This window comes from Sminthopsis crassicaudata, chromosome 6 (genome assembly GCF_048593235.1).
Source record: "Sminthopsis crassicaudata isolate SCR6 chromosome 6, ASM4859323v1, whole genome shotgun sequence".
NCBI lineage: Eukaryota > Metazoa > Chordata > Mammalia > Dasyuromorphia > Dasyuridae > Sminthopsis > Sminthopsis crassicaudata.
In genome coordinates, this window is record NC_133622.1 from 193,409,459 (window position 1) to 193,640,506 (window position 231,048).

The 231,048-nt window shown below is 41.4% G+C and overlaps 6 protein-coding genes and 2 long non-coding RNA genes across 18 annotated transcripts; 4 read left to right on the forward strand and 4 right to left on the reverse strand.

The window, feature by feature from the left end:
• Positions 1–27,064: 27,064 nt before the first annotated feature.
• EBF4 (EBF family member 4) lies at positions 27,065–125,095 on the forward strand. 3 transcript variants are annotated; one of them, XM_074274273.1, is made up of 18 exons: positions 27,065–27,406; positions 28,362–28,480; positions 49,552–49,708; positions 49,962–50,025; positions 50,575–50,630; positions 54,655–54,728; positions 58,251–58,319; positions 106,641–106,722; positions 108,257–108,374; positions 108,614–108,747; positions 108,905–109,031; positions 110,970–111,058; positions 111,266–111,331; positions 111,726–111,903; positions 112,031–112,216; positions 121,077–121,274; positions 123,474–123,549; positions 123,829–125,095. In XM_074274273.1, the coding sequence occupies exons 1-17, from the start codon at positions 27,065–27,067 to the stop codon at positions 123,542–123,544; spliced, it is 2,130 nt and encodes a 709-aa protein (XP_074130374.1). In that variant the 3' UTR covers positions 123,545–123,549; positions 123,829–125,095. The 3 variants fall into 3 exon arrangements, with proteins under 3 accessions (XP_074130374.1, XP_074130375.1, XP_074130376.1); XM_074274274.1 differs by lacking the exons at positions 27,065–27,406; positions 123,474–123,549 and having other exon boundaries at positions 28,347–28,480; XM_074274275.1 differs by lacking the exons at positions 27,065–27,406; positions 111,266–111,331 and having other exon boundaries at positions 28,347–28,480.
• Positions 125,096–126,789: 1,694 nt separating this feature from the next.
• On the reverse strand, positions 126,790–135,252 carry LOC141546449 (putative N-acetyltransferase camello). Of its 6 annotated transcripts, none has more exons than XM_074274284.1 (4): positions 134,133–134,276; positions 129,945–130,067; positions 128,960–129,700; positions 126,790–128,329 (listed from the first exon to the last, which is right to left on the reverse strand). In XM_074274284.1, the coding sequence occupies exons 3-4, from the start codon at positions 129,684–129,686 to the stop codon at positions 128,319–128,321; spliced, it is 738 nt and encodes a 245-aa protein (XP_074130385.1). In that variant the 5' UTR covers positions 129,687–129,700; positions 129,945–130,067; positions 134,133–134,276; the 3' UTR covers positions 126,790–128,318. The 6 variants fall into 6 exon arrangements, with proteins under 6 accessions (XP_074130385.1, XP_074130384.1, XP_074130381.1 ...); XM_074274283.1 differs by having other exon boundaries at positions 134,016–134,143; XM_074274280.1 differs by adding an exon at positions 130,992–131,071 and having other exon boundaries at positions 126,790–129,700; positions 134,016–134,135.
• Positions 135,253–143,330: 8,078 nt separating this feature from the next.
• Positions 143,331–154,218, reverse strand: CPXM1 (carboxypeptidase X, M14 family member 1). 2 transcript variants are annotated; one of them, XM_074274286.1, is made up of 16 exons: positions 154,024–154,218; positions 153,429–153,553; positions 152,503–152,616; positions 151,213–151,341; positions 150,884–150,993; positions 150,468–150,607; positions 149,961–150,051; positions 149,371–149,521; positions 149,096–149,184; positions 148,879–149,002; positions 146,432–146,628; positions 145,670–145,849; positions 145,207–145,504; positions 144,651–144,790; positions 144,353–144,455; positions 143,331–143,642 (listed from the first exon to the last, which is right to left on the reverse strand). In XM_074274286.1, exons 2-16 carry the CDS (start codon positions 153,520–153,522, stop codon positions 143,380–143,382), a joined length of 2,223 nt encoding a protein of 740 aa, XP_074130387.1. In that variant the 5' UTR covers positions 153,523–153,553; positions 154,024–154,218; the 3' UTR covers positions 143,331–143,379. The 2 variants fall into 2 exon arrangements, with proteins under 2 accessions (XP_074130387.1, XP_074130386.1); XM_074274285.1 differs by lacking the exons at positions 153,429–153,553; positions 154,024–154,218 and having other exon boundaries at positions 152,503–153,084.
• Positions 154,219–154,260: 42 nt separating this feature from the next.
• Positions 154,261–156,308, forward strand: LOC141546453 (uncharacterized). Of its 3 annotated transcripts, none has more exons than XM_074274287.1 (3): positions 154,261–154,361; positions 154,625–154,780; positions 155,164–156,308. In XM_074274287.1, the coding sequence occupies exons 2-3, from the start codon at positions 154,698–154,700 to the stop codon at positions 155,753–155,755; spliced, it is 675 nt and encodes a 224-aa protein (XP_074130388.1). In that variant the 5' UTR covers positions 154,261–154,361; positions 154,625–154,697; the 3' UTR covers positions 155,756–156,308. The 3 variants fall into 3 exon arrangements, with proteins under 3 accessions (XP_074130388.1, XP_074130390.1, XP_074130389.1); XM_074274289.1 differs by having other exon boundaries at positions 154,625–154,735; XM_074274288.1 differs by lacking the exon at positions 154,261–154,361 and having other exon boundaries at positions 154,572–154,780.
• An 8,783-nt stretch (positions 156,309–165,091) lies between these two features.
• Positions 165,092–165,576, reverse strand: LOC141547902 (uncharacterized). Its single transcript, XR_012483661.1, has 2 exons — positions 165,527–165,576; positions 165,092–165,434 (listed from the first exon to the last, which is right to left on the reverse strand). It is a non-coding gene; the product is annotated as an uncharacterized LOC141547902 (long non-coding RNA).
• A 57-nt stretch (positions 165,577–165,633) lies between these two features.
• On the forward strand, positions 165,634–170,765 carry C6H20orf141 (chromosome 6 C20orf141 homolog). Its single transcript, XM_074276567.1, has 3 exons — positions 165,634–165,700; positions 170,139–170,384; positions 170,474–170,765. The coding sequence occupies exons 1-3, from the start codon at positions 165,678–165,680 to the stop codon at positions 170,688–170,690; spliced, it is 486 nt and encodes a 161-aa protein (XP_074132668.1). The 5' UTR covers positions 165,634–165,677; the 3' UTR covers positions 170,691–170,765.
• Positions 170,766–172,279: 1,514 nt separating this feature from the next.
• TMEM239 (transmembrane protein 239) lies at positions 172,280–179,079 on the forward strand. Its single transcript, XM_074276566.1, has 3 exons — positions 172,280–172,349; positions 173,516–173,614; positions 178,456–179,079. The coding sequence occupies exons 2-3, from the start codon at positions 173,544–173,546 to the stop codon at positions 178,955–178,957; spliced, it is 573 nt and encodes a 190-aa protein (XP_074132667.1). The 5' UTR covers positions 172,280–172,349; positions 173,516–173,543; the 3' UTR covers positions 178,958–179,079.
• A 4,356-nt stretch (positions 179,080–183,435) lies between these two features.
• On the reverse strand, positions 183,436–187,064 carry LOC141545803 (uncharacterized). The gene is made up of 2 exons (XR_012483144.1): positions 186,858–187,064; positions 183,436–184,787 (listed from the first exon to the last, which is right to left on the reverse strand). It is a non-coding gene; the product is annotated as an uncharacterized LOC141545803 (long non-coding RNA).
• Between the last annotated feature and the right edge of the window lie 43,984 nt (positions 187,065–231,048).

Genomic DNA, 231,048 nt, shown 5'->3' on the forward strand with positions numbered 1-231,048 from the left:
AACCACAGAGACAGAAGTCTCATCTGAAGGGGAAGTAGGAGGAAATTGCTTCTTTTGCTTGTTCTAAAACTAATTCCATTTCTCTAACTCCAAGCCGGAATTTGACACTAATGGAAAATCTCAAGAACATAAGGGAGTGTGTTCCTCATAGAACACACTTTGTACACAGAACAGAGGATTGAGCTTGATAGTGTGGCCCTTTGTGATCTTTACAACAGTCTTCAGTGTAGGCTTTTTAAATTGGGTCTTGACGGCTTCCTCCAGCCTATGGAGAGAAAGGAAAACCCTCATATTTAATAACCTGAAGGGGCGTGCAATAACCGAACTGACCACGCGATGGCACTACCAGTCACCCGCTTATTGATCCCAGTATATCCGAAGGTGGGAGAGCCTTTCTAAAGAGCTGCAATTTCTCAATGGCCACCAGATGGCGAGCAGCCCACAGACATCTATGCTGCTCTCTGGCCTTTGCAGCTAAGCTTTTGGCTCCTTCTGTAGGCTAGTTCAGAGTAAATCTAAGGATTGAAATAAAACGTTATTCAAAGCATTAAAACGTGGAATCTATAATGTACCGATCTCTGAGTCTCCTATCGGGAATTCAGTTATTAATCTCCCACGCTGATTTTTATTAAGCTTCTATTATGTGTCAGATTCTGCTCAAGACTCTAGAGATGCAAAAACAAAAATAAAGAAGCCTCTGCCATTAAAGAAATTATATCCTATAGGGGGAAACAACATGTAGGATCTAGATTCAAATTTTGCCTGTTTTAATTGCTTTTCAACCTTGGGAGATCACTTAATTTTTCTGATCCTTATTTGTAATATTTACAAAATATTTGCTATTGATCCTGGGAAATAAAAGAAGATAAGATCTTTGCAGCTGATCCTGGCAAATGAGGGAGAAGAAAGGAAATCAGATTTTTTTTTCTCCTGAGGCTGGGGTTAAGTGACTTGCCCAGGGTCATACAGCTAGGAAGTGTGAAGTTTCTGAGACCAGATTTGAACTCGGATCCTCCTGAATTCAGGACTGGTGCTCTATCCACTGCTCCACTTAGCTGCCCCAGGAATCAGATTTTTAAAAAAAATATATTTTATTTGAAAAAAAGCAAGTAAGTAAAAAAAGAAAAACAGAAAAGAAATCCCAAACAAAATAAAGCAAAACAAAAGCAGGGCCAGATTTTGTATTCCTGGGCTCAAAAATTACTGCAGTGACCACAGCCTTGAAATTAAAAGATATTTGCTCCTTGAAGGAAAGCTGTGGCATTTGGATGGCATACTAAAAAGCAGAGATATCACCTTGTCCACAAAGGTCTGTATATGGTCAAAGCTATGGTTTTCCAGTAGTGATGTATGGTTGTGAGAGTTAGACTATAAGGAAAGCTAAGCAAAGAATTTATGATTTTCATTATGATGCTAGAAAAGACTTTTGAGAGTCTTTAGATAGCAAGAGAGCAAATCAATGAGTAAATAATTAAAGAAATTAATTCAGATTATTCATTGGAAGGTCAAATACCAAAGCTAAAGCTTAAATGTTTGGCCATATAACAAGAAGACAGAAATCATGTTGGAAAAGATTGAAGATAAAAGGAAAGAGGACAGCAGAGGCTGAGATGAATAAATAGTATCATGGAAAAAATGAACATGAACTTGGACAGATTTTGGGAGATAGTAGAAGATAGAAGAGCCTAAAAGGGGTCACAAAGAGTTAGATACAGCTGAATTACTGAACAGTAATATTTATTTTTAATTTCCCCTCCAATTAACAAACTTTGATTTTTCTTTGTTCCTCTCCATTTACTTCCATTGGAGAAAAAAAATCCCAAACCTTCATAACAAATATGCGCAGTCAAGAAAAACAAATTCCCATATTGGTCACATAAAATATATATTTCATTCTGCATCTTGAATCTATTGCTTCTTTTTAAGGAATCAGGTCTTTTTATCACCTCATCTGTAAAAAATTAGGGGGGCTAGACTAGATGGCCTCTGACATTGATTACATTATCCGATATTACTGATATTATTATCCTATAAAAACATAAAAATATATTTACAAATAGATACAAGATTATTTTGGTGGGGAGACAGCTAACAGCTAACTGCTGGGGGATCAGAAAGGGCCTCATATTGGATGAGATATTTGATCTAAAACTTTGAAGGGAAATAGAGAATCTAGGTGAGAGAGTTGAGGAAAGAGCATATTCCAGACATGAGGGACAGTATATACAAAGGTGCTGAGTTTGGAGATGCAATGTATTCGTTTGCTTGTTTGTATTGCTTCTAAGCAATTGGGGTTCAGAGTCATACAGGTAGGAGGTATCTGAGATTGGTTTTGAACTCAGGCCCTCCTTACTCTAGGAGTGGTGCTCCACCCACTGCATAGTCTAGCTGCCCTGAGATATGATGTTGTGGATGGAAAACAGCAAGACTAATTTGGTTAGACCATAGATAGTGTGAAGGGGAGTGATAGTGGTAAATCTGGAAAGGGGGATTGGAACCAGCTTGTAAAAGGATTCAAATACCAATCAGAAGTGTTTGTAAAATTGTCCCTAGAGGTAATAGAAAGTCACAGAGTTTACTCAACAGGCACTGATGTAGTCAGATGCGGGTTTTAAGACATCACTTTGGCAGATGTGTAAAGGATGGATTGAAGAGGATAGAGACTTGAGACTGGGAGACCAATTAGGAGGCTATCACAATAGGTACTGAGGCAACTAGATGATTCAATGTAGTCAGGAAGACTCATCTTCATGAGTTCAAATCTCCCTCCAGATACTTACTAGCTGCATGATCCTGGGCAAACCACTTAATCTCTGCTTTCATTAATTGTAAAATGGGGATAATAATAGTACCTATCTCAAAGGGTGGTTGTAAAGATCAAACAAGATTTGTAAAGTGTACAGCACTGTGTTTGATACATTGTATTATAAATTATTATTATTATGCCTAGATGGGAAAGTCATTTACACAGAGGTGATAATAAACTCTGTGGGAACTAATGAAAAGAGAAGAGGGAAAGAGAAGAGAGAGGGATGAAGAGGAGGAGAAGAAAAAGAAGAAGAGGAGGAAGAGGAAGAGGAGGAGGAGGAAGAAGAGGAAAGAGAGAATTGAAGGGTATAGATCTAACACCCACACAGTTTATCTCTCTAACAAGATAGATCTAACACCCACAGTCAGAAGCAGTAATACTGATGATGAGCCAGCAAATGTCACAAAAACTCAGGAAGAAGAAGATCAGTCATGTTAAGTACTGCAAAGAGATGGAGAAGAATGATAATGAGAAGATGCTATCAGACTTGGCAATTAACAGAATAATGATAACATTGGAATGAACAGATTCATTTGAATGATGAGCCTGGGAGTCAGATTAAAGGGGTTAAGAATAGAGTTCGAGGAGAGAAAATTGAGCAATGAATGAAGACAGGCTGTGAAAGGGAAGACAGATATATAGCATCATGATTTGAGGGGGTAGTAAAGCCAAGTGATTTTTTTTTTAAGTATGGAGGGACCTGAGTATATTTAGAGGCAGTAGGTAATGCCAATAGATGTTGTTCATCTTTTATTCTCAAAGAGTATCAATAACCAATAACAACAGGGTGATGTCTTGACTTGCAAGTGAATTGGGTTTAAGTGAGGCAGGGCTGTGCAAAATCACAGTTTCACTCTTTCCTTCAGCATCATCGAATTCCAGTAGCAAGACATAGGTCAGGATTTCTGGTGATGGCCCCTGATGTAGTAGGAAACCTTGGCCATTTGAAGCTAACGTCTTTCCCAGGTTTCAATTTGTCTGAGGCAATACCATTAAAGGCTAGGTCAGAACTGAGGCAAAAATAGCCTGGTTTGCCTTTACAAAAATGTCAGACAGGGTGGGGAGATTCTCTGAGTTTCATGACGAAACAATTGCTATTTGTACTCAGTCTGACCCTTCAAAATCCACACAATGAGCAGGTGAGACTTGGGTTGGGACAATGCCAGTAGATAGTGTCGATCTTCTGGGAAAGATTGAAGGGGATGAGATTAACACTGAAAATACAGGTTCTCTAAATTGGCCATCTTGTTCTTTATCCCTAAATCAATCAACCAGAATTTATTAAATGCCTATTATACTCCAGGAACTGTGCTAAACACAAATATCTGAAATTCATTCGTGAATAACACCTATCAGATATGTGTTCCCTTCTCTCCTCTGACACTGTCAGCAATCTGGAGAAGGTCTTCATCGTCATCTCACATCTGGATTAAAAAAAAGATAAAAGAAGCAAAAGAAAAGCTCTCTCCTCAAGGAGTTTACATCCAATGGGAGGACAAGAAGCAAGCTAAATAAAGGATAAATAGGGAATAATTAAAAGAGAGAAGGTTCTGGAATTAAGGATTAAGAAAGGCTTCTTATAAAAGGTGGGATTTTAGTTGGGACTTAAAGGGAGCCTCAGAGGTCAGTAGTTGGGATAAAGGAGGGAAAGCATTTCAGATATGGGGGACAACTAGGGAGAATACCCAGAGCAGGGAGATGAGTGTCTTTTTCATGGAACATTCTGCATGGAAGGAAACTAGGACTGAAGAGTATGTGGTGGGGCCTGCAATGTAGAAAGACAGGAATATGAAGTTTTGAATACCAAGCTGATAATTTTGCATTGGTTTTTGGAAGCAATAAGCCAGTGGAGTTTACTGAGGATGACCTAGTCAGACCTGGTTTTAGGAACTTTGGTGACTGGAGAATGGATTGGAATAGGGAGACACTTGAGGCAGGCTGTCCCCCCAGCAGCTATTGCAATAATCCAGGTATGAAGTGATGAAGGTGCTGATAGTGTCAGAAGAGATTTTGAGAGATGTTATTCCTGCATTAATAATATACGGAGGTATGTCTCAAGGTGGCACCTCCAAGTGCTTGATTTGGGTGAGTTGGGATACCATTATAGGTTAGTACTGCCCCAATCTGAGACGTGCCTGAGAGATAATCTTATTGGGCCACTTGGTGGCAGTAAAAGCTTAAGCAGGCTGGACTACTTTACTTGCTCTCTGAAACTTGCCAGCCTATTTTCCCATATTGCCCCAGGCACTCATAAACCTTAGAGTTAAGCCCTCATCCCATTGAGATGCTGTATAGATATATTTTCTCTGAATTTTTTTTTTTTTTATCAATTTGGATAAAATTTTTTTGATTGAAACTTTTTCTTTTCAAAACATATGCAAGGATAATTTTTCACCATTGATCTTTGCAAAACCTTATGTTCCGGGGCAGCTAGGTGGAGCAGTGGATAGAGCACCAGCCTTGAATTCAGGAGGACCCAAGTTCAAATCTGGTCTCAGACACTTAACACTTCCTAGCTGTGTGACCCTGGGCAAGTCACTTAACCCCAGCCTCAGGAAAAAAAAACAAAGAAAAAAAAACCCTTATGTTCCACTTTCCTTCCCCCTTCTTCCCACCCCTTCCTCTAGATGGCAAATAATCCAATATATATTAAACATGGTAAAATATATGTATATCCAACATAGGCATACATATTTATACAATTGTTTTGCTACACAAGAAAAATAAGATCAAAAAGAAAAAAATAAGAAAGAAAACAAAATGCTAGCAAACAACAACAAAAGAAGTGAAAATGCTTTTGTTGTGATTCACACTCAGTTCCCACAGTTCTTTCTTTGGGTGTAGATGGCTCTTTCCATCACAAGATAATTGGAATTGGCCTGAATTGTCTCATTGTTGAGTAGAGCCATATCTATCAGAACTGATCATTGTATAATCTTGCTGTTGTGGTTTTTTTTTTTTTTTTTTTTTTGTTTTTTGTTTTGTTTTGTTTTGTTTTGCTAAAGGGGGGAGAGAGAGAAAAAGACACAGAGACAGAGACAGGGAGAGATATAGAGACAGACAGAGACAGACAGACATAAGAGAAAGATTCTACTTTTTTCATGAATCTTATTCCCATATACATTTGCTACAGCAGAACTGAGATTAGTAAAGAACAGGGTTAGGGTTCCAGAGTAATGGGTCCATTGCTGGTTTGAATATGAAATCTCCACTTTCCTCTCCCATATTCCTAGTCTCCTATACCAAATTCTCCTTCAACTGGAGACCATATTTTATTTGTAAGAGATTCCCTTCCTCTAATCACTTTTATATTAAAGCTAAAGATTGCAGGATCAGCTCTGGCTGTTAATTTAGTGATCACTGCTCTGCAACTGTAATCCTTGTTGTCCTTTTAGCTGATGACTACACAAGCAAGTGTAACTCATGGGTTACTCTTGCTAAAGTCCATGGTCAGGTACCATCTTGACATTTTTTCCCCTCACAGGCTTCCAAAATTACTGTCTGACTTTTTTCTCTCTTTCTTTAAATGCCTTCTTTGTAGAGCAATATTAGAATGATGTCAGTATATGCATTTATTTACATTACGTGCTCCATACTTCCTATTCTTTCTGGCTTCTCAAATATATAAACAACTGGAGAGAGAAACATGATCTGCTACTTTTACAGGCAGGGTTTGAGATGGCTATTCAGAAATGTAAATAAAAGGTTATGAAAAAAAAACATGACTAAATGCTTGTTAATTGATATTGGGAAAATTTTGGCTCACAAATACAAGTATGCAAATAGGAGAATGAGGAGAATTAGTTCAATTTAGGCTAACTACTTTAGTAACTTTTTTTTTATGTTTTTATGTTTTAATGTAGCATAGATGAACAGGCCAATGGGAACCCACTGTGGGAATCTGTACAAATATTTCTGGCCTAGTTCTAGTCCAAGCAATCAAGTGGAAACTTGGGGGAAGCCTAAGTCATGGCCATTCATGACTCAGGGATTTGTATTGCATGTTGCTTCAGCAGTCTGATGCCCAGATTTTGGGCTAAGGGGATATCTCTGGAATCTTTTTCCAAGGAATACCACTGGTGAGTGTTCCCAATGAGATAAAAGAAAAACAGTTCTTCTGAGGTTTGTCATCTCTTCTTTCCTGTACAACAGTGCCTTTCTTTTCATATTGCCCTCAAATTGTGGCATTAGAATGAGTATTAAATATAATGGACAATTTTCTTTTACCTTCTTGCTCTTCATTAGTACTAATAGATAAGGGGGAAAATGCAAAGGAAAAGAAAAATGTAGACAAATTTCTGATGAATTTGAATCAATAGGCCAAAATGAATGAATAAATGAACATGCAAATGAACATAAGTATTTTCTATGTTCAAAGAACTATCCTAAATATTAGAGATACAAAAAGAAAATTAAGGCAGTCTGGCTTTCAAGGAGCTTACATTATAATTAGGGAGTCAATATATATGGAAGGATTCAACCGAGATTCAGATAGAAAGGTGCCATAATCCTTAGGGTACAGTGGCAAAGCAGGTGATAATGAATCTACTTTAATGCCATTTCTACTAATCAGCTCAAAACAATTTCTGCTATGAATCACTTGATAATGCTGAGGTCTGATAGCAAGAACTTTCTTTACTAGGTATTTAGTAGCTGTGGTCGAAACACCTGCTGGATCAGTTGCCATGTTATTTGTGGGGAGGGTGTTGTTTCCTTGAATGATGATTTTAAGTGTTGGTCAGGAAATAGGACTGGTGATCTGGAGCATTCCTAACATTTTTGGATCTTCTTGCCAGTTGGGGCACTTGGTAAGCAGTTGGAGATGAAGGTGTCAAGAAAGATGGGCCCTTTCTTTTCTTTTCTTTTCTTTTTTCTTTTTCTTTTTTCTGAGGCTGGGGTTAAGTGACTTACCCAGGGTCACACAGCTAGGAAGTATTAAGTGTCTGAGACCAGATTTGAACTCAGGTCCTCCTAAATTCAAGGCTGGTGCCCTATCCACTGCGCCACTTAGCTGCCCCAGATGGGCCCTTTCTTGATAGTGATTACTTTCCCTAGTGATCGCTATGGGACCATTGGCTAGAAGCAGGATCAGTGGGATGAAGGGTACTATTATTTTCAAGATTATTGTATTTAGGATCTTGGGATATTTCTATCAAGGACTGAAATAAAGTAGTGTTCAAGGTAGAAGTGCTTTGATTTGCCTGGTATATATAACCTCCTATCTTTCCCTCAGGGTGCCTTGTTACTTCAGCTAGGCTGGCTTACTTCTTGGTAGCAGTTGAACTACATGCCAGAGTACTGAAATAATTGGCTAATGTGATGTCTGATTGATGTTAATGGTCTTTGAAAGATTGTGAAAAGTAGGAGAAGTATTCCAGGCCTTCAGAAGAATAAATAAACTTTACCCCCCCAAATGAAGAGACCTGCAAATTGTTTAGTGAACCTCACTTGAATTCTTAGCCAAATCTACAACGGGAGAGGGAAATTAGAACCCATTCCAGGACTCTCAAAGGGATTCCATTGTTTATGTAATCCATTAAAGAGATGATATGTGGACATCTGGAAAAGAAAATGGTCATCCTAAACAACCAATATGGATTAAAAGGATCAGGTCATACTAGGCTAAGTAACTACTTCTACTTTTTGAACAGAGCTACTAGACTGGTAGATCAGGGGAGTTTTGCAGATATAGTTTACCTATAGGTCTCTTATGCTATTTTCACAGGCAATAGAGGAATTGGGGCTAAAAAAAACAAACAGCACAGAATGCAATGGGTTGAATAACTGTGCCTAAGAAATTTTTTATGATGGATCTGTCTCTAATATGGCAACACTGGAATCTTCACTGCTTTTGTATTGTTTAACATTGTATCAAAGACTTGGAAAATTCAGGCATAAATTAATTCTTATTTAATTTGTGCAGAGCACAAAGCTGGAAGAGATAGCCAGCAGGTTGGTTGGGAGAATCAGGCTCACAAAAATGATTTATAAGATAGATCATTGGTCCAGATCTAATAAAATGAAATATGGTGGATATAAATCTAAAGTTAAATTGGTATCAAAGAGGTGTTGCATGGCAAGTGGAGATAGGCTGCAGCATGTGATCAATGACATGTTTATTTGAGAGATAAAAGATTTTGATCAAAGAGGTACAGCAGGACGGTAGAGTACAAAAACTATAGACTCTTAAAAATTTTTTTTTATTATAGCTTTTTTTATTTACAAGATATTTGCATGGGTAATTTTTCAGCATTGACAACTGCAAAATGTTCCAATTTTTTCCCTCCTTCCCATCACTTCCTCCCCAAGATGGCAGGTAGACCAATACACGAAAAACCATAGACTCATAAGTCAGAGGATCTGGATTCAAATTCTGATTATTATTTTTTACTTACTAACTGTGTGGTGATCAGTTTCCTCATCTGGAAAATCGGGGAGGGGAATGTGGACTAAATAATCTCTTAGCTTCCAGTTCCAAACCTGTGAAATAGATGACCAGAAAAGGAGATGGGTAGGCCTTGAAGGAAGAGCAAAAGACAATCAATGTGTTCTACTGGTATCCCTGCAATGTCAAGAGATTTAAGCTCCAAACTATAGACAAGGGCCCTTTAAGATTTGAGTTCACCACACAAATAAAGTCAGATGTAATTAATTGGAATAATGTCAAGTGAATATTGGTAGGCCAAACTGATAATAAAAATGATAATTCTACCTAAATTAATCTACTTATTCAGTACCATACCAATCAAACTCCCAAGAAATTATTTTACAGAGCTAGAAAAATAACAACAAAGTTCATATAGAAGAACAAAAGGGCAAGAATTTCAAGGTAATTAATGAAAAAAATGCAAATAAAAGTGGATTAGCTGTACCATACCTAAAACTATATTATAAAGCAGCAGCCATCAGAACCATTTGGTACTGCCTAAGATATAGAGTCGATCTGAGGAATAGGTTAGATTCAGAAGACACAATAGCCAATGACTACAGTAATCTAATGTCTGATAAACCCAAAGACCCCAGCTTCTGGGATAAGAACTCACTATTTGACAAAAATTGCTGGGAAAATTGGAAATTAGTATGGTAATCCACAGCTAACACAGTATACCAAGATAAGGTCAAAATGGGTTTATGATTTAGACATAAAAGGGTGATACTATAAGCAAATTGGAAGAACAAAGAGTAGTCTATCTCTCAGTCTGTGAAGAAGAAAGGAATTGGTGGCCAAAGAAGAACTAGAGTACATTAGAATGCAAAATGGATAATTTTGATTATATTAAGCTAAAAAGTTTTTCTATAAACAAAACCAATGCATACAAGATTAGAATGAAGCACTAAACTAGGGAAAAATGTTTACACTCAAGGATTCTGACAAAGGCCTCATTTCTAAAATATGTAGAGAATTGACTCAAATTCATAAGAATGCAAATCATTTTTCAATTGATAAATGGTCAAAGGATATGAACAGAAAATTTTCAGATGAAGAAATTAAAACCATTTCTAGTTATATGAAAAAATGCTCTAAATCACTATTGGTCAGAGAAATGCAAATTAAGATAATTCTGAGGTACCACACTATAATACCTCTCAGATTGATTAAGATGACAGGAAAAGATAATAATGAATGTTGGAGGAGTTGTGAGAAAACTGGGACATTAATATGACATTAACAATGTTGGTGGAGTTGTGGTCTAATGCAACCATTATGGAGAGCAATTTGGAACTGTGCTCAAAAAGTTATCAAACTGTGTATACCCTTTGATCCAGCAGTGTCTCTACTGGGCTTGTATCCAAAAGAGATTTAAAGAAGGGAAAAGGATCCACATGTGCAAAAATGTTTGTGGCAGCCCTCTTTGTAGGGGCAAGGAACTGGAAACCGAATGGATGCCCGTCAATTGGAAAATGGATGAATAAGTTATGGTGTATGACTATTGTGGAATCTTATTGTTCTATAAGAAATGATCAGCAGGATGATTCAGAGAGACCTGGAGAGCCTTACATGAACTGATGCTGAGCGAAATAAGCAGAACCAGGAGATCATTGTACACAGCAGCAACAAGATTATATGGTGATGAACTGTGATGGACATGGCTCTTTTCAACAATGAGATGATTCAAGCCAGTTCCAATGGTCTTGTGATGGAGAGAACCATCTGCATCCAGAGAGAGGGCTGTGGGAACTGAGTATGGATCACAACACAGTATTTTCACTTTTTTTGTTGTTGTTTGCTTGCATTTTATTTTATTTCTCATTTTTTCCTTTTTGATCTGATTTTTTTTGTACAGCATGATAACTGTGGAAATATGTATAGAAGAATTGCACATGTTTAACATATATTGGATTACTTGTCATCTGGGGAGAGAATGGGAGAAAGAGGGAGAAAAAATTAGAATACAAGGTTTTGCAAGGGTGAATGTTGAAAATTATCCATACATCTGTTTTGAAAATAAAAAGCTTTTAAAAAATCTGAGTTTACTTGGACAAAGTTCCATCTTAGAATATTTTCTAAAAGATCAAAATCTCTTTGACTTATTTCCCTCACTCAGAGTTTACTCTGTAAAATCTCTGCATATGACATGATTAACAAGTTCCCTAATGAAATGATTAATAGGGTCCCTAACTTCTGTCTAAGCATTTAATGTGACAAATCCATATCAGGTATAGGACTACCTTTAATTCATATTATAGAAAATACAAAAGGCATTCATATAGGAACACATAAACAGGTCCCAAAACAGACAAAGGACTAACAACATTCCATAAGCAATTGATATAATTCTCTTCCTGTCTGCTGGCTCTTATTTTTAAATCAAGTTCCTAAAACCTTTTTGAGTCAGTGCCTCCCTGTGGTTTGGTTTCTTAGGAAAGGAAACTGAACTTAGAGTTGCCCACATTACAATATCCTGATACTTCATTTAATCCACTTTCCCCTTATGTTCCTGTATGGTCTTTCTAATACTTGTAATGTTACCCTGTGATTTGGATTCCCTCTGAGAGACCAACACACTTTAGGGCTGCTGGATAGGCAATCTTCTTCCCACTGGACCAGTGTTATCTGAATAACTTGAGGTAATTGTGGGAAGAAAAACACTGGTCTTCTGTTTCTTCATATTATGGCTTTAGTCCTTTACTCATAAAGCAATCTCCAAGGCTAGCACTGCATATGTAGTGCCCATTATCTAGCTAGAAGGCTGGATTCTGTCATCATGACAGAAAAAAATCTGCCCTCCAACAAAAAGGCAGAGATTTCAAAATGACAATGGTCTATGAACTTCCAGTGGTCACGTGGGTGAACATCCATAATTACAGGACACTCCATCAGCCTGTTATCTCTTTGACTGATAAAATCCCTTATTGGGAATTCTTCTCTTTGGCAGCATGTGGGAGTTTATGCAAGTTTCATGGTTTTAACTCTGACAGACATTAATAGCTCCTGAGTGGGGAAGGATCCCCTTGCTGCTACACTCTGGAAAAAAGGTAAAAGGTAGAAAGAAGTGCTGAGTAGTAGTTCAGTACCAGACCAGCAGAGGGGATGATCCCCTTTTCATAAAAATTCTTTTCCCCAAAGATTTGAACCAACCAAATCATCTTGGAGGCAGTCTTAGTTACTAAAATCCAACTCCTTAAATTAACTCAGAATCCCTCCTAGATGGAATGGCTCTAAACCAACATATTCATCTTGGAATAGTACTACTCCTTGAAATGTAATCAAAAGTGGTCAAGTTTTCTCTTAACTGAAGCCTATCAATGTCCAACTTCTATAGGGCAAGAAGTAAAGAGAAAAGTTCCAGATAAAGTCTCATCATTTGCTAAGTTCATGACATTGATGAAAGCATGCCCCTGGTCAATCTTGTGAAAAAAGAAAACCTGAACATATTTCTACTCTTGGTAGAGAAGTTATGGGAGGACATTAACAAGAGGTACCCAAAATGAGAAGATATGGAGGGGGAGCTAATTTTGTCATCAAAGGGAGGTCACAGATCCAAGGAAATGGTGACAATTAATAGACAATTATTAAATACCTACTGTGTGCTAGGCATTGTGCTAAGCACTGGGATACAAAAGGAGGCAAAAATAGTTCCTCAAGGAACTGGAAATTGAGTTAATGCCCATCAATTGGGGAATGGCTGGATAAATTATGATGTATGAGTATAATGTAATATTATTGTTCTGTAAGAAATGATGAGCATCCTGATCTCAGAAAAACTTGGAAAGATTTACACGAACAGATGCTGAGTGAACTGAGTGGAACCAAGACAACATTGTACACAGTAACACCACGATTATGTGATGATCAGCTATGATTTAGCTTAGCAATGTGGTGATCCAGGACAATTCCAGTAGTCTTGGGATGGAAATGCCATCTGCATCCAGAGAGAGAACTATGGAGATTAATTGTGGAACAGGGCATAGTATTTTCACCATTTTTTGTTTGCTTTTTCTTCCTAGTGTTTTTTCCCCTTTTAGTCTTATTTTTCTTGTATGATATGACAAATATGGAAATATGTTTAGAAAGATTGTTCATGTGTAACTTATATTGGAATCCTTGCTGTCTTGAAGGTGGGGGAAGGAGAGAGAAAAAATTAAAACAAAATCTTACAGAAATCAATGTGGAAAAATATCTTTACATGCATTTTTTTTGGTTTGTTTATTTATTTTTGCTGAGGCAATTGGGGTTAAGTGACTTGCCTAGGAGCACATAGCTAGGAAGCATTAAGTTTCTGAGTCCAGATTTGAACTCAGGTCTGCCTTACTACAGGGCTGGTGCTCTATCCACTGTGGCTGGCTGTCCCCTTTTCATGTATTTGGAAAAATAAAAGACAATTGAGGGAAAAAATGTAGTTCTTGCCCTCAAGGAGCTCACAATGCAAAAATCTTACATTATAAATTGGGAGAAGTAGGACTAGATAGTAATTCACTTGTAGGTTTTTGCACACTGCCAGCTCCCAATGAATCAGTGTTTTGATATAGCAGCCCAGAAAGCTGCTATTAAGAAAGGCAAAGTGTCCAACATGAGGAAGATAACTGTCACACTGCTGTGCTCTGGTCTAATCAGATCATGTCTGGAATATTTTGTTCAAACTCCATTTTAGGGAGGACACTGCTAAGTTGGGGAGGATCGAGAAGTAAGGACCCAGGACGGTGAAAATCTTTGAACTCATGGTTAGGAAGACTAGTTGAAAATACTTTGAGAGGTATTATGATGAAGTGTAAAGTATGCAGGATTTAGAGTCAGAGAAACCTGAATTCAAATCCCTGTCCTGTCGTTTACTACCTATGTGGTTTAATCAAGTCAGTCTCTTTATTTATAAAATTGTAAATTTTATGTAAAATCTGAGATCCCTTCAAGTTTCAAGTCTATGATTCTGTGAATTGGGAATTTTAGCTGGGAAAAGGTTCACTCTGGAAGAGAGTTAAGAACTTCAGAAGGCCAAGCTAGGAGCGATGGGTAGAAGCTATTGAGTCCAACATACCTTCTATGTAAGAAGCAACTTCCTAAGCATGAGAGGAAGTAATGAGTTCTCCCACAAATGCTTGAATACTTACTTGTTGGGTCTGTAAGAGAAGGGCTACTTGCTCAGTCAGGGCTGGTCTGGAGGACTGGGGCAGAGTTTCTAGGTCTGACGCCCTCTGATTTAAGGAAGAAGGATAAATGGGACTCCATAACTGATTATCAGTAAGTAGACAGGATTTGATGGAGAAGGGAAGAAGAAATGATGCTGGGAAATAGATGCTGTTATCCCCCATTTTACAGATAAAAAATTGAGGTTGATAGAATTCAAGTGATTTATCCAAAGTTACATACCTAAAAGGTATCTGAGGTTAAATCCCAAACTGGATGGTGGTGGTTGCTGGCCCTCTCTCTGCTGTGCCAGATCGTTTATCTTGATAACCCATTTTGGCTAGAATAGAAGGGTGGGAAGGGCACTGACATGGAATAAGTCTGGAAGGGGAGAGCTGGCACAGCTGAGACAGATAGAATTGAAACTCAGGAGTCCCAGAATTGGGCTAGCTGGGGACATGATCCATTTCCATCTAGCACCTTCTCATGTTCACATCATCCCCACATCCTTACTAATCCTCCCCATAGTTCCCTTCCATCTGCTTTCCCCATTCACAATCTGTCTCCTATGCCTAGAATTTCTTCCTTATAAAAAATTTATCCAGTTTTTTCCCCAAAAAATTAGATTCATAAAAGGATCTAGACCTTGGACAGAGCAATTTGCTGCCATCTCTCAAGTATCCAGAAAGAGGTTTCTTTTCTCCTGCCTTAGTCAACATCATCACCCACTTATTAATTTCCAGTTCCCTGGCCAGATCTCTGAAGCAGAATAGGATGGAACATCGGGAAATACTGTCCCCCAGAGGAGCCTGGGAACAAGGAATGCTATCATTGAGCCATCAAGGGCCACTGTGAGGTAGAACCATATTACATAGAGTTCCTCTCCACAAATAATGTATGGTTCAAATTACCAAAAACATCCATAACTTTCTTTAGGAATCCATTATGAATCTATTATTAGTGAATTTCAATACATTTCTGTAACATCGGCTTAATAGCCCATGGCACAGAGATGTTACAATACTAAATCTTTAAGAGGAAATGGGATCTTAGATTCTTGGAATTGTGCACTTGTCCCTTTTAGTTCATCTGTTCAGAGCCTGATAGTCCCAAACTTACTTATCTTCTCCATCCCCTTTTCATCTGCACAGTTTTTATGGGTGATATATATTGGAATATCAGTCCATTAATAGGGCCAAAATGATGCCATTAACTGGTGTCTCTTTTAGATGGTTTCAGGGCTATTCTACCACAGACAAAGGAATCTTCCTGATTGTTTTCAAAACAGTTGGGAGCCAGTAAGTTATTTTCTATGAGTGGCTCCTTAAGTATAATCCCACATCCCACTCATGTAATGAGAACGCATTTGTTCTCTTTCTGAACTTCTATTTCTACTGGTCCTTCCATTTTTCTGGCATTGGAGAGTCACTAAAGCTCAACTTTTCAAGACCCACTTCTGAGTTTGAAGTGCTAATACTCTCAGGACATTGAGTACTAGCACTTCTATACCATTTTCCCCTGAGAGCCTCTGCACAGACTGCATGGATGGTCCGAGCATGCAGATATTAAGTCTCAGCTTTTTGGCTTATGACATCCAGCCTTTGCTTTAAATAAAGTGGAATTACAACCAATTTATGCTGACTCTCTATAAAATTGATCAGAATACCCCAGAGCCATAAGGTCCTCTTCCCTGTTGACACTAACAAGTCTCTAAAAAAATTAAAAAAAGAAGCAACAGACAAAAAAAAAAAAAAAAAAAAAAGAGAAACTTCAAAATTACTTTGATGTAGCCCAGCTAGGGATAGATTTTGTCACTCACTCCACTAAATCCTAGTCCCTTTCTCTCTGTGCCACATGAAGTCTCTTTCATACTGATAGCTAACTCTTTTCAGAAGACAGTTAAACTGTCTTTCCCCAAGATTTTATTCCCTCTTAAAGAATTTGTAACAATATCCATAGTTTCTGTGGATGGGGTTATTGAAAGTGATGTTACTCTTATCTATTCAGAGTAAGTCAATGTTATCTAGTTCAATCTGGGAATGATTTAGCCTAGTGGAACCAGCTACTGCAGGGAGTACAGGGGCTGAAAGTCTTTCTCCTTTCTGGCTGTATCCAAAGATGCAGTCCTCATTGAATTCATTGTTGAGGAATTCAGAGATAATGAGGGGAATCATATTCTTATTCTCATATTTACTGGATCAATAAATGATCACCTCCTTGTCTTGAGAAAAGTTGCTAATTATAACAACAGTCACAGCCTCAAAATGCAAAGAGTTGTTTAAAAAGTCAGTAAAAAAAAATAAAAGAGAGATGGCCAATATACAATATGAATTTTGTGTGGATCTGGTTATTTTATTCCTACATGGAAAGCAATGTTAGACTTAGAATAATAACAGTACACATAAACAGAATGATTTAAACAGGAACTTACCTTATGATTTTAATTAATTTAACTATGGTTATAATCTCTTGGGAGAATGCTATTTAAGCCTTATCAAGACATGATGTAATCTGCAAGGCTGTTAATTGACCATTTCATCTCACCTTGCTTGGCAATGTCTCATCAGCTTCCAATAAATATTGATCTGTCACTGAAATGGCCAAACTGGCCGGTCCTTTTTCTGGTGACCTCTCTCCAAAGCACATATGTCTGCTACCATTTTGGTGAATCGTATTGCCATTACCATTCTAGGAGATGATACCATTGCTGCAATGACATACTTCTAAACTTTTTGACACTCACAAAGTCACCTACTCAATAAAAGGAAACACAAAAGAGAGGCAAAAGCAGCCAGTCCTGGTGGAAGCTCCACTAGTGCCATGTGAGTAAGGTCATCATGCAGGTGGGACCCTCTTTGTCCATCTCTCAATGGATCACACTTTGTTGCTAGTATAGCTGTTGATGAGACAGTGCTATATGGAAACTGTCTCTTGTTTTAATAGTATCCTGAGATTTCAACTCTGGCCCAGGAACCAGTTGGGAATTCTCATAGATGATTCATACCCGACTGGAAATTATGGCATTCCCCCCCCCCCCCCAGCTTCTGTATGGTCTCCAAGAATGGCAACTGAGTGTGCTCCTGGGGAAAGCCATCAATTACACTCAGTTGGTTATAAAATACATTTAACACTAAAACACTATACAGATGTAACCTGGGGGACTTTTGCTTCTCTCTTTCTCTGCCTTTTAAAATCTCTGCCTAGATGATTCAGGGTGGAACAAGGTAGAACAGATTCTAGGACTTTTCTGTGGCAAAGGCATTAGGCACTGGATCATTTGTGACAGAGGATATTATAAAAGGTCCATAAATAATTTATGATCCTCTTTTTCCAGGTGGAGGTGAAATAGCATTAATGTAGCAGGAAGGAGAGCCACCTGCAGGATCACAAAGGATTGAACCTGGTTTCATGGGGGAGATCAATTGTGACTTAGATCCTGCTGTAGGCTCTAAGTAATAATGCTTAGTAATTTGACTGGGTGAGCCTGGGAGGGTCTGCTTTCCTTTATCCCCAAAGGTACTCCATGAAAGTTTTCCAACTTTGTCCTTGCCCCCACTCTAATATTCTATGAATCAAGGGAGTGAATGGAGAATATCCACAGAGGGAAAGGGACAGCATTTATTAAGTGCCTACTTTGTGCTAGGCACAGTGTTAAGCACTTTGAAAATATGATCTCATGTGATCTTCACAACAACCCTGTGAGGTAGATATTATTTTTTTTATACTGAAATGAATAAATGGAAGCCCATCTCGGTGCATCTCTATATTTACTTTAATGTTATGTGTATTAAAATAGCAGTAATCCATGTGCTAACATGGGAGAGATGGCGAGAGTGAAATATTTTAAGAGGTGAAAGCAGAACTAAAATAACGTTAGCAATTATTCATTTTAATAGTTTATTGATCATCTCTGGATGTGGACTTGTGCAGTGATATAGACACTTCTTACAGAAGTGGTGAGAGGCAGCTGGGTGAAGCACTGGGTCTATCATTAAGTAGAGCTGAGTTCAAATTTGGCCTTAGATAATTACTAGCTGTATGATTTGTCTCTGTTTCCTCAACTGCAAAATAAGGATAACAGCATCTACTTTAAAGGGTTGTTGGGAGGTTCAAATGAAATAATATTTGTAAAATGCTTAGCACAGTGCTTGGCACATAGTTGTTGTTCAATCCTTTCAGACTCTTTGTGACCCCATTTGGAGGTTTCTTGGCAAAAATGATGGAGTGGTTTATCATTTCTTTCTCTGTATAATTTTACAGATGAAGAAACTGAGGCAAATGGAATTGAGTAACTTGCTCAAGGTCACACAGCTGGTAGGTGTCTGAGGCCAGATAAGATCTTCCTGACTTTAGGCCTGATACTCTATGTACTAGTTATCTTGTTGCCCTTTGGGACATTGTAGTCATTTTATAAATGATGCTGATGATGATTACAGTGAAAAGCCAAATCTCCTATCCCCTACATCTGCAGGACTTGAGGTTCTTCCTTTTTCTCAGGAGCAGTCTGCACAAATTTTCATTGATAGTCATGGTGTCAGTGTTGGAAGGGTAGCTTTATTGTTAAGCTGGGCTCCTTTGAGGCTGGACTGCTCCACTGATAAGCCAGACAGACTCCTCTTCATTGCTGAGGTTGTGCTACACTCTTTCAGAAAGAGAAGAGACTTTTAGCCTGAAATTTGCAGTTTTCCAGTTCTACTTCCTTGGTAGAGTTCTGAGGCAGTTTGGGTTTGTGCTGCCGGCTCTCAGGAAATGGAGGGGGGGAGGTAGTGGAGAAGGGGAGAGGGAGGGAAAGGTGCAGAGGAAAGGGAGGCAAAGTCCTTTCTTCTATCAGATCTTTTCCCAACCCACCCTCCCTGTTTCAAAACTTAGTCCTTTCAATAAGAGGCTTCACTTGTAGCTCAAGCAGATTAACCAAGTCATCATTTATTCTAGCTAAGCCATAGCTAGGCAATGTACATTTGTCTAATAATCACAAAAGAATTCTGAGGTTTGGATTTCCCACCTATTCACTCCAAAGTTCTTAAGTCAGTCATATGCAAATTAGCTTCTGAAAAACATGTCCTCTTTATTACTCAAGTGCTTTTTTTCTGTAGGCTGTTTTCTTAGTATTTTTCAAATATATGACTTTCATATAAGTTTTAGGTTGTTACCCTTTTCAACAAGAAAAAATTTTCAAAATCTGCTAAGTGCTAAGAATTATAGAACCTACCGTTCTTGTCCTCAGTGAGTTTCCAATATAATTAGAGAAACAAGACCAAAACACAGCCAAAATAATCTTCCTCAAATACTTTTTAAACTCTCACAGCTGTTCAAAAGCCTTTACTGGCACTCCTGCAAGAGAAAGTTCAACCTCATTAGCCTGGCATTCAAGACCCTTCATAGTCTCTTCCCATACAACCTTTCCAGCTTTATTTCCTACACAAAATCTTCAATTAAACTGGTTTATTTATTGCTCATAGAACATATGGTGTATTTCCCACCTGTCTATTTTGTTTATGTACTTCCCATTGTATGAAATTCCCTCCTCTCTCTTGTCCATCCATCTAAATTCTTCCCATCATTTAAAATTCAATGGATGCAGCAGCTTCCTGGCACAGCTTTCCATGATCACCCTAGTTGGAATTGACCCCTAAGCTCTAGTTGTTTTCAGCCCTCATGTGGTATCTAGGATCACAGGGGAGGAAAAAAAGGGCTTAAAGATAAAATAGTCCAACACCTTCATCATTGTTTATTATTTTGTACCGTCAGTTATCTTTACACTTGTAATACTTGCTGCAGCAGCTTCTAAGAGCCTCAAGTACTGCTTTTCTCCCCCGAACTTTTTTTTAGGGGCTAAAGGAACAGGGAAGGATGAAGAGCTCAAAGGCCAGGAAAGAGCAGTCATAAAGGACAATGATTATATTGTCTTGAAGAATTTTTTTTTAAAGATCTGATGCCGTCTTTTGCCTCCTGAAGGAGACACTTGAACTGACACATGAAGGAAATGAAGAGGAAGTGAAGAGGGAATGTATTCTAAACATGAGGGACAATCTATGAAAAAGTGTGGAGAGGGCAAATGAATGATTCGAATTCATGAAATAACAAATAGGTCAGTGTGGTTGAAAAGTAGAGCATAATAATTCGGGAAAAGTAGGCTGGAACTAGATGGTGAAGACCTAGAAATACCAAAAGGAGTTTCTATTTTATCTTAGAGGCAATAGAGAGACTGCTGAAGAGCAGAGGAATGACATGCTCCAAGTTATTTGACAACTTCATGGAGGTTTCTTTTTTTTTTTTAGCTTAAATATGTGCAATTCTTCTAAAGATATTTCCATATTCATCATGCTGTGAAAGAAAAATCAGATAAAAAGGGAAAAAAACACGAGAAAGAAAACAAACAACAAAAAGGTGAAAATACTATGTTACTAGCCACATTCAATCACCATAGTTCTCTCTCTGGATGTGGATGGCACTTTTCATCCCAAGTCTATTGAAACTGCTTTGGATCACCTCAGTGTTGAAAAGAGCCAAGTCCATTACAGTGGATCATCACATAATCTTGTTGTTACTGTGTACAATGTTCTCCTGGTTCTATTGATTTCACGCAGTATCAGTTCATATAAGCCTTTGCAGGCTTTTGTGAAGTCATCCTGCTGATCATTTCTTATAGAACAAGAATATTCCATTATATTCATGTAATATAACTTGTTTAGTCATTCCCCAAATGATGGGCATCCACTCAATTTTCCATGGAGGATTGAAAGTACTCAATAAAGACTTTATTGGGATTGTCCAGGTAAGAAATAATGATGCCCTGAACCAGGGTGTGGTGGCTGTGCAAGGGGAAAGAAGGGAACAGATTCAAGAAATGATGTAAAGATAGAATTGGCAAGACTTGGCAACTGATTAGCTTCAGGACAGAGGGAGACCAGGGGAAGGAGAAGAGTCAATGATGACACTGGAGTTTCAGGAATAGGTGATTAGGAGAATGGTGGTGTCCTCAATGGAAAGGGAAATGTCAGTGGAGAGCTGGATTTAGAAAAAGAGTTGAAGGGCAGCTAGGTGGTGTAGTGGATAGAGTACCAGCCCTGAAGTCAGGAGGACCTGGGTTCAAATTTGACCTCAGACATTTAACATTTCCCAGCTGTGTGACCCTGGGCAAGTCACTTAACCCCAATTGCCTTAGCAAATGAAAAAAAGAAAAAGAAAAAGAGTTGAGGGGCAGCTAGTTGATGTAGTGGATAGAGCACCAGCCCTGAAGTCAGGCAAGTCACTCAACCCCAATTCCTTCAGGGGAAAAAAAAAGAGTTGGGTTCAGTCAGTCAATAAATATGACTACTAGGCACAGAACTAAACACCAGGGAATATAAAAAGAGACAAAAATCCTGCCCTCAAGGAACTCACTAATGATGAGACAATGAGCAAATATGCACAAACAAGCTATATACAAAATAAATAGGAAATAATTAACCTAAGGAAGACACTGAAATCAAGAGGTATTGGAAAAGGCTTACTATATTAGAAAACAGGATTTTAACTGTGATCTAAAAGAAGGAATCCAGGAAGTAGCAATGAGGAGAGAAAGCATTATAGGCAGGGGGGGGGGAAATCCCGAGTCAGAAGAGATTAGGGATTAAGTGATAGAATTTTAAGGTAAAGGGAAAAGAGGACGCTCATAAATAGATGGCCTCTGTTTTTTGTTTTTTTCTGCAAGGCAAGCGTCACCGTACTCTGTTGAGATGGATATAGGGAGCTAGTGGTGTGGGAAGTTTGAGGAGAGAAGGGAAGTTTTGGAACATATGCCATGAGAATTGTAATAGAGTTAATTAGTGGATAATAAAAAAAAAAAAAGATTTTCATGCAATAGTGAGGACTTAGTTGAAATATATAGCTACTGAAAGTTTTCAAATAGGAAAGCAAGAGGAAAGCTTGAAGATTAATGTGACAATAATATTCAGGCAGGTAGGAAAATAAAATAGGAAATTCATTTAAGGGTCTGGTATAGTGATAGAGCTATGTCATGAAGGACTAGGTTAATAGTAAAATATCAAGGAAAGATCAGGTACAAGCATGTGCTGGTAAATGTTAAAAATTGGCTTTCTGAACAAAAAAGGACACATGACAATTTTAACTTTAATTTGCACTATTAGTATTTTCTCAATCACTTTTTAAAGTTTAGACAATGAAAAAAAAACCCTATAAATCAAATCCTGATTTATATCCTTTGTTGATTTTCTATGTGTAAATGCTCTGAAAATCAAACAATTGACTGATACTAACTAACTGGCTCCAGTACTCTGGATAGGAGAGCTGTGATGAATGAAGAGTCAATGGGAATTGATAATTGACTGGAGATGGGGTATGAGGGAGAGGGAAAAGTCAGAGGTTGTACTCAGGTTACTGGGAAAATGGTGGGGCTGCCGATAGAGACAGACAATGGAAAGGGACCGAGCCTCCCTCTTTTTGTAAGCCTGGTGTGAAAGAAAAAAGAATGAGTAATCACATAAAAGCTATTAGAGGAGTTTTGAGATACGTAGTAGGGAAGGATAAGGAGCTCTTGGCTGTTGGCCTCAATTTTCTTAGTAAATTAGAAGGCAAAACTCCTCTACTTGGAGGGATGGGATGGAAAATAGTGCAGGAGGCTTGAGGGGAGAAGAATAACATTGGAACCTCTATTTCAGATCATAATAGTCAATCAGGGAAAAATAAAAGAATGACCACACAGTATTTATGGCACAATTGAGATTGGACAACATCAATTTATAATGGACTTAGTCAACATGGATTTGTGACTTTGTCAACATGGGTTTTTGACTTTCTTTAACAGAATTCAGTGGCACTTGTTTAAGAAAAGGGAAGGCAGATAATGAGGGTGTTTCAGGGTTTTGCAAGGCATGACTTTTGAAAGGACAAGGGGGCAGTAGACTCAAGAGTAGAGGACAGTGGATCAATCAAAAAAATCAATGAAAACCATTTATTAAGTGCCTATAATGTGCTAGGCACTGGAGATACAAAGACAACAATGAAATAGTCCCTGCATTTAAGTAGTTCTGGGCATTTGCAACTGTATCATTTGAAAACATCCCTAGACAAGCTTCCACTTGTAGTAGTATTCATGGAAATGTTTCACTCTAATACCTCATTCTGCTACTGACTTGTTTGTCCAATATGTTTTCCTGTTATAAATATCCCTTCTCCACTCTGGAAGTAGTATAAACAGATATGTAATTTTTCTTTAGGTTGGTTTTTTTTTTGGCTAGTTTGAACCCCTAGCTAGAGATAGCAGTCCTGGCAAAACACCTCAATTTTAGAAATGTTTTGGTTCTACAAATCTGGCTTCTTTCAGCTCCTTTTTCTCCAGCTCCCTCCTTCTTCTCCTCTATTCAATAGAAGCTGAACTCCTCTTTAAATCTGTCTCCTTTCTACAATGGACTGACTGAGGCATGGTCTATCTATCTTTCTTTATCCTATTTCTTTTTATTTGTTCCCTTTTAAAATTCATACAACTAACTTGTACCTTATAAAAATATCACTGGGCCATTTTTTATAGTTAGTCTTCTGGCTCCTTTTCTACAAAAGACCTATGCTCTTATAGTATGTATACTTATCTTTGTAGAGAGGTGGTACCGTGGATAAGGAGCTGGGCCAGGAAGATGCAGGAAGATTTCTTGAGTTTAAATCTGGCCTCAGCCATTTATGAACTGTGTGATTCTAAGTAAGTCACTTAATCCTGTTTGCCTCAGTTTCCTCATCTGTAAAATAAGTTGGAAAAGGAAAAGGCAAACTATTTCAGTATCTTTGCCAAGAAAACCCCAAATATGGTCATGAAGAATCAGAGATGACTGAATAACCATATGCTACCTTTGGCTAGAATGTATAAATTCTAGAAGTTGCTGCTCTGAGAGGTAGTATTTAGATTGAAAATAATATAAACAAATATAAGAAAACCTTAGACAAATTCATGAATGATAATGAATTATTAAAACAAACTGGAATGTTTTGGGGCACCAGTCCATTTCAAACAAATATATTTTGAGTATACCATTTTAGAGGCAGTATGGAAGGAACATTGGCCTTGTAGTTTTAAGACCTGGTTTTGAGATCAGGTTCTGCCACTTAGTAACTAATGAACAAATCACTGAGCCTCAGCTCTCTCATTTGTAAAATACTTGAACTGTAATACTTATGGGGAAAAAAACATTTTCTCAGATTTGGAAAGCTATATAAATGGGAGTTATTAAAACTATTTGACAGGATGGTATTTCTGTTGTTCTCATATTTTTAATCACTCTGAGTTATGCAATTTGAAGAAATGAGCAGACATTACTGAAAAGAGATACTTGGCTTTGGAACTGTGAACTGATCCAACCATTTTGGAAAGCAATCTGGAATTATGGCCCAAAAGTTATAAAACTGTGCATATTGTCTGACCCAGACATACCATTATTAGGTCTGTTTCCCAAGGTGATTAGGAAAAAAGGCAAAGAACTTTTGTGTCTTAAAATATTTGTAGCAGCTCTCTTTCCGGTGGCAAATTTGGAGAATGGCTAAACAACTTGTGGTATATGCTTGTGATGGAATACTACTGTGTTGTAATAAATGATGAACAGGTTGATTTTGGGGGGAAAAAAGACAGAAAACAACTTACATTAAGTAAGAGCGAAAAGAACAGAGCTAAGAGAACATTGTATATTGTAAATGCATCCCTTTGTTCTAACAACAATTTTGAATAACTTATTCTGAGTATTATAAATACTCAATTCAACTAAAAAGAACCTATGAAGGAAGATGTAATCCACTTCAAGAATTGATAAATAGAAGTATGTATTGCATGGTTTTACATCTATATTTGTGTCTAATGCTGACCTTCTAGTGTGAAGTGAGAAGAGAAGGAGGGTGATGGGTTCAGTACTTAAAATGTAAAAAAAAAAAAATTAAAACGTAATGAAAAGATAAAAATTTTAAAAAGACACTTGGCTCCCTCGTTGAATTTGCATGTATTAGATAGGGTTTTGCCTAAATTTCATAGAACTGAGATTCAATAAATTGGGTGAGAGAAATGTGACTGAACTCTTTTCCATTGGGTTAAAGAACTGTGTAAAGACCTCCATCTCATCAGGTCGAGAACGTTGTGTACTGACCTCCATTCCAATGGGTAGAGATATGTATGTGTGTAAATGAGCTCATCCTACTGAAGAGAGTATGACTAAGTCCTCTTTCATTGAGAGGTATGTGTCACTGAGTTTCTGTCCCACTGAGTACAAAGGGGGTTGGTTTGATTGAATTCTTTTCTATTGGGCTCCATTCCACTGGGAGAGGGATGTGTGTGACTAAGTTCCATTCCTTTGTCCCAGTTGTATGTATGTATGTATGTATGACTAACCTTGATTCCACTAGCCTCAATTGAAATCCATCCCTTTGGGTTGAGAGGATTTCATCCCAAAGAGAGTCAGTGTCGTGTGCCTGAACTGACCTCCATACCGTTGAGAATGAGATGGGTATGACTAATCCATTCCCTTGGGTGGGAGGGTTGTGTGTAACTGAGCTATCTTATTGGGAGGTGGGTGAGAGGTGAGAGAGATTAAGCTCCTTTTCATTGGGTGAGAAGTGGGTTGACTAAGCTCCATACCATTGGATGAATTGGGTGATGGAATAACTGAACTCCATTCTTACTGGGTGGGAAGGGGGTGGCAAATGAACTCTTTTCTTACTGGTTGAAATAGGGGTGTGTGTGACTGACCACTATGCTATTGGACAAGAATGGGATGTGTATGTGTATGTATGTATGTATGTATGTATGTAGAAGTATAGGTGTGAGAATGAGGTCCATTCCATTGGGTAATAAGAGGGTCACGATTTAGCTCCATCTTCCTGGGTGGGGATAGGGGAAAATTACTAAGGTTGCTTTTCCTGGAGTTGTTGGGGGCTAAGTTTCGCCCATTCCCCAAACCATGGGTTCAGGATGAACCTCTTCCCAAGCTAATTTCTCCTTACTTTAGGCCACAATGAATTTATCTGCAGATCGCTCCTCTCCTTCATTCTTGACTTTATGGTCCCCAAGCAGCTGTTTTCTTGTTTTCGGTGGGACCCTTGTCTGATTCTTGTCCTTTGTTCTTAACCCCCCTCCTCCATTCATCCTCTAGTCTAGTGTTTGCTTCTGATTCCAGTTGTTTTTTTTTTTTTTTTTTTTTTGCTTTGCTACCAGCTATGAGCCTCCTTTACCCCTCTCCCATCCTCCAATCCCTTAGCTTTTTTTCCTGCTGCAAAACTGATTCCTTTCTACCCTCTTCCCCATCCAGCACGGTCCCTCTATTCGCCTTCCCCATCCCTCTATCTCCTCTACCCTTTCCATTACTGGCTCATTCTCCCACCTCCCAGACTGTTCCCCAAGGGCCTGGTCTCCTAGACCCTGGCCAAAGGCAGAGGGCGGGCTGGCTCCTTCCCCAGGGCTCCCCCCACCACCCCCCCCCCCGGCCTGGCCCGGGCTCTGGCCCAAGCCCCAGGCCCCAAGCCCCATCTCCCGCCCCTGGCCCTCCCGCTCCTCCCCCAGTGATGTCACGTCCCCGGCCGCCCCTCTGCCCAGCCGCCCCGCCCCCGCCCCCCTCCCACCCCCCAGTCCCCTGGGCCCGGCGCTCCCTCTCCCTCCCTCCTCCCTCCTCCCTCCCTGCTCCCCAGGGAGCGGCGGCGGCGGCGGCGGCGGCGGCGGCGGCGGGATGGCCCGGGCCCGCGGCCAGGCCCCCGGGAGCGGCGGGCGGCGGCCGCGGAGGGGGGTCGGCCCGGGGCCCGCGGGAGGCGCCGGGGCCGGGGCCGGGGCCGGGGCCGGGGCCGGGGCCCGGGGCGAGCCGGCCGGACTGCTGCTGCTGCTGCTCCAGGTGTTCCCGAGCGGGGTTGAGGGGCCCGGACGACGGGGCGGGCGGGGCCCGGGCAGCGGCGGCGGCATCGGCGGGCTTGACTCCCCCCCCTCGCTCCCCCGGGACGCGCGGCTGCTGCTGCTCCTGCCGCCGCCGCCGCCGCCGCCGCCGAGCTCCGCTCCCGCTGCCTCCGCCTTCCGGATGGTAATCAGCGCTCCGCACTCGGCGCGCCAGGCAGCCCACCGAGGCCGGCCGCTCTGTCCTCCCCTGCCCTGCCCTGCCCTGCCCTGCCCTGCACTGCCCTGTCAGCCCTGCCCTGCCTTGCCCTGCTCTGCCCGCCTCTCTCTCCTGCCTTCTCCCCTCTCTCTGCCTCCCAGCGCGCTGCTTCCTTCTCTCGCATCCCTCTCCTTTCAAACCTCTGGAAACCTCCCTGCTGGGCTCCTTTTCTGCACCTCTACTCCGCCAGCCCGACTTCGCATCACTCCCGAGAGCCCCACTTTGCGTCACCCGCAGATTTCCCACTTTGCTTCGAGTTTTCGGGGTCCCCCACTTTGTAAAGCTCTCGGGGTCCCCCACTTTGTGTCAGTTCGAGTGTCCCCGCTTTGCCAGAGCCCTCTTTGGGCATTGCATTGGGGGTCCCCTCTACTCAGCACTGGGGTTGCCACTTTGCCCCTCACCGGAGTCTCTTCCCCGTCCCTGCCTCCTGTGCTTCGCATCCTGGCCCTGTGAGGTCCTCTCTGCTGCTTCTCCCCTCCCCTTCAGTTCCCCACTGCTTCCCCTGCTCCGGGCCCCCCTCGCGGCGAGTGGCCGCGGGGGAATCCCTCTGTCTCCCCGCCCCCCAGTGCAGGGGGAGGAGGCTGCGCTGCTGTTAGCGGGTCGGCTTTCTCCGAGGGAGCGGCCCGGGGAGCCAAGCTCTCACTGAGCTGGGGCCAGCAGAGAAGCCGTCGCGAGTCGGGCGCATCCCGCTGCCGCTCTCTTGCCCGGCTCGGCCCTGCCCTGCCCTGCCCTGTCTGCCCCGTCCTGGCCTGGGCCAGCCTCTCCTCGGCTCTACTGGGTGGGGGTGGGGACTATCCCCCAACTTCGTCGGAGCTCGGTGTGCGGGCCGTCGGGGCGCCGGGCAGAGCGGCGCCTGCAGCGCGGTCCCATGTTCTCCATGCAGGACTCCCTGCCCCGAGGAGGGCTCAGCCTGAAGGAGGAGCCGCTCCCTGCCGGCCTCGGCTCGGTGCGCTCCTGGATGCAGGGCACTGGAATCTTGGACGCCACCACCGCGGCGCAGAGGTGAGTCGTACTGAATGACGGGAGTCTATCCCGGAGGGGCAGCAGAGGACTGGAGCTGGACGTTACCGGGATGGGGAGGAACGGCCGAACCCACAAAAACATCCCAGATCTTTGCTTCCTTCACCCTCCCCTCCCCTCCGTCCCACTGCTCTCTCCAGCTCGCCTCCAACTCCTGTTTCTCCTTCTTTCCTTCTTTGCTTGTTTCCTCCCCCCTCCAGCTCTGTCCCCCCCGACTCTTTCAGCTCTTGAAGTTGTGCGGGGATCTGGCTGGGTCCGAGCCCCAAGCTGGGTTAACCCTCCCGCCTGATACTGGCGCTGGGGGTAGTAGCATGTGGGGTGGATGTGGAAGGAGGGGGAAAGAAGTCGGTTTTCCCTAACCCTTGCCTTCTAGTCCATGACCCCTTAGTTCCGGGGAGTGATAATGGATCGAAGTCCCAGAGGATTCCGGAATTAAGCTTCTGACAGCTCCGTTCTGCTCCTACTCCCATCCCCTCCTCCAGCCTTACAGGGATGGGGGTTTGGGGAGCCTGTTAGGACATACTGCCTATTCTTCCTTTCCCAGTTCTTCCTTCTCTTTAGAGCTCTTCTTCCCACTGGCCTTCCCAATGTTTCCTGAGTTGGGGGGGGGAAGGTGATGGTGCTGGGGCAGGGAGGATGGGAGGGTGTCAGAGAGCTGGAGCTGTTGGGCTCATAGCCAATGAGAACCCCTCCAGGACTCTTGACACCCATTTACCACCTGCTTCGGAGACTCAAGGAGAGAGAGAATGAGAGAGAAGGAAGGCAGACTTGGGGGAGATGGAGACAGTACAGGAGTACAGGAGGGAAAGGATGAGATGGGACGATAGCATTTTTTCACATGGATGCTTTTTGTAGCTGGAAAAGGGTTTAGGGATTTGCAGCAAGCAGCGTAGATTTTCAGGGCCTTTTCTGTTTTGTTTGTGGCAGTTCTGCCTGAGCTTAGGAGAGCTGCATCCTTATAAGTCTTAGCCCTGTGGCTCCTTGGCTCATCAGGGATGCACCTCCTCTTCACCACTTCCCATCTGAGCCCCATCCTAGCTTCTTGCTTGGGTCAATTGGTCTCCTCATTGGTTGGGATTTCACCTGAACTTGGGCTAGAGGGAGAAGGGAAACACATCCTCTCCTGCAGTCAGTGAGCATGGGAGCTAGACATTGTGTAGTGAGGTGCATACAGAGCATGACTGGTAGAAAGAAGACAGAGGGATGCTGAGAGGGACTGTTGGCAGCTTTGGATTTGGGGGTAACTGGGAGAAGCGCGGTGACTTGGGGCTAGATCCTCAATGTTTCAAAACTGGTCGGAGCTACCCTACCTCTCCCTCATAGCTTGCCTGGCTGAATGTGCCTGCTGTCACTCAGACCCATGGGTATACTTGCATACAGGTGCATAAACTGCCCCCCACATGTGAACCTTATTCCGTAGGCCCTATGTAAGCACAAGTGCACTCTCATGAAGTATGGCAGTCAGTGTGGACTATCCTGCTTATCCTGCCATGATTACTCGTTTATGTATCCACTCATATATGTTTATGACCACTCTGCTCCACAGAAATCACTCTACCACAGACAAACATACTTGTTGTCACATATGCAAACAAGTTCATACCCTCTAGATTTCCCATTGAAGCTAACCTTCTGCTCTCTCCTTTCTGCTCTCCTATCCATCCCAGGATTAGGTAACCTGGACAGCTGTTGGGTAAGAGGGCAGAACTGTCTATATCTATGGTATAGGTGGCAGTAGGAAGAACGTTTGAATAAACCTGGACCTTCTCATCATTACAAGAGAAGCTTTTCCTCCCCTTCTTTTTGTGAGAATGAATCTCTGGTCATGTTTGTGTTTTTCTCTTAGAACTTAGAGTTTCAATATGCTGGTCTTGAAAGGATTAAAGGAGATTTTTTATTTTTCCTTGATGTTGTCTAGGGCTGACGGAATGAATTAAGTGGGGGAAGGGAGCACTTGTAGGGTGGGGAATCAGAGGAGGAAGGATGCTAAAATTGGGATTCTTGATCATTACCCTATTCCCACCTCCAAGATACCCCAAACTCAATATTTATTTGGAGTCCTTAGTACTAGGTACAGTTGCTCCAGTTCTCTGATCCTAGCTAGCCAGCTGCCTCCCCCAACTCATGAGAAACCTACTTCCCCTTATGGAGTATTCTTTCCCTTCAACACCCACCCAACCACCCCTCTTTTCCCACATTCAACTTTTCTGCGTATCCCAGAAGATGGGAGAAGAGGATGGGTGGCAAATTCAGCTTCGCTGTGATGGGTTCAAGGATAGTTCATTTACCTCTCTGTTTTTGGTACCCACAGTTATGGGTATCTGCCACCATGTCCATTCATGTGGAACATCTCACTCATGTTGTATATATCTGCTGTTGAAAGAACTATAGAGATGAATGTGACCTAGGCCAGTAGAGAATAAAAAGGTGGGGATGAGGAGGAGAAGGAGGAGTAGAAATCCATCTTTTCGTGGGGACATGCCATTGGTAAAAGAAACCCTCGAAAGGGTTGGTGAGCTGATTTGGGGACATTGCCTACAGTCTACCGAGGCCTGCCCTGCAGGAGGTACATTGGGCTTGGAGGAATTCACTGTATCATGGAAGAATGAGGTCGTGTGCTAGAGTAGAAAAAAACTCAGAAACTGGACTCTCAGGCTGTGACTTTTCTAGCTGATTGACTTTTGTGAAGAGCAATTGAGAAAATGTGTTGTGGGAAGGTACTTAGAAAATTCTGACATGATATACAAATATGAGACTTTATAAGAGAAACCACTTCTTAAGGATTGTCTCTGATTCTGGGCTGGCTGCTATGTACAGATGGAACAGGGTCAAGTCTTCCCCTCCCCCTATGTTCTCATTGCCCCTGGGATGCCCCAAAGTATCTATCCTCCTTCCCTAAGGGCATCAGAATGCCATCTTCTCCAGGTGCTTGCCTCCTTCAAATATCTTTTCTCCCTCAATTATCTTACCCTTTCCACTGGTTCTTTCTTATTTGCTTACCAATTTTCCTCAGATCTCTCTAAATTGAAAAAGAAATCCTGCCTTCAGCCCCAGCTATTCCCTCAAGCCAAATTGTCCTTCCTCAACCATCTTATTATAGCATTTTTAGAGAGAGCAGTCTCTTCTTCCTGCCTCCATGTCTTTGCCACTCAATAATTGACTTTAACTTCTTGGCCATTGGCAGTCTGATTTTCTTTCCTATCACTCAAGGGACAATTAAAGGGAAAAATAGAAATTCAGGCTAAAATCCCCATAAGCTCTGATCACCACGGCCCCTCATCTTACTTGAGGAAAAAGGTCTTGTCAACTCATAGAAATTTTTGTAAAGTTTTTGGTTCTGGTTTGCCCTCCTCTCATCAATCCTTTTGATAGTATTTCAGCTTTGTTACAGCTTTTAAAAAAGCTGTCTCTAGATCTTGGCCAACAGCTGAGGAGTTCAGAGGGACCCAGAAATGGCTTGGAAGCAGCACTACCAGGTAGATAACTAATATTTATGTACTGCTTTAAGATATACAAAGAGGTGATATATGTTATCTCATTTGATCCTTACAACAACCCTGGGAGATAGGTACTACTTTGTTTTTCCAGTGAGGAAACTGAGGCTGAGAAAGGTTAAGGGACTTTTCAAACTCAGTCTGCCTTATTCTAAGTTTGGACTGTGCCACTGAGCTGCTTCATTAACAAGAGAGGGTGGGAGAGTGGCAGGTAGAAATAAATACTTCTCATGCTCCTAAATCTACATTCCTCATCCATTAAACTATAGGCTCATCTTTCTGACTGCCTCCTGTAAATTTCTACCAGAATGGTCCTTTGGCTCTTCAAATATCACTCTCTTAGGTCCTGAATCTGATTTTCCCCTGGCCCACTTCTGTCTGTGACACCAATATCCAGCCCAATCACACAGGATATAAGACTTTGATATGACTTCTGACTCCCCACCCAATCGCTTAGTAGGTCCTGTGGACTCTCCTTCTGTAATGACTCTCATATCTGGCCTTTCTACACCCCCTGCTCCCTGCCTCAAATAGGCCTTCATGATCTTTCCTAGAGATCATTTGAGCAGTCTCCTAGATGTTCTCATTGCTGCAGTTTTTCCCTACCCCAAGTCATATGACACATGGAGCTAGAGGAATATTTCTAGAGACTTGAGATCTAGTCATTTCACTTATAACCTTCAGTAGCTCCTCACTGCTTAAAAAACAAGATCCAAAGGCTTGACATCTAAAAACCTTTATGATGTAGCCCCAGCCTGTCTTTCTAGCTCCATGTTTTGCTGCTTGTGGTATAGCAGAAAAGATGCTGGCTCTGGAGTCAAGGGATCTGAGTTCAAATTCCATGGTTGTTACCTATGACCTGTGTAACCTTGATAGACATCAGTTCCCTTGTCTGTAAAACAAGAGGTCCTGAATTAGATGACTTCTGTAGTCCCTTCCAGCCTAATCTATGTAAATCCGGATGTCAAGATTTTGTATTTTTATTCTACATTCCAACCAAACTGAACTACTTGCCATTTCCCAAATCAACTGTGCCCCCCTCTCTCCCCTCTGCCTAAAAGATTGCTCCCATACTCAAAATCCCTTTCTTTTTTTCAAGACCAATTAAGATCTTTTCCAGGAAGTTTTCCTGGATCCACCACCCCTGTTGGAAGTGATCTCTTCTTCCTCTAAGAACTTTTGTAATACTTTGCTCCTGTCTTTAGATACCACCCACATTCTGCTTGAAATCGAGTTGCTTTTTGTTGTTGTTTTTCCTGTCAGGAAGTGACTTTAGGAGTTCAACCCTTAGTTAAAGCTCCTCACCATGTCATGACATAACTGACAACTGCTAGTAAGTGGGACCTCACTACCTGCCCCATACAGCCCCTTCTATTCTCAAATACCTCCTTTTGTTAGGCATTCTTCTTATGTAAAGCCAAATTTACCTATCTGGAACTTCTACCTATTGGTGATTGTTCTGTCTCTGGGGCTGAGGAGAACAAAACGCAACATTAAAGACAGTATCACATTCCCAAGTGCCTCTTCTTCAGGCTAAACTTTCCCATTTCCTTCAATGAATCTCCATATCATGGGGTTTCAAATCTCCACCTTTGTTTTCCTTATAAGTCTGGACCACAAGACTTTGAGATCAAAGCATTGAAGAGAAGACCTGATGGATTTTACTGGAGAATTCAAAAAGGGAAGGGAATTCCTGCCAGAGGAATACTCTCAATTTGAAGGTTTCCTTCCTATTCTGATCGTGATCTTGTGAGGGGCAGGGATATGGTAATCTTGTTCGGAGTCTGGAACACTCTCCTACCACCTTTCTTTAACTTGGTCAGAGGAAAGAGAGCCATTCTGGACTTCTATCATTATGTGAGGGGCAGGGTGTGGTGCCCTAGGCTGTTCACTAGCCCTGGGAGCTGGTTAAACAATAGGGTTGCTCTCCAGCCCAGCACAGTCCAATTGTTTGGGGATGGGGGTGGAATTGTAGGAAAGGCACATATTTGAGCCAGAGTGAAGATTCTCAAAGGAGAAGAGATGAGGTGGTTGGCAGGGGAGGAGGAGTGTGAGGGAGTCTCTTTGTAAGTCTGGGGATAACAATGGAACTGTGGGAACCCCAGAGAGTGTGTGCCTCTGCTGGATGTGAGGCTAGAATAGGGTTCTCAGACTTGATATGCATTGAGTGAGGTGTGATTCTAAGCCCCTAACTGGTGACTCTGCTTTGGAAGCTATTTGAGCTTATTTGGGGGGGAGTTCCTTTCCTTCTTTCTTCTTCCTCCTCCTCACTTTCCCTATCCTGACTCCGAGACTCAGCCCTCTCTTTAACTCAGGGACGATCTCTGCCTCAGTGGGTTTTTGCAACTTTGATGACCGGGACTGGAACCCCCTTGACTCCCCTTGTAATCTGCCCTCCATCACCTATTACCCATCGCAACTTCCAAAACACAAACACGGCCTGGCTGCTGGAAGACCTGAGATCCTAGGACAGAGTTTGTAAGACCATTTTGGAGTCCTAAATCTAGAACCCTCTCCTTTGCAAAATCCTGGGTTTCTTTGGTGAGAGAACAGTCGCCTCTCGTGGACTTCCAAAATCATGTTCCGGGCCCGGCTGTGTGTATTAGGGGCTGGGAGGGGCAGAGAGAGGCTACTTAGAGCTGAAAGTAGCTCAGGGAGCTGACTTTCCTGTAAGCAGCTTTGGTCCAGCCCCTCTGCTAGGAAACGCTCCCATTTACTTTAATAATTAATCGCAGTGCCTCAGTGAATCTCCCTTCCCTTCCCTACCCCCTCCCCAGCCAAATGGGTGTTTCCACTGGCTTTTCCTCCCCCCCCCCCCCCACCAAGAGGCAACCTACCTTTCCCCATCTCCCTCATCCATCCTCTCTTTTCTTCTCCCAGCCCCTTCCCATCAAACCACGACTCAGGATTTCTTCGGAATCACTGGCCCTGACCCTGAGTACCAGAGAATCCAGGAATCCTGTTTAGGGGAAACTCACACCCCAATTCTAGTAATTTCCATTGCTTCCTAACGAGGAATGAGGGCTCCCAACTTTTCCTGTCCCTGCCCTCCCCCCAACACCTCCTGGTTTTATTTTCTTCAGGTCTCACTTTCTGCCTCCTTGTCTCTTCCTCCCCCATCCTTCTCTGTAATATCTTTCCCCTGAGTCTTGTTCTTCCCTACATCTCTCATCTTTCCCTCTGAGTGTTAATGGCCCCTTATTCTAATGAACTATGGATTTCCATAGTGAAACACCTCAGCCTCCTGATTTCCTATCACTGGCTTTGGTTCAGGGAATATGTCGGGAGTGGGGGGTGGGGAGCACAATCATTTTTTCCTATGTTGGGGATGGGGGCAGAGCTGTTGCACTGGGACTTGCTGGACCAAACCTGGAGGTCCTTAGAAGTGAGTTAGGACCAAAGCTGGAGTTTGGGCTGAAAGAGCCGGGCTCTCAGCTCAGGAAGGAGTGTTGCATAGAGGCAGAGGAGAGAGATGAATACTTGTTGAACGGGAAGGCATGGGATGGGGAAGGAGAATTTGGGAGTGTGAAGGAGAAAGGAATGAATGGGGAGTGGTCTCATGATGAGGATGCAGGGAACAGAGTGGGGAGCTATTTGGAAGAAAGGAGGGGGAAATAGAAAATGATTTGGGAAGAAGATATGGAGGAGGGAATGAATGGGAAGATTATAGGAGGAAACTCAGAGGAAAACAAGAGAGGTCGAGCTGGAGACATGAAAGGGATTGAAGAGAATTTATTTTGTGGCTTTTTAATCGACTCTGATAATCCCCAAGCCTGGGGCTAGTGACAGGAGATCTTCATTCCTCTCCCAGTTCATACTCAGGTTCCTCCACATCAATGACTATGCCTTAGTTGTGATATGGAGGCAGGGGAATTACTTTAAGGCAGAACTAATGCCTCTCATATTTCCCACTGTGGACACTGAGAAGCCCGGAGCTCTGGCTAAGGAGGGGAATAGGTGAGAAAGGAGAATAACAAAGTGAGAACCAATGAGGGAGTTGGATAGAGGAGATAGAAATGTCAAGGCAGGGGGGAGAGAGAGACAGACAGATAGAGTCAGAGAGACAGAGAGATAGAGGGAGGCAGAGAGATAGAAGGAGACAGAGACAGAGAGAAAGAGTTACAGGGAGAGGGAGGGAGGAAGGAAGGAGAGTGAGATAGAGACAGAGTAAGAGAGGAAGAAAGGAAGGGAGGGAAGGAGAGAGAGAGACAGACAGACAGAGAGATAGAGGGAGGCAGAGAGATAGAAGGAGACAGAGACAGAGAGAAAGAGTTACAGGGAGAGGGAGGGAGGAAGGAAGGAGAGAGAGACAGAGACAGAGTAAGAGAGGAAGGAAGGAAGGGAGGGAAGGAGAGAGAGACAGACAGACAGAGTCAGACAGACAGAGAGATAGAGGGAGGCAGAGAGATAGAAGGAGACAGAGACAGAGAGAAAGAGTTACAGGGAGAGGGAGGGAGGAAGGAAGGAGAGAGAGACAGAGACAGAGTAAGACAGACAGAGAGATAGAGGGAGGCAGAGAAATAGAAGGAGACAGAGACAGAGAGAAAAAGAGATACAGAGAGAGGGAGGGAGGAAGGAAGGAGAGAGAGACAAAGACAGAGACAGAGTAAGACAGAGAGAAAGGAAGGGAGGGAAGGAGAGAGGGACAGAGAAAAAGATACAGAGAGATACAGTGAGAAAAGAGAGAGATATAGAGAGAAACAAGAAGGCAGGGAACAGCAGCTTTGAAGAGAACCTGAAGCCAAGTGTCTTGGTGCGTCTCTCTGGGGAAGGGGGGGGTGGGGAGTGGGACTAGGAGTAGGGAGCCAGAGTCTCGCCTGTTGGGAGAGGTGCTCTCCGGTGTGATTGCTCTAGAGAGGCTGTTAGAAGCGGGCTTATTTTTTTTCTTTTTGTTAAATTGCTGTTATTTATAATAACCGTTTAGTCAAGAATGTAAAGAGCCGTGGAGCCTCCTCCTAGGGAATGCTCGAAGAGAAATACTGGCTCTATTTCGAGACAATTGTAGCAGGCGGATGCTGTGCAGCTTTCCTCCTCCCCTCCCTTTCTGCCCACCTCCTGGGCCTCAAGTGGGGGGGGACCACTAGTCCACAGCTGGAGGGGGGTAGGAGACATGGATTGATTGCATGGTCTTTTTATCCCTGCCCGTGCTTGTGCAACACTTGAACACATTGAGGTGTCTCGGAGACAAGAAGGGAGGTGTATTTCCCTGTCCCCCACTGTTTGCCACCCCCCATCCCCCCGCTGCCCCATTCCCCAAAGGTGCTAGGAGTTAGTTATTTGTGGCTTTGGCTCAGGGCATTCTTCCTGGTGATGGGTTCAATGGCCTCCTGGTTTTCTTGGTTTCGTGATTGCCCTGGAGAAAGTGGGGTATTGAGGGCGGAGGGCACAGACATACACAAAGCTTTAGCCTTTTCCCTTTCTCCTCCCCATCTCTCCCAGGTCTAGCAGGAGGTGATATAGGGTCTCTAGCCATGCCCTTGCTCTAGGGAAGGATCCAGGGGGGGTGAGCCTCCAGAACAAAGGATCAGCCTCTGAATTCTGGGCAGAGTATATGGGATGGAGCATGCCAGAGTGAGCTAAGTCTTAGGATCAGGCCTCTGGTTTATAGGAAAGACAATGGGATAAGACTAAAGTGGGCCTTTTATCCCCACTGTATTTCCAAATGCATCTACAGGACCTGAACTTGTGACTGTGTTATTATGGAGGACTCCCAGATGAGCAAATTCCCATCAATGTGGAAACTTTCAATGATCTGCCTCAGGCAAAGGTGTCAAATAAGTAACCAGAATCAAATTAAAATGTCACTGGGGGAAATTTAATAAAACAAACAAATAAATACAAAATAAATAAAAATGCAGCAAAACAGAGAGAGTATTATATATGATTTTCCAAGTTAATACATACCCAGAGGGAGATTTATATACACTTTAGCGACCTGTTTCTATTTGACAGCCCTGACTCAAACTGCTGATATGCTCAAGATCTCACTTGCCCAGGCAAGAACTTGAACTCATGTCCTTCTGGCTTCAAATTTCACTGGAAGGAGCACCATGCTGCCTTCCCCTGACTCTCAGGTTCGGGGTCCTCCATTGAACCCCCTGGCCTTGCTTAGCTTATCAACCAAAATTTTATCTAAACTTATTTTGAATCTATAGGAACATCTGGATCTTTGGAACATAAGGCCAATGAAGGTTGGGATGTAGAGCTATTTTTTCAAATTAGTCAGTTTAATTTGCACCCAAGATCATTCTCCCTAGTATGGTAAATTAGAATTTTAGAAGGGAACAGGGTAGGGATGCTTTTTTAGGGGTCACTGAGAAATGTATTGGAGAAGCCATGTAGTGGAGGAAGGAAATACTCTCTATTCTGACCCTAAGACATCAAGACAACTGAATAAAGTATTGGATTTGGAGACAGGAAGAGGAGTTCAAATCCCATTCAAATACTTGCTAGGTGTGTGACCCAGTGAGTAAGACACTTGAGCTCTCCGAGACTCTATTTCCTCATCGATGAGTATCTATCTCATAAGATTGTTGTAAATATCAAATGAAATATTTGTAGCAAGGGAACAATCACAAGAGGCAGCTAGGTGGCACAGTGGATAAGACACTGAATCTGGAATCAGGGGGATCTGAGTTCAAAACCTGACTCAGACACGAGCTGTGTGACCCTGGCAAGTCATGTAAGTTCTCTTTCTCAGTTTCCTCATCTATAAAATGGGATTGATGCCAATAGTATCTATCTTCTAGGATTGTTGTGAAGATCAGATGGGATGTTTGACAAATCTTAAAGTGTTATGTGAATGCTAGCTTTATTATAATTATAATTATGAAAGAAAGCTGAAATTATTCTCAGTAAGTTGTCTAAGTGAAGGGGCCAAGGAGGGTGTTTATCTTTTAGATTTTAATCAAAGTAGTTAAATTTTTAAGTCATGTTATTTAAAGGAGGTAGATTCAGTTTTCTAGAAAATTGATATATATGGACGACTTCAAGCCAGAGATGTGATGTAGAATTTCTTTGATCCTTTCCTTCTCTTGAGGTCATCAGTTCCATGAGTTTCCTAGGGGCTTCATTAAGTAGGACTTCCTTTGATCTGTCCTCTGCTTCCATCTCTTCAGCATGAAGGGGATCTCCTCTATTCTAGCACCAGGAGTGTGAGAGCATCCATTCTGGTACATCTCCTTCATTATCCTCCGGTCTTTGGTCCTCCTTAGCATTCATCTTTCTACACTGAAGGACCTATCTTTTCAGTCCTCCCACAGACACTGGCTCCTTCTACCCTGACTTCTCTCTGAGTCTTTTCAATCAAATTTACTTCAGTCTACATTTCTTTAACAGCAACACTGCTACTGGGCAGATGCATGACCTTCTCTGAAGAAACTTCCAGTCAAATGGAATGTGTGTGTGTGTGTGTGTGTGTGTGTGTGTGTGTGTGTGTGTGTGAAACATGGTATTTATGTCTATGTCCATATCTGTGAATGTTTGTGTTTTTCTGTGTTTGTGTGGGCATGTTTCCACACACACGTGTTTCCTCGTAGGCTTGGGTAATGGTGAGGATAACAAGATATACAAATGATTAGGTCACAAGGGAGGGTGTGATCATTATAGAGGAGAGATCTGGGCAAATGCTCTGAGAAATTTGAGGAGGGAAGCTTTACTTTCTCCTGTTGCTTCAGGAAAAGTCTATATCTGGGTTGGATCTAGAAGAAAAAGAAGGTCTTCAGTGGGAGAGCATAAGGAGAAAAGACAGAAACTTAGATAAAAACAGAACTTCTTATCTTTTCCCCTTCATCTAAACCTCTATTACTGACCGTGATAGCACCTTTCTCTCAGGCTCCCACTCTGAACATCCTCAATTTCTCATTCTCAAAGCCAATCTTGCCAAGTTTTGTTTCAACTTTCACGATATCTCTTGTATAGTTACTTTTTCCTTTCCTCCACTCTCACAGTCACCATCTTGGTGCAAGCTCTTATCATCTCATGTCTAGACTATTGAAATAGCTCACTGGTGAGTCTTGATTTGTCTCTTTCCATTCCAATCCACCCGACACTCAACTGCCAAAGTGATTTTCCTAAAGCAGAAAAGATCTATGTCACTTTGCCTGCCATCTAGGGGAGGGGTGGAAGGAAGGAGGGGAAAAATTGGAACAGAAGTGTTTGCAAGGGTCAATGTTGAAAAATTACCCATGCATGTTTTGGCAATAAAAAGTATAATAAAAAATAATTTTTAAAAATCTAAAAATCTATGTCACTTTTCTTATTTAATAATCTTCAATGACTCCCTATTACCTCCTCGATCAAAAATAAAATCCTCTGATTGGTATTTAACTTCATAGCCAGTCTCTCCCTACTTCTTTCAGTCTTCTTATAGTTTACTCCCATCCACTTGCTCTGAGACAGTACAAACAGGCTCTTATATCTCTGTGTTCTGTGTCTTTCATCCTCTTTGTCTGTGCTCTCACTTCTTACCTCCATATCTCAGTTTTCCTGACTCCAAAACTCAGCTTAACTCTCATTTTCTACAGAGGGCTTTCCCCCTTATTCCCAGATAGTGACTTCCCTCTTAACTTGCCTCCCATATATACCATCTATTTTTATCTATCTGTATCTCTACCTCTACATTTATGTATGTTTCTATCTTGTATATACATAATTCTTAGCATCTTTGTCTCCTCCATTAGATCGTGATCTCCCTGAGGGCAGGAATCATGATTTTCCTTTCTTTGTACTTCTAGCATAGTACTTGGCAACATGGTAACCAGCTTGTAAATGCTTGCTGATAGGGACTGGCTCCGAAAGGTTACATGGCTTATTTAAGGATAGTCAGTAGCAGAGGTAGGATTTGTAGCCCAGGTCTTCCAGTCCTAAGGCCAGTGTTCTTAAAAATCAACTGCATTGTCTTTTGTATGTATCCTCAAATGCCAGGATTATCTACATTCTTACTTAAGCAATGGGGAGATCTTCAGAGTTTTTTTTTTTTTTTTTTTTTTAATAAAACGCTCACATTGTCTGAAAAGAGCATGAAGAGAAAGACTATGGGATAGTAGGTTAAGAATGGATTGGTGTGTGTGTGTGTGTGTGTGTGTGTGTGTGTGTGTGTGTGTGTGTGCCTCCCCCTCCCAAGATCTGAGAATGCACCTCTTTCCTTTCATTTCAGAGGAAGAGGATTGAAATGAAAGTGATTTAGAAACAAAAGCTTTCAATAAAATTTTTTGAAAGAATGGATTGACAAATTGCAGAATTAGGAAAGAAAGACTAATGTCTACATGAGAAGAGACGAGGGCCTAAGCCAAGTGAGGACAGGAGAATTGGTATGGGGATGGATTTAAGAAATATTGTAGAGATGAAAGGGCTTGATGATTGAGGGAGTAAGAGAGGCAGGAGTCAAAGGGCTGTGTTTGAGATAGTGATAATGTCAGTGGAATAGAGAAGAGACTGGAAGTTAGAGGGAGAAAAAGATGAAGAATTTTGCTTTGGAGTTGTTTACTCTGTGGGTGGGACATCCTTGCAGAGAAGTTTGGTGGATAGCTGGACATGAACCCTCTCTCCAAGGTCTGGAGCTTGGGAGATAACTATTTGGGAGTCATCGGTGTAGCAATGGCACATGGTGCTGTGGGAATGAATGAAAATGGCAAGAGGGAATTTGGAGAGAAGGAAGAGTTGAGGAGAGAACCATGGAAAACATGCCAACCTTGGGGTACCATGAAAAGGAAGCATTGCAAGAAACAAAGAGTCACCCAAAGAGAATAAATAACATGAGGGAGTGTCACAGAAAAGGTCATGGAGATGAGAACTGAGAAAGTGTCATTAGATTTAATGAGAGGGAGATCTGTAGGAACCCTTAAGAGAGGAGGTTCAGTAGGTAGTAGGATACAAAAGCCATTGAAAACTCCAAAAGGGGAAATTTGGTGTAATGGAGTGAATGCTGGATCTGGAATTAGGAAAACCTTTATTCAAATTTCACATTGGACATTTATTAGCTGTATGAAACTGGACAAGTTAATTAATCTTGCAGCCTCAGTTTTTTCATCTATTTAATAGGAATGACAATGAAACCTCCCAGAGTTGTATCAAATGAGGAAATGCATGTAAACTGCTTTGCAAAACTTAGCTATATACATGTCAGCTATTGTTTTACTTTTTGTTCAAAATCTATAAAATAAAATTAGCACCTATCTCACAGAAATGTGAAACTCAAAGGAAATAAAGTTTAAAAACTCACATTACATAAATGATATTTTTTGTTTTTATATCACCTTCATTTCTGAGTATATCTTTACCCATCATGCCTACTCAAAAGAGTCATCCCTTGCAACAAAAAAATAAAAAAAAGAATTCAGCAAAAATTAAACTATACATCAGTATATGCTATATCCCATATTCACAATATCTCACTTCTGTAAAGAAGGGAAAGAAATGAATTTTCTTAACTCTTCTCTAGGGGCAAGTTGGTCATTGTTATGATCCAGGATTCATTTTCATTTTTTTTTCTATTTTCATCTCATTTGTTTTCCCATTTCCATTTCCTTTATTATCCTATCATATTTTCTAGAGATCTGAAGTACACACAAGATTCTAGATAGGAACTTTTTCTAAGTTGTTTGCACAAGGAGAGAATGGTTTCTGTTTTTGTGTCCATACTTTTTCCTGATAAGGCTTCATCCTTGACCTTGTATTAACCAAAGTAGCACTTTGGATCAGTATTTTTAGGGAATAGTCTATGACACTTCCCACATCTCTTTTGAAGTCTTTGAAGACTCACTGGAGAAAGACAGACAGATACACACACACAGAGACAGAGACAGAAATGGAGAGAGAGAAACATACGCAGAGAGACACAAACAGAGAGACAGAGAGAAATCGAGGGCCAGAAAAAAAACAAAAGAAAGAGAAAACATCAGTTCAATAAAAACTAAACTATACATCAGTATATGCTATATTCCATACTCATAATACCTTACTTTTATAACTAAGGAGAAAAATGAATTTTCTTAACTTTTCTCTAGGGGCAAATTTGGTCATTGTTATGATCCAGTGTTCAGTTTCATTTTTTTTCTATTTTCATTTCATTTGTTTTTCCATTTCCATTTCCTTTATTATCCTATCATATTTTCTGGCACTAGGAACAGAGAGAAAGACAGAGATGAGGAGAGACACACACAGATATAGAGAGTGAGCACCGAACATGAGGTCAGGAAGACCTCAGCCACAGTCACAGTGACCCTGAATAAATCACTTAATTTTTTCACTATTCAGGAAACTCTTTAAGAACCTACATTTGCAGAGCAAGATTAATGTAGGAATTTTCTAACCCAGTGAAATTCCTCCTCCAGTTTCGTTCTTTCCCCTCCTTTCATCTCTTCATGCCCCACCTTTCACCCTCATCTCTCCCTTTTTTTTTGCCCACTTACTGGGACACCCCTAGAACAGTATGGAGTCCTCAGAAAATTGGGAGAATGCTTGGCCCCTTTGTCCTCTGGTCTAGACCTTTATAAAGGTGTTAACACAGTCCACACTCTGGTCTCTGGGGATAACAACAATAATAACAACATCCCTCTTTTTAGATTTTTTTTTTAACCAGAGAAGCACCAGGCTTTCTACGATAAAATATTCACCCACTTCTCAAACATACACACACACACACACATCATATACACTAACACCTACACAAATTTCAAAGAGCTATATGTACATATCTGTGATGTTTCCTTGTCTCCCTGTCTTCCACTCTGCATCTTTTTCTTTCTCTCTCATCATTTTTCTATGTCTTTTTCCATCTCTTTCACATAAATGGCAAGATATCTTGAAAGAAAAACTGTTCTGTTTACTGCAGCTTTCTCGGTCACATCTTTGCCCTTTTATTCTGTTTTGTAGCCAAAGATACCGGGTACAATAGCTGGAGTGCTAGAGACCCATTTCTGCTTCGTGTACTAGTCTGGGCTCATTTAGGCATCCCTTTCCCAGCTCATAACATTCTACCCATCAGACCAGAGAGAGCAAGCTAAGCTGGGCTGCCCTGAGGATGGGGGGGCATTTTTATCATCCCATTGATTCTGCAGCTCTCCTCCTCTCCCTTTCCTGTATTTTGTGTTCAGACACATATGGACATATGGAATCCCTTCTCCTTTCTTTCCTAAATTGTCTTCCTCTGACTTGAGTCCCTCATTCTTTTTCCTCTTCTGTCTTCTTCCTCCTTCTCCAACTTCCCTCTCTCCCCGGGGCCAGAGCTGGCTCTCTAGGGGGTCTTAGCAAGTTGTGTGGTCTGCCTGGGAGATGCTGCTGAATTCTCTTGGACTGGCTTAAAGCAGGAGGGGGTGGTATGTGTGGATTGGGGCCAAAGCCAGTTTGACCAGGATAATGAAAATGAAATCAGAGTTGGGAATCTTGGGGAATTGGGAGGAGAGCAAATATGCCCAGGGTATCTCTGGGTACAAAGGGGAGGGAAGCCAGGCTGCTTAACCTGCCTTCAAATTCTTCTTGTTCACTGTTCTCTTTGCTTCATTCCTGGCTGGATGCTTGGGGAGGGGAGAATTGGAGCAATAAATCCTTTTATATTTCTGCTGAATTTCCCCACCTCTATTCTCCTTCCCTGTGCACACAGATCTCTCAATTCTTTGAGAATAGGCAGAGGAGAGAATGTATCTCGTATCTCTTTTCCTTAACACTTGGTTGTTTTCATACCTGTGGAAGCTTTCCCTAATATCCCGATTCCCTCTTCCTTCCTGGTCTGTGGTGAAAGGGAAGCTCTCTAAGGTAAAGTAGGGGCAGGATTTTGCTTGGGGGGGGGGTGTCAGGCCTTGTCCCTGGTCCCCAGAGAAGGGACAGAATGGAACTCTCAAAACTCCAGTGCCTTCCCCGCTCCTTGGGAGTGGACCCCAGACTCTAAAATAGCTTTGGAACTCTTGGAGAAGGCACTCTCCCTTTTGTGCCTCAATTTCTCTATATTCTTCTAATGGGTTCTTTTTCTTACTCCAGCATTCTGAGGTTTATCTCTTGCTTGCTGGAAGGTGGTGGTATCGGGTAAAAGAGTGATCTCATAATTTCAGGGGAGGTTGAGGTCTCCCCAGAGACCAAGGCTGGGGAATTATAGCTAGCAGAGGGATTGAATGTTGTTCTCCAAGACGAACAGAAGCTGGGCTGGGCTGGCCTCAGGGGATGGTAGCAGAGCATACGATAGTTTAGTCAAACATCATTAATTTGTCCTCCACTAATTCAGCATTAGATAAAGCTTGCCCTATGCTGAGCTGGGATGTCTAGGAGGCAAGAGTTTACTTAACAGTGAGGAACACTCAGATGAAAGTTCTGAAGGCCTAAGCGAGTTATGTTTTGAGAAGGCAAGAATACTGATGATCAGCCCAGAGGTTCTTTTGTTATCCCCCTGGAAAGTTGAGGAGGGCCCCCAGTGCATTAGGGGAATCCTCTGGGAGGATGTATAGGAGCATAGGGACAGAAGTCACAGAAAGAGAGACTGCTGGATGAGCTGCTCCTGGAGGGAAGGAGGGAGTGCTCATAAGCATCTAGGAGAGAACTAAGCTGTCCCAAAAAAGGAAAGAACCCATCTTAAGATCTTTCCTGATGTATACAAATAGACACTACTTTGGTGCCTTTCCTGATTCCCCTGGCTCTCTTATGGAAACTTCTTCCTTCTTTATGTTCTTGACGTTCTCTTCCGCTCTGCCCTTATCCCCATTACCTTGACTATCCTCATAAATACCATCTGAGACAAGGAGTAGAAGAGTTGAAAGAGCTTTGAGAGAAAAGTGAAAGTGTAAAATAGCATATTGAGCTTAGAATCAGGGAAACCTGAATTTGTATTTGGCCTCAGATACTTAATGTATGATAATCTTAGGCAAGTTCCTTAACTCTCCCAGCCTCAGTTTCCTCATCTGTTAGATGGGGATAATAATAGCACCTACCACATAGTCTTATCATGAAGATCAAATGAGATAATACAAATGAGATAAATATGGTTTAAGTGCTATGTACCTGCTAACTATTGTTATTGATATTACTAACAATATATAATATTAATGATAATAAAAACTCTTCTTGGGTGGTTGTGAGATGAAAACTAAGCTGGGAGGAGGTGATCTGTTTGCTCTCATTTGCCCCTCCTAAAAGTTTCCTAGCTTTAGGGTCTCTTTGGGAATCTTCCTTGTACTGAGCTTCAGAGGCGGGAGTAAAATGTGTGTGTGTGTGTGTGTGTGTGTGTGTGTGTGTGTGTGTGTGTGTGTGTGTGTATATATATATATTTACATACACACACATACATGGAGTATGGAGTTGGAAGCTTTTAGCCTAGACCTTCTTAGCATATTCATAAATAATAAGCAGAATTAATAAAGAAAAAATATGCCTTTAATCAGCATCTCCCTCACCTACCCCTCTTTATTTCAGGTCCCAAGAATGGGGCTGACTCAGCTATAGAGGGAGGCAGGAAAAAGGGGGAAGGTAGCAGGGAAGACAAGAGACAGATAAGCCCAGGCCTTTGGGGGCAGAGAAATGGAAGGCAAGAAGGAAAAGGGAAGAAATGGAGCCAACAATTCATAATTCTATAGGAAGGGGTGGAGTATTAAACCCAGGGCAATGATTGGAGAGAGCAGGAGAGAAGGGAAAGTTCAGGGGCCATCTCAGCCAAACTTTACTTTTGCAAAATCCTTTACAAGGGATCATCTACCTTTCACCTGAAGATCTTAAATGAGATGGAGCTCACCACCTTCCAAGGCCAGGATAGTTATATCAGGAAGCTTTTCTTTTTACCAAGCCCTTTCCCAAAACTGCCTCCCCCACTCCTATCCATTATTCCTAGTTCTGCCTTCTGGGACCAGGCACAGTAAATTTAATCCCACCGCCATGTGACGATCCTTCAACTACTTGCACACAACTATCATGTGCCTATTAAGTCTTCTCATTTCTAGGTTAAACATTCTCCAGCTGGGAGCTGGAGACCTATTTCCACCCTCACTGGTCCCTCCACTCCTGCCCCCCAACAATAGTCTGGTTAATTTTGGTTACTGTGCAGGAATGAGCTCCAACTTATACATCCCAGCTCCAATTCTGGACCCAGGCTTCTTAAAGAGTAAGTCAGGTGCAGTGGAAAGAACTGGAGACTCAGGTTGCAGAACTCAGGAGTGTACTATACCCTAGATCTTGTGGAAAGAATGTGGAACTTAGAAAGGCAGAAGAGACCTTGGTTTGAGTTTCACTTTTACTCCTTACCCATAGTGCAAGACTTTATCTTGACTGATAAGAAGACTTATCTAGGTCTTCTTCCGAGTTATTAATTAAAAAAAAATTTAACAGCTTAAGACCAAGGAGAAATCTCACTAGAGATGGGTTTCCTAGTTGATATCCACTCTTTCTTGGCTACTCTTTGGCTGGGTCATTCAGTCACTTCTGAATCCCATTTCTTTATCTTTTCCACAAGAACAGCAGAAACACTTGGATGGAGCCAGAAGGCCCTAAAGAACAAGCAGTGATGGGGCTGAGTTTCCACTTAGCACTCTTTCCTTCCCTGTTAATGCTTCCCACCAGACATACAGAGGTGGGGCTTCTGGCTGCTGTCTGGTTTTCCCCACTATTCAGGGACTGTTTTTTAATGAGAACAGAAGGAAACCTCAGGGTGTCTTTGCCAGAACTGGGATATTCCCCTTAGCTCAGGAGTGGGCCTCCTCCCTAGCTCTCTACTTCAAGGGCCTTAAAAATTGCTTCCTCCCACTTCATGTAGCACTGTCTACACTGAGTTCCTCTTTCTTCCAGGGGCCACGGGAATCTGGAGGAAGTGGTGAGGGTCCTCGTTAGGGGAACACTTTTATATCTAGGGTTGGGGTGAGGATTCCTCATGATTTATATATATATAAATGTTTTATATATGTATACGTATATTTATGTAATGTTTTAAAATTTGCAAAGTATTTAATATGAGTTCTCATTTTGTGAAGGTGCTATTATTGTCCTCATTTTACAGATGGGGAAACTAAGGCTGAGAAAGGGAGAAGTGCTCAGGATCACACAGGAAATATCTGAGGCAGTTTGCTGAGCCACCTGACTGTCTCAGCTCCTAGCTATGAGAAAGGTGGGGAAGGGGAGGCTGGGGGACTTGGATCTCCAGAATTGGTCCTTTCATTTCTTTCTTTCCTTTCTAGTCCCTGTGTTCCCCGTCCCACAGCTCCAGAGTCCCATCCCCTCCAAATCCTCTCCCTTTCTCAGGGGGGCAAAATGCTAAAAACATTTATTCCCTACATGTAGGCTAAGCTAGTATTTCCCTTCATCTCAGCCTCCTTCTCTCCCTCTGACAAAATTGGGCTGAAAGTCTGGCAAGCTGGTTACTAAGGTATTCCTATACCTTGGCTTCTAGAGAGTGGGAGGGACTTGCACCCCTCTTCCCTCCTCCAATCTATACTGGGATGTGGGGGCTGTTTTCTCTCTGACCCCACTGCTGTCTTCACTGTGCACTCTGCAATAATTCCCTGCCCTCTGTCTCAACATCTCTCTCTGACCTTCTGGAATTTGCTTACTAAATTGATGAGACTTTTTTTGCCTCATTAACGAATCATTGGTCCACACCATGTCCATGGAAGTGATAGGCGGTAGCATCAGCCTATTCTGAGACTTATCCATTCACCTCCTGGCTTCCAGAGATCTTGCCCTAACAGCCTCCTAAAACCAAATCTTCCCTCTCTCTGTCCTGTTTGAACTGGCCCAGAAAATATACATGTACTCTAGTCACATAGGCCCTAATGTCTCCTTTGGGCAAGAGCTGTGTTCCTGAAAAGTTATCTGTAAAGCAGTTTGTGGTAAATCCAGCTGCCCAGGGAGCTGTTGGGGGAAAGCCTGCTGGGAGTGGGAACTGCTTAGTAATATGAATGAATGATCACACAGACAGAGGCTGTGTGGGCTGGAGCTTAGCTCCTCGGAGAACTGAGCCATCATGTCTCACTGAGGGGAGCTTCATGGGACAAAGGATCCAGCTCTGTGATCATGAGCTCCTCTAAATGACCCTCACCTCCTAGAATAGAGATCTTTGCATTTAGCTTGCATCTAATAAAATGTCTGTTGAATGAATAAATCAGTACATGAATGGGGGAGGCTAGGGGAGGAGGAAGAAGAGAGGGGAGATGATAGAGCTGAGCCAGAATGATTACCCCTTCCCAATTCTGAGTCCTTATAGCCTTCCCCAAGGCAGTGTATGGAGGTGGTCATTGAGAGCTCCGGGTGTTGGGAAGACTTGGATTCAGGTAAAAATTCCCACACATACTGGCTGTGTGACTCTGGGCCAGTCACACCTTTCAGTGTCCCAAGCAACCAAGACTGGATATCGCAAATTGTGTCAGTTGATGTGTCAGTCAATTTCCTTACTGGGAGCTCTGTGAAACCATGAGTCAGGTAAAAAAACAAAACGACCCTCTATTCATTCAGATTCAGTTTTTCTTAAAGTATCCCAACCTCACTTCGAGCATGGGCTGCTGGGGCCTGACCTGTCGACCCCATCTCTCTCCCCAAAGAAAGCAATGGGAGCCCAGGATGACATCACTCTTCCCCTTCCCCCTGTTCCCACAGTGGTGTGGGCCTGGCTCGGGCTCACTTTGAGAAACAGCCACCTTCCAATCTTCGCAAATCCAACTTCTTCCACTTTGTGTTGGCCATGTATGACCGACAGGGACAGCCGGTGGAGATCGAGCGCACGGCCTTCATCGACTTTGTGGAAAAAGAGCGGGTAAGGGGAGCTGGCAGTTAGCTTGGTCTTGTCTATGAACTTTTCATTCTTTGGAAAATTTTTAGAGCCAGCCGGGGGTGGGGAGAATATTATGCATGACCAGATATGGCAGCCAAGAGGGAAAGGGTGATTGTTCTTGGGTTGTGTCAGCAAGTTTCTTCCCTCTCTTTTCCCCAGATTACAGCTGAACTGGCTGAATGATGGGGGGAATTCTCCTCTTATCCTTAGCACTTTCTCTCTCCTGTCTCTCCAGGAACACAGTGGAGAGAAAACCAACAATGGCATCCATTACCGTCTACAGCTGCTGTACAGCAATGGTGAGTCCTGGCCCTACTTTTCCTCTTCCTGGTGCTAGCCTTCCCTGTCCTAGCCTTAATCCTCATAGCCTTGCTCAGCTCAGCCTGCCCTGCTTCCCTCCCTCCTGCCCTGGTTCTACCTTTCATGTCCTACTCAATTACAGTCTGCCCTGCTCCAGACCAACCTTCCTTGCTTTCCTATCCCATAAAAGATTGGCTTGCCCTTGACCATCCTGCCCTGTCCTAGCCTGTCTTGTCTTGCCATATATCTATATCTATCTATCTATCCATCCAGTCATCCATCTCTCTCTCCTTCTCTCTCTCTCTCTCTCTCTCTCTCTCTCTCTCTCTCTCTCTCTCTCTCTCTCTCTCTCTCTCTCTCTCTCTCTCTCTCTCTCTCCCTATCTATCTAATTTATCCATCCATCCATCTATCTATCTATCTAAAATCTCAGAACTTTTTAAACCCCAGGGCTTGGGAGAGAGATGAAGAACCCCAAGACTTCAAAGAATCTCTTTTCTTTGGCTTTCCCAGTCAAACCCGACTCTTCCCCCTCCCTTTTGTTCCCAGGAATCCGCACGGAACAAGACCTATATGTTCGACTTATTGATTCCATGTCTAAGCAGGTGAGTTGGATTCTGTTTTCCAAGTCTCCTCCTTTTTTGGGAGATCTCTTTGGAGCTGGATTATGAAGTCATAAGCCTCCTAAGGTCATTTTGACCCCAGGTCAGCTCTAGAAGGCTGGATCCATCTACCCCTCCTTTTGCCTCTCTGCAGTTTGCCCTGTCCCCCATCTCTGATCCAGAGCCCCACTTGATTACCTGGTACTGTCCAAGGTGCTGAGAAGCTACAAACTGCAGAGGAGTGTAGATCTCTGCCCTCCAGCAGGATTTAATCTACTTGGGGAGACCAGATGTGCACAGCACTAATTAGAGAACAATACATCACACAATTAAGCCCTAAACATTGTAGTGCTGACAATAAGTGCTAATGATTGTTTAGAGGAACCAGGCAGGACTGGGGAAAGTCTGGTTAGTAGAAATAGGAGGAAGGCTGTGGGCTCAGAATGATCGGGACTCGGCACTTAAAGTTGGAAGCAGCCTTAGAGATCAGTTTGTCCAATCCCTCTTATTTTGCAAAGAAAGAAATCAAGGCCCATAGAAATTGTGACCTGCTTGAGGTAGCTGGGATTTGAATTCAGTCCTCTGAATCCAAGATTGGTGCTTTCCCAGAAAATTTTGCTTTGATTCACTATGAACATAATAGAAACCAAAGAATACAAAAGTCCAAATTCACAGATGAGAATGAAAATGATTGTATTGAGATTGTAAAAATTTATATTTACAGTTTTTTAAAGATGTGAATCTTAACAAGCTAGTAACTAAATAGTCCTGTTTGTGTCCATGTTCCCTTCTGATTTTTTGTCCTTTCGTGTGTTTTTCTGGGTTTCATTAATGTTGATATGATTATTTGCCCAGTTGTAGTCAGTGTGTGTATTTTTGTCTAAGTGCTCTTTTGTGTTATATTGTTGTGCTCAGGAGACTAGGGGTCTGGTTTGAGCTCTGCCACTGACCAGCTGGGTGACCTTGGACTGGGACTTACTGGGAGAACCCTCCTTCTGGGCCTGCCCATTGCCTCATTTACTTCCATTACAAATAAGAAACTGGCTGGGTTAGTATTTGGCTGTTTGCTAAACCCAGGATGGTTCTAGGTGGGATAGGAGCAGTCACAAAGAAAGGCCTGGTGGGAATTTCTCTTTCAAGGTGTTTTCTAAAGAGATAGAGAGGAGACATAAGTGAGCAGGGGGTAGGAGATACTTTTATCAACTGACAATCTCTGATTGCCTACTATGGTAGACCACTGGTCTAGGTCCTGTTGCAGGTGGGAGAATTCAAAGATGAAGAAGACATTGCTTTAGGATATTAAAACTCAGTTGAAGAGACAGAAATATAAATTATAATAAAATAAGACAGCATCTGCCAAGTGCCACATGATAAACAGTTTTTGAAGACCTTAAGGGATCTCTGGTACTCTGGAACAGTTAGATAAAGTTTAGAGATGGGGGTTGATGAGGCTGTGTTAAATTTCCATCTTAAATGAATGGCAGGATTTAGCTATATAAAATGGTGTTTTGGGGGGGAAAGGAAAAAGGCCACTTTGACTGGAGTTTAGAGGTCTTGTAAGGGAGTAGTGGGTGACAAGAAGGAAAAGTTGAGTAGTAGCCCATTGTGGAGAGCCTTAAATACCAGGATCCATAATTTGGTCTTGATCCTAGAAGCCAATGAACTAATCATTTTTTTGTGAAGAGTAACTTTCATTTCCTGGAAACCTCTCAATACCATGAGGTGGTTGGTACAAGTAGCAAAGGCCCTGAGTGAGTGGGGTGGTTAGGGGTAGAAGAGGAGTGAACCAGTTGCACCCCGTTTCTGCTGGGAAATCCAGGAAGTTACAACTTGTAGATTTACTGTGGAAAATTTCCCAACCTACTAGATAGGGATTTTCCTTGTGAAACAATGAAGAGCCACTGAAAACTTGTGATCAGAATTGTGCTTAAGAAAGTTGAATCTGGAAAGAGAAAGACTAGAAGCAGGGAGAAAATAGCCAAATGCTGTCAAGCTGAGGTGACATCAGTAGAAATGGAAGGGGAGCCAGATGAGAAAGGTAGGAGGCTCAACCAACCATTGAATGACTTTGATTGATGGAGAAGAGTCTGGGAACCAATGATATCTTGGGGCTACTGAGTCCAAGTGTGTGGGGGAATGATGGCAGCATCCTCTGAAAGAGGGAAGCTAGGAGTGGACTAACTTGGGTCAAGGATGATGACTTGGATTTTAGATATGTTAACAGTAAGCACACAACAGATGTGTTCACATGGTCTTCCTGCCAATGACAGTGCTGGAAATGGGACCACTTGGACAATGGGAGCAGAATGGCTGGGCTGGCAGAGGGAGAAGACAAGGGGTGGGATAGTTGGTCAAAGCTAAGAATCAGAATTCATATCTTGGTTGGGGGGTATATAGTCTGTTCTCTCTTTAGTTCAGGAAAAAGCTCTTTGCTCCTCTACTTTTTGGCTTTATAGAGAAATCCATGGCAGGCTAAATGGTATAGTGGTTGGAGAATTGACCTTGAAACCTTCAGAAAGAACTGGATTTCAGTTTTAGCCTCCGACACATACTGTCTGTGGGAATCCCTGTAAGTCACTTACATTCTCTCCTCTCTGGACAAGTCTCCAAGACTAAGTTTCAGAGAAGGTGCTGACTTGCACTGGTAGGTGATTTCTCACACAGGAGTTACTTAAGCCCCCCAAATCCATGATTCTAGATCATATTCCACACATTTTTCATCTTTCTTCTGTGTCATGGACCCTTTTGGCAGTACGATGAAGCCTCTGGATTCTTCCACAATGTATTTTTTCCTATAAAATAAGATATAGAATTACAAAATAAGCCAATTCTATTGAAGTACAGTTATCAGAACATTAAAAATAACTAACCAAGTTCATAAACCCCAAGGTATCCCTGTCCCTGTGGTGAAAGCCAGGGGGACTTTTAATGAACTTTGACTTTTCAGTCCTTACTAGAGCTTTTCAAAAGAAGTCTATGGATGATCAAAGAAGACAAAAAGATCCTCGGGGAAGCAGAGAAAGGAGGTGACCCACAGTGGCTTGTTTTCCCCACCTCTATCCCCAAAGAATTTCCCTCTTTCATCCTGGCTCCTTACTAGCTTTAGGTTGAGATTTGCTGCTCTCTGCCTCTCTTCCAAGGCCTGGCTCTTGTCCTTCAGAGCCTCCATCAGAGTACCTGCCTAGACATCCTTTCTCCTGGGTTAGTCACCACAGATCAGAGAGTTAGAAATGAATTCTAATAAAAAATAAATAATTATATATATATATGTATATATATACATATATACATATACAGATAGGAAAAGTGAATTCTAATAAAAATAAATAATATATATATAAATGAATATGTATACATATGCACATATACAGATAGAGAGAAAGATAGACAGGATACATAGATAAATAGATAGATGGGTGATATATGGACCGGGTAGATGGATGGATGGACAAACAGGTAGACTGACAAAGAGATAGATAGGGAGATAGATAGATAGTTTAGACTTGTAATTTTTGGTATAGGGAACTCCCAATGAAGAAACCCATTTAACAATTCAGATCTGTTACTGTTCTGTAGTTTATAGTCTTAGAATATTTCTAAGGCAATGCTGAGTTTAAGAGATGGTTTTCCTAGCCAGTATGTGTCTGAGGTGAGACTTACACAAAGTTCTTCCTGACTCCAAAGCAAACTTTTTAGGGAAGATTCCATGCCAATAACTCCCCTTTCTATTGTATTTTAAACATTTACCAAGCCTTTTCCTCAGCACAAACCTTCCAAGTGGTAGTACTAATGACATCTTTATTGAACATATTGGGAAACCGAGGTTTAGAAAGTTTAAGTGCCTTGCCCAACTGTTACCCAGCTAGTCAGAAGTGGGATTTGAACTCAGGTCTTCTGATTCCAAATCCAGGGCTCTTTCCACTACCTGGTTAGAGGCGGAAGTGTGGGTCCTTCGTGGCTTGCTCTTCCCTTTTCCCTCTTCTCCCCTCCCCTTCTGTCCAACGGTCTGTTGCCCCTGTCCCTTCAGGCCATCATCTACGAGGGGCAGGACAAGAACCCGGAGATGTGCCGTGTCCTCCTCACCCACGAGATCATGTGCAGGTGAGTGTGCTGAGGGTGCAAGCCAGCTGGGTGGGGAGGGCACAGAGAACTGGGGGGACCTTCCCTTATTCGGCTGGCCCCTGGGGCAATGTGGGCTGGGCCGCAGAACTGGAATGGGATGGTTAGGGGCAGTGTCCAGACCGGCTCTCCAGGCCTAAAACCCTTCTCCTCTGCCTCTGGGCCAGTCACCTAAGCTGTCCCTAGCCCTAAGGCAGGGCGAAGGGAGGAGGAGGAGGAAGGGGGAGGAGGGGAGGGCCTCCCGGGCACTAGCTGAGCTAGCTGGGTCCCTGAGGCCCCATTAGCCAGGGCTGTTTGTGCCGCTCGAGCCGTGTTTGCGCACAGGAGAGTCATCCTGTCACCGCTAATTGAGCTGCAGGAACTTTTACTAATGAGCTGGGGCCCAAGGGAAGGGGACTCCTGAGAGGGTGGGGGTGGGGGGAGAGGGGAGGCGAGGAACAAGGCTGTGGGGAGTGGCGCCTAAGGAGTGGAGAGGCAGGTGGGCAGGTGTGGTCTGGCCTGGACGGGGCCTAGACCTAGGCGGGGGTGGAGGTGACAGTGTGCCCCTCTCCTTCATCCCTCTGCTTCTCAAAGACCTAGTCACCCCAACTCTGCTCCCGGCTGTACAGAGAGGGCGCAGGATTTGAGAGCTGGAGGCCAGGTTTAAGCTGAGACCTCTTCCAGGTCAGACATCACCTCAGCAGCATAGCTGACAGGTGGTCTTCCAGCCTTTGGTGTGAGCACTTCCATTGGCAGAAAGCTCATTACTTCATAAGGCAGCTGGCCCAATTGTTGGACAGCTCCAATTGTTAGAGGGTTCTTTGTTATCCCGAGCCAAAAATCTGTTTTCCTGGAACTCCCCCACCCGCATTGTTCCAAGTTCTGTGCTCTAGTTTCAGCCACACAGAATAGGTCTATTCCCAGAGGTCTTTGCTTAAAGCAAACCCAACATATTGAAATCTGTTTTTACATACAAGTTCAATTATGGGGTATTCTTCATGTTAAATAAGAATTCACAATAATATTCCTAAAAAAAAAAAAAAAAGGCATGCTCCCCCAGGACATGGGAAAAGAGGTTTGCATTTAGAAATATTTGATTTACACCAAATGAATGAATAGATATTTCAAAAATACATTTATTGTGCAAATTGAGGCAACCCATATATGGCCTTGGACAGGATCCTTTCAGGCAAGGATGGATACAGAATGTCTCCCTTTCCTTGCAATGTTTTCTCTCCCCTCCCCTCTCAGTGCTAGGAAGGGAAAAGGCAGAGGGAGACAGACATTTGACTCTTCCCCAAGACCATCTCTGTGTATACAGAAGTGTATGTCTGGGCAGTGGTAGAAAGACAGAGAGCCCTCTTACATCTCCGGGAAATAAAGAACTGGGTATGGTGGCAGTGGGAGGTCAGAAGGCCCTTGGGAAACAAAGTTAAGGGTTTTGGTTTTTTTTTAATCTCAAGACCAAAGCACCAAGGATCCACCTTTTCCTATGAGCTGTCTGTTGGCTAGGAGGGAGCTCTGTCTATGTGTGTCCCTAGCCCAATAGACAATATAGCTTTTGACAGAGCTCCAGAATGTACTTTTTGATCTTTAAACTGGAGTCAGTGGGAAACTAGACACATATTTATTTTACCCACAGTTTCCTAGAATTCTTTTTAAATTCAGTTTGATTTTCAACATTTGCTTCTTCCCACCCTTCACTAAGAAAGCAAGAAAAATAAAGCCCCGGTTATAGTTTTGTAATTCTAAAATCCCAGAGTTGGAAAGCATGTCCAACTCACAAGAGGGCAGGAATTTAGATTGACAACATTTTCATAAATAGGGAGGTACCCAGACTTTTGCTCCCTATTTCTTCCCTGTTCCCCAATCTTAGCTCTGGCTTTTCTTAGCATTTATGGGGATTGACTATTTCTGTATCCCTACCTATTCCTCCAGCTTTGAGGAGGAACGAAGAAATGATCCTAATGTGAGAGAAATTCATTCCTCCTTCTTTCCCTCAATTCTTTCAGAAATGTGACGAGGGTGGAGTGATCAAGGCTGTGTCCAGGGCACCAAGTTTAGAGGGCAATAAAGCTAGAGGTCCCCAATGGCATTTGCAGTCCCTTAGGAGTGTGGAAACAACAACAGATCTTAGCACATATTTAGCAATAATGATTAGTTAAAGTCAGAAGCTACCAAATGGCAGACTGGGGTGAATTTGTCCTTCCCCTTGTCTGTGGTGGTTTTATTCTGATGTTATGGGGTCAGTGCATCCCCCTACACAAGGTGGTCTCCTCCATTCATCTCCCTACTTCCTTGGCCCCCATGAAGGCCTGTTTCATATTGCTTGCTTCAAGTATAGATTATGATACTTTCCCTGGGTAAAAACAATTCCCATAATTATAGTTTTCTTTCCCTACCCTCCCAATACCCATTCTTTCCCTTTTTTCCCTTGTACACTTTCCTTCTCTGCCCCAGCCCACTGTCTTTCCTGATTTTTGTGCCCTTTATTTCTTCTACTTCATTTTTCTCTCCTTACTTCTCAGGAAGGAAATAACAAGAGACAATTGGTAGCCCAAGTGGAGAGAACATTAGACTTGAAGTTAGGAAGGCATAAATTCAAGCCACAAACATTACCTAGCTGTGTAATCCTGGGCACGTCATTTAATCTCAGCCTACCTCAATTTTCCCATTGGCAAAATAGGGATAATAATATCTACTCCTGGGGTTTTTGTGAGGATCAATTGGGATAATATTTGTAAAGCATTTTGCAAACCTTAAAGTGTTACATAAATGTTAACAGTTATTATTATTATTAACTTCCTAACATGAAGTCCTGATTAGACTTACATAACAATAGAATGGAGCTTCATCTTCCCGTATTTAAATCTGATTTCACACTTTTATTGGCTGTGTGATCCTGGACAAGTCATTTGAACCCATTTGCCTCATCTATAAAATGAAAGCAGGAGGGAAATGGCAAACCACTCCAGGTTCTTTGTGGAAAAAACCCCAAAGGGGGTCACAAAGAGACATGACTAAAGAGACACAATAATGACTAAAATGGTGGAATGGGCTCGCTTGATTGGTAACTAGCTCATTGGAGATCTTAAATGGAAGGCAAATGACCATTGGGGAGGGTGTTAGAGTGAAAATTCCTTTTTTAGGATTGTGGATTAAGAGTGAAAAGGGTCTTTAAAGTTTCCTGGTACAAACTCCGTTACTTCACGTGAGATTTAAGTGACTTATCCAAAATTACATAGGTAAGTAAGTGGCAGGTGAGCAGACATTGAACTAGAGACCAAAGGACCACAGATTTAGAGATTAAAGAGATTTAGGGACATTTGATTTCCCACCCTTTCATTTTACAGAGAAGGTAACTGAGGCACAGAGAGGTTACGTGTCTTGTTTAGGTCACATATGACTAAGGTAGTATCTGAATCCACAACCTCCTGATTCCAAGTCAAGTACCTTCTATCTTACACCATGATGCTTCACAAAGGTCAATTCTGGTTCTACAGCTTTGTTCTTCTCTCCTTACAGCCGCTGCTGTGACAAGAAGAGTTGTGGCAACCGAAACGAGACACCATCCGATCCCGTCATTATAGACAGGTAGAGAGAAAGTCCTGGGAAGAGTATGTGTGTTTGTGAGTATAAGAAAGTGTGCTTATAAGTTTGTGAGTGTATGTGTATGGAAACAAGTGTCTTGGTTATGGACACCAGTGAGAGGAAGGGGTTTGTTTTATTGTGTGTGTGGGGGTTTTTGGGAAGGAATTATATTTGGGGAACAAAGAAAGACACCGTTATGGAGGAGGAAGCTATGGAATGGGGCAAAGAACTGTATGATGGAATTGAGGGAAGGGGACTTTGTGTATTATGGAGGAGGTATTATTCCTATTATTCCTATCCAGAGGAAGGAGCTGCTCCTAGAGTTTATAGGCTCTTGGCCAACATAGAACCCAGAGGCAAAATGATAATGGGACATCAAAAATTAGTCACTGCAAGAGACTGAGTAATGTCTACCACATGTGCCCCCTACTTTGAGGAATTGCAGAATAGCACATTTTTCTAGGCTGAATTTGCTTTAGGGGATCACTTTCATGGAATTATATTCTTAGCCTGAGAACTACAGGGAGGGCAGTTGGTAGAGCCTAGTGGTTAGTGAAGGAGGGCTTTGTAGATAATGGGAAGGTTTTACCCAGTGAATAGGGGAGCTCATCCCAGGTGAGGAAAACTGCCCTATTCAGGACTCCAAAACTGGGCTTAATGGGAAGAGGATTGCTTTGATGGAGCAGAAAATTTGAATTTAGGATTGAGGCATTTACCTAGACAGCTGTGAGGTAATGAAGAAAAACTAGACCATGTATGAGAAGACCTGGGTGCTGGTTTACAATCCCATTTATTCTCTGTATGATTTTGGACAAGTCATGATGTGGATCCTCAGTTTCCTCTTGTGTAAAATGGAAGTAACATCTGCCTGCCTAACCTACCTCACAGGGTGTTTGTGAGAGTCAACAATTTCATGCCATAATTGGATAAGTGAAAAAATGATTCAATGGCTTCAATGTCTGTTCACAATTTAAGTAACGAATTAAATGTATGGGCAGCCAATGTAACTTGGTTCATTTTGTCATTCTAACATTTTTATTATTATTATCTTATTAAGTGCCTGGTGCTATTGGAAATAAAAGTGAGGATATATTAAAGTCCCTGCCCTTCTGGGACTTATAGTGTAAGATGACATAAACATAGATAACTGTACAAAATGATATATGATAATTCCATCAGAGATGTGTCAAAGAAAAAAAAAGCAAACAAACTCAGTGCTAGCTGAATTCTGAGAGTGTAGTTGTTACAGACCCCTGGGATCATGAAAGGCTTTATGAATGAATGGATGAGTGAGTGAAGAAAGAATGAATGAAAAAATTCATTAAGTGCTTACTGTGTGCTGGGTACTGTGTGAGTGTTGGAGATACAAAAAGAAAAAAGAAAAAGCAAAAGCAAACTCTGTCCCTGTCCTCAAGGAGTTTACATTATAATAGGAGAAGACGAGGGGAGCTAGATTTGGGAAATAAAGGGTTGAGTACATGTTCCAGTGAGAGGAAGAGTAAGCCAGAGTTCAGAGATGGACAGGAAGTAGCACAGTGGGCTTGAGACACAATAGAATAAGGCAGAACTCACCAGTCAGAATCAAGGATCATAGGGGAAAGGATATAAGTACCAATGAAGATCTTAAATATAGGCAGCAGACTTGGAGACGCCTAGGAAATAGCATGTCAGGCTTTGGACTAAGTAAGATAAGACTCACTAATCGGAGCTTTGAGGAAGAAGTGGCTTTGAGGTAACCTTTAAAGATGGATAAAAATTAATTGAGCAAATAGATGGAAAGATGTGGCAGCTGAACTTCTGTAGGGAATTGTGAAAGAAGCACCATGGAACTAGGGAAAGACAGATGGCATCCTAATTTTCCAAAAAGAGAGAGGGTGAAGGTTGCAAACTATGGGCTGATGGGATTGACTTTAACTTTTAGCAAAATGCTAGGACATTATTAAAGGGATGGTGTGTAAGCATTTAGAAAGAGAAGCAGTGATCACAAGGGGCCAGTGTCTTCATAGTTTCAACAAGAACAGTTCCTACCACAGAGGACAGAGAACAAATTTTTCCTCCTCTCAAAAAATCAGAGAGAAGAGTGTGGGAGTAGAATGTCGCATATCCTGGGATATATAGAAGCTATGATTTTGCTTTTGTTACCTGGAAGGTTTGGGGTCAGGATGGGGGGAAACCTTATCAGGAAATGACTAGAATGAAAAACTGGGAACATTAAAACCTTTTAAACTGCCAGATTGACCCAATTTCCTTTTTTGGGGTGGGGCAAGATTACTAGATTGGGGAATAAAAAAAACAGTTTTAAAATTAACAAATCCCTTTATATACATAATCTCCTTTGAGCCTCACAACACTACAAGTTGTTATTATGACAATTTTATCAGTCTCAGTTTCTTCATCTGTAGAATGTACATAATAATAGTACTTAAATCCCCAGGATTGTTGTAAGGATCAATTGAAATAACATGTGTCAAATATTTTGCCAACTTTAAAGCACCACATAAATGCTAGCTATCACTGATATTGTTATTTTCACCTTCGTTAAGAGAGGTTTAGTGTCCAGAGTGAGGTAGGGTTGTATTCTGCTCCGGTATTTTGTTCATTTAAAGGAATTGTATTCTTTTTTAAAAATAGTTTTTATTTAAATAAAAAAAATAGTTTTTATTTACCAGATATATGCATGGGTAATTTATGCCAAACCTTTTGTTCTAATTTAGGTCTTTCTTACAGAACAATAATATTCCATAACCTTCATATGCCACAATTTACCCAACCATTCTCCAGCTGATGGGCATCCACTCAGTTTCCAGTTTCTGGCCGCCACAAAGAGGGCTGCCACAAATATTCTTGCACATACAGGTCCCTTTTACAGGAATTAAATTCTAAGAAAAACATTGACAAGCTGAGGGATTTCAACCAAGAGGGGATTAGGATATGAGGGGACTTGACTCAGCATTAGCTGAAGGAATTGACTTGGGGTAAGATAGGAGAGTAGACACATGGAAGAAAGGCCATTCTGCTTGCCCCAAAGTCAAAGAGAGGAATAATGGGTGAAAGATGAGAGAGGCAGATTTCAGTTTAATACAGGGAGAAACTTCCTAACAGTTATGGTGGAAAAGGCTGTCACGGTTGGGGGTCTCCTTATGGACTTACCAGTGCTCAGCAGACCAGCATTCTTATTTCACTATGAATTAGATCAGGTGACTTCTGAGGACTGAAGGAAGGAAGGAAATTTTATTAAGCACCTACTATGTATAAAGCATTATGCTAAGTGTTTTAAAATATTATCTCATGGGGTCGTCCCAACAACTTTTGGAGGTAGGTGCTATTATTGTCCCCATTTTATAGTTGAATAATTTTACATGACTTGTTCTAGGTTAAACAACTAATAAGTGTCTGAGATTGGATTTTGTTTCAGGTCTTCCTGAGGCTTCTCAGTCCTAACTCTATCTGCCCTAGCATTACCCTAACAGCCTCTGAGAGTAGGAAAGCAATTGAAAATTAATAAGCATTATGGATAAAAAATCATTATATATGATATTCATAATAATAAGGGATTTACAAAATCACAGAACCTGAATTGGTAGAGACTTTGGAAGTCATTCAGTTTAACTCATTTCTGGATAGGAATCTCTTTCCAACCTTTTTATCCAGTCTCTGTTTAAAGACCTGTTGATATCAGAGTCAGTCATTCTGCTCTTGGGCTGTTTCAGTTGTTAAGGTGTTCCTTAAAGTTAAAATGTGCTTCTCGACAACTCATCACTTCTGGCGTTATCTAGTTCTGTCCTCTGAGGACAAGTAAGCAAACCTAATTCCTCTTTCACTCTTGGGCACTTGGAGACGACTATTATATCCATTTCACCTCTTTTCCCCAGGTCTTGTCTTCTCTTGGCTAATTCATAACTCAGAAGGCCATAGACCTAAATCTGGAAGGAACCTTGGGCTTCATCTTCTCCCCCAAAGGAAATAACTCAAAAAAGGAAGTCAGATTTATTTGGCATGAACTGTTCTTGCTGAAGCTATCCTGCCTCTTCATGGATCATTTCCCTTTCTAAATGTTCTAAAATTAGGCTTTTAACAATAGATTCTATATTTTTTGGAGGCAATTGGGATTAAATGATTTGCCCATGGTTACATAGTTAGTAAGTGTCTGAGGCTGGATTTGAACTCAGGTCCTTACTTTATCCACTGTACCACCTAGCTGCCTTGTAGGTTCTAGAATTTTGTTGGAATCAAAACTGTTGCACAATATTATAGTTTGGAAATGAAACCCCTTTCTTTTTCATTGGAAAGCATGCCAACATTTGCCTTTCTTCAATCAGTAGGTGTCCTTTTCTATTGTCCAGTATTTTTCAAAGACTTTTGATAGTGGTTCCACAGTTATATCTGTTTCTCTTCTTAGTGTTCACTTGGGCCTGGTGGTTTGAACTCTCAAAGGGCAACTTGATCCTCTTTTAATCTTCTTGCTCATCTCAATATCCTGTTAATTATTTGTTTCTATTTTTTCCCTGGCAAAAGATTATTCTTTATGATAGCAACTTAGAAGAATTGAGTAGTTCGGCCTTCTCTCCATGGTCTGCTGGCATTAACCTAACTTTTTAAAAAATAATAGTTTTTTATTTTCAAAATGTATACAAAGATAATTTTCAACATTTACCCTTGCAAAACTTTGTGTTCCAAATTTTTCTCCCTCCCCTCCCCTAGACAGCAAGTAATCCAATATAGGTTAAACATATACAATTCTTCTATATATATTTCCACATTTATCATGCTGCATGAGAAAAATCAAAAGAAAGGGGAAAATGAGAAAAAAGCCAAAATGCAAGCAAACAACAACAAAAAAGTGAAAAAACTACATCGTGATCTACAGTTCCCACAGTCCTTTCTCTGGGTGCAGATGCTCTCTCCATCACAAATCTGTTGGAACTGGCCCGAATCACCTCATTGTTAAAAAGAGCCACGTCCATTAGAATTGATCATCGCATAATCTTGTTGTTGCTGTGTACAATGTTCTCTTAGTTCTATTCTTTTTACTCAGTATCAGTTCATGTAAGTCTCTCCAGGCCTCTCTGAAACCATCCTGTTGGTCATTTCTTTTAGAACAATAATATTCCATAACATTCATATACCATAACTCATTCTGCCATTCCCCAGCTAGTGGGCATCCATTCAGTTTCCAGTTCCTTGCTGCTACAAACATTTTTGCACATTTTCCCCTTTTTTATGATCTTTGGGATACAAGCCCAGTAGAGATACTGCTGGATCAAAGGGGATGCACAGTTTGATAGCCCTTTGGGTATAGTTCCATCTTGCTTCCAGAATTAACCTATCTTGAAGAGCAGACCTGACCCTTCTTTTCTCTTCCACTCTCAAATCTCTCCAATTCATCTTCCACATGGCTGCAAAGTGATTTTCCTAAAGCACACATCTGACTATGTTACTCCCTTCATTGTGCCCTCTAGGATCAAATCTAAACTCCTCTGTCTATCATGTAAAATCCTTTACAACCTAGCTCCAACCCATTTTTTATTCTTATTATATATTACTCCCCATCACACATTCTACAACAGCTAAACTGGCCTTTCAGTTTCTTACATGGTCCATTTCCCATTTGCTTGCCTTTGCACAGGCTGCCTGCTCTCTCCCTATTTTCCTACTCCCAGTTCACCCTCCCCACTTAGATTGTCCTCCCCCGTCTCCTTTTGGCTCTTAGGGTCTCTAGTTTTCTTCAAATGTCAGTTGGTGGTACTTTCTACATGAAATCTTTCTTGTATCTCCCTCTCCTCCTCCTCTCATTTACTTTATACATATTTTGCATAAATTAGAGGCCACTAGATGGCACTGCACTGGATAATGTGTTGGGTCAGTAGTCAGGAAGATCTGAGTTCAAGTGCAGCCTCTGACATTTACTAGCTGTGTAATCTTGGGCCAATCCCTTAACCTCCTTTTACATCAGTTTACTCACCTGTAAAATGGGCATAATGATAGAACTTGTCTTATGAGGTTGTTGTGAGGATCAAATGAGATAAAATTTATAAAGTGCTTTGTGCAGCAACTGGCACATAGTAGGCGTTTAATAAATGCTTGCTCCTTCCTTCCTGTACATACTTATATGTGTATGCGTTGTCTTTCTAATATCATAAACTCCTTGAGGGCATGATCTGTTTCTCACCTTTTCTTTATAACCCAGATGCTTGGCATATAGTAGGTGCTCAGTAAATCAATCGATTGATTGCACTTACCCATGAAACCACTAAGACTTTAAGTGGGTTTTTGTCTTTCTTAGCATTCATTGCCAGCTAGCTCATTTTGAGTTTTAGCATTCCTGATTTTATTCTTACATGACTTTGCCTCTGTTTTGTATTCATCTTTAGTTACCTGTCCTTGATTCCATTTTCTACATCAAAAAATATAATTTGGCCAATGAATTCCCTCTGTACAAATCCCCTTTGGTCTATTTAGGCAAATCATCCTTTTCTTCCTCACTGAAATTTCATGCTTCTATTGGCAGACTTCCATTTCAGATGGCTGCCTGTCTCTTCTAGACTGACTCCTTTTGAATATTAGCCCATGAAATCCTGTCCTTTCTCTGAACCTTTTGAAATGCTCTTACCTAAAATAGAGGTTATCACCTTCTCCTCCAAGATACTTTCTCCTCCCTGACTATTCATGACTCTCTTCTCTCCTGATTCTCTTCCTGTCTGCCTGACTGTTCCTTTTCAGACTTCTTTGCAGGATTATCATCCATGTTTCTTGAACCCTATGTATGGACATGCCTCAGGATTTTGGCATGGGATCTCTTTTCTATCTCCACTTCCTCCCTTGATGACTTCATCATCTTTCAGGGATTAAATTGATAGCACCACAATGCAGGTGATTCCCAGATATACATATATATATATATATATATATATATATATATATATATATATATATATATATATATATATATATATATATATATATATATATATACATACATATATATATATATATGTATAGCCTTCATCTGTCTTCTGAACTCTGGTCCCATATCATCAATTACCTTTTAGAATCCACTTCAAACTCAGCATATCCAAGATGGAATTCATCCACTGTTTCCCCTAAACTCACCCTTCTCTTAATTATCCTTCTGGGCAGGCAAGTTAAAAAATTCAGATTTCTCCTGGATTCTTTCTTCTTGTCACCCCTCATGTCTACTTCCAGGTAGTTAACAAGCATTTATTAAGCAACTACAATGTACTGGGACTGTGATAAGCAGTGGAGGTACAAAAGAAGGTAAAAATAATCCCTGATCTTAAGGATCCCTGTCTAATGTCAGAAACTACCATGTGCAAAAATGATTTAAACAGGAAGAACTGGAGATAATCTCAGAGGAAGGAAAGAAAAAAGGAAGGAAGGGTGGATGGTGAGAGAGAGAAGGGGGAAAAGAAGGAAAGAAGAGAGAAAGGAAAGAAGAAAGAGAAAGAAGAAAGAAAACAAGGATAGGGAAGAAGGAAGGAAGGAAGGATGAGACAGAGAAAGGGGATAAAAAAGAAGGAAGGAAGGGAAAGAGAAGAAAGGAAGAGAAAGAAAGAAAGAGAGGAAGAAAGAAAAAATAAAGAAAATAAGGAAGGAAGGAAGAGCAATAGAGAGTGGAGGAAGCTCCAGCAAGTGTCTAGAGAGATTTCCCTCACATGTTCTATTATTCCTCTGTATGGTTTTGTTCACTTCCTGACCTCATCCATTTCATGAGTGAGATATTTGTCCTACATATTGCTTTTAATTCCTCTCTATTCATCCTCACCCAAATCTTCTCTATCTTGCTTCCTCCCTCTGGTTTTTAGAGTTCTTCATATGAAAATATGTTCTTCATCTCCAGGGCTGTGCCATCTTTCTTTCCAACTAATCTGCTCCTTTTGAGTAAGAAATAAGCTTCCCAGTCATCAGTATCCTCCCATCAATTTTCATACCTATGAAATTGAATTTATAGAAGACTTGCATTCAGATCTTGCCTCTGACCCTTACTCTTTGTATGATCTTGAATTAGTCACTTAATTCCAGACTTCAGTGGGTTGGATTTGATAGCCTCTGGCGTCTCTTTCAGTTCTTTTGGTGGCAATATGGCACAGTGAGGTTAAAGGCCCTGGGTTCAAATCTTACCTCTAGCTATACATAGCTTATTAGTTTCATAGGCAAGTCCCTTAATTACTCAGTGACCTCAGGCAACTCTTTAAGATTGTGAGTTACTGTTAAGTTGCTTTTTTGGCATTGGTGGAAGGAGTTTCCATGCTGGAAATTCCATTTACTAATGAATATTTTTATTTGGATCCATCACCCATAGCCATTCCCCTTTCTCTGTAAAGCCTTGAATTTCATTGTTGGCCTTCTTCCTAGATATTTCCAAATGGAAATTACTGTTTACTTTGACTGATAACTCTTCTTCCTATGTGGGGTTAGCTGCTTACTCTCTGTTATTGGAATTGGGACACAACATTCTCCTTCCCTATCAATTTTCCTTTAGAGCCACATAGATCAACTATCCAATGCAAATATATGTATATTTATATATATATATATGTACATACACATGTATACATACATATATACACACACCTATCTTTCTATCTCTCTCTATATGTACACACACATTTTATACACTTTTTTATTTTTAGTGGCTCTTGATAGATACAATTGATCCTTGATGGAAAACCTATGTTTTAGGACAGATAGGTAGAGCAGTGGATAGAGCACCAGCTCTGAAGTCAGAAAGACCTGAGTTTAAATCTGGCCTCAGAGCAGACTTAATAGCTGTGTGACCCTGGGCAAGTCATTTAATCTATTTGCCTCAGTTTCCTCACCTGTAAAATGAGATGGAGAAGGAAATGGCAAGCCATTCCAGTATCTCTAACAAAGAAACTCCAAAGAGGGTCATTAAGAGTCAGATGTGACTGAAAAATGACTGAACAAGAACAAAAGGGGCCTTAAAGGACATAGATTCCAACCTCTCCTCATTTTACAGATGAAGCCACTAAAGCACAGAGAGATCAGGTGAAGTGCTCTTTGAATTCAGCTCTTCTTGACTCCAGAACCAGAATTCTATTTATTGCATCATCGACATGATTCCACAAGGAAAGAAGCCATCCAGGACTGGTCAGAATAAAACGATGAGTAGTAATAGTTGTTGGATCCATTGAGGGATCATATGTCCATATGGAAACTTGATAAGGACAACAGGGAGGTACACCCTCCTCCCAGGCTCAGGTCCAAAATATAAAGAATCTCCTGCCAAGCCTAACAACCATCACCTACTTCTGGTGATTCATGTGCAAATAAATGATGGAGCCTTGTTGTCCTAAGGAAGAGACTCAGGACATCAGAGACACAGGTGTTCGCATTGCTGCTGCCAATAGAAAGTATGAGCTGCAGAGAAGAAAAATGGGTTTGGGACAGGTTCAGCTAGTTAAGAAAATGGTACCTGAGGAAATTATCTAGGCCTATCAACTTTTTATTAAAGCTTTTTATTTTTCAAAACACATGCATGGACAATTCTTTGACATTACTCCCTGTAAGACCCTGTGTTCCAATTTTCCCTCCTTCCTGCACCCTCTCCTCCAAGTAATCCAATACCTGTTAAACATGGTAGAAGTATATATTAAATCCAATATATGCATATATATTTATACAATTATCTTGCTGCACAAGAAAAATGAAATCAAACCGGAAAAAAATAGCAACAAAAAGAATGAAAATTCTACGTTGTGGTCCACACTCAGTTCCCATAGTTCTCTCTCTGGGTGTAGATGGCTCTCTGTGTCACAAGACCATTGGAATTGGTCTGAATCATCTCATTGTTGAAGACAGCCACGTCCATCAGAATTGATCATCTGTATAATCTTGTGGTCTATCACTTTCTTATTGGAGAAACCTTTATTTATGTTATCCCAAAGGATAGGCATTCAGCTTCTTGAAAACCTAGCTGCCTCAAAAAGCACCTTTCAGCTCTAAATAAATCTCTGGTTTTAGTTATTCCTGGTAACACAGTTCATTTTCTCCTCAGAAGGTTCAACTCTACCTTCAATGGGAGTAGCTTCAGTCATACCTGTTATTATGATACATTTCCAAAGATTCAGGTTCAATGATCTTATTCCTTTTCTTAATTTTTTATCATTCTTTCCACACCTTCCCGCTCTCCCTCCACATCTTCCCCGACTCCCCCCCCCCCCAGCCCCTGGCCCATCTTAGCTTTCCTCCCTTTGTTTTCCTTTGAAGCACTTTCTTCCTTCTTCGAGGGGCACATTCTCCCAGTTAATCCTGCGGTTGCTCCCCAGCCTTTCAGCCTCCTCCAGTGGGCCCAGCAGCCTTCATTGTCATGCACAGGTGGTGTCTACTTAGCACTGGCAGGCACCAAGCAGCGCATGCTCCCTGGATCCCTGGACAGTTCCTCCTGCTTTAGAACTGAAGCATCTAAGATTTCAGTTCCCTGACACTTTCATTTACTCACTCTTGTGGCTCTCTGTTGCAGCAAACTGCCTGCTTATTGTGTTGAGAGCTCCTGACAGAGGTTTTATCTATTGTGTATTTTCCCATCTTTTTCTGGGGACTAGTCCTTCCTTTTCATTTATTATCTAAAACGGTGTTGTCAAAATGCAAATAGAAACAGAGGCTGTAAATCTATTCCTAAAGATCCCTGAAGCCTACATAGTGACTTATTTTCAAATTTTAATATTATCAATGTTTTGTTATATATATATATATATATATTTATTTTGTGAAGTATTTCCCAATTATACTTCAATCTGGTCCAGGCCGCATTTGTGTTTGATATCTCTGAGGTTAACCATTGAATGTTACATAACATTCAGATTTGTTGATCAAGAAATAGGGAACCCCCATAGATGTAGGGCTAAGAGATAAAATTATGGAAATATTGTTGAAAGAGATTGTTCTAACAATTGGCTTAAGGTAACCTAGAGCTAAAGAGACTGGCTAGGAAGATGCTGAAGGGTGATGGACAAATTAGCTCCAGAAATATGTAACAAGATACTTGAACTATAGACTCAGATAATTACTCTTAGAATCATAGATTTGTGAATTTGAAGGGTTCTTATCTATGTATTATGTAGGTCTATCACTTTCTTATTGGAGAAAGCTTTACTTATGGCATCCTAAAGGATGGACATTCAGCTTCTTCTTGAAAACCTGCTAAGTTCAAATAGCTGTGTGACCCTGAGCACTTCACCTGATCTCTCTGTAGCCTGATCTGCTACACAGTAATGGGAAGTTAACCCTGCCCAAAACATCCCATTTCATTTTGGGACAGCTCCAATCTCTAGGAAGTTCTCTCTTCCATTAAGCCAAAGTCCACCCCTATTTAGTCAACCAGCTTGGTTTTGCCTTTGAGTAGCAGAGAATGTCTGCTCTCTTCCCTTTCTGACAGTCTTTCAAATATTAGAAGATAGCTATCCAGTATTCTCTTTTCTCCTCCAGGCTAAATACACTCATTTCCTTCAGCTCTTCCTTATATAACACAGTTTCCATCCTAATCACCCCAGGATGCCCTCCAGCTTATCAATACTCTTTTGAAAATGTGATGCTCAGAACCAAAGGCATATTTGAACTGCTGTTTGCCCAGCTCAGTGGACAGGGGGATTTTTACTTCCTGTGATCTGGAAATACCACTTTCATTAATGTAACTTGATAGTGAATACTAACATCTACTTATGTAGCACTTGACCACAATTAGGAGCCAAATCTGGTTTCTGCCTCCACAACAAGTCTCACATCTGGCCCCTTCTCGACGCCCACAGAATCACTCCACCTCCACTCTGGTACAGACTCTCATCATCTCCCCCTGGACTTTCTCATTGGTTTCCCTCCCCAACCCATCCTTTATAAAACTGCCAAAGTGATTTTCCTAAAGCATAAAGCATTCATCTACTCAATAAACCCAGTGGCTCCCTATTGTTTGTTGGACCAAATATAAGTTTTGTTTATCACTTAAAACCCTTCACAACTTGCCTCCAACCTTTCTTTTCAGCTTTACTGTACATTTTTCTCCTTTATCACTTATGGTTCGGCCAAACTAAACTCCTTGAAAGTTCCTCATTTATGGTATTGCATTTCCAGTTTCTGTTCCTTTGCCCTGGGTATTCTCTACCTGGAACACAATGTTTTCTGACCCTGAATGCCTAGAACCTCTAATTTCCTTCAAAATGCAGTTTAAGTGTTCCATTGAAATGAAGACTTTCCTGATCCCATTAGCTCCTCCCCTTCCAATCACCTTCTGTTAATTTTGTTTATTCCTAAATCCCCACAGTTTGTCTTCCCTGGCTCCCCAGTAAGCTTCATGAAGACAGAGGTTTTCTTTACAAATTTACCTAAAACTAAGCATCATGCCTGGCACATAATAGATACTTATAAATATTTGTTGTTTGATTCAAAGAATTTTCACATATATTGATTCTACTTTTTTAACAAACACTTTTGGTCAATAAAAAACTCTTGGATTTATTTTTTCTCTTTGTAGTTTTTTTTTTTATTTTCAAAATATATGTATAGAGAGTTCTCAACATTCACCTCATGTTCCAAAATTTTTCCCTCACTTCCACCCACCCCCTCCCTCAGATAGCAAACAATATAATATATTTAAAAATGCACAATTTTTCTATACATGTTTCCACAATTACTAGATTGGTTTTTAACAAAAAAGTTTTTAAAGGTACATCTCCCCATCCTATATTTTTGCAGTTAATTTTTGGGTCTTAAATGCAGGGACTTCATATTTATTTCTGTTGAAATGAGCCTTCATTGTTTATCAGTCAATGTAATTTTAGGTTTTTGCTTAATCATCTATCAATCAATATATATATATATATATATATATATATATATATATATATATATATATATACACATATATTTATTAACACCTATAAAAGGAACAGTATTAGGTGATGTTGTGGATTATAAATCATATAAGACAACAGTCTTTGATTTCAAGATGCATACAGCTGGGGGGGGAGAAAAACAAAACCTAGCATTTATATAGCAACATAAAGTTTGCAAAGCACTTTACATGCGCTATATCAAATAATCTCCACAATAATCCTTTGGGGTAGGTACTATTTTGATCTTGATTTTAGGGATAAGTAAATGAGGCAGGCAGAAGTTAAGTGATTTTCTCAGGTTCATTCAAAACCAAATTTGAACTCAAGTCTACCCAATTTCAGGTCCAATGTTCTGTTACCTATATTACTTATTTACAAAAAATTGCTAGATTTATAAGAATTATAAGATTTGACATAAAGTACCAAAGATACAAGACCAAAAAAGGCAATACAAGAATGAAATCACTCTTCAAAATAATAATGTAAGTCATCTCCCAAGGTAATCCATCATTGATGGCCAGAGGAGTTGTTTAGACTTAAGAGGAATTAAAAGATAGAAAGCATTACTCTGGGATGGGAATGCTTTTCAGAGCTGTGGGGGGGATTAAAATTTGCCCTTGAAAAGTGCATAGGATATCTATTAAGAGGGTAAAGGGAATAGGATGAGAAAATAATAAGAAAGGGCATACATGTTTGGGAGAAGTGAAAAGCCAGTCCAAGATCCAGGAGGAAGATATATGTTGAAAACCTAGATCCAATGGGAGTTCAGATTGAATAGTTAGAATAGGACCAGGAAGAACATGAAGGCAAGTGTAGTAAAAAGAATGCTAGGATAATTTTGCCAAAATTCTGCAAATCAAGACAGCATTTCAATTTGTAATGGCTTCAGTGAAAAGATGGACACAGGGACAGAATGGTAAAAAGGATATTGGAAAATATTGGTCAGGTTTAAGGGAAAAAAAGAGGTCTAAGACATGCAGTCTGTTTAGAAACTTCGCTTTATTCAAAAAAACAGATAGAAACCTGTCAATGCATTCCTCTCTTCTCTGCTCCCACATAAGCATCTCTTAACATAGAATACAAAAAAGGAGGAGGGAAGGGGCAGGTCAGCATAATCGATCACCACATAAAACATGTTTGAAAGCATGTGCTTTGTTCCCCTTCCCTAGTCACGCTATCTCTGCAAAGAAAGGAGGGAAGGGCGTCCTTACATCTTTTCTTCATTGACATGCTTGATATTCTTTCCATTTCCATCTTATAGTCAGTATGTATATTGTTTTCCTGGTTCTGCTCACTTTACTTTATATATCAGTTTCTATAAGTCTTCCAACACTTCCCTGTAGTCTTCATGTTCATAAATTCTTAAAAAAATAATATTTCTATGTCTTACAATCTGTTTAGCCATTTCCCAATCTACAATCATCTACTTTGTTTCCAGTTCTTTGCTACTACAAAAAGTTTTGCTATAAATATTTGGGCAGATATTGGCCCTTTTTTTTTCTTCTATTTTTTGACTTCTTGGGTGAATATAGCTAATTTGCATGCAATTATAAAAGCTTCAGTCTAACCCATCCAAATGTCAAAACATGAGAAATGGAAACAGAAAAATCCTGACCTTGATTATCACCATTTCCTATAAAAGTTTAATTGATGTGAACAGTTGCTACAGCAAGGAGGCCAAGGGTCCTAAAGAATACCTTAACCAGAAATTACTTTATCTCCTTGCTAAATTGAGAGATGTGGCAGTCAAGGGAGCATTGGTCCAGAACACAAGCTTACTTGTGAAATACTGTAGAAGAGGATAGTGGAAAATTATGGGGATTATTGTTTCACAAAAGAGTGAAAAGTAGTAGAGGTAAAAATAGTCCAACTAAGTTATATTATTCCAAGAGTATACATATATTAAACTGGAAGGTGAAAACAAATAAATCGAAAATGCAACCAGTTGGTCAGTTTCTATAACAATCTATTTTTATCATCAAGAAATGTGGAACCACCATATTTTGATTCTTCATACTTTGGTCTCTGGTGTACACAGTAGCAGTAGAAATAATGTTTAAGAAGACAAAATTGGGAAAAGTGGCTAAACCAGGCCAAGTCACAGAGGAAATATATGCTGAGGCAACACAATCTTGAAAGCATTAAGATGATGTATAAGATATTTTAAGGAGAAGAAGATACCAAAAGAATGGCAAATCATGACAATATTAATATCCATGAAACATAATTTAAAAGACATTAATGTGTTTACCCCATATACTTACTTCTTATCTTTTTTATCAAATTTTTGTAAGAATGATCTATACACATGTTAAAAGTAGTTTTGCATAAAATATAAGGAGTAAAGAGACAGGATTTTGCAAATGAGTTTTATATAATAAATCACAGTTTTTGTATTTACCAAATAGATTGAAAGATGTGAAAAATTTAATTTCAAAAAAGCATTGATTCTGTTGAACAAAACAAGCTTTAAAATCTCCTCTACGACAAGAAATCTAGCAGCATTTTGTGCTTTTTCAGAGCTTTTTCAATGAAATTCATGATTATTCAGGAGAGCAATCTAACAATCTAAATAGGAAAAACCAAATGGATGAAAAAATGCCTATTGTTCAGAAAATTATTTCCAGTTCATTAATTTAATATATATATATATATATATATAATATAAATAATCTTTTGACAGATCCTGCAGTTCGACATTGCTCTCAGTTAGAAATTCAAGAGGAGGGAAAATAGATGAATTGCATTTGGGAAATGACTAAGTATCTTCAGTAGTATCAGGCTGCCTGATTTCTAAAAGAAGAACCAATTTTTTAAAACATTATTCTCCCAGTGAATACAGCATAGTTATGGCTCTTCAGATACTACAGTCTCCAAAGAATCAAAGTTGTGGGTGACCTATAGGACAATAGTTGAAAGAATGGTGGATTTAAGTGATCAAAAGCATATTTTCAAAAATAATCTTTGTCATTTTTGAGCTTACGGGATCCATGCAGGAAATATGTGATTAGAAAGGGTTGTGGGCCAAGTATGTATCCAATGAGGAGTAACAGAGCTGCGCTGGTACCTTCCAAAAGCAAAAAACAGAAACCTGAAGGAAGGCCCTCAAGTCATTAGCTAGATTTTCTGTAGAGGCCCTGTGGAAAAGTGAGAATTAAACTGAGAAGTGCAGATGGGTTACTTTCTGCACCAATGGAAGAAATACTTTTATTGAGGAGAACAAAACAGATCTATTGAGATATGAAATGTGTGATAATGGACAGACATTTAGATGTAGATGGAATTCAGGTCAGAGGTTGTGTTTAAAGAAGTAGAATTGTGAGTTTTCTATGGAAAGGGAATCATTAGGAATATAGAGAGACAAGATTGGAGATCTGAAAACTGATCCCTAAAGAATAGTTACTGTTAGAGGGCAGGAGAAAGAATAAATATCAAAGGAAACAGTGCTCAGAAAGGGAAGAGAAAAATCAATATGATGCAATGCCTTAGGAGGACAGAAAAAAAAGATGTGGTCAACAATGCCAAAGGCTGAAGAGTAGGCAAAGAGAATAAGGCATAGGAAAAGGCCAGCAAATTTGACCCTAGAGAGAGCAGTTTCAGTTTAGTTACAGAGACAGAAGATAAATTTTAAATGATTAGGGGAAAACAGGTGGTAAAAAATAGAGGTAGCAGGTATTGACTATTTTGTTCAAAAAATCTGGCAATGAAAGAGATGAGAAAAAAATAGAATAATTGTTAGAATTGTAGATGCTTAAAACTAAATTTCCACATCAGCAATTGTCTGTTGGACATCTTCAATTGGATATCTCATAGGTAATTCAAACTTAACCTGTCTAAAATGGCACCCATCACCCACAATCTAAAAAATATTCTTCCTCCAAATTTTATTGTTAAAAGCCACTGCTCTCCTTACCACTACCCAGATTTCCACCATTTCCACCATTCCACCACCACCACCATTTCCAATCATCTTTCAAAACTTGTCTCTTGTGTATGCACACCATATCTTTTGTCAATCCCATTCTCCATTCAAATGGCCACCATCTTGTTTTATATCATTTTCAAAATTCTGTTCTCTATTCTCTGACTTAGACTGTTATAATAGTTTTAAAATTGGAATTTCAGATTCTAGTTTTCCCTTTATTTAATTCATCCTCTATGAAGTTGACAAAATAATGGGCCAAATTAGTTGATTTGGGGGCAGCTAGATGGTGCAGTAGATAAGAGCACCAACCAGGTAGTCAGGAGTCAGGAGAGCCTGAATTCAAATCTGGTCTCAGACACTTAACATGTCCTAGCCGTATGACCCTTGGCAAGTCACTTAATCTAATTGTCTAAGGAAAAAGAGTTAGCTAAGTTGGCTCTTAGACAAGAGACTCTATAGCATCATTGGGTTCACTCTCAAAGTCTTTCCAGTTTGACAGGATCTGCCAAGGAAGAAACAAGAAAGAATAAATCCTTCTTTTCCCAAGATTCCCCTTGAAGAATCTCCCTTTACTGCCTCATATTTGACCAAGAGTATGCAATGAGGGGCAAAGTCCAGATGACAAGAGAAGCTATATTGTCCCATCTTATATAGACAAGATTACCCAAAAGCCCAGAGAAAGTAGTATCCTCCACAGATCACCAGTCCTGCTTCTAGCCTGACCCCTATCACAATTGTCTGGAGTGGGAGGGCGGAACAACCCCTATGTGTGCATATCTCCCTCATCCTTGCCACCATCAAGAACAATAGACCAACTGTCACCAATAGGCAGGCAAGCTAGCCTAGTTGCCATGAGGAACAGAGAGGTAATAGAATGTGCCAAGTGTGCCATGCTGCCATCACTGCCATCATCTCCTTCCACTCCTTTGTGGAGGTACCTAAGAATCCCAGAAATACCAAAACTTCTGAGGCCATTAGTCCTGCCTTTATCCTGGGTCCCACTAGGAACCCATCTTCTAAGTGAATAACACTTATGGAGACCTGACCCAGTTTCTATCTCTGCAAATTCTTTAAGTCTGACTTTTCAGCAGCCATAGCTACTGAAAACCAAGAAAAGAAAGTTCTTGCCACCAGAATCCTTGGCACTGCCGAAAAGTTTGACATCAGAAATAGATCTGGTTTTATCAATGTAAATGACATCAAGGAAGATATATTACCATCTGCCTTGTAATTGAACTTTAAACACCAGTGGTCCTTTTTATCTGACATAGCTAAAATCTATCTATTGACTCCCTGTATTAGAAGAAGAGTTCATTTGGAGTAAGGTCTGATTTGATTTTCTAATTGTATCTACAATGCCTACAGTGCTTGCTCATAGTACAGAATAGGCACTTAAATGTTATGCCATTCATTTATACATTCATGTAAAGTAACATGTACTGAATACATTTTTTAAAAGTTGTGTAGTTCATGTCTACGTTATCAGAAAAGCAGCCCACTTAATTTATCCTACAAGACTTTCTTTTTTATGTTTTTTTTAAAAATTATTTATTTTTAATACACATTATGAATCATTAGGAGAGAAAAATCAGAGCAAGAGGTAAAAAACATGGGAGAAGGAAAAAAAACAGAAAAAAAAGAAGTGAACATAACATGTGTTGATTTATATTCAATCTCTATAGTTCTTTTTCTGGATGCAGATGGCATTTTCTATCCAAAGTCTATTGGGATTGCTTTGAATCACTGAACCATTGAGAAAAACCAAGTCTTTCATAGTTGATCATCGCGCATTCTTGCTGTTATTGTGTACAATGTATTCCTAGTTCTGCTTGTTTCGCTCAGCATCAGTTCATGTAAATCTTTCCAGGCCTTTCTAAAATTAGCTTGTTCATCATTTTTTATAGAACAATAATATCCCATTATCTAGATATAGCACAGCTTGTTCAGTCATTCCCCAATTGATGAGCATTTACTCATTTTCCAATTCTTTGCTACCACAAAAAGAGCTGCTATAAACATTTTTGCATGTGTGTGTCCTTTTCCCTTCTTTATACCATAGACTTTCTACTTCATTTATGCTCACTCACCCTGAACTTACCTATCCCAGGCTCAGAATGATGAATTTATTTAGAGGACTACTTGTCTAGCTATATATCATAGTCTGGTCCATACTATCCACTTAGGTATCTAGATGGCTTATGGATGGAACTGCCTTTCATTAGTCATGGAACTCTCATTAATTTGCTTTGTAACAGTTAGGGATTCTTTGATGTTAGTAAGTATGGTATCATCTGGGAATAATAATATTTGAAGAAACTGTTAGGTAATCAGAAAGTCTTATTTTAATATCCCATTGTAGTATAAAGATAACTCCAAGTTTTTCAGAACACCAGCACCAGAAGATCTGGCCAAATTAGCCCCAGAGTCCCTGACCCTAGACATTTTAGATTATCTCATGTGAAAACCACCTAGCTAAATGTGAAGATCATCAAGAGAAAGTGGGAACCTCCCAACAAATCAAACTCTCCAAAAATTGAATGGACATCTTTCCACTGGCACTCTTCAAGAAGAGGCATGATTCTTTGTAGGATGAGTTGTGGGTGGGAGCTGGACTAAGTGACCTCTTAATTCCCTTTCAATTCTAAGATTCTATAATTTTGATCCAAAAACCAGGCTGGAGGCAGAAGAGGATGGGATGGTAATAGTAGAGTAGAGGTTAGAGTGTCTTCCTGGGGAAGAGTTCTGCAACTTAATATGGTGAGACCCTCTCCTTAGCATTGTCCAGCTTCTGGTCCTATAACAAAAAGGAAGAATAGAAGGAGATGATCAAGATGACACAACAAAAAGGGGCTGGGGAAGAAGAAAGGGTCTAGGTTTGGATTTTGTTGTTGGAATTAGACCTTTCTTCCCTCCCAGATCAGGGCTATATTTTTCATTAAGAATCATATCCTGGTGAAATGAAAAACATTTTGACCATAAAATTCATATATAATCAGAAACTATTACAAAGACCTCTACCTAAGTTGGGTTAACAAGCATTTATTAAGCTACTACTATATGCTAGGAACTGTGCTAAATACTAAGTATATAAAGCAAGGCAAAGCAAAATTTAAAAAAAATCTCCACTCTCACATCTCATGATGCAATAGGGAAGATGACATACAAACAATTGTGTACAGACAAGATACAGATAGGATAAAATGTAAATAATTAAGAGGGAAGGCAAGAAGAACTAAGGAGGACTAGGTAAAGGTTTCTTATAAAAGATGCATTTTAGCATGCATATTTAGTATATATATATATGTGTGTGTGTGTGTGTGTGTGTGTGTGTGTGTGTGTGTGTGTGTGTGTATAGTATGTGTATGTTTATATTGCAAGAACAGGCACAATACATAGACAAAGTGGCTAAAAATACAGCCACCAATGGTCCTGTCAATGAATTTAAGGGCCCACAAGCACCTTAATCTCATTTGTTCCCTTTGACCCCTGAATGAAAAAATATATAAGCAGGGCAGATTCAGGTGAGCCCAAGCTCCAACGCTGGAACAGATGGGAAAGGCAGCATTTCCCATCTGTACTATGTTCTATCTTTCTTCCAAGCAGCAAACAAAGCAAATGATGGAACCTGGCTTCCTCCCTCTCTCACTGCTCTTTCTGTGTATCCCTCTCCCCAATTCCCTAAAGCAGGCAACCTTTTCTATTTCACAGATGCTATAGTTCCTAGAGATTTCAAATTCTCACCTCTGGGCTCCTTCCAATCCCCTTCCTAGTATAGCCTCTCAGGGACTGTTAACTGAACCCAGATACAAGGCTCCTCAAGCCTCCTATCCATAAACTGTCCAGAGCTTTAGATCACATTCTTCCTGGCCTAAAATCCATAGTCTAATATCTCCTCCCTTTTCCCATGTTCCCTAACTCTGAAGGGTCTTTTCATCCCACCTATGAGGAGAGGAGGCATAAGTTCATGTACATAGATAATTATTTCATACCTTAGCAAAAATTAAATATAGAGTTGAACTACTTGCCCATATTATTGTCCTAATACTCATAATTCCATGTGAGAGTGGGAGACCTCCAAGGCCTGCTTTGTACTTATATACATCTAAGTATAGACCAGAACCTGGTAGTCTTTCAAGGAGCTTTTGAATTTGATTATGGGTCTGTTTTACTTCTTTTCTTTTTTCTGGAAGATGAGATTTTATTTTATTTTATTTCTTTTTTTTAATACACATTGTTTTATGAATTGTATTGAGAGAGAAAAATCAGAACAAAGGGGAAAAGTCATGGGAGAGATAAAAAAATAGAAAAAAAAGAAGTAAATATAGCATGTGTTGATGTACATTCAGTCCCCTTAGTTCTTTTTTTTGAATGCACATGGCATTTTCTGTCCAAAGTCTATTGGGATTGCTTTGGATCACTGAACTACTGAGAAGAACCAAGCCTTTCATAGTTGGTCATTTCACATTATTGCTGTTATTGTGTACATTGTATTCCCAGTTCTGCTTGTTTCCCTCAGCACCAGTTCATGTAAATCTTTCTAGGATTTTTTAGAATCAGCGTCTTTGTCATTTTTAAAAGAACAATAATATTCCATTACTTTCATGTACCAAAACTTGTTTAAGCATTCCCCAACTGATGAGCATCCACTCCTTTTCCATTCTTTTTTTTTTTTCCCCTGAGGCTGGGGTCAAGTGACTTGCCCAGGGTCATATAGCTAAGGAAGTGTTAAGTGTCTGAGACCAGATTTGAACTCAGGTCTTCCTGAATTCAAGGCTGGTGCTCTGTCTGCTGCGCCACCTAGCTGCTCTCCTTTTTCAATTTCCAACAAAAAGAGCTGCTACAAACAGTTCTGCACATGTGGATCCTTTTCCCTCCTTTATGATTTCCTTGGGATACATACCCAATAATGGCACTACTGGGTGAAAGGGTATGCACAGTTTTATAACCCTTTGGGCATAGTTCCAAATTGCTCTCCAGAATGGCTGGATAAGTTCACAACTCCACCAACAATGCATTAGTGTCCCAGTTTTCCCACATCCCCTCCAACATTTATCATTATCTTTTCCTCTCATCTTTTCAATAGGTAAAAACTACCTTTCAATGAAATTAAACATTATGTGCCTACAGTGTACAAAGTACTTTCCTAGGCATCAGAAATACAAAAATAAAATTTGATACTAATTTTAAGTAGATTACATAATAGTAGATACTATCAAAAGTAGATGATTACTATTTTAAGCCACTTTCATTTGATTAAGGGAATACCACCTTTGCCAGGATAAACATGATTAAAATTGGGCATGATGGGGATTAAGGAGGATCAGAGCAGTTTTTAGAGGAGAAGCAGCCTCTGAGGTGGGCCTTGAAGGGAAAAAAGGATTCCAAAAAGTAAGAATGTGTTGTCTCTCCCAATTAAAGTGAGCTCCTTGAGAACAGAGACTGTATCCCATTTTCTGTTATCCTCAGCACTTAGCACATTGCTTGGCACATAGACAGCACTTTAAAATGCTTTTCATTCATTCATTTATTCATTTCAGGGACTGAGAAAGGCCTATACAAATGGACAGAGATGAGAAGAGAGCAGATGAAGTTCAGGAAATCCTGAATTTGGCTGGAATATAGAATATAAGAAGGGGAATAAGGAAAAATAAGAATGGAGCCAGACTGTAAAGGATCCCTACAGGGGAACCAATGGAGGTTCCTGAACAGTAGAATACCATGGTCAGAACTGTGCAATTGAAAAGATTATTTTGGCAGCTATGTGAAGGATTGTTTGGAGAAGGAACAGAATGAAGGCAGGGAGATGTATGGTGAAGACTTATAATAGTTTGGTGGATGAGATGATAGGACTTGAACTATCATTCAGGGCGATGGTTTTGTGAATATATAGTTAGAGAATGGACCTAGGATCCATTTAGTATAGGGAACTCCCAGGTGAGAAATTCCCTTCACAAATTCAGGCTAGCAGTTCTTCTTCAACTCATTGTCTTAGAGAGCTGTCTATGGTGCTGAAAAGTTAAGCCTTGCTAGTATATGTCAGAGGCAGTACTGGAACTCAGGTCTTTTTGGCTTTGAAGCTGGATTTCTCCTCATAACATCATGTTGCCCCTTATGAGTAGATAGGCAGTGATGAATTTGAGAGAGAGATTTTTTATTGAATTTTATCTTATTTTTACATCTGCATTTTCTCCCTCCCATCTTCACCCCCCAATATGGAGAAAGTAAGGAAAACAAAACCTATTATAAATATGTCTAGTCCAGCAAAATAAAGTCTCACATTGGTCATGTCCAAAAATATATGTCTCAATCTACAGAGAAATATCTTGTCGAAGTAGAAATGGTAGGATTTGATATTTTATTGGATATGAGACATAAAGGAGCTAGAAGGGCCTAGGATGACCCTGGTTCCAAGCCAGAGTAATTGGAAGAATGGTTGTTTCTGCAATAGAAATAGGGAAATTTGGAGGGCACGCAAGTTGAAATCCATGTTGGATCTGCTGAGTTTAAAGTGCTAGCTGGACATGCAAGTCTGTCAAGGGGAAAGCCTGGAATTTAGGGAAGAAATTAGAGCTGAATGGCAATTGGGAATCATCTACATGAAAGTAATAATTGAGGGTAGATGAGATCACTAAAAAGATAAGCTTAGTATAGTGGAAAGATGAGTGGTCTTGGGAGCAGGAAGATTTAAGTTCAAGTGCTGCCTCTAAATAAGGGGTTTGAAATTAAAGGTTTTAGATTCATATCTGAGCCCAGGTGTATTATTAGCTGAATGACCTTACAATTGGAAGATAGCTTGAGGGGATAGAAGGATCAAGTTTAAGTTTTATTTTGCCTTTTTTTGAGGCAGTGATTTGCTCAAGGTCACACAGCTAGTAAATGTCTGAGGCCAAGTTTGAACTCAAGTCCTCCTGATTCCAGAGATAGATGCTCTGTCCATTGCACAACCTACCTGCTCCAGTTTTTGCTTTGTTTTTTAAGAGAAGGGAGAATAAGGAAGAGACCTGAGCATATTTTTCAGTGGTAGAAAACAGCAAGAAAGCCTAAAGTTGAAAGGAGAGAGGGAGAGAGAGACAGAGACATTGAGAAAGTAAGAAAAACAAAACCCATTATAAATATGTCTAGCCCAGTAAAATAAAGTCTCACATTGGAAGGGTCAGAATTGCAGAGAGAGACAGAAAGAGATAGACAGAGAGAGACAGAGACAAAGTAAAAGAGAGACACACAGAGAGAATGAGAATGTGTGTGAGAGACACAGAGAGAGAAAGAGACAGAGACATAAAGAGAGGAAGGGAGAGATAGAGAAGCAGAGACAGAGAGAAATAGAGTAAAAGAGACAGACAGAAAGAAAGATAGGCAGAGAAAGAGAAAGAAAGAGAAGGAAGGAGAGAAGGGGGAGGGAGGGAAGGAAGGAGAGGGTGAAAGGATGGTGCAAACTCCCAAAGAAATGGGAAGGGATAGGATTAAAAGAACAAGTAGATCTTTGCTGGGTGCAGGGCCCCTTTATACTCTAAGATTGGAGCAAAGGAAGAAAAGCTGGCTGAAGATAGAAAGATTTTGAAGTGGAAATAAGGGATGAGGCAGGCAGGTGGGCAATAGATAGAATGCTATACTTGAAACCGGGAAGAACTGAGTTTGAATCCTGTCTCTGACATCTACTAGCTTGTGGGATGTCAAGGTCCCACAAAAATGGCAAGTCATTTTTAACCTTTCTCAGCCTCAGTTTCCTCATCTGTAAAATGGAGATAATACTACTACCTGTAGCACAGGATTTAGAGGATCATATTTTATACCTATGTGTGTGAAAACCTTAAAGGTTACTTTAACTACAAGGACAGTCACTATAAATTACTCCAACTTTCATAGCAAAATAGGAGGCAAGATCAACTGTTTAAATGTGTTGGGGCACTTGAGGAAAGAGAATCACTACTGTGGAGAATGTGATAGGGAATGCTGCCCATCCCTCACACTGTCACATTGTAGGAATATAGCTATATACACATACCTACATACACTCATGTATATTTTACACACATACACATACATATGCACATACACACATATACATTTGCATATATATGAAATGTTTTACTGATGATCCCATGGGTGGTAAGTGTCCAAGAGACAAGATTTGAACCAAGATCCTCAGACTCAGAAACTTTTTCCACTTTGACACAAAAATGAATTCAAGACTTGCTGTGCAGCAATGAGGACCCAGTTGAGTTTAGTGATGACGCAGTTGGCAGTTTCATGACTTCCTTCAGCAGTTGAGCAGAATAGAAAAGGCAGGTACAGAAGTAACCTGGGTCTGAGGATTAACAGAACATAAGCCAGTGGTCCTGGAGAGAGGTGATTAAAGGAGGAAAATCAATGTCTTATAGAATTGATGGGCTATAGGAGAAATGCTTTGAAGGGAGGAGAGGAAAGTCAGAAAAGTGTGATGGACTTGGAGATTAGAGAGGAAAGAAGGGACCAGAGGTCTCAGAAAGGATGAAGAATATTAGGAAGAATGAGACTATGGCATGGGCTGAAGAATAACTCCTTCTGGTTTAGGATTCTGTCTTGGGTTTGGGGGATTGGGAAAGAATGGCCAGAAGGAACATCCAGCACTAACGTAAGGAGGGATGGGACTCTTCCAAAAGAAGCCAGACTTGAATTCCAGCTCCCATCTCTTCCCTTGACCCATCATTCTATTACCCAGCAGCTCTTACAGAATCTCAGCCAAAACTTCCTGAGGCTTGTGTTGTAGGGGGAAGGAAGATATTTTTAACAGAGGCTTTCCTCCTCTTACCATCAACTAATAAGTATTTCTTGATTTACTAGCAAAGCCATGACATAGGCTTTGACTCAGGGTGCTGACATTTGGAGGACCGGGAAAGGATAGGGGCAAGAATTCATTGCTTCATTCTAGAGAAGACTCACAGCCCTCCCCCCCCCCCCACTCTCCTGTGCTTCTTGGTCTTGCCCTATTTCCTTGCCCACCACTCCCAGGATTCTGTCCCAGTGACATCCCTTGCCAAGACCTGTCTCTTTCTTGCCCATCCCAATCCTCTGAGAGGTGCAGGCCGGACAGTCTGAGGGGTGGGCAGCTGCTTTCTTCTGCCCGCTTGCTATGTCTCCCCTTCTGCCCCCCAGTAAATACCCCACTTTTTGCTCCAGGTGAGAGAATTCCTGGAGATAGCTTTTCTGCCTAGTAGATGCTTGAGCTAGCCCATCTTCCTTAAGCCTGCAGAAGGATATTTGGCTAGCTCGCTGCCTTTCCTCTCAGTCTCTTTACCCTTCAACTGTTTCTCGTTCCATCGGCTCTTCTGTACTTTCTTGAACCTTCCTTCCATCTGTGCCCTCTCTGGGTCAGCTCTTTCCCTGTCCTTGTCCCTGTGAGCTCTCCCCCTCTCCGGCTCCGTCTCTTGGCTTCCCCAGGAGTCCGGAGAAGTCCAGGTATTCCGGGAGGATGGCCAAGAGTGGCCCGTGATCACGGGGGGAGAAGGACTGCGCCCTCTAAGCCTTCCTACATGCCAGCAGGGCTGGGAGCCCCGAATCCCGGGGTCCCTTGGCTCCAGCCCCCAGCCCCCCAGCCAGCAGTCTTCCCCTCCCTCCCTCCCCCCTGTCGGCCCTGTGCCTGGCCCCGAAGTTTGGAGGGCCTGGTAAGTGCCCTATCAACATGTTAATCAAATTACTTAGGAGCTAAAATTGACGCTGTTCATTAATTATACAAGATTATGCTAATTGCACATGCAAATGTATGCGCTTGGAACAGAAGGTGTTCAGCGCGTGGCGGGCCATTAGCATAGTGGATGGGGCGCGGGCACATTGGCATGCTAATGTATGCGCCCGCGCTATTTATAACCCCGCACCCATCTGCGCTGCCGCCACTGCTGCTGTGAGGGGAAGGAGGCCGAGGGCCCCCTCCCACCTTTCCCCGGCCCGGCTTGGCGCACGGCTGCCACTCAGGACAGGGCAGGGGTCCCCATCCTGCCATGATGCCTCCTCCGGCGGGGGGGGGGGAGTAACCCCCCGATAACAATTCTCTCTCCTCAAACACCCCGTATCTCCAGCAAACGAGACCTAGCTTGGGGGGGGGGCGGGGTAGGACCTTGGTCTGGGTCCTAGATTTCCCCTTGGTATCAGGGTACGGGGAAACGTCCGGGTGAAACGAGTCTTTATGGCTCGGGGACAAGAACCCCAGCTTTCCCCTTCTCAGCCGGCAGCCACAGCCAGGGTACTTTCCTTACAATTCCCCCTTCCTACTCAGCCCTCTTATTTCCCTCCTTGACCTATTCATCAAGAGAACGGGGAGAACGAGCCAACTGCGGGGCGAAGTGGGCAAGGTTCTACAGTGCAGACGATAGGAGATTGTTCTGCGGCTTCAGTTGTGCTATGGGTCGGGAGGAACTTAGAACTCTTAGCTCTAACACGTGAAATGCTCATCGGCCGGGGAACCAATCTCTTTAACTTCTCTCTGCCCAAAAGCTTTCCGACTGTCTGTTCCTCATAGGTCAGTTACAGAAACCCAGGGGTGAAAAATAGCTGCTTTAATGGAGAGAAATGTAGGCTTCAGGCCGAGAAATCCCCCTTCTTCCCACTGCTCATTCCCTGAATGGCTAGCACTTCAACTTGTGCAAATATTTAAGTACCTATGGTTTAATATACTGTTTGTCCTATGCTGAGCCCTGCTGGGAATAAGGAAAGGGAATGGAGTCAGAAAGAAACCAGACTTTCCAAGTGCATGAGGGATAGGAGAGGAAAAGCAAGATTTCTTTCTTTTATTTTTTTTTTTTTTAGTTTATTTATTTTTAATACATGTTGTTTTGTGAACTATGTTGGAAGAGAAAACCAGAGCACATGGGGAAAACTAGGGGAGAGATTAAAAAAAAAAAAAAAAAAAAAAAAAAAAACAGAAAAAGGAAGTGAGCATAGCAGTGTCAAGGCAAGATTTCAACAGGTAGATCCAGAAAAGGCAATCAAGGTGTAAGGAGCAGCATGAGCAAAGACATGGGCAGGAGAACAGGGTACTAATACACTAGAGGAGTTCATCATTTAGTTGCACCCCCATGGAGAATCCTTTTATTAAAAAAATTCTTTTTTCTTTGCAAATAGCTACCTCATAACTCCCACCACTGCTGCCTGGTTTATACTTTGGATTCTTTTTAACAGGTTTTCTGAAGGGGGACACACATATTTATTTACTTATGTAAGGGGGTATATTGGGGTCTTCCTATTGACTTCATAGGAGAACAGGATCACAAAGGGAATTGACCCCTACTATTTATCTACATTCTTGGAGCCAGATCCCCTACTCATAAGTCATCATTCTTCTGGTTTATTTCTCTACATGGTATATACACAAGTTATCTGTAAAATGAGCTAGAGAAGGAGATGGCAAACTACTTCATTTTCTTTGTTAAGAAAATCCCAAATGGGGTCACAGAGAGTCTATTATATCACAGTTGACTCACATTATGCCTCGTAATCAATTAAAACCCCCATTTCAGAATTGCTGCCTAGCTATGCCTCCTCCATCTTGAATTTGTGAAGATGATTTTTCTGAATCCAAATGTGAGACTTAACATTTATGCCTATTAAATTTCATCTTACTGGATTTGGCCCAATGTTTCTAGTCTGTCAGTATCACTTTGGACCTTGATTACTTTATTCAATGTATTTTCCTTCCTGGCTTTGGGTCATCTGAAAAGTTGATAGTCATGTTTTCTCTGTCCTTATTCAATCATTGGTAAAAATATTAATTAAGGCATGACATTAGGACATTGAATCATTAATGATGACCTTTTGGGTAGGTCACTCAACCAGTTCTGAATCAGTTATACTACCATCTAGCTCACATTACTTCATCCTTTCCTCAAGAACAGCATGGGATGCCTTGTAAAATGATTTTTTGAAATCTGTTCATCAATTGGTTAGAATTCATTAAGTACCAATTATTTGCCAAGAATTATGCTAGGGATACATATATTCAAAAATGAAATAACACCTGCTTCAAGGAGCTTATACAAACTATGTCTACAGGATTCCCTTAATCACTTGTCCAAAAAGCCCATAAAGTTGGTCTGGAAGGATCCATCATGTATAAGCCATGCTGGCTTAGTAATCACTCCTTTGATAATATGTTCAAGAAGCTTAATAGGAACGTAATAAAATCATAATTATAATACGCATTTATATATAATGCTTCACAGTTTACAAAGTATTTAGTCTATGTTATCTCATTTTGATATTTGTAATGGTCTATCTCTGAATTCTTGGCTTATACTTCTGGCCATATCCTTTTCCCTGGTTATCTCTTTGTCCCTTCCATATCTTTTTTAAGGTTCCTCACTGCCTTATTTCCTCTCCTTGTCTCTAGGTGTCTATATTCCAGAGACTTTGAAGAATATAGCTCAGTTTTTTCCAGAAATGCTGTAGAGATTGTTTTCCCAGCATGCCCTTCTTCTCTCTCCATCTCTTCTCTTTATTTTCTCTTATTCATTCTCTGGTCCTCTGACAACCTCTGGGAGATGATAATCTCTGTATTCCAGGCAAACTGGCCCATTTTCTACTCCCCATACATGATATCCCATCTCTTTCTTCTATGCCTTTGATATTGTTTTTTTTTTAAATAAACATTTTTATATTTATTACTGAAAAAATTTCCCTTCCATTCTCCATATCTGAAATGCTTTTCTTTCTCACTTCATCACCTTGTAAGAGTTTGCTCCTTCAAGTGGCATTTCCTGATATGTCCTATTGTCAGTGCTCCCCCCTACTCAAATTGCTGTGTATTTTTAAATATATAAAAATATACTCTGCATTCTATCATTATGCAATATCTTCAAAATAGAAATATAAACTCCTTGAGGGCAGGACTGTCTTGTTTTTCTCTTTGTATCTTCTCTGACCTCTTAGCAGGCAGTTTAATAATTGCCTATTGATTTTCCCTGTAATTGGCTACCGAAGGTAGGAATGTTTCTGAGAGAGCAGTGAGAGCAGCTTCTCTTCCCTGAAAAATGTTAGGGACAGCTAAAACTGAGACACCAGCTTAGAGAATAGGGTAAAGAGGGGTTGATCCCCTTCTTAATTCAGGCAATCTTTAAAGACTATACTGTGAATTTTACTGTGTTTTAAGAATATATTTGGAGGCTGTTGATCTCATAAAATCTAGAATTAGAAGACCTTTGTTCTGAGCCAGAATCCCCTTAGTATTGGTTAGTCATTTTTCAATTGTTCTGATGCTTCATGATATTTTTTGGTGTTTTCTTAGCAAAGATATTGGAATAGTTTGCCATTTCCTTCTCCAAATCCCCTCGGTATCCCATTATCCAGCCCTGTCTTAGAGTTTACCTACCCAACAAAGCAGCTCATTCTGCTTTAGAACCAATCTAATTGTGAGTAAATCTATCTGTTTATTGAGCCTGAATCCATTTATATTATATGCAATGTCCCTCTAGAGCCAGGGCTTTAGAGTCAAGGAAGAGACTTTTATTCCTTTTCTTTTTAAAAAAATTAAACAGTTTTACTTTTTCAGTTAATAAGAATTTATTTATTTTTTTCTCTCTCTCTCACATCTTCCTACCCCCACTGGAAAAAATAAAGACAAAACTCTTGTAATAAATAAGCACAGATGAGTAGAACAAATTCCCACATTGGCAGTGCCCAACAAAGAAATGGCTTATTACATTTTGAGTGCCTCACCACTCTCTCAGGAGTTAATCATCTTTAGCTCCTTTATATTATTCTTGTTCACTATATTGATCAGAGTTTCTAGGTCTTTCAAAATTCTTTACAAATTTATTATTATACAAATTCTTCTGGTTCTGCTCATTTCAAATCTCTTTTACATGTGATGGTCCTTCAGAGTCAAAATGTCTTTGCCCAATTTTAAGCTATTAAGTTGTATTTGAAGGCAGCTGTCATGGTCCCCTGAAATCTCCTCTTTTCCAGTCAAGATATTCCCAATCCAGTTAGGCCCTGATTTAGGATGGTGGTAGTGTGACTAAAGAGAAGGGAACAAGTAGGAAGAGGTATTGCAATGAGAGACTTGCTAATTGGGTAGATTCCAGTCTAGACATTGTGTTCCTAACATAGTGACTTTTGTGGGTTTTTGTTGTTTCACACTGTTGTCACATATTGAATTTCCAGTCCACTGAAATCCCCAGATCATTTTCAAAAAAGATTGTTGTCTAGCCATGGTTACACAACAAATCTGTATTTTGGGCAGCTAATTTTTGAATCTCAAACATAAGACTTTACATTTACATCTATTATATTCATTTGATTAGTTTTAGTCTATTGTTCTAACCTATCAGGATCTTTAGGGATTTTGTCATTTGACATATTAATTTTCCCTTCCAATTTCCTGTCACTATAAATTTGATAAACATGCTGTCTTTCCCTTCTTCTGAGTCACGGATAGAAGTGTCTAGCATCATGACACCAAAGACAGAGCCCTAAGGCAGGCCATTAGAGATACTTCCTTCTGGGAAGACATGAACCCATTAATCACTATTGTTTAGCTCTCTGATTCATTCAATTGATTCATTCAGCTGGTTCTCTAACCACTTTTCTGTGATTATTCAACCTGAATTTATATCTTAGCCACAAGAATATTGTGAGAGGCTTTGTCCAAAATCTTGCTAGCACTGAGATATAATTTATGTATGTATGTATATATATCTTGTTTCAGTCAATAAGCATTTATTTATTTTCTGGGTTATTTATTGACTAGGTTACTTGAATGGGTTGGTAGATCAGAGGATTACATATATACATATTTAATACATATTTACACACACACACACACATATATATATATAAATACATATAGGACACATACACATACAGGAAACACATATATTACACACACACACACACACACACACACACACAAACATATACATTTTTTGTTGTTTAGTCATTTCAGTCCTGTCTGATTCTTTATGACTCCATTTGGGATTTTCTTGGCAAAGATACTGGAGTGGTTTGCCATTTCTTTCTCCAGCTATTTTATAGAAGAAAAACTGAGGCAAATAGGATTAAATGATTTTCCCAAAGTCACACAAAAGCCAGCTTTGAGCTCAGGTCTTTCTGACTCCAGACCTGGCACTTTACCTACTGTGCACCTAGCTACATGTACTACTACTATAGTAGTGTTTATATGTATTTATTATGTATTTTATTACTGCTATTATATACACTATATACTACTATAGCAGTGTATGTATGCGTATGTATGGCCTACCTTCAGGAAGTTTTTAAACTCGGGAAGGACAAGACTCAATTTTGACTCCATTATAAATAACCACACAAATCAGCCAAAATTATGACCAAATGTCGGATTGTGGAGTTCCATAAGGGGCAAAAAACACAAACTAGGATGTAGGAGAAGGTTTCATAGAGAAGGCTGGAGTTAAGCTTGGTGTTTTCCATAGTGCTGACCACATAGTATCAATACTAATTATGTTAATATATGTTCTGTGTGTTGACATGGTAGTTGGTGTGATGGTGGATATATTATGTGGGAAATAATATGAAGGAAATAAACAGCATGTGTAATCATGGGTACATACTCTGTGGGGAGCTTGTTCATTGTACCTCAAAGCAGATCCATCCCCAGGTAATTCTCAATTTTTTTTTCACTGTACTCTATCCCCACAAGCAACAATCCCAAGATCTTCTCAGGATTCACCTCCTCTTATCACTCATAGGAAACTTTTACAGTTGTCCAGATAAGAAAAAAAAAAAAAAAAAAGGTCTTAACTAGGGTGGTGGCAATTAGAAAAAAAGAACTACATGCAAGAAATATAGAGGGACTTGCCAGCTGATTAGATGGGGTGACAGAGGAGAGGGAGGAAAGAAAAATGATTCCAAGGTTATAAGTCTGGATGGATCAAGGGTGATGGTTCCATCAATAGAAATAATGAAGTTGGAGCTAGAAGAAGGTTTGGTGGAGATATGATGAGTTCAATGTTACTTTTATTGGATTTGAAATGCCAGTGAAGAGGCATTGATCATTAGGCAGTGTCAACTCCTATTTACTTTTTTGTCCCCATATATCAGTGTCTAGCACTTTGTCTGGTATATAATTGGAGCATAATAAATATTTCTTGACGGATTGGAAATATAGGACTAGTTTGGGGAGATATCAGTAGGGATGGAATTATAGATTTGGTCTGCAGAGAAGGGATTATTGAAGCTATGGGAATAGATGAAATCACTCCGTGAGAAGGGGATAGGGAAAAGAAAATAAGGCTATAGAAGGAATCAAATTTAATGAAGATAAGAACCCCAGAAAAAAAGGATGAAAAAGAGAAAAAAAATCCCATTTGGTGCAAAGGGCCATTAGTGACAATGATCGTTAGTGACATTCTATCCCACAACCATCAGCATAATTCAGTCCATCATTATGACCCCTCTGAATTATTTCAGTGGGCTCTTAATAGGTATTCTTATGTCTACCCTCTCCCCTTTTCAATTAATTCTTTGCTGTCGTTCATTCTTTTTTTTTCAGTCATATCTTATTCTTCATGACCTAATTTGGGGTTTTCTTGGCAAAGACAGCCAAATGCTTTGCCATTTCCTTCTCCAGCTTACTTTAGAGATGAGGAAACTAAAGTAAACAGGGTTAAGTGATTTGCCCAGGGTCACATAGCTAGATTTGAACTCAAGAAGATGAGTTTCTGATTCCAGGCCTGGAATTCTACCAACTGGACCACCTTGCTGTGCAATTTACCCTTTCCAAGATTGCTAAAGTGTTCTCTCACATAGATCAGATCATACCACTTCTCTACACAAAATTCTTCAATATCTCTCTTTTGCCTACTGAATCAAGTCTTAAATTTTTGCTCAACATTCCAAGGCCCTCTACAATCTAGCACCACTCTGCCTTTTCACCTTCATGTATGTTCTCTTTCATGTGTTCTTGACTCCCACTAAACTCATCTACTCATTGTTCTTTATATATACCCAATGCTTTCCTACTTATATTCCTTTTCTTTTTCTTTTTAAAAAATATTTATGTTTTAACATTCTAAAAATTTTGAGTTTCAAATTCTCTTTCTCCCATCAGCCCCTCTTTCACCCATTGATATAGAAGCAATATGATATGTATTATATACATGTGAAGTCATGCAAATCATATTTCCATATTAGACATGTTGAAAAAAGCAAGAAAAATAAGGAAAGTGAAAAATTATATTTTAGTCTGCACTCAGAATTCATCAGTTCTCTCTCTGGAGGTGGACAGCATTTTTTTATTATGAGTCTTTAATTGGATTGTCTTTGTCAGAATAGCTAAATCTTTCACAGTCAATCTTTTCTTCCTCCTTCCCCTACCTCCCCCCTCCCCAAGACAATAAGCAATCTGATATAGGTTATGCATATTTCTGTATTTGTCATGTTGTGCCAGAAAAATCAAACCAAAAGGAAAAGAAATCATGAGAAAAAAAAGCAAACAAACAAAAAGATGAATATACTATGCTTTGATCTGCATTCAGTCTCCATAATTCTCTCTGTGAATGTGGATGACATTTTTCATCCCAAGTTTATTGAAATGGTCTTGAATCACTGCATTGCTGAGAAGAGTTAAGCCTATCACAGTTGATCATCACATAATCTTGCTATTACTGAGTACAACATTCTTCTGGTTCTGCTCACTTCACTCAGCATCAATTCATTGTAAGTCTTTTCAGACTTTTCTGAAATCAGCCTGCACATCATTTCTTGTAAAATAATATTTCATTACATTCATATATCATAACTTATTCAGTCATTCTCCACTTGATGGGCAACCATTCAACTTCCCACTCCTTGCCACTACAAAAAGAGCTTTTACAAACATTTGAGTGGCAGATGATTGTGATGGATTATTATAAGAATACTATAAGAAATAACAAGCAAGATGGTTTCAGAAAAACCTGGGAAAATTTATCAAAACTGATATAAAGTGCAATGAGGAGAATTAGGACATAATTATACACAGTAATGATGATTGATTGTGAAATCAACCAAGGAAAGGCTCTTATTCTTATAAATTTGACTCAGTTCCCTATATATTTGTGGAATGAAGTCTTTATTAGAAAAATTTATCGTAAAAATATTATCCAATTTCCTGCTTTCCTTTTAATTTTGGCTGCATTGGTTTTGTTTGTGCAAACTCTTTTTAATTTCATGTAATCAAAACAATCTGTTTTACTTGCTGCAGTCCACTTTAACTCTTATTTGGTCATAATTCTGTGTCTTTTCTCATATTATTTTCTCTCACTTGAAATGCCCTTTTTCCTTTGTCTTAGCCATTTGACATATCAACTATTCTTGAAACCCGGTTTGGATGCCTCCTTCCTAGAACTTTCAACTCATCCCTTTCCCCAGTCAAAAGTGATCTAGCCAAGTCATTTAACCTCTATTTGCCCCAGTTTTGTCAGCCTTAAAATGGGGATGATTATAGAGTTATTGTGAGTAAATGAGGTAATAATTATAAATAATTAACATAATATCTAGAAGCACTATATAAATGGTAACTATTTATTATTAATAATTATCATTATTAGTCATCCTCCAATTTGATGTAGCATCTTGTACTTTCACCACGTTCTCATTATAGTCTGTGCTTAGAGTTATTGTGTAGTAATTTCTAATAGCATTTACATAGAGCTTTAAGGTTTGCAGAGCACTTTACATATACTATCTCATTTGATTTTCACAACAACTCTGGAAAATAGGTGTTATTATGATTTCATTTTACAGATGAAGAACCTGAGATAGACAATGTTTATGTAATTTGCCAAAAAAGGAAATAAAGTTAATCTGTTATGAGTTGTCCTTGATGAAGCCATTTGGGTTTTTGGGGACCATCACTTTCTTTCCTAGAACATCATTATCTCTTTAATGATACATCCTGGACATTTTCTAGGTTTCAATTTCAATTTCACTACTGCACTGTTGGTGTAATTGTGAACTGGTTCAATCATTCTGGAGAACAATTTGGAACCATGCCCAAAAGACTATAAACAATTTGATGCAGTAATATCATTACAAGGAAAAAGAAATTGTATACCCAAGAAATTTTAGAAAAAGGAAAAGGACTTATATGTACAAAAATATTTTATAACAATTTTTTGGGGTGGCAAAAAATTAGAAAGATTAGATCCTCAGTTTAGGGAATGGATGAATAAACTATGGCATATTCTTGTGATCGGATACAATTGTACTATAAAAAATACCAAGCAGGATAGTTTCAGAAAGACCTGAGAAAATTTACAGAAGCTAATGCAAAGTAAAGTGAATATTCAATTTCAACTGGTCTCTAGTATTCTTTTATCTTTTTGCTTAAAATTGGGACATTTGCTTTCTCCAGGCCCATAGCAACTCTCACATTTTCCATGATCTTTCAAAGACCACACATAGAAATCACATTTTCTGGTTCTTTCAGCACAATTCATCATTTTTAAAAATTGAAGTTAGTCCATGAGTTTCTTTTGCATCCTCGTCAGTGTCTTTAAAAATTCCCCCATTTTCCACCCCATTGGTAAAAAAATTTACATCTTCAAAATTTAATTCCAGAGACTTTTCCATCTCTTCTGGTTTGACTTTCCTGTAGAATTTTAGTCCATGTATCTTTTCTCTGAGTCCTTTGAAATTTGCTTTCCTCATTTCTAGGAAAACAGATGTCAAATCTATGCAGCTTTGTCTTCTCTTTTACAAATTCCCCTGATTTCCCAAAGTGTCTATGGTTTCTATCCTAGTTCTTTTTTTTCTTATTGATGAGAATTAGACCCAGAAGAGAAATTTTTTCTACCCTTTGAAAAATGAAATACATTTACTTGTGAATAAAACCAAATGAAAAGGCAAAGAAAGGCAAGTTGAGCAGTTATTTGCTGCTCTGCCTTTGATAAACCGAGCTTCTACAATATCTGGATAATTGAAGTCCCACATCACTACTGTATTGTGTCTCATGTATCCTATTGTGATGTTTCCCCAAACTCTCTTTCCTCCTTCTGTCTAGGTGGTTTGATGATAGTAATACCTCTATTGATGACTCCATTGACCTCCTTTCCATCATGCTTTCATCCCTCTGCTTCCTGGGTTTCCTCACTTGAATAAATCTTAGTATTCAGTACCACTCCAACTCCTCATCCCCACCACATTTTCCTATCTTGTTCATGGCTCATCAAGTTTTTGTGATATTAATAAAATCAAATTTGTTTCCTTGAATTAGGATTTCTAGTTCTCTTTATTTGTTATATCCATGCTTTGTGAATTTGCATAGTTATTTATGAGACTATAAATTTCAATGTTGATATTTTCTTTGATTTGTCTCCTGTGAATTTGTGGGCATTTCTACTTCTTCCCGAATTGTAGCTACTCTCCATGACATCTAGCTTATTGGATATAGAGAAACAATTTTCTTTTTCTTCCTTCCTTTGTAATTTAAAGTCCTTTTGATTAGAATTGCAAGATTCCAGGCAAATACATTCTTATTATCCCTAGTTAAGTGCCCTCCATCCCTAATCAGTAACTTGTCTTTCTTATAGTTTAAGCCTCTGTCCAGAAATGTAACTCCCATTCTCAGACACCATTTTCAACTAGCTGTTCACATACTGAGTCTGCTTTTTCTTCCAAAAAACTTGCTATTGCTCACAGCATTGCAAACACCACCTGTGCCCCTAAGGTTCAGTTTCTTGTCTGAGACTTCATAGTCTTAGGAATATTTATTCTAGCAATGCAGCTGTTGTTCAAAACACATCTGGAAATCTTTTTTGAATTGTCTTTAGAATCTATGGCTCTTTCTATTGAATATCCTTCTAAATCTTCTCTTTTTTCCAAGCTAAATATCTCAATTTCTTCTGTTTTTCTTCAATATGAAATGGTTTCCAGAATTTTCACCATTTTGATTATGCTCTTCTGGATGTGTGCTAAAGGTTGTCAGCATCGTTTTTTAAATGTAACATAGGATGGATACTTGGCAAGAGGGGCTAAAAAGGTGTTATGCTTTCAGCACTAAAATTGGTCAACTCAAATGAAAATAGTTTCTAAGCAAATTCAATGTTAGGTTTTTAATAAAATATTCAATTTTCAAAAAACTAAGAGACAGGCATAACCTTTTTTTAATGCCATACACAATGGAAAGGCACTATGGACCTTCAAATCAAGAAGATCTGAATTCAGGTTTCACCCCTGACACATAGTGGGTGATCTGAACAACTTAACTTCTTAATAATTGATATATCTGTATCTATAGGGGTGTGTGTGTATCTGTGTGCTTGTGTGTATAAATAAAGAGAAGTAGATAGATATAATCTCTAAGACTATAAATGGAAAAGAAGATGTCAACCTAATTTGATAGAAGGAATTTCTATGCCAGTAAAATCACAGGTCCAAGTCCCTCTCTATGCCTCAAACTCCAGATGTGGTCTGACAAGGGCAGAGGACAGTGAGTCTATGTACCTTCCTTATTCTGGATATTTGATTTATATCAAGGCAGACTCGGAGAAGAAGCATGCTAGATCCTATAGCAGCAGTTTTGTACTATATTGTCTCATTCCAGGTGGGCAGTCTTAAAATCCCAAATCAGTTTCACATAAACTAATCACATCCTCTCCTCTCCCAGTCTGCATTGTATAGTTGGGTTTCTTTTTCTTAAATTCAAATGCCAGACTTCATTTTTATTCTTATTAAATGTAATCATCTTCATTTCATTCCACCATTCCAGCCAGTCTAGCTATCTTTTATCCTGATTTTGCCATTCATTGTCTCCTCCTCTAGAGGATGGAGCCCTGGGGGTGATCCACCAATGGCCTCTCTCTGGGTCTGGAAACTGGTTGACATTGATCCATTAGCGAGTACTCTACAGTAAGTTGCCATCCAGTTCTCATCTTTCCATCTTATCCTCATGGCTATCAAAAGTAATACTATGAGATGCTCTGATGAAAGTGGGTATTTGGCAAATAATGGCTAAGCAACCACTATGGGTAAAGCTCCATATTAAGAATTCAGATTTATTATCTTTGTAGTATGCTCCCTCATCCTTAAAGGGGTTTGAGTTTTCTCAATAGCCCAAAGTCATTTGGAGGTAAGACATATAAGTTGGGCAATCAATCGGGGTAATAGGTATTCTTGTTAATAAAATAGAGCCATTTAGGAATGACTCTAAAACCAGCCATCTTTTACTCTAACATGGAAAAATTGGTATTCTCATGTGGCTTTTAGATTGTCTCTGTAAAGACTTTCCAGAGAGGAATTCCAAGATTGATTTGAGTCGTGGTAGTATTAGAGAGCAGCTAGGTGGTGAGATGGATAGAACCCTGGACCTGAAGTTAGGAAGACCTGACCTCAGACACTTACTAGTGACTCTAGGCGAATCATTTAATGCTGTTTACCTCAATTTCCTGATCTATAAAATGAGCTGGACAATGAAATGGCAAACCACTCCAGTATTTTTGCCAAGAAAATCTCAAATGGGGTCATGAAGAGTCAGACATGAACGAAACAGTTGAACAACAACAAAGCATTATTGGAATATGCATAGAGTTTTCAAGAGACTACTTTGAAAAATATATCTCATTTTAGATGTACTGTTATTTTTGCTCAATCTCATTACTTTAAAGTCATACCTCATCCACTGTATGCAGAAAGATTGCACTGTGTATGGATATTTCATATGTAGAAGAGTATGGAGTTATGAGTAATCGTAAATACAGTGCAAGAAGTATATACACTGTGTGGAGAGTACTTGGAAGTTGTACAAGTGGAGTATATAGACTTTGTATATGTGTATGTGTGAAAACTAATAAATCATAGGGAAAATCAACACACAGTGGTAGGCTAAGGTATGTGTACTTTGTGAATTATATACATATGTTTATTATATATACATGCACATAATATGCATATATATATATACATATATATATATATATATATCTGATATGACCTTAATTATTTGGATGTTACTTCCCCTGTTAGAATGTGAGTCTTTTGAGAGTAGGGAGCATTTTTTTTTGGCCTTTCTTTGGCTTCCTGGAGCTCATCATAATAAATGCTTGATATTACTAATGGTGTAGAGATATTTACTGTCTGGGTGGAGAGTGTACTCTGTGCTGGAGTGATATACTGTGTGTTTGGAACATAATACACTGGGAAAAAATGTCACAGGTCATTTTGTCCTCATTTTAATAAGGAAAGGAAGTGTGCAAAATCACATAGAGAAAGCAGCAGACCAAGTCCATTACTCATTCATGCATTTGTTTAGTAAATATTTGTTAAGGGGCAGATAGGTGGTACAGTGGATAGAGCATCAACCCTGGAATCAGGAGGACCTGAATTCAAATTCAGACACTTGACACTTACTGGCTGTGTGCAAGTCACTTAATTGTGATTTCCTTGAATAAATAAATAAATGTTTGTTAAGTGTGTACTTTGTTCAAGGCTCTTCAAAATATCCAGTTACGTTTTTCTCATCTTCCTACCCTTCTGGGAGTATTAGTCTGATGATTGGACTTCTCCTTGTACCAGTCACAGGAGAAGGAATTTAGTTAGCCATACAGTGCAGTGCAAAGAGTGCTTAGATTGGAGACATGAAGACCTGAGTTCAAATACAACCTCAAATGCTAGCTAGCTAATCCTGAATAAATAGTTTAGCCTCTCAGTTTCATGGGGATAATAAAAACACCTACCTCCCAGTAAGATTAAGTTAGGTAATATTTGTAAAGTGCTTAGCATAGCACATTACCTGGTTCATAGTAGGTGAATAAATGCTTGTTTCCTTCCTTCCTGTTCCAAATGACATTCCTTCAGATACTTCAATACAGCTTGATCCCCACTTAAATTTCTTTAACCAGACTTAAAACGATATAATATCTTGTCCTTTCATCATCATTCCCCCTTCCTCTTGACAAACTTGCAGAAGTACTCCAATGCTAGCCTGGGCAGATTACATCAGTACTATCACTGTATAATTCTTGCACCTCCCCTTTGTTGGTTTCATTGTCACACCATTGATTGTTTGCCCTTGCAGTTTACTAAATTCTCCTGATCTTTGATCTAGTCATCTCCCCTCCATCTTGAACTTAGGTAGTTGATTTTTGAACTCATGTAAGACTTTACATTGATTTATATTGAATTTCATTCTATTGGATTTAATATTCTAGCCTGCCAGGTCAGGCCAGGCCAGACATCGTCCAATGAGTCCACTTATTCCTCCTTGTTCCATGAGATCTGTAAATTTGATCAATGTGTCGTCTGTAGCTTCATCTGAGGTAGTGGCAAAATTTTGATTAGTATAGGACCCGAGGTAATAGATCTTTGGAGTCAGCTCTTCGTCAAGCTGATCCTTGTTCAAGGACTGACTCTGACACAAACTGCCTCTGTGACCCTGAGCAAATCTTCAATTTCCCAGGTCCTTAAGCAATTCTCTGAAGACTCCAAGTTGCAGAATACATGCATTGATAGATAGAATTTTCTATTTCACTAAAAACTTCCTTCCAAATTGATATCAACACATTCAGGATTCTACTTGGGATATTCACCTAGTTTCAGATTATCTAGCCTATCTCTCTTTATCTGACCTACAAGGAATACATGAGGCATTTTGTGAAATCCTTTGCTGAAAAGTAGGCTTATTATGTGTATAATATTCTTTTGATCTTCCAGTCTTGTTGCTCAGTCAAAAAAAGGGAATGAAATTCATCTGGAATGACTTGATTTTGATAAAGGCCATTATAAAATCTCAGGCAGAAAGAACTTTAGTGATCATTTAGTGCAATCCACCAGAAAAAGAATCTCTTCTAGAATATCCAAGACAAACAGTATCCAGCTTCTATCCAGAGACTTCAAGTAATGGCAAGCTCATTACCAGACAAAATAGTTTATTTCACTTTGGGATAGCTCTAATTATTTTTCTTCTATCTAACTGATATCTACCTCTTTTCAGTTTCTATTTATTGCCTCCACCCTCATAGATCTATGTCACAAATAAAAAGAATGTAAGTCTCTTGAGGTCAGAGCAATTTTTTTTAATATTGCCCTTATATTCCTAGCATTTAGCATATTGTTTAACCATAGCAGATGCTTAATAAATGTTGATTGAATCTAGTTGAATGAAGGAATGGAACTAGCTCTTTTCACCCAATAATTTCCCAGTTTTGCCTAAGAATACATCATCGGGGTAGCTCTTCTCTCTATGGCCAAGGACATAACAGTGCTTCCCTTTCTAAGGATTCACAGATTATCCTTCTCTTATGTTTTCTGGTCTTGCCAGTGAGTACACTATGGTTTAAAGACTCAATATCTTTTCCTTCTGGGGAAAATTGTTATCTCCACCTTTGGAACAGTTCCCCTATTCTCCAGTTCTCTTCAAAGATTCCTGGTGGCAGGTTGACAATCACATCAACCAAATCTTTGTCCAGACCAGACAGCTTGAACTTATTGAAGATAACTAAGTGCTAAATGATCCTTTCTTCATTTGGTTTTGACTTCAATCTCTAATAATCATTTTTGTTCAAGCCTCCCCAATGTGAAGATTATTCTTTTTGGGAGAGAAAATAAAAGCAAAAATATCCTGCTTTCCCCTAAATTTGTTACCATTGTCTCTTTTGCTCCAAGCTTTGGTATCCAAACATGTAGATCTCCTTAGATCTTCCTCTTGATACAGTGTAGTTAGTCAATCAATAAACATTTATGAAGTATCTATTGTACCAAGAAATGTGCAAAGTGCTGGAGATACAAATACAAAATAACTCAGTTTCTGCCCTCAAGGAACTTACAATCTTTTTGATAAACTTTTTATTTTCAAAACATATGCATAGATAGTTTTCAACATTCACTTTTGCAAAACCTTGTTTTCCAAAAATTTTTCCTCACTCCCTTTCCCCCATTCCCTCCCCTATATGGGAGATAATCCAAGATATTTTAAACATGTAAAATCTTCTATACATATTTCCACATTTATCATGCTGTCCCAAAAAACTCAGGTCAAAAAGGAAAAAAATGAGAAAAAAATGCAAACAAACAACAAAAAAATGAAAATACGATGTTGTGATCCATACTCAGTCCCCACAGTCTCTCTCTGAGTACAAATGGCTCTCTCCATCACAAAAGCATTAGAACTGGATTGAATCACCTCATTGTTGAGGTCCATCAGAATTGATCATTAAATAATATTGCTGTGCTGTGCTAAACTCCTCCTTATTTCTCACTGATTCTACTCACTTCATTTAGCATCAGTTCTCTGGACTTTTCTGAAATCATCCTGCTGGTCGTTTCTTACAGAACAATAATATTCCATAACATGCATATACCACAATTTATTCAGCCATTCTCCAATTGATGGGCATCCATTCAGTTTCCAGTTCCTTGTCATTACAAAAAGGGCTGCCACAAACATTTTTGCACATGTGAGTCCCTTTCCCTCTTTTATGATCTCTTTGGAATACAAACCCAGTAGAGACGTTGCTGGATCAAAAGGTATGCGCAGTTTGATAGCCTTTTGGCTTAAGGGGAAAGACAACACACACAAGGAAGCTGAAAATTGGGGATCTGATAGCCAAGGAAAGTATCTGACTCAGGGACATGATAGAAAAGTAAGAGAAGTCTTGAAGATTTGCAGCCAGGTGAAAAACAAGATATTTTGAGCTGAGTTCTCTCCTTAAATGAAGGTTTAAAGTTCATATTCCCCACCTTCCAATCAGAGAGTCCCACAGTTGATGGGATCTTGCAGGTTGATGAGATTTCCCCAATAATGAGCTTCCTGGGATGTGATAGAAAAGTCAGAGTAATTCCAAAGTAGTACAGCCAGGTGAGAAATAAGGAGGAGTTTATAGCACAGCTACAGGAACTCTTGTTGTTATCTTAGCATTCATCACCAGGCTTAGGTCATGCTGAGTTTTACAGTTCCTGATGCTATTCTTATAAGATCATGCTATTCTTGTATACATGACTTTTAAAAATCTAAATTAGCGGATGAGTTCCTTGTACATTCATGTTAGATTCAGAGAACTTCCTGTTGTCTTTTTTTTTTTTTTTATCACAATCTTTTGTGGTTATGTCATTAGAATTTCATTCCCCCATTATTGGCTCTTATTTCCTCTGTAGAGTTTTAGGTCTACCTTATCTTTCTTTAAAATTTTCTCAACCCAAAGTGGGGGTCCTTACTCTAGAATATCCTGCTATCCACCCCTGGCAACCTGCTCACATTAGAATATCTATTTGCAAAGCCCATCCCCTTCTCCCATTGGTGAGTTCCTCCTGGAGCCTCCATTTTGTGAAAAGCTTCAACCTGGTTTGCCTTAATTCTTCTTCTGGTTCCTGAAGTTCTGGATTTCAAAATCATGCTTCCAAACTTTTATCCCTCATTGACCTTTTGAGCTTCCTTTTCCCTCCACTGACATAGACTTTCTTCTTGCTTTTATTTGTATCTCTAGCACTTAGCTCAGCACTCATAGTTAGCACTTAATAAATGCTGCTTTTTTCCTTCTTTCCAAAAGACTGTTCCTTACTTTCATCTCCTTAACTAATGTTAATTCTAAGGTTGAGTAGTCACTTCTAAGGTTCCTAGAATTTCTTTTTCAGCACCTAGTTCCTAATCTTTATCAATAAGAATTGGTCAAAGTTCCCTTTTTTGCTTCCTTCACCATTTGAAAGATGAAATTATAATTAAAGTAAGTTAAGAATTTATCTATGACTTGGTTTTTGGAAATAGAGAGAGGTCTAGCAGATATTTGGATGGCTAAATTCATCCTTCACCTCCATCACTGATGTATCATGCTTCCTTACCAGATTTTAGATGTGTTTCCTGAACTCTTTAACTGTTTCCCCTTCTGTTCAGTTGGTCTCTATTATGCTTTTGCAAGACTACCACTTATTTTTCTTCTCTCATTAATATTCACCCAAATATTCTCTACCACATCTCCCCTTTATACTTTCTTGATTTCCTCACAAAGTATATTTTCTTAATGCTAATGCTACTTCCCTGCTCATTTTTTTTTAAATCTGTTTTGTCCTTTTTGAATATGGGATAGAATTTCATATCCTTGGTCCAATTGTGATTCCAGTGTACCAAGTTGATAAGGTCAAAATTTCCTCCTAGCTTCAGGATGTCCTGTTCATCTCTATTTTACTTTTCACCATCAGATTTGTCTGACTCCCTTTTATTCCTAGAAGAGAATGGTATTTTCTGCCCCAGAATACCCCTACTCAAAATCCATAATGGAATCAGATTTACTGTCTGGCTGAGAATAATTCAGGAATTATAGTTATATAATATATAATTCATTATATAATGAATTGGTTTTTATGTGCCCAGGTTGACCAACATTCTCATATAAATTTGAGATCTACCCTTCCATGAATATATATATATATATATATGTGTGTGTGTGTGTGTGTGTGTGTGTGTGTGTGTATGTATATGTATATATATATATATATATATATATACATATACATACACACACATATGGAGATACATATAATACATATGGAGAGAGAGAGGGGGGGGGAACATCATCATTGGGAGAGCATCAGTAGATTTGATACATTCTGTTGAAAGCATTGACTAGGATTATGGCAGGGGGAATAAAAGGGAATGGATTTAGGAAATCCCCAGAGCTTGGTGATTGGCCACATGAGGGATAGGGAGATGAAGAGGGAAGAGTCAAAGATACCTCATTCATTCATTCAACAAACATTTAATGTGTCCATCAGTGTGGATATAGTTCTCTGGAAGAAAACACTCATTATCTGGGTAGGATCAGAGGAAAAGGAGACCTTTCAATAAGGCACTGGAGTAAGGAAGAGATTTCAATAGACAGAGATGGGGAGGAGGGAGACATCTGTTCCAGGAATGGAGAAGACACAAACAAAAGCATTGAAGTGGGAGAGAGAAAAATGGAACAGAAACAACCAACTGATGCTGTGCCTGAGCCAAAAACATGAAATTGTGAGTCCTCACTCCATTCTGATGGCATCGTGTGCTTGGGAGAGTAGATGCGTATCTTACATATTGTTGCATCCTTCAGCTTTGTACATCCAAGGCATGTGCCTTAATTGCTTGGCTCTTGTTTTGTCTCTGGGATGGAGAGTACTCCAGTTTGGTTGGAGTATAGAACCTGGGAAGAGGAGAAGCGGAAAGTAAGGCTGGAAAAGTACATTTGAACCAGACTCTGGGAGACCTTTACTGTAAAGGAGCATATCCTCTATTTACCAGGCAATAGGGAATCACAGAAAATATTTGAATAAAGGAGTGGCGTGTTCAGAGTTCTCTATTAGAAAGATCCTTCAGGAAGCAGTGTCACAAATGGATGAGGGTAAATGAATAGAGGCAGGAAAACCAGTTAGGGAATTATACTAGTCTAAGTGAGAAGAGCTTGGGTCAGGGATTCTTAAACTTCATTGAGTCATGGACCTCTTTGGCAATCTGTTGAAACTTAACCCTTTCTCAGAATAATGTTTTTAAATACATAAGATAAAATGCATAGGATGACAAAGGAAACCAATTATGCTGAGAGTTATAAAAATATAAACAAAAGTTCACAAACCCCAAAATAAGTGACTGGAAGAGTGGGTGTACTACCACAGACAGACAAAGAGTAGGGGGATTGAGTTTGGAAAAAAAGATGAGCATGGCTTTAAACTGTTTGACTTTGGAGTAGCTGAGAGCATCCAGGTGGAAATAAACAGCAGGCAATTGGAGAAAGGGCAGGGCTAGAGATGTAGATTTCTAAGATGCCTATTTAGATGAAACTATGGGAATCAATGGTGATCCCTGAAAAAGTATCTAAAAGAGCAGCAAAAGATTCGGGTATAAACTTCTTAATATATTTATAATTAAAGGGTAGAACAAGGAAGTAGACACATTGAAAAGATAGGTCTCAGCCAGACAGTACCTAAAAGACCATCTCATCTGAGGTTCTTAACCTTTTTTGTCAGAGGCCCCCAAGTGAAATATATGGAGCTTTTGTTCAGAATAATGTTCTTAAATGCACAAAATAAAGTATATAGAATCGCAAAGCAGTAAATAATGAAATAAAAGAGAATATTTTTCCAATGGAAGTTCATGGATACCCTGAAATTTATTGATAGATTCCCCTGGGAATCAGTGGACCCCAGATATTAAGCTCTGATCTAGTGCCACCCCCCCTTATTTTGTGGAGAGGGTGCATTAAGAGCCAAAGGAGAAGAGGGCAGACAGAAGGAAGGTTTGGTGTAGGACATCACTGAGAGGCCGGAGGATCAGAACCGTCAAAGGTCATGAGGCCATCGATGAGCTTGGAGTGGGCATGTGAGCAACATATTGGGAGTGCAGGTGATAGCTCCTATTCTGAGCAGTGTTTGCTGTATGTGGTGAGGTTTATACATTAGGTTAGGGATGCATTCTGCCCCGGGAGAGGAGGTGCACCATCTGGTCAAAACCGTACTGAATGCTAGGGATATGTGTCTTCTTTGGGTGAGATATAAAATGTAGAGACTGTGGTTAAAGCCGTAAACACTGGATGGGGGATGTATACATGGGAGTGGATTTAGGCTGAGAAGATGACTATAAACTACAAGGACCTTTCTAATTAATTTCTTTACAATCTCCACCCTGCAGCCCCCTGCTCTCCTCCCCCACCGCACCTCTGCCATCCAAGGACATTGGCCTTCTCTCAATTCCTCCATTTCTCCAGTCCAGGCAGAGTCACTGGACCCCCCCAGACCCGACACATTCTCCTTCCTCGTTTCTATCTCCTCTGGTGTGCTTCAAGTCCCCCCTTCTCAAAGAAGATTCTTCTGATCCCCCTTAATTCTAATGTCTTTCCTCTGTGGATCATTTGCGATTCATCCTGTCTATATTTTGTATCTGGTTGTTTGCACATTATCTTTCTTGATCTTTCTTGTCATACTCTGAGCTCCTTGAGATCAGAAAATGTTTTTTTCCTTTTTCCTTTCCTTTCCTTTCCTTTTCTTTTTTTTGCTGAGGATTAAGTGACTTGCCCACAGTCACACAACTGAGACCAGATTTGATCTCAGATTCTCCTTATTTCAGGGCTGGTGCTCTATCCACTGCACCACCTAGCTGCCCCAAGAATTGTTTTTATGTTTCTTTGTATGTTCAGCATTTAGACTAGTTCCTGGCATACAGTAGGTACTTAATATAAGTTTATTGACAAACTGTATGAAGTAGGGAGACAGATATATTATGTGAGGGGATGTGAGGATATGTACTGTAGTGTGTACACTGTAGGAAAATACACGGGGGAGAGTTTGTGCTGGGCATTACATGTTGGGTTACTTTTTAGGGGAACTTTAATACTTAGGGGGATTCTGCAGGGGTGGAGACGTGTGCTTCTTGGGGGACAGTTATGCTGTGGGCAGGGATGTAAATATGATGTAATGGTAGGGGTGTATGTGTGTGTGTGTGTGACTGGTGCACCTGGAGGGAGGTCTCGCTTCCCAGGCAGCGCACATTTTGGAGAGAGGTGGATCTGTGAACACCGTCTCCTTTCCCCTTGATCCCTCGGAGCCCAGCACCCTCATCGCGGCCCCACACCAACCACCTCCTCCTCGTTTCAGGTTTTTCCTCAAGTTTTTCCTCAAATGCAACCAGAACTGCCTAAAGAATGCGGGCAATCCCAGAGACATGAGGCGCTTCCAGGTACGGGCCCTCCCCCTCCGCCCCAGCATTTCTTCCTCTCCCCTCTCTACCTGTGGCCTCTGAGGCACTAAAGGATGGCATAGTGGGGAGGGCGGGGGAGAGAACAGTGGGAAGGGATCAGAGTAAGGGTCCTTCTAAGGCTGGGGGTGGGGATAGTTTGTCAAATTATCTTGGGTACCCAGAACTTCAGAGTGATCCCAGTGTTGGACCCTGTAGACCTTCCGCTTCCCTGTCCCCCAGGACTGCAGCCTGGGCCCTCTGGGCCCCCCAAATTGTCCCCCCTCCCTGTCAGTTTTGTGTTCAGAGTTCTATATTTCCTAAGGGGATTTAGTGATGGAAGCTTCCTCTCATTCCCTAAGCCCTTCCTCCTCTTCCTCAGGGCCTCAGGGGGCTGGGAACCTGAAGGGACAGGGACTCCCCCTAGGAGAAGGGGCCCTTGGGTGGGATGCTTTCAGCCATTCTCCAGGTCCCCCACCCCCAAGATCCCTAGCTAGTGGAGGTGGAGGGGGGTGTGAGTGGGGGTGGAGCAGCTCCTTCTCCCCTGGCTGCTGAGGCCTCATTAGGGCCCCACTTAAGGAGATGATAATTGTGACATTTTTACATGATTAACGACCCAGCTAATTTACATAGCGTGAGGCAGAGAGCAGCTGCCCGGTACCCCCCCACACTCCCACCCCCCAGGGCGCTGAAGAGTTTGGGAGGGGAGCCGGTTAGTGCCCCCCCTTACCTTCCCAAAGGGTGGGGCCTGCCCACAATCCCAGCTCCAAAGGGCTCCGGGCCAGCCCTGGGGAAGAGGCAAAAGTGGGGGGCAGTGCAGGGAGCCAGAGGGGCTTAAGTCTGGTCTACCTCCGCTCATTCCTACCTTCCTTCCCTTGGACTGGGAGGGAACATCCTTCTCCCTTCCCCCTCCCCTGCCTCCCTGTGGGTAGGCCCAGGACCCCTCCCTCAAGTCCCACTTCAGATACCACCTGAGGGGCCTAAGGGAGGGAAGAGGCACTCCTGAAGCTGTTGCCTGCCCTCTGCACAGAAGACCAGACCTGCCATGTTTTAACGAGAAGTCCTTTTCCCCGATGACCCAGATGGACCCTTTGAGTTGTCCAAGATTTAACCACAGCAAATATGAAGTCCCTGTTTCTGTGAGAGGGAAGGGAGGAGCAGGAACCCCATTGTGTGGGATGGGGGTCATGAGCATCCTCACATCCCCGCCTGTTTCCCTTTCAACCTGGCTGGTCACTTTGCCCACAGGACTGAAGTCGGGATACAAAGAACCCAGGGGGAGAGAGAAGTGGGGGAGGCCCCTTGCCCCCAGACAACAGTTGTATTCCTGGGGATACCCAAGGTTTGGAGAGGCTGGCTGCCTTGGGGTACATTTGGGCTCTGCTGGCTCAAGCCGGCTTCTTAGCTAGTCATCCTACCCTGACCCCACCTCCAGTGGACCAGGAGACAGGGTTCCCGTCCTCAGGGAGTCCACTCTTCCTGCCCGGGCCCCTGTCCCCATGTCCCCAGTATGACCCGCCTTGTGTCCTCTGTGCAGGTGGTGGTCTCCACGACCGTCAGTGTGGATGGGCACGTGCTCGCCGTGTCCGACAACATGTTTGTTCACAACAACTCCAAGCATGGCCGCCGGGCCCGCCGCCTTGACCCTTCCGAAGGTCAGGATGCCGCCATTTGACACCTTCCCTTGGCCAACGGCGCCCCTCCTCCCCTCCCAGGGAGGGCCCACTCATCCTTTCGGTCACCAACAGTGAGCACCTTCACCCCCCTCTAGGTCCAGTCCCGTCCCCCAGGTACAGCCGCAGGGGCTACCTTTCCCCCCTCCATCTCCCCTGTATCATCCCAGCCAGAGCAGCCCTGCTCTCGCCTTTCCTCATGCTCCCCTCCTGACCCACAGCAGCCACCCCCTGCATCAAGGCCATCAGCCCCAGCGAGGGCTGGACCACGGGGGGAGCCACCGTCATCGTCATCGGGGACAACTTCTTCGATGGGCTCCAGGTCGTCTTTGGAACAATGCTGGTGTGGAGTGAGGTGTGGGGCCACGGACAGGAGGGCTGGGGGGGCCCTGGGGGTCAGCAGGGGGTCAGCAAGATGGAGGGTCCCAGATCGGAGTGGGCTCCTTGCCCCTCCTCCCTCTCTGGCCCCTCTTCTTCCTCACAACTCAAACTGACATCCTCTCTTCTCACAGCTGATCACGCCCCATGCCATCCGGGTGCAGACCCCACCGAGGCACATCCCTGGGGTGGTGGAGGTGACCCTATCCTACAAGTCCAAGCAGTTCTGCAAAGGGGCCCCTGGCCGCTTCGTCTACACGGGTAATGGACTGGGGTGCTCTTACCCTTGCTAAGTGAGGCAGGGGCCAGCCCCCTTTCCTTGGTAAAAACAGGGTGGGTCGGAAGGGAAAGAAGGAACCTGTAGTGACCACTCTGAGCTTGGGGGACCCTCTCTGAACAATCGCGGATTCTGTCTCATACAACTATCTATGAAAACAATCTCCAAGGAAATAAGCCCTTCAGCTTTTCTGCTTGCTCTCATTTAGAGCTCTTCAGGTCTGTCCTCTTCCCCACTCCCAAAAAACCTTCCTTTTCATCCCAAATACTCCAAGAAAGAGTTGTCTTTCCCATTTTGAAAGATTCATCTGTCTATCACTCTTTGGGCCCGTCCAAGTGTCTCCTGTCCTCTTCTTCATTCCCAAAGAGCCTTCCTTCCCTTTCATCTCAAATACCCCAAGAAAGTTGTCTCTCCCGTTTTGAAAGATACATCTATCACTTTTTGGGCCCACCCCAAGTTCATCTTTCTACTGCAAAATTTCTTAGTCTTTCCCTCCTCTGTGGTTCTCTCCATTCAGCTTAGAACAAAAGTGAGTTTTATCTCCTAGTTTTGAGAAAATCCGCATTAAATCGTGGTATCCTGAGCTCCGTCCAGTGCTTAGGCCAGTACTTGGATTTCTTGAACTTAAGGCCTCTCTTTGTCACCCTAAAAGTTCATTTTCCCCCTCACCGTTCAATCAATGAACAAGCATTTAATGCTTCAGGAACTGAGCTCAAGCAAAAAACACAAAAATCAGTACCTGCCCTCCAGAAGCTTACATTCTAACAAGAAAGACAACATAAGAAGACACATACAAGGTACATGCAAAAGAGAAGGAAGGTAACCTTACTTCCTCGATGGCGGAGCTCAGGCTTCTGGCCAGATCCCTGTCTTCATGGGTCCCTATCCCTCTCAGTGGGATATTTAGTGTCCTCACTTCAATTTCCCACATCACATTTTCTTCATTCTCGTTCCTTTCTGCTCTTTTCTCTCTGGTCTCTCGTTGCCAGCCTCTCATTCTTAATGGAAATAATACTGAATTTGTCAGGTCTAGACTCGTAGACATCTCTGCTGCTTACTACCTGTGAGACACATTAGACTCTTGGTTCCAAAGCCTTTTCACTCTAAATTGAATATTCTATGAACACGTATCCCTGTGCTAATTATTACTAAATCTACCTCTTAAGCAATCAAGCTGACAGTATTTATTAAGTGCCTGCTGTGTGCATGGGCATGTGGCTAGATGCTGGAGGAGCAAGAAAGTTGATATAAGACACAGTGCCTGCCTTCAAGGAGCCCACAGCCAAGTAGGACACTAACAGATATAGCCACAATATGTAACAATCTAGAATGAATATAGTATGGAGGCAACCAAAGTTACAATGCAAATATTGTACAAAATCATAATACAAATATTGTACAAAGTTACAATATAAAAATGGTCTTTAAAGAAACTCAGTCTCATCCCAATTATGGCATAAATGCCAATTTAGTCATTTCCCCCCAAAAAAGTAACTGTCCCTCCTGCTTCCCCAAGCTCCTTCTCTTTTTTCCTACAGTGGGGAACCAGGTACACTCCCTGCTCCCCTGGGTTGGGCAGGGACCCATTCTGTTCAGTTTTTATAGCTGCCTGACAGATTTGGAGTTTGGGTAAAAGAGGCATTGTTGTAAAAAACCCAAAGTGATCCCCTTCAGTGCTCCCTGTAGGGCTGTCTTGGGACACTTGGAAGGAGGGGAGCACGGCATCGTTTTCTGAATGTGAACGCTCTGTACATGTATGGACACACACTCTCTGGGAATATATTGTCTGTACTGAGCTGCCTCACGAGTGCTTGGTTCGGGAGACTAAGATGGTGAAGACTGGGAGGAGGGAGGGGACATCTCTCCCTGTCCCTTTAGGGATTCTCCTCCCCCACACTGTTCTCCCCCCCACCTCCCCCAAGCTCTCAATGAGCCAACCATCGACTACGGCTTCCAGAGGCTGCAGAAGGTGATACCACGACATCCTGGAGACCCCGAGAGGCTTCCTAAGGTACAAGGGGATGGACTGGAAACACCCTTTGGGGTCTGTCAAGGGGGCGGGGGGGCAGAGTGGGCTGCACAGGGATTGTGTTTGGTACTGGATAGAAGAAGTGAAAGAGGGGCTGAGGGTTAGGCAGTGGAGGAGGTGAGCATTTCTGGCTCGTTGCCCCATGGGACTTCCCTTGGGCTGATCCTCCCTCCTCCATCCCATCCCCAGGAAGTTCTATTGAAAAGGGCAGCTGACCTGGTGGAGGCTCTGTACGGGATGCCGCATAGTAACCAGGTATCAGCCCCACCGAAGGCTTTGAGCCTCCATCCCTTTTCCTCAAGACCCTTCCAACTCCCCGATCTCCCACGAGCCCCATCTCCTTCCTTCTCCAGGCTTCCCACACAGTGGCAAGAGGGCTGGGTTTGAATCCCAGTTATTCTGCTTGCTGCCTGTGTGGCCTTAGGCATATGACTTTACTTCTCCGAGTCTCAGTTTCCTATAAACATCTTTAAAAGGAAGGGATGGGACTAACTGAGCTCTAAGGTGCTTTGCAGCTCCCAGTCCATCATTTATGCTCCAACTCGCTGGTTCCTTGTGTGTCCTTCTCTTCTCCTTCCCTCTTGTCATTCTTCCCAAGGGCTGGTGGGGGTCTAGGGGTTGGGGGCCAGGCCTGCCCTTGCCTCCCTAGGATCTCATCATAAAGCGAGCAGCGGACATTGCAGAAGCACTCTACAGCGTCCCACGCACCCCCTCCCAGCTCGGCTCCCTGGCCCCGGGCCATCCCCACACAGCCATGATGGGGATCAACTCCTTCGGGAGCCAGCTGGCAGTCAACATTGGAGACTCCACCCAGGGGGCCGAACAAGGTGGGTCTGCCCTTCTGCTCATTCTTGGGACACTGTCTCCTCCCTGGCCCCTCCCTCTGCCCATCAGTGCCCTGGGTCGGCCCCAAGCCCCCTGCGGACCCCACCCTGACCCATTCTCCCTGGCCAGGTTACTCCCGGAATACCAGCAGTGTGTCTCCGAGGGGCTACGTGCCTAGCTCCACCCCCCAGCAGAGCAGCTACAGCAGCATCACCTCCAGCATCAACGGCTACGGAGCCACAGGCATGGCAGGCCTTGGGGTACCCAGCTCTCCCAGCTTTCTCAACGGCTCCACTGCAAATTCACCCTATGCTAGTGAGTTTCTATGGTGGGCAGGGCTCAGGCAGGGGAAGGTGGGGGCTACCAAGGGCTCAGTGAGTCAGCTGCAAAACATGGAGGCTGAATTGGGTGACCTGTAAGGTTTCCCCTGGCTTGCTGTGACTCTCTGCTGTGATGCCCTGGGTGGGGAGACACTATCAAGTCAGCTCTGGGGGGATGACAGAGTCCTGGCAGCAAGAGAAGTCTAGTTTTGGGGACAGAAGACCCCATCTTCCCTTAGCTATCAGGCTGGGCAGGGCCTTCCCATCCCTTACAAGTGTGTGTATGTGTGGTGGGGACAGGAGGAGGAAGCCCACAAGAGATTCTCGGGACCTAGTAGGAGCTTCTTCCACAGCCTTTTCTTCCATCTGACGCCCTCCTCCCCCATGCTTAAAGCCCATCTTGACAGAGAGGAGCAGGACAGGCACTGGGGCCCCTCGACAGGACTGAAAGTGGTCCTTCATCATCCTAGAGTTCCCCCACCCACTCTTCCCAGTGACCCCATTATTGCCTGAACTATTGCTCTAGCCTACATCATGGACATATACATACACACATATAAATGTATATATAATACATACTTATATACTATATATATATGTATATACACATATATGTACATGTGTATGTTTCCCCTTAGTGTGTGTGTGTGTGTGTGTGTGTGTATGTGTGTACAATTCCTCCAGGGCTCATCCTAGGAATTCAGTAAAACTTTCCAGGTCAGAGGTGAGTAGTTCAGGAGTCAGAAACATATTCCTCTTCAGCTGCCCATCACTGGAGCAGAAGTAGAGGGAGAAGGTGATTGCTCCTGGGTATCTTTGAGCCCCAGGGAAAGGGGCAAGAGAATGCCCCAGGCACTGTACCTCCATCATCTCCTGTTCCACCCTCTCCTACCCCCAAGATTCTGTCTTCTGTCCCTCTGGAGAACCACAGGTGATTATAAATTACGTATTTCTAGTTTTTTCCAATACAGCACCAAAGATTCCCTCCTCAGATGACAATCTCATGTCCCACCATGTGAACTTTGTCCTTTTCCTCTTTCCTGCTTTTTTTCCTTTCTGATCCTGCTCTTCTCCCAGGCCCACAGGACCTTTCTTCGTACCTTAACAGCTTTCTATCTTGCCTTTTGATCTCTTTCTTTAACACCTGGAGTTTCCCAGCTCTGTCATCCCTGCTCCTGTACAGCACCACTGGCTCATAGGTGTAGACCGTCGGCAGACTCCCTCCCTCCTTCCCTCTCTCTCTTCTTCATTGTCACTCCTTCCCCGCTCCCCATCCTTCCCTCTGCTCCTTTCTCTGCTATATTTGTGGGGCTCGGCCACCCTTGTGCCAGGCAACAAGCCATTTATTCCTGTTTGTGGATGATGCTGGATGTCAGATCTTTGCGCAATCTAGTTGGTATCATTGGGATCCACACCGGCTTTTCTTACTAGAACACCTCAGGCCCCCTCTGCCTCTGAAGATTCCCCACCTTCCAGTTCTTGGAAGATCCCTTCCCACATTTATGTGGACTTCTTCCCAGGCTTTTCACTGCAGCAAGAAAGATGGAAAATTCCACTTATATCTACTTTTTGGCCAAGATCAGAACCACAAAAGGGGAAACAATTTCATTGTGGGCATTTCCAGGCTTCCTCCTTGCATATCTGGGAACTGGTATGCTCTGGTAAGAGCCCAGGCTCAGTAAGTCACTGCCCATCCTGGTGACGGATGGCACGGCATTTCTCTAGCATCTTAAGGTTTACAAAGCACTGTCCTCAAACGTGCATTCCTGTGATGTTCTATTATTGCCATTTGATAGTGGAAGAACCTGAGTCTCAAAAGTGAACTGACTTGCTCAGGTGTGTGAAACTAGTGAATATGAGGGCTTGGATTTGAACCTTGGCCTCCTGAATACATGTTCAGCCTCCTGAATACATGTTCGGTCATTGCACTGAGCTCTGGTAACATGGCTCCTCTCATCACTATCAAGAAGCCCTTCCTGATATTTAGCCTAAATCCATCTTGCTCTAATTTGAGCTCCTTTTCAGTGATTCAGTGGCTTTTCCTTGGACATGCTGGGGATTCTTATTTCTCAGTGATTCGGTGACTTTTCCTTAGACATGCTGGGGGCCCCCATGGATCCAGTTCTGTCCCATTACTAGAACAACTACTTCTCATCATATTTTTGTTTTCAGTTGAGCTTTGGCTAACATCCTGAGGTCTCCCAGCCTAGACACCTAGATCCTCCCCATGCTGCCAAGTGACTGAGGCTTTCCTTTCAGAAGATCATTACCAGAACCAGGGTCCACTATGAAGGACAGATTGCTTTGAACTAAACTCTCCAGATGTCTGGGACTGATTTCTCAAACTCATTCTAATCTCACAGGATAGATGGTCTTTTTGCATGACAGGGAGCTGCCCCAGAAAGCTCTGTTCAATTTTCACTGGAGACAGGCAGCCATGAGACTTCCCATTCACTGGTATTTAGATCTTACCTTCAATCCCATTCTCCCTTGGGTTCATCATCTAATCATCTCCCTGTTGTCTGGCTAGTGCTGACATCTTGGTCCCCAGTTCATCTTTGCTCTTGGCCCCCTCTCTTGATGGGCTTGTTCTCCCAGTGGCCATGCTGATCACAAGAACACCTTGGCTCTGGCCCCTTGGCTCCAACCTGTTAATGAAACCTGTACCACTCTTGCTGGAGCTGCTAAGTAGTCACCAGATTTCTTTCTTTTGCTGAACACATGGCCCAAATTTTGCCTGCCAGACTTGGCTCTGATCCGAGTAACTAAAATTAGCAGAGGCCTGTTAGCCAAAATAGGTCCTGGAGGATGTGGGAAGCTATAGGCCCTTGTAGCCCTTACTCTAGACTTACAACTCCAGACTTATCTTTTGGTTCTTACCTCAGATTCTAAAAATTACCACAAAAAATGATTCACGCCCATGAGGTCAATCAAAAAGAAATGTGATAATGGACTATAGATTCCCAACTGGGTCTTTCAGGGTCTCAGTGTCCAGAGCTTATATTGGGCATGTATTTTTTCCAGGATAGGCAGATCTGGGGAAAACTTGCTGAATTCAGGTGGAGTCATAAAAACATCTATTAAGCATCTACTGAATGCTAAATTATTATATTAAGCACTGGCAATTGAAAGGCCAAAAATAAATAAATTACAGTTTCTGCTCTTAAGGAGCAATTAAATCTATAAAATCTATTTCTGTGGAAAGGCAGGTTTCAGTGCTATAATAAGGAAACATTTTCTGACAATCAGAGCTGTTCTGAGTGGAGTGAATTGTTTTGATAGTGAGTTCCCTGTTATAGAAGGTGTTCATATGCCGTCTGGATAACTACTTGCCTAGAACATTCTAAAATGGATACCTGTTCAAGTATAGGTTGAATTAGGTGAACTTTGAGGTCCCTTTCAACTGTGATATTCCATGTTCTGTCTAAAAACTGTCCAAAGCTCTAACTCCTTCCCACCACCATTTCATTTCTTCACTCTCCTTAACCAAGACCCCTTCATTTCAGATCAGGTTTTGTCAAAATCATCTCTAGCTGATTCTACTCTGATGCAAGATGGCTCTGTGTCTGGATCTTGTGGCCCTGACCTGTTCTATTTCCCTTAGCCACCCTGACTTTTCAACCATCACTGAGCCTTAACCTCTAACTTTTGATCCCAGTGTTCTACCCTGCTTTGCATATAGCTGACTGTCAAGGGACTGGGATGAGTAGTGTTTTCTACTGGGCCAGTAAGACCCAGAAAGGGAGATTTGGGCATAAGGGTAGATGGAATGGAAGGACAACGGATGGAGCCAACGGATGGGAGATACAGCATGCAAGGTTGGGGATCTGCCTTGAATATAGGCCTGTGAGCATTTTCTATTGAAACTGGCTCGGAAGAACAGCCATTGGGAGATTTGGGCAGCATTACCCATACGCCTAATGACCAGGAACTGCAGAAGGATCAAACACGGATGCCAATTTGTGCCATCTCAAGTAGATAGCCTTGCACATGCTCTCCTCCCTTCTCTTGAATGTTTTCAGTGACTTTATCCAACCCAATAAAATGATTTTTGAGAAAGAGTAACCTGGAACCCAATCTAGTTGGAAGACCAACTAGAACTGGAATAGGCAGGAGGCAGTGAGACCAATTAGGAAGCTACTGATTGCTTGAAGTAATGGTGCTTAGACAAGGCTGGTGACAAAGAGAATGGAAAGAAGCGGATGGAGATGAGAAACATTGGTGGAAGAATCTGCTAGACTTGGTGACTGACTGGATATTGAAGATAATGAAGCAGGAAGAGTCAAAAATTACACCAAGAGCTCCTGGTCTGTGAGGGATGGCAGGGTTGTTGCATTCTGCAGAAGAAAGATGATAATGCTTTGGGCCTGCTGAATTTGGGGAAGAACAGAGAATCTAGTCTCACCTCCTATTTTAACCACTGATAGCATACCTGATCACTCACCCTATGCCTAACCTGCATTTCACCTCCTACTCATCTGACTCTCAGGTAAGAAGGGGGAAGGGGAATAGACATTTATTTTGGAGCCAATTATGAACAAGGAGGAGGGACTTGTTGGTGAAGTGGAAACCACAGTAACCTTTAGGGAGAGGGAGCACATTGTGTTTGTTTGTGATGGTTAAGGAGGAAAATGTTGTTCTTAGACTGATAAACCATAGGTTTTAGAAGGGTATATCATAGTGTTCACAGGGAGGGACAGGTAGCATCTCAAGCCATGAGGCTCTGACAAGGAAGTCGGCTCAAGAGAAGTAGGAGGATCTCATAAGCAAAATTCTGACTCTACAAACTTGAATGACTCCAGTGAGGAAAAAGTGTGAGGGAGCTGTCTAAATACATCACTGTGACTGCACAAGGTGGAAATTCCTATTTTAAAGGGTCCTGAAGTGAAAGAGCACTGGACTCAGAATCAGGAAATCCTACATTCCAAGCCCATCTTCAACACAGTTTGACTTTGGTCAGATTACTTAAGCTTTCTGTGCCTCTCATCTCTAGAAAAAGGGGGGCTGAATTATATGATCTTCCTTCTATGATCTTCTGATAAAATGAAATTGATGCTGTACAGCCAAGGATGGAAGGCAAAGAGAGTCATGATCTTGTGAAAATAATCCCAAGGAAACCTAAAGGCTGGAGTAAGGGAAGATTTGGAGGAGCAAGAATGCTACAGATGAGTTTTAAAGCAACTTTGAACAAACAATGAAGATGTGGCCCTAGTGAAGGGGAGGAAGACAGAGGATAGTAAAGAGAAGACAGAATTAATCCACTCTTATTTTACCTCTGCATTCCCTGTTAAGGAAAATAATTTTTAAAACACAAAGGATAGGGAAAAAGTAGTTTAAGGAGATGAAATCTGGACAACTGAGGAAATAGTAAGGCCAAATCTCTCTGCCCTCGATGAGTTCAATTTATCAGGATGAATTATACTACTAGCTAACATATATTGTGGTTTTAGACTTGCAAGGCACTTTACATGATCCCTTTGATGATAAAAAAAAAAAACATAAGTTGGTGATGTGATATTGCACACTTTTGAGTTAAATCTGCATTATTAATATTTTCTGCCATTGTTTTCCTTTTGTTGTTTTTCAGTCATATTTGTGACCCCACTTGGGGTTTTCTTGGCAAAGTTACTGGAGAGGTTGGCCATGTCCTTCTCCACCTCATTTTTACAATGAGGAAACTTAAGTAAACAGAGTGAAGTGACTTGCCCAGGCCACACAGTTAGGAAGTGTCAGAAACCAGATTTGAACCCAGGAAGATGAGACTTTTTGCCTCCCAGCCCAGTGCTGTATCTACTTTACCACCCAGCTGCCTGAGATAGTCAGTTCAACAATATTTGAAAGATCACAAACTGTAGAGCCAGAGAACTGGAGAAAAGCAAAAATAATCTGATGTTGTTTAAGGGGAAAGTTGAGTCCCCTAAACTATGAGCTGATGACCCAGCACTTGATTCTTAGTAAAATTTGTAATAGAATGTCATATTCTCTTAGCTGAATAATTCATGAATTATTCATGACAGGGCAGCCTGGATTTGTTAAGAAAAAATTATGGCCAACTAAAGTCATTATCTTCTCATTCTAGGTTGGTATATTTGGGGGATGTAATAGGCCACAATTTGCCCAGATTTCAATATTTGACAGTCTCTCAAGATAACCTTGTGGACCAGATTAGAGAAATGTAAAAATATCCTGTTAAGCAGATTGATAACTGGCTGAACTCAAAGTTTGGATAAATGAATTGATGTCAACCTAGAGAGAAGTCACTAGTGAAATACCTTCGGACTTTTTTGTTTTAGATGTTCACGAGTGACTTAGATAAAGATGTGTTTTTAGAGACGGAAGGGATAGTCATCAAACTGGCAAACTTCACTGGGATCCAGAAAGGGTTGGACAAGAAAATAAAATTTAATACAAAATCATCTGTTCAAATATAGTATTCAATTTATCAATCATTTATTAAGTACCTATTCTATACAAGGAGCAGTGCTACAAAATAGTCCCTGCCTTAGAGGAATATATATGCTTCTGGGAGAAAGGGAGGAAATATACTATGTACTTCAATAAGAAAGAGCATTGCCAATTTGAGACCTAGGAGAGCACCAACAACTAGGGACAATTAGGGAGAGTTTCAAAGAAAAGGTGGCAGCTCTTCTCGAAGGTATCTTCTTGATAGAGAGGAGGAAGGAGTATCTTTCAGCTATGGGGGATGGTCTGTATAAATGCACAGAGCCAGAAGATAGAATAGCAAACATTTCGGGAACAGCTAGTTCTCCAGCCTGGCTGGAACACTGAGTGCACAAAGAAGAGTACAGCCTGATAAGGTTGGAAGACTAGGCTGGAACTTAATTGTGCAGTAACTTAGATGCTGAAGGGCTTGTATTTTATCCTAGAGGTAGTAGGGAGCTACTGAAGGTTTTTGTAGGGCTTGTTTGTTTTAGCAGAGAATGGGTATGAATGAAGTGTGTATTAAATGAGCAGCTGGGAAACAAATCCAAAAGTGGGATAGTCTTGCTCTGAAAGAATTGACATTCTGTGGAGTGGGTAGCAAATATATAGAGGAATGGGAGCTATATTTCAATTTGGGGAGTTACAGGGTAGTGAATGGTATAAATTGACACGGACTTTCTAGTAGCAGTGGTGCTATTGGTTTTAATTATAATTCCAGAACTGGAAAGGAGTGATGATAGTAAAATTAACTACAAGATAGTTAAGGTGACAGGTAAAAGCATGCTGGAGTCACTTGGCTATAGAGGCCCTCGCCAATCAGGTACGGTCAGTTCTTTGCCTCAGGAAGATTATTTTGGTAGTTGTGTAGAGGGTAGATTGGAGACGAGATTGGAAACAGGGAGACCTGTTAAGATTCTTCCAAAAGTTCAGGTGAGATTGGATGAGAACCTGAAGAATGGTGGTCGTGTGAATGGGGAGGGAGGAATGAGTCAAGCATGATTCCAAGGTTACAAACTCGGGTGCCTGGGAAGAAAGCAGCAAAAATGGAGAAGTTTGGAGGATGTGGGGGGAGGGGTTTGTGAGAGAGAGATAGAGACAGAGAGACAAAGAGGGAACCAGAGACAGAAATAGAGACAGAGAAAAGAGAGACACAGAGACAGAAACAGAGAGAGACAGAGAGAGGAGAAAGGGAAGGGGAGAGAGCGAGAAAGTTGTTTGCCCAGGTTGAGTCTGAGTTGCAGCACTGCACGGCCCAGGGGAAGAAGTCCAGCGTCTAACACAGTTGGCTGAAGAGGAACAGCGGGGAAACGACAGTTCAAGGGAAACCACCCTGGGGACCTGAGTGTGTCAGCAATGGGACGCTGCAGCCAGCAGCAGATATGATGGCTTAGTGAGGGAAGATCCAGGATGAGACAGGCCATGGTCTGGCAATTGCAGGAGGCCGACTCCCTACCCCACCCTACCGGGGGCTTCTGGACCATCATACCCAGTTCTGGGCTTGTCACCTCCGAGAAAGGCTTTGATAAAGTGGAGCAGGTGCGAGAAGGAAGCAAGATGAGGAAACTCTGCCAGGCCAGAGGAACCAGGAAAGAGGCGGCAGCATTTAGCCTGAAGACGGGGCTTTGGGGGCAAACTGGAGCACTGCCTTCAGATGTCCGGAGGAAGGGCTTGGATGTGCTCCCTGGGGCACATTTCTGTAGAATATGAGAAAGGGCCTAAAAGGAAGGCTGTTCTGAGGGCGGCCTGGTTTGGGACCGCTTAGCCGGAAGCTGGATGAGGCGACTTCTGAGGGCTCTTGGGTGTTCCCGATGCTTGCTGGGCCCTTGCTAACCTCTGATACAAACGCTGTTTGTGCCTAAAGCCTCGCGCCACCATCCCTCTGAACGCTCCTTTGCCCCAGCTTCTCTTTTAAAGCCAACGGTTCCAGCTCCCTGACCTCCCCCTGGCCCACCCCCATTTTAGGTCCCCTTCACACTTTGCCCCTTCCTGGAAAGGATTTGGGCTGCTCTAAGCCTCAGCAGCAAGGAACAGTCTTTTGTCCTACTGATCTCTCTCAAGGTGCCGTGGCCATGAGGGCTAACTCACTCACCCCACCATGGGCCGGGCTGTTGTCAGAGCCCCTGGTTATCACCTGGGCCTAGGGAGACTCATCAGGTCAGGGCTAGGGAATCAGGGCTCTGCTGGATTCTGCCAAGTCCTGGGAAGTCCGTTCTGTTTCCTCGCCTCTGGCCCAGAGGGTCCGGTTGTCCCCCGCCTCAGGGTAGTTCTCCTCTCCGCTCCCCACCTCGGGTTCTTGGGGGGAGGGCAGCGGCAGCAGGTGCCCAGCCAGGCTGCCCCCTGGACGCTCTCTATAGTGCTGTTTCCCTGTTGTGTCTCCTGCGCCACTCCTGCTCCCCACCCTTTCCCCGGAGTCATGCCCTCCAGCCCTCCGCTGGCTGCAGCCTCCTCCATCTCCCTCCCGGCCGCTGCCCCCACCACCAGCGTCTTCTCCTTCTCGCCGGTCAACATGATCTCTGCAGTCAAGCAGAAGAGCGCCTTCGCCCCTGTGGTGCGCCCGCCTGGCTCCCCGCCCCCTGCCTGCACCAGCACTAATGGCAGTGCCCTGCAAGGTGAGTCAGCTACTATTCACCAAACCTGTCTCTGTGATGGACACAGAGCTGAGCGAGCTGAGGGGGTTGGCTGGCGGCTCTCAGCTGGAGGCCTTGGGCCTTGGCGGTGACCGGCTCCCAGGGTGGGCTCCTCTGATCAAGAGGAAGCAAGAAAATGTGGGAGCCAGCTGCCTTCTGCTGGGAAACTGAACTGGGGCCAGGCTCCCAGCCTGTACCCCCAAAGGTGCCCATGAATGGGGACTGAAGGAATCAGTTGCCCCATTGGTTGGCTGGCTTTCTAAAGAGCAGGTCCTTAGTAGACCTTAGTCTCAGAGTGGGCAGGTATTTCAGTTCTGGGTGGTCATCCTGGAGGCCGGTTCCCAGGTCGGAGGGGGGAGAGGCGCTCCTCCCAGTCTGTGAGCCCAAAAAACAGAGTCCCAAGTCCTCCTTAGAGAAGACCTTGGATCACACACACTCTTGTTGATTCAGTAGGCCTGGACTCTGTTGGATGAAGACCTGGGAAGGGCAGCCCTAGCTGTAATGACCTTTGAGGGACCGTCTTGGGTGAACTGGAGCGTCCACAAACTCCAAAACCATGGTTAGGCAAACACTGGCTAAACACGTGGTCCTCTCCCTGGTGGTCAGAGGTCTGGGAGAGTTCCCATGACCCTTCCCCCAGGGATAGCCCTTTATGCTTTTCAAAGCGCTTTCCCAGACGTCCGTTCAGGTGGAGCCTCACAGAAGCCCTGGGTGAGGGGCAACCGCTGCAAGCCCCTCTCCAAGGAGAGGCAGTGGGAAGGGACTTGGGAGACAGAAGCCTCGGGTCCTGGCTGAGATCGAGTTTTCTCCCGGCGTTCATTCTCAGCTGGACTAACCAATGGGATAAGACCTACCTCACAGGGTTGTTGTGAGGAAAGCGCTTTGTAAACCTTAAAGCATTACAGAAATGTGGGTGATTACTAATATAAAGTGATGGGCTGTGAAGACAAGGGGGACAGCAGATGGGATTTGTCATCTGGATCCTACCCACAATCTTGGAACATCTGGCACTTGTGTCGCAGAGGGAGAGCAGGGCTCACAGCTGATTAGAAGGGGAGTCCTTGATGTTGGGCACAGAAGGTCCCCCCAGGGCCCAGTCCTGGAGCCAGAGTCATTGGTGCATGTTCACAATGATGGGACCCAGGCGAAAGAGCAGAGAATCTGTTCGTCAGATCCATGGCTGACACTGAGCTGAGGAGACAGGGGCAGAAATAATTCAATTCGACAACCATCAGGGAATGTTTGTCCAGGGCCCACAAGAGGCCATGAAAAGGTTTCCCGGTGCCCTGAGAATGTCAGAGAAGCTGGGTCAGAATTGGGATGAAGGCTCCAGAGGGAAGGCCGTAAGGGGGAAGGAGGATCAGAGAGCAGTGGGGCAGAGACGACCCCAGAAGGGCCGTGGGAATACCAGAAGCCTTCAACCCCAATCACTTTAAGGCCCTGTGTCTCACCGTTCTCATCACATGTGGGACGTGCAGAGGCTGGAAGAAAAGGAAATACTGTGAGAGGATCCTGGGGAACAGGCTGGCCCTCAGTGCTTCTGACCCTTCACTGTATCTCAGGCTAGATGAGACCAGGCTTTAGTTAGACCCAAGAAATAAGTCCCTTTGTGTAGGGCTGATCAGGAAAGGGTGTTCCCACAGGCTTGCCAGGCTCCTGGGGCTTTGTCTGCCTCGGGATATCCCATAATGGCAGCCTGTGCTTCCCCCCTCACCAGACCCCTTCAAGCCCGATCTGCCCGGGCCCCAGGCTGGGAAAGTTGCAGGTTCCTTGGGGCCCACAAGGCCTCTCCATGGCAGGGCCAGGGAGGACCCAGGGGAGCCCGAGCCCCAGGGCCTTGGTGGTGAGGGCTCAGGAGAGGCAAGTGAGCAGGGGTGGGTCCTTGCCAGTGTCTTCACCCTGGGGGAATGCATCGGCCCAGCCTTGGTCCAGCAGGGCTTCAGTGGGGGAAGGTCTCCAGAGGAGGGAGGGCTGGGAGTCCTGGTGGGAGTGGGAGGGACAGCTCTTAGCTGCTGCTGCTGCTCCCTCTGGCCACTCATCTTACCCTTCTCCCTCTCTCCTCCTGCCTCTTCCTCCCCTCCCCGCTGGATCCCTGCCGTGACTCCCTGCCTGTCTCCTGCCCATCGCTGCTTCCTTCCTCTGTCTCTCTTGCCCCCTCCGCCCTCCTCCTTCTGGACACAGACCCAGCTTTTGAGGACTCGGACAAGTTCCATTCCCCCCCTGGGGCCCTACAGGGACTGGCCTACTCCTAAGCACAGTATGTGTCCTGCAGCCGGCCTCGAGGGCCACTCTCTGCCTCCGTCTCTGCCTGTTCTCTCCTCTGTCCCCGGAGCCTGCCCCTGGGATTGCTGGTTGTGAGCCCTGGCTGGGGTGGGGGCAGGGGCTCCGGTTCTCTTGGGCTGGCCCAGCGTGTGTCTCGCCCCTGTCTCCCAGCCGGACGGAGCCAAGGACAAGGAGCAGGTCTGCGGGAGGGGAGGGGGAGGAGCAGAGCTCCCGGACCCCTTGCTTTCTCGGACTTTTCTCTCCCTCTCCCTAGCCATGTCTGGACTCCTCATCCCCCCCATGTGAGGCCTGCACACGGAGAAGAGCCTGGCCCTTGGATGCAGCCCCGGGGCCAGGCAGGCCAGGGGCCCGAGATGACCTGGAAGAGGAGCTCCTGCCGGCAGTGGGAGAGGCCCCCCGCTGTGCTATCCCTCCACAGCCCACTCTCCCCTCTCCCTTCCACTCTCAGGACTGGCCCCAGGAGGCTTCTCTCTTCACAGCACCATTTTAACTTGGGTGGATGGATGGATGGATATAGGGATGTGTGTGTGTGTGTGTGTGTGTGTGTGTGTGTGTGTGTGTGTGTGTACATATGTGTGTGGTTCTGAGGGGGACTGATCCCCCATCCTTTTCCCATTATAAGCTTGGGGTGGGAAGGGGGTCCCGGGGCTGGGTTGGGGGGGGCAGGGGTTCAGGTGGAAGGTCCTGCCCTCTAGAATGCTCAGGGAAGACGATCTGGTGTTTGGGGAGCACTGCCTCCCCTCCCTGGGAGGATTCCCCACCCTGCTCACGTCTGGGGAGGGGGACATGTGCTGTCACTGCCTGCCCGCTTCTGGCTGGGAGGCGACCACTAGGGAAGGGACTGGGCAAGAGCCACAGGAGATAGGGGTAGGGACTGGGGTAGAAATGCAGGTTAGGGGGAGGTGGGGTCAGGGAGGGGCTCATCCCCCCAGGGTGGGGCTCTGAGGCAGAATAGGAGTATTGCTGTAGGACCCATCTGTCTGACTCCCTTTCCCAGGCCTGGGGCCCAGCAAGTGTCCTCCTCTGCCTCGCGCCCCAAGGCCGACCCCACTTCACGCACAATGCTGGCTCCCTGGCAAAGCCAAGGGTCCAGATTCTTCCTTCAGAGTTCTGGGGAAAGGCCCCAGCAGCTCTAGCTTTGTCCTTTTAGGCCCATGGAACAAGGTCCTAGGAGCTGGGGAGTGACCCCCCAATTCTGAAACTCTCCTCCTGTGCCCTTTCCTACCCCTCCTTGTAGCAGGCTCTCACCCTCCAGCGGGGGGGCCGCCTGCCTCCCCTTCCCCTGCCTCCCCTAGGGTTACTCTCATCGTCTCTGTGCCTCCTCTCGTCTCTTCTCCTGGTGGCCCTTCCTTCTCCCCGGCCCACCAGCTCCCCTCCTCTCTGAGGGGCCTGTCCTGGCCTGTCCTGCCCTCCCCTTTCCCTGGCTGGCAACCAGAGTCTGGCTTTGGTCATTTCATCTGGGAGGGGGTTGGGGAGAAATGAAACAATAAATGGAGATACTGATGCCCCTTCTGCCTCCAGTTCATGCCTTCCGCAGATCATTGTTCCAGAGACAGAAACATCTGGACTGGGTCCGTTTCTTTTGTTGGCCATTTCCTGACCCTTCCTTCCTCACGGGAGGCTTTGGGTCGGGGATGGAAAGTCTCACTTCCCTCAGGATTTTGGGGCGTTTTGTTTCTTACTCTATGTATCCCTCCTGACATGGGTAGCTTGAGACCCACGGGAATCCCGATTTTTCTTTGCTTTTTTTTCTCCCGGCTCAGACTGGATTCTCTCTCCCCCGTGGGGACTCTGCCTCTATAAAATGCTCAGCCGGGCAGGGAGGCCAGGGCAGCAGATGGAGGCCATCTGTAATCCTGGGAGAAGTCTGGAGGGCCCAGGTCCCTTCAAAGCTGGACTATTTGCCTCTTACCTGCTGTTATCCTTTCTTTTTTCCTTACTCCAAAACTGATAGTCACCTGTGCAAGTGGGTAACAGGGTGTGGCTTCAGATTCCCAACAGCAAGGTTAAAGGCAAAAAAGCGATGGGTATTTTATAGCACACTTTGTTTTTGGATTGAACTTAAATTATTAGTATTTTTTCCGAAGTACTTTCAGGTTTACCAAGCACTTTACATAGATTATCTCCTTGGATTCTCATAACAACAACAAAGGTACACTGGTGCTATTAACATACTCATTTTAGAAAAGAAAACAGAGAAGCAGACTGATTAAATGACTCCCCCAGAATCACACAAGTAGTAAATATCTAAGGCAGGACTGGAACTCGGATCTTCCTGACTCTAAATCTAGCACTATATTGACTATGCCACCTTCCAGCATGTCCCTGAGGGGCAAAAATTCAAGTTATCCTCTAAGCCTTTGTGCAGGTTTAAACTAGTTTAGTTCTTTAAGCTGAGTCGGGAAAGGGGGGGAATTATGGCGGATGATCCTTGGCACTAGCCAGGGTGGCCGGAGAGGAGAGAAGGGCTGAACACACAAGGCTCCCAGTGGCCTCAGATCCCCACCCCTGGCCCCGAGGTGGCCACCTCCCCCAGCTGTGTTCCTTGGCCTGCTGTTCAGCTCAGCCAGCCTGTCTCTGTGGCTCCCAGTGGGGCACGCGGCACACTTTGGAGCATAAGGCCCATTATGCAAAGTCAACAGTTTGGGGAAACAAATCCTACAGTTTGGGAGCTGCTAGGGAAGGTGAGAGCCAGAGTAGGTTTGCCATCTGTGCCAGGAGAGACTCAGAGATACAGAAACAGGGAGAGGAGGAAGGGGCCCCAACTGCTCATGTGCAGGAACCCTCCAAACCCCAAGCTGGCCAGACCCCAGCACTGCTAAGTGCCCTCAGCGCAGAGCATACTGGACAGAGGGTGGCTAGAGAAGGAGAGCTACCAGCTCACAAGATGCTTCCTCCTGGTGGAGGGGAAGGGGCAGAAAGGAGAAAGGATCCCAGGCCCAGGGTCTCAGGCTTCACAGCCAGCTTCCCAGGCCACCAAGGCTTCTTGGGATTTACCACCTCTGCCCTGAGCTCCAGGGCGTTCCTCTCCACCCCTTTCTGGATTTTCCCATTGGCCACAGCCTGCTCGAGGCCCTGAACTTGCCTGGCTTGGAGACCTTTCTTACCTGGTCTGTTTCTACAGGTACCACTGTCCTTTTGGAGCCCAAGCAGGATCCCAATCAACTTCCATCCCCCCTCCCTCTTGCCACATACTCCAGCCCACACAAAAACATTTTTGAGGGTTTATTTGCAAGGAAGAAGAAAATTACAGATCTAGGAATCATGCACCTGGGAAAGGGTTCCACACTCAACAGCCCGTTTTCGAGATCCCAGAAGCATCTCTCTTTAGTGGTCCAAGTAAGAATAGTTTTCCTATCAAAACACCCACATCAAATTTGGGTTTAGTGCCCTACCTCCTCAGATCCCAAGGGCCTGACTAGTGGGCTTAAGGGTCTCCACTTCTTCCCCTACCCACCCCGATCAGCACCATTGTACAAACAAGGCCATAAACTGGAGGAAACAGAAACAGGTTTACTTCAATGTGCATCCCACCCAGAGCTACTGGAGCCTCGGCCAGCAGCAGATGTGGATTAGGGACAAGCCCAGGCCTCAGAGGCCCACAGGAACTCTAGCCTCTCCCAGGCCAAGGATAACTTGAATTTTTGCCCCTCAGGGACATGCTGGTAGGTGATATAGTGAATCCAATGGCTAGCTCAGATGGGAGGGAGCTTCCCATGTGAGATCCCCATGGACAGGAAAGGTAAGACCTCCTGTTTGGCTAAGAGGATGCCCGACACTTCTAATGGATCAAAGAGCTCAGCCCATCGGACCAGATCTGGCCGACGCTTGTGGCTCTTTGGGAGAGAAGAGGCCCTTTCTGTCTTGTCTGAGGTAGAGAAGGGAGTGGGTGACTTGGGTGCCCTCCACACCTGGGAAAACCTCTAGGTCAGACTCAGAGGCCGCTCGGCCTGAGGTGAGGTTTTTGCTTTAGGTTTTTATCTAATACCTAACCTTCCAAGTCTGTTCTCCAAAAAAGAAATGGAAAATACTCAGCGACATAGAAAAGGGCCTGGTGCCAGGAGAGAGAAGGGAAAGAAGGGCAGAGAAGTTAGGAGCAGGTGCCAGGAGTTGGCAGCAGCACATGGTGATGAGGACCACGGCCACAGCCAGAAGGCCCATCTCTCCGAGGCGTCCATCCCTCCTTGTCTGCACCCCCAGCACCCAGCCCATTTCCAGCCAGACGATAAATGCTTGCTAATTGGCTTACAGAGCACTTTGCTCCCAACGTGCTCAGTTAGTTCTGGAGCGGAGAGCTCTTATTGCTCTCCTTCTGGCAGAGGCTTGGAGGGAGGAGGGACTGGTGAAGCACCGAACTGAGAGCACCCAAGCGACGCTTCCAGGGGCAGGCCCAGAGCTCCTTTGCCTTGTGCTCCCCTTCCTAAGGGCTGGCACACGCTGCATATACTCTTTCCACCCCAGCAGGCCTCTGGGGAAGCCCAGGACCTGAGCAGCCTTCAGGGTTGGGGTGGTTGGGGACCCATAGATCAGAAAACTTGAGAAGGGAAAGACGAATTCCCTGAGCAATGGCCGACTGCTCGACCCTAAGGGAGGATCCCTGTGAACAGGTTTCCACTCCATGAGACTTAAGGCCGAGGGTGGGTGCTTCACAGGTGCAGGCTTAGCTGGGGCAGGAGGCCGGTGGGGACACAACCAGATCTGCCATCTCTAAGAGAAGGAAGCACCAGGTGCCCGCTTTCCTCTCTAATGGTCCTCTGAAAAGTGTCCAACAGAGAGAGACAAAGCTGAGCAGGGTCGGGAAGGTTTTATTTTCTTAGATCCTATCCAAGCCCCAATCCAACAAGAAATTATAAAACGTCTGTGCTAGTTGCAAATCAGCTTCCCTCAGGCTCAGAATCTGACCATTCCCCCATCCCTTTTATACTTCTGACAAAGGATCATTTAGCCTCTCATTGAGGCCCCTGAGAAATAGTGACTTCACTATCTTCCAAAATGGTTCATTGAATTTGGGGGCAGCCGGGACAGGTTCTTTCAGCCAAACCATGAATGCTGTGGTGACCATTCCAGGTGCCCCCAGACGGCCAGAATCCCTCGACGTCTTTCTTCTGAAGCCAGATTGATTAGAAGGCCCTCTCCGGCCCTGATCTCAGTTCAGGCCATGAAAGTTGTTCCCAGAAGCCCTGTCTGACCCATCACCACATCTAGCCCCTCAACAATACTCCCGACCTCGGTGCCCGCCCACCATAGGCTCACCGCCAGTCTCAAGGCTGCAGAGCTGACATAAGGACCTCCATCCCCAGGAGGCACAGAGGCATCTCTGGGCTAGCAGATTGGTGGGTGGGAGGCTCAGGCCCTGGCTGACAAGTGGAAGGTTCAGTCCTCACCCACAGGACTGTTATCTTCAGTTCTGTTGCCAGTCAGGGAATAGTGGTAGCGAGTGACAGGGAGGTCGGCCAGGAATCCACTAAGTGTAGGCTGCAGGCATGTAGGGCCTGGATGGAAGCCAAGGCTGGAGAAGAGCCTCTGGGCAGGACTATGGAGCACATGTGTGTCCAGCACCACGACCTGGCAGCCAGGGGAGCCGCGGGCAAAGGCCAGCACAGCCTGGCACAGGGCCCTGCCCACCCCATGACCCCGATGCTCGTGGCTTACAGCCAGGGCCCTCAGTTCCAGCTCCCCATCTCCACTCTTCCCAATCCCTGACACACCCACCATACCCACCACACTGCCATCTGTGTCCTCAGCCACCCAGAACCGAAAGCCTGGGGCCCCTGGAGCCCTCAGACCAAGACTCATGTCCTGGTGGGCGTAGAGAGCCCAAACATGAGCCAACGCGGGGCGGCCAACAGCCAGGAGCAGCGCCAGGACCAGCAAGGGCAGCAACAGGGAACGGGATGAGGTTGCCAGGAGAGTGAAGCCACATCCCAGGAGCAGCAGGAACCACGGCCGCCGCAGCATCCGGGCTCCGAGGGCTGACCCCATCTCGGCCGCCACCACCTCCAGGAGTTCCCAAAGGGCAGCCTCGTCCCCCGCGGCCTTCGGCCGTACCTTAACCCGCAGAGGCCCATCACCATCAGCACCCTCAGCGAGGTCTGTGGGCCTGGCCTCCATGCCTGCGCCCAGGCCTGCAGGGGTGAGAGAGACCCGAAGAGCTCAAAGTCAGTATAACCAGAGGCCCCTGGGGTTCCCCATACCCCAAATCAGCACTGGATTCAAGAACCAGCTTCTTCTCTCAGAGCAGAGGGACTTAGTCAAATTCTCCTCCCATTTCAATCCAGCAAAAGGAAGCTAAGGGGCTTGTCGCAGGGCAAACATATCTTGGGGCTCAGAAGGTTTTATGTCTCTGATGAGCTTGTGGCAAACTTTTACCTGTTCCTTTTTTCTTCTTGGTGGGAGTGTGGAGAGGGGGCTGAGTTTGGGCCAAGATGAGGCTGGAGCAATCCTGAAATCAAGCAGTAAAGATGTGCAGGCCAGCCTCCCTCCATGCAGGGACTAGGAGATAAAATGAGTCAGGAAATCAGGAGGGCTGGATCCGGCCTGGGCAGCATCTGCTACCTCTCTCTTCAACCCCCTCCAACCCTCAGCTCGGCACCTGCCAAAGATCCTGCCCATTCCATGCCCATCTCCTTACCAGTCATCTCCCACAACCACCATCATCAGCTTCCCAAGACCTAAGTCTGAGCCTCCCTCCATCTCCCCCCAAAACCTTCAGGGTCTCCCTCCCATCTCTTCAGCTAGCATTTATTCCTCCCTGAGTGGGTGGGACTTCTAATTCCAACCTTATTTCAGAATCTCAGAACTCCAACGAGTCCTACCCAGGGCCCCCAAACACGCCACTCCATCTGTTCTTATCAGGGTCCAGATAGTCTTTCTAAGCTTAGTTTAGACACCACTCCCTCTGTGGAGCCTTCCTGGATTTTCTCTAAGATCTGCCCCCCACCCCCCCATGGTTAGTGCTTTTTCTTCTTCCAAATAAGCCTTCCATTTCTTTATTTGTAAACATGAAGACAAGGACAATTTCATTTCTGTTTTAATTCCTAGCACCAGTAATCTCCCAATAAATATTCGTTGAATGAACTGGGGATTTACTTCTGAATCAATTCCCTATTTTCTCAAGAATAATAATAGCAAAGCAGAGACTTGGTATTTTACTTAACATTCTGATGCAGGGGAAAGATTATGGATTTGAGGTCATAAGATCTCAGTGCAAATCTAACCTCTGTCACTTACTATCTGGGTAATGCTGGATGAATCATAATCTTCCCAGGTTTCAATTTCCTCAAATGCAAAGGGAGGGGAGGGAGCAGGCCCAGAGGCCCCCAGACACTGCCTCCAACTCCACAGCTATCAGCTTGGACCCCAGCCTCTATAAGCCCTGGGAAAGGAAGCAGGAGCCCAGACTGTGGGCAGCCTTACCCTGGTGCCTCGAGGCGATCTCTTGGAGGAACTTTCCCTACCAATTTGTCCCCAACTTATCAGGTTCAATTATCCAAAACCTAAAACAAACAAACCAAACCACATCCTTCATTGGACCCTCAAGGTATCCTCCAGATTTGTTATCAGCCACAGGCCATTGGAATTTACATAAGGTATATAAGGCAGACCACAGGGGAGAAAAGAGTATGAGGAAAGACTCAGAGATGGGAGGGCCCTCACAGTTGAGGACAAAGGCCTCTTCAAGAAGACATTGGAGCTGAGTTGGAAAGGGAAGCACTCCAGGGATGGGGAGTACAAAGTCTCAGGACAAGGGAATAAAGCGTCATGTGTGAGGAAGAGCAATAAAGTCAATCTAGGACACTCAGAGTGGAAGAAGATTGGACAGGAAGGAAGGGGGCATGTTGGGAAGAACTTGAAACGCCAAACAAAGGACTTTTTATTGGCTCTTGGAGGTAAAAGGGACCCACTGGAGCAGTGAGTGGGGGAGAGACGAGGGGTGACATGGTCAGATGAGCGATGTAAGAGAATCAGTTTGGCGCTGAGTGGAAAATGGATTGGAGTGGGTTGAGTTTTGGGCCACAGATGTCAATGAAAAGGCAACGGGTTAGGTCAGTGGTGTCAAACTAAAATTGAAACAGGGTTACTAAATCATACATAAGGATCCTTGCAGGCTGCAAATTGTCTTAATTTTTAAAACAAAGTTAATCTGGTTTGGGTGGTACTCTAGCCCTCCTGTCTGATACTTCTGGTCTAGACTAGTCATGGGGGCCTGAGCAGGGTGGCAGCTGTGTGTGTGTGTGTGTGTGTGTGTGTGTGTGGAGAGAAGGATGAGATCTGGCAAGTGACTGGATGTTATGAAACTTACAAACACGGGGACCCAAAAGGATGGCGATCTCCTAGACAATAAGGGGGCAGAAGAGGGCAGTTTGAGGGAGGAATAGAGAGAAATTCTGCTTTGGGCTTGTTGAGTTAGAAATGTCTACAGGACATCCCGTTTGAAGCGTCCACCATGTCGTTAGTGAAGCTGGACTGAAGCTCAGAAGAGAGAGCTGGGCCTAACAGGTGGATCTGGAAATCACCCGCACACTGCTGAGGTCACCAGGTTGAACGAGAAAAGAGATGAGGGCCCATGACGAAGCTCTAAAGGACACATAATTAGAGAGTGATGTAGATGAAGAAAGAGCAAGAGACTGAAAAATAGTCAGAGGAGAACATGGTCAAAAGTCAAAGGCTGTATCAGGGCTTCTTAACTTTTTCCACTTGCGACCTCTTTTTGCCACAGAAATGTTTATGCTGCCCTGAGTACACAGACATATAAATCAAACATTTCCTGATAATAAATCATGATTGTGCAATCCCCACATTGTTATGAGACTCCATAAAGGGTCAAGAATATCAGCTTAAGAAGCTAGGCTGTGGGGCAGCCAGGTGGCGCAGTGGAGAGAGCGCCAGCCCTGAATTCAGGAGGACCCGAGTTCAAATCTGCTCTCAGACACTTAACACTTCCTAGCTGTGTGACCCTGGGCAAGTCACTTAACTCCAGCCTCAGGGAAAAAAGAGCTAGGCTATATATATTTCTTCTTTCTATTGACAAAAAACGAGACAACTCAGTATTTTTCACTCATTGCGTCACCACCCACTCAGTTGCTCCCCCACCTGCGGCTGGCTTCCAACTCAGAGGAGCTTGCCTTAAGATGGCCAGTGACCTCGGCTCTACAAGTTTGACATCCGTTTCCTCATCCTCATTCTCTCAAGACATTTCTGCAGCATTTGACTTTGAAAACTGATTACTCACAAGTTTGGGCCCCAAACGGCTGGGAGTAAATGTAAGGAGCAATCATTTCTGTTTTGGACAGAAGCCTGGAGGGCCTTCTCCATACAGATGTGTGTCTGCGTCTGTATGCACTGTATATATGCAACACACATGTATCCACCCATACAGCACGCATACATTATATACGTGTACGTATGTGCGTGCCTGTAGGATGTGTGCGTACACATATCACGTAATTTTGAGGTCACTCTCTGCCTCTCACTTGGCCTTCATTGCTGACCGGGTGTTCCTTCGGTCACGGAGCTCTGTTAAAGGCCCGGATTTCCCACTCGTCCTGATCTGTATCTGGCCCCTGTCCCCAGAGGCTGGAGGGGACACTCAGCAGGCGCCCTCGCACAGCCCCCTCCCTTAAAGCCGGTTCACCGGCCCGGCCCGGCTAGCCTCCGAAGTCCGGTCACCTTCCAGAACAAAGGACAACGACGTCCACGTCCCCCCCACCTTTCCCCGGTTTCCGGGGAGTGACTCTCCCCGGGCTCCTTGGCAGAATCACCTTAAACTCGGCGATGCCGGAAAATTCCGGTTTTAGTTTTTTTCTCTCGTGGGATCAAACAGCCACCTCAGGGATCACCTCGTCCAACCCTTTCACGTTACAAGGGGAGAAACCGAGGCGGCGAGAGGGGGCCGAGCCGAACCCCCCCCTCCCGTCACACAGCGGGGCCTCTCCGGGAAAACCCCCACTCACGGGGGCCGGAACCTGGCCCTTCTGACTCTCCCCAGGCCGAGCCTGGCGTGGGGGGTCGCATCGGGGTGCTCCGGGCAAGGTCAGTTTCTCTAAAACCGAACCGTTTTGTTCTCTCCCGCCCGGTATCCCACGGAGTGACAGGAGGGGTTTGGAGACGGCCAATGTCATTCCTGGGTCACTATCAGCTCGGCAGGAGGCCCCGCGGAGCCCCGAGCTTCGGGGTTCTCCCTCAGCTGAGCACAGGCCGCCTCTCCTCCCCTAAGCCATTCTTCCCGCCAGTTCCCCGTAGTCCCGGCGCCCTCGGGCCCCCATCACCCAACGGCCGCCTCCCCGCATCCCTGCCAGGCCCACTCCCTCCTCCCGGGCCCCAAGGACCGTGTCCCGCTTCCTCCCGGGTTCCCGGATGGGCAGGAGCACGGAGGGAGGACGGGGAGCCCCCGGGGGAGGCTGCGGCCCAGGCCGGGGCTCGCTCGCCTCAGAGACTCACGTAATGGGGAGAAGAGAAGAGATCCCTCCACCAGGTCTGCTCCCCCCTCCACTCGTGGTCCCGCTCCTCGGGGGGACTTCAGGCGGGAGCCTGCGCCGACATCCACCCAGCACTCACCTGGCTCCCGGGCTGCTCCTTCCGGTGGTCGGTCCGGGGCCACGTGACCTGCCGCCGCCGGCGCCGCCGGACAGTGCTGATTGGGTAGCCCCGAGGGAGGCCCGCCCCCTCCTCCGCCAATAGGGAGAGTAATGGAAAGGGGCGGAGCCATATCTTCCAGCTCTCCTCTGCGTTCCCTCCCTGCATCCCCAGCTTGAGCATCCCCCGGAGCTCCCAGCTCACACACCCCCGGAGGTGGGCGCTCCCCGCGCGGCCCTGGCTTCGCTCGTCCAGCTGTGTCCGGCCCTCCGTGACTCCCCGGCCCGCAGCACGCCGGTGCCGGCCAGAGGGCTTTCTTGGTGAAGATGCTGAGCAGATGAATGCAGCCGGGGTTAAGGGGCTCGCCCAGGGTCACATAACTAGTTAGTATCTGAGACTGGATTTGGACTCTGGTTTTACTGTACTCTACTGTGACACGAGGAGGAGGAGGAGGAACAGCGGCGGCAGCAGAAGAAGAACAAAAAGAAGAAGAAAGGGGGAGGAGGAGGAGAATGGGAGGAGGAGGAAGAAGAGAAGGAGGAGAAGGAAGAAGAACAGCAGAAGAAAAGAAAAAGGAAGAAGGAGAAGAAGAGGAGGAGGAGGAAGAGGAAGAAGAGGAGGAGGAAGAGGAAAAAAGAGAGGAAGAAGAGAAGGAGGAGGAGGAAGAGGAAGAAAGAAAAGGAAGAAGAAAAAGAAGAAAGAAGAAAGAAGAGGAGGAGGAAGAGGAAGAAAGAAGAAGGAAGAGGAGGAGGATTTGAGCAGTGCCTGAGCTTGCTCCTCTATCCTCCCACCTCTTCCTGAATCCTTTTTCATGTTGCTCTCCCTTCAGATTGCAAGCTTCTTCAGGGCAAGAATTGTCTTTTTATTAATTGTATCCCATTCCTTAGCACTATACCTTAAAGGAAATAGGCACTTATTGGACTGGATCGGATCCTCACACCAACCCTCAGGAGGCAGGCACTATTATAACCCCATTTTATAGAAGAGGAATGGTTGACAGTGGAATCATCAAGCTCCCCACCAGAAAGACACACATCTAGAGACAGGGAGCGCACTACCTGCAGAGGTAATGCCTTACCTTCTTTGTTTTAGGTTTTATAAAGTGTTCTTGCTGGCGGTGGTCTTAGTTTGAGTGTTACAAACTTCACAAAATTTCAGAATCTGGGAGCTGAACGACTTCAGAAGCCTTCTAATCCAATCACTATTTCAACAATAATCCCTTCTGTTACCTCCAACTTTCTCTTGAAAAAAGCTGAAAAACTCACCACCTTCTGAAGAAACCCATTTCACTTTCCTTCTCTCTAATAAATTTATTCTCACACCAAACCTAAATCTGACTCTCTGACATCCACCCACCAGCCCTAGTTCTGTCCTCTGGGACCTAATAAAATAAAACTAATTCTTTTGCAAGAGACAATCCCCGAAGTTCCTGTTACCAGAGAGATCTCTCCTCCCGACTTAAACATCTCGCTCTTTTAGATGCTTGTTCATGACCAAGGAGTGTGACTATCTAGACCAACCCCCTTCATTTTATAGAGGAGGAAATAGCTCCAGAGAGTTTAGATAACTGGGCAGATGTCACAGAGATAGTAACTGACAGGATTTGAATTCAGTTCCCAGATTTCAAATCAAATATAGTACTCTGTATTATAAGAACTTCAACGTGGCTGCCCTCATCTGGATAATCTCCAGTTAATCCACATCTTTCTCAAAAATGTTCTGGAATTGAACACTAAATTACAGACTAGAGTAGAATTTGGGAGGATGACCTCCTTCTTAGTCTTGAATCCTATCTCTTTCTTTATGCAACCTACAATTGAATAAGCTTTTTTTTTTTTTTTTTTTTTTTTTTTTTTTTGCTATCGTATCATTCTATCCTGTTGACTCATATGGAGCTTGTAATCCACTAAAGCCCCAAAATATTTTTCAGATGAGTGATTATCTAGCTGTGTTTTCCTCCATCTTGTACTTGCAAAAGTCATTTTTTTTAATCCTTTATATAAAACTTTGCATTTAGTCCTATTAAATTTCATCTTATAGTCAGCCAGGGTTATTGCTTGTCAAGGTTTTGTTCTGTTTTCTTTTAGTTTGAAATGTGATTGTTATCCAACAAGTTAACTATCTCTCCCAGCTTTGTAATCTCAAATTTTAGTGAGCATCCCATCTATCCCTGTATCAAAGTCCATGAAAAAAATGTCAGAGGGCACAAGGTCAAGGAGAAATAGATCCCTGGGGCACTCCATTAGTGGCTTTCTTCTAAGAAGTTGATATACAACTCTAGTTGGTGCTTGAGTACTGCGTTTCACTTTGGAGGGAGTGGAGTGGGGAGAAAAAGGCAGCTGAATGATTCAGGAAATTGCCACAAAGGGAGAAATATTCCAAGACGGTAAATCCTATATTAGATTGGAGGATATGGAATTCATGTATGAGCACATTGGTCTAAGATTCTCTTTTTTCTTGCATTGTCCTTGACAGATTTGCTGATTTCCATGCTGGGGATGGGAAGCAAAGCGTTGGGCAGGATTCCTGTTCACTGTATAAATGTTGCTGTTGTTGTTCACTTATGTCCAATTCTTTGGGATCCCATTTGGGGTTTTGGGGGCAGATATACTGGAGTGATTTGCTATTTGCTTTTCCAGATCATTTTACAGAAGGGGAAACTCAGGACTTGCTTACTGACACATCCACTAAGTGTCTGAGGCCAGATTTGAACTCAGGAAGAGGAATCTTCCTGGATCCAAACTGGGCCTCCTGTTCATTGTCCCACCTATTTGCCTTGTAACAACTAACTTAAGGGGTCAGGACTGCTAAACTGGAGCAACCCAAGACCCTCTGTGAGTTACTTGGATTGCAGAAAGGGACATAACCATCACTATAGAGCCAAGATCTGACTCTGTAGGGTAGAAACACAACATTTTTCCTATTTTTTTTTTTAAACAACAAGGTCACAATGCTCAATACCTATTTTCCTGTGAATGTGGAGGGTTCTTTCAAATAGAAAGAGATGGTTCTAAGAAGGTTGTATTGATGTCAGATATGGATGACTACTGTTGCTTGGGAAAGCAGTCCTAAGAAAGTGGTGATCAGAGGAGATGGCATAGGGAAAAGAGTACAAGGGACCCCTGCCCTGGGGAGCAACCAATCAGGGCCCAGTAGGGAATAATGAGTCTGCACTGGGTAGCCAAGATAGGCATTTTCCCCAAACCTAATTGGCTGGTGCAAAGACTGGAAGATGGATCCACCTTCTGACACTTGACCCAAGGGGACATAGGTTCTCCCCAATGCTTTAAGATTTTCCCAAAACTTACTGGAAGTAAATGAGTCAATTTATGATTAAAATCATCATACATTCTATACAAATGTCTTATTTTTCAACTGTAGACTAAGAGGAGAAAAACCAGAACCAAGACACTAGGAGATGGAGATCCTGAAAAAGCTCTTGAGCATTGGTGTTCAGTCAACTGTCTTTCATGAGATTCTGTGTGTGTGTGTGTGTGTGTGTGTGTGTGTGTGTGTGTGTGTGTGTGAGTTTCCTTTTAACTTTGAAATTCTGTAATTTTATGAAATATTCTTGATGAAATTTTGTGATCACTGTTTTCTTTTAGTCACCAACCATCCTTTTCATAATCTGTGTTAGAATTTTCACAGCAAAACAATGTCTACAGCCAGTGTTTTTGATAAAGGCCTCGTTTTAAAAATATATGGAGAACTGAATCAAATTAATAGGAATACAAGTCCCTAATTGATAAATGGTGAAAGAATATGAACAGATAATTTTAAGAAGAAATTAAAACTATCACATGAAAAAAAATTCTCTAAGCAAATTAAAACAACTCTGAGATACCACTTCACACCTCTTAGATTGGCTAAGGTGACAGAAAAAGATAATGATAAATGTTGGAGGGATGTGGGAAAACTGGAACAGTAATGCATTGTTGGTGGAATTGTAAACTGATCCAACTATTCTGAAGAACAATTTGGAACTATGTCCAAAGGGCTATAAAACTGTGTATACCCTTTGATCCAGCAGTGCCACTACAGAGTCTATTCCAAAGGGATTATAAAGGAGGGAAAAGGACCTACATGTGCTCTTTTTGCTGTGGCAAGGAATTGGAAATTGAGTGTATACCCATCATTTCAGGGATGAGTGAATAAGATGGGAGTATTTGAATGTAATGGAATACTACTGTTCTATGAGAAATGATGAGCAGGCTGACTGCAGAAAAGCCTAGGAAGACTTAAATTAACTGATCCTAAGTGAAGTGAGCAGAACACATAGTAACAGCAGCATTGTGTGATGATCATCTATGACAGATGTAGCTCTTCTCAGCAGTACAATAATCCGAGATGATTCCAATAGACTTGGGATGGAAAATATCATTAGCATCCAGAGAAATAATTATGGACACTGAATATGAATCAAAGCATAGTCTTTTTCACCTTTTTTTTCCTTTCTTATGTTTTTCCCCTTTTGTTTTAATTTTCTCTTTCACAATAGGACTAATATGGAAATATATTTAAAATGATTACACATGTATAACCTATGTCAATATAAGTAAGAAATGTATAAATATGTACATATATATTATATATAATACAAAAATTTAGAACTCAAAATCTTACAAAAATTAATGTTAAAATTATCTTTATGTAATTGGAAAAAATAAAATACTTTTAAATGAAAAAAAAGGAAATTTCCCAGCAAAGTAGAGCTCATTGTCCTATAATTTGCAGACTATTTTTTCCTTTTTAAAAGAATTATGTATTTTCCTTTCATCAGTTGTATAGAATGTTTTTCTAACATTTCATTTTTTTTGTGATCAAAAATCACTTTTTATGATCGCACCTCCTAATTCCTTCCTTACTCCAGGCTTCACAGGGAAGCAAAGGCTCTGTAGTCAGAAGACCTCTCTGACACCATATTTGTGACGTTGGACAAGTCACTTGATTTTCTTGATCTGTAAAATGAAACAGTTGGAACCTCTGAGGTCCTTTCCAGCTCTAAATCTGTGATTGATAAAGATAGGTCATCTGGACCAGGGACTTGAGTTCATAAAGGATTCTTTTATTATATTCCTACTTATCCTGGACATTGATGCCATATCGACTATTTTTATAATCCACAGGTCATTCTTGGCAGAGGAAACAAACAAAATAAGAGTAATTCTGTTCTGTATTCTCACCCTAGTCTCTTCCTTGATTCCCATCTTTTCCCCAGTATATCCAAAAATCAATCCCCTTTCCCCCCTCACTCTTACTTGTCTTCCTCATCCTTCCCTCATGTTGAACTTTAGCATTCCTGAAACCTTCTTACCTTAACATACTATAACTTTCTATTTATCTACTATTACATATTTTTGATTTCACCGTCTGTATGTCTTTTTTTTTTTAACCTAAATTAGTTGATATATTTTGCAATGGTATCTTCTGACAACTCCCACTTTTCTTCCTTATCAGAGGGCATATTAGAAAAGCATTCTGTGTAGTGGGGAAAGAGTTGGTTTGGGAGTCAAAAGAGACTGAGTTCAAATCTGATCTTTGGTTGTTTGAGTTCCATTGCTATGGGTTTATTCATATGTTAAAAGGGGGATAATAGTCTGACAATATTTATTTGTCAGGGTTCTTGCAAAGATCAAATGAAGTAAAGTGTGCAAATCATTTTGCAAATCTTAAAGTATCATATGTCAGTTAGAATTATTGGGATTGCTTATCTTTGTGAATTCTAAATTTCATTCCTGAGAATGCTGAGAATTCTTGAGTTGATTTTCCTTGTAAAATTTTTAATCCCTGGGATCCTCCTAATCCTTCTCTGAATGCTTTTGAAATCTCTTTTCCCAGAATCAGATTCATATCAGACTATGCTTGGATTTCCAGCATCACAAATCACAAATTCTAAGATGGAGTAGTCACTTCCCATAATCTTCACCTCTGTAACTAATATGAGTGAGAATCGGATTCAAGATAGAAGTTACCCTTTTTTATGCTACCATATTTTAAAAGATGAAGTAATCCACAAGTGAAATTAAGAAATTCTTAGCTTTTCACTTTATGGCAAAGTAAGACACAGAACATAGGCATAGAAAATGAGAATACCATCTAAGTAAATCAAGAATTTTTCAGCTGCCTTTCTTTTAAAATGTCTATGGTCTTTCTTGGGCAATTAGATGATGTATTGTATAGAGCACTGGCCCTGAAGTCTGGAGGATCTGAGTTCAAGTCCAGCCTCAGGCACTTAACACTTCCTAGCTCTGTGTCCCTGGGCAGGTTACTTAACCCCCAAAATGTCAATGGAAAGTGAGAGAGGGAAAGAAGAGAGAGTAGAGATGAGGATGAAGGGAAGAAGGAAGTGGGGGAGAAGAGGAGTGGAGAAGAAAGGAGAGGAAAAGAGAAGAAAATGAAAAAAGAGACAGAAGAAAAAGACATGAGAAAGAGAAGGCAAAAAGAAGAGAGTTGAAATGTTCCATCAATACTAGCTGTAGCTATCAGCCCTCTCTATATCTGTATCCTGAACTCCCCATCTAGTTCCTCTTTTCTCTTCAATATACACACTAGTACGGAGAGGAGTAAACTATAAAGTTCTATCTTTTCAATAGTACAAAACTTGAGGAGCTGAGGCGTGGTGAAGGGGCAATCTATAATTCTGTTTTCCCTGAGATGTTTGTAAAATACTTAGCACAAATCCTGGCATGTAGTAGGTACCTAGTAAATGCCTTTTGCCTCCCTTATATTATAAGTCATGTTGACTAGAGGGGTCCCTGATGACACAGGAACGAAGAGAAGAAAAGAGATTTTCTCAATTATTTATGGGCTCTGGTATGAATCCTTTTTGTTTGCTGTCAGGTCAAATAAAGTTTTAATATCTTGTTATTCCAAGTGATGAGCTGAGGGAGTTTCCTCCTCCTCCCCTGCCTTATTATTATTATTTTTTTGAGACATCTGTGAACCAAATGGAAAAACCCAACGTAGGGACATGAGTTCTCAAGACTGGTAACTAAAAAATCCTCATACTTGAATTTGGAATATGTAAGTCCAGAGTTCTAGTAATTGGTCACAGATTACAAGTATGCTCTGTACTTTTTTAAATGTTATTTGAAACAAAAAAATAATATATATATATACATTCCTACACATATAATAAGAAACAAATTATGCATTTTCTCAATCAGTGGATACTAATATACAACTATTTTCATGTGGAGCCAAATATTTCTGACATTAAAAGGGGTATGTTTTCATATGTAATAGTTTCTAGACCATAGATTTGGGGAGTTAGGGACATCTAGTGTGGGAGTGAGGAATTTTCTTTGATCCATAAGTCTAATGACTTTTCCCTGATGTTTTATTTCTGAGTCTATTTATTCTTTCTTCTCATAAATAAACCCTAGGAAGCACACTCATATAGCCTAGTGTGCTCACCAAGGGGAAACCATCCATAGAGCATCCAGTGATTAAAGCAGTAACAGAAGGGAATAAAATAATTAAAGATCAAGTAGGTCTGAACCTATGGAATGGGGATGGGGATGGGTTGAGGGGATTCTGGTCTTCAGATTGGAATCTGGATTAAGATCTAGAACAGTGAAGATGAAAGCTCTGAGACTGGGAGCGTCCTGGACTGATCTGAGTCTTTGTTCCTAGAATTGGGGGCTTCACAACTTGCTCCTACATAGCTCAGTCAAGTAGGGACCAAGATCACAGTAAAGATAAATAACTAGATTGAACCTGATTCGTGCATATAAGAAATCCTGACAAAGTGCAAGGATTTGGGAAAGTTTCAGCAAAGGGCAAAATCATTTCACGATTGGAGGAGTTTGGGAAGGCTTGGTAAAGGAGATGGCAACTCAGGTGGACATTAAAGGGCAAGTTAGACTTCCTAGAGAAAGATAGAGAAGAAGGGTGTTATGGGATAAGGTACAGCTTGTGCAAAGGTAGAAAGGCTGGAAAACATAAGAGCAGAAAGAAGCCCAGTTTTTTGCTTTGTTTTGTTTAAAGTCTAATTTGCTACAATGGGATATCTCAGAAGATACAATTACTGTGCTTAGTTACAATCCAGCTTAATTATGTTTCTTTCTTAATCACTTAGCTTTATGCCCGGGTCAGTATGGTTCTTTCTCAGACCCCTGATTATTGACAAAAGCAAAGTATTTTAACAGCTTGAAAAGACTGGATCAATGCAATGGTCAACTGTGATTCTAGAGGAACGGTCCTCCCCACCTCCTCACAGATCTAGCAGGAAACACACATTTCTGGACATGGCCCAAAACCCAGAAATTTGTTTTGCTTGACTCAGCATATTTATTAAAAGGGTTTTGTTTTCCTTCTAAATGGGGTCAAGAGGAAAAGGAAAAGCAGAAAGAAAGCAAATGCTAGCTGATCAAAAAATAGAAGTAAAAACAAAAACAAAGTTTTAGGGGCCGATTTTCCAGAAACAAGCCCTGGAGATCAGGCTAAACAAGAATGATCTAGTTTGGCAGATCCAAGAACCAACACATTAATGATGATGATGTGAATTCAGCCGGGGAAAAAAGTTGATTGGAATCTGACTAAGGAGGTTGCATAGCATTTCCTGCCTTTCCAGCCTGGAGAACTGAGTTTAAACCTTCCTGTCACTTAGAATTGCGAGGCCTTAGGCAAGTAATTGCTTAACCTCTCATCCTCCAGTTCCTCTTCCATAAAATGGGAATAATAATAATAGCATTTACCCACCAGGTTGTGGATAGGATCAAAAGATTTGTTTTTATCATGTACAGCCTTTGTAAACCTTAAGGCTGGTATCAATGTTAAGTTTGACTATTATTTAGGGAGCAAATGGAGTCGCTGAAGATTTTAAAGTAGGAGAGTGAAGTAACCAGATCTGTGCAGAAAGATGGATGGAATGAATGCAGGAGAAGGCGGCAGGGGCTTGGTCTGAGTCAAATCAATAAAATTGGGGGGGGGAAACCCCACCCCTCCGCCGGCAGGAGAATCATAGTTTTCTGTGTCTGTCTCTTAGCTTCCTCCTGAGCCCTGAGCTCCATAGGGCAGGGATGTGTGAATCATGTACCAACGTTCTCCTGGCTCTTGCTCAGGTACTTAACAACAGGTACTTAAAGCTTAAATGAACGCAAACTAATAAGTGAGAGAACGAATGAGGGCGATGGCACTAGTTGGGAAGGCCCGAGTCACAATCACTGACACACGTGGTGGTGACATGAAGGCTTTAATCCAGGTCCCGCCTGTAAGAGCCCCCCCGTCAGTGTCCTGCGCCACCCGCCCGCCCCCCATGGCCCCGCAGGCGGTCCAGCCGCCGCCTCAGGTCAGGGGGCACCTTGGCACCTGCCGCCAGGAGCTCTCGAAGACGCTGCTTGGGCGTCTTACTGAGGCGGAAGTGGCAGGGAGTGGGGCCCTCTTCGAAAGAAACTCGACAGGCCTTGGTGGCCGAGTGGTACCCCTCCGCGCTGGCTGTCACCATGTAATCACCAGGCGTCAGCATCCGCCAATAGTCCCCGCCTGGGGCTGGGGAAGGGGACACAGACATAAGATTCTAGAGCTGGTACAGAATTATTGACTGCTAGAACTGAACCTGTCCCCCCAAAATCTGGGATGCCCCTTCACACACCCAGAATCCTAGTGCCCTCCTGAGTCTTGCAAAGTTCTCCCAAATCTAGGACCCAAGTGGACCCTCCTGGAGATCCCACTGAGCTAGCCCCAGCTGCCTTCTCTCATTCCAAAAGCCTACTTTCAGACTTTGAATTTCCTTCAGTGAAGGGTGACTCTCACCCTATTCTGGGGCCCTTCCAATAACTGGCCAAGGGGGTTCCTTCTAAACTTTAGGGTCTTCCTCAACCACAGAGCACTCCAGCCCTTTCACTCTCAGGCCTCCCCAAATCCTTCAATAATAATGCCTTCAAGTCAAAACTTAATCCATAGTCTAGAATTCCTGATCACTCCTCGACCCCCTCCTCCCCCATTAGTGTCTCACATCTTTCCAGTTCCATCTGCCCCCCCACATTCCATACAATTCTACTCCAAACTGAAGTTCTCCCAATCTTCCCAAGATTCCTTTATTCCCTGGAAACCTCCATTTCAGATAGTTCTCTTCCTCAGTCCTCTGGGCCTCTCCTTTCTCCCCAAGATCCCACAATTTCAAGGATGAAAGGTCCTTTTTGGCTACATTGGGTTGGGGCAGAAGGAGGCTCCTAGTCTGTCCACCCATGGTGACCTACCTGTGGTGACATCGTGGTTGATGCCGTCCACTGCAATGACAGCATCTGGGATGCCTTGCTCTGTGTCTTTATCTAACACAAGCCCTGAAATGCCCATTCGCACCTGGGGTAGACACAGAAAGAAGAGAGGGCTTGGGTCCCACCACCCCTGTGCCCTCTTTTAATCTTCAATAGGGAGAGGAAAGAGGGATCACAATTGCCTCAGAGCCCAAGCCCCTCTGTGGTGGGTAGGGATCAGAGATGGTGACTGGCTAGGACCAATCTCTGCTCATAAGTAGGGGTCAGAGGTTAGTCAAACCTGCTCCAGGTAGGTGATAAGGGCATCTTTGTTGTTCTCCCACTCCTGGGGCAGCTCACTCTCGTGTGGGAATTTGTCACAGGAGAGTTCCACTGTAATCTCAAAGCAGTTTGTGTGGAGATAGCTGAAGTCATTCATACCTGAGGGTGAAGGGTGAAGTTATTCTGGGAGCTTCGCTGTCCAGAGAGACACTAACAGCTGGGATAGAGGTATCATGGACAAGTGGGTTAGGGATGGGACACAGTTACGCCATGGACAGGTGGGTTGGGAATGAAACAGTTCCACTGTGGACAGGTGGGTTAGGGACAGGACAGTTGCAGCATGCACAGATGGATTGGGGACGGGACACAGTTAGACCAATCAATTACACAGGGGAGAGGGCTTCAGAGGACAAGCACAGGTACATTTTAGGGAAAGGCTGTTGCAGAGAGAAGGTGGAGGTTTACAGCACTCTGGGGGTAGGCACATGGTTATAGAGCCCTGGCTTGCACACTCCTTGGGATATGGCGGTGTCTGGGGCGGGGAGCGGGGGGAGAGAGAGGTGGAGCTCACGCACTCCCAACGACTGAGTGCCATTCAGCGCCATTGATGATGTGGCCATGGTGTGAGAAATCCTCGCTGTGGCAGGGTCGGCGCCCCGGTTCATGCATGGCTCGGCTGGTCCCTGCATAGACAGTGCTGAGCCAGCGGAACACGGGCTCGTCAGGTGTGGGAGTGAGCTCCCGCGCTTCCCAGGGTGTCCGAGTCATATCAAAGGGATAGGATACCACCAGCTCTCCACCGTGCAGGTTGGCACTCAGCACAAATGGAATCCTCTGCATCCAGTCAATCACAGCTCGAGTCTCCGGGGCCACCTAGGGATGCAGGGAAGAACAAAGTGAGAGACACATCTGGAAGCTTTGAGGTGGTTAATGGCGTGTTTCTGGGTTACTGCTGAACATCTTTCAGTGGTTATTGGGGGATGTTACTGCCTATTTCTGAGTTGTTTCTAAGTATCCAGTGGAGTGACTGTCACTTACTGTGGCATTAGGCATTACGTAATAAGCTGGCAGTGGCAGGTGGTGGTTGGGGAACTTATGGGGTAGCAGTCCCTCATCCTCCGCTTCCCAGAAGGGCGTGTTGAGATCAGCAAAGTTGTGGTTCAAGTCAATGTACTGTTTGGTCCATCGTCCTTCAGCCCATCCAACCAGTTCTGAGCCCTATGAAATAAAACAGAACGCTCAAAAAACCTTGGAGACTCACAGACTCAAGGGGCTGGAGCTGGTGCTCTGGGCTTAGACATGATAGTCAAGTCATAAACATGGTCACTGGGTTCACATAGGATAATCAGGACACCTGGAAGCCAGGAATTAGGGGGTAAGACTCTGGTAATTGGGTACCCTGTAGAGAATAATAGGGAGACTACCTGCCATCTAGGGGAGAAGGTGGGGGGAAGGAGGGATAATTTGGAACAGAAGGCTTTGCAAGGATCAATGTTGAAAAATTACCTATGAATATGTTTTGTACATAAAAAGCTTTAATTTTAAAAAGAGCGAGAATTAATAGGGGACAGGGGACTAGGGGATCGGGAATGATTGCATAGTCATCAGGGCTATGGGATGAGACTGGAATCTAGTAGTTAGGGCTTGAGCATTATACATGGCTAGAGGATAACTTGAAGATGCTAGTGCACTTGAAGATGAGCCTGATTTCAGAGTCAAGAGTCACACTGAGGGATGGATTGCCTTGTAGTCATCCCAGCACAGAGTCTGGAATTTGAAGGTCAAAGATAGGGGACATACCCGTTGGTAAGCTATTTCATAGCCATCGGGGTTCATGGAGGGCAACAGGTGGATGCGTGTCTCAGTGAGGAGCCGAGTCACCCGAGGATTCCCACGGAGAAATTCAAGACACAAATATTGCATGAGCAGCAAAAGCAGTTCCCTGCCAAGTGCTTCATTCCCATGCATGCCGGCTACGTAGCGCACTTCTGGTTCTCCTAGAGAAGGGACAGTGTGTGAGGAGACCCCAGGCTTTCTGAGATCACTGCCCTTACTTCTCAATTTCTGCTTACCTCAGGTGACGCTCAGGGAGAAACAGGATGCAGAGCTCTCCCATTCACCTCTGACTTCCCCTGAGAACACAGACTCACCTGTCCCCTCTTATTGTTTGATTTCTGGCATGATCCAATGTCTCCATCAAACTGCTTTTTATATACATGGCCCATGTCCCATTACCATTCCCTCAATTCCTTCCATCCCTCTCTTCCCTTTCCCTTCTCCTTTCCTTTGACCCAGCTTTTTTGATCATCATTTTAGCACTCTTCTTTTCTCTCTGATCCCTTCCCTACTCATTCCCAAGATCAATTAGAAGCTGACTCACTGCCATCTCAGTTTTCTGTCCCATAGTTCTTGAGCAATCCATACTTAAGGGTGGGATTGTAGAAAGGACTGTTTTCTGGAAGTCATATGATTAAAGAATTTGAACTGAAAGGGACATGGGAGTTCATCTAGTCATCTGGAATCCTACAACTTGCTTTTTTGAAGAAAAAAAAAGAGACAGACAGACAGACAGATAGATAGATAGATAGATAGATAATAGATGATAGATGAATTGCAGCACAATTGATTGATTTCCTTTGTAATTTATCTTTTGTTATGCACTTAAAAAGATTATTCTGAGAAGAGATGCATGGGCTTTCCAAACTGCCAAAGGGGACCATGACAGCAAAAGATTGACAATACCTGATCTAGGCCACCTCTCTCATTTTTTGGAGGAAGCTGAGATTGAGAGAGACAGAGAGAGAGAGAGAGAGAGAGAGAGAGAGAGAGAGAGAGAGAGAGAGAGAGAGAGAGAGAGAGAGAGACAGAGACAGAGACAGACAGAGAGACAGAGAGAGAGAGAGAGAGAGAGAGAGAGAGAGAGACAGAGACAGAGACAGAGACAGAGACAGACAGAGAGACAGAGAGAGAGAGAGAGAGAGAGAGAGACAGAGAGAGAGAGAGAGAGAGAGAGAGAGAGAGAACGAGAACTGATTTGCTCAGTCATATGGGTAGTAACAACACTAGGCTTCACCCTTGAATTCACTGACTCCAAATCTGGAATTCTTCACATCCCTGTTTCAGGTGTTTGAATTCTACCTCAGCCAATTCTCCCCCTCAGGGGCTCAGTTTTCTCCTCTATAAAATGGATACAATAATCCATTCTCTGCCTATTTGGGGTGGGTTGTTGTAAGGACTGTACCAAATGCAAAATGCAGATTGGTCACTATCCTAGCAGGTTCAAAGACTGGAGGCAAAACATACCTAGTATTCAGGTTACCTAAAAAAGTGTTTTAATAAAGAAGAAGAAAAAATAATCAAAATATTAACCTCACATTGCTATTGTGAAGCACAAATAAGTTAATAAATGTGAGGTACTTTGCAAAATTTAAAGCCCTTTGTAAATGCCAGTTATTTTTTTAAGGGAAATTAAACTATTATATTATCATGGCCAGACATACCCAACACAAATAGATTTCAACAAAGCAGTTGACAAAGGCTCAAATAGTATCTTTGTGCATAAAATGGAGAGATGTGGGCTGGTAGAATTTGGTGAATGATAAATGATTGAACCAAAGTGTAATCATTTGTAGATTGATGTTGACTTGGAGGGAGGTCTCTAAAAGAATGCCACAGGGAACAGTTTAAACTCTTTATCAGTGATCAATTATGAAGACATAAATGGCATAATTTTCAGATCTGGAGATAACACAGAGCTGGGTGTAGTGATTCCAAAAGAGCTTGACAGACTAGAATAATGGACTAGGTCTGAAAAGATTAAATTTAATAGAGACCAATGTCAAGTTCTATATTTGGATTCAAATAGTCAACTTCAAAAGGATAGGGAAGATTTTTGTATATAAAAGATGTTAATATTTTAATAGATTACAAGCCTAAAATGAGCCAGTAGAATGATGTGGAAGGCAAAACCCCCTGAGAGATGGGATTAGGGGCAAAGATATGGCAGACAGCTAGAAATAGAGGAGTGGAACTAGAAGCAATGGAGCAAGTTCACAGAAAGTTTAGATTTGATGTAAAGAAAGGTTAGCGCTCTCCAAAAATGTCCCCATTGGAGGTTTTTCATCCTAATTTCCACTGACATGTTTTAAATGTTCAGTTGTGGATTTTCAGCTCTGCTATTCTGTAAAGTTCTCTCTGGAGATTTAGAAGAATTTTAGTGATTATTTCCCTGGGCCCTGTGTCCATACCTAACTCATGTTCACCAGGCTTGTCGGACATTTCCATCACATAGAGCTTCAGACCCTCGTAACTTTTTCCAATGCTATAGACACGAGTGATATTTGGGCATTGCTCATTCACCTTCTTCATTAGCTGTGGAGGTGATGGAGGAGAGAAAATGAGGGTGGTTAAAGGAGGAATCTTGGAAGAAGAGAAGGAAGATCAGGGTTCAGGGGAGTCTCTGACCTGTCTCATAGCCTTGTAGTTGTGATGGCGGAAGTCCAGAGGGTCTGAGGATCCAAGCTGAGGCTCCCGAGGGAAGAGCCCATTGGGGTCTAGGTAAGTAGGGAAGACTTTGTTACCAACATCCTACCTGCTGTTTCCCCACAGTTAATCCCAGAGACCTCCAGGACTGGCCCTATAGCCCCCCAGCCACAACTTTCCCCTTCTTCTCTTACCCCCCCCCCCCACTGCCTCCTGGAACTCCCATCCTGCTTCATGTTCTCTCCCCGGGTCTTCACCTGGGAGCAGACAGGCTAGCACCTCAAGGCGGAGGCAGGCTGCACCCCCATCTAGCCAGGTCTGGGGTAGTAGCCTTATGTATCTGGCCACCTGAGGCTGAGAGAACAGTGCCAGCACTGATGTGTCAGGGTCCGAATTCCCACGGAACACCTGAGGAGGAGAGAAGTCATAATCCGTTCCCAGGGAACTCTCACTTTGGAGCCCACGGTACCAAAACAGCATCCTGCCCAATGCTACCCATACCCAAAAGAGCATGGGACCTCATCAGTGGTCTCTGCATCTGTTCCTGCCTTCCCATCTCCCTATCTCCCTTTATATGTTTTTAATCTCACCATCTACCTGAGCCTATCTTATCATCTCCTTCTGTCGATCTCTGTGTCTGTACCTCTGGTCTATCTGACTATCTCTCTATCTCCCCATGTCTCTTTTCCACATGTATCTCAGCAGCACAGAGCAAGGTCTGTCTGATACACATGAAGGACAGCTCTATTCTAAAGGAATTAGAGAGTTGGAAGTCACCGAGGTCTGGCCTGACCACAGCCCACCCTCCCATGTCCTTCCCCTGCTCATCCCTTCCACCCCCATTCACCTCATCCAGTCCACTGCTTCGATTCTTAGTCCCCCACCAGGTGAGAGTGTCGTTGCTGAATTGGACCTTGTAGGAAGTGACCCAGTCATACCTTCAGCAGGGAAGAGGAGAAGAAATCGTAAGGCTGGAGGGAGGAGTCTCTCTTTCCCTCTCTTGCACCTAGCTCCTCATATCAGTATCCTCTGATGCTGTGCCCCACCTATAGCCATTCCTAGAATGTCAGCCTCTGGAAATCATTGAATATAGTTTCCCCATTTTACAGCTGGAGAAAATGAGCCCCAAAGAGACTCCAAGTCACACATTTGGGACATAATCAGGGGAGAGAATCAAAGTGTCCTGATATGCAGGTTCAACTTGTAGATCCTAACCTTAAGACCCAGGATCCCATAAGTCCTTTTATGGTCCGTGTCCAGGGCAAAGATTCCAGTATATGTTCCCACCTGAGTCTTGCTTTCCCAGTCCCCCTCTTTCCATTTCACTCTAATTCAACCTAGACTGTCTTTGCACCTCCAGATGGAATTCCTGCCCTGGGTGATGACACCGGTGAACCGAGCAGTGCGACCAGCATCCACTTGTAGCCAAGGCCGGTCATCCTCTGGCTCTGGGCACCAGGCCCCATCAAACAGATCCCCATCCTCTAAGCCTGACTGCAGGACAGACAGTAAGAAAAAGACAAGGTATGAGGGGAGGAGGAAACATAGTATGGGATGGAGAAGTTTTCTTTCAGGGGGAAGCTATCTGAGAGAGTATTCTCTATGATTTTTCTTTTCTTTTCTTTTTTTTTTTTTTTTTTTTTTTTCTAAGAAGTTCTCTCTGTGTCTTTGCAGAAAGGTTTATATAGGAGGGCATGTTTTGGGTGGATTACTACCTGCTGGAGGAGGTGTCTCTGACATGGGAGGAGTTGGGGAGGAGGAGTTTCTCACCTGGATGTTGAGCCTTCCACGATGGGCCCCCAGGCCATAGGATTGGCTACTAGAAGCCTGGAACTGTTCATCAGAGACTCGAAGAGATTCCAGTCCCAGGGGTGGGCAGCCTGTGTAGGGGAAATAAACGAGGGGGGAACACAGGAAAATGGGATCCACAATGTATGTATTTCTGTCTTGGCATGAGTCTTTCCTTGTGCTTGCGCATTTTAGTGTACATGTACCAAACTGTGTTTCCAAACTCATCTGTAACTACATGTATGTATCAGTGTATCTGTGACCAGATGTTTCCATGTTCCTTGACTGAATGTCCCTCAGTTGGGAACTACCTGGCTCTGGATCCTGAGTGATCTCTTGGTTTTCTGGGCTAGGCTGAGTTGGAACCAACTTCTTCTTCTTCTTGATCACAACTTTTTTCTTCTTAACAACCCGGACCTTGACTCGAAGCTTTGGTTTTGCTGAAGGAGAAAGGGCAGGGAGGTTGGAAGAGATCCAAGCAGGGAAAAAGCTGAACTAGATCCCTAGAGACAGACATTCCTCATTCATGATCTTGGTGGGAGGCTGAAGGGGGGGAGGCAGAGGAAGAGACAAAGTATGATATTGTATCCTCCTCCCTTTCCCCCTCATACACAGCTTCGATTTACCAAAATTTTGTTGATTCTGCTTCAATTGCTTTTCTTTAGTCGTTTTTATTCCTTTCTTCCTCTCACCCACTCTTTTTTCCTACCCACCCTTCTTTTCCTGTTTTCTGTATCTCCTTTATCTCTGTTGGTTCTGCAATTTTTATGTCTTTGTCTTGTCTATCTCTCATTTTTTCTCTCCTTTCTTTCTCCTTCTTCCTTTCCTCCTCATCTTCCCCTTTGTTCTCTCTCTCCCATTCTCTTTTTTTCTCCTCTCTCCCATCTCTCCTTTCTCTCTCCTCCTCCCCCTCTCTCTCCATCCTTCCTTTTCTGCCTCCCCCCTCCTATTTTTTTCTGTCTCTGTTTTCCTCTGTTTCTGCTTCTCTCTTCTCTATCTCCAAATCTTTCTTTTCTCTCCCCCTTTCTTTGTTTCTCTCATTTTCTTCATGGTTAGATTTCCACCTGAATTTCATGTTTTTCTCCCTCTATCTCTTCCTCTCCCCTTCTGTCTCTGTTTGTTTCTCCTTGTCTTCCATTCTGAGCATTAAATTTCATCTCCTGCACATCTCTGAACAGCCTTGGGTCTCCTCTCTTTACAGAGCTTTTCAAGTGTGGGATCGCTGGAGGGCAGAGGAACCAGTTCCAGATGGAGTTTCCAATGCCCAGAAGGTAGGAGTGTGAATAAGCAAGTATGGAGTCAGTGAGTGTGTGTGTGTGGTTTGTATGCTGTGTGTGTGTGTTTTTAAGAGTTGGAGGAGGGATTATGGAAGGTTTTGAGTGAATGTAGGGGGAAGGGGCTGAGAAATATGTGTCTTGGAAGGAGAAGGGGAGTGGAAAAAGAACGGGCTGAGGCACAGAAGTCTTGATTCCTGCGAAGGTTCCTGGAGGTACCAACTGGGCTCAGACTCGGACCTTGAGACAATTCAATTCAATTCAACCAAGATTTATAGAACTGACCTGACTTGGAAAAGACCGACCTGAGAAGAAGGGGAGTCTCACCTTTCTTCTTCGCCTCCTCTTTGGGCTCCCCAGGCCTCGGGGTGAAAGAATGGGGAGTTCGGAAAGCCGGGGTCCCCGGTCTTGTGGTTCGAGGAACCGAAGTCGTCTGGGTTCCTGGTCGTGAGGTGGGAGTAGCAGGAGCCGGGGAAGTTGAGGACCAAGGGGTTCTAGGGGTCAGGGACTCAGGGGGCCCGGGACGAGGGGTAAGGATGTCGGGGATGGGCGTTGAGGGCCGAGAAGTTCGGGGCCCCTGGAATTTCGGTGTCCTGGACCAAGGGGCGGAGGTGGTAGAGTCCGGGGAAATTGCAGGCCTGGGGGTTGAGGGGACCTGGTTTTCCGAGGCTCGGCGGCGGGGAGTTGGGTTGGCAAAGACTGGAATTGCCCCTAGCCTGGGGCTGAGGCGAGAGCTCTGTGCTAGGACGGTCAGGGTGAGCAGGAACGCCCGCATGGCCGAGGCATGGAGCGGGGAGACGAGGGGATGGACTGGGGGGAAAGCCGTGTGGCGTCCGTCCGTCAGTCGGTCCGTAGATCTGAGTCTCCCTCCGGGGCCGAGCTCCTTTCACTGCGCTGCCCCTCCCCCTTGCCCCTCGCCTCCGCCCCTTCCTCCTGTTCTCCCCTTCCCTCTGACTTGTCCCAACCCAGAAAGTGAGGGGAGGTTGTTGCTGACCCGCTCTGAGCTCAGATCTCTCCCCCGACCAGCGCCCCTTCGAAATGGAATAAAAAGCCGGGAAACTGAGGTTTCTCGAATATTCCTCTAGTCATCTTCCCCATCCCTAGTTCTGCCAGTAACCTCTAGGTAGGGAAATCCAGGAGGCTAAATTGGGAGAAGATGGGAAGGAGGGAGGGGAGGGAAGGGGGGAAGGGAGAGGGAGGAGAGATAGGAGGAGGGAAGCTCATCCACGTGCCAGGTTCTATCTACAACTTGCCACGCCCTCTTCTTCGGGCTGTCCAGGCTCCCAACCCCCCTTTTCTATCTGCTGGAGATGGAAGGGATGCTCCGCCCGGAGGGTCCTTTTCCATTGCGGCCGCAAGGCTCCAGCAGGGGGCGGGGCTGTGGGAGGAGAATGACCCTGTGGGGCCTGGAAGAGGGGGATTAGAGGGGATGGGGGAGGGGATTTTGCTCGGGGAAAGACCCTGGCAGTTAAGAAATGTAGGAAAAACCAAGCTCCTGGTGCCCAACGCGACCGTACCGGCCACCATTTCTAGGAGAGTGTGGAAGAGGAAGGAAACTGAGGCTGCGGGAAGTATGTGGGAGGTGGGAAACGGAGACTTCCATCTTTGTTCAAAGTCTGGCTCGAGGACTGGAGGCGAACACTGGCATCGGAGCTCTCCATCCCACTTTCCTTCCCTCCGCCCCCACCATCTGCCACGTTCCCGGTTATGTAACTACAGCTGAGGCTGCAGATGCAGAAGGGAGGGAACCGGGCCCGACAGATGCGGGAGGGGGCGGGGCCGGCTGGGAGCTGGGGGGCTTTCGGCCGGCTCTAGAAGCTCTAAATCCCTCCGCTCTAAAAATTCTACCTGAGTCCAACGGAACGGTTTCAGTCATTCTCTTCCTTCTTTGCCATCTCCTTAAGACCCGGGGAGGATTCCCCTCTAATTTCATAAACATTTATTGGATAAAAACCGCACATTAACGACCCTCAAGGAACTTGTGTTCTCTAGGGTTGGATGGGGGTTGGAGGGCTATCCCCTGCATCCGAAAACTCGATCTCTTCCATCAGCCCCACCCGGTTCCGCTCCTAAGGTTGCCCCCCACCCACCCACCCGCTCAATGGGGTCACAATAGGATCAGAGTCGCCTCCCAGGAGCTGGGACTGGCCTGGAGAAGAGGGGCCTGGGCAGTTCCAAAAGCAGGGGTGAGACCTCGGCCCCCGGAAGGGGGTTGGTTAAGGCGTTCGCGGGCGAGCTCCTGGAGGGCGGAGGCGCCAAACGTGGAGGCCCCGGGGATGTGGGGGTCCAGGCTGAAGATGGAGAGGCCGAGCTAAAGCCGGGAGGAGGAGCTGAGATGGGAGAAAAAGGACTAAGACTAGGGGCGGAGAGAAGATTTAGCTTCGGGGAGAGGCGGGCGGAGCCGGTCTTGGAGGGGCGGTGCTTTATGGATCTCCTCTCCACCCTCCAGCCCCCAACCCAGCTCCTCCATTCCATCTGGGGCTGGCTGAGTCCCGGGCCCCGCGGGGTCATCCACGGCGGGAATGAACAGGAAAAAGACAAATTGGGACCAGCAGCTGAGGTCTGGCAACAATGATAACTCCCGTAGTCCTCCGCCCTCGAGTGTGTGAGTGACGGAAGCTTGTGGCCAGATGCTCCCCCAGAAGTTCCCGGCCCTATCACTCCACTCTCCCAGGAGGAGCCCACTTGCCTTTCTAGACCCCCCCAACTCTGCTCTCTACACCTTCCCTGACCCTCAACTGGCCCACTCCTCCGTGCCCCATTCCCAGTCTCTTAGGATCCTATGATTTCAAAAGACCAGGCTAGGTTTTTGCCCTGAATCCGGGGACAGAGGAGGGGTTGGTGGGAGGGGGAGAACTTTGCGGGGGGCGGGGATTGGGGAATGGGATTTGAGAAGTGAAGCGCCCACAGCCGGCTGCTGCCCTCTGTCCGACACATAATCCCCTGCTCCACTTTCCGTGCCTATCGTGCTGTGTGCCCCCCCCCCAGGTCCCAGAATTTGCAGGAGTACCCGGAGAGCGTGAGGAATACCCCACGCCCGCGGTGCAGAGGCAGGAGGAGGAATATTCGGTGCCGAAAATGGATTGAGGAATGTGCGAAGGCGTGCACTACCGGCGAAGACAGGGACCGAAACAAGGACCGGGACCAAGATGGGGACAGGGACCTGGACGACGACGACGACGGGGACGAGGACGGGGACGGGGACGCGGACGAGATTGGGGATGGGGATGGGGATGGGGACGCGGATGGAGATGGGGACGGGGAGGGGGACAGCTCCACGTGGCAGATTCAGTGCTCCAGCCAACCCAGCCAGTGCTGCACCGGCAGCAGCTACCTTTCCTCCGAAACCCGTCGGACGAGGCACCCCGAGGCCTTCGGCTTGCACTGGCCTCATCCTCTGGAGCTGGCCCTGGACTTGTCCGCCGGCCTGGCCCTGCTGTCCTTGCTGGGAGAAGGGGGCTCAGAAATGATGCTGCCGCCCTTGTTCCTCTTTATCCTTTACCTGTTGCTCACCATGCCCTTGGCGATGGTGCTCGGCTGCAGGAAACGAAATCGAAGGCTGACTTGGAGGGAGGGTTAATCCAGAGCCTGGGTCTAGTACACGCTCAGCCCCGAACGCAGGGAGCTCTCCTCCGAAAGCAGACCAAATATTGAAGTCCATATCTGGAATACAGAGCCCCGATCGGAAGACAGATCCGATCTCCTTAATCTCTGCCTGACCTCCAACAAGAATCTTGCATTGGAAAGCAAGCACGGGAGCCCAACACATAGCCCGAGTACAATGGATCCCAGACCCAAACAGGACTCAGACTGGAATACACCTGGTAAAAGCAATAAAGGGGCCCTGACCCAGCTGCCTCTCAGTATTTCGTCCTGCTGGATTGGGGATGGAAAAGGGGGCGGGGGAGGGGGATGTCATAGTGTTCTGTTGACTTCCAAAAACAGGCAATGGGGACTTGTGATGCTAGGTCTAACCATATGGATGAGACCAATAATTTCAAGGTTTGCAAATTACTTTTCTCAAATCAACCCTAAAGTAGGAATTATACCCAATTTACAGTTGGGGAAACTGAGATTCATATAGATTAAGCAACTTGCCCAATCTCCCCTAAATATAGTATGCTTTCCTCTAAGCTTCTCTACTATTTTAGATCTCAATTTATTTGATGAGGAACAAAATTTGAGAGACATGCTGGTGGGTTTTTGTTTTATTTTAATAGCATTTTATTTTTCTAAAACATGCAAAAATAGTTTTCAAAATTCACCTTTTGCAAAACTTTGTGTTCCAAATTTTTCTCTTCTCCTTGCCCTCCAGAAGACAGCAATCAATTTGATATAGGTTAAACACGTACAATTCTTCTAGATATATTTCTATATTCTATATATTCCATATTCATCATGAACACACAAAATCAGATCAAAATTATGAGAAAGGAAAAAAAAAGCAAACAACAAAATGGTGAAAATGTTATGCTTTGATCCACATTCAGTCTATAATTCTCTTCTCTGGATGTGGATGGCACTTTCCAACCCAAAGTCTATTTGAATTGCCTTGAAGTACCTCATTCTTGAAAAGAACCAAGTACATCATAGTTGATCATCCCATGATCTTGTTACTGTGTACAATGTTCTCTTGGTTCTGCTCACTTCACTCAGCATCAGTTCATGTAAGTCTTTCCAGGCTTTTCTGAAACCAGCTGCCGGTCATTTATTAGCAATAATATTCTATTACATTCACATACCACAATTTACCCAACCATTCCCCAACTGATGGGCATCCACTCAGTTTCCAGTTTCTCACCACTACAAAAAGGGCTGCCACAAACATTTTTGCACATGTGGGTCCCTTTCCCTCCTGTATGATCTCTTTAGGATATAAGCCTAGTAGTAACACTGCAGGATCAAAGGGTATGTACAGTTTGGGCATAGTTCCTAATTGCTCTCCAGAATGATTGCATCAGACTACAACTCAACCAACAAAAGTCCCCAGTTTTCCCACATCCCCTCAAACATTTATTTTTATCTTTTCCTGTCATCTTAGTCAATCTGAGAGGTGTGAAGTGGTGCCTCAGAATTATCTTAATTTGCATTTCTCTAATCAATAGTGATTTAGAGAATTTTTTTCATAGACATACTGGGTTTAATTTGGCTCTTAGGATCTGGATAGCTTAAACATAGCTTAAAAACATACAAGTTAACCACACCCTGGGAAATAATACATACCCACAGAAGACCCAGAGATGGAAATAAACTGAGTATGGGGCAGGTAGAATTGTATTCTTGGCCACTGGGAAGGAGGGAGTTAGGGAGGAGCATCATGTGGAAAGAAAAGGATTCTTCTGGAAGGAAGAAAAGGATGGCAGAAATGGGAGCCAGCAGAGGGAGCAATGAGCTAGTAAGTGATTTAGGTAAGTGTATGCAGTATCCCCTGATTCTGTGAAGTGGCAAAGGAGCTAGCACTTGGACATGAAGGGACTGAGCGCTCTAAGGCCTGAACCTGGGACCTGAACTAAATTCCCTTGCATTCTTCCCCCTTTTATTTTTAGATCCCCAACACACACACACACACACACACACACACACTCTCTCCTTCATGACATCCCAGATAAGTAGTCAGTCAGCCTTTCATTTAAGACTTCTATTGATGGAAAACTCACTGATTTCCATTTGGGTGCAGTTTCAATTCTTAGGAAACTTCTTGCATGGAGCTTAGATCTGACTCTGTACCTTTCACCCATTTCTCTCTGTTTTGCCTTCAGGGGCCAACGCAAACATCAAATCTCTTTTCCACTTGACAAGCCTTCAAATACTGTAAGATAGCATGTCCTAAATATTCTGTTTTTCAGACTAAACATCCCCAGTTCATTTAACCCATTCTCCCGGGACATAAAAAAGGCAACCTGACACAATAGCAAAGAATAGGTTGGCAGCTATGTGTACTTGGCTGGAATACTGGCTCTGCTAGTATATGACTGGACAAATAACTTCGTCTCTCATGAGGCTCAAGTTCCTCATCTGTAAAGTAAGGGAGTTGTACAGACACACACACACACACACACACACACACACACATACACAATACATATATGTAAGAGAGAGACAGAGAAAGAAAAAGAGAGAGAAGTGACGTAGCTAGGTAATGCTGTAGTAGATGGAGCACCAGGCTTGAAATAGGAAGATTCATCTTCTTGAGTTCAAACTTGGATTCAAGGTAGTCTGGGCCAGTCACTTAATTCTGTTTGCCTCAGTTTCCTCATACATAAAATAAGCTAGAGAAAAAATGGCAAACCACTCAGTATGTTTGCCTTAGAAAACTCCAAATGGGGTCACAAAGAATCAGACACGAATGAACAATAAAGTTGCTAGATTATCTGCAAACTCTTCAGGCTTGAACTTCTAAGATCCTAAACATGATTACCATCGTCTCTCCTGGACTACCTGAAAAGTGATTACTATCCCTTTGACTAGCTCCAGGGTCTCCATGGTTCTCCTAAAATCTGGAGTCCAAATGTGGTCTTATCTTGCTTGGTTATATTTATAACCTCCATTTGGAACTCTTAAACTTTCTCTCTCTTAATATAGTTTGCATTAGAATTTTTCTTTTCTTTGCCTCTTTGTTGACTCAATTTAAAAGATAGGTTGAGTCATCTTCTGGAGAGGGATATAGTATATGCCACAAAGGTTCATAAGAATGGGATTTTCTGGAGGTTTGCAAATTTAATCAGAGTCCTTAAAATGCAATGGAAGAGAGAAGGAGAAAAGAAGCTTCCTAGTTCCACTAAGCTAAATACCAGAGTAGAGTTACAATATAGAAAGGGTAATGGTTAAAATGCTCAGAAATCCACATACTAAATCCAGAGGAAGCTCGCAATAAATCACCTGTTGAATTATTGGAATGAACATTAAATTCACCTGCTATCATAGCTATTCAGATGTAGGACAATTAGTACACTTTCTTGGAAAAATGATTCAAATGAAGAACTATTTATTTGGAGGACAAAAAAATTACTGTTTCTTTTTTTTTAAGTTGAGGCAACTGGAGTTTAATGATCTGCTCAGAATTTAAACCTTTTGATTTTAGGGCCAGTGCTCTCTCTATTATACTAACTGCTCCTACTGTGGTACTTTAGATACAACAGTATCTAACCGGTCTGGTTGGGATAAATTTCAGTGAGAGGTAATCTTGACAGTTAGTTGCAACCTATAAAAATATGTGCAAAAGAAAAAGTTTTCATTGGATTTTAATATTACTATGGCAAATACCATAAGTTTGAATCAACACTCAAAACAATATTGAGAACAAATATTTTTAATTAAAAAGAATTGAGATGTGCTGGTAAATGCAATAATCCTTGTTATCTTCACTATTTGTACTTGGTTGGAATTCCCATTTATACACGACTCCTCAAACTCTTTATTTTCATTACATTATCTCAGACTAGCTAATATTATGTCTATTTCTTACATTACAGTAGTACAAAAAAAGGACAATTTGCTCAAAATAGACTTGCAGGGTAAAAATTTGTATAATACATTAAATGGACAATACTCAACAGCTGGTGTCCAAATTCACAGCATCTCCCAATCCCTGGAAATGAACATTTAACCTGACCCCAGTCCCACAGTCAAGCAAATAATCCCCAATCTTGGAAATTAGGATATGGGAACTTAATAACTTTGTGTATTTCATGACTAGGAAAGGTTTTTGATCATCTTGTCCTGACCACCATGAATCAGTAAATTTTCAAGATTCTTAATGGCAGTAATGCATGGATTCCATGGCATTGATGTCTGGCATTAGAAGGAACTGAGAGAAACCTCAGTATCTATAATAGCTGTCATATCAATTCTTCAAAGTATGACATCTGGAGAAGAGTAAAAACAAATGTCTGCATGTTTTGACCAGATAAGGAACAGCATCCGAGGAATATGCTAGCTCCATAACCATTTTCTTTGCATTCCTTCCTTCATCTTCCTTTTCCCTTCTACTCCCTGCTTCAAACTTTGTCCCACTTACCTGTTTGTTTCATTGTGCAAGTCTGAGCTGGGAGCAGGCTGGGTAACATCATATGTATGGGAGGGCCAGTTAATTTGATTGCCACAACTTATTTCATAATGTATGGGAAATCTATTGTTTTGACCATTTTCTACAGCCTTTAGAAGGATATTTACTATTCAGGATCTTTGTAATTGCAAATGCAATCTTTTTTTTATGAACTGCTTGTCAGTAAATATATATATGACCACAAAAATTTGTGATTGCCTTCTGGCCCATTTCACAGATATCCCAATATATGAAATATTAACTTAAAAGCCTTGAGTCAATATTAGACTGGCGACTACAACTAGAGCATGGTTTTGTGTCTGGACACAGTATCAAGAGAATTGAGTTAAATTAAAAATCCAAACCGGGAACAAACTGAATGGCACATTTGTTATTGTTGAATGGCAACATGATATTGTTGATAATGATGACGATGTTTTACCATAAGACCTGTTGTGAGTTAATGGTTACCTGAGTGAGGTAAGAGTTCTGAGACACTGAGAAAAATTTTTCAGAACCCAGCTAGCTAACACTATTAAAAGCAGAATCTCTATTTCCGTGAGAATGAACCCAACAAACAAGCAAATACCAATGATCCATGAGATTGAGTTGGACTCTCTCCCTTTCCTTTTCTATCTCCTTCACCCTTCAATTACAAAGCTCAAAAATCCAAAGTGTACACTCTACAAGAGGTGAGAGAGAATTCCTTTATACTTTGCACTTCCATCAGTCAATTCCCTAGAAACTTTAAGATTCAAGAAAAATTAACATATATTAGATATGGGACCTTTCCTGTATAAAAAGAGAATACTGAAAAGCCATTTTTCAAAATTTCTGCTGTATGTGTATTTTCTCCAGTCCTCTCCAACTAAACATATATCCTAGTCATCCAGAGAAGACATCTACCTCAAGAAGCAAGCTAGAGAACTTTTATTAACTCTTTATTTCCAGTTTTTCTGAAGCCTTACGTTTACAGTGAATAATAATCTTCAATACATCTCTTTCAGATAAATAAATTTAGTGCTTGAAGGTCATGCTTCTTTTTCCTTTTTAAAATGTGCGTATTGATATACCATAAAAATAACTTATTTGAAAATTTTTAAGGTTGAATTTAAAATGGGTAGGGTAAATTGATAAATTCTTTTTGTTTTTAAGAAAGGCAAATCTTTGCATTATAAAAAATGGATATGAAAATTTTAGAGAAATATGAGACTTGTATGAATTGATGCAGAGTGAAGTAAGCAGAAACAAGAAAACAATGTATATTATGCAAATATACATTGTAAAACACAAAAATGTAAATAGAATAGGAAAAAAGTTAACCTGAATGCAGTGCTATTATTTAAATGAAGCTTGGTCCAGGAAAAGACATGAGAAAATGTACAGCCCTCTCCTGTTCTTTCTACAGGTAGTGCTATGGATATGGATAATTGCATGCACTGTCAGAATCTATTGGTCTGTTGCTTAGTTTTGCTAAACTTGTTTTTCTTTTATTTTTTGTTCTTTGTCAAGAGAATTGGCTTCAAAGGCTGAGAGAGTGGGGAAGAATATATTGAAAATGAGATCTTTCTATCCATCTATCTGTCTATCTCTGTGTGTATTCATCCCTGCAGCAGGAATGAACTGTAGTACTTCCCATAGAGTTGGCCATATGCTCTGGCCACTTCCGATAAATGTGACCCGGCAACTCCTGATTGATTCCTTGATCTTTATGACTGAGATTACATCAAAAACTACTGTTCCCCGGAGTTAGTAGAATCCTTGATCTCTCCCCCATTCCTAGCAGGCTATAAGAGTAGTAGAAAGAGTCATCTTCTTTTTAGTTGGCTCCTGTGATACTTTCTGCATTTCTCCTTAGGATTTCCAGTAAGTAAAGAAGTAGAGAATGTTTTTCTTCTTCTCAGTGGCGATCGCAATTATTGGCACACGGTGAGCAACAGATGCTTACCTAGGTGAGCCCAAGATCCTAGTTGGTTTTCTCTGTCTCTGCGTTTCTTCCCCAAGAATAAAACTATATTCAGAAGCCAGCGAACCTGTTAGAGGGTTGTTAAATTTGAAGGCAAACTCAGGCTGGCCAGGAGATCTGAATCTTATGAGTTGCCTAGACAGTATAGGTCTGAGGTGAAAGTGAAATCATCTTTTTAAAGAAGTTTCACTATGTTGTCTTTACCTTTCAGGAGACTATAATGATGTTAACAGGGTTTTTCTGGTGTGTGTGTGTGTATATATATAAAGTATTTCTTTTGTGGTGAAGGAAATAAATAGCTGTCCTATATCTTTTATCTGTTTTGAACATTGGTATCTTTTTGAGAAGAGATACAGTTAATCAATTTGGGGAAGGAACATGGAAGTACATTTTCTGAAAGAGGGTTCAATTAATCCCCTAATCTAATCCAAATCTAATTTTGTAGAAGAAACACACCTAGCCTTTGTGTTAGAGATTTTTTTAACCATACTCTACAAGCCAAAGAGATCAAGAGGAGCCTTGATTTCTTGTCTTTGGGGTTAAGCAATCTCCAAGATGAATCCATAATCTGCTTGAGCTTAGAACCAGAATACTTTCTGAGCAAGAACTTCCTCTTACCATAGGTCACAGAAAAAGAAGAAAATCTTATGAACTCAGAAAAATAGATCTCATTCAACATGATGTGGAGTTCATGATATACTGATGGAAAAGGCAGTTCAGAGCATCTCTGCTGTGAATAAAACTCCCCACACATTTTTGGGAAACATAAACAATAGAGAAATATATGGTCTATGCCTAAATGTGTGTCCCTTACAATGTTCTTTGAGAACATTTGCCTTCCATGTAGAGAATAGATTGAAGCATGATGAATCCAAAAGTAAGGTGGTCAATTAGAACAATATTGACTCTTAAAAAAAAAAGGTGATGAGAAGCCCAAATAGGATAGAGTGGGCCTGACTGCAGCTGGTCCCCATTTCATTAGGTTTGCTATTGGAACAAACTGAGATGCTCAAAGGTCATCCAACAGTTAACAAAAGGAGGTTTATATGCCATGATAGAGAGGATATTCAACAAAGATCCTGCCACGTTTGGCTCAGGTAAACAAGGCCCACTTGGAAATGTGTGTGGTTGAGGGGAGAAAGGGAAACCTGATAGCAGTCTTATCATAAAGTCACATGAAAAGAGAGAAGGGGGCAGGCACTAGACATATCGAGGGATGTGACTGACAAGACTTGAGACCTGACTGAATATGGGAGTAAGAGTCAAGAATGATTCTGAGGTTGTTAACTTGATGACAGGAGACTGAAATGCCTGCAATAGAAACACAGACATTTGGAGAAGGGCTAAGATTGAGGGAATTTTTAGTTGAGTTTAATTTGAGGTGCTGGTAAGACATAAATCTAATACCAGTTATAATGATGAAGACCAAGAATTTAGGAGGGAGACAAGACTGTTATAAGATTTAAAAATCATCTATATAGAGGTGATGCAAACAGGGAGAATCAGGTTTGATATAAAAATTTCTGAAAAACTGGAACTCCACTGAACTAGAATGAATGCCCTTGAAAGGTAATGAGTTCTTCCTTACCAAGGGTTTTCATACTAACATAATGGAGACTCATAATGGAGGGAATTTTTGTCCCAGCACTAGTAGAATTAGATGGACCTGGAGGTCCCTTCCAATTCTAAGATTCAAGACTAATATTAATGCTACTATTTCATAAAGGCTCTAGGATATTTTAAAAAATTGATCACTTTTGTTTTACATAAGTTCTGTTTTCCTTTATACCCCATCTCTGTCCCTTCCTAGAGAGCCATCTTCTGTAGTGAAGAATTTTAAGAGAGAGAAAATTCACAGTTCAGCAAAACTAACCCACATATTACCTAAATATAATGTTCCAAATTCATTTGTCATCCCCCCTTCCAAACAGAGAAAAGGTATTTTTTCATCTCTTCTTTGGGACTAAGCTTGGTCATCATAAATTAATAGCATTCAGTTTTTTCTTTGTTGCTCTTTTCATTTATATTGTTGTAGGTATTGCCTATACTGTTTTCCTTCCCTAGGATTTAAATTTTTTACACCCTGTTCATATGAAAACACCAATCCTGCCCCCCAAATTCTAGACCTCTTATCCCCTAGTCTCAGCATGGTTGCCTTGCTGGAGCTGTCCAGGCTGAGGGAACCATACTCATTGTCATCACCATGGATTTGTGGGTTAGCCAGGGCTGGGTTTCAGGAAAGCTGTGAAGGCTTGGGAGGATGTTAGTGGAGGCTCAGATGATCCTAATGTGAACATAGTGGGGGCAGGAGAGAAGACTCTAGTGATCTTGGTAGGTTCTACTCAGTTACTGTTTCCAAGGTTCCTCTTGTGCACATGTAGGTTATGTGTGCCCTTATGGGTCTGGCTAGATGTGGCTTGCAGGGAGGTAATAATGGATGTCTCTAGGGTTTACTCTAACCTTCTCTAAGGGAGACTGTTCTTGTAGAAGGAGAAACAAGTTTGAGACCAGGGGCTGATCATACAACTCCACTGCACTTAAATTCCAATTCAGATGCAAGTTAAGGCAACACTTATGGTATGTTGGTCCTGTTTGAAAACAAAGGATGAACAACAATACTACATCTGCTCTCTTTAGAGGGAGTTGCCAGAATTATATTCATCTTCTTATTCCTTAAATATTATTACTCTAGGCAAACAAAACAAAATAAAAAAATTAAGTTCAAACAACTCTCCTGATCACTGAACCGAGTGTCCTAAGCTACATACCTGAGACTTGACTACCTTGCTGATAAATGCCAGTTCCACAATTAATTCACATAGCAGATTGTTAATCCGTTTATCCAAGTGAACAGCAAAATAGAAATCGGAGAAAGTATACAAAGGACCATATGTACCACATAATCTAGCCTGAATGAATTTTTTTGGGGAGAAGGGAAATAATTAAATTCTCTCAACTAAGAGTGAAGAGGGCCAGATCTCACCCAAAGGCAAATTCCCTGAAGTTTCTAGTGTAGTAAGCTGGGGAAAGGGATATGATCTAGTGCCTGCTCCTCTACATGTTGACATCTTCCTAGAGTTTCTCCCCCTTCAGAAACTTGAAGAGAGTCTGACATGAGAATTTTCTCCTTTGAAGCTAAAATCCAGAAGACCAGGATCTCTCTTCTCTCCAGTTCTCACCAGGGCAGATGAGTACCAAGACATTAGTCTCCAGTCATGAGGAAAGTTCCGTACAATGGGCCCTTTGAACCTAGGGTTACAAATGAAACAAATGGATCATGGAAATCTTCTTTCTATAATCTTTCCCACTCCCCCTCTCTCATTGCCCAGGACTGAGCATACTTGTGGATCCAGCTGGTGCAAAGAGAATTTGATCACAGCTATTATGTGTATGTAGGGTGTGTGTGTGTGGGGGGAGGATGACCTCTGGAGCAGCCCCCTGCTCTATATGTCACAATGCCTTTCCTCTCCCCTGGCAGTGTACGTCCCCAGAATGGCAGGCCCGATAGGGAGGAGGTGAGGAGTGGGGAGGTTGGGGAGGGAGAAGAGGAAAACAGGACTTCACAGTAATGACTGTGTTCCAACAGAGCTAGCCAGATCTTGCTTGTTCCCTGTGTTTGGCAAGGAGCTAATCTGGGGTCTCTAGGGCTGCCTGCCATGCAGGTCCCAGCTGTCTTGAGTTTATTGTTCTCTTCCTAATAACTTTAGTCCTACTCTACTTTGGTTCTGACACTGACACCCATCCCTCACTTCCTCACCAGAGTTCTTGTCTCCCCATCTGTGGTTCCTCCTTCAGAACTCCCCATTTCCTCCTGTGTTCCAAACCTCTTCTGATTTGCCCCAGAGATACTACTCACAAGGTCTCCAATTTTCCATCCTTCTTTCTCTTATCTCTGCTTTTTCATCCTTGTATCTCTATCCCTTTCTCCTTACCCATGTCTTAGCCCTCCCTGCCTCCCTAGCCCCATTTTTCCATCTGTCTCTTTCTCAGCCCTGTCTCCCTCATTCCTATCTTCTCATCTTTGAGGCAGCATGCTATAATGGACAAGATACTGACTTAAGATTCAAAAGAACCTGAATTCAAGTCCTGCTTCAGGAACTTACTAGTTATAGGATTCATTTTCTTCACCTATAAAAGAAGGGAGTAGACTTGATGACTTCTAAGATTCCTTTGATTTCTAAAACTAAGAACCTACAACTAATGATCTTCCCATCTCTGCCTTACATTCCCCACCCCTATTCATCTCTCCTCCTTTCTCAAGTTATTGTTTCCATCTCTTTTATATCTGCATCATCCCCTTGGGCTTCTCAGCCACATTTTATGTTATTATTTCTCTCTCTCCTCTTAGATATCCTTTTTTGACCTGTGTTTTCCATGTTACTGGTTTCTCCTGGCTTTTCTCTTATCTCTTTAATTATTCCTCCATCTCAGACTTCATAAATAGAGATTTGGTATCCAGATTATGGGAGGGAAAAGCCCTTCTGGACAATTTCCTGGACAATGGAGTTATTGGATTCAATTCTGGGCAACACATTTCAGGAAATGAGCCATTCACTGGTTCCTTATCTTCCTTTTGCCACTTATGCCCAAGTTTCCCCTCATTCTAATCTAAGTCCTCTTCTTTCTCTCTCTCTCTTCCTTGATGATTTTGTCTACTTCTGTAGTTCCATTATGACTGTCTCTGTGTATATAATATATATTTGTACAGATGATACCCATATCTATACTGTCATCCCTGATAGCTCCCCTGAGCTCCAGTCCTGCTGGCAGAGACATTACTAGCAATTTTTGCCTTGGGAAAGTGTTATGAAATAACGTAACATCAAATCAGCTTTCTAAGATAAATTTGGTTGTCAGGGAACAGACCTAGGATACTAAGAAGTTACTGCTGAATAGACCACTGCCTGCAGGGGATGTTTACCTGAGATGCAATAAAAGCTAGAAAGCTGGAGAAAGAGGCTGCATGGTAACTTACTATTTTAAATCATGATTCTTACTAACAAAATACTAAGAACCATTATTTCTATGTTCCTGAATGATTACTAACGTTATCAGTGTCTAATAATTTGCACCGTGGGGCAGAATCTCAGTCACCATGCCCTAGTTATATGTCTCTTCCTTTTGGACATTTTCCACAAGGATGTTCTTGTGGCAGATCAAACTCAACCTTAAATTCTAACCTTCTCCTCAAACTCTGCCCCAGCTCAAGTGCTCCATTGTTATCCAAAATGCATGGAGATACATCAAGAAGTGATGAAGACAAACTCTTGTCCACAAATTCTCCAAACAGATCTAGAAAATGTATCTGGCTGGATCCTGATGGGAAATTCCAGAAGAAGTCACAGTGAGTTCTTTCTCCATCCCAGATTGGTAAAAGGAGACAAAACCCAGAGGTCTACGGATGCTAAGGACTGGGTCATGGCAGGAATACACTCCACTCCAGCTTCCAGGGGGAGGCTGAGCACCAGGGTAAGAAAAGGTTGCAGACTTATCAGGGCACTAAGAGACCCATACTGGGTCACTCTGATAGGGAGTAAATTGTACCTTTGTCACCCACTACCCAGTTCTGGGTCACAGAACCAGGGCAGACAGAGGAATAACTGGAGCAGGAATCCCAGACCAAGGAGAAGGCTGACAATTCTGCCATTGTAAAACCAACAGTGCTTCCCAACTGGCTGGTAATGACTGAACCCAGCGGCAATCTACTCTTGTACAGATCCAAACTCGGGTCAGAACACGCAGAACTCAGGTGTGTGTGTGTGTGTGTGTGTGTGTGTGTGTGTGTGTGTGTGTGAGGGGGGGATGACAAACTTTGTCCCAGATCAAACCACTTTGGTAGCATTGAAAGCTTTCAGGTCCACAGTCTGTCCCTAAGATCCTGGAATAACAAGCCACTATACCCCCAAGAAAGCAGCAACAGGACCAGTCTGGACCTTCCCTGCAGAAGTGTGGCAACTCTAATATCAAGTCTTAAGTCAGAAAGTAGGCTGGAAGAATGGGCAAAGAAGCAACGAAAAATAACCCTACCATAATGAGCTGGTATAATAGTGGCAAGGGTGCTAAGATACAAATGCAGAGGGAATGATTCCAAAGTATCTACAAACAATACCACACAGAAAAACAAAGTTTGAGCAAAAAACTCAAAAGAAAAAATTAGGGAGTCTAATTAGACAATTCCTGGAGTGGCTCTGTTACATTTTGGTGATCTTAAGAGAAGAATGGAAAAAAAGAGAGAAAAAGAAAAAGTGTGGGGGAGGAAAAGGTTAGGAAAAATTATCACACATAATTAGGGTGCACAAGCAAATATACTTCAGCCTCTTTTGTCAGAACTGATTAAAGGAAGAAAACATGTAGAGTTAAGTAGAGAAATTTCATCGACAAAGAAAAAGGAAGGAAAGGGAAGAACAGAGGGGAGATTAAGGGAGGGATTATTTCTAAGCAAAAGCAGTTCTAAGGATGTACCAAAAATATTTATACCTCTTTTTTGTCCTATTAGCTAATATAATAGGTGTGAGATAGTACCTCAGAGTTATTTTAATTTGCATTCCTCTAATAAGTAGTGATTTAGAGCATTTTTTTTATTTGACTTCTTTGTTTGAAAGCTGCCTGTTCATATCATTGGACTATCAATTGGGAAATGATTTTTTTAATAGATTCTGCCATTGTAATATTCTCTTCTCTTCACTCACACTCTGTAGTTCAAATCCTCATTCCTACTATTTGTCTCTACTCTCTCCCTCTCTATCCTTCACAGAGCTACCACATCATATTTCTAGTGGACTAGTCTCTTCAGGCCATTCCCTTGTCCCCAAATCTTTAGTAGCTTCTCATTTTCTCAAAGTAGGACATGTATTTCTGACTCCAGCTTTCAAGATTCTATAATCTGGCTCCAAAACAGCTTTCCAGCCTTATTTCATACTATTCCTCATTCCATACACTGTGTTTCAGGGACGGAGTGCCTAGAGTGGCCATTCTCTCACCACCTCAACCATTTTCCTACTACAAAACTCAACTCTTGGACCTCCTCTTTCAGGAAATCTTCTTTATAATCTCTTCCCCCTCATCCCCAGGATGGAACAAGTCATAATGTTTTTATACCTCGATTTCCTCATCTATAAGATGAGGATATGCATCAGACTCAAAGAATCACTAAGGTCTATCTGAAATGCTATTATTCTATATTGAATTCTCATCCCTGGATACAACTTTTGTGGTGTATATATTGATGTCATATTGTTTTCCTAATGAGTGAGGGACAGTCAGGAGGGAAGAAAAGAATTTGAAAATAAAATTTAAAAAAAATGAATGTTAAATATATATTTTTAACATATTTAACATGTATTGGACTACCTGCCATCTAAGGGAGGAGGTGGGGGGAAGAAGGGGAAAAGTTGGAACAGAAGCTTTTATAAGGATCAATGTTAAACAAATTATTCATGGATATGTTTTGTAAATGAAAAGCTATAATAATGAAAATGAATGTTAAAAACAATTTTTAAAAAGATTATAAGCTTCTTGAGGGCAGGGCATATGTTCTCTCACCAGGGCTTAGTGCAGCACTTTGTACATGGTAGATGCTCTATCTGTATTTTTCTGTTGGATTAAGTTGTCTCCCATATCTTATTCTCTCATCTCTTACTCCTCCGTTTTTCTCTTCTTTATATCCCTATCCCTACTCCCTTATTATTCTGACCTGTTCCACATGAAAGATAAATTTTTGGTAGGGAAAAAAGAAGCAAAATAAGAATGGAGCAGTTTTCCTTCTCTCTCTCATCTGTTATTGTCTCATTCTTCCTCTGAACTCCCTCTTTTCCTCAACATAGATAAGAACGCCTGACTTGTTTTGTCTTAAAATTTTCCCTAGTTCTCTTTTGGATTTTCAACTTCTTTACATTTTTTTAATGGAACTATTTTGTGTTTATCCTCCCTTATCTATTCTCTCTCTTTCCCCAGGATCCCTGTCAACACAGATCGAATGGGTCCAGCTGGGGGCCGGAGCCTGGAAGCTGGCGAGGGTCCTGAGCTTTTGGAGGGCCATGGAGCACCTTTGAGGAGTTCACTCACATTCTTGGATGGGGCCCTGGGCCTTGGTATACTCGGACTTGGTGCTCGCCTGGTCCTGGCCCTGGCTGGTCCAGCCATGATGCTCTTGCTGCTATTTCTGATGTTGAGTTTCCTGATGTTTGATCTTTTGCATGGGTAAGGGGCTGGATCTGCCTCAGCTCACCCCAATTTCTGGGACCTTGTGCTCTGACCTCAGTCTCATCTTGGGTTTCCTTTCCTTCTAGGCCCCAGGATTTGCCTCTGCCTCAAAGACCAACTTTTAGACCCCTTGGCCCAGGAGGGGGTGGTGAAGGCCCTCGCTTGCAAGAACCACTGCTCCCTCCTGTCTTGAGCCAAATCTTGGATGGATTCCTGCTCTTCACAGGCCTAGGTCTCATCTTTGGGGCTCTGATGCCCTTCAGTATCTTTAGCCTTATAGTCAGCCTACAGGCGCTGGCCTGAAACAAAGCCCTCTGTTCTCTGGAAACCAGAAGGCTTTAAGAGCCTCCTCACCAAAATACACGAGGATTGCCCAAATTCTGCCTCTGAATTTCCTTTCCAGGTTACCTCTAGGCCATCCTATCTAGGCCCCACTAGGCTTGGAAAGAAAGCCTCAAATTAGTTCCAGAGTTTGAGAACAAAAGGCTCTGGAGTCACAGTGGACTTTAGTCTACTTAGTAGCCTAAACCTTGGACCTATAGGTCTAACCCCAATGGTGCTGCAAGGAACCTTCTGCCATACAATTAAAGCCTTAGGATTTATAATTCAAAAAAGCCTTCAGAGATCATTTGGTCCAACCCTCTCGTTTTACAGAGGAACAAATTGAGAATGGGAGAGGCAAAGGAATTTGGCAGTACCCTGTAAATAAGAGGAAGAATTTCATGAATTTTAAGGGTCTATGACTTTGGGGCCATGGATCCATGGTTCACTAATCTTATCCTTGGCTTGGACAGTCCGAGGAATGGATGGTTAAGGAGAACAGTTTGATGCAGAAGCTGGAGACAGTACTAGCTCTGGTTTATGATCTGAGGAGGATCTGGAGAGATAATTCTATGGCAGTTTCTTTAGCACACTGACTAAATCAAGAAGGATGTAGGTCAGAACTCAGGCAGGCTTTTTGGCCAGGAAGTGTTTAGAAACTAGGGAATTAGGGGGAAGAGGGAAATTGGGTCGACATGACTTTCCTTGGAGAATACAAAATCACAGAGCAAGGAAGAAGCTTAGAGTTCTTCTAGTTCAAACTTTTCATCTTAATTTTACTAAGGGGGAAACTGAGGCCCAGAAGTATTGATAGAATACAGTTTCTAAGAGAAATCTGGCAGTAATCCTGAGGTCCTCTGATCTTAGAGTGCTATTGTTTGAATAATCAAAGATTCTAAAGTCTTCTGGCCTTAGGATAGATAGTCCTGGCAACATTACTGTCAGATAGGTAATTGTTGGTTAGTAATAACCAAGTTCCTGAGACAATATGAATAGACCACCTCTCAAACCTACCTGTAAGCCATAAAATTAGCAAATAAGTAATATGGAACTCTGGTCTCTCTAACTTTGTCCTATACATTTATCTTCTTTCTCCAAGTTCTTTACTAAATCCTTTTGGAAATTACTCCTCTTCGATTGGCATTACAATTACAATAAACTTTGCCCCTTGACTTGGAGATGGGTTCGAGACTGCAAATTCTTTTGAGATACCTCGCGACACCGGTCTGCTACTCCAACCTTTTGGGATCTCCTTTTTGAACCTCAACAGAATCATTACAGTACCAAGCTAGATCATGGCCCAGAGAACCCCTTCTATCTGGAAGCTCCTGACAATATCTTCAGTGGCAAAAGACTTTAATTTTTTAAAAGATGTTTTATTTTGTTTTTGCCAAAGAGTATTGGTCCCTGGGCCCCAGATAAGAAAAGAAAAAAAGAGAGGGACTGGAGTCTGAACTCCGAGGTCCAGTGAGCTCTGTTCTCTCTGGCTCTGTCCTACCCCTCCCCCAAAGCACGGGTCACAATGGGGCCCCTGGGGTAGGGTGGAGGTGGGGATACCAGGAGCCAGGCTGCAAGGGTTCCTTCCCAGCTCTGCATAGGGAGCTGGCGGTGGCGACATGACCAAGGCTGTTCTGCTGGGAGGTGAGTCTAGCCCCACCTTGGTCCCGTGTACCCATCCTCTCTATGGTCCTATCCCCTCTCCTTTCTCTTCGCCACTGTCTCCATCTATTTTCTGTTTCCATCCTCGTTTTCTCTCTCTATTGTCTTCCAGTCCGTTGTCCTGCTTTTTTCTTTTGTCCCTTTCCCTTTAAACCAGAGGAATGCTGTAGGTATGTAGGTAGATCTAGTTTCCAGGAAAACATTTGACAAAGTCTCTTATGCAACCCCTTGGACCAACATGGAAAGACATGAGAGAGATAAGATGGTCAGATTTGGAAAAGGGGAAACTATAGTCCTTCTGAACTCTCATTCTCTTGACATTTCCTGTATACTAATAGTATAATAATAACAGGTGGCCATATGTTTTCCTCACCTTGACTATGCGACAGGCTCATCTTTTCCCTAGTTGTACATTTCTCTTTTATGTAAAATTTTATTTAGTTAGTTTTCGATAATATTCTGGACTCTGGAGGGATAAAGAATTGGATTCTTTGTCTAACAGCATTTGTAAGAAAATGGCTATGGAACTAGGGCTTGACCCGGGCCAGTATTTCCATGAACCTGTCTGTCATCTTTGCCCAGATCAGTATGGTTCAGTTGGGTTTGTCACCAGCCACTCAGTAAGCATTAATTAAGCATGTACTATGTGCCCAGCTCTGAGCTATCTATGGATATTAAGAAAGACAAAAAACAGTCCTTCCCCTGAAATAGTATACAAGTTAATGGGGGAGAGTGCAGGCAAATAAATATGTACAAACAAGCTATGAATGGGATAAAAAAGAAATAATTGAAAATTAAGGGGGATGTGGGAAGATTTCTTGTAGAAGCTAAGATTTTAGTTGGGTTTTAAAGGAAGCCAAAGAAGCAGAGATGAGAAGAGGAGGGAGATATTCCAGAGACTAGAATACAGTCAGAGAAAAATGCCTGGAGTCAAGAGGAGAGGAGTATCTCTTCTGATATCCAGGAGACCAAGCCATTGGATCAAAAGGAGGGGGCCAGCCTCAGGGTGTAAATTATAAGACTGGAAAGGTGGTAGGGGATAGGTTTTTAAGGGCTTTGAATGCCAAAGGAGTATTTTTGTAGTTGATTGGAAGTCACTGGAAGTTTATTGAGTAGGTAGGGGTGACATGGTTAAACCTGTATTCTAGGAAAATCATTTTAGCAGCTGAATTGACGATGGACCAGAATAGAAAGAAATTTGTGGAAGCAGACCAACCAACAGATTATTGGAATAATCCAGGCATGAGGTAATATGAGTCAATACCAGGGCGGTGCCAAAGGAGAGAAGGCACACTGGAAGAATGACTGGGTGACTTTCTTGTCTTGAGGGTGGTCACATCTCTCACCAAAATGGGCTCTAGACTCTTCCTAAACCTAATCTGCACTCTTCGGAAGAGCCATGGGCTCACTCTAGTTTTTATTCTGAAAAACTGAATTTAGGCTACAGTCTTCCCAGCTTTCTAGAAGTCCTAGCTCTTGCAGACCTCCCTGGCCTCCAAGATCTAATTGCATGTTTCTCTTGTGACACCTTTTATGCAGTTTCTCATGCAGTTTTTCTTTTATAATGACATTTTGTCTTGTTCTTGCCTACCATGTACTCCAGAGGCTACATAACACAAGGATGTGTTTGTGTGTATAAAAGGCCTGAGGATGTTAGTGGTTTCATAATCAAAAATGTGTCAAAAGTATTTTATGGCATCAAAACAAAATATTGTTGAATTCAACAAACACTTAAGTAGCATTTACTGTGTACGGCAAGGTATTGGGGAAACCTAAGCAGAATTTAAAAAGTTGCTACTACTTTAGGGTGAGGGATGGATATAATATGTAAATACAATGAAATCTGAGGAGAAAGAGAGCAATCATAACCTGAAGAAATAGCAAATGGTCCATGTAGTTTGTGGCTCCTAAAATGACCTTTGAAGAGGAAGCTAAAAATTTTGAGAGATGGAGACAAGGAAGGGAGTGTATTCTAGACATGAATGACAATTCTGTATAAAGAGCCTAAAGGAAGAAGATGGAGCTCAGAGAATAGTTAAGCTGTCTTAAACTTCATTTATAACAGGAAGGGATAAGTTATTTCTGTCTTCATCATAGACTACATCTGTGATGACTGCGTTCAGTTCTGGGTACCACATTTTATGAAAGATATTGACAAGCAATGTGGTTTTGAGGAATAATTTATATTATGTTATGAATGGGAAATTGCTTAGAAGTAGCAGAAAATAAAAACAACTCTTGAGTTTTCATCTCACATCCATCAGATTGGCAAAGATGACAAAAGATAAAAATGCTAAGTGTTGGAGGGACTCTGGGAAGACAAACAGGTGAATGCAATTGGAATTTTGGATCAGTCCAACCATTCTGAAAAACAATTTGGAATTAAACTAAAAGAGTGACTAAATTGTGTATATCCTTAGAACCAGTAACATTATACTGGTCAGATGCCCAAAAGATGCCAAAGGCAGAGGTGGTTATATGTACACAAAAATAGTTATACTAAAAACTTTAATAAGACCTGGAAAGGCCAGGTCCACTGATTGGAGAATAGATTAATAGATTGTGGTATATTAAGGTAGGTGAGAGTATGATCTATCAAATGTGATGTGAAGATTTATAAGATTCAGAGCAAAGTAAATAGAATCAGGAAAACAACATACATCATCATCAGAATGGTAATGGAAAATAATATTGAGAGATTTCAGAACGTTGATCAATTAAGTGATCTATTATGCTTACACACAGTACAGGTAAATCAAGTATGCAATCTGTCTCCCAGTGGAAAGAAGGAAGACAATAGATAAGTCCAGGACGTATAAAATTTTAGACGTTATCAACGTGTAGATTTGTTTTGCATGCTTGTAATTTTTTTTTACAACAGAGGTTTCTGAAGGGAAGGTGGAATCATTGAGAAGTGATAGGGATGCAAAAAAAAAAAAAAAAAGGAAAAGTACATCAATAAAAGTTTAAAATTAAAATTAAAGGGGCAGGTAGATGGTGCAGTGGATAGAGCCCCAGCCCTGAATTCTGGAGGACCTGAGTTCAAATCTGGTCTCAGACATTTAACACTTCCTAGCTGTGTGACTCTGGGCAAGTCACTTAACCCCAATTGCCTCAACCAAAAAAAAATTAAAATTAAAATGAGAAGTGGTATAAAGGATATTATAAGAGAGATCCATAAATGGAAAGGTAGATGGGCTGGTCCATTCATGAAAATGAATAATCTGTCTACTCCATTGCTAGGCACACAATGTCACAATAGCTAAAGGAAGAGCACCCTCCTCCAATGTATTGAGTAGACCACCTGGGAAGAACTAATGGGAAAGTACATGCAAGTCATATAGGACAAATAGATAATAGACTGTGATATGGACAATTGGAGAAAGGACCACATCAGAGTGTGATCAGAGATTCATCCAGAATGGCTAAGTTTAGAGAACCTGAAGTGGAGGGTGACCAATGTGATTAAGGGTCTTGAAACCAAACCATATGAGATTTAGTCGAAGGAAATGGGGAAGACAGAAGAAGATAGGACTTAGGAAGAATGGGAATAGCTGACTTTATTTGAAAAGCAATCATGCTTTGCTTAACCCCCAAATAAGAAACAATGGGTAAAAATCACAGGTTTATTGAGGCTCAATTAAAAAAAAAAGACTTACTAAAATTAGAATTATCCAAATGTGGAATTGACTGTCTCAGGAAGTCCTAATTAGAAGTCTTCAAGCAAAGACTGAATGTATGGCCATTTATCAGGGGCCATAATTCTCTTTACAACATCATTTATCAGGGATGTTGTAAAGAGAATTATTTATTATTCAGAGACAGTTTGGCCCCCTGAATCCCTTTCTAGCTCTTATATTCTATGATTCTATTGCCTTCCCAAACCCATCTTCTGTCTCCTTCTCAGGTTCATGCTTCTATTCTCTTGATTTGCCTCCTTTCTTTTCCCTTTCCTTCTCTTGTTCAATCCCCTGTACATCTCTACTTTTTCCTCCTGGTACTACTTCCCCAGCTCTTATCTCTCTTGACCACTTTTTTTCTGTTTTATTCTTTGGTTCCTTCTTTGATCTACCCCTTTCCTGTGCTCCCCCTTCCCCCAAAAAAATTACCTTCCCTAGTTTTCTTATTCTCTTCTAACTCAACTTTGGTAATGACATGCTGGTATCTCAGAATCCACTTGCTTTCCTAGAGCAGTTTAATCAGTTTCTAGGAGCCCAACACACCATGGATGGAATTCATGGAAGAACAGCTAGTGGGGAGTTTCTCCTTGGGTTTTCCCCACATTCTGACCTTTCAGGGAACAAAGCCCAGTAGGAATCGGACAAATATTCCAGGAATGAAGTACCAGAGCAAACTTATATTGAGAAGCATAGACAATGGCTGGATATTACACTCAAGTCTACACTTCCTTCCTCCCCTTCTCTAATGACTATTTTCTATCCTCACCTACTTTCCCAGTCTTCTGGGAGCTGTTTCCAAACTTCTGCAAATCTGCAGATCTGTAGCTGCTACTGTCTCTGCTGATATAGGTGACTCAGGATGCGACCTCTCCCTGCCTCAGTAGATAGTTCCTGTAGTCTACTCTGTTCCTAAACATTCAAATTCAAACATTAGTCAGAGTGCTCAGAGGAGAGCTTTCTCCAGATCTCTGGTTTACCTGGGATGATGGGACACTGGAGGAAGAATTATGAACTCTCAACTTTACCTCAGTAGCAGTAGGGATCTGGGGTAGTAATTCTAGGTTAGAAGCCTACAAGAGATAAAGCTCAGTCTTCAGTCTTATTTTCTTAGGCTTCATAAGGCCACAGAGAGAGAAAACCAGGAAATCTTTGCCCTGGGCTTCAAAGTTTTTACTTTCCCTCCAAATTCTCCTTTCCTAATCAAATTCTCTCTCCTTTCCTCCCTCCTCCCCCCCATCTCTCTGTCTCTGTCTCTGTCTCTGTCTCTCTCTCTGTCTCTGTCTCTGTCTCTCTCTGTCTCTGTCTCTGTCTCTCTGTCTCTTTCTCTGTCTGTCTGTCTGTCTCTCTCTCTCTCTGTCTCTCTTTGTCTCTCTCTCTCTCTCTGTCTCTCTCTCTCTCTTCTCTCTCTGTCTCTCTCTGTCTTTCTCTCTCTCTCTGTCTCTCTCTGTCTCTGTCTCTCTCTGTCTCTCTCTTTCTCTCTCTCTCTGTATCTCTCTCTGTCTCTGTCTCTGTCTCTCTCTGTCTCTCTCTCTGTGTCTCTGTCTCTCTGTGTCTCTGTCTCTCTGTCTGTCTGTCTGTCTGTCTCTCTCTCTCTCTGTCTCTCTCTGTCTCTCTGTCTCTCTCTCTCACACACACACACACACACACACACACACACACACACACACACACACGGGCCTCTAATGACAATTGTTCCCACGTGAGGATTATGCAAGCCCCCTCTAATGACAATTGTTCCCACGTGAGGATTATGCAAGCCCCCTCTCAAAGGTCCCAGCCAGGGGTCAAATGGTGACTTCTTCTCGGTTGGCCTTGGCAATCCGCCCCTCTGCCCCGAGGGTCCGGCTCCCTGAGCCCCCTCCGCTCTTTGTGTGTCAAGAAACTAATGAAACTGCTCCCCCTCCTACCCCTTCAAGTGGGCAAGCTCATCATTACCCGAGGATGGCATTTCATTACCGGAAAGTTCTCTCCCCTTCTCCTTTCCTAGCTTTTCCTTCCTTCCTTCTCCATCCTCTCCCAGGACTCACCATTTTGGGATAACTTCTTGTGGAACCCTGGACACTTTGGATGCTCAGGGGGTATTTTAGGATCATTCTTTATGCCTTGGGAACAACCCCTTCCCAGCCTCTATTCCCCCTAGGCTGTAGATTTGTCCTCCTTCGAACGTAGTGACTCGGGGATCATTCAGTTCTCCCTCAGACAATTTCCCACCGAAGCTTTGGATCCTTCCGCTCCCGGTGGATGCTTTGGGATCGTTTCTCCCTCGGTACTCTGGCCTCACGATCTGCTCCCCGTAGTTTCATCAGCGTCAGGCTCTGGGATCTGCTCCCCTTAGATCCTTTCGCGACCCCCGTTTGCCCCACGGGGTGCCGGGGATCACAGTGCCTCCCCTTCCCCCTTCCCCGCAGGTGCACCGGGTCGATGCAGCGGTCCAGGACTGAGGGGGCTACGGACGAAGCGGGGGCGGGAGAAGGCCTGAGAAATGAGTGGCCGAACTGGGCTCTGTGGAGAGCCTGGGAGCACTGGTGGGAGGGCCCAGGCGGAGCTCGGCGGCGCTGGGCCACCTGGTACTCCGGGACCTGCTGGTGGGTGCCCCTGCAGCGGGCCCTGTGGCTGCTTGAGTCGGGCCTGTACCTGCTGCTGTCCCTGGGCCTGTGCCATGCTCTCTTCACCACGGGGTGCCACCTGCTGCGCTCGCTCTGGCCGGTGGTGGCCGCGATGTGGAAACATCTCCTCCCCGCCCTGCTGCTTATGGCCTTGAGCGCGCTGCCGGCCCTGCTTTTTGCGGCTTCCTTCCTTCTGCTGCTCTCCACCCTCCTCAGCCTGCTGGGGCTACTGACCGGCATGTCCCGGCCCGGACCTGTCATCAGCCTCAATGCCAGCCTCGACCCTGGCCCCAGGCCCATCTAAAGTCAAGGGACCACCATCTGCCTCCTAACACTACCCCCAATTCAGCCTTGGCCTTGAACCGTCCTCAACCCCATCCAATACAAGGGACGGGCCTTTGCCCCCTGCCACCGCCCCTTGCCTGACCTGTCTGCTCTGTCTGGGTTGGATTCAGGAGTTCCCGTCGTTCCTTTTCCTCCAGCCTCCTGTCTGCTCTGGCCCAATCAGTCCCAGGAGTCCCCACCCTGCCCAGCCTCTAATGGCAGGACCTAAGCTGTATTCCTGGTCTTTTCAGTCCCACAAGGCCTGACTGCCTGGATTCCCACCCATACCTTGACTAGACCCAGGAGCCCAGAGCCCTGAATTTGGAGTCAGGACACCTTAGTTTAAACCCTATTTTTGGTCTTTACCTGTGTGAATTGGGGCAGGTCCCTCTACCTCCCTGGGCTGTGGTTCTTTATCAGTAAAATAAGGTTGGCCTAGGTGATCTCTAATGTCCCTTCCAACTCTCAACTGTATGACACGGAGACCTTTTCCCTTTCTCATGACCTCAGCCTATCTCAATTCTACTCAGAAATTCCTGAGCTTTCCATCGGAGCTAATATAGCTCTGTTATCCGCTACCAGAAGCCAGCTGGCTCTGAGTGGGAGGGGAGTAAAGTTTTTACTACCAAGGCACCCTCTTCTTCCCAAAGGCCAAAGGCGCAGACAAGATTCTGAGACCCTAAGAAATCTGGAGAGAACTGTGGTCCGCCATATCCTTGTGGACTGGACTCCCCAGTTAGAGTCAAAGTATGCAGAGCAGTGGAAGCAACACTTTGAGGGCCCATTCCAGAGTCCAGTCTAGAGCCCAACACTCCAGATTAGTGTGAGAGTCTGGGTGGTCTGCAATCTGCCCTGGTTCCCAGAACTCTCAAACACTGGAGCATATTGTAGGGTAGAACCTCTGCTTTGGACAGGAGCTAACCGCCTTCTCGGTGATGTTGTAACTCTTAGCTCTGCCCAGGACCTGCCTCCATCACTGAGCCATAGATGGACCAGAAAGAGGTCAGTATGAGAAATGGGGCATGATTTCAGGTATGATAGACATTTGGGGATATATTGAAAGGAGAGGGTGGTTGCTGAGAGTGAGAGTTTGAGAACAATGGAAATGGTTATAAGGAGCCAAGGAACTGGAAAAACCAAATGGAAATTTGTTCTCTAGTTTCCTTTTACCATTCTCCAAGTTGAGGAATTTTTCGCCCCTGTACGTCTGTATTTCCTCCCCATGGCTCTTCTCCCCTGACTTGTTTTAGGATTCTTGCCAATGGTCTTCAATCCCACAGGAACTCCAGCTTTTGTTCCCAGACCTAACTGCACCAACTCCAATGTAAAGTTATTCCTGAGCTCAACTCTCCTGTTGGTTGCTGGGAAGGTGGAGGGACCAGAGACAAAGATAGAGACAAAATGAAAAGGGATGAATATGAGCTGGATTGATGGCAGTGAGGAGGGTAGAGAGATACCACATTTCATCAAGTTCCCCTATAGAATCGATAAGGCAACTCAAGTTTAAGTACCTACCCACTCCCAGTGAAGGAGAAAGAAGGGGGACCCCTAACTATTCCCCCATAACTTACATTCTCGTGGGAGAATTTCAAGGTCATGATTACTCCAAGGACCAGCCCTTGCCAGAATATGTGGTTTTGACCTTGGCCATGTAAGAATAAGAAGTCCCACTTCTATATGTGATAAACTCTTAGAAACCATAATAAAATGTGGGATCAGTGAATATAAAAATAAATAGTTCTGTTGATCAGGAAATAGTTCTATAGAGCAGATACTTACTCGTCCTTTCAGACTTGTTTTAATTTGAATTTGAGCCAAGGAAAGTATCCAAGCTCAGTTATTGATCAAGGTTGCTTATTGGAAAGGGTACTACAAACACCTCCATCTATAATCACCCCCAGTTCCCAGAACTCAAACACTAGAGCATATTGTAGGATATAATCTCTGTTTTGGACAGGAGTTAACAGCATTCTCAGTGATGTTGTAACTTTTAATTCTGCCCAAGACCTGCCTCCACTATTGAGCCATATATGGATCAGAAATAGGATGTAAGTGCAAAGTAATTCCAGAAATGTAAAGTGCAATGTTTAACATATATTACTTGCTGTCTAGGGGAGGGGATGAGGAAAAGGGAGAAAAATGTGGAACACAAGGTTTTGCAAGGGTGAATGTTGAAACTATCTTTGCATATATTTTGAAAATTTAAAAAAACCTATTTTTAAAAAGATTAAACAATCTACAAAATAATAAATCAAGTCCTCATTTAAAAAAAATTTAAAGTGCAGGTAATGTATCTTAAGGCAAAAGAATATTTCTAAGAATTGGCCAAGTCTCTGTCCTTGAGCAGAAATATATCAAGTAAAGAAACAATTTGTCCAAAGTGACTTCCAAAAGGTATCTGTGGTTTATGTCAGTCACGTCCTCTAGACCAGTGATTTGAAAACTCATTTGATCATAGATCAGAATGTTCCCAAAAAATGAAGAGGCAAAGGTGTGTATGTAAACTATGCCAGGCTCTTGCTAATTACTATTCTGAATCTCAAAACTCCAGCCTACCACAGTGAACAAATGATCTAGGAATCACAGGGTAGGGAAACTAGGTTTGTAGAGGGAGGGCATGGGGAATTTTGCTTATATAGGCACATTTCCTATTAAGCTATCACTGTCCTGAGAGGAGTCCAACCATGCAACCTAGGAAGCCCTGGAGGAAAGATGTTGAGGTGAGTAAAGGAGGGGTTAAAATTATGTTGGAGAGGGGGCAGCTAGGTGGTGAAGTGGATAGAGCACCAGCCCTGAATTCAGCAGGACCCGAGTTCAAATCTGGTCTCAGACACTTAACACTTCCTAGCTGTGTGACCCTGGGCTAGTCACTTAGCCCCAGTCTCGGGGATAAAAAAAAAATAATAAAAAAAAATAAAAAAGTCACTTAACCCCAGCCTTAGGGGGGGAAAAATTACGTTGGAGACAAACCCATGACATCGATGACTCACACATCCCTTGGGGTAGTGCCATGATCTCCCACTTTGTATACAATTGCTTTAGACCATTACAGAAGATGTGTGTTCCAATCAAGACTTTGAAAGAGCTTTGGGATGGGTCAGTGATCACGGGACAGGATAGGACCTATGAACATCATGGACTTGGAATTTTCAAATTTCTTCAGGAAGCTGCAGAAGAGTTTGATCTTGTACAGAAAGGGTTATCTTCTGGATTTTATTGATATGCAGTAGAATGGGGCAGATATGATTGGTCCAAGGACCAGAACAAGCACAGCAGGAAATCACTTTTAGATCTTGGACAAAAATTAAAAGTCCATGCCAGAGAATTCACTTTACACTTAATTTAAAATGTATTTTATGAAGAGAATTATGTGAGACCCTGAGGATGATACAAAGTTTACATAAAACATTCCTACCCTCATGGAGCTTATAATAATGAGAGACTGACACCAAATTTATAATATTCAATGAGGAGAACATGAAAATGCTAGGGAAAGATTACCAATGGGGAGTTATGGTGGAGGATCAGATCTAGTAACAGGAAAACAGGAAGGTATCCGAGCATGTGGGAGAAACAGGATAGTGGGGTTGATGAGGTAGATGGGATAGTGAGCATCCAGCACATGGCAGGGCATAGTGCCAAGGTTGGGCAGGAGGCAAGAGGGGAAGTCATGGACATCAAGTCATGGAATCTAAGAACTGGAAGGGACTCAGAGACATTAATCCTTCAACCTTTACTTAGTCAAGCATCTGCAACAGGCCAAACGTCCTTCAGTTTCTGGTTGTGTCTCTAAAGATGGAGAGCTGGCTATCTTCTGAAACAGATTGTTGGGAAGCTCTTAGTGTTGAGTTTCTACTAGTCCAAGAGTAGACAAGACACTCTTCTCTCTGCCCCTTCCACCCTTTGCCTCAGGAAATTAGATTTGGAAGAGAGGTCATCTCCAACTATCTCCTGAAACATCAATTCCCTCTTAACATATGCCCATAGTCATGATTCAGACTCCAAGTTTAAAGACTTCCAGTGATAGGGAACTCATTCCCTTTTACCTCATTCCATTAGTGGACAGACCTAAGGAGTTTTTTCCTATATTAAGCCAAATCCTCTTCCCTTTAACTTCCTCCCATTGATCCTAACTGGGCCTTTGAGAGCCAAGCATAATGTGTCTATTTCTCTAAGACAACTCTTCAGATATTTGCTCACAATAATTCTATCTCCCCCTCCCCGCCCCGAGAAGCTAACCATCCTCAGTTCCTTCAAATTTGTGTACATGATATCATTCTCCTCTGGATATCTTACAGCTTGAAAATGTTATAAAATTATATGTTCTGTGATGAACTCCCTGTTCCAAAAGTGTCCTGATTGGAACAGAAAAAGGTCAGAGTTCAGTATTCCACCTCTCAACCCAAATTTTGTTCAGTACGTTTAAAAAAACAAAATCAAAAACCATCAGCCTTTGCTGTCATCACTATTGATTTATGTTGAGCTATTTATACATGACAATGATGTCTGTGTATGTAATGCCCCAGGTGACATTTGAGATGCTGCAGTACCAATAGCCTACATCTGAGTCATATTTTGGTTTGTGCAAGCCTATTTAAAAAAAAAAAAAAAAACATTTAAATTCATTAACTTTTGAGGGGCTGTAGTATATAATTTGGCCACTGGATCGTGCTACAATCAAACACAGGCAAGCAGATGCATCCGAGGGCATCCAATGACCGTGTGTTGACTTCCCCAGAGACTGTAATATCTCCATTGCTCACCAGAGGGCATTTGCCTACAAATTCATAGACTCCTTCCATTGTCCACAGCTTTATGATTCCTGGCTTCCAATTTATATTTATCTAGACATGAAAACAAAATATCTCAGTGAATTATGGAAATCTCTATATAGCTGTACTGTAATCCCGAAGGAAAAGTTCCCTTTCTGTCCACCAGTCTCATGAGCGTTAGAAATTGCTTTTTAAATGGTCATATGGATTATTAAAATCCAATAAAATGAGGGGGAAATTAGACAAGAAAGAGACAAGCCTGATCTTCTTCCAATCCTCTTTCAGGGTGGGAGATAATGGGAAGGGATGGCCTATTTGGAACCCACAAGGAATACATCTGCAAACCATCAGAGAGAAGGTGGATCTCCTGGCCCCCGTGATTAAGGTTTCTAGCAGCTGCTGGTCCAGACCTGTTTTTTCTCTGACGCTGTTTTGTCTTACACTTTGGCTCCAGCTCTGCCTCAGACATTCCAGCTCTCCAGGATCTGTTCCAGCTCTGCCTTCCTCATGCAGCATCTCAGTGACGTGACAGCTGTGAACAGAATTCGGGCACTGGTGGTAGCTTCTTGGTCCAAGTATAGTTCTCTGTTTCATCTTATTGGCTCAAAAGTCCAAAGGACCCTTCACAAGGCTGCCATTTTAATACAGGCTCGTAAGATCTCTCAGGTAGACTCTCATTAGCCTCCTATTTGGTTTCCTGCTTCCAGTCTTTTCCTTTCCAATCCATTCTTCATGCAATTGTCGAAAGAAAGAAAACAAAAATAAAAAAAGAATTTAATGTTGATGGAGGACCTTAGGTCAAATCCTGTCTGTATGATCTTGGACAAGTTATTTAACCTTCTTAGGCAGAGAAGTGTCAAAAGTATATAGATCCAGGAAAATTTGAATTCAAATCCTGATTCAAAAATTTATTTGCTGTGCAAATGTGAGTCACTTTAATTCCCTCAGCCTCAGTTTCCTCAGATGTAAAGTGAGTGTTTCTCTGAGCCTTTTAAATGTCAGCTCTGTGACTGTAGAACTTGGCTTGACTGAAGCCTCCTTCAAGAAAAAATTACACACTCCTGTGATAGTGGGAAAAACCTCTGGATTTGGGGGCTTAGATGTTCTTACAACCAGATGTCTCTGCTCTGGCCATGCCCTTTCATTACCATTCTCCTTCTTTGGAATTCTCTTTTATTTGGAATTTTCCTTGCTTCCTAGCTCCTTATTACCTATGACATCTAAAGTAAACCCTGTCCCTGCCTATTGCTCATCAAAGAGCAATATATTGTAAAGGGCAATCCAAGTGGATGTATATCCAACTGGGATAAGCGACTTCACAGTACATCACATCATTCTCCTCTGGATACCTGGTGTGACCTGAATTGGGAGGGAAGCTCTGATTGCCTTCATATCCTGCCCTAAACTCTTTCATTGACTTAATTCACACATCTCATGTGAGTAACATCCTTCTGGATGTTGCTGGGCTGCTGCCTTTTAGCTCATCTTGGCTTATTCTGTTGCTTCTACCCTAATATCTTGGGGATTCTTCCCACACCCATTTGATCTTAAGTCCAGGCCAGCAAATTTCCTGCCAAGCCTTATTCCTGGATCTCTTCAAAATGCAATGGGCCCCTTGCCAGGAGTCCTCCTCACTAGCATCGTCAGTCCTAATCCAGCTGATTAAGCACTATTCCTATGCTGTGATCGCTTTGTGAACTTTGTGGGTGGAAGTGAGGGAGGGGAATTCAGCATCAAGTTGAATTTGCTTTTTTCCCCTTCTGGATCATGGAAAAACTATGAGCTGCTTTCTTCTGGGAATCTTTTCCTTTCCTCCCCCTTGTGAGGGGAAAGATGTACAGCAATTACTTGGTGATTAATGAGAATGTAGGAGGATCATTGCCAAAAACCAGAACAAAATTCAATTCAGCACTTATTATACTGCTGCTAATAATAAGAGGATCTCATGCTTTCCTAGCATTTTCCCCACAACACTTCAAGGAAAGTAGCGCAAGTATTATTACTTCCAGATGAGAAAACTGTGACTCAATTGGGTGACATGTGGAGGGTCACATCAGCACAAGTGGCAGAGCTACTCCTAAGTCCAGAGCTCCCTTCACCAAATATACCAGTCATGATGTCTTAGTAATATAAGAAGAAACCAACAGTCCCTATCATCCTGTCAAGAGATAGCCTGCTTGGCAAAGAAGGATTCTGGGAATATAACATGGATCTATAAACTTGAGTGAGAAAGATAGGAAGGCAAATCTCTAAAAGTGTGGGCAGAGAACAGATGAGACTAGTCTCTTCTGCTCTAAGTACTTAACTCACAACAGCCCTTTTAAAGTACATTTTTACCAATGAGAGAACACTGAAGCTAATAGAGGAATATGAGTTAGGGTATTTTACTATTATGAGAGGCATCTAGGTGGCTCATCAGATAGAGCACCAGTTCTAGAATCAGAAAGTCCTGAGTTCAAATGTGATCTCAGACACTTAATAACTCTGTTACCCTGGGAAAACCACATAACTGTTTGCCTCAGTTTCCTCATCTGTAAAATAAACTGAAGAAAGAAATGGAAAACCATTAATAGGAACCCAAATAATGGGAAAATCATTTCTGTATCTTTGCCAAGAAAACCTCAAATGGGGTCATGAAGAACTGGACACAAATGAATGACAATAAAAACAATGAGAGAGAATTCTGGAGCTAATAGAGAACCTTTTAAGTTAGGGCATTTTTACAAAGGAAAAAACAACACAATGAGATGAAATAATTACCCCAATGGGGGCAGCTATTTAGTGACAGAAAGAGAACTTATATCCAGTTATCTTGACTCAGACTAGGTATTTAGGAAGAAGTAAGCTTTTTGGCTCTGAATTCCTTAGGGAAATGGATCTAACCGTTAGATGGCCAGAACTAAAGCAAGTCAGAGACAGGAGAGTCAGGACACAGATGGAAGTTTAATTTTAAAGTGAGGAAAATGGCTTGCAAGCAAGAATACATATGTTGCCAAGCCTTTATGTATTTTAGCAGTTTAATTAAAAAGGTAATAAAAGGAAAAGTACTTGTGAAACAAGGATAGAGCTCCTCAAGTGTAGGTAATAGGAGAATAGAGAATACCTTACCTGGCAAGTAGAGGGATGACCCAAGGGTTAGCTGAGTCTTAACAAGTAGAATAAGGGAATGAATTAGATGTTCTTCCTCAGTAAAGGACTACTGCTGTAACTGCAGATAGTTTAGGAAGTTGTATGAACCAGAAAAAACAAACAAAAAAAACACCTTTTCTGCCCCTACTTTGGTCCTTAGGGCTCAGTTTAACAGTTAAAATGTCAAAGTCTCATTTGCATACAATATTTCATAAATTTTCCACAAAATTGGCTTATTACTTTGCCCCCACCCAGGACTCTGGGAAAATCTCCAAAAACATAGTCATATTTTATTTCCCATTAAGACTCTTATCTCCTTCTCCATTTTTCATAAATCAAAAGGAAATATACTCCCATTATAATTTACTGCAAGAAATTACACCACCAGAAAATACAATACCAGCTCACTCTGCTGGTAATTCTGGCCAGCCAGAATCTTCATGGCCACCAGCAGCTGGTGCCACTTTAATGTCTAGTTAATATATAATGTTTAGTTCATGACTCCAAAAAGCAGTTGAGAAAGGAGGTGTATAGAATAGGAGGAGGAAGACAAGGAGAAAGGAGGAGGGTCTTTCTGCCCATTCCCCATCCCCGGTATCATAGACATAGAATAGTTGACTATATTCTTGATGCATCCTGAGTGATTTGTTAAGCAATTCATCAGAGAATCAGTTCATCAAAATTCAAGCTCTCCTCTCTCAGGGACACAGTGTGTGTTGTGCGTAGCACCTATTAGTCTCCTAATCTCTAGTTAGCATCTTGCTAACAAGTGTTTCCAGTGTCCCAGCAGCCTTAGCATCTAACTCCCAATGCCTGAAAGTAAGAGAAGGAGTACTCCATTCAGGTGACTCCCTCTTAGCAGTATTTCAAGTGGTAAAGAATAATGTAGTGTATCATTGCCAAGCAATCTAATCTGTTTTGAAAAGTCTTAATACTAAAATTAATGACATTCTTGCCAATTTATAATGTTGCTTATTTTCTTTCAATGCTTTTCGTCTCCTTTCTGACTTATGGAAACCAGAATAATTTGAAAGAAAGATACACGTGTGTAAACACAAGGACTATGCTCACATGTGACATATATGTACATTCCATTGTATTTTTAGACCCAATTCCTCCCAAAGGTAGATAGTCCTTTAGGGGCTGGAGTTTTCCTCCTCCATCTCTCTGTCTCTGTCTCTCTTTCTCTTTGCCTCTGTCTCTGTCTCTGCCTTTCTCTTTCTCTTTGTCTGTCTGTCTGTCTGTCTGTCTGTCTGTCTCTGTCTTTCCCCACCACCCTTCACTTTTCCTCTCTCTCTCCACATCTCCTTGTGAAAGAGAAGAAAAATATGGAATTAATTTTATAACTAGTTGAGAAAATGCTGTGGAAGTTTCAATGTTTTTCAGAGTTTTACAGGCTAGGTTTAGAATACAAGCTTTAGAGTCTGAAGAACATGGCTCTTCAATATTTTTAACTTTGCTGGGCTCAATCCATTCCTGGATCCACTAAACTGAAATGGGATACAGACCAAGGGCACCTAGAGGTAGATGCCTATATAAATTAGGCATCATCTAACTTACAAATATAATCTTAAAAGCAGCCGAGGAACAGTGGGGAGGAGGAGAGGACAGACATGGCTCCAACTACCATTATGTCTTTCAATTATTTGTTTGCAAATGAGTTCTGTTCTAAGGATTACATTTTTTAACAACTACTTTGCACCTAAATGGATCATTCCAGCTGGGAAATGTAGCCACAACTTTCTCCTATATACACACTTTTGAATTGTTCCACTCTGTTACTACCCAATCTATCCAATCACAAAATTTTAGTCAAAAGGAAATTCAGTATCCATCCTAATCCAATTGGAAAGATGTCCACTATAACATACATCCAACATCTTCTTAAAGATTTCCAGGGCAGGAGAATCCACCACCTTCATTCCTCCTTTGGATATTCCTAATTGTTAGTAAATTTTTCCTGACATTAAACCTAAATTTGCATATTTGCAACTTCAGCCCAGTGGACCAGGTTCTGTTCTCTGGGGCAAAACAGAGCAAGTTTAAGCCATCTTGCACATGACAACCTTTCAAATGCTTGAAGATATCCATTACATCCTCCTGGAATCTTTTCTTGTCCAGGTAACACATCCCCTTTCTTCAATCTGTCTTCACATGGTAATCATTTAAGACCTTCAACATCTCAATTGCTCTACACTGAATTCTATCCTGTTAACATCCTTCATTAATATTGGTTCCCAGAATTCAACCCAGTACTTCAGATGTGGTCTGGCCAGGGCCATCTCACAGGGCCTATCATCTTCATTTTCTTGGCAATTATGCAGTGTAAATTCACATCTGGTTTTTTAGCTGCCACACCATGCTGCTGATTCATAACGGGCTTGCAGTCCACTAAAGTCTCAGATGTTTTTCAGGCCAACTGTCTATTATGCCTTTCCCATCTGGTACCTGTTAAATTAATTATTTTGAACCAAAATGTAGGAATTTACATTTGTCACTAATTACAGAAGCAGTTTGGTACATGAGAAAATATACTGTCTCTATTATGTAATAACTCCTCAAATTGATTCAGCTGAGTGTAGCTCCCCTGTCATGGTGTCCATGTTGGTCCAACAGCCCAACATCAAAAAGAGACTGAAGATCCTCCTGGCTATAAGCAAGTGACAGGAAGTGAGGTCAACTGAGCCATTAGTCCTCTGAGTCAAGTAAGTCTGGAAGATAGTCTAACTAACGTCAAACAGAAAAAGAGTATAAGCAGGGTTTAGAATATTGCTTCTATCACAAATGGATGTCTTGGCAAAAGAATATGGAATCATTTTAAAAATAATTTCAAGTTATTTTCCAGAATCATTGAAGCAATTCAAAACTCCTCTAAGAGAGAATTTGCCTCTTTTCACAACCCCTCCAACATGAACTATTCCCATCTTTTGTCATTTTTGTCATTCTGGTGGGTCTGAAAGGAAGCTTTAGAATTGATTTGATTCATACTGTTTTTGTATAACTGTTTTGAAGAAATCTTTTACATAGTTATTAATATTTTATAATTCTGAATCATAGTATCATATATTTAGAGGTAGAAGGGGTCTTAAAGATCACTGAGTCCAACTATTTTATTTTACAGATGATAGAATTAAAATACAATGTAGTTAAATAATTTATCTAAGGTAATCCATATATTGGATTTAACATATATTTTAGCATATTTAACATATATTGGATTACCTGCCATCTGGGAGAGGGAGTGAGGGGAAAGGAGGGAAAAAGTTGGAACAGAAGGTTTTACAAGGGTCTTTGCTGAAAAATTACCCATGGACATGTTTTGTAAATAAAAAGCTTTAATACAAAAAAATTCAAAGCAAAAAAAATTTGTATGGATGTAATATATAGAGCAGCTTTTCAGTTTCATGCATCAGAAATCTCTCTTTTTTAAATCTTCTGAGATCTCATCTCTTATTTGGCTAAAAATTCTCCCTAGAATAATTTGAAATTATACCCAAAGAGCTACAAAGCTGTGCACACCCTTTGATCCAGCAGTGTCATTACTGGGTCTGTATCCCAAAGAGATCATAAAAGAGGAAAAAGTACCCACATGTGCAAAAATGTTTGTAGCATCTCTTTTTTGTGTGGTGGCAAGGAACTGGAAATTGAGTGGACACCCATTAATTGGGGAATGGTTGAATAAGTTATGATATATTAATATAATTGAATATTGTTCTGTAAGAAATTCTTATTGTTCTTATTAGCTCTGTTCTTATTGTTCTATAAGAAATAAGCAGACTGATTTCAGAAAAGCCTGAATTAACGCTGAGTGAAATAAGTAGGACCAGGCGAACATTGTACACAGTAATAGCAAGATTATATGATAATCAACTATGATTTAGCTCTTCTCAGCAGTATAGTGATCCAAGCAATCATGATAATCTTATCGTCTGTATCCAGAGAGAAAACTATGGAGACTGAATGCAGATTGTAGAATATTATTTTTTACCTTTTTTATTGTTTGTTTTTTCTTTCTCATGGTTTTCCCCTTTTCTTCTGATTTTTATTTCATAGCATGACTAATATAGAAATATATTTAAAAGTGATTGTACATATATAACCTATATCAGATTGCTTTTAGATGTCTTGGGGAGGGAGGAGACAAAGGAGGAAGGGGAAAAACATTTGGAACTCAAAATCTTACAAAAAATGAATGTTGAGGAAAGATTGTGTGTTAATCAAATTCTCAGCAATTCAATGATCCAAGGTAATTCCAATAAACTTTGTATGGAAAACACCATCCACGTCCAGAGAGAACTATAGAGACTGAATTCAGATCAAAGCATTGTATTTTCACCTTTTTTTCCTTTCTGATTTTTTCCCCTTTCTCATGATTCTTCCTTTTTGTTCTGATTTTTCTCTTCCAACATGACTCCTATGGAACTATATTTTTAAAATGAATATACATATATAATCTTAAAAAATAAAAATAAATAGAATGAATTTGAAAGCTATTTTTCATGCAATTGGAAAAATAAAATACAACTGAAAAGGGGAAAAAAAGAATTCTCCCAAATTATACCTGTGGAAAGGTACTTGACATTTGTTAACCCTGAAAATAATAAAGAGCTCACAGAGGTTTATAGTAAAAAAAAAAAAATCATACCAACTATCAACTCTGAGAAATAAAATAAAATACCAAAAAGCTCATAGGAATTATAGGCAAAAAGTCTTTTTTATTCTGTTAGAGGAGGGAAACTAGACTCATGTGTTAGATCCTTGTCTAGGAGGAGACCCCCACTGCCGTGATGTTGTGGCTAGACAAAGAATCAAGCAGTGAGATATAGCAAAATCAGGGAGGCATAACAGCCAGAGTGAAGCAAGGTTGCCTAGTGACAAAAAATCTATTCATAGCAGGGCTTCATGACCTGGACCCAGTTCCTGCTGCTGCTTGTCAGAACTCAAGGACCACCAGTTCTATGATTTAGCTGTAGCAATTTATCCAGCGGTTCAGTGCAAAGGACTATTGTTACACCAAGTTCAGGACACAGCTTGCTTGCTGGGTTTTAACTCTGGAAAACAAAGTGTCTCCTAATTATAAGGGGAAAAAAAGGAATTGTCTTGGGAGGGGGACCCTGATATAGGTTTAGAACTCTGATGAATGTAATGGCAAGCCACAAAGTCAGAACACTGAAAATGAAACCCATTTTTCCTCCTGTAGAAAAAATAATGAAAACTGTACATTTTGAGGCATGGACAATGTAGGAATATGTTTCTTTGAACTATGCATAATTTATGATAAAGGTTTTAATCTTTCAGTTGTGTTTTTGGGGAAAAATTATGAAAACATGTAAAATAAATGATTAAAAAACTAAAAGTACTTGATCTGCTTCTCATATATTTTATATTATAACCTTTAATGTTAAAGTCACAGATTCATATTGAGCTTATTACAGTGTGGAGTAGAAGATATTGGCCTCAACCTAATTTCTAACTACTTTTTAGTTTTTCTAGCAATTCTTGTCAAAGAGAGACTTCTATCTTAAGCAATTTTTATTCTCAAGTTTATTGAACTCTGGTCCATAGCGTTCAATTGTAACAATTGTATTTATGCCAGTTTTGCCATAGGTACATGACATTATTAGCTAAATGTATACTACCTTTAACAAAGAATTGGAAAAGGAATGGATACCCATCAATTGGGGAATAGCTAAACATGTGGTAATTGAAGGTAATGGAATATTGTTGTTCTATAAATAATGAACAAGCTGATTTTAGAAAGGCCTGAAAAGATTTACACAAACTGATGCTGAGTGAAACAAGCAGAACCAGGAATACATTGTATACAATAATAGCAAGAATGTGTGATGATCAACTATAAAAGACTTGTTTCTTCTCAGTAGTTCAGTGATCCAAAGCAATCCCAATAGACTTAAGACAGAAAATATCATCTGCATCCAGCAAAAGAACTAAGGAGACTGAATATAAATCAACACATATTATGTTCACTTCTTTTTGGTTTTTTTTCCCCTTTCCTATGGTTTTCACGTCTTGCTCCAAATTTTCTCTCCCAACATGATTCGTAAAGCAATGTGTATTAAAAATAAGCAAACTTATTACAAATTTTAAAATTGTGGGTGGGAATAAAGGAGGGAACCTAGAACTCAAAAAATTTTAAAACCAATTTAAAATGTTTTGAATGTAACTGAGAAAAATAGTAAATAAATCTAATACAAAAAAATTAAATGTATACCACCTTAGGTTTTAAATTGTGGCCCAGAAATCTCAATCCTGTTCTCAGATGTCTCCTTCTTACCTAGATGTTAACATCCCAGATCAATTTTTCCCTTATGTATTCCTAGCCTTAAATGGATAACAGTGAAGAAAACCCAATCTAAGCTCCCAGGGTCTTTACTTTCTTGCCTAAGACTGTAACTTGTGTAATTAGGCAGTTTTTTGTTGTGGTTGTTGCTCAGTTTTTTAGTCACATCTTACTGTTCATGATCCCATGATGATCTGACATCTTGGTTAACCCTATATGACGTAGCTTTTAGTTTCTCTGAGCTATCATAGCCTTCTGCCATGATAAAGCAGTGATCTAGAAGAGGATCTAGGAGTGGAGAAGGTAAATAAAGATCTCTCAAATTTTAGTGAAACATATAAAAATCAAAATGGCCTGATGAAAGAAATTTTAATTATGGCAAATTAAAAGCTTTTCGATTAGACTTTTAGTAGGAGATAAAGAAGTTAGCAAGTAAACTTGTCTTATCCTTTTGTCTTTGTTTTTGTTTCCTTGTAAAATCTTCAAAAAAATTGTCTTGTATCCTGTTTAGTGTTGTTGATAGAATCGGTGATGTTGAAAGATTTCTAAGGGGAAAATGCAGCCAGTCAGAAAGACTGCTTTAAAAAAATTTCAGGGGGAGCTTAGAAAGCTGAGGAAGATTAATGAAGTTTCATAGTTTCATACTTGAAACATGCCAAATTCTGTCGAAATAATCAGGTACCAACTCCCACTTTAGGCTTTCAGTAAGAGATTAGGTTTAAAATAAAACAAAACAAAAACAAAAACCTGAATTGGCTAAAAAAAAAAAAAAAATCTTAGTAGATTGTGAAAGTTTGGAGATTAAGAAGATTGAAGATTAATCTGTAAGGAATCTGAAGATTAATCATTTTAATATTGTAAGGGAGAACTCCTGGGACTTTGGGTAATTCCAGGAATTTACCTCCTTCTCTTTGTTCTGTCACATAAGAAACATAGAAGCTTAACATAACTTAGTGAGCTTTGAGATACTACTCTGCAAAATTTGTTTGAAGGAAAAAAAAAAAGAATTGAATTCTTTAAAAATTTTAGAAATAAAAGAATACTTAGAGGGTTCCCTCCCCCTCCCCTGCATTAATATAGCTATTGTTTTAGTGTAATGAAGAAAGTCAGCTAATTTGAAAGTAAAATCAGAGTTGGGAGGAAAAAAAACTTAAAAGAACTGCATTTTATTAACCCTTTCTTGACCATGAAAAGAGGTAAAACTTCTTACAATTGGGGAGTAACTTTAAAATGAGTAAAATTTAATTAAGGAATGGAAAAGGTAGTTTAAACTGAAAAAGAATCCATGAAGAGTGACACCTTACCCTACCCCCAATATTGCCTGGACAGATATACCTAAATGGGGAGATTATGTTGAAAAGGAACTAGTAGTGTCTTTTGGGAAGGCTGAAACTTTCAAATCTATATATAACAACTTAATTAGTTAGGTAAACTACAAGTCACCAAAGAAATTTAGAAAGAAATCATGTATTTTTAAGCTTTTAGGAATCCCAAAGGCAATAGTGTTATAATTAATTAGTATTATGTAAAAATGTTGTACTAAATTGCAAAGGAGAAATTCTATGAAATAAAGATTAGACAGTTTGAGATAAGATTAGAAAATTTAGAGCTTTGTCCCTGAATGTCCATTCCAGAGGCATATTTCCTAGTCTTTAGAATCTCAGGACTTTCAAAACAAGAGGATGGGAATGGGAAGCTGCCTACTTGGAGACTCTCCCTATCTTTTGCCAGAGGTTAAAATTGAAAACCTTCAACTCTGTACTTCAGTTTCCTGCTTTTTGAAAAGGAAAATAAAAGTGGTTCTCACCTCCCAAGGATCAAATGACATAACGATTGTAAAGTGCTTAACATAATGCCTAACATATGGTAAGTACAATATAACTGTTATTTTTTTTAAATAGTTTTTAATTACCAGATATATACATGGGTAATTTTACAACATTGACCCTTGCAAAACCTTTTGTTCTAATTTTTCCCCTCCTTCCCCCACCCCAGATGGCAGGTCGACCAATATATGTTCAATATGTTAAAGTATAAATTAAATACAATATATGTATACATGTCCAAACAGTTGTTTTGCTGTACAAAAAGAATCAGACTTTGAAATAGTGTGAAATATTGTGAAATAGCCTGTGAAGGAAATCCAAAATGCAGGAGGACAAAAATAGAGGGATTAGGAATTCTACGAAGTGGTTCATAGTCATCTCCCAGAATTCTTTCACTGGGTGTAGCTGGTTCAGTTCATTACTGCTCCATTGGAAGTGATTTGGTTCATCTCATTGTTGAAGAGGGCCAAGTCCATCAGAATTGATCATCATATAGCATTGTTGTTGAAGTTTATAATGATCTCCTGGTCCTGCTCATTTCACTCAGCATCAGTTCATGTCAGTCTCTTTAGGCCTTTCTGAAATCATCCTGTTAGTCATTTCTTACAGAACAATAATATTCCATAGCCTTCATATACCACAATTTATTCAGCCATTCTCCAATTGATGGACATCCATTCATTTTCCAGTTTCTGGCCACCTCAAAGAGGGCTGCCACAAACATTCTTGCACATACAGGTCCCTTTCCCCTCTTTAGTATTTCTTTGGGATATAAGCCCAGTAGTAGCACTGCTGGGTCAAAGGGTATGCATAGTTTGATAACTTTTTGAGCATAGTTCCAAATTGCTCTCCAGAATGGTTGGATTCTTTCACAACTCCACCAACAATGTATCAGTGTCCCAGTTTTCCCACAGCCCCTCCAACATTCATCATTATTTGTTCCTGTCATCTTAGTCAATCTGACAGGTGTGTAGTGGTATCTCAGAGTTTTCTTAATTTGCATTTCTCTGATTAATAATGACTTGGAGCATCTTTTCATATGACTAGAAATATAACTTATTTCTTTAAGTGAATGTAATTGATTTTTAAATGTACCTTATGTAGAAATTCAGGCTTTGTTTTAGTAATAAGTTCTCAAAATTAGATTACGGATTTTGTGCCTAAAATTATATTGATATTTGTAAAGAAAGGACTTAGCTTATGTTGACCAGAAACCTAGTCAGGAGACAAATGGAATTTTTCTTGCATTATCCAGCTCAGTCAATCCATATATATTATCTGAAAACTGGCCCCATATGGTTAATCAGTTATTGTTCTCTTGCTCCTTTGAGCATAGATACTTGGAGGAGACTGAAACAACCTTTTTTTTTTTTTTTTTTCTGATTTCTAGGAATTGTACATAGGTGCTCTCCTCTTCCCAATTTTGAAAGCTTCTAATCTTTCCTCCAATTAGGAATCAGATTACTTAATCTAGTATCCGGGTTTATATCCTGTTAATTATTTTCTTTAAATGCATAAGAAATCTATCTCCCCTGTATTCAGAGTCCAGTGTGGAACTGAAATGGTGTGGTCCTGATTTATTATGAGATTGACATTCATTGCTTAATAAATTGATACACTCAGAAGCTTGAATCTTTGTTTTCTCAGTCATATCAATCAATCTACCTGTCATATGATAGGCTTAGGGAAGGCAGCAATGAGCCAACGTGGATTCCTGTTGCAACCAGTCAGTCAATAGTCATAGTAAAAGCCTCCTATGTTCCAGACACTGTGCTAAGTAAAGGGATGACATGGATGTACTTTCAAGTACACTTTCATTTTAGGAAGATCACTTTGACAGTTAAATGGAGGAGAGATTGAAGTGGGGAGAGATTTGAAGCAGACAGCCCATTTAGTAAGTTATTGTAATATTTGTACTATTTACCCAGAAAAGATAAGCATTAGAAAGGCTTTAGGTAGGGGCAGCTAGGTGGAGCAGTGGATAGAGCACCAGCCTTGAATTCAGGAGGACCTGAGTTCAAATCTGGTCTCAGACACTTAACACTTCCTGTGTGACCCTGGGCAAGTCACTTAACCCTAGCCTCAGAAGGAAAAAAAAAGAAGAAAAAAAAGAAAGGCCTTGGGTTGACCTGCTTTAGAGAGATTTGAGAATGAATGCTTCTTTATACATATGACCAGTCTCCTCAATGTGGATTCTTTTAATTTTGAATAACACTGCTTTTTGGCAGATTATACCCAATGAGACACATTCTATTAGCCTTTCTTTAAAAACAGGAGTACAGATTTTTTTCAGCATATAGAATGTAAATATATATACATATCATATTGCAAAAATGTTAGCTTGCAGAGTGCTTTTCTCACTATACATTAAATGGAAATCAACCTAATCAAATAATTACTTTTCATTAGGAACTTGGTTTTAACAACCTCTAAATAGTAAATCACCCATATTCCAGGCAGGCTGAGAAGACAGATAAACAGGAAAGAAGAAAAGGTCTAAGATTTATGTGCAATAGAAAACATATTCAGAGACAATATTGGAGACAGATGGGGGAGGCTGAAGCTTGCATTGAAAGTACCTCTGGGAAAACAGGAGATCACATTAGAAATACCTTTTTCAGAGTCCTATTGAATTGTTCTTTCAGGGGGACAAAGGATGGAGAACAGTGTTGGAAATCCTAGTCTGGTAGAAAAATCAAGAGAGTTTTCAAGCCTCTCAATCCTCACAGAAAAGTAAAAGAGCTCTGAGAAAATGGACAATTGTCTTTTGAGAGTCTTTCCAAGCCAGAAAGATGGGGGCAATAGAGAAAAAAAGACTCCATAAAATTACCCTTTTCAAAAGCACCAGGAGCAATCAATTAACAAACATTTATTAGAGGCCTTATGTGTCAAGCATGAGAAAGAGAGGAGAAGGGAAAAAATGTAGTTCCAGTATAAAACCATCTTTCTCAAAACAAAAAGCAGCAAGAGAAAGGACATTTAAAAAAACACTTGCTTCTGTGTTTTTTTCAAACTGCAGAATGCATGACTATGATAGACACTTTATTTTCCCATGGTATAGATAGATTTAAAACTTATCTTTGTTCTAGCATATCTCTTTCTATTTCAGTCCACCAGACCTTGAAAACATTTGCTACTTTTTTACACAGAGAAGCTAGATAAATGCATAAAATATCTTTAGAGAACTTTTAGGTATCTTCTTCAAGGACCAGGCTAATTTCTTGGGGGGGGGGGGGGGAACCGGAGATTGTTGATAGAAGAACACCTGCAGGACTTACATGTACATTGCACTCTGCCAAGTTTTGGTCTGGGAATTGCCGACTGACCTTGTATGGTTTTTCTGGGCTTAGTTTTTTCATTTTTGTATAAATTTGGTTCCAGAAATATTCATTCATACAATCGCTTCATACTAAACAAGGGAGTCTGGTGTAGTCCATCAGATTTCTTCTGGTCCTTTCAAGGAAAGGGGAAAAAATGAAATTTTGTCCAGGGTCATATAGAGTTGCTAAAGTGAAATTTGGATGCAGATCTTTCTTACTTCAAGTCTAATATCTGATCCATTTCTTAATCTTGCCTCTGCAATGTTCAGAATCTCTATCATGACTTGTATATGTCTTTTATAAGAATTTCAGCAAGCAGAGGAAGATAAAGTCCCCTGACATGCACTGGAACATCCCACCAGGAGCCAGAAAAGTTCCATAATTGCCACTATCTTACTTTGTATTCCTTCCATTTTGAGAGTGGTGGACCAAAGTGGTGAGTTGGAGAGGAAGTAACTCAAATGGATTTGGTAAGAATCAAGAGGCCTCGAACCATATCTTGTCATGCCCAAGGAGATTCAGGACCAATTGAGGCAGAGAATAGCCTCTTTCACTTGATCAAAAAAAAAAAATCTAAATCAATCAATCAATAAAACTGGGAGTAGAAGATACTCAGGCTTACTGTCCAAAACAGAGGTACCAGAACATTAGATATCCTAGCAATCAGGTTGTCATTTAAAGCTCCCAGGGTAAAGTTAGAAGTTATATATGTTAACATATGGTACTCCCTAATGGAATGAATATAACCTATACTGAATGGAATCACTGTGTTTGCTTCCCTATACTGTTGTAATGAGATTAATGAGATCTAAATTTTTCATATTTATTAATATGATGTGAAATGATAATGTTAACTATTTAGACTTGTTGGAGCTTCCTGACTTTCCAGGGGACCCTGACTTGGAAACTAAGATTGCAGCTGACATGATGCTAGAGTGATTAATCAGATCCCCCGACATGCTAACAATTCCTGAGCTTGTAACCACCAAACAAACTGAACTTACTTCTGTTCCTGGCCATGCTAACCCTGGTTCTGTACAAAGCTCGACAATCCTAATGACCTGGAGACTGTTTTCTCAAGACCCCAAAAATAACTGTTTTTGGTCTAGCTTAAAAACCCTAGTCATGCCATAAGTAGGTGAGTCTGCCCTTCTCTGGAAAGGGGTCTGGCTTGCAAGTTCTTTCCCTCACTTCAAAATTTTATTGTTGACTCTCCTGTCTCTAGCCTCTCAGTTCTAGCTATCCATAGGTCCAGTTTAGTCCAATTGATTGAACAAATCTTTGAATTAAATCTATCTCTTGCTTTCACTCCTCCGCTTTCTCACTAGCCGCTTTGTCTCCTTAGACCAGATCCCTGAACAATTTAACTGTTTAGTTTCTAGAACTTTACCCTGGGGATGCTGTTTGATAGCTTTCATGGGATCCACTATATCAGGTCATCTTCAGCCATGTCTTACTTACTGTCACCGCTTTCTTGCTTGCTGCTATATACTCAGCTCCAACCTTCACCTTCCACCTTTCAGTTCTGAAGCCATCATCAAATCTGCACTGCCTAGAAAAGGCAGTTGCTCCCCAAAAGGTGGAACAATCTACATTCTTGTGGCTCTGCTCATCATTCCTATAATTTTTCCAAACCAAAATATCCTTCACTAGCCATCACTCCCTTACATGAATATTTAAGAGAGTCGTGTTGGAGGAAAACAGTGGGGGAGAATGGCTTGTCTCCCCTATTAAAATATAACTATTTTGAAGTCATATTTTTTTTGAAAATATTTTCACAACTTCAGCGTTTAACACAATGATTTTCTTCCCTGTAGTGCAGGTGGCACTACACACTTCTCCATCATGTTCCAGAAACATAATAAATCAGTCATACTGAATCTTTCCTCTCTGGACAACCCCCAACTGATGAAACTTATTCCCTCTGAAGCCAAACAGAAATCTTCTTCCACAATTCTAATAATAGCTAATATATCCAAACATAAAGAAAAAACTCATAAAATTTAGTGGCTTAAAGTGAGTCTTGTTAATGGAGTTCCATCCTCAGAGCATATGAATGAACTGCTCATGTGGAAGAAGTTAGAGAAATTGTTTCTGAAAAGGAAAAAGGATGTACAATGAAGGGTCATGGTCCAAGATTTAGAGCTTGGAGAGAAATTCTGGAACTGTTCTGGTCTACGAGGTATGTGGTGAAGAGTCAGATTGTTGAGTCCAGAGCCAGAACTGGGGGACCGTTCAGAAGCAAATTTCTGTCTCTTCTATTGGACTCGTGCAGTCTATGAGTAGGTAAGGAATACTAGAAATCTCTGAGTAGAGAGAGCAGTTGGACTTTAAAATCTCCACGAGGGCAGCTTCACTGTGACCCACGAGTACATAACCCTGCTGTTGGTTCTGCTCTATAGCGCTTCCTCTTTCCTGGTTTAAATGGAGTCCTGAGGATGGCTACAACATCGGAGGTTTTTAAGGTCAGGAGATTGAGTTACTCAAAATCTGAGGGCTGGTCTTCATGTGGGAAGTTGCACAATGGCCATGGGGCAGGCACAGTGCCTGCCACTTTCAACATGACTCTCCTAAACATTCATAGAGGGAAGCAATGTCTACATCGGTTTGGAAAAATTATAGGAAGGTAGATTGTGCCATCCTTTTTGGAAAGTGCTTGATAAATGTTAGTGACTACCAGCCCTGAAGTCAGGGTGTTCAATGTGCCCTTAGATACTTAACACTTCTTACTGTGTGACCCTGGGCAAGTCACTTAACGCCATTTGCCTCAGCAAAATAGATAAATAAATAAACAAATAAATAAATAGATAGGCAGATAAATGAATGAATGTTTGTGACTGGGAAGCTGAGTTCTAAGTGATCTGTTTGACCTAGCATAGTTAGAGAAATGATTGTTTCTCCCTTGTATTAATAAACTCATTATTGAATCAGGACTATTTTCTCATCCAGAAATCAACCAACATGGGAAATCTTTCTCAAAGACTTACCTCGCCAGGATGGCTGAGATCTAACCAAACCTAATAAAAGAAATTCTGATTTAGGTTAACAGGTGGATTCCTGCTCATGGTATTGACTCAGACAGGTCGGGGAAAATGTTGATTTTCACTTTTGTCAGACAAGTGATATGGAAATTGGTAAGTCTCTTTGATCAACTTTTGGGTGTTCATTGTCACACACCTCAAGACCTTCATTGGAAAATAACTTACTTCTCATTATAATATTCATTCTATCATTAACTGTTAACCAATCAGAGTTGATTGCTATCCTAGAGAACATCCAATTTTCCAAGAGCATATAAACTGTAAGCCCACCACCATATATGTATGTTGTCTTTGTCATTGGAGAGTGCCATTGATCTCTTTAATTAATAACACGCTAGCCTTATTAATAAAATGACTGGATTACCCAGAAACTATGTCTCTCAGACTTTTTAAACATCACAATAGATGAAAGGAAGTCAGGAGGGTATCAACAGCAATTTATCTATCTGTTTTTTAATGCAGAATGAATGCTAGTTAGAAATTTCTTTAAGTTTGATCCCTTTTTATCCACGGACTAGAGTCATATAGGAAAAGAGTATATCCTTAAATGTTGGGAGGCAGAGGAAGAATACTTTATTACTTTGCTTCTCACTAAATTTCTGCAATAAATATCTTTTGGTAAAAGCTGATTTGTTTTAATTGCCTAGATGAAAATGTTATTCTAATCACTGGCTATTAATTTTAGAGATAATTCAGGAGGCTGGAGCCTTAGAGAAAGAGTACCTCTAGAACCATGAAAAAAAAAATGTAACTAGTCTTTTTCTGGGGGATCTGACTCATTAGTATGTAAATGACTAATGACTGATTTGCATTATTAATGCTTATTTGTAATACAATAACAAAAAAGAAATTAATATTTATTGATCACATTCTGTTCCACTTCTATCGTGGTAGGCTTCAGAAACAGATGAGAACCAGAGGACTGGGCACCATTTTGTATTTTTCTTTGTTTCATTGCCTAAGAATCTGCTGGCCAATTGACTTATGTTGAAGCTCTTCATATTTAGATAGACTGATTCTCACAAAGCAAATACAGTCTATTAATTAATCAATCCTCAAAACCTTTCTAGAATGATGGATCTTGTGTCCCCCAAAGCAGCAGAGTTAACTTCGTAAAGACAAACTCAAATGGATCTGTTATCTCATTTATATATATATATATATATATATATATATATATATATATATATATATATATATATATATATATATAAATTCCCTCCAGTGATACAGATTGCAACTTATTCTGCTCAATGTTCCCTAGTCTGCCCAAACCAGATTAAAATGTAATCAGGGAATATTTAACAAAATAAATAAAAAGACAACATAACATAGATTAGGCTAACTTGGGGTTTTCTAATTCAATATGTGGGCTCCCACTATTTGAATTTGAAACCACTGATGTGAAGGTTCTTACCAACTGTAAGGAACATCTCTACCACTTCAATTCTGCCTTGAATCTCCTCTAATTAGAATGATAGTGAATCCTTTTGGTGACTGTTTCTTGTCTTTCTTGATATTAGTGATCAGAAAATTGTGACACAAATTTCTTTGTTTTTTTTCTTTCATAGAATTTTGCATATTGTTGCTATATATATGGGAAGACACCTTATTGGAGGAGAACTTGGAAGGCAACAATTTGTTCCACCAAATCCATTATTTCTTGTTATAAAAAATTTTCAATACAATAAGCACAGGAGGAGTCTACAACTTTCAGTCAATCATGAAGTAATAAAGATGTGGACTATTCTCTACTAATATCCTCACTGAGGATTTACTAAAGTTTTATATGAGTAAATATAGTTATTTAAATGTATCTAAATATCCAAATGAATAAGTATTTTTATTTAATGATTTATAATTACAAAATAATTATAATTACAAAAAATCACTTTGCATATTTCTTATATTACTTCTTTTTTCAAGGTAGCCTGGGGAATTAGGTAGCACAATTTCATGTTACATAATAAAAAATCAAAGTTCAAGGAATGTAAAGGACATTCTCAGAGTCAGACAGTTAGCAATGAAAGGGTTTCTAGTATACTTTTGATTTCAGACCAACACTTTTTCTATTATTCCTTGTTTCAAGCATGCTGGCTTGTTACTACACGGTCACATGCCTGTCTTAGCAATTTTGGGGGAAATGTTTGGAAGTTTTAAAAAACTTTTTGCTAATGATTTGCTAATTATTTTTATGACTAAAAGATTGTTTTAATAGAATAAATAATAATAATATCAAAAGCTTTTATTAATCAGCAAAAACATAAACTAGCTTAAAATGATATTATAAAATGCTGGGAGTACTATAGGTCAATCAATCAGTCAATAAACATTTATAAAGTCCTTACTATTTTCCAGGCACAGGACTAAGCACTGGGGACACTCTCAAGGAGCTTATATTCTAATGGGAGAGACATCATGCATACATGTAAGTATATATATAATATACTAGCAGCTGAAAAGGCCAAAAAAAAGCTGCAAAGAAGAGGTGCCATTTGAATTGGGAAAAGCAGGTCTTATATGGAGACTAAAACCAACTACTTGGTTGAGACTCTCAGAGAAGAGAACTATGCTAGTTTCTTGCCTTTACCATGACATATTCTTTATTTTGGTTCACTTCTGGGTAAGCCTGACTCCTCAGTAGGGAGCAGAATCCCCTTCTCACACTAATTGCTTCATCACCTATACCCACACATTTAATTATAGAGATGCTAATTATACATATAGTTATGAACTTGAGTGTCTAAAGGTTTTTCCAAAAAAGTGAGCAAAAAAAAGTACAGAAATAAATCATATATAAGATAGATGATTTATTTCCACTCAAAGAAAACAATGATAATGTCACCAGTTACTGAGCATGATATGAATGATGAATTAGTCAAAGAAAATGAGACAGGATGGTCAGACAAGTAAGGAAAGATTAGGATAGAATATAGTGTAAGGAAGATTCAAGAGAAGATAGTTACTGAGAGAACATCTTCAATAGTGTTTAATATAAGAGAGGTCACGAAGAATAAAATGCTTGTGGATGAAAGCAAGATTAAAGGAGTGATAACTTTTTGCTGTGCTGAAGTTGAATGAAGGTCATGGGAGCTGAACAGATTGAAGTTTGAGTATTTAAGGGAACATTAATATGTATGCTAAATCCCTTAATATGAAAACAAACACTGGATTGAAAAAGGGGTCTTGGGAGCAAGGCACTAAACTAGATGAGAAAGGAGATGAAGTGTGCTGGGGATTGGTAGTTATCACCCATCAGAATTTGGATTAGGTGATAAAATTTTAAATTTTATTATTTATTTATTTTTATCATCCTTTTCTTTTTAAATTTTGAATTCCAAATTCTCTCCTTTCTTCTCAACCCTGCCCCTGCCCACTGAGAAGGCAAGCAATATGATATCAATTATACATGTGAAATCATGCAGAACTACCTAAAACTGTCAGTAAGCATTATTAGTAAAAAGAAAAATTTAATTAAAAATTAATTTAAAAAAATTTTTAAAGCATTATCCATAATGGAGATAAGTTAGAAGCTTTTCCAATAAGATTGAGGTGAAACAAGAATGCCCCATTATCTATATAGAGAATTGATTCAAATTTAAAAGACATTCTCCAGTTGATAGTCAAAGGTTATGAAATTAAAATCATTTTAGTCATGTGAGAAAATGCTCAAAATCACTGTCAAAAAAGGCAAATTAAGATGACTCTGAGGTACCATTATACCCCTCTCAAATTGGCCAAGATGACAGGAAAAGAAAATGATGAATTTTGGAGGGGATGTGAGAAAACTGGGACACTAATACATTGTTGGTGGAGTTGTGATCTGATCCAACCACTCTGGAGAACAATATGGAACTATGCCCAAAAAGTTATCAAACTCTGCATGCCCTTTGATCCAGCAGTGTCTGGATCAAACAATTTGGGATCTGTATCCCAAAGAGATAACAAAAAAGAGAAAAGGATCCACATGCGCAAAAATGTTTGTAGCAGTTCTTTTTGAAGTGTCAAGGAACTGGAAATTGAATGGATACCCAACAGTTGGAGAATGATTAAATAAATTAAGATATATGAATACCATGGAATATTATTGTTCTATAAGAAATGACCAGCAACATGATTTCAGAAAGGCCTGGAGAGTCTTCCATGAACTGATGTTGAGTGAAATGAGTAGAACCAAGAGAACATTGCATACAAGCAACAACAAGCTTATACAATGATCAATGCTGATGAATGTGGCTCTTTTCAACAGCAAGATGTTTCAGGCCAGTTTCAATGGTCTTGTGATAAAGAAACCATCTACACCCAGAGGGAGGACTGTGGGGACTGAGTCTGGATCACAACATAGTATTTTCACCTTTCTTGTAGTTGCTTGCTTACTTTTTGTTTTTTTTTCCTCATTTTTTTTTCTTTTTGATCTGATTTTTCTTGTGCAGCATGATAATTGTGGAAATATGTATAGAAGAAATGCAAATGTTTAACATATATTAGGTTACTTGCCATCTAGGGGAGGTGGTGGGGGGAAGTAAGGGAAAAAATTTGTAACACAAGGTTTTGTAAGAGTGAGTGTTGAAAATTATCTATGCATATGTTTTGAAAATTAAAAAAATTAATAAAAAGAATATCTTCAAAAAAGAAAAACTATCTATGCAAAAATTTTGAAAATAAACATAAAGAAAAAGAAACTCCTTATCACCAATATTATTATTACATTAGAAATGCTAGCAATAGCTATAAGAAAAAGAAATTAAATTAGAATGGGCAACTATCTCTTTTTGCAGATGATATGATAATACACTTGGAAAATCCTAGAGATTTCAGTAAAAAGTTGGTTGAAACAAATAATAGTTTTGGCAAAATAGCAGGACATAAAATAAACTTACATAAATCATCAGTATTTTTATATATTCCCAACAAAACCCTGTAAAAATAGAAAGTAAGGGATACTCCATTTAAAATAATTATAGAAACATAAAACATCTGGAAGTATACCTGCAAAGACAAACCCAGGAATGATATAAACATACTTATAAAATACTTTTAATACAAATAAAATCAGATTTAAATAATTGGAAAAATATTGTTCCTAGGTAGGCAAAGTAAATATAACACTGAACATTTATCAATTGGAAAATGGTTCTCATTTTTATAAATTTTATCTGATTATTTAAATCTTTTGAGAAATGAAGGCTTTACCAAAGAAATTTGCTGTAAAAATATTAGATCTATTTAATTGTCTATACTTGTTACTGTTCAGTTGTCTAACTTTATGAGACCCTATAGACTTTATCCATGGGGTTTTCTTGACAAAGATACTGGAATAGTTTCCAATTTCCTTCTGTGATATATCCCTATTTCATAGAAAAGGAACTGAGGGGGCAGCTAGGTGGCGCAGTGAATAGAGCACCAGCCCTGAAGTCAGGAGGACTTGAGTTCAAATCTGACCTCAGACACTTAACACTTTCTAGTTGTGTAACCTTGGGCAAATCACTTAACCCCCCCCCCCAAAAAAAAAGAAAGAAAAAAAAAAGAAAAAGAAAGAAAAAGAAAAGGAACTGAGGCAAATAGAGACGTTAACTGATTTCCTAGTATAACAGCTAGTAGCTCACAAAGTAGTCAGAAAAAGCAATACAAGGACACCTTCTCTCTTAAAACCTTTAAAATTGATTGAATGACATGGAAGATACTGGCACAGAATCATGTGCCCTCATCAGAGAAGGTGCTGTGCTCTATGAGCAAACAGAATTGAATTAGCTCAGAAAAAGTGTGAGATGCACAAAATTAGAGTGTCTACCCCAAATATTCATAAGGACCACTTGTATCTGACCTGTGATAGAGCAATTCAAGATCTTGGTCTGATCACAGTCAGACACAATGTAACTCAACTCTAATATAGTGATGTCATTTTGGTCCTCTTTGAGAATGAAGGACAACCATAGAAATGTATAAGGTTGAATTTGAACTCAGATCTTCCTGAATACACCCCCCCCCATGTTCTATCCACTGTGCTACCTAGCTGCCCTGGTAGCTTTTAGAAAATTTTAGTTTTCCTTATTATCTCTTTTAATTAGGTCTATTTTGTTTTGTCTAAGATCATGTTTGCTACCTGTGCCTTTTTTGAAAAAAACAGATTCTGCTTCAGCCCTTTATTTTTACTCTGTATGCTTCTCTGTTTCAAGCATATTTCTTGCAAACAACATATTGTCAGATTCTGATTTCTAATCCATTCTGCTATCTGCTTCTGTTTTATGAGTTAACTCATCCTATTCACATTCACTGTGATGATTATTAACCGTATGTCTTCATCCCATTTTCTTCACTTTCTTCTTCTCTCTTTTTATCCTATCCTTCCTCAAAAGTCTATTTTGCTTCTAACCACTGCTTCCCTTAATCTGTTATTCCTTTTATCATCCCTTCCTCCTTTCTTTTATTCCCTTTCCCTCCTATTTCCCTACTGGGTAAGAATAATTTCTATACACAACTGAGTATATGTGTGTATGTTTGTATGTATGCATATATGTACGACGACATACATATATGATGTATATTATATATGTATATATTCTTTCCTCTTTAAACCAATTTTGATGAGAGTGAGATGCATGCCCTACCCCAATCATTTCCCTCTCCATTGTAAAAGCTCTTCTTTGTGTGCCTCTTTTAATGTGAGAACATTTTCCCCATTCCACTTCTTCCTTCCTCCTTCTCTAATGCAGTCCTCTTTTTCAGCCTTTTTTTTTTGGGGGGGGATCATTGCAACATAATTTAATCATATTCTATCTCTCCCCCCTTCTCCTAGTGCATTCTTCTTTTTCAGCTTTTTTTTTTGGGAAATCATTGCAACATAATTTAATATATTCTATCTCTCCCCCCTTCTCCTAGTGCATTCTTCTTTTTCAGCTTTTTTTTTTGGGAAATCATTGCAACATAATTTAATCATACTCTTTATCCATGTAAGCTTCTTTTAAGTGATAAAATTCTTAGAAGTTACATGAATCATCTTTCCATATGTGGATATTAACAGTTTAACCTTATCAAATACCTTATTTCTCTTTTATGTTGATCTTTTTATGCTCCTCTTAGGTCTTGTGTTTGAATGTTAAATTTTCTTTCAAGCTCTGATCTTTTTTTTTTTTTAATCCAATGTTTTAAAGTCTTCTATTTCGTTAAATATCAATTCTCCTCCTAGTTTTGCTAGGTAGGTAATTTTTTGTTATATTCCTAGTTCTTTAGCCTTCTGGAATATCATTTTCCAAGCCTTCTGCTCCTTTAATGTAGAAGCCATTAAATCTTATATGATTTTGACTGTGGCTCTATGATATTTGAAGTGGCTTTCTTTCTGGCTGCTTGCAATATTTTCTTCTTACCTGGGAACTCTAGAATCTGACAACAATATCCTTGGGGTTTTTATTTTTGAATCTCTTTCAGCAGATGATTAGTAGATTCAAGTTCTATTTTATGATATGATTCTAAAATATCAGGTCAGTTTTTCTTTATAATTTCTTGAATTATATATATGTGTGTATGTATGTGTGTGTCTGTGTATATATTTGTTATATATGTATATATGTATATATATATATACATTTAAATCTTTTTTTGACGATGGATTTCAGTCCTCTCTTTGATCTATTTTCCAGATCAGTTGTGTTTCTTATAAGATATTTAAATTTTTTAAAACTATGTTTTCATTCTTTTTACTTTGTTTGATTGTTTCTTGATGTCTCATGAAGTTACTAACTTCCACATGTTCAATGCTAATTTTTAAGGAATTATTTTCTTCAATAAGCTTTTGCATCCCCACCCCCCAATTTCCTCAAAGAAGAAAAAGTTGCTGAGTGGCAGAAACAGGGGAAAGTCTGGCAGTGATAATGGAAAACAACGACTATTCCAAGTACTCCCTTAGGACCAGCCAGTATTTCTAGAAATACAAAATAAGAGGAAACTGGTATTAGAAGGAAAGACCTAAGAGTTAGTGGATTCTAGGAGGAATCAGGTCTTGGTGAGGTCCAGAAGATGGACAAAGTGTTCTCACTAAAAGGACCATCATTTGGATCTGGAAACTATTACACTGCTGGTAGAGATATGAATTGGTACAATCACTCTAGAAAGCAATATGACATTATTCTGCAAGAGCCACATCTCTTTTGATCCAACAATTCTACTAATGGGACTATAGATGGTAATAACCATAGGTTACAATTTGGAGTCAGGTCAAGAGAAGTTTTAATTCAAGGACACAGAAATACATAGCTAAGGGAAAACACTTTATAAAAGATATCCTGCTGAACAGAACTTAGACTGGACTTCTCATATTTTCAAAAAAGCCACTTCTTTCTCTTTATGTTAACCTAGCTGGCAAGCTTTTATTTGCATTCAGCCTAGAGCAGAACTGCATAATTATTAAACCTACAGAAGGATTATCTATCACCCTAACAGCATGGAGAGTAGTGGGGTAGGTGTTTGACCAAAAGAGAAAAGAGTTTTGTAACCTTTCAACTCTTTGATTGAAAAAAAATTTAGTCACTTGTGTTAGAAGAGACTATAGGTATATATTTACTTTCTTTTTTTGATGCGATTTTTTCTGGGCAGCAAGAAAATTGTATAAATATATATACATATATTGGATTTGACATATATTTTACTATGTTTAACATATATTGGATTGTTTGCCATCTAAGAGAGGGGGTGGGGAGGAGGAGAAAATCTGAAACACAAGGCTATGCAAGGGTCAGTGTTGTCAAATTATCTATGTATATGCTTTAAAAATGAAAAACTTTAAAAAGAAAAAAAGAGAGAGAAAGAATATGGGTATATCTGTCGCTTTCCATTTATCTTTACACTTTCCCCTTTGAAGCTATATCAACTTTACTCAGAGATGTCCATTCATCTCCTGTAGTTCTGCAAACACAGATCGTGTTTGGGTTCTTCAAAGCAAAAGTTAGGGAAGGCAGTTGATTAGGGATGTTATCCCTGCCATAGCAATGGGCTCTGATCATGACTAGGGAGGTAAAAAATATTTTTGCCCAAGCCTGTAGAACAAGAAAAAAGCCTAAAATAGCCATAATTGTTGAGATTAACTCTTGAATGAGTTTGCCAACCCAGGAGAAAGTTCTCATATCAGGTAATCTGGTCATGGGCATGAGGTACTAGTTCTACAGAATGTGATCATTTTGTTTGCTGAAAGATGTAGAAGTAGAACATTTGTATAAGGAACATTGTAAAGTTCAGCTTGAGAAGAAACAGATTCTCAGATAAAACGTTGAGACAGCCTGTTCTGAGGACTGAGGGACTGCTCCTGAGGTAAATCCTGAGAGGACCCATTCAAAGCCAGAGCACTGAGTTAGTTAATGATGTCTGCAGTATATTAAGACCCATCCATTGGTTTGTGTGTCACTGTTTCGGCATTGTGAAATAGACAGGTGATAAACTATGAATCAATTAACTTTTCGGGGACTATGGGAAGATTATATGAGGTCTGCTCAGTAAACTCCCAGAGGAAAGTGGATTTTTTGAGATTCACATCATAAAAGAAGCTAGGGATAGAGAGTATAGGAAAATATCAGGTGGTATCAGGCTCAGAGAAGTCTGAGCACAACAGGAGTAAGGGGACAGAAAGCACAGGAGGCTCTAAGAGGAATTGCTTACAAAAGACAATACGGGAAGCTGACAAGAACTGATCAGAGGTGTGAGAGGGAAGATCTAGAGGTGTTTTGTAGGAATCTGGGTTGTTTGGAAGAAAATCATTGCTTTGCTGAGAGCTGATTGACTGAAGAAAGGATTACCCTCTAGCACCATCTATAGCCTGAGAGAGGGTAAACCTTTCAGAGATTTACCTTTAACTGCCCTCCCTGCTTAATGAGGGGGAAATAGAGCAGGAAAGTCAGGCAGAAAATAGAGCAGGAAAGTCAGGCAGAATTACAAAATTCAAGAGTAAGATGGAATCTCAACAACCACCATCCAGTCCAAACCATACAGAAAGGAATTCCTACTATTACATATCCAGAAAATAATTGTTCAGACTTTGCTTGAAGGCCATCAAGGAGAGGGAGCCCACTACTTCTTAAGGCAAACTATTCCAATTTTGGACAACACTAATCATTAGAGATTTTCTTATAACACTAAGTCTAAATTTATCTCTTTGTAATTTTTACCCATTGCTCCTAGTCCTGATTTCTATGGCCAAATGGAATAAGTCTAGCATCTCAACCACATTATAACTCTTTAAATATTTGAAAATGGCTATCATGAAATCCCTCAGCGTTTTTTTTCCAAATTAAAGATGCCCAGTTCCTTCAATCAGTCCTTATATATCAATATGTCAATATACTCAAGGTCCTTCACCATCTTTGTTGCCCTACTTTAGACTATTGCCAGCTTATCAATGACTTTCTTAAACCATGGTACCCATATTTGACACAATATACCAGATACCTGCTTGATAATAGTAGAGAACAGGAGGATTATCATATCTTTATTTCTCTTATAGCATAGAGAAGTTATGTCCCTCTTAATATAGCCCAAGACTGCTTTAGCTTTTTTGGCTTATAATCTAGCCATATTTTCTTGACCTAATATTTATGGAATTGACTTTTTTTTAACCCAACTGTAGACTTTATACTTACCCCTTCTGGATTACATCATGCTAGATTTCAAGCCAGTAGGCTCTAGACTGTCAAGATCCTTTTGGATCCTGACTCAGTCATCCAGTGAATTAGCCATCCCTCCCAGCTTTATTTACTTTACTTAGAGAAAAGCAAGGCTTTTCTGACAGCTGATTGAATAAACAGAATCTCATGGTATTTAAAGAACTATATGAGGAAAGGAAGCATGGACTCATCATTATTTAGACCTTCAGAAGAAGAAATTCCTCAGAGCACATCTGAGAGTTTGACAGTTCCTTAGCTCAAAGAAAATGCATGTTATTGATGTAAATGTTTCATGGTAAACACTCAATAGTCATAAAAGGAAAATGATAAATGTTGGAGGGGATGGGAGAAAGCTGGGATAGTGATATACTGTTGGTGGAGGCTGTGACAGATCCAACTAATCTGGAGTGTGGCGACCACATGAGCACCCTGGATATCTTCGAATCAGCCGGAGTCAGGATAAGCAAAAGTCTTTATTCTTGGTCTTTAGCAGTAGAAGTGAAGAGAGTATATGCATAGGATCTCCACAACCTCATCTCTTAGTCTCCCACCCAGATAGAGTCTGGCTACTCTCACTGCACTTCCCAGTCCCTCCCACAACTCTCTGCACACACCGAACGACCAGGACAGCACAGGACAGTGGGAAGGGCCATTCTCCAAGCACACTCCCATAGAGCACTGTCCAAATGGACAATCAGCCTCAAGTGCTTGATTATCCAACCTCAATACATTGACTCAAGAGTTTCAGCCCTTTACATCTCCCTTTCTCTTTTGTTTTAGAACACAGGTGGTCAAAAAAAAAAAAAAAAAAAAACTACAGGTGGTCGTGCTATCCCTGACTTCTCAGGGAGGTGAGAACCCCCAAAAGGAGGTGATCATGCCCTCCCTGACTTCTCAGGAAGGGAGATGAAAAGCACTCTTTTCATGACAAGGGAAGTAAAATTATTTTTGCCCAAGCCTATAGAACAAGAAGAAAGCCTAAAATAGCCATAATTGTTGAGATTAACTCTTGAATGAGGGGAATGAGAAGGGAAGGTGGGGATTGCTGGCGGGTTTCTGGGCTGAAGGGTCTTATTAGAAACAGGTATGCATAAACCCATCAGCATGGGAGGTATTACACAAGCACATAGCAATAACACACAGGCTATTAGTGATGACTCTCCCCACAGTCAGTGCAGGCTCGATGTGGTGTAACAAACATGAATTGTAGATGTAAGTAGTGATATAACAAACAATATAAATCAACATGGTATTGTAAGAGATTTCCAGAAGTCCTAGAAGGAGGTATGTAAACATCAGTCACACATACACGCCTTCTTCAGCAGCCAAGAGATAGTCCAAAACCAATCTATTGTCCATTGCTTCACGTGTCAGGGAATTCAATGATGCCCGCAAGTTTTTGAAGCCTGTAACAGTCTTTTTATGTGTTAGGGAATCCAATGATTCCTGCAGATTTTGAAGTCCTGCAACAGTTTTATCATTTCTCAGAAAATCCAATGATTCCTGAGGGTTTTCAAGTCCTACAACAATCTTATCATGTCTCAGAGAATCCAGTGATGCCTGAGGGTTTAGAAGTCCTACAACAATCTTTTCATGGATTTTCAAGGATTCCAATGATTCCTGAGGGGTTTGAAGTCCAACAACAATCTTATGTCTCAGAGAATCCAATGATTCCTGAGGATTTTGAAGTCCAACAATTTTTGATGTCTATGAGTCAAATGCCATAACTGCCAGGCTCTTTTAGTGGTGGGCACAGTCAGCAATGGAACCATCTGATGTTTCTTGGGTCTTCTCCTTCATTTCAAGGGTCCATTCCATCTTTCTCTGATGGACAAGGCGAATACAGTTCATTGGCACCCATCTGATTCCTTCTCCATCTGTAGAAATACAAGCAAACCCTCTCCCCCAAGCAGTTAACCTATTTGCTCCCTTCCATTCACCACTTTCTGGGTCTCTTTACATCACCTGGCAATTATCTAAAAATAATGGAGCTGCTCTCACTGGACACTGCCCTTCCAGTGGGTTATAAAACCTGTCTGCTGGAGCCAGTGCATCTTTGTCAAAAATCAAGAAGTTAATGGTATAAGGAGCTAGATTTAGAAGTTCTCTAGGGTTACCTGTGGCTCCCCCTTTCTTTTGTTTTTGGAGGAGCGTCTTAATGTCTCTGTTTTTCCTATTTCCTATCTCCTGCCCTTGAGGAATAAAAGGTATGTGTGGTGTGTAAAATCTTATACTATACACAAAAGTATGCAAAATGTTTAGAAGTATATGCAGGTCCATTGTTGTTTTTATTGCTTGTGGCACACCCATAATTGCAAATGCTTGTATAAGGAATTCAGTGACCACTCGGGCTGTGTCTTTTACTGCTGTTATTGCAAAAGTGAATAGATACTTTTTCAGGATCTACCACGACATGGATAAAAGATAGACGACCAAAAGATTTATAATGGGTCACATCCATTTGCCAAATTTCATTAGGTCTCAAACCATGAGGGTTCTTCCCTAGAGGGAATGTAGGAGTGTGGAAAGGAACGCAAGCGGTACAGGCTTTTACTATGCTCCTAGCTTCCTCTCTTGTTATCCCAAATTATAAACATAAAGCTCAACAGCCTGATGATATTTAAAATGAGATTCTTTGGCTTCTTGAAACAAAGGAGTATTGGCCAACATGATTAGAAGGCTATCTGCCTTTGAATTGCCATCAAAAACAGGACCTGGAAGTCCACTATGTGAGTGGCCATACAAGATATAAATCTTACCTGGATGCTTTCTCACTTGCTCTTGAAGTTCCTTTAAGAGCTGATAAATATTAGAGGCTACAAATTTTATTTGGGCTGTGACAATTCTTTGTACCACACCTACTGAATAGGCCGAATCAGATATTATATTTATATCTCCTGGATAATAAGTAAGAGCTAGAATGATTGCATATAATTCATTCTGCTGAGTGGACTGAAAAGGAGTTGTCTACTCTCTTTATAATTAAGTCATGAGAGTATATAGCACAAATATTATGTTTGGATACATCTGTAAAGATAATTGGTCCTTTAAGAGGAACTTTAGAAACCTTTTCTTCAAGAATCCATCTCCAATTATGTAACAGTCTGGTTATCTTTAATGGAGACCCGTGTGTAAAATTTGGAGCCATGGCTAATAAAATTTGCCACTCTGGGATGGTTTCACAGAATACATTAATTTGTGCATTGGTATAAAAGATGTATATCTTGTCAGGTCTTATCCCAGATAATGTCCTTTAATGAAATTCTGGCCACAAGCACAAAGGAGTAAGGCTTTGTTCTAGTTGTGCTGGGAGGTTCACCCACTCTATCACACTGTCTCCTTGATGAAGGACTGCTGTGGGTGCCTCTTGTGTAGCAAAAGCTGATATTCCCAAGGGTTTTTGAGTGACTCTTTCAACCACATTGGATAAAGCCAGTTCAACTTGTCTCAAAGCCTCTTGAGCTTCTTTTGTAAGCTGGCATGGTGAATTTAAAGCACTGTCTTCCCTCAAAATGCCATATAATGGTTGCAATTGATAGGTAGTCAAGCCTAACACTGGACGCATCCATTGGATATCTCCTATCAATTTCTGGAAGTCATTTAAAGTGTTTGGCTTCTCTGTTTTTAAGGAGAGTTTTTGTACTGTAAGCACCTTAGAGTATACTTCATATCCTAAATATTGAAAAGAAGAGCATGTCTTTGAATTTTTTCTGGAGCTATGTGCAATTTGTAGTTCCTTAGTATTTCTATAGTCTTTTGTAGACATGCTTTTAACATTTGCTCCTCGGGTGCACATCCCAATATATAATCCATGTAATGTAATAACATTACTTTTGGAAATGATTTTCTTACTGGAGTAAGAGCAGCAGCAACATACATTTGACACATAGTAGGGCTGTTTTTCATTCCCTGTGGCAAAACTGTCCATTCATATCTTTTATAGGGCTCAGCTAAGTTAACACTGGGCACTGAAAAGTCAAATCTTTTCATATCTTCCTTATCTAGAGGGATAGAATAGAAACAATCCTTAATGTCTAAAACCCTAAGAGGCCATTCTCTAGGCAATTGAGTAGGACATGGAAGTCCAGGCTGAAGAGTTCCCATAGTTCCATCTGTTCATTTACCTTTCTTAAATCAGTCAACATCCTCCATTTTCCAGATTTCTTTTTTACAATAAATACTGGGGAATTCCAAGGACTTAGAGAAGGTTGTAAGTGTCCTTGGTCAAGTTGCTCCTGTACTATATCTGATAAAGCCTGAATTTTATCGCTACCTAAGGGCCACTGTTCTATCCACACTGGTGTATCAGTTTTCCATTGGATAGGAACAGGTGAAAGTGGTGGCAGGCCTTTAACAGCAGCTCTGCCTAAAAAAACAAAGTACTCATTTTTAACCCTAATTGTTGTAAAATGTCTCTTCCCCATAGAATGATGGGGATTTTTTCAACTATAAAAGGAGTAAAAACTCCTGTTTCACCTTCAAATATCCATCTCAAAGGGGTAGCACTAACTTCAGCTGCTATTGATTCTCCTACGCCAGACATGTAGGTGTCTGCCATAATCTTTGAACGGGCCAGTTGGCACCTCTAATGACTGTGTGATCTGCACCAGTGTCTACCACTCCTTCTAATGGTATGCCATTTATATATATGGTGAGCATAGGTTGGTCAGCTGTCATGGCTGCTGTCTAGTATATTCCTGGGTTTTGCTGCTTGGAGTCAGAATGTGGGCGACTATCACCAGGTTGCTTATTAGGAGTCTGTATCAGTAAACCTGATGCTACTACTTCTCCTGGTTGATAAATCACACATTGTCTACCTGTGTTCGTGACAGGATATTATCTACACATTCCCCAGTTTCACACATCAGTTTTGTAAGCACTCTCAGGAGATGAAATGGTTAAGCCTACTGTGCCTGGAGGCAAGGGATCCATAGCCTGGAGAGGAACAGATTTCACCTCTCCAGGGAGTATCTCAGTTGTCCCAGCTATATATAACTTTATCCTCCCCAATTGTAACCCCTTTCTCCCATCAGATGGCTTCCTGGCTGATTGGTCATGTCTGGGTACTGGACTTCTAGGCACTCTCTGGGTATAGCATCAGCTGCCATCATGCCCCAAGTGTTTTTTGCCTGGGGCCCTGGAACTGGGCCCCTCATCCCATTTCCCTGAATCAGTCTACACTCTGATGCCCAATGGAGGCCTCTGTTGCATTTTGGACATGGGGTATTGGGTCTTGTTCTCCCACACTGTTTTCTCACTGTCTCTATGCGAACATTGAGCTTTCAGATGCCCTACTTTATCACATTGAAAGCATTGACGAATCTCTCTGGAAATATTTTGCCAAAAGAGACCCTGTCCTCCCATGTTGGGGTCTTGGGAAGTCTGCATCATAGCTTGGCTATAAAAGACATTTGTGCCCACTGTGGCATAGCATCTTATGATCTCCTCTAAAGGAGAATCCTTGTGTAGTCCTAGTATAATCCTTCTACAAACCTCATTGGCATTTCTTTAGCAAGTTATCTTATCATAATGTCTGTTACTGTATTTTCACCATTAGTTCGTATGACAGCTGTCTGCAAATGTCCCACAAAATCAGCAAAGAGTTCACTTGATCCTTGTACAATTTTTGTGAAGGTCTCACCCTTGTCCTTTTTACCGGGGAGAGAAGCCCATGCTTTGATAGCAGCAGTAGCAATTTGCTCATATGCTGCTATGGAGTAATTAATCTGTACTGAAACTTCTGCATAAGAACCTACACCTGTTAGTTGGTCACAGGTGATTGGAGGATTAACTACTTTGACTATTTTGTTGGGCTTGTATCCTACAGAGCTCACTATATTCAGAAAGCCACAACAAGTTTTGTCCAGGTTCTAAGCATATCCTTGTTATAGATTTCCAGTCACTAGGGGTTAAGACTTCATAAGCCAAATTCTGTAATAACATCTTAACATAAGCTGATGTAGCCCCATAAAAAGTGCAAGCCTTTTTCAGGTCTTTGAGGATTTTTAGATCAAAAGGAGTGTATCTTCTACTTTCTTGATCTGAAGAGTTAAACTGTTGAATCACAGCATACATTCCTATTTTCAAATCAGCTAAATCCTGCCCTTCTTCTGTGCCTTTAAGAAGTGCTTTTTGCAATCTAGTCATAAGAGGGGGTGATTGCTGGGGGGGGGGCAGGTGCTGGTGGTATCACTGCCCCTCCCACTACTCCTTCTCCCTCCATCCTGGAAAGTGAAGTTGATGGAGGTGTGTCAAGAACCAGTTCCAGTTGAAGCTGCTTGGTCAGAGGGAGAATCACCACTCCCTTCACCACACCCTTCATCCTCACTTAAATCTTCATGCCCTCTAGTGATATTGCTATTATTTCCTTCATTGTCTTCCTCTTTTTCCCCACACTTCCTCATTTAGCTGTACTTAAAACTTTTCTTTTTTTTATAACTTGCAAGATTCTTTAAGACCAATTGTATTATGTTATATATATAGAATGTTTCCTTAGAAATTGAATGAGGACCTTTATCATTGTAGTATTCACACAATTGTTGTCCTTCCAGCTTCCAATTATCTGGCCCTATTTCTTCTTCCTTTAAGAACCAAGGGGACATGCGTTCTAATATACCCAAGAGACTAGTGATCTGCAACCAAGTTATAATTAAGCCTTGTCCCTTGATCATCTTAAGCTTGCTTTCTATATGCCCCCTTGGGGGGGGGGGTGAGGCTGGGGCTGGGGACAGTGGGAAGGGCCATTCTCCAAGCACATTCCCATAGAGCATTGTCCACTTGGCAATCAGCTCGATTGTCCAACCTCAGTGCATTGACTCAAGAGTTTTAACCCCTTATACTGGAGAACAATTTGGAACTATGCCCCAAGGATTATAAAATTGTGCATACTCTTTGATCCAGCTATATCACTACTAGGTCTGTATGTGAAAAAAAATTTTTAAAAGGGGAGTGGGGAAAAACTATTTATACAAGAGTATTTATAGCAGCTCTTTTTATGGTGACAAAAAATCAGAAATTGAGGGGATGCCCATGAATTTAGGAATGGCTAAAGAAATAGTGTTTATATGATTGTAATAGAATACTATGGTGCTATAAGAAATGACAAACAGCACTAATGCATTGTTAGTAGAGTTGTGAAATGATCTAATCATTCTGGAGAGCAATCTAGAACTATGCCCAAAGGGCTATCAAACTCTGCACACCCTTTGATCCAACAGTGGTACCATTGACTCTATATCCCAAGGAAATCATAAAAGAGGGAAAAGGACCCACATGTGTAGCAATGTTTGCAGCAGCAATTTTTGTGGTGGAAAATAATTGGAAAATGAGTTCATCAATCGAGGAATGGCTGAATAAGTTATGGCATATGAAAGTTCTAGTGTTCTATTAAAAAATGATGAAGAAGTTGATTTTAGAAAGGTCTGGAAAGATTTACATGAACTGATGCTGAGCAAAATAAGTAGAACCGAATACAGTGTACACAGTAACAGCAAAATTTTGCAACAATCAATTATGAAAGACATAGTTCTTTTCAGAAGTTCAGTGATCCAAGTCAATCCCAATAAACTTTGGATAGAAAAAAACTAACCAGAAAGAAGATTATGGAGAATGAATGTAAATCAACACATGCCATGTTCACTTTTTTTCTTTTTTTTTTTTTCTTTTCGTGGTTTTTCCCTTTTGTTCTGATTTTTCTCTCCCAACATGATTTATAAAGAAATGTGCATTAAAAAATTAATGCACCTATATAATCATAAAAAATGATAAATAGGATTATTTCAGAAAAATCTGAAATGACTTACATGAACCAATACAAAGTAAAGTGAGAAGAACCAGAAAAACTAAATGTAGTAACATCAATACAAAATCCCAATCCCAATCCCAATTTCAATCATGATCACAATCCAAGACAATTACAAAGAATTCATGATGAAAAAATACTATCTACCTCCAGAGAAAACTGATGGAGTCTAAATACTGACCAAAGCACACTATTTTTCACACTTCTTTCTTTCCTTCCTCTCTTTCTCTCTCCCTCCCTCCCTTCTTCTCTCCTTTCCTTCCTTTTTTCCTTTCTTCCTTCAAGTTTTCTTCACAAAATGGCTAATGTGGAAATATGTTTGATATGATTGCACATGTGTAAACTATATAGGTTATTTACCATCCCAGGAATGGGGAAGAGAGGGAGAGAATTGGAAATTCAAAATTGAAAAATATATTTTTCCATATATTTGGGGAACAAATAAAATATATATTTTTAAATGTCAAGAGTGTAATTTGGCTGAGTTTTTGTTTTATTTTGTTTTGCATAAATGGAACGCACATTGTTGGGGTCTCAGGGGCCACAGTAGTGAGTAATAGAAGTGCATCCCCTCTAAGACTAGGGTTACCCAGGACCTTGAGAAAGAAGTCAAAAGCCATCTATATATGGCTTCTCTATGTATACTACTCTGACTTGCCATCACCAATAAAGTGAATTAGCTATCCCTGAATGTGTGTGTGTGTGTGTGTGTGTGTGTGTGTGTGTGTGTGTGTGAGAGAGAGAGAGAGAGAGAGAGAGAGAGAGAGAGAGAGAGAGAGAGAGACAGAGACAGAGAGAGAGACAGAGACAGAGAGAGACAGAGAGAGAGAGAGAGAGAGAGAGAGAGAGAGAGAGAGAGAGAGAGAGAGAGAGAGAGAGAGAGAGAGAGGAAAGAGAGAAAGGAAGGGAGGAGAAGGAAAGGGAGAGGGAGAGAATAGTTTCAGTTCAGTGCCTGAGCTGAGTTACACAGGTAATAGGTGTAGGAAAGGTAGAAAGTTCCCAATAGATTGGCTTCTTTAGTTCCAGACTATCTAGTGAGGTTCAACAAGAAATATCTTATTTTGTTTTGTTTTTTCCTCAATAGTATTTTATTTTTCCAATTACATGTAAAGATTTCAACATTCATTTTTGTAAAATTTTGAGTTACAATTTTTTCCTCCTTCCCTCTCTTCCTCCCTCCCCAAGACAGCAAGCAATTTGATATAGGTTATACATGTATAATCATTAATCATGTTGAGACAGGAAAATAAGAACAAAAGGGAAAAACCATGAAAAACAAAAAAGGTGAAAATAGTATATTTCTATCTGCATTAAGTCCCCATAATTCTCAAGTTGCCATTGGCATTTTTCATTCCAAGTCTATTGGAATTGTCTTGGATCACTGAGAATAGCTAAGTGGATCATAGTTGATTATCACATAATCATATTATTACTGTATACAATGTTCTCCTGCCTCTGCTCACTTCACTCAGCATCAATTCATGTAAATCTTTCCAGGCTTTTCATTTAGCAAGAGATGTTGAGCAAAACAAAGATCAAGCCCTGAGAAGTGAAGGAGATTCAGAGCAATGTCAGTGAAGACATTTCAGTCTCAAGGGCTTTTAAATAGAGTTGTTGGTAATAATTTCTGGGGAACCAGAAATTATAACATTTTTTTTCAGATTGCAGAGATAACAACCTAACATTGGAAGGAGTTTGGGGTTTTGTTTGTTTGGTTGGTTTTTAGCCAGATTGTCACACTGTTGACTCAAGCTAAACTTGCAGTCTACTAAAAACCTCAGATCTTTTTCAAGCAAATTACTGCTATATATCTAGCCATATTTCCTCCATTTTTAGCTTATGAAGCTGTTTTTCTTTAACCCAAATAAAATTATGCAAAACATGCTGAAGCTTTCTGTTTCACACTCCATACATGTCACCATCAGCCCCACTCTCTACATATCACCACCAGATGCTAAAGAGAAACAGAAATATCAAAATGGAGTAAACTCAGGTAGACCCTACTGTGAAAAACAGTTATTCATGACATACTCTGATCGCATTTTATAAATTTTTTTCTTAAAGAGAAAATAATTTTTGGGGTTGGGGGGGACTCTTTTGGGGAAGGGGTTTCTGACTGCATGTATGATAATAAATCAAGAGAAGAAATGGAAAGAAAAAAAAAAGGCCTAGCACATAGGGAGCAACAGAGAAAATTTATTGGAGGTAATCTGCTGAACAATTAGAAAGCAAGTATCACCTGTGTGGGTCAAAACAATATTTGTGGCAGCAGTGAGAAATGTGATGACAAAGAACAAGAGTTCTGCCCACTTTTGACCTTTGAGACCAAGGATGTGAGATAAGAATTCTCCACAAACTGCTTTTTTTGAATATCTCTTCCAATGGCAATGGAACATAGATTTAAGGTGGAGGTGTTAAAAATTCAAATTTTACAGAGAACAATTGTGGTTAGCCACTTTGGAGACAAACATTTTTCAATTTTACTTTCATTTTTACAGCATTAAGTGAATTTATTTTTAAGTGGAGTAATTCTTTGAGGTTCCTCTGAGTTGGGAAACAAAATGAGAATTCTAAGTGGGTTGGACACACAAACTAAGAAACATTTGAATTATTTGGGATAATTTATCCATTCCTCTAGACTTTTATTTACTTTTGAATTTACTAAAAACCACAAAATATGAATATATCCACATAAGTAGTAGAAAGGAAAAAGAGGATTGTGCATCTCTTTTATGTTAATATTTGATTTAATATATATATGATATAGAAAAATAATAATACATAATATATAACAATTCAACATGTGACTTTCAAAGCTGTCCTGCTTCTCTTTGATTCTCCCTTAGACTTTAAAAATAAAACACTAAGATAAGCTTGGACATCTTACATACTCAGATAGTAGTTAGCAGGTAGAGATAGATGCTTTTGTGCAGGTTCACTTTGAAGCCAGATGGCACAGATCAAGCTTTGGGTACTACCTTGTCAGTTATTTACACAGATATAATTCCCTGAAGCTACTTCTATTTGCCACCCCCTCTGGTTCAAGCAACACTGACTGCATGAGACCCACAGTTTTTATAGCATAGAATTGCATTTATATTCGTATAGATGAAATTTTATCTTCTCAGATTCAGCCCAATGTTTCATTTCTTTAGATCCTTTCTCATTCTGACAATGTTATCTACATGTTGGCTATCTTTCACAGTTTGCTTCAGCTGCAAATTGGATAAGTAAGATGTCAAAGCATTTGTCTAAATCACTGATAGGGCCAAGGACAGATCTACTACTCTAAAGACCCTCTCCAGTATTGATCAAGACCCATTCTTGGATATACTTTGAATCTGGGCATAAGACCATTTATGAAAATACCTATATTATTGTCATAATAATAAAAAAATCCATTTCTTTCTTGTCCAGGAGGGTGGTATAAGAGCAGTTTTCAAATGATTTGTTGAGAACTCACTATTTGACAAAAATGGCTGGGAAAATTGGAAAATAATGTCAGAAACTCAGCATAGACCTCAAAATGGATACATAATTTGGGCATCAAGGATATCATAAACAAATTAGGAGGAAAAGGGATAATTTACCTATCAGATCTTTGGAAAAGGGAGGAATTTATGACCAAAGAAGAACTAGAGAACATTATGAAAGGCAAAATGGACAACTTTGATTATGATAAATTAAAAAGGTTTTGCACAAACAAAACAACAGAAACAAGATTAAAGGGGAAGTACAAAGCTGGGGAAAAAATCTTTACAGCCAGTATTTCTGATAAAGGTCTAATTTCTAAAATATATAAATGATCCTATTTTATAAGAACATAAAAGTCATTCCCTAATTGATAAATGGTCAAAGGATATACACAGACAATTTTTAGATGATGAAATTAAAGCCATTTATAATTATATGAAAAAATGCTCTAAAAATGCAAATTAAAACAACTCACTTCACACCTCTCAGATTGGCTAAAATGATAAATGTTGGAGGGGATGTGGGAGAACTAGGACACTAATGCATTGTAGAGTTGTGAAATGATACAACCATTGTGGAGAGCAATCTGGAATCATGGCCAAAGGGCTATAAAACTATACATATCCTTTTACCTAGCAGCCATTACTGGGTCTGTATTCCCCAGAAATCATAAAGGAGAGAAAAGGACGCACATGTGCAAAAATGTCTATAGCGCCTTTTTCTGTGGTAATAAAGAATTTGAAAATGAGTGGATGCCCATCAATTGGGGAATGGATGAACAAGCTGTAGGTACATCAAGGTAATGGAATAGTATTGTTCTATTAAAAATGATGAACAAGCTGATTATAGAAAGGCCTGGAAATTCACATTTGAACCGATGCTGAGCAAAACAAGCAGAACCAGGAATACCTTGTACACAATAACAGCAAGAATGTGTGATGATTAACTATTAAAAACTTGGTTCTTCTCAGTGGTTATGTGATCAAAAGCAATCCCAATAGAATTTGGGATCTGCATCCAGAAAAAGAACTAAAGAAACTGAATGTAAATCAACACATGCTATGCTCATTTCTTTTTTCTGTGTTTTTTTTTCTCTCCCATGGTTTTTCCCTTTTACTCTGATTTTTCTCTCCCAACCTGATTCATAAAGCATTGTATATTAAAAACAAGCATATTATATATTATTATTGATATAATATATTAAAGCAAATGACTTTGTGCCATCTGGCTTCAAAGTGAACCTGCACAAAATCATCTATCTCTACCAACTAACTACTATCTGAATATGTAAGATGTTGAAGTTTATTATTATATTATATTATATTATATTATATTATATTATATTATATTATATTATATTATATTATATTATATTATATTATATTATATTATATTATATTATATTAATTATATATATACTATATTATACTATATTATATTATATTATATTATATTATATTATATTATATTATATTATATTATATTATATTATATTATATTATATTATATTATATTATATTATATTATATTATATTATGTTATACTATATTATACTATATTATATTATATTATACTATATTATATTATATTGTATTATATTATATATTAAGGTTATAACATTTCCCTCATCTACCTTTTAAAAATTTTCCAATTGATGGATGATCTGGCTGACTCATCAGAACCTCTGTTCTCTATATGATTTATCCAGCCCAAGAGTTAACCCAAACACACATACATATAAACACATGATTCATTCACCTGCTTCTGTCTTTGCCTGTTTTTCCTCATAGAAAAGTATGAAAGATTGAGGGGTAGAACATCATCAGATTCAACCCTTTGGTTTGACAGGTGTCAGACAGTGAATAAGCATTAGTTAAGTACCTATGATAAGTCACTGAACTGTACAGACTCCATCTCGTGACTTAATTCTGTAGCTAGCTCAGTTCCCTTTCTACTCAATTATAGATCTAGGCCAATTTCTGTCTTGTGACAAAGCTTTATTCAACATAGGAATTGTGAGAAAACATTTTTGCATTGTTTGAACTACCCTTGTATGGCTGGGAAATTGGACAGAGATAGAGATCCTTAACTAAAGGCCTAAGTTATGTTGATCAGAAACTCAGTCAAAGGGGTTTTCTTACAGTTATACCTGTCTCATCTGAAAAATGGTTTTCTATTGGTCAATTAGTTACTGGTTCCTTGTTCCTTTGAATACAGGGTAGGGAGGGGAGGAAGGGAGTATTGTTATTATTGCCATTTAAACCATGTCTAAATCTTCACAACCTCATTTGAGGTTTTCTTGGTAGATACTAGTAATTTGTCATTTCCTTTTCCAGCTCATTTTACAGATGAGAAAACTGAGACAAACAGGGTTAAGTGACTTTTCCCAGGGAAACACAGCTAAATTTCTGAAGCCAAATTTGAACTCAGGAACATGAATCTTACAAACTCCAGGTCCAGCACTATCCACTATGCAGCCTAGCTGCCCTAGGGTGAATGAAGACCTCCTTTTTTTAAATTTCAGAGTTATACTTGTTCCATCTTTTCCTTCTAAAGCCCCTAATTTTTCATCCAATTAGAAATTAGATGATCTAATTATGTATCTTGTTTTATAACCTGTCAATTTTTTTAATTCATAAAAATATCTTTCCCTCTGCAGTTGGAGACCAGTGCAGATTTCACCCAAAATAGTTTTTGGTGAATCAGACTTGGTCAGATCAGGATAGCCAACCAATTCCCCCTGGACAAAACCTTTTAGAAAACCCCCCTTGAGCAACACAGGCTTTTTTTCTGTAAGACTTCTTCATGGAAGACTGTCTTCAAAGGTTGGACTCTTCCACCCTGGATTTCAGATTTTTCTGAACTAAGGTAAGATTTATTCCTACACAGTTTATCCCAACTCTGCTGAGGAAAAAATGCTTCCTTTAACAGAAGGTTGGGTTAAGAGATACTCCCTTTAAAGGGATCCAGTAATAGTAAAATACTTTAAAAGATAACCTCTTTAAGGGAATGTTGAGCTCCCTGTAATAGTAAATACAGAAAGATTCCTCCTTAAATAAAATTTATTTTGGCATAAGATCAAGAGAAGGCTAATTGACACACTCTTGGGAAAATTCTTATTAGCCTAGAATTCCCTATATAGGAATAGAAAGGGTGACTAAAAGATAGAGCTATCAAATTATACTAAATACATAAAAACCATATGGGTCTCATATTTGGTGGCAAATTAAAGGCTTTGAGATTAGACTTTTAGTAGGAGATAAGGAGGCTAGCAAGTATGGTTTTTCTTATCATTTTGTCTGTTTTAGTTTCTTTGTAAAATGCTCAGAAAAATCTTATATGTTTCAAGTTTAGTATTGTTTGTAAATTCTGTTACCTTGAAAAATTTCTAAGAAAAATGTGTTCAGCTAGAAAGTGCTGAAAAGCTGCAGCCAAAGAGTTTAATATGCTAGAGAAAATTAATGCAATTTCATACTTGAATCAGTTCTCCTAGCTCTGTGTGATCTAATGCTAAACTCTTTGTTCCAGCAAGGAGAACTAACTCCCACTTAGACTTCCAGTACTTCCAGTGGGAGATTAGGTTAAAAAACACACAGACACACACAAGATACTTTCTTTCTGTTTTTAGTCCTATTCATGTTGGAATCATAGAGACAAAGTCAGATAATCAAAGAAAGGAAACAATGGGCCCTATAATTTGGGATGCTAATAGGTTATTTATTACCTTTATAACACTTGGGGAAAACAAAAATCATGGTATAGTCTTTGATTCTAAATCCAGATTTGATTTGAGTTTGTCCTAACACTAAATTATAATGTGGTCTCATTTAAAGTGAGATATAATCTCCTATTTGAATAAATGTGCTATTTGACCTTTTAGGGATAAATACATTTGATATTAAGGCAATATGCTTATATATATATTTAATATATAATTCAGGAATATTACATTTGCTTAGAAACTTGACAAATAAAAGTGTAATTATACTTAATATATAATGCTAAATTTATAGATAGATGTAAAATGATTTGTAAAATGATTCAGAAATGCATTTAAATGAATTGATGTTATTTCCCTGGCAATAAATTTTGGCTTATATTTTTAAATTCCATAACATTTTTTTTCTATTATTTTTCTTGTGTTGTGATTTTGGAGAAATCTTTGTATAAGAAATGCTGTGAATTTGAAAACTTACTTAGAGCCTGGTGAATGATGTTATATCCCTAAAAAATTAACTTCTCTTTTAATCTAGATGCTTTTAAATTATGAATTGAACTGTTTGAGAATGGAGTCACAATGTTTAAAAACTTAAGTATTTAATCGAGTATATTTTGCTTTAAAATAGAATAGCAAAAATAATAATCTTATTGATTAGAAAAAGCAGCATGGACTTACCCTCTTATCTGTGAAGTTCTATGGGGATTTACCAAGTTCCATGGGATCTTCTATTTGGGAAGGATTAGCCTTGCTAATAGTATGCTGTAAATCCTAAAATAATGAAATGGTTTAAGAAGAAAATAGGACCTCTCACAGCTGAAGTAAACGACAGCTTACAAGCTTGATTTATATGCAAGGATTTTTATATGATAGATTGGTCATTACTTCATTGCACATTTTACCTCTTTTCTAGATGATATGATAATTGATAGATAGATACAATATGGATCCACATACATATGTATATAAGATACATATATAGAAATATGTATCTATATAAGTTTTATTAGACTCTCCCGAGAGGCCAGTAGTCCCATTCACTGAGTCTCAGAGAGAGGAAGCCATTGATCACAGAGTTAGAAGCAACTAAATAGTCAAGACCATAGGATCCAATGACTCCCTCCTCTTATCTGGTTAATTTTCACTGCTTGCTCAATGTTTACTCAAGTGGAAGTAGTACAGGTTTGCTAAATTTAGTCAAGCCGACATAGTTGACTTACTGCAGGTGTGTTTGCCTAAGTTTATTGTGGATAGCCTGTTACAATGTTTGCTTGAGCACTCTCTTGTAATGCTTGGCCAGAGTTTTATTTTTCCCAACCCCATCAGATTTTCATAAACTAAAATTCAAGTTATAGGTTTGATCTACTTAGTTAATGATTTTATAAGAAACCACACTAATCCTAACAATAGGGAAAATAGCCTGTGACATGGGGGAAAGGGGAAGGGAAAGACACCACAGAGTGCTGTGGGGGGCTTGACCCAAAGGGTGGGCCATGGACAGATTTATAAGGGAAATTTAACCTCAGGAGTTTGACATGACTTGGATTTCTTACTGGATGCAGCAAAGTGGGGCTACCCACAATCTCCACAGAGGGTGGGACTATAAGGATTATAAGTGTTCTTCCCTGCTTGCCTCAGGGAGGAATTTTATCCATACTTCAGGCTTCCTCTGCTAACCTCAGCTACTTACCCAAACTTCATGATATATAGATATGGATAGATACATATATTCTCAAAGGAAGAATAGTTTTAAAGCTGTAAGTAATAAAGACAGAAAAGTTTTGTTTCAAATTTTATGTAAAAGTTTTAAATTTTAATGGAATAATAAACTTCATTTTGAAAAAAAAAGGTTAGAATGCTTCCTCTAAGAATTAGAGAATAGACACATAATAATATGTATATACATATAGAGGATTTGCTTCCAAATTTCTCTTAAAAACAACAACCAAAGCACAAGTAAATGTAATATTCCTGAAATATATTTACATACATTTATATTTCTTTTGATCCTGAAGCAATTAAGAGCAAAACTGAAAAGATAGAATAAAATACTGAATATCCTTCAAGGTCAATTGAATAGAGACAGATGAATTTTTTTTGTCTCTTCCTTTTTTTTTTTTCTGGGATATATAGACTTTGGTGACATTTTAGTATTAAATTCTCTGGAAACTGAGTGGATGCCCATCAGTTAGGGAATGGCTGATAAGTTATGGTATATGAATATTATTGTTCTACAAGAAACAATCAGCAGGATAATTTCAGAGAGGCCTGGAGAGACTTACATGAACTGATGCTGAGTGAAGTGAGCAGAACCTGGAGATCATTGTACACAGCAACAAGACTATACAATGATCAATTCTGATGGATGTGGCTCTTTTCAACAATGAAATGATTGAGGCCAGTTCCAATGCTCTTGTGATGAAGAGAGCCATCTGAATCTAGAAAGAGGGCTATGGAGACTGAACGTGGTTCCCAACACAGCATTTTCACCTTTTTGGTTATTGGTGCTTGCTTGCTTGCTTTTTTTTTTAATCTTTTTTTTTTTAACCTTTTTGATCTGATTTTTCTTGTACAGCACATGTTTAACCTATTTTGGATACTTGCTTTCTAGAGGAGGAGAGAGGTGAGGAGGGAGGAAGAAAAATATGGAACATGAAATTTTGCAAAGGTAAATGTTGAAAACTATCTTTGCATGTACTTTGAAAAATAAAAAGCTATTTTTTAAAAATGATGTCTGGATTTAGAGGAAACAATAAATTTCCTTAAATTTTTCCTTAAAATTTATTTAATTAAATGTTAATATTGAAACATTCAATAAAATGGTGAAATAGCAAAAAAAATTAGTTCTCAAAATTGGATTAAGGATTTTACATATTAAATTACATTAATAATAATAAAGAAAATTTAAAAATCATCTTTCTTGTTTTAAAATCTCTTTTGTGATAATGTTAAAAAATAAGATTCATTTTCAAAGCCTTCATGAATCCTTTTTAAGATTCTTCCTTCTTCAACCTATAGACAAAATTATTCATAGCAGGTACAGGTAAAGATAGAGTGAGTGAGATGTAAAAACTGAAATTCACTTAACTTTCAAGTGAATTTTGGGTTCTTAATTTGATGATCTTGTTAACCTGAAATAAAGAAAACTGCTAAAACCGCAAGCAAGGGAAATGAAATTCAGGATGACCACACTGCACCAGAGTACCCACAAGAGCCTGAATGGGTAGGTTGGCCCAAGGAGGGGGTCTCTAGGAGTCACAGCCACAAGAAACTATTAGATAAATTGTTTTGCATAACAATTTAAAGTCCATAGGGAAGGGAATGTTAACATCTGATTAGAATAATTGGCTTTTAAAAAACTAGTGTCTTTTTAACTGGTTTTGGAAGTCCTCAGGCAATTCATAGTTCTGGGATTTGCAAAGTCAGTTCAATAATCAGTTGCATTCAACACTTAGTTGTTAATAAGATTCTGATTTTTGCCACTTGAATTAGTTACTAGAAAACCAAATTTAAATGATTATCTGGCCTTACTAAATTATGTTGAGTCTTATTCAGCATTACTGAGGAAATTTCTGCAAGTAACTTAGAACTAGGAAATAATTTACTAGGAGAAATATCTCTCCAGAAACATCTTGGGGATGAGGTCTATTCCAGAATTTTCTAGGAAAAATGTTTCCAAGACAGTTACATGGGACAAAAAACAACAACAACAACAACAAGGTGAATAAGCTGATTTTGTAGATATTTGGATGTCATGAGGAACAAGCTGGATTAAGGGGACTTTGTTTTATTCAATATGATGATCATAGTTATATTACTCTTGGCTTATTGTTGTATCCAATATTGTTTGACATTCATATTTGCCTGCAGGAATGTATGCATAAATCCAGTTGAATATATGCCTAGGGCAGAGATTGATAGAATTTATGAGTGATCAAAGAGAGATATTGCAGACCACTCTATTGATGAGGTCCTAGATGGCTGAGTGCCATTGGCAGAAAGAAACTGGAACATTGATGGAATTGTTTCCGGGACTGCCAGGG

Excerpts from the sequence above, each read along its gene's own strand:
- LOC141546453 (XM_074274287.1), top strand. The coding sequence starts at position 154,698 with ATGAACAGGAAAAAGACAAATTGGGACCAGCAGCTGAGGTCTGGCAAC. Across the intron at positions 154,781-155,163 it reads AGTCCTCCGCCCTCGAGTGT|GTCCCAGAATTTGCAGGAGT; the intron begins GTGAGTGACGGA and ends CCCCCCCCCCAG.
- C6H20orf141 (XM_074276567.1), top strand. The coding sequence starts at position 165,678 with ATGGCAGGCCCGATAGGGAGGAG. Across the intron at positions 165,701-170,138 it reads GCAGGCCCGATAGGGAGGAG|GATCCCTGTCAACACAGATC; the intron begins GTGAGGAGTGGG and ends CTCTTTCCCCAG. Across the intron at positions 170,385-170,473 it reads ATGTTTGATCTTTTGCATGG|GCCCCAGGATTTGCCTCTGC; the intron begins GTAAGGGGCTGG and ends CTTTCCTTCTAG.
- CPXM1 (XM_074274285.1), bottom strand. The coding sequence starts at position 152,950 with ATGCGGGCGTTCCTGCTCACCCTGACCGTCCTAGCACAGAGCTCTCGC. Across the intron at positions 149,522-149,960 it reads GAAGCAGTGGACTGGATGAG|GTGTTCCGTGGGAATTCGGA; the intron begins GTGAATGGGGGT and ends TCTCCTCCTCAG. Across the intron at positions 144,456-144,650 it reads TTATCACCTACCTGGAGCAG|GTGCGAATGGGCATTTCAGG; the intron begins GTTTGACTAACC and ends TGTCTACCCCAG.
- TMEM239 (XM_074276566.1), top strand. The coding sequence starts at position 173,544 with ATGGACCAGAATAGAAAGAAATTTGTGGAAGCAGACCAACCAACAGAT. Across the intron at positions 173,615-178,455 it reads TGGAATAATCCAGGCATGAG|GTGCACCGGGTCGATGCAGC; the intron begins GTAATATGAGTC and ends CCTTCCCCGCAG.
- EBF4 (XM_074274273.1), top strand. The coding sequence starts at position 27,065 with ATGGCCCGGGCCCGCGGCCAGGCCCCCGGGAGCGGCGGGCGGCGGCCG. Across the intron at positions 28,481-49,551 it reads GCCACCACCGCGGCGCAGAG|TGGTGTGGGCCTGGCTCGGG; the intron begins GTGAGTCGTACT and ends CTGTTCCCACAG. Across the intron at positions 58,320-106,640 it reads GATCCCGTCATTATAGACAG|GTTTTTCCTCAAGTTTTTCC; the intron begins GTAGAGAGAAAG and ends TCCTCGTTTCAG.
- LOC141546449 (XM_074274282.1), bottom strand. The coding sequence starts at position 129,686 with ATGGAGGCCAGGCCCACAGACCTCGCTGAGGGTGCTGATGGTGATGGG.